The 288,358-nt window shown below is 36.9% G+C and overlaps 1 protein-coding gene and 1 non-coding gene across 2 annotated transcripts; one reads left to right on the top strand and one right to left on the bottom strand.

The window, feature by feature from the left end:
- Window positions 1-12,746: 12,746 nt before the first annotated feature.
- LOC122496787 lies at window positions 12,747-12,881 on the bottom strand. The gene has a single exon (XR_006300942.1). It is a non-coding gene; the product is annotated as a small nucleolar RNA SNORA52 (small nucleolar RNA).
- Window positions 12,882-66,614: 53,733 nt separating this feature from the next.
- TRPC4 (transient receptor potential cation channel subfamily C member 4) lies at window positions 66,615-266,576 on the top strand. The gene is made up of 11 exons (XM_043577686.1): window positions 66,615-66,902; window positions 122,298-122,702; window positions 155,985-156,503; window positions 208,420-208,756; window positions 226,994-227,133; window positions 236,764-237,077; window positions 245,012-245,207; window positions 248,657-248,851; window positions 262,926-262,967; window positions 263,095-263,184; window positions 265,595-266,576. Exons 2-11 carry the CDS (start codon window positions 122,325-122,327, stop codon window positions 266,315-266,317), a joined length of 2,934 nt encoding a protein of 977 aa, XP_043433621.1. The 5' UTR covers window positions 66,615-66,902; window positions 122,298-122,324; the 3' UTR covers window positions 266,318-266,576.
- The last annotated feature ends 21,782 nt before the right edge of the window (window positions 266,577-288,358 follow it).

Below are 288,358 nucleotides of genomic sequence, written 5' to 3'. Positions count from 1 at the left end.
CAGCAGGCTGTGCTGGGCCATGTGTTATGTGGCAGTGAGGCAAAGACTCTGTCCCAGCCAGTCATGCGCTGGAACCAAAAACTGATTTGGGAGGTTTGTTAAACTTTTGGCAACCTGAGGGGCACCTGGGTGGCTCAGTCAGGTAAGCGTCCAACTTCAGCTCAGGTCACGATCTCATGGTTCATTAGTTTGAACTCTGTGTGGGGCTCTGTGCTGACAGCTCAGAGCCTGGAACCTGCTTCGGATTCTGTGCCTCCATCTCTTTGTGTCCCTTCCACCCTTCAACTCTGTCTCTGTCTCTCTCTCAAAAATAAATAAACGTTTTAAAAAAAAAAACTTTGGTAACTTGAAATCAGTGATGGTGGGCGTATTTACACCAATAAAATAGGAATATGATACAAATCAGGGTTCTCACACTCCAGAACAGGTTTATGAGAACACCAGAAATCCCTCAAAAATCTTAGTCTTGTAGATGGTCCAAAAGACTCAGATCAGTTCAGTATAGCAAATGCTAAGATGAAGGACCCACTAGACAAGCATAGAGATAGGGTAAAATTTAATCCTGGTTTCCACTTTGATATCAATACCTATGTGTGCCTTAGTTGACATTCTTTGAAAAGCAAATGCTTCTGGAATTTTCTGTTTTTGCATTTTAATCTGTGGTAAGCAGATCTGACATCACACTAACACAGCAGCTGTGTTAAACTAAACGCCTTTTTAAAAATAAAATAAATTAAGCCGTTTAAATAAATGGAAAATCTTTTCTCATTCTCAGTGCTATGGCGAGGTATTACAATAACGAAGCTTGCTGTATGTATGCATACCTGAATTTATACACCCAAATGCGGTTTGCCAAACGTGGGTGGCTCTCGAATTCTCTTTGTTGTTAACAGTACCATCCGCTATCCAAGTGGATTACCCATGCTTCCTTACATAGTCATCCCCTTCTCTTTTATCAGCAGAGAGCAATTCCAGCCACCGCCTTGAGTCCTAGGTCCCTCTTTTCGCCTTGCTTTTGAGCTACCTGTATCGGTGCAGAGGGAGGAGACCTACAAAGAAGGAAAGGTAATGAGCCGGGCAGGAGAAAGGATGCCTTCCCTCTGCTGCATTTTTTGTGCCCAGATCCCCTCCTTGCTATAAACTCTGCATTAACTTACAAAGATCGTGGTGAGAAGTGTGTTGAGAAGTATCCTGCAGGGAAGTTACAGGAAGGAGAGAGGAATTGTCTTCCAAGCCAGAGTCGCAAATAAAAGTAACAGGTTCCTGCCATCTTTCTTCAGTGTCTTGAATGTAATGAGATGAGAAATTTGGTTACAGCGGGTAGGATCTGGGGGCCTACCTTTTTCAAGCAGCTAATGAACTAGTTGGACTTAGTTGGCCAAAGAACCTTACCACTATATACGTTTCTACTAAATGCGAAGAGGTTGTTTGAATAAGGAATCGGTGTTTTTATGTAGGAGACTAGCTCAAGCCATTTGGGGATTCTTTTTTCTACAGTTATTCCAAAAAAACTATGCTCTTTCTCACAATGTATTTACAGTGTCTCTTTTGGATTGTCTCCTGGGTCTGTCATAACTTTCATAAGATTAGCTTCATTATTTCATTCACACCTCATTTTTTAAACACACTCGTGCATACACAAGTTGTATTAACCAGCTTCTTCACTCATTATTTGCTTATCTTTTACTCTTTGTGATAAGTATTTGCCCTCTCAAAGAGTAAAAACTTTCCATTGTTTAGCATTATGCATTTTAAGGGCAAGGATGATTAGTTACTTCATTTTGGTATCTACAATGTTTAATATTTACTGTGCTTAATAATACATGTCAGAGGAAGGAAAGAAAGAAGGAAGGAAGGAAGGAAGGAAGGAAGGAAGGAAGAGAGAAGGAAGAAGGAAAGAGACATAGGTTATGAAATTTTTAACAAAAAAGGAATGAGAGTTGAGTGCCATTCCCATTCTAACTTATCATGCAAAACACGTAAGGTAGTATTTTTAAAATCCTAAATTCTACTTCAAACCCATCAAAATAGTGTCTCCAACAAGTGAAGATTGGAAAACTTAATATTTAAAAGTCTCTCCGGGTGATTCTGATACCAGATATTTTGGGAACCAGCACTGTTTTAATCAATGCTGACATCATTGTCTTAAGCATATACATACATCACCTAAAACAGTTGTTGATTCAACAAGAAAGACCTTCTTTCTGGGCTCCAGGGATGAACAAGGCAAAGCCCCAGATGTCAAGGAGTTACATTTTGTTGAGGGGGTATTTAAAATAAGGTAGTTGGAAAAGGCCATTTTGAGATGACATTTAAGCATATACTCGAATGAAATTACTAAATCATCCATCAATCAATATAATTAACAATGTCCTAATTCTTGTAGGGTAAAATGGCTTGCATGAAAAGAGTTTTACAAAACATGTTCTTTTGAAGATATAGTTTTGCTGTCATGATATGTTTTTGAAAACTGCATGAACCATTTTATTCTACCAGAAGAGATTTGATTTATTTCAGATAAACATGTATTCAGTGACAAGGCCACTTTTAAGGCAAAGATTATTTTTAAAAGCCTATCAAAAAATGAAAACTACAAGTCCCTAGACTTTCAACTATGTTTCTATGACTAAAATGATAAAACAAAAATAGCTCAGGCTCTAAAATTATATTGTATGAAATTATGGATGCACAAGAATCAGTTTCCTCTGAGCTTTGATAATTACATTTTAAATAGAGTACTGACATGCTGTAATTATAATATTAAAATGCTAAGATAATCAAATGCTCAAAAGGGGTATTCTGAGCTTCTAAAAGATTTTGTAAATGTCATTAAAATTTCTACTGTATTTCAATTACATCACAGGAAGACTATTATTATGTGTATGTTTCAGTTCACATCTAACTGGCAATCTTTTTGACACAGATAAAATTATTGCTTTTGTATATATTTAATAACATTGATTAAAAAAACTTTTTACTCTATGCAGTGCACTTAATTTTTCCTGGCAGCAGAAACAAACAAAATAACATCCTTTACTTTCACTGTTTCTTCTTTCGTCCCGTTTCAAGAGTTATCTCCCCTCTTTTCCAAAGCCAATCAAATCCTCCCGCTTTGTTCATATCCTTCTCCTCTCCTACATTCTCCGAGATACCACTCCATTAAGTGCCTCTTTCTCTTGCAGTTTTGGCTTCTTTTAAATTGGATATCTTCTAATGCATAGTATCTTGGAGCACCTGAGTGACTCAGTCAGTTAAGCATCCAACTCTTGATTTGGGCTCAGGTAAGGATCTCACAGTCGGTGAGTTCAAGCCCCACCGAGAGCTCTGTGCTGATAGTGCAGAGCCTGCTTGGGATTCTCTCTTTCCCTCTTTCTCTGTTCCTTCCCCACTTGTGCTCTCTCTCGTTCTCTCTCAAAATAAATAAAGAAAGAAAAACTTAATAAAGTGCATAGTAGCTCCATATTAAAATTATAAGTAAATTAAGAATATGACATTGTTAAGGATCCTGCAGCTGTTAGAATTATCATCACCTCTCTGTTCATCATGTCATCAAGTTTTTTGGAAAGACCGACTGCATCCTGTGCTCAGTATTGTGTGTCTCTCATTCTCTCTTCAGTCTTGTTTCTATCCCCTTTACTCCACCAAATGATTGTCTTATAGGTCACCAGTGCCCTGAGCCACTAGGAACCCATGGGTCTTGTCTATGTTTTGACCTTAATAACACCTTGTTCTTCAAATTTCCTTCCCTAAGGTAGCAAATACATTCCTTGCTTCGTTTCCCACCCCTCTGCTCCATCTCGATCTTTACTGTTCTCTCTTCATCAATCATAAATTCCTTTTCTTCATCCATTTTAATATAGCTTTCCCCAATGTTCTAGTATCAGCTTCTCTGCACTCTCTTATTGATTGATTCCATTTACTACTTTCATTAATTCAGATTTAAAGTGCTCATTACTATTATTAAAGTTTTATCACTATCATTTAATGATACATATGTTTCTTGCCCTCAGGGATAGCTAAGTAAGTATGGACATGGGAGTTAGAACAGACAGGGATATAGCTTATGGTTTGCGATGCTGTGCCATAAGTGTATTACTGTCTTCGAGGAAAAATATAATGATGGTACCAAGGGAGAAATGGCGAAAGATCCTTCTGTCAATGAGACTTGCCAAATGAGGTCACTGTTGATCTGGACCATGAAGAAAAAATACAGCACTTGTCAAGATAGATGAAGAAAAAGTGATCATTCCTGGCAGAAGGAATAATGTATATGAAAATTTAAACTATGAATTCTGTGATAATAATATTTCACTTTACTTTTCTAGTCATATTTCTTCCCTAGGCTTCCCAGTTGCCTTTCTGCAATCTGATAGACGGCTCCAACAAGACAGCTAGGCAGGTTTTCAAAATGAACACTTTCTCTGCCCTCTCTCCTACCTTCTTCTCTACATCTGCTTTCAGTTACTGACAAGCTCGGTCTCTCAATCATCTAATAATTTTTGGACATAGCTTGAACTCCATCTCACCCTCTCTCTACAATGAGTTATCCATTATTATGAAATTTTCATCTTCATGTTTTGTCCATCTATTCACTCCTTTCCTTTCCTTTCAAACTACATCTATCTGTTCACTTGTTCATTTACTTAGAGAGTACTTACAGAATGTTTTCTTTGGTACTCCTAAGGTAGCTTTCTAGAATTACAGTGATGAACCAACCGAGAAAATTGCCTGCTGTCATGACTTTTCATTTCATAATAATCAAGGGAACAAATACAGGTATGGGTACATGCTGGGCAGAAATATCACTTCTTAAGCACAGTTTTCTTAGATAGGTTGACCAGAGAAAGCAAAATGACAAGAACAGAAGGAGGAACACCATGGAAGTTGATTTATGACATGTAGGCTAGTAAGCATCTTTAAGTATGTATCTATGTGTGCCTAGCAGCACTGTACAAGGCTCTGAGCATGCCATCGTGAGAAGGATACATCATGGGGCTATCACAAATAAATGGTGACTATATTGTTTCTCCCCGTTATTCCTCTTTGATATTCTCCCACCCGTGTCAACTTTCTTTCCCAAGAAAGAAGTCTTGATGTTTAGCAGATGCTGAAAATGTAGAAGAAATTTACACACTCACTTTAAACAGTAGAGGATTTGATAAATATATAGTTCCTTTGATTATCTATGGATAAAATGCAAGATGAAAATATGTCATTGTTATATGGGAACATTAATGTCATAGACGTTCATTACTTTTTTTCAACCAAAGAATCAAAGTCCCAGAAGACCAGTCTAGCTTGCAAAACGCTGAGAAAATATTTCATTACATGAATTCTGACAAGTGATCCCACAAAAATAGCATTGACCATAAACTTTACAAAAAGTTTTTTGGAAAACAAAGTACATTTTATGAAAATTTATATAAAGAAAATAAACCCCTTCTCCATATGTGAAATCTTGGATAATTCCTTCCCACGTCAATTTCTTCCTCTCTCCATACTAGTCCACCCATTTTGTGATGCAGAGCAGAACCATTCAGAGAAAAGATGGAGAAAGTGAATGTGTGGCATTCCTCTTAACTTTAGACCTCATTTTTTCTTTAAAGCTGTATCCGGTGTTCTTCTTCTTCTTCTTCTTCTTTCTTATTATTTTAGAGTCTTGGCATTTGGGACCTAGACAACTAATCTGAATAAGTTCTACAGACAAAGGAATTTCTGACACCTTGACAACAAATATGGGGGGTTTGAGCCACTAGTTTTCTTGAATATTAATTGTCCATGCGCAAGACAAATGTCAAACTTACATACATTTCATGCAAAGACTGTGGTAAAAGAGCTGAACTCTAGCTATGGAATCATACTGTAATCATAAAAAAAGCCTTTAAAACATTCATAAGGAAACACAAGTTATTTTTGAAAGGTATGGGTAAAATACACAAAATGTTGAGGCCTTTAAGAGGATTTAAGGAGTGAAATGACAGGAGGTCAGACTCAGTCAGGTGTGGAATATCCAAGAGCTTTAAAGCTTCTGCTTTAAGAAAAGAACAAATACAACTCATCCCAATTCCATTTGAGCATCCTCCTTTTAAAGTTGCCCCAGCAGAGAGCCACTTTTTATCTGGCCAGGAGCCTGAAGAAAATCATCAGGGTCTGCTAGGAGGCTTGCACCTCAGGGCCCACTTTGCTCCCCTTGTCCTCTAGACTGTTACCCCCTGTGTCCACACCTGAAGAAGGAGGGGCACCTTTGACACTTTGCTATAGATATATAGATATAAATATATAGATATTATAATTCCTATAATATCTAGCTGATGCCCTTACACATGAGGTTAAGAAGCCCAGCCCAAGTGTGTTTCAGAACCACTCTTACCCGAGGATCCCAGTTCCCATCTGTCTGGAGCGGATTACAAATATTCTTATCTGGACATCTGAGAGGGCAGAATCCATAGTGGCCAAATAAACAACCATACGTTTTAATCCAGAATTGAAATGGTCACTAGAGATTACTTGGGCCAAGTCCTTATTTTGTAAATGAGACAACGGAGGCCTAAAGTAGTAAATGATTCATTCTATACCACATAGTCAGTAAATCACATTTTAGAATTCGACCCTTTAGAGCCTGTTCCACTGCATCACACTGTCTGCCACATTTTTCCTGTAAACAAACTATCAGAGCAGATTCATTTCTGAAATAAAACCCTTCTGCTGGCAACATTTTAAGGAACGTGAAAACATTTCAATAATCCAACACCACTAAAGCCCTCTGTATCATCGCCTTGTTTACACAAGAGCAGTGGCCAATAAAGAACAATCCCTTGCTGCTGTACTTTATTTGTAACTTGACTAGAACATTTATCAAGCTGTATGTAATAATCTATTTTCCCACACTTGGCTGCTAGTTTAGCAAAGGCGGGTCTTATTAATTCATAAATCCTTAATGCTTAACACAACAGCAGGTGCATATGTGACATTCATACATGTGTGGTGCATAAATGAATGGATGGTTACCTATACGAAGTCATGAAAAGTCTGAGAAACAAAAGTGTGTATGGCGATAGACCCATGTTACGAGGAGCAGTCAAAGCTAGTCTTACGTACTTGCATTTGATGCACCGAGATACAGTCAATGAGGTTTTGAAATAATGAGGAGACTTGAAGAAAGCAGTGCTTGAGAACAAATCTGGCAGTCGTTTGCAAAGTAGTTGAGAAGATGTCGTGTCAGGAAGGCTACGCGGCTCAAACTCTTCTAGAATACATCCAGTCTGGAGAGGGGGATTAGAAAGATACAAAATAATCAAGTCTAAAAATGCTGCGGTTGCACAGTACGTGAAAATGTCAAAGTACTAAGAACCATTTTTTGACTCACATCTTTCAAAACACAACTCAGAAATCACTTCCTCACGGAAGCAATCTGTGGTCTCAGGCAGCGTGTCTCCACTGGTATCCCAGAAATCAGTTCCAGCTATGCCTAGCACCTCAGCCCTCAGATCACCGGAACAGCCAAGGGGAGACAGAGACCTATGACCAGTTACTTCGGGCTGCAAGGAGCCTTGGCCATTTACTCCTATGCGCTATACAAATAACCTCATTTCTATGAGCGCATGACATGAAAAATTTCAAAAGCACTATTATTTTCCACTATGTTGTCTTTTAACTTCTGATATAATTAATTATTTGACAAGTACCACTTTAGGCAAGGGATGAAATGGATTTGAAAAGATTACCTCTGCCTGTAATTCCAATAAACTTCAGTCTTCAGTGGCTCAAGTTCTAACAGTCAGAATTAGATACAACTTGATGCTCGAGAAAGCCAAACCAGCCTCCTTGGCTGTTCGAACACTTCATCGGAATTTGTCTGCCCTGAGAATCTGGTTTTTTTTTTTTTTCCCTTTTCAGTTATGGAATTTACATATAAAATGATGCTTTGAAATATAAGAGGGTATATTATAATGTTTGCTCATTACTTCCTTATGTTGTGGCTTTGTAAATTTTAGAACAGTTTTAGAACAGTATTTAGTATTACATATAAAAACTTCATAAATAAACATACATATACAAAAATAGAGAGGTCCTGAAAAGTTTTTACTGCTGAAATATGCAATCAAGATTTTGAGGACTGTTGACTGGCATTCTTTCTCCCGTAGATACTGTGTGAGTTTTCCCAAGGAGTTCCCTGGAGATAAAAGATAAAACTGACCAGAAATGGCTCAGATGGAAGCAGATACAAATTGTATTTTGCTTTTTTAATCCAGTGAGTTCACATCTGCAAATGACTACTCTCATTTACCAAAGATAATACTTTCACCCAATGATATGCATTTACTGTCTATACTAATACTATGTACCCTCATTTATTGAAAACACAATTTTTACCACGTACAGATATTACATCGTTAATTTGGGAGTGTCTATTTCATTTGGACCCTTGATGTTTCCAGCTTGCTTTTAAATCTCCAATTTTTTTCTCATTGGTGCCAGATACGTTATGACTGTAATTTCCTCTTTTTGTGCTGTCTTATTATTTGCTATATAATTTTCTAACTTCTTTCAGCACTAACCATATAGAAGAAATTGCTGAGTGTTTTGCATCCAACGTCTCACTCAGTTCTCCCACCGCACATGGCATACTATAACGTGCTGTTGCTTATCCACATTTTACAGAGAAAGGGAACTGAGGCTGGAGAGGTTTCCTGATCTTCCAGAGTCACACAATTAGCAAGTGGCAGAGTAGAGAAAAAAACAAAGTCTTTGTTTGAACTATACAAATATTTGACTATAAAACCCTTGGGTTTTTTTGTTAAAATTTTTTTTAACGTTTATTTATTTTTGAGACAGAGAGAGACAGAGCATCAACGGGGGAGGGTCAGAGAGAGGGAGACACAGAATCTAAAACAGGCTCCAGGCTGTCAGCACAGAGCCCGACGCGGGGCTCGAACTCATGGACCGTGAAACCATGACCTTTGCCGAAGTCGGCCGCCCAACCGACTGAGCCACCCAGGCGCCCCTATAAAACGCTTCTTTGAATGGTATAAATATTACTGTGAACCACCTTAATTCTCCTAGAAGCGTTGAGAATTTAATATAGTGGGTGATGGAAATCCCAAAAAGGAAAATGTTGGGGACGTTTTGCCAAATTAGGAGACAGGTAGCTTGTATTGGGTTAAAGACAAAGAGAGATTGCTCAATCAAGGCCTGTGGCGCAATATGGACAAATAATTGGAAGGCCGAAGGGGAACCAATACTAGTAATTGCTAGTTATAAAGCACACAAATTGCAAAAAACATTCATGATAGTATTTCACAAGTTGTTTTGCTTTTTAGCAACTATTAACACTAGCCCATCTTCTGGAATATTTGGGGATTGATGTGACTTCATTAATCCATTAGTATGGATAATGTTCCCTGAGCTTATAGCATGTGCCATGACTGTGCTAAAAGATGTAGCCTTGGCTGGGCGCTTGGGTGGCTCAGTCTGTTAAGCGTCCAACTTTGACTCAGGTCATGATCTCACAGTTCTTGAATTCGAGCCCCATGTCGGGCTCTGTGCTGATATCTCAGAGCCTGGAGTCTGCTTCAGATTCTGTTTCTCCCTCTCTCTCTGCTCCTTCCCTGCTCATGCTCTGTCTCTGTCTTTCAAAATATAAATGTTAAAAAAAAAAAAAAGATGCAACCTTGGTGTAAACAATGTGAAGTATATTACAAAATGCAGTGAGGAAAATGTTGTGAGGATTAGATTTATGTGGACTTGATATATGAGCAAGGAATAGAAATGGAGGTTAGTTATGATCGTGTATGACCACGTAAACATTGGAAGATGTACACTTGAGCAGAATATTCACTCAATAAAATAAAACTTGATTTTACTTCCTTCTCAATACCGCAGAAAACCAGCAGTCTTCCCAGTTCTCAGTAATCATTGAAATGTTAAGTAGAGAGTAAAAGACTATATACTTTAATTTTTTAAAATGTGAATGGGGAAAGAGGTCACGAATGGACCAAGATTGAGATGAATTTCAGGAAGACAGAAGGCTACTGTGGTATGATTTATACATTATAGTAGTGGAGAAAGTAACAATCATAACATGGAGAGAAGTCATGAGTGGAGATTGGAGCCATGTTTTGTAGTCTGGCACTTAGATTCAACAAGTATGAAGAGCCAAGGTTGGGAGTAAGGCAGAAATGGGAACTGACTGAATGAATTATCTTTCACAACCTTTAAACATTCCCCAAACCAACAAATATACCATGTACAATATATAAATTTTTATTTTTGGTCTAAAGTTAAGAAATTCTCTTCAGAACCACAGTGACCTTTTGGAATTGGATGAAACTTTCAGAGTAGGTTTTGGTACCTCAGGATATGATGTCCCCCTCCGCCCCCCCCCCCCGACTTCTGGCTCTGGTGGTGGTACAGAAGTACTGTCTGCTGGATGTTCTTTCCTGCCGTCATGCTTAGACCTTGTAATATATGTTCTCATTTGGGGCAGAAGAGGCCAGGAATTCTGGGCCAGGGTCATGGGGGGTGCAGAGAGGGCAGGGAGAGAACGCAGCCATGGAATCCACATTTCAATGTTTCCAAAGATGTGAGAAAAATCTTCAACATGAACAAATATGACTAAGAGCTAGTCAATCAAAACATATAACAAAGAATAACAATTTCAAAAGAAAATAAAACTTTAAGAAAATCTTAATTAGTCTTTCATGACAGATTCAAGATCTTGCACTAACATAAAAACAACTTACACTGAAAAAGGAGAAATGTAGGGACTTTATAACTGAATTTTGAACTTTTTAAGAACATGGTTTACAAAAGAAACATAACAATTTGAAAAAAAACAATAAAAGTCAAAAGGCACCAGTCCAGGAGGGCCAGCACCTCTCTGTTAGTAGTTCCTGAGGAAGGGGAGAAAGAAATTATGGGGAACATCATGGTAGGCCAAAATTTCCCAAAGCTAATAAAAATGACTCTTTAGATTAAAAGGAATCATGAAATTAAATTAGGTTAAATTAAATTATTAAATTAAAAAAACAGTCCATGCATGCTGTTACTGATGAAATTTCAAAATACTACAGATATTGTCATTTATTTACCCAATAGATAGTCTGTTCCTTTTTACTCAGAGGAATCTAATTATTGAGAAAATTACATAAGGCAAGGTCCATACTCTCCCAATGACAGGAGACAAGCATACACTGTCTACTTGATCAATGACCAAGTAAAGATGCTTGCCAATTGTGGCCAATGAACTGAAGGGGGGAAGGTGGCTAAGGGGGATTTTGAGAAAGGGAATGTCTTTCTGATTAAGAGAAAGAGAGAGACAGGAGGAGAAGGAGAGAGAGGAAGACTAAGAAATGGAAGAAGACGACAGAAAAAAAAAAAAAGAGAAGGAGCAGGAAGAGGAAGAAGAGGAGGAGGAGAAGTTCATGCTTTCTTGTGTTGTCAGGAGGTCATGATGCTTAAGGTTGCTGCAGTGAACCGACAACCGTAAGGTTAGACCTAGAGGTCTCAGAAACGCTAGCTGAGAACCTTCAAATCAGAAGCTCCCGTCTTCATATTTTGTTTCACGTGAAAAATACAAACACCTTTTTATGTGAATTTAACCCCAAAATAACCTAAATGAACAAGTTCAACCAAGGCTTATGAGAAGCTCCAAAAGTTTTGGGAGTGTATCTCCCAAAGGATTTAGAGTGAGACAGACATGAAGCTTCTTTTCAGGATCACTGGATACTCAATGACAGTAAAATAACATCCCCAAAGCTTTGAGCTACATGTCTGTGAAACTGAGGATCTATAGCTTTGCTAAACCATTAAGTGTGAAGGTATTCAAACTTTTTTATCTCCTACATCATTCTTGACATAATTACATGAGAACATATATTGGCAAAATGAAAAAGAAATCTAACGCGTGAAGACGCCGAATCTAAAATGATTGGGGAGGGGCATGAAAGAGACAGGGGAAACAAAATCCCTATATGACAGCTACATGGCAGTCATGAAAAGCAGTCTGCACAAAACTGACATTTTCAGAGGAGCTGCATGATCCTAGCGGTGTAATAAAAACAAAAACAAAAACAAAACAAAAAACAAAACATGTATTTCTTCTTTCATGATATTAAAATAAGACATTAGAAATTCCAGGAATAACAAAAATATACCAAAAAAATCCTGATCCAAGTAAGAAGCAATGTGGCATGATTTCTATTGAATAATGAAGTTGAAGAAAATGGATATCATTCAACCTTGGTGCTTTTAAGATTCTCCTTTGGATGACACAGAAGCTATTACCTGGCTCTTCAGTGGATTCTGTGGTATGATATTTTCGAAATTGTCTTTTTTGGTTTCCATTTTTCAGAATAAGCCTACGGAGTCCATTGTTTCCCAAACTTAGAGCTACTAACATTTGGGCCCAATAATTCTTTGCTGTGGTCGACAGTCCTGTTCATGGTCGGATATTTAGCAGCATCCCTGACCTCTACCCAATGGATGCCCTTGGGACACCATTCACGTGTCTCATTCATTGCCAAATGTCCCTTCACAAGGGAGATGGCAAATATGCTCCTGGTTGTGAAAGTACTTTTTAAAAACCTAAAAAAACTATATAAATGTTATAAACTTTTAGTTCATGACATTGGGAGTACAGGTGTGAAAAGTTGAGCGATGGTGTGTTGAGGAAGAAGAGGTAGATGGAAGTAGAAAATCATTTCTTCTCTCCCACCCCCACCCCCACCCCCACCCCCACCCCCACTGAGTGACGAGATGCCACCCTGACACAAACCTACTGAAGATTCACTCACTTCTCTGGGTGAAGCTTCTAGAGCACGCCGGTCCACAGGCAAAGCCCGGCAGACTGCAGGCTGACCGGCAGGGATTAGGATGGACCACATTTCTTCTTTTACAGGAGGAAGTTGAGATACTATCTAAAGTTCTTGAATCACTTTAAGTATTCAGGTTATTTAAAAATTTATACATAATAATCAAGAGACTATGCATATTTATTTTTCTAAGCTTATTTATTTATTTTGAGAGAGAGAGAGAGAGAGCACAGGAGAGGGGCAGAGAGAGAGGGAGAGAGATTATCGCAAGCAGGTTCTGTGCATCCTGAGGCAGGGCTCAATCCCCTGAACCGCGAGATCATGACCTGAGTCAAAATCAAAAGTTGAATGCTTAACCGACTGAGCCACCCAGGCGCCCCAAGATTATGTACATTTTAAAAAGACATTGGGAGAAGAGATGCCTGTAGGGGATCATGTGAATGTTTTTCACAGTAAATAATAAAGACAGCTAAAGAATTATAAATCAAGAATTAGTGGTTTAAATACATTACTTGGGGCTATTGGGTTTACAATCAAGAGTACTAAAATAGAAATAGTCAAAGAAGTTTTCTCTAAGGGAGAAAAGCTGTAACTTTGCATTTTAGCTCTCTGTTTGTGTTCACAGGTTACTTGATTATAATTTGAAATATCTCTTAAACAATGGATTTCATTTACCTTTAAGTCTGTCTCAGTATTTAAATGCCCGTTGGGGTCATTAAGTTTGTAATGCGAAGAGAGTTCTAATACCAATGAAAAAAGAGTACTTCAGTCAATCTATAACAAGTTTTCCTTTCCAAACAACTTGGCCCAATTTTTGTAACCTTGGGTGCTGAATGAATACTTATTAAACGTGGCAAATGAATTTGTTGCGTTTAATGGGAGACCCCTTCTTTACTCACTTAGCCTGGCTTGACTTCCTGCCACCTGCTCTCCAGAAGTCAGTGAGATAACCAATGCTCAGGCACTTAAGTCTTAGCACACCGCTAACCCTCAGCCCTCAAATTAGGGGTGAGCAAGTCAACTCAGAGTGGACGGCGTCTGAGAGCCCATTGAAGGGGATGTAGCAATAATCCGTGCAGTTATTCTCTAATCTTTGCTGGCAGAGGCTTTAAAGATCATTCAGAGAGTTCATTATGCAAATGGAACTGTCTGCATCTACTGACAATGAGGCTGAACTGGACAGACCCCAGGCATAAATATCTACTGGGTATACTCTCCCACATGCAAGGAGACACTAGGACACATCATCTTTGATCTGGATATATTTATCCTGCAATTAATAAAGGGCAAGAAAGTTCATCTTGAAGGTGAGTCACAGATAACTTAGAAAATTGGACAGAATCAAAAAGCCGTGAGTCTTCTTTATTATATCCAGTCTTTAATGAACGTTGGAACTTTTCTGAAGTTCTGAAATACTGTTCTCTATTAAACATACACACACAAAATTAGTACACACACACACACACACACACACATCCAAACTCATCAAACACTCAATTCAATGATATACATATATTTGTACACATATTTGAGTTGATATATATGCATATGTATATGTGCTATATATGTATGTATGAGAGGGGTGTGTGTGTGTGTGTGTGTGTACGTGAGTGTGTACCCAGAGAGAGAGAAAGAGTGAGAACACAGCGCCCAGTAGCTTTGTGATGTGGGGCAAGTTACTTAAAGATGTAATTTTCCTCATTATACAATGAAACTGATTAAAATGCCATCCTTAAAGGGTTGATCATAATGTTCTTGAAGGACTTGCATTAGATGATTCAGTGTAACGTTAAGATTTTTTTCTTAGACTTCCTAAAAAAATTTTTAAGGGTTCATTCTTTTACTTCGGGCACTACTTTGAGATACTCGAAATGTCACTTGATTAAGAAATCTGCAATCACTTTACAAGTTCTCCGAATATAATTTTGTGGGAACAAAATTTTGTGTGAACAGAGGCACATTGAGCTGGGGCCTACCACCCTTAAAGCCATGCAACATCACCACTGTATGCCCAGTCCCCGCTGGTTCAGCAGCCTTACGTCACGGTCAGCAGTAGTTACTAAAGATCTTACTTGTGCCAAGAAAGATTCAACGGGACTCTCTGCAAGTCTGCCTGGAACTGTTCCATTCTTCATGTTACCTTAGCTTGAGAGATAAAGAGGAGGACATAAATTAAATGTTAATTAAAACGAGATGGGGGGGGGCCTGGCGGCTCAGTTGGTTAAGCGTCCAGCTTCAGCTCAGGTCATGATCTCACAGTCCGTGAGTTCGAGCCCTGCGTCGGGCTCTGTGCTGACAGCTCGGAGCCTGGAGCCTGCTTCGGATTCTGTGTCTCCCTCTCTCTCTGTCCCTCCCCCGCTCATGCTCTGTCTCTGTTTCTCTCTCTAAAAATAAACATTAAAAAGAATTAAAAACTAAAACGGGATGACCAAAACAAAACAAAAAGCAAAAAACCCCGAGATGATGTTGGTGTTCGTTAATTCGAATTGGCAAATAAATATTTGCCATAAAAAATACATATTTACTTTACAATAATAGTTGGCTGACATGGTAAAACTTGTGGCCTGCATTGTTGGTGGTAGTATAAACTGATCAATATATCTGAAATGCAGCGGCAAGTTATTGAAAGACTTACATATGCTCATTCACTTTGATAGTGCATTGACACTTTCAGGAATTTATCTTGGAAAAATAAATTATGTATTAGAGAGTTGTGTACCAATAGTCATAATATTGTTTTAAAATTTTCACGTAAATGCCTTTAATTGCAGTAAAAGGTTAAGTAAATCATACTATGCCATAAATATAATGGATAATGAAATACATATATGCATATGATACATATATACATATATATATAATGTGGGAAAGTTTTATTGTATAATGTAAGTAAAATAAAAGGACATAGAAATACTAATTCTCATATCCCGTCATCACACACACACACACACACGCACATATGGGAAGATAGAAATCGGCTTTAAATATTAATGGTAGATTAATGGCTGTTTTTATTTTCTCATGTTCACTCTTTTTTCCATGTATTATACAATGAACATATATCACTTTTGCAATCAGAAAATAACCATTATTCTATAAAATAACCATTTAAAACCTAATGCCATTCTGCAGTGTTTTGTTTTTGTTTGCTTATTTCCAACATGAAATATCCTTTTAAGCAGAATGAAACAAGAAATGTTTGCTTTGAGCTGAGAACGCACATATTAAAGTAACTGAAAGCATGCAGTTTTCAAAAGCTATTGACACAAATTCAGAAATTTGTCCATCTTATCCTTTTAGCCAGTTTTTGTGGGGTTTTTTTTTTTTTTGAGAAGATTCGGAAATTAAATGACCTTTTCTAACTAAACACACGCAGATGTAGTCAGAGGTAATGATGGTATTATGTAAGCTCAGTGTGAGCAATCAACCTTAAAACGCGTATTCTACCAACTAGCAATTTTCCCAATCAGCTTTTTATTTTGCCGTGCCACCACCTTCTGAAGCCCTAATCATGGAGGTGGTTCTGGAGAAAGAGCTGTGTTCCGTCTGAGCTCAGTGGGTAATGAATGTGTAAGGACTAAATGTGCTTTTTGCTCTCTGTAGCACAGTGTGCTTTTCCTGTTTTGCAGCCATTTTCTCCAATTCAATGCAAATTCTCGTAATCTCCCCCAGAAATAAATGCTATTAAATGTCCTATTTCTCTTTCATATATCAGAAACTTTCTACCCTGCCATCCGCTGGATTTTTGTCAAAATTAAAAATCTACACCATAAGCCAGAGACAGACAGATCCCGAGTAGCCAAAGTTGTCAGCTGGGAATAAACGAAACTTCCAACATGAAGCACATAATTAGTGATGACAAGTAGACATTTCTGTGTGATGGGCATCGCCGTTTTCATCTCTCCTGCTGTACCTGGCTGGTTTCATGTTAGGTCTGAATACATGGCTCATAAGTTCTCTCACACACACACATGCGTGCACGCACACACACATACACACCAAAAACCCAATTAAAACCTGTACTATTATCCTTAATTTTAATCCTCTTTGATTCATGATGGCTTTATTCAAACTCCATATACAGCAGCAGAAAACAGGCTTCGCGGATAAAGGACTATTACTTGGCTGAACTCTATTTCATACTGAGTGAAAATTGCACAATGATTACTGGAGGCCATTGAAAATGCCTTGGGAATTTTTTTTTTAGACAGTATGAATCTATATTAGCCTAGGTGTTAATTAATTAATAGGTAGAGAAAGTCAAAGAAAAGCAAATCGAGAAACTGGTCCTAATTAGAAATATTTTTATAGTTATTTTAAAATGCTTGTCAGTCTTTAAGAATGAATACAGCGTGGTGTATTCTACTTGGGAAAAGATCACACAGGAATATACACAGAACACGCAAGGCCAGATCTGGCATCCCTGTGGTGATCAATCTCTCTAGGATATTGCCAACCAACGTATAGTCGATTTAGAGGTCACAATCCGGTTAGAAAGTACAAAATCCTATGCAATAAAACCTAGTCGTGTGATAGTGCATGGTTCATGCTGCTCATTTCAAAGGGCATTAAAATGAATGAATTAAGGGAGACTTTTTAAAACATTTGTATAAACTCATTTAATTCTTCTAACTCTGTTACAGATGAGAACGCCAAGACATAGAAGTCAAGCGACTTAAGTGGCCTCACACAGATGGAAAAAGGCAGCGCTCAGCCTTAAAGCCAGGCAATCCAGCTCCAGAGGCCGTTCCCCTCATCCCTACACCGTATCACCTCCTTTGCACGGCCCGATGGCTTTGCCAGTGCCTTCGGGACAAGCAATTCCTCCAAGGTTTTCAAAGCTGATGTCTGGGATTCTACCAGGGATGATCTGCTTTGGTCTGTTATGTGTGAAACTGTTTGAAAAAGAGAAGGGCATACAACGTATTTTCTGAAAAGTAGGACATGTGATAAGCCCAAAGCCCCTCAGGATATTCCCCTGCCTCCGTGTCAACACTGCAGGCATTCATTTGCACTGCAGATAGATGTTTAGAGGTACCATTAAATAAAGACATTTGACTGATGCTAGGGAAGCGGTAGGGATGGAGAGTAGTGGAAGAATCCAAGACACCTTTTTAGGATGCGTTCTTTGTCCTTGCGATTGTTCCAGTAACTTTTTATAGGGGGGTGGCTGAGATATTTAAGGTCAGGCAAACTGAGGGAAGTTGGAAGACAGTTGTATTTACTGGCTCTGAAGCCAAACGTCAAGCACAAGGTAGTGGCCTGGGCTGTCTCCCACTGGAAGCTGACATGAATTTCTACGAAGAGAAAACAAGGCAAGACACTGTCTACTACATCCTTTTAGGTCTGCTCTTTGATTTTCATTCTCACTCCTTGAGGTCTTTTAGGTTTGGGCATACTTCCCAGGGTGTACGTTGGGCTGCATGAAGGATTTCTGAATCTCTAGCTCGTGTGCATTCAAAGAAAATGTCTCTCACATTTGTGATGTATGCTGAGATATTTAGATGAACTCTAGTTGCAGACACTAATCTGGTTTCCCAGTAAGATTTTACTTAATATACGGCAGTCTTTGTCTAACAACCGTGCCTGAAGGAGCGTCATTAGATTTGTCATCGTAAATGCTGAGTTGGACAAGCCACAGATCTGTTCAATTGACTGTACACAGAATGACTGTTCATTTTGCCCAGAAAGTTTTTAAAAAGCCGATTTCAAAATAGCCTGTTTTATAAATGTGTATAAACAGAACTGTAAACTCACATTTTCACAGATGTAATTTTCTTTCCTGTCCCAGAGTTTCTTAAATAAAGCACTGCTTTAATATATAACATAAGACTACGTTGTTTCTTTCATTTCACTGATGTTTCTCTTAACGTGCCTAATTTACTTCTAAAGGATGGATTGTAGTCAATGTTTATTAATGTTTTATTAATGTAGTTATTAATTATAAACACAAGGATGTTTATAATTTTGAATTAGCGCTATTTTGTCCAGACTTGTATTTCTGAAGGTATAGTAGTAAAAAGGATCAGGCCAATACTTGAGAATATTCAGATAATAAAAAATAAAGTGTCCTAAAAAACAAAAATAAATAAATAAAAATAAAGTGTCCTATAACTACAGATAATGACAGCTTGATAAACCACAAAGATGAAGAATCAAAACATCGTGTATGGACAAGGTAGAAAAGTTACCACAGAAAAACATGAATTCAATATTGTGTTGGCCAAATTCGTATAACTGTAAGTCATAAAATAACATGAACAAAGACAACACAGGCAGCTGTTCTCAAGGCATGCCTGTGCAATGTTGAAAAAGAAAGTGGGAAATCTTATTTAATTCAAAGTATCGATATTTTCATCAGGCACAGAGAGGAAGGATACCATGAAGCACCTGCGTAAATATAGAAACTTTAAACAAAGCACCACTGTAGCAAAAGTTAAAGCACAAAGATGTGTGTAGCTCTTCCCGTCACATTATTTCGTGAATACAACTTGCCACCGACAAAAAAGATTATGCCAGCCACGTTTGTTAAGCTGCACAACAGCTTTTAAAACTCTTAATATACGGTGGTTATAGTAATCATCTGATTAGCACTTTTGTTGACAGTATTCTTAGCCTGCCTTGCTTATTATGGCAAGTGCTGCAATTAGAATTGCATTAAAATAATAGCTATCTATTTGTAGGAACTGTGTAATGATGCTCAGACTACTGGAAGATGGTAACAGCCCTATTGGCTCTTGACCAAGATAGATCACAATACATGCTGATAACCTGATTCTCCGTTCTTGGTTTTTTTCTGCAGAATGCATTCAAACGCTCAGACAGAGCAAAGAATCAGCTCTCGGGCACCACTGACAAATGAAGTCTTTATCCCAAGCAAATTTTCCATATTATCAATGTATAATTTTGATTATTTTCCTTACAAACCCTTGTGTTGAGGGCTGACTTTATTTTGAAGGGGGAGGGGCGGAGAGAGAGAGAGAGAGAGAGAGAGAGAGAGAGAGAAAGGGAGAGAGAGAGAGAGAGAGAGAATGAATCCCTAGCAGGCTCCCTGCTGTCAGCATGGAGCCCAATGCAGGACTTAATCCTACGGGAATTGTGAGATCATTACCTGAGCTGAAATCAAGAGTCAAACGCTTAACTGACTAAGCCACCTAGGCACCCCAATGTATAATTTTTAAAGCCCAGATATTTGTTTTGAAATTATATTTATTTTTATTAAAATCTCTCTAAAATAAATTCCATATTTCTATGAGTTTTGTTTGTTATTCTACTACCTCATAGTACAGAGAGACCTTTAGAAGGTATTTATTTGAGGTAAAATAAAACACTTTCAGCCAGATTTGGGGGCGTTTGTGTATTTACAAGTAAAATAGTTGATAATGATGATAACTCTGAACCGTCAGGAAAATATTGAATTATCTTGCATGCAGCCTTCTTAGGAGTCATAAAATATGCAATGCATATTAAAAAGGCAAATGTATTTTTGTTAGTCTTTCAGTTTTTTTCTTTCTTCTCTCTTTCTCTGCTATAGATATTCAGTAATCACTGCACATTGTTGACAGAGTACCAGCACCTAAGAGTACCTACCATCATTTCTAGTCTTTAGTTTCTATCCTTCTCTGGGACAGAAAATAAGATAACTGAGGTGATATAATCACCAATTGGCCAAAGTCTTTCCCATAGGCTAAATTATACAAACTAAAGAACATTATTAACTTTGCTTCCACTCTCAGCAATCTTTTTGTTACTTTTAGGATTTTAGGAATGTTCCAGGAGGCTGAGGCAAGAGGAAGCTTGCAATGGTTAAAGTCACAATTGTTAACTCAGGGCATGGCAATGTCTCCACTTCAGATAAGATGCTATTTATATAAGTGAAGATGCACATTATAAAGCCATATGGATGTATGCTTGAAAATACACCTAAAAATGTTGATTCTTAGAAGGAGAAATACATAGATTGGCATGATGGTAACGTGAGTTTAATGTCAGGATGAGAATCGAAACATTCTTAAGGGGCTAAGTACTTGCGTAGCCAGAACAACTGTTCCAGGTCTCTTGCGCAGGAAAGAGCTAAGAATCCTTTTGAGAAATTAAATAGAAGCATCAAATTGCAAAATAAAGCATACTATGATTCTCAAAACAGATAACCTGTACCAAAATATAACATGCTACAAAACCATCTAACTCAGAAATTTTAACAGCTATTCTTTGAGATTCGTGTTTTCTAAAGACCAGAGATAAACTCTGAATGGACCCCTGTGTTACCAAGATAAGACCACTGTCTTTCCCTTCTTTCTGCCCACCTCCCTGCAACTCAGCTGGCTCTGACCTTCCAAACCTACACCACACTTACCAATTTCCACGCTATAAAGACCCTGTGACTAACCCCAATCCCCAAACCCTCAGAATACCCCTTTCTACATTCCCCTTTAAAGATGTACTAAGACTCATCAAGATGGTGTTCTTCTTGGTCATAAAGTTTCATAAACCAAGGTTTCTATGATCAATAGTTTCCTCTGGTAGCCTTTAGGGCTTTTGACTTTTTATTCATCTATGGATTTGTTCAACTCAGGTGCACAAGCTAAAGATTGAAATATAACTATTGGATTTGGCCATATGGAGTTCATAAGTGACATTAACAAGCGGTTTCATTGGAGTAGTGAGAAAATGGTGTATTTTTAAATGGGCTCAAGGGAGAATGGTAGGTGAGGAAATGGACAGAGTGATTATAAACTATTTCAAGAAATTTTGGTATAAAATGGGACAGAATCTGGAGGGGATGTGATTTATGACATATTAGTATGAAAACAGGAACAATCCAAAAAAAAAAAAAAAAAGAAGAAGAAGAAGAATGGGGATAAGGAAAGAATTTTAGGAACAAAATACTTGGATAGTTAAAACATGGTCAAATGCCCAAGTTGAGGAGCTGGTCTTCCTTAGGAGTATGAATTGTTGCTAGAATGTATGATTGCAAACATAGATAGACTGGCTCCTTTGGTGGCAAGATGAGAAGATTCTCTTCCAATATTTTTTTTTTCCTGACTTGTCAGACAGAAAAATTTGTGAGTGAGAAAAGGAGAAATGGAGAACAATAACTAGATACATATAATATAATGGAGGCACTGGGGTCCACAGCTAGAAGTTTAGATTCAGGTGTCTCCTCTATCACTCCATAGCTGAGTGACCACGCCACCTTCCTAAGTTGTCATTTCCCTCTGCAAAAAATAGAAATAATATTAATGTTTTTCCTAACTATTCTATCACTGCAGTGCACTATTCTGCCTCCTTTTGATATTTCACATCTTCTTCTATTATACTTACCACCTGGTTTTCTGGTTTTATATTAGCATATTTAACTCCCCTAAATTCTTTGAGAATTAAATGTTATACATAGATTACAACATTTTTTCTTTGAATCTGAGGTCTAGCATATTAGCTCACAGTCGATATCTAATACATATAGACAGACTAATAATAGCAAATCATATCTGAAAGTTACTATTTGTCAGGTACTATTTGAAACCATTTTTACATAGTAATGCTTGGCTCAAGCCTCAAAATAAGCCTACGAATTGGGAACTTCAGGTATCTTCATTTTAGAAATGAGAAGACCAAGGTACAGACGGTGGCAGGGCTGGGATTAGAACTGAGGGATCTGCCTCCAAAAGCAGGGCCCCTCAACTCAACAACAAGGTCAACTTGTAGTGAACTGAATTAATTTATGCATCGTGGATGAAGGAATGCACACTCTGTGACTTTAGACATTTGTGGTAAAATATGAGTGGGGCTAGCGTAGCCTTCAGTATGAATACCGTTTGAACCACTGCTTTGGCAAATCACTTAAATAGTACACAGAAGTACAAAGTACACAGAAGTACAAAGAACAAGTGCACAGAAATGCAGTTCATTGTAATTACATAGCAATGGTTTCTATAGGAACAATAAGCATGGCTTCATCATATTCTAAATATTCTTCGTGGCTGAATTTATAATAATTGATACAATTTCTTGAGAAATTGCTACGTGGCAATCATGGAGCTAAGTGCTTAGCCTATATTATCTCATTTAATTCTCACAAAGGCCCTATTTGTTTCCCATTTTATTTTTTTTTAAGTTTACTTATGTATTTTGAGCGAGAGGGAGAGCGCGAGAGAGAATCCCAGGCAGGCTCTGCACTATCAGCACAGAGCCTGACGCAGAGCCCCACGTGGGTCTCGGGCTCATGAACCGTGAGACCATGACCTGAGCTGAAATCAAGAGTCAGAGGCCTAACTGACGGGGCCACCCAGATGCCCCAATTTGTTTCCCATTTTAGAATAAGGATAGCTGATCCTGGCAGAATGTGATGCAGGGGTGCTGACCCCAGACTCTAGGCTCTTCATTTCATTGTTGTTTTGTGTGGGAGCAGATGATCAGGAGCTGGCATAGCAGGAAAGGAAAGGAAAGGAAAGGAAAGGAAAGGAAAGGAAAGGAAAGGAAAGTCTAAAGTGTGAGGGAAAGTCAAAGGGACAGAGAAAATCCATAGTGCTCCAAGGTCTTCATTCAAGACACTCTTTGTGACCCAGTCTCTTATTTAAAAAAAATAAATAACAATAAATCTTACCTCAGCAGGTTGTTATGGAACACAAGTTGATGCAACTCAAGTTCAAAATAAATGTGAGCTGTTACCATTCCTGATGTCATGTGTTTGAAGGGATATGTGTATTGTTGCTATTGTAATGATTGTTACTGAGTATATGGATATTACAGCTCTTGGGAATTTAGGGTAGAAAAAAAAAAGTAGAAAAAAGTGACTAGATGTATTTCTTCCAAATCACCTGTACGTAAAGAACCTAAATCTAATCATTTTTCTCACTGTTATTGAAACATACAAATGGGGGCGCCTGGGTGGCGCAGTCGGTTAAGCGTCCGACTTCAGCCAGGTCACGATCTCGCGCGGTCCGTGAGTTCGAGCCCCGCGTCAGGCTCTGGGCTGATGGCTCAGAGCCTGGAGCCTGTTTCCGATTCTGTGTCTCCCTCTCTCTCTGCCCCTCCCCCGTTCATGCTCTGTCTCTCTCTGTCCCAAAAGTAAATAAATGTTGAAAAAAAAAATTTTTTTTAAATAAAAATAAAAAAATAAATAAAAAAAAAGAAACATACAAATGAATCAGGTATTAAGAATTGGATTATTCATGTTGAAGAAAAAGTCTTTAAATTATTGTTTTACTACTATAGGTATTTTTAAATAGGTTTTTAATTGGTAATTACATTAAAAAAATTTTTAAAACATTTATTTATTTTGAGATACAGAGAGAGACAGCATGAACAGGGGAGGGGGAGAGAGAGAGAGGGAGACACAGAATCTAAAGCAGGCTCTAGGCTCTGAGCTGTTAGCACAGAGCCCGACGCGGGGCTTGAACTCACAAACTGCGAGACCATGACCTGAGCCGAAGTTGGACGCTCAACCGACTGAGCCACCCAGACGCCCAATTGGTAATTACATTTATACTCATCTGTGTCTTTCAGCTTTGCAGAATATTCTGGGGATAAATAAGAATATTAAATCCTATACTTCATCTTATTTTATATTTTTAAATGTTTATTTATTTTTGAGAGAGAGAGAGAGCAAGCAGTGAGGAGCAGAAACAGAGAGAGAGAGAGAGAGAATCCCCAGCAGGCTCTGCACTTCCAGCACAGAGACCAACATGGGACTCGAACCCACAAACCATGAGATCATGACCTGAGCGGAAATCAACAGACACTCAACTGACTGAGCCACCCAGGCACCCCTAGTTTGTCTTATTTTGAAAGGATATCTTATGTTGTTATGTTACAGGCATTTTTTATTCTTGAATGTTTCATATATAAAGTATTTTTTATGTTTATTAGCTATAGAGAGTCCCTAGGAACTTCACTAATACACTGAAGTTTAAGGTTTGTGACAATACTTGTAAGAAAATGTAAGGCAAGGTGTGAAACTGGACAGTAAATGGATCTAGTTGCAGAAAGTCAGTGTTTCTTTTTGACAGTCTAGCCCGTCGTCCACAGTGCCAAATAAGCACTCTGGCTGTTGTCCAGAGAAATTTTGCAGACAGACCTTGTCTTACACATTCAGCATGCTACTTATTGGCTTTTCTGTATTGTTTTAACTGATTTCCCATTAATTTTTAATGTCGAGAAAAATGCAGAGGAAGTGACTGTGTTTTCGATTGTACAGTTGAAAGCAGGCAGTAACTTTTAAAAGTATTTACGTTTCCTGGGGTTGAGAAGCTCTCCCCTTCCTAGTCGCTCAGGGACCTTGGCCGATGGAGGCTCGAACTGGATGCAGGCTTCCGGGATACCTATGGCAGGTAACGTGAAGAATTGTGCACAGGTGCTCAGGAGTGTGGCATGATACTTCTGTTCACATTTCATTAGTGAAAACAATCATATCTGGAAAGGAAGTGAGAAAGTGCAAGCTTCCCATATTCCCCGCCTGGAGAAGAAGCGGAATATTTGTGAGTAGCTCTGATGACTACGACACTGGGTTTATAACTGGCCTCCAAGTTGCAAAGCTGGTACTCTGCCCCATGTGGACTCCAGCACGTCTTTGCATGATGTTGTTGACTCTAGAAAACGAAGGGAAAGATGACAGTCTGTGTCTTTACCCTCCAAATGTTGTTTCCTTCATTGGAAAAATCTTCAAATGCTAACATGTTTTGGGCAGTGTTTTTAAAACTGTGGATTCATCAGTGAATGTGATTGGATCCCTGTCTTGTGATCTTGGAGCCTGTCAGGGAGGACACATATTTAATCAGTAGTTAAAAGAAGGAAATCAAATGTTATGTAAGACGAAAGCCTGGCCTGTTGGCTATCACTGCTGCTCTCAGTATATTTGCCCCAATGGTATTCTGATTTCCATTGACTCCTAAGCAGCTGTGAGAGAGAATACTGTTTTAAATTTTTTATATTAAATCTATAGTTCAGAAAACTGTGAATGAAAACCTGAGGGTTTCCCCATGCAAAAATTAAAGTATTCATTTTTTTCTTTCTTTCTACTAGCCAATTTTAAAATAGGCAATGTTTTTAATACAATTCTTCTAGACAAGAGGAGTGTTACTGTTTTGGTTGAAACCATTGCTATTTATTTAGGCTTTGTCTATGGAGAATAAAATCAGATGTGAGGATTATTTACGTTTGGTGTAGATATGCAATGGAGTTCATTTGAGTCCCAGGACAAAAAAAAAATGTGTTTTTACCTACATTTACAACTTGATCTTCTTTACCAAACAAATATAATGACCAAGGAATCTCTTTATGCCACCAGTAATTCATTTAGTTCATCACAAAGGACATATTTCCAAAAAAGAGGTAAAACAAGCACTCTGAAAACATTTTTCAGTCATTGCCTGGCTGATTTGCCTTCTCAGTTAATGTGCTATTTATAGTGAGATGAAATTATTCAGTGTTGGTGGTCTGCATTTCCAAACCAGCTTTCTCTTCTGGGTTAGAAATGACTTAGCCCTTTTTGATTCAGTTTGCCTTCTCCCCATGCCATCCACACGTGAGATGTGGTGTAATTTCTAAGCCTGCTGATATTTTATTTCAACAGGTAAATTCGGTCTGGCCCAAAAGGAAAAAAAAAAAAATTAAAGACAAGAGGCCTTGCAGAGGCTTTTACATTTTTTTTAATTTTTAAATTTTTTTAATGTGTATTTATTTTTGAGAGAGATGGAGACAGAGATAGAGTGCAAATGGGGAAGGGGCAGAGAGGGAGAGACACAGAATCCGAAGCAGGCTCCAGGCTCTGAGCTGTCAGCACAGAGCCCGATGCGGGGGGGGGGGGGGGGGGGGGGGGGGGGGGGGGGGGGGGGGGGGGGGGGGGGGGGGTCAAACCCACAAACTCAGAGATCATGACCTGAGCCAATGCTTAAGGGACGGAGCCACGCAGGCACCCCAGGCTTCTACATTTTGATTAGGCAACAGTTAGCAAGTCCCAGAGGCTCCTGTCCAGACCACAGCTGGGCTCCTCCTGCTTGCTCCAGGTGCCAGGCTGCACTCACACAGTCTGAGGTGCCACTTTGCACTTTTCTTCACCTTTCTAAGCCTTCAGCTCTCTGACCAAAAGACAAAAACAAAGAAGAAAGAAGAAAGAAGAAAGAAAGAAAGAAAGAAAGAAGGAAAGAAAGAGAAGAAAGAAAGAAAGAAAGAAAGAGAAAGAAAGAAAGAAAGAAAGAAAGAAAGAAAAGAAATAAGAGTCCTTGAAAAACAGATTGTCATAGGCACACAGAGGCACTGAATAAAAATCTACAAAATAGCACTTCTACTATTGCCAGACCATGATAACCTTTTCAGCAGTGTCCCTACTGAATGTGCCTATGACCTTGGCACAATGCCCTGCTGGTGACATTTTAAATGAGTTTTAAATGGGGCAGTGTGAGCGATTAGGAGGAATAAGAAGTGGCAGTGAAGAAAAACCGAGAAGCAACATCATCACTACTAACCTGACTTATTCTGTTCTTTAGTTGGACATTTAGTAATTCACTTGACAAACAATTGATGAGAATTCTAATTTCTGGGTGTTCAGTGAATACGCTTGACCTTGAACTACAGGGGTTTGAACAGTGTGGGTTCATTCACTTATACACGGATTTTTTTCAATAAATATGGTTTAGTACTATATTTTCTCTTTACGATTTTCTTAACATTTTCTTTAGTTCACTGCATTGTAAATATATAGTATATAGCACATATACAAAATATGTTAATTGACTTCTTATGTTATCAGTAAGTCTTCTGGTCAACAGCAGGCTATTATACAGTTAATTTGGGGACAGTCTAAAGTTACACATGGAGTTTGGACAGCAGGTGTCATTGTCTGCAACCCTTGTATTGTTCAAGGGTCAGCAAATATATATTTTAACTCTCTCCTCTAGCCCATCATCAATAAACTATGATACCAACTCTATTCATCCTACCAGATAGCTATTTGCAGTATATAGACATATTGCAAAAAATGGAAAGAGATTTTTTTTCTTTTCTGAGACTCTAGAAGGGGAAAATTAGTTTGCTTGTCTACTTAAAGCTTTCTTAGAAACAGAGAAATGGACTGGATAATTATACTGCATAACTGCTTGTATGTTAGCCTTTGATTTTTTTAAATAAGCCTTTATTTTGAGATACTTGTGGATTCACATACAGTTGTAAGAATTAATGCATTGGTGATGAGTTTTACAGCAAGACAGTGAGTGCGGAAATGTGAGGAACTCCCATCGACTTGCTCCCCAGTGAAATTGATGAAGATTATTTTAAGAACAACCACTTGAAGACTCTGAAAAGGTTTGTTCTAAGGACAGACAAGAAATGAAGAAAACTCTATTCAAGATAACCTAAGAGTGTGTAAGAAAAGCAGGAGTCTGCTATTTGGGGGCACCTGGGTGGCTCATTGGGGTACACGTCTGACTCTTGGTTTCTACTCAAGTCAAAATCTCACAGGTTCCTAAGATCTGGGATATAGCCCTTTGTGGTTGGGATTGGGATTCTCTCTTTCTCCCTCTCTCTCCACCCCTCCTCTGTTCCTTCCCTCACATGCTCCAGCTCTCTCTCAAAATAAATAAATAAACCTAAGAAAAAAAAGTTTGGTATTTGAACCAAGATCCTCCTTCCCCCTCCCGGCTCAACAAGGCAGAGACTCCACCGCTACGCCAAGAACCCGGCTCTTGTCCTGCCCCTCCCCCATCTCCCATTCTGACAGTTACCTTCTGGGGAGGAGGAGTCCCGTGGATCTTCATCTTGCCCCTAGCCATCCATTGCCCTGGCTAGTGCAGCCCAAGATGGGGGCTCTCTTCTTCCACACAGCCCACACTTGTGAAAGGGAGGCTCTGCCTTGATTACAGCATACTGAGAATGCTGGGCTCCAATTACCGATGCCCCAGCTTGTGACGGTTTGACACCAGCAGAGATGACCCACAAGACATCTGGCTGCTGCCCATCCCTACACTGAGCTCCCAGAGTAGAGGTGTCACTCAGAAAGAAGCTTGCCATTGTCCCACCCCCCCCCCCCCGCCCCACCCAACTCCAGAGCCCTGCTTAGGGCTTTTGCCTTGGAGAAGCAGGCCGTAAAACCAATAGCTCCTAATCTGTTCTCAAAGGAAATAACTTTATTTGTAGCAGGGTATGCAAAAGTTTAAACCTAAGAATATTATCAAAAGTTGTGCAGATTATGATGGAAGACAAGGAGGAGATTAGTGGACTTGAAGTAGGTATGGCTTAGACTGTGAACTGGTTAGTTTGCAGGTTAGGAGCCAATGGTAGGCCACCCAAGATATGCCATGTTGGCATGCAGATTATTTTAAGCTAAAAATAATCAAGGCTTCAAAGACTCAGGAAAAAGTTTTGACCTTTCCCCTAACTGCCTAAAAGGATTCAGAGAGAGGACTTGCTCCAGGAAAAGAGCAATCACCATAGATAACCACATAATCACCATAGATAATATGAACTAGGTATGGTGGATGAGGAGGAACTTAGCAAAATCTGTGTGTTAAAATTCCTCCTCATACCCCATTGTTTCTGTATGGCCCAGAAAACATCTATTCACCAAACATTTACTCTTTTTCATCTTCCTGTACATTGTTTCCCATGCTTTTGAAGTCCCAGACCCCAACTTCCTTCTTGGTTCAGGATGATATATATACTTCATTTACCTGACTGTCTTTGGAATCTCATGTCTATGTGAATTCCCTGTATGTACGCAATTGAATTTGATTTTCTCCTGTTAATTTGTCTCATTCCAATTTAATTCTTAGACTAGCTAGAAGAAGCAAGACAGGCAGGGGAAAATGTTCTCTCCCTAACATAGGAAAGAACCAGGGAATATGAGAGTTGGAAGGATCTCTTCTGGCGTTTGGGGGGGTTCTTCTCACTACCTCTTCCAGTTGGTGAAAGCCATGATGCTTTTGCCTCCACCACAGCTGGGGATTACACTGCTTTTTATCTTCTGGCTAGGGTAGAAATCCTAGTTCTTACTTAGCCTTTTGTTGTCAGGGTTGGTGATGGAGCCATTTTTTTTTTCCTGTGGTTTTGACTTTAATAGAGTAATTATTTTCTGGAAGTGTTCAGCCTTGTTGGGCTATCTCTGTCTTCTGAAGCAGAAGTCTTTCTTACGATTTTTTTTAACCTTGCTTGAAGTCCTTCAATATCTTCACACTTTCCTCAGAATAAAGTCCAAACTTTAACACGAAGTAGAATGTTTTCAGCATCTGACCATTACTTGATTACCCAGTCTCATTTTGGGGCCATATCCTTAAATATGCTATGTTCCAAACACACTACTTGTCTCTTTTTCCTTTAGGCTGGTTTCTTTATCTGAAATGTTTCACTCACTCCTGATATTATCCTTCTGGTGTCTGCTTACTCATAGGTCTTTCTTGATACCTTATCCCAACCCTTCTAGCATGCTTTCATCACCCGATTCTTGCTTTTTGTCAAAGGCCTTTGCACTTGCCGTGTCTTCTGTTCAAAACGTGCTTCCAAGACATTCTGCTCTTTATCATTCACGGATCAGCTTTAAAGATCAACACCCCAGTGAGTTCTTCTCTGAATTTTAAAACTAACACAGTTATTAGTGTATCATCCTGTTTTCTCTCCTTACATTAACATTAAAAGATCCAAAGTTTCTTTTGTTGTTGAGGACTATCTAGGGCACTGTTGACCTCAGTCCCTAGAATGTCAACCGCACAAGGAAAGATGTTGTCTATTTTGTTCATTGCTCTATTCTCAGTGTCTATAACATAGTTTGGCTCTCAGTAGTACATACCCACTCATTTATTCATCTCGCGTTAATTGAGGTTCTATTATACACCAGACACAAGGATGTATGACTCAACAAAACCATACAAATGTTGAGTTTTAGTCTAGTACGATGTTTGGAGATATAGTCATAATATTCTTACATTTTACCATAGTAAATAAGTATCGTGTTGTGTATTATTAGAATATGAGAAGTCTATTTAAAAACAGAGCAGATAAAGGACTCAGGAGTTATGAGACTGGGTAACATGTTGCAATAGCAAATATGAAGAGCAACTTTCAGTAAAGTATTTTCATGTACCTTTGTCATTTAAATTATTCTATTCCAGGGGCACCTGGGTAACTCGGCAGGTTAAACGTCCGACTTCAGCTCAGGTCATGATCTCACCACCAGTGGGTTCGAGCCCCGCGTCGGGCTCTGTGTTGACAGCTCAGAGCCTGGAGCCTGCTTCCGATTCAGTCTCCCTCTCTCTCTGCCCCTCCCCCACTTGCAGTCTCTCTCTCTCTCTCTCTCTCTCTCTCCCTCAAAAATAAATAAAACATTACAAAAATTTTTAAAAAACCCATAAACTATTCCATTCCAACAAAATAATTTAACCATCCAGAATTGAAGAAAGGGAGACAAATGAATGATGTGGAGCATTTTTATTTTTATTTGGATGCAGATTTATTTCTCACATTTTTAAAAACAAATGCTACTATCATTGTTAAATTTCTTTTCCACTTATAAACCATTTCATGTATCAATTCAAAACAAATTAATTTGATGTAACTGTCTATATAAAACACCAAGATGCTAATCTTGGATTTGAGGAACAGTCATAATATCTAAAGCAGAGCAGTTCATAGAAAAATTATTTTCTGAGAAAATTAATTGGATCTTATTATGCCCTATTCAATTAGTTTTTGAAGTTTGCTTTTTTTATTCAATTCCCACCTGAGTGAGAGAATCTGAAAACATAGATCAGGAATAATTACTCAAGAAACCCAATTCCAATTTTTTTCTAATTACAAGAATGAAAAATAAACACACACACACACAATGATAATTTAGGCATAAACATCACATCTCTGTATATTTTTCTTATATGATTAAAGAAATAGAGATAAAAATACACAATGCATTTTTCACTTAAACAGAAAAATGTGGAAATATTTTCGTAGTTGCTACATAGATTCAGGAAAGCAACTCTTAGGAAATCATAAGATTGTTGGTATTGAATTGTCAAATCAGCGGTAAAGTCATTTTTATGGCAGCTGAGAAGAAATCACTGAAGTAACTTTCCGAAAGAATGGTATTGGCCCAGAAGCACCTGGAAAAGTGATTATAATTATCAATTTTTCCATAAAAACATGGGAAGACATGAAAACTCATGGTAAGATAATAAGCTAAGAATATGGATAAACTAGGAGAATCTGGGAATGATCATCAGGAAAAAATATAAAATTTAACCCAGAAACTTTAATAATGACAGGAACAAGAATCACAAGAAGTATGTATTGACATCAAAAGAGGTCCTCAGGGAGAGACAGGAAGCTGCGAAATTAGAATCAGTGTAACTAGAAAAGAAGCAATTAATGCCTTTCTTTAAAGCCATGCTCTGCCCCAGGGGAGGGATCTATAACTGAAAAACAAATAACAAAACAAAACAAACAAAACACCAAAACAACTTTGCATGAATTAACAGTAGTGATATATTTAAACATATAAAGAGCTGATATAATTATTAATATATTGAGGAAATTTTAAGATTTTTTAAAATCTTTATTTATTTATTGAGAGAGGGAGAGAATCCCAAGCAGGTGCTGCTCTAATAGCGAGGAGCCTGACACGGGGCTCAATCCCATGAACTGTGAGATCATGACCTGAGCTGAAACCAAGATGTGGGACACTTAACCTACTGAGCCACCCAGGCTCCCCGATCATATTAATTTCCTACTGCTGCTGTAAATATTACCACAAACTTAGTGACAACACACATTTATAAAAACCTCCTCTATAGTTCTCATGATCAGGAGTCCGAAATCAGTCTCACTGGGTAGGAGTTGGGGTGACAGCAAGGCTGGATCCTTCTGGAGGCTTTGAGGAGAGAATCTACTTTCTGACTTTTTCAGCTTCTAGTGGATGCCTGCATTCCTTGATTGTGGCCCCTTCTATCCTCAAACACATCACTCCAGTCTCTGATTCTGTCATTGCATTACCTCTCCTCTTACTTTGACTCTGTGCCTCCCTCTTATAAGGAGCCTTGTGATTATACTGGGATCATCTGGATAAGCCGGAATAATCTCCCTATCCCCAAATCTTTCATTTCATCACAGCTATCAAGTCCTTTTTGCCGTATAAGGTAATATTCACAGGTTCCAGGGATTAAGACATGGTCCTATTTGGGGGTTGTTATTCAGCCCACCACAGTAACCATAATATTTTCCTCTGTAATGATGTGTCAGGAATGATGAATTCCAGACAGCATTCTCTAAACCAACAAGATAACACTAAGAATTTTTAATATCAAGAAATGAAGACACACTTATGTGGTTAATACAAACTTGACATCTGTGAAATAAGTGGACTGATAATAGATTACAGCTAAAGTAGTTTTGTAAAGACTTTTTTGGTCTGGGAAATTTGCTTCATCTCTGTCACTTTTCAGTCTTATACCATGCCTTCCTTCCATTCTCTCTCTCTCTCTCTCTCTCTCTCTCTCTGTAGAAAATTTTCCAAGATTCTTATTCTTTTAATGAGTTCATAGTTATTGATGATGGGGTGAGTACCTCCTATCTTCATGAGTATTTTAGAGATAAAGTTAAAATGTTTGCACCAGGGATCATTTACCGAATGCTAATTTATCCAAAATCTCTCAATTCCCAAATATTTGGCTTTGTTCTGATATTTACCATTTGCAAGTCATTTTCTTTAAGAACAATATTGAAAAAAATAGGACCTGTGCATTTCCAACTTCTTTGCTTGTTCTAAGATTCTACCAGCTAGTATGAACAGTTTGTGTGTTTGTTTTGTTTTGTTTTGTTTTAAATACAAATGAAAACAATTTATGTGGATCGTTTCTACAAATAGTGACAAGCCTAAATGTCAAGTACCATGCCTAAAATATAGAACACAGCCTGATCTGTATTCTCTGATCTGCTCTGTTATCTGATCAATTGACTAAAATGGGTCCTTAGTTTTAGTCTGCTTTATCATCTTTTGTGATATATTTTAATTTGTTCTTCCTTTTAATATAATTAAAATTGACCATTAAGTGCTTTGAGCACCGTCATGTTTTGTGGAGTCAATAAAATTATCCCTCTATATTATCATACAAATTTTTTTGAATGTGTGCTCATCAGATCTCTCCTTGTGCTGCTATATTGGATTTACTTACCTACTTTCTCTCTCTCTCTCTCTCTCTCTCTCTCTCTGTCATCTATATCTATCTATCTAACACAAAATGCTTCTCTTGAGTTTTATGATGGGGAATTTTCATGTTTGTTTCTCTGTTTTCCTTCTTGTTAAGTGATATTATTTAGAGCCTGGCCATTAGCTTGTATTTTACAGTCCAACTTTTTAAAGCTGTATTTTTTTGTGCCAGGGTTAGCCCATCTCTCTAACATTTTCATACCTTTCTAGCTCCAATACAAGAAAGTACAGTCACTCTACCTGCCCATCATGAATGTTAATCTCTGTGTTTATTTCACCTTACTCGTATGAGAAAAATGATCATCAAGACAGGTTCACAACTAGTCTTATATTCTCCTTTTAACAGAATGACCTTTCCAAATGATGTGCAAATTTTTGAAAGCCCTAAAAAGGCAGGATATGTTTGTTCTCTAAGTCAATTATAGTTTGCCCTCGGGTGCTTCTCTCAGAGTTCCCATTTGGATCAACAGTCATGCACACTTCTGTTATGGCATTGCCTTGCCCGGCTAGTCTTCCTCTTTGAGTTCTTCCAGATGTCAGAATTCTGACCTGGAACCTGAAACTCCATGAATAGGTATGTTCTCCTTAAACATAGTATCTCTGGGAAGTTCAATCGCTTTCCAGCCCCTCCTTCCGCTTGTCATGTATTATCTTGTTGCTCTGTTCTACCAAGTTGTTGAGAAATTTTCTTATTTGCAAAATCTGGAGTCTTACTTGATTCTGGACGTATTCCAGGTGGTAACCACTTCTTGCCTAAGTCCTGTTACTGCCCGATTTAGGTTGCAGAGATTACAGAAAGTGAAATTCGATAGGAACCGGGAATGACATGATGTAACTGCGGTAGTCCATGAGGACTATTTCCAAGGTTTAGAAAAAAACATTCTCATTACACACAAAATCTTAGCGTAGATGCTGAGATTCTAAATGCTTCCATAAGCAGAGAACTTTCCTTGCTTCTCGGTCCAAACACATTGTAGAGACATCTCAGAAAAAGATAAAGAGAGTAGATTACTCCACCCAAAACTTCCTCTTGTTCATCCTAACTGATACTTCTGACACCTGCTTTTGATGCCAATTGCTGCTGCAAGTCCAGAAATTTTCTGTAATCTGAAGTCCAGCCAAGAGCTGCCCTGGCCATCCTCCTCTTTTTTAATTAACTGTAAATTAAATAAATGATTACCTTACGTCTTTGTGCTCAATTGTTGACAATAAGAAATGACTAACCAGGATAGCACTCTCCCTACGTATGCCTTCCACTTCATCTCCTACCTTTCTCTTTCTCATGCATTGTGCTTTCTATTTCTCAAATGTTCCAAGAGTTTTCCAGGCACAGGGCATTTCTCCTGGCTCATTCGTACTCTTCCTCTTCCCGGAATGCAACGCCTGTGCCCTTCTCATTACACAAGCTCAAATCCACTTCCTCAGAAAGGCCTTCCGTACTGTGTTCTGCCCAGTTCAGGAGCCTCCTACTTCATGGCCTGTTACAATTTTCTTCATAAAGCTTATAATTGCATAAAAGAAGTTTAAGCCTGTGTTTACTTGCATATTTCTGTCCATCTCCTTGAGAAAATAAGTTTAGCGAAAGCGAGGACCTCATGAACATGTGTCTCTAAGTCTAGAATAGTGCCTGGTATGAAGCTGAGTACAGCAGTAACTTAAATGTTACAACCAGAGCTCAAAATATTGATTCAATTGAATTTCAGAGCTGTGTGCTTAGAGGCCTATGCCTGCAGATTTAACTGTTAGTGTCTTGTGCACTAAAAGGTATGATTCCATCCGAGCTCATGTGAAATAGATGTCCACGATGAATTCTAATTGATGATTTGGTTTTAGCTACAGTATTAATTTGTTCCTTAGGAGTCTGGGAAAGAGCAAAGTGCAGATACATGAAGGTTTCCTGGGCTCAGCAGCAAAGATCAGATCAGGTGGCTTAGAATAGGGTAGAATTGTTGAGAGAAAGGGAGCAAATTGTTCATTATTACGTCTCCTAAAAGGGCTTATTTTTCAGGCTTCATAAACGAAACTTAATGCTAACTTCTATACTTGTACTGTTCTGTTTAACCCACATTTCAGCTAATCCACGTAAAGCTATGTATTTTGACCCAGGTGTTTTATTCTCCCAGAACTTCTTCCTCATCAATATCAATTTCTACACAGACGTCCCTATATTACCCCAATACTCTGATTTTCCTACAACAAAGCTTGCTTTTGTGATGCTTCCGTAGGATGTTTACACATTGCATATGCTAAGGAAGGAGATAAGAGTAGTACCCTAATATTAATGACAGATGGCGAATTATTGTTTTACCATCTGCATAAAAAACTGAAGGACCTTTAGCAAGGACATTTAATGTCTTAGTCTGAAGCCTTGATTACTGTGACCATAGGAGGTTAGTCAGCGTGATGCTTTGTAGAACAGTACTCTTCTGTTCCTCAGATAATACAATGGCAGGTTATTAGCACATTACCAAATTCCTCAAAGGGAACAGGGAACTATCGTTACTTATTTTTTTTTAATGTTTACTTATTCTTGAGAGAGAGAGCATGAGTGGAAGAGGGGCAGAGTGAGAGAGAGACACAGAATCCGAAGCAGGCTCCAGGCTCTGAGCTGTCAGCACGGACCCCAACACGGGGCTTGGACCCACAAACCTTGAGATCACGACCTGAGCCAAAGTCAGATGCTTAACTAACTGAGCCACCCAGGTGCCCCTGTCATTACTTAATTTTAAATCTTCCACAGAAGATTTGACATAGGGTCTCACACACTATTTCTAGAGTCTTAGCTCCCACCCACCACTTTACAAGTTACAATGTAATAGCATCAAAATACACTCACACCATATTTCAAGCCTTTTTGTCTTTGTGCATGCTTTTTCCTCTGCCAATACATTCCTCTTAACCCCCTTCCCCAGATCCTTTCTTTTGGGTGCTTTTGAACTTGGAGACTCAGCTTGAGTCATCTTATCCAAGGTTACTCCCTCTGCTGTCCCGCGGCGAACTGCACAGACATTCACCATAACAACTATCATACTGATTAAAAGTATGTGTTTCCATGTCTAATAACACTAGAAATGATCAATGTAGGGCAGTGGCCTTACTTTATCCATGCTTGGCAAATATACTCCATAGATATTTACAGAATTTCTTTGGGTTTATCCTGTTTGAGATTTATTAATGGGTCTTGAATTTGTAGGTTTTGTTTTGTTTTGTTTTGTTTTGGGGGCGGGGGTGTTGAAAAATTTGGGAGATTTCTATCCATTATTTCTTCAAGTGAACTTGAGGACCTGTCTTCTTCCTTTTCTGCTTCCCGGACTTGGATGACACAAATGTTACATCTTTACGGATAGTCTCACAGGTCCCTGAGATTCCACTCATTTCCACTCTCTTTTCTCTGTTATTCACATTGGGTTACTTCTCTTTTTCTACCTCAAGAAAGTTTACGCATTCTTTCCTCTGCCCCTCCATGCTGCTGTTGAGATCATCCACTGACCTTTGAAATTTCAGCTACTGTATTTTTTCAGTTCTAACATTTCCATTTGGTTCTTCTTTTTATTTTCTATTTCTTTGCTGAATCTGTTTTCCCATTTATTTCAAGCACGTTCATAATTACCCTCTGAAGCATTTTTATGAAGACTTGTTTATAATCTATTTAAGTAATTCTAACATGTTTGTCATTTCAGCGTTGATGTCTGTTGATTGTCTCTTTTCATTCATGTTGCATTTTCCTGGTTCTAAGTATGAGACATGATTTTCAGCTCAAACCTAAACATTTTGAATACAACATTATGAGGCTCAGGATTCAATTTAAACCTTCTATTTTAGCTGAATTTTGTGACACTGCGTTGGCAAGGGAAGTTAGGGGTCTCCATTCTAACTCTCTGGACTCCGAGCAGGAAGGACTTTTCAGTGATGATGAGCAGAAGTGTGAGCTCTGTTTCGCCCTTAGGCTTCCTCTGGTGCTTTTCTGGCTGAAGGGTGTAGGAAGCGCCCCATTATTCCTCCTGAGATAGCCTCTACTGATGCTGGAGAGTTGGAAAGGCCTCATTATTACTGAGTGTTGGTGAAAATCCTAATCTGACATGAGGCCACATCTCACCCCATCCCAGTGGTACCCCGTTACTGACAGGAGAGAGGAGAAGTCCAGGCTTACCCACACGACACCCACTGACACTGCACAGTGGTTGGTGGGGGTGTTCATTACTGCCTGGCAGGGATCAAAGTCCTGGCTCCACACTCAGACTTCTTGATAGTACCCTGGGGGTGCAGAGGGTGACTGGGGTGCTTCCCGAGAGCTTCCACGGGGTGGAAGTCGATATCCCCACTCAGCCTCTGCCGACACTGTGAGAAAGGACTGCAGTTTCTCCTCTAGCACGTATTTGAAGTAGAGATACTTGTTTGTGTGCTGCTAAGTTGCCCTTTCCTGCTCCTTAAGTAGAAATGGCAGGGTTTGGAGGGGCTTTCTGGGTCTGTATCCATTGACCATTCTTGGTTGCTGGCTTCTTCAGCTCTAAGTCTGGGATATTTGAGGCAAAGAGAAACTGCAGCAACCTACCACCCTGTTGTTCCTCAGGCCTTTGGGTCCCTGGGAAGTCTACCTTCTTCTCTCCATTTTCAGTCTTCTTATGTTTGTTTAAATATGCTATCCATGGGTTTTAGTTGTTCTTCATCAAAGGAACAAAAAAAAGTATGTCTCCTGAATATTTCCAGAAGCAGGTCTCTTTGATAAGGTCTTATGAATAAATAAAACACTGCAGTTCTCAGTATTATTAAAGCATTGAATTAGAATGTATTAAAAATAGTATTATTCTTTAATTTCTTGATACACTTATGACTGATTATGAGAAAGTTTTGAATGTGTTGATAAAAAATGTTAAAAGTCATGGGGCATTTGTGAAATTTTCCATTGATTAGTCAGACTGGTCTGCATAGTGTCAGCATCAAAAGTCATTTTATAGACTCCTTCTATATAAATTCCTTGGATATAATTTTCCTGAAATCAACCAAATTATTTGTATGTGTTTTATTTTCTTACACACTTCTCATTTGCACAATAATAAAGAATTAAAATTTCTTTCAGAGAAAATTATTCACACTTGGATTAGTCAAATCAAAATCAAATTTTATGATTCTGGTATAATTTTTAAAAATAATTCCTTGCCATGTTGAAACCTTATTTCTCAACTTTCTTACATTTTCTCTCAAATAGTTTTGCAAGCAATTTTTCACACAGAAACAATTACTTGGATGACAAAAATTGGATTATCTGGAAGAAATTAATTCACACCCTGCATTTCATGAGATGTTTCAGACAGCAGAAATACTATGAATTGTTGAAGCTACTCTTTAAGATGACAAATTCTGATGAAGACATTTACTAAGGCATAACTAAACTAAAATACTGATGAAAATGATTTGGGGGCCATGATTTCCTGGATTGAAGGAATAAAAGAAGGAATAAAGGAAAGAACAGTTCAACCTCTTGATTTTACAGTTCAGGGAATGAACCCAATGAAAAGGATTGCCTGAGGGGATTGTCCTAAATTTGGGCCTGAATGAGGACCACTTAGAAGGTGTTGAAATAGAATGCTGAACTTCACATTCAGAATTTTTGATTCAGGTCTGGGGGGGGGGGGGGGGCTCCAGAATCTGCATTTCTAAGAAGTTACCTGGTGATGCTAATGCCTACAATGCAAGATTACATTTTAGTACTGCTGGCCTAGAATTACAGAGTAAATAAATGGCAGAACTCTACCAGAGGTCCAGCGTACTGCCTGCTCAGCCCATTCTAAAAAATTGCTTCTTATTTTATTGCTTTATTCTTTTACGTCAGTTATTTTGAAACTTCCAAAATGTTCACACCAATCTGTAAAATCTCCATTTGTAGTCACTATTTTCAAGATATGCATTAGATTAATATTGAAATATTATTTTTCTTATTATTGAAATTTTATTTTCTTATTTAATAGAATTCCTATTTGAATGGTTTCTTTCTGTAACTCAGTGGATCACATCCCATGCCTCCTTGCCACAGGCACCACAGTTTAGAACGGAGCTCCATATTGTATCGTATACCCTTTTTATTTCAGTCATCTTGATCACTAATACACAGTAATCTACACTGATTTTTAAGATAGAAAAAAATGACTAACCGGATGATTAACTTTTTTCAGTTTAAGAGGTGAAATATAATAAGAATAATTATTAACATTTATTTAAACTACTCTATGTACCAGAGACTACTTGAAGCACTCATTCATTCATTAATACATTTTATTCTCTCAAGAACACCGTGAGATAGTCACTGGAGATGCATTTTAGAAATGAAGAAACCTAGTCACACAAAGGTTAAGTAAATTGTCAAAAAAGCACTCATCGAGTGGGCAAAGCAACCCAGACTCAAATGCAAGCACATCTAGAACCCTTGTGCATCACCGCCTTTTGAATTTTCTTATGTTAAATTACGTTTCTCTAATATTTGTGCTATGTTATTATTTCTCAGATTTGCCCAGTAACAGTATGATTATATGAGGAAAAAATAATTTCTTTTTTTTAATTTATTTATTTTGAGAGAGAGAAAGCTGGAGAGGGGCAGAGAGAGAGAGAGGGAAAGAGAGAACCTTAAACAGACTCCATGCTGTCAGCACGGAGCCCAATGTGGGGCTTGAACCCACACACTGTGAGACCATGACCTGAGCTGGGATCAAGAGTCAGACACTTAACTGACTGAGCCTTCCAGACACCCCTTTTAAAATTTTTTTAAGTTTATTAGAAGGTAATTTTTTTTTTTTTTTAAATTTTTTTTTCAACGTTTATTTATTTTTGGGACAGAGAGAGACAGAGCATGAACAGGCGAGGGGCAGAGAGAGAGGGAGACACAGAATCGGAAACAGGCTCCAGGCTCTGAGCCATCAGCCCAGAGCCCGACGCGGGGCTCGAACTCACGGACCGCGAGATCGTGACCTGGCTGAAGTCGGACGCTTAACCGACTGCGCCACCCAGGCGCCCCTTAGAAGGTAAATTTTTAAAGGAATAAATATGTTTCCTAGACTTAATAATGAACCAGCCTCATCTTTGGCAGTCACCTAATATAATAAAACACTCATTCACATGCAAACGACATGGTCTACCTCCTTAAAATTGGCTGAGGAAAGATCACTCTTTAGGTTTTCAATGTCGTACTGACTCGAGCATGCTGCCACATTGTAAGTCATGTACCAAGTGCCCTAAAGTCATGTACTAAATCCCCTAACACCCACTTCCTTCCCTAGAGTGCCAGGAGAATTGCACTGTGAGTCTCAGAGTTTGATTCTGCTGGGTCGTTTCCTAGTGGGGTCATTTTAATATTTCTGTGCAAACTCCAGTCAAAAATACAATGCTTAGCATTCAGTGCATTTGTGTGGTGTCTGGTCATGAAGTTGCCATAACTAAAGAAGTTAATATACTCAATATCTTCCAACTGATGACAGGAAAGTTATAGAGATATATTTACAAGTTCCTGCTGAAATCCCCTGAAAACTTTTTTTTAAAAAATCATGTTTTCTGAAGCCAGACCTTCAAAGCTGATCTTCAGATGATTTGCCTGCTCTTTTCAATTTCTCATTTTGCTTCATCTTGTGATGAAAGTGAATTTGAACTCGATTCACAGCATTGCAGTGATATACAGGCCCACATGCCTGAAAAATTTACTATGAGTGATTTATTTGTTGTCTGCCCATGGTAGAAACCTATTGCGTATAATAATTCACCCAAAATATTCATTACAGTTTATGCATTTAAAAGAGTGTGAAATTGGCAAAACTTTTGGGCATTTTTTAGGTGATATGTATACGGAGAATTCTGTTCTCTTAAGATAAAATAGATACTTGGGGTTTGGGTAAACTTCCTTCTTTTTTAAAAATTTATTTATTTTGAAAGACAACACAAGCAAGGTAGGGGTTGAGAGAGGCGGGGAGAGAGAATCCCAAGCAGGTTCCCCACTGTCAGCACAGAGGCCAATGCGGGGCTCAGACTCATGAACCATGAGATCATGACCTGAGATGAAATCAAGAGCCGGATGCTTAACTGACTGAGCCACCCAGGTGCCCCTGGGTAAACTTCTTTCCTAAGTTTAGAATGAGTGATCCATTCATGGATTAAAAAAACAAAAAGTATTTAAAGAGAAAATAATGAGTCTTCCACCAATCCTTGACCCAGTGGGTCCAGTTCCCACACTACCCCCAACTCCAACATATAGAACACCTGCTTTTGGTTCTTAAGTGTTCTTGGAGAGTTTATCATTTAGCCTTTCAGAGATTCTTTATGCACATCTCACAAAATTATTTATACATATCTACTTACGTAGCTTCTCGTTTTTCCCTCTTTAATATCTTATAATTGTCTTTCCATAAGCTTGGCTAATTTCTTCATAATTTTCCTATATATTTTACCTTTTCTGTTAATATTCCAAATGGGGTCTTGTCCTTCATTATAGATTCTATATAGATATTATTTTATATATGAATGCTATTAATCATATATCAATTGTGTACCTTACTAATTCACTGAATTCTCTTTTAAAATAATTCTTCATAACTTAATTTCTTAATTATTTCTAGTTCGACAATCATATCCTGTGCAAGCTAAAATAATTATTTACTCATTTGTAATTTCTATACCTTTAATTTTTCCCTGATGTAATAGTTCCTACTACAGACACTTACCAAGAGAACTAAATAAATTTATATACAATCTCACCCAGCATATAGTGAGCATTATATGACAGCTTGCTATTATTATTTTTTTTCACTTGCTTCTACATTATCTGCTAGTCACCTTCTGATTCATCCGTGCCCTGAGTTGTCCTTTCTTCTTGTCAGGGCTTTTACATTACTTGTAGAAAATTCTCAGTACCTCCTTACAGTTATTTAGTGCCTAATATGTACCAGTCACTGTGATAAATTCTTGCTATACATGTGTGGCGAACAAGAATGACTTTAATGGAAAGTGCAATCTGGCAAAGTATACAAAGGGGTAGGCATATAATTATTTTATAAATATCTTCATCAACTACGTATAGTTGGATAGCTTTAGCTGTCCATGTTCTTAATTAGGTACTGGACAAATCAATGTATTTTTAGAAACAGGGATTTCTGTCTCTTTCATCTACTAATTCCCTGCTGCCATGACTTATTTCCCAGGAATCCCTCCTTGTTTCAGTGCATTGGGAATGAGTTTACATAGACTGCCTTCGTTCTGGAGAAGGATAACTTCCAGGGTAAGTCATATCTGAAAGTCTTTCTACCTCTGCAGAAATGTTCAGTTTGCTTGCTGCCTCTTGAGGTGTACTAGAATGGGGTTTTAATATTTAACTACTTAACGCCCATGTGGTGTCAGACTTTATTAGTGCATAAAGTATTCAGTGGTACAACTTATATTTTTGTCTTGGCAGGCCTACTTATATTACTTGATAATGGCATATGAAGCTATCTATAAAAATTTAAGATTGAATAATTTTAAAACCTTCTCCCTCTGGCCCACAGTGGGTGGTAGCATTATTCCACTTTCCATTTTATTTTTTATCCCTACTAGGACATGGCTAAATCTAGATTTCTTTCTTTGCATTAAGTCACTCAAAATAATAAAGTAAAAACTAGTTTAAAATAACACTTAGATGCATTAGAATAACGTAGTCCTTATCTCTTAAGGGGAAAAAAAATCTGATGGCTTTCTACACAGTAAATAGAAATAGGGCAAAAAAAGTAGGTTGATAATCATTTCCCCAGTCCAAATGCAAATTTCCAAACTTAAACAATGTCTTACTTCTCTTTGGATGCTTCATGGGAAATTAAATTTTGGAATTGGGGCAGAGAAAGTCATGTTTTTGTTGCTGTGGTTACAAGAGATAGCAATTTTTCCAACAGAGAAACAGAGGCCACAACAACAATGGAAATCCGATTCCCATAATCAGCGAATCCGAGGCTGCCATTACAGAGGAGTAACTGGAATGTCCCAGTGCATGCTCTGGGAGCAGGCGTCTAAGGCATGTTTGTAGGAGAGAAAACACGGCTCAGGGGCCAAAAAATTGAGACTGTGGGGTTAAGGAGCCCATGCAAAATAACGAAGATAAATAGTGAGGATGTTGAATGACTACGTTTGTTAATTCTACAAAAGGGAATTGGACGTTGTGTAAAATATATCGGACAAGATCACCAAAAGCTGTGTGTTTATCTCTAACTTTCATGATGGATTCATTTGTAGAATCATTGTTTGACATTAGCGAGGAACAACCCAGTGAGAGTTTCATTTGGGAATGTGAAATTATAGATCAAAGGAGAAGCTGTGGCAAGAAAGACGAATTAAAGCACAGATTTGGGAACCATCTGCTTGGTGGTGAGAAATGAAACCTGTTATTCCCCTAAGAGTGAGGAGATTTGAGGGCTAAACCTTCAGAAACTACAGGGAGCATCAAGAAGGAAAAGAAAAGTAAAGACAAATGAAAGCAGAAGTTAGTGGAGGACCAGAATCATATTTTTAAAAGTTATTTCTCAGTTTCTGCTCTTAATTTAGAATGTACACAAATAATTTATATTTCTCTTTTAAAATAAGTCTTTTTATATTTATCTTGTTTTCCTGTAATATATACCCACAGGTTAGTGTTTTGAATAATCTAGTACAATACAATCGTATAAAATATTTTCCTAGGAAAAGGTTGATACAATTACACTGTTTAATAAACCTCAGAACAAAAAACATTTTACTTAACATTACTTTGTCTAGTGTTATGTTTTCAATCAAGAATTAATCAACTTCTATGATTGGAAAGAGAACTTGAATTAAATGTATCTTTGAGAGCTTTTCATAGAGCTATGTATTCTGGAAGGCTTCTGTAATCTATTATTCTGTGTGGCACATAGGAAAAGCTCACTTGCTTCTATGTTAATTTAGCAGTATAAACTATAAACAGGAGGATTTAAAAAGGCTCAAAAGATTGCATCCTCTGGGGCTTCTTTTAAGTGTACGTTAGTGCACAATAAGTCCTTGCCATTTAAAAGTTCTTAGCTTTTATTCAAAATAAATAGTTTGCTCTGTATCTTAAGTTATGAAGCTTACTTATGGTGATTTAAATAATCTCAAGACCATTATGTTGGTCACATTACTGCCGCGTGTGTTCTTTTGAATTGCCATCCAGAGATATGGCGATTAGATATGGCCTGTTGCTTTGGGTAATAAGGTTTAGTCCATTATCCAACCAAAATTTGTCTCCTTATCTCCTATGTATTCTGTCTAGGATTGTCATTTGTACAAAACTACCCCTATCTTATTTTTGAGTGTAAATGTAATTATGTTGCTATTCAAATACATGAAGTATCCATAGGTTTATTTATCTCAGCCAAAAACTCAGATCTATATAAAATAAGGGGGAAGAAGATTCTGACAATTCCCACAGTAAACGACATGTTCTACTAAATAGAACAGAGTGAAGGAGGACATTGGGATAACACCTGTCCGGAAAGCTTTTCCATAATGGAAATTGTATGTAAGCTCTTTGTTTTTGTTTTCAGAAAATAATGGCTATTTTTTAAATCTACTTTACATGATTTCAGCCATTATTCTAAGTGAGAAAATGATATTCTGTAAAATAGGGGAAAACAGCCTCGAATGTATTCATCTTGCAAATATCAAGTGTATCCTTTGTGCCACACTCCATCATAGGCAGCGTTAAATAAAGCAGTCCTTGCTGTTAGACTTGCAATATCCTGGGACTCAGTCTGAGATCATGGAGAAGGTAAAAATACCGATCTGTTAGCTCCAGACAACCTGGTTTATATTAGTTGTCCCTGCTTTTTATTAATACCACTTTCTTTGCACTCGCTCATGTGCCCTGATTTGGATGATAAATACTATGCCCCCCCCCCCCCCACCAAGACTGCTATAGCAATGAGGAATTGCTCTCATGGCTCATTCCCTTTCATGAGCCAGTGATTCTACTGATTATCTTCCAGAACAAAAGCCCACAAACCTGGGTGCACGCTAGCATCCTCAGGCTCCACCAAGAGATTTCAACTTAATCGGTCGTAGGTGGGGTCTTGTCGGGAGTGCTTTAAAAAATAAGAAGAATAATGTTTTTTAGCTCCCCACATGATTCTAATACATGGACAAGGTTAGATCCATTCTTCTGTATGGAGGTAGTTCAGAGGAATGGACACGCAGAAGCTTGGGAATCAGATAATCTGCTTGGGCAGATCTGCCTGGTTCTGCTGTGCTCCTCTGTGACTTCAAACTGTTTCCTAAATTCTCTGAGCCTCAATTATCTGAATGGCCCGTAGGGCGGGAATGGGACGATCAATCCTGCAGGGCTCTTTGTAGCTTAAAGCAGATAATATGTGTACAATCTGGGGGCGCCTGCGTGGCTCAGTCGGTTAAGCAGCCGACTTCGGCTCAGGTCATGATCTCACGGTCTGTGAGTTCGAGCCCCGTGTCGGGCTCTGTGCTGACAGCTCAGAGCCTGGAGCCTGCTTCAGATTCTGTGTCCCCTCTCTCTCTGACCCTCCCCCGTTCATGCTCTGTCTCTCTCTGTCTCAAAAATAAATAAAAACATTAAAAAAAATATGTGTACAATCTGTACAAAATAGTAAACATTGATAAATCCTCCTGAGCCATTCCAGATGTATGCATCATCTTCTACGAAGAAGGGGCAAAGCTGTTTTGTTGAGAAAGTACTTCCAGTAGTGTGACCCACGTGTCCCTAATCTGAAATAAACATCTTCTTTTATAAAAATGACTTTCCTTAATATTCTAATCTGGAGTGTGAGTTTGCATAAATTTGACAGCCTGGATTATTCAGCAAGTCATAGGAGAAAGAGGTTTCCTTTTATCTTTTCTTCTTCTTTTTTTTCTTTCCAGGTATAAAGCCCCTGAGATTAGCATTACTTATTGACAATTTCAGATAATAAGCACTTGATTAGATGTTAAGAGCCCCAGATTTCATTACTAAAAAGTAGGGTGACTTTGAGACAGTGAACTGTTCTCTATGTCATAGTTTCCTCATCAAAGTTAGTAAGAGCCATTTTTATCCCCACCTAGACCTGTATTTAAGTTTTTCTTTGTATTCTGTGCTTGGTACTAAGGGAGAAAAATAGGACATAATACCATTTGCAGACGAGCAATTTAAAACTAAGATAATTTATGTAATTATACCATTAGAGAAAACTATCATCATCATCACCATCACCATCATCATCAATATCATCATAGAATATACTATAGAAGGATTAGCAGCACAGCGATGGTATTTAAAACTTATGACAAACAAGTCCACAGTGACTTGCTATTGATGGTTTTTCAGTTTCAGAAATTGATTGTAAGCTACAAATCACCTATTTCAGCATTTTATTTGTACCTTTTGAGGTACACTGTTTTTGCCTATGGAAACCTTGCCTTAGTCAGTATTCTATTCAACAAGTGACTCACTCTAGAGTATAGAAAACTCATTTGTTATTCCCCAGTGTAGACATTTTCTAATTCATCAGAATTCTACCTATGTAGCTTTTTAAAGTTTCCTGCTTCTCTGGTAAGTTTTCCTTATGTAAAGATTTCACAAACAAGTAGCATTTGAGAAAGAAATGCAATGCAAAATACTTCAGTCAAGAACTCATCCAGAATGATTCATTCTAGAAATGGAAACTTAGGATCATTTCAGCATGCTTCAATCACATTTTGTTTTATACTGTATCGATTGGTATTGTACTTTGGGGCTCAGGGGTGCTGAAAGGCAAATGTTGAAAAGAGGCAAAACATCTCAATCCAGAAGAGATCACCTGATGGCAGGTACATCCATTAGTAACCTTGTCCCAGCCATTTTCTCCTACTATTCTTTGCCATTCTCACACAATGATATAAAAACAAAAAACAAAAAACAAAGCAAACACCTCTTCTCAAAAGCGTTAGAGTCAATAAACAGGAAGAAGTGCCAGGCTGAAGCACAGGCTACTCAGAGGACACGATGTGATCGCTCAGCTCTGCTTTATTGCAGTCATTAAACCATTAACAATGAAATAATACGACAGGTAAGATGCCATTCCTACGTGTCACAGGTGTCATTTTCTCTGGGTTCATAAAACAGACTAAAATGTGGTTTATGGCATATATCCAGAAGCACACAGGAAACATTGGTAACAGTAACAACAACAACAACAACAACAAAAAAGCCTTATTGAAATAGAACAGAAGACAGTTTTTATGTTCTACATTAAAAATCACTAAATGGTGTACATCAGAATACAAAAGAAAATAAAAGAGAAGCCAAACTTCATAAAAGTCATTAAAGTGGGTCTCAAGTACTCATTTCCCTAAAGAAGATATAGAGCTGCAAAGCCTGCCAAAAACAATAAAATAGTTGCAAAGATGGTCTCGTAGACTTGTTGGTTTAAAAAGCTGGGCAAGGGTTGTCTGGGTGGCTCAGTCGGTAAAGCCTCAGACTCCCGATTTCTGCTCGGGTCATGATATTGGCCCAGGATTCATCAGATCAAGTCCCTCATCGGGCTCTGTCCTTACAACATGGAGCTGGCATGGGATTCTCTCTCTCCCTCTCTCTCTGCCCCTCCCCACGCTCTCTTTCTTTCTCTCTCAAAATAAAGAAATACACCTTAAAAAAATAAAATGAAATAAAAATCTGGGCAAGATTTTTAAACTTTTTAATTTTTTTTTCCAACATTTATTTATTTTTTTTGGGACAGAGAGAGACAGAGCATGAACGGGGGAAGGGCAGAGAGAGAGGGAGACACAGAATTGGAAACAGGCTCCAGGCTCTGAGCCATCAGCCCAGAGCCTAACGCAGGGCTCAAACTCACGGACTGCGAGATCGTGACCTGGCTGAAGTCGGACGCTTAACCGACTGCGCTACCCAGGCGCCCCTGGGCAAGATTTTTAAAAGAAGAAGAAGAAGGGTTTGGGGATTGATTATCGGAGACAGGGATCCATTTCTGGGGGGAAAACTGTGAAGATAGTTACTCCGGGCAAGGTCAAGAGGACTTCCTAGTACAAAGAGTAACCATACATCAGAGCATGGAGCGTTTTCACTAAGGTGGCCTATAGCATCTTGGAAATCAATCCACTCTTTCTTTGTTCTCCACTGTACTCCATTTCTAGCTCAGTTTTCTAATATAATCCATCTGGGCAGACCTTCCAATTCAGTGCAGAACAATTAGATGTCCCATCCACTCTTCAACTCACATTTGATTTTTCCAGCAATTCTTTGAGACAAAGCTTAGCATCCACATTTTACTAGTACACGGACTGACATTAAAATAGAATAAATCACTTTTCTAATGTCTCACAGCCAAAAAGTTGTAGACTGATATTCGAATAGACTTTCAAGTCCTTACATTCTTTCTATTATCACACCTTTGTCCTTTTATTAAGCAGGACTTCTTTTTTTTTTAACCAACAGGACCCCAATTCAATATTTGGAGTTTAACAGAAGAAAACGACTCCATTAAGCCAACCAACAAAAGGGTATTGTGTCACCTAAAGAGAATGGGCAGATATAGGTCTTCTCTCAGGCTCAACTGGTTTCAGAAACTCAGTTGCTGCCTCTAGATCTCTTTCTTTATATTTATTTTTATCTCTGTCATTATATGCAACATCTCCATCTCTCTCCACCTCTCTGTTTGCTGTCCTGCAATCTCTTCTGCTGAGATTATGGAGAACATTTATTCTGCTGAAGAGTCATTGCTTTCTCCACAAAATAGGAAATACAACTATAGGTAGTGCTAAGCTTAAATTATCTTATCTCAGAAGCTTCAGAGGACAGGGAGGGCTTCACTTTTTATCACAAATAAATCCCAGTGAATAATTTGTCCAGCCTCTGTCAAGGGCCCATCTTTCAGTCCAATCATTAAGACCAGAGGATATCTGGCCTTTTCTATGATGGTAGTTGGGGGGGGGGGGTTCAGTGAGTTTCTAGAGGTTAGAGGAGGGAAGAGTGGCTTTCACTGTAAGAGAAAGTTAAGTTGAGATGGCAGAAAAAAGACAATTGTTAACCTCAGACCTTAATTTTAATTCAATCATCAGAGCTAAAGACAGAATTCATGTTTTTAAAGAAGTATTATTAGATATGGTTTCCTAAGCCCAACAGACTGTTTTTGTTTTACCTGTACAATCAAATTGATAGCAATTATCTAGAAAATACAGTAAAGAAATGTATTGAATGGCATCCTACTTGGAAAAAAATCTCTTTGGCTGAGATTTTTTTTTTGAAATGTTTATTTATTTGATAGAGAAAGAGAACTAGCAGGGGAGGAGCAGAGAGAGTAGTAGAGAGAGAATCCCAGGCAGGCTCTGCACTGTCAGCAAGAGCTCTATTTGGGCTCAATCTCATGAACTGTGAGATCACAACCTGAGCCCAAATCAAGAGACACACAACCCGCTGAGCCACCAGGTGGCCCCTCTTTTACGGAGATTCTAAGTGAGAAAATCTTTTCAGGACTGGGTTCTAGCTTTCCCTTTATATTCCATAACCTGTGTCCAGATTGTAAATTTATTTATCATAAGTAGAAATTCCACCTATAAAAAAGGGAACATTTGGGGGCGCCTGGGTGGCGCAGTCGGTTAAGCATCCGACTTCAGCCAGGTCACGATCTCGGGGTCCGTGAGTTCGAGCCCCGCGTCGGGCTCTGGGCTGATGGCTCAGAGCCTGGAGCCTGTTTCCGATTCTGTGTCTCCCTCTCTCTCTGCCCCTCCCCCGTTCATGCTCTGTCTCTCTCTGTCCCAAAAATAAATTTAAAAAAATGTTGAAAAAAAAAAAAAGGGAACATTTGGTAAACTGTAGTAAGAGACGGAGTGGAAGTGGGTGAATGGAGAATGGTATGCCTTTCCATTTATAGAGGTTTGAGTAATGATTGTATTTGCCATTTTTCTTTCTTGTCATCTCATTCACACCATTGTTTCCACTGTACCCTCTGTCCTTTTTCCTGTCTCTGAATATTTTTTCTGCTTATCAAATGTTCATCTCTCATTTTCTTTTTTCTGTGACATTTGAAGCACTTTAAGATCTCATGTGCTTTATACTGTGCTTTATACCGACAAAGAACCAATTAAGAGATAGTCTATGCCATTATGGACGACATGGTAGACATTTGTTGGAATGAATATTTTAGATTCCAAGAAAAATACTTACAGTTATCTGATTGCTTAGCGGGAACAAACATGTACGTTGAAGAACTTAGAAAGAGTACTAATTTGTTATATTTTATTATGTAATGCTTTCTATTCTGAAAAGGACTCATTCGAAAGAAGGATAAAATAGAGCATAACAATTTTGGAAGAAAACAAAGTTTGCAAACCATATGAGAAAAGCAAGGCTAGTGTTTTATTAAAGAATAGGACAAAAGTTGGTAGACCTGTTTCTTTCATAACAATCTCTTGCACTTATGAATCAGCATGCTAATACAAAAATCAGATATATATTATTTAGCATAAATAGGAATTTGATAATTTGATAATTGATAATATAATAAAAGAATTATTACATAATAAGAGAAAGGAACAAGGAAATTGGTATCACTTAATTGTTTACTAAGTTGCACATATTATTCTCTATAGCTCACACGTCTCTCTTAAAACATTTGTCAAAGTCATTTGAAGCTGGTGGGCAAAGCAGGGATGGAGGGAGCAACTTGCAATTGTCCCAGCGAGCAGGGGCACTTGTGTGGCTCAGTTGAGCGTCCAACATCGGCTCAGGTCATGATCTCATGGTTTTGTGAGTTTGAACCCCACATTGGGCTCACTGCTGGCAGCCTGTCAGCAAAGAGCCCACTTCAGATCCTCTGTCCCCCTCTCTCCGCCCCTCCTCTGTTTGCACTTTCCCCCACCAAAGGAAAAAACAACTGTCCCAATGAGCATAATTTATTTCTTTCATTTTCCTTGTTTCCATTTCAAATAAATTCTAGTCGATATGATCCAAGGAATCCACCTGGACTGTGGAAATGTTTTCTGTACCTCAGCAATTTCCACATTTCTTTTTTATTAATTAGATTTGTGTCTAGTATTTTACACTAGGAGCTAACCAACATAACCTGCTGTTGCTAGTTTTGGTCACATGGCCCTTCCACTCATTTGCCAGCCGCTTTTTCTCCGTTTGAGAGCATTGGTTTCTGGGCGAGCTAGTTCTATTTTATGATCTTGGGAAAAAATTTTTTTTCTCAGTCCCTCCCCTATAAAACCTAGAAATGGAGTTAAACGCCTTAGGGCTTTTCCTAGATGATACAAATTTTTGTCATTCAATAATTTCTACCAACTGTGGTGTCTGGACATAAAGGTGTTAAGACTTTTAAATTTTCTCCACAGCACCATCTATAGGCCTATTGTGTCTGTTCTCTGGCCATTTTACTGTTTCCTTTCAGCGCTAGTTAGCTAGAAGAAACATTATCTGTTTGCCATTAACATTTTTTCATTTTCAACCTTGAAAATTAATGAGTAATCAGCCTCAATGAACTGAACTTACATGATAAAACTGAGACCCATCACTCAAGAACTGTCTTGTGAGAGGGAGATACACAAATATGTGTCTGCCCCAAATAGTGTCCCTTTATAAACAATGGCAAAGAACAACATAAAATTACTTATCTGTTGAATCAAAATCAGTTTAATCCTTAAAGCTGAATTTATTTGCTCTTGACCATTTTTTTTCTTGCCTTTTGGGGTATAATTTGTGGTAAATGATTCAATAGCCATCTCTCTTCTCTTGGTATTACTTTTCACTTACAGCACTGTTCTTTACCAGTTTCCACTTGCAAGAACATTTAAATTTTTTTAATGTTTATTTTAGTGACAGAGAGAGACAGAGCACGAACGGGGGAGGGGAGAGAGAGAGAGAGACACAGAATCTGAAATGGGCTCCAGGCTCTGAGCTGTCAGCCTAATGCGGGGCTCAAACTCACCGACCGTGAAATCATGACCCGAGCTGAAGTCGGATGCTTAACCGACTGAGCCACCCAGGTGCCCCAAGAACATTTTAACATTTAGTGTGAAAAATAAAAATATTTTCATTCCTACATTCCATAATCTGACTCAGTAATCCTAGATGTGCATACACACACACACACACACACACACACACACACATTTCCAAAGAATTCTTCAAAAATTGTGATTCTAGTGCAGGAAAAGACAACTGAAAGCGTGATGCACAACATTTTCACAAATCTTAAATATCAAATGCGTTTTCAGAGTGTTCATTTCTGTATTTTTAATTTATTTGTGAAAAGGCAGCTCAGAGCTAACAAAGTAAGAAGTTTTAGGTCACACTGGGAAGAGGCACTGAAAGTCATCAAAACCGTCTAAAGAGATTCTGGAACTTGGTACGTGTGTTACCTGCCCCGCACAAAGTCAGTAACAAAGGAGTGATCGTGCAGCAGAGCTGCTATGCTGGGCACTAATGTCACATTTACACATCATCGTTCTAGTTGGAGCTGCTGACGCGTGTCGTTCAGAGCCTCACTTCTAACCGAGGTCTGTGACTTAATGAAGCACACGTTCTCCACATGAGAAAAGGAAGGCTCCAAAACGAGGTGCATGCTACCTTCTCTTCATTTCACAGCTTTATAGCCTTGATCTTTACATAAGCTATTATTATTTTAATCACCCGCTCTCTTCCATCACCTAATTCATTAAACAGATGTTTCTGAATTTTTACTCTAAGTCCTTGAGTACAAATTGTATGCCTCCTCTTTCTTTCATGAATAGGAATGAAATTGTAATACTATAAAAGTATATAATACTATAAAATACTATACTATATGTAATATAAAAATACTATAAATTAGTAATACTATAAATACTATAAAAGTAATAGTAATACTATAAAAATATAAATGCTATAAAAGTAATACTATAAAAATACTATAAATATATAAAAGTATACTATATTTACTACTTCTAAAAAACAAGCTTCGTCCTATACATGGGCGTTTTATTATAAAAGCCTTTGAAGCTTGCTCTACTACATGTGGTTAATAACCTTGAAATAAAAGTTGGTACAGGACAAAATTCATGTGCTTAAATAAGATATAAAATTATTTAAATGGAAAATAGATAAATTAGTTCTCTATATTTTGCAGGAATGTTTCACTCACATAATTAACATTTCGTGACATTATCACGTAAGATGCTGTTACTTGCAAGTTGTAGACAAGAAACCTAAGGTTTATCACATTTTGCCAGGACCACTCAGGTTTACCACATGTGGCATAAAAAAACTCTGTTTATGCTACCTGACTTTACATAAATATTAAGGCCTTGTTATCTTTACAAATACATTTTGCAGTTATTGGGGTGCCTGGCTGGCTCCGTCGATTAAATGTCTGACCCTTGATCTCTCGTTCTCCGTTCCTGAAACCAAGCCCCGGGTGTCAAGCTCTGGGCTGACAGCAGGGATCCTGCTTGGGATTCTCTCTCTCCCCCTCTCTCTGCCCCTTCCCCACTCGCACTCTCTTTCTCTCTCAGAATAAATAAATAAACTTCAAAACAAAACAAATATATTTTGCAGTACCTAATAGGTACTTAAATTCTTTAGAAAATCAGCTATTTTCCTAAAATTTAAAACATTTCAAAAATAAAAATAATTGTAACATGTTGATGCATAATTTGTAGGTAGCATTAAATTTGTCTTGGGAAGGACACGGCTTTTCCTTCTGATGAAGACCAGTTTCTATGGCTATTCACCCACATGTCCAACCCCCTTGCAAACAAAACCAGCAAAACCCTGTCTTTCAATTCATGTAGATCAAGTTTATATTTTCTCATAAAAGGAAAAGATACCCCAAAAGGAACAAGCAAAAGACACCAACATGACATTTCTCTTTTTAGAGAAACTGAGGTGCTTGATTACATTTTGGTGCATCAAAGATGTACGTCTGGACAATGAGCACGTCACAGCTGACACCAGGCTGTGACAAGACATGGCAGAGGACACATTTACAATAGCCAACTTGAATTCACCTCAAGGGACCTCTGGCAGAAAAGTGACACCACTGATATGGAATCACTATTACATAGTCAAGTAATAATAAAATGCATCAATTCAGTGAGAAATGAGAATGTTTTTATCCGTTACATTTTTCAAAGAGTTTGAGAGAGCTTGACTCACTGGGCAGGGGCAAACTATTTCTAAGATGTCTAGAGGCCAGGTCTTTCCTTCCTTTTCCTCTCCCTTCCTCCCTCCCTTCCCTCTTTCCTTTAAGTCTCTCCTCTCCCCTTCCTTCCTCTTCCTCTCCCCTCTCCATCTCCCTTAGCCGGAACTAATAACTACTGTATTTTCTTGCAAACGAAATATGAAGACTGGTGCAATCAGAAAAAACTGAAGACACAAGAAAATAGCTACTTTGGCATTTAATATCATTTTCAGCATGACTACATGTACTATGTAATGCAATGGATCCATTTTATTTCCATGTGTATCCTTCAATATGCAATGTCAGAAAAGGAATAATAACCCCTTTCAGAGTCTTCAAGTAGCTTTTCATACAATGCAGTTGGTGAGATTGGGAGTTCTCTTAATGACCTCATTTTGATTAATGAAATAAAAAATAATATTTAGGAAATGCAAATTAATCTTAGATAATCCCAGTCAATGAAGATCATGGATAGCACTCACCAGTTAGAGTCATCGGCAAAAAAAAAAAAAAAAAGAAAAAAAAAAAGAAGACAGAGAAAGACAGGACAGATAGTAGTAATTATTTCTAGGAATATGTGTTCATAATTTGTGTTCAGTAACATTGTAAATTAAGCTTATATTATTAAAAAGCATTACTTGTTTTTGTTTTGCACAAATCAGCAGTATACATGATGATTTTTAAAGAATGAAAGAAAACTTTTCTCATGTTATATGAGTGGATTCTTGAGGTAAACTCTTCAGGGACAGCTTCACACATAGAGTGTATTCAAAAGGGCTCTATATATCTCTAAGAATTTAAATGGAAATGGAAATAAGGTTTTCTATAAACTGTTAGATTTTTAAGTAATGTGTCTAATGATGACTAGGAAACTTATTTTGAAAGTACAGATGAAGAATTTAATTGTTTCATGAAATATAAAAACAGACAAAAGCAATATTTTAAAATATTTTTATTTCATATAATATGATTTCAAATGTGTGCACAGGTGAATTCATAAATTAAATATAAGTAGACATTTTTCTATTTTATCTATGTTTTATATTCTAATTGACAAAAACAATTTTTTCAAACCTATTAAGGAGAAAAAATAGGGTTTTACCTTGTATTTAGGACGGACATATATTTAAAAATATGATATTTTTAAATGTTGTTCTCAACTGAGTTTATAGACTGATAGCCATATCTGTTACTGTTGCTATTATTCTTTCATAAATAAAAAAATTCACATTTAAAAAACAGTTAGTTAAAATTCCCAAGCTAATACATTGAGTGGTGTCTGAATTCAGGCCCACTGTCTTCAATCCACATGTAAAATTTATGTATGTCATGTTGTATCTTTGAGAAATTTAAATCTACTAAGGCAGTAAAACTTTTTATACGTGACAAAGTATGAACCCTGTTAGTACCAAATGAATGTAACATGCTAAGCATATTGCATGGAAATTCAGAGACAAAAGATTTTTTTTTAAGAGAGAGAGAGAGAGAGCAAACATGTGCAAGTGGGGGAGAAGAAAAGAGAGAGAGAGAGAATTTTTTTTTACTTTTTTTAAAGTTTATTTATTTATTTTGAGAGAGACAGAGACAGCGTGAGTCAGGGAGGGGCAGAGGGAAAGGAGAGAGAATCTCAAGTAGGCTCCATGCTACCAGCTCAGAGCCTGATCTGGGGCTCAAACTCATGAAACCACAAGATCATGACCTGAGCTGAAACCAAGAGTTGGACACTCAACCGACTGAGTCACCCAGGTGCTCCAAGAGAGAATCTTTTTTTTTTTTCAACGTTTATTTATTTTTGGGACAGAGAGAGACAGAGCATGAACGAGGGGCGAGGGGCAGAGAGAGAGGGAGACACAGAATTGGAAACAGGCTCCAGGCTCTGAGCCATCAGCCCAGAGCCTGACACGGGGCTCGAACTCACGGACCGCAAGATCGTGACCTGGCTGAAGTCGGACGCTCAACCGACTACGCCACCCAGGCGCCCCATCCAAGAGAGAATCTTAAACAGGCTCCATGTTCAGCCCAGAGCCTGATGCAGGGCTTCATACCACGACCCTGGGATTATGACCTAAGCTGAAATCAACAGTTGAATGTTCAACTGACTGAGCTACCCATGCACCCTGAAAAGAATTTTTTTTTTAAATGTTTATTTAAGGAGACACAGAATCAGAAGCAGGCTCCAGGCTCCAAGCTGTCAGCACAGAGCCTGATGCAGGGTTTGAACTCACAAACTGTGAGATCATGACCTGAACCGAAGTCAGACTCTTAACCAACTGAGCAGCCCTGAAAAGAAGTTGTTTTAGATTGCGGTTGTCAACAAAGAAGTCAAGTACCCAACCATCCTGATTTGCCTAGGACTAAGGACTTTGAAGCGTGTAGGACTTTCGGGGCTAAAACCAAGAATGTCTATGTAAAACTGTAATGAGCTGGTTACTCCACAAAGAAGTGAAATTATAAAGGGTCATGAGTAACTCAACGAAAGCAATTTGTGTTCTTTCAAAATGATAGCATAGAGAAGTCAGTGCCATGATTGGACAATTAGGAAGGGGGTGTACTTCTCTGATGGCATATATACTTGTCAAAGAAGAATTCCATTGCTTTTGGATGAGAAAGAATTAAACAAATAGAGAGACTCAGATTCCATCATGGGCAGCAGGTTTGATAGACACACGTATTACCAGGTCAGAAGCCAGGGTTGGCTTCAAAAACAAATCTTTGGCAATTGCTTTTAAGCAGTGAGAATAGTTAAACTCCATATATTTATCACGTGTACAGAGGAATATTTGTGTCCTCTTATAAGTAAAGTTGATTGTTTTTTCACTGGTTTTCTTCACTTAATTTGCACTCACATGAAAACTATAGTTTTAGGGCTAACATATTATGCTGTGTATTGTTCTTTTCAGAAGCTCTTAAAGTAATTTTACTGCATTGAAAAGAAGAATAAAATTTAGTACATCTATTGAACTCCTATTTTGTGCTTTACAAATGTCACCACAATTTATGTTCATAACAATTGTAGAAAGAAATTATTATGTCCATTATTATTATGTCCATTTGCCAAATGAAGAACCAAAGTTGGGGTGCCTGGGTGGCTCAGCCAGTTAAGAGTCCGACTTCGACTCAGGTCATGGTCTCACAGTTTATGGGGTCAAGCCTTGCATCGGACTCTATGCTGACAGCTCAGAGCCTGGAGCTTGCTTCAGATTCTGTGTCTCTTCCTCTCTCTGTCCCTCCCATGCTCATGCTCTATCTCTCTCTGTCTCTCAATAATAAATAAATGTTTAAAAAATTGTTTTAAATATTAAAAAACAAAAAAAGAACCAGAGTTACAGAATGGTTAAGTTTTTCTGGCCCAAGATCACTTTGTTAGGGAAGGGTAAAGGCAGGATTTGAATCCAGGTATTCTGACTCTAAAGCCTATGCATTTTAGACATCATACAATAATGAGCACTTGAAAAAAAATGAAATAATTTAAAACCTTACATCACAAAGAACTCATAAAAGCTAAGATATTTAGAAACCCAAGTTTCTTACCTCTAAGGACAAAGGTGTATCTGTGTGTTGAAACCTCGAAGTTATTTTTCTAAAAATTAAGAACTCAGCACTCCCCCAACGACGTAATTTGCCTGGTACTGTTTCCTTCACAGTGGGGGCCGGTTTGTCCAGTGGATTTGGAAGGACAGACAATCCAGACAATCCAGGACTGAATTGCTCTTGCATTTCTGAGTTCCTTGAATTTGCTCTTTTCTCTGCTTAAATTCACAGCTAAATTGCAAACCTCTACTCTACTTTGTTCTCTCCTGATGCATTGTGAGAATTTCATCAAAATCAGCCTCAACTTTCTTGAATAGACCACATTTTTATTAACATTTCAAGAAGCAGCTTCATACTCTGTAAAAAAATCAGAATATGGACATATTTCTATTGAAAGTAAAAAATAAACATGGAACCCTTATAATGGTAGTATGGTAAGTAATTTATATTTATTAATTTACAATTATTTAAAGAGATGGAGAAGGTACTCGTCCCATTTTAGAAATAAACTGAAGTAAAGGAGTTAGGTGGTATGCCCAAAGTCATACCAACCAGTAAATGGCAGAGCTTGAATTCCAACCTTGGCAGTTGAGCTGGAGAATATGTGTCTTTGCCCATTGTACCATATTGTCCGTTTCACTGACTTCTAAAAGTCATTTGATCTGTTGATGGATTCTCTTTTTTTCAATGTTTATTTATTTATTTTAATAGACAGATCACAAGCAGGGGAGGGGCAGAGAGAGAGGGAAAGAGAGAATCCCAAGCAGGCTCCACAATCTCAGCACAAAGCCACAAACTGTGAGATCATGACCTGAACCAAAATCAAGCGTTGGATGCTTAACTGACTGAGCCACCCAGGCACCCCTGTTAATATAGTCTTACCGATCGACTAGAAGCTAAAGGCTGATCACTCAACAGTAATTGGGTTCCTTCAATGGGTTAGGCATAAGCCATAGCCTAAGTATTATTTCCTGACATATTATTTCATTTGATACTGAAAGGTAGATAAGAACCTTTCCATTTAACATTCACTTATTTTCTCAGGAACTTATAATCCTTATAGGAAAACAGTGACGACCCAGATAACTCAAGGCATACAGTTGTTAAGAAGACCTGTCTCTAATCAATAACTACATGCTCTTTTTACTGCCTTTTTCAAGAATAGTCTGATTTTAAAGATTAGGTAAAATGGTCCATCTTAAGATAGCATATAGCTAGCAGCCCTTTTACAACTTCTCTTAACATCCCCCAAATTCACATCTCAGAACAGAGATTTTATAACAATGTTGAAATTACGTAGGACTGTTGCCCTATCACCAGAATGTGGAAGGATTTGTACTAAATTAAAAAATAATAGAACATGGATTATGCAACAAAATTGCTGTCCCGTTAGTGCTCTGCTTAAGGAATTATGCAAGCCTATCCTCCTGAAGGTTCCTGCTTCCTTTTACGAAATTAGTGCCCATTTATACATTAGTGTATACATTTGGTATCCATTAGGAAAGTGATCTTATGCTATTCCACCACTTGTTCCTTGAGAGGCCAAAATGTCTCTCGGTTCCCTCTGTGGTACTTACTTCCATTCTAGATCTAGCAAGAGACGGCAATGTCTAGAACCTAAATAAGAAGGCATTTGTGGAACAGTAGTTTATAAAGTTGAACTGCGTGCTGTGAAGCGTTTCCAGGTCAGAGCGCAGAAGTGCTGGGGTAAGCAGGGCGGGCTTGGGCTCAGAGTCCGCAGTGTACTATGTGCGACGTGGCTCCTGGCTGGGGGTAAGAGGGTAAACGGTTATTCCTGAGCCTCATTCACTGATGGGCACTGAGAGTGCTGACTTCATATGCTTCAGTGCTCACTTCATATTTACTGAGCATGAGTATGTGCTTATCCCTATTACAAGCATCGTACGGATACTGGTTCCTGTCAGCCTTATCACGGCCCTCCCTAGCTGTATCTGGCTGGGCATTAGAACAGACGGAGGCGATGCCCAACGCCAGCAGGCCAGCTGTGGGAATTAGCAAATCACCAACTCCCAAAAGGATAGGGAAGGAGACAAATGGTGATTTGGGGCTAATTCATGAAAATGGAGGTGTCAGTGGAAAAGAATAGATAGCTCAGAAAGAGGCATTGGCAAAATATTTTTTTTATAATAAAGGTGACATAATCAGTGAGGAAGGAAGCATTAATTCATGATCTGCTAGTTATAATAAATAGTTCTGGTTCCCTATTTTGCAAAACAGTAACAGTTACATCTTCATTTAATAATACATGTGAAAATAATTCCCAGGTATGTTATAACTAAATGTGATACCATTAGTAGACAAAACGTACATATTGTATACTGTGTGTTGATCACTGCTCTAAGTTCTTTACATATAAAAGTGCTTTGGTCCTCACAACAAGCCTATGAGGTAGGCATGATTACTTCACTCTTTCACAAACAAGAAAAGATAGATGTTAAGTAACATTGTCCAAGGTCACACAGCTTATAAGTGTTCCAGCAACGATCTCAGACTTTCTACAAGCAAATTCCTAACCTTCCCCCTTAAAAACATATCCCATCCTCTATCATCTTCTTCTCAGAACATGATTTACTCAGAGCCATCTAGCTACTCAAGCCAAAAATCTTATGGCTATCCTGAATTCTTCTTACTCACGGCTTGCATACAAACGTTTTGGAAATTTCCTCTGGCTCTAAGTTGGTCCATTCCACATTCCCTGGTTTGTTTCAATAGGCTCCTCAGTGGTCTCCCTGACTTCCCCCTTGCTTCGCCACAGTCTATTCCCAATGAAGCAACCAGAATAATCATTTGAAACACAAATCAGATCACATTACCTCTACCTGGAACTGCTCCTCCAATTAATCCCATAGCCAGGTCCCTAACATTCAGGTCTTCGATGCCTCCATATTACTGACACTTGTCTAAAACTGCAACACACCATCACTGTCTGCTCCCACTGGCTCTTCTAATCCCCACACCCTGTCCTTTGAATCACTCTCAAATATTGTATGTAATTTACTTATTTAATATACTTACTACTTTTGGTTTGTCTTCCCTAAAGCAGAAGCTCTGCAAGAACAGGATCTCATCTGTTTTGTTCACAGATGTATACTAAGCACCTAGTACACTTAAGATAGACTCCATAAATATTTGTTGAATGAATGTTAAGACTGGGATTTCAGACATAGGTGCCATTACTCTATAGAATCCATAAAATTAATAACTAAGTGATTGTATAAGAAATGAAATTATTTTTTAATTTTTTAATGTTTATTTCTTGTTGAGAAGGAGACAGAGTGCAAGCAGGGGAGGGGCAAAGAGAGAGGGAGACACGGAATCCCAATCAGGCTTCAGGCTCTAAGCTGTCAGTACAGAGCCCCACGTGTAGCTTGAACTCACCAACCATGAGATCATGACCTGAGCTGAAGTTGGACGCTTAACTGACTGAGCCACCCAGGCGCCCCTCTAAGAAATGAAATGAAATTATGAAGGGGCACCTGGGTGGCTCAGTCAGTTGAGGACTTCGGCTTAGGTCATTATCTCGCGGTTCGTGGGTTCCAGCCCCACATCAGGATCGCTGCCGTGAGCCTATCAGCACAGAGCCTGCTTCAGATCTTCTGACCGCCTCTCTCTGCCCCTCCCCTGCTTGTGTAAAATTAAATAAATATTTCAAAAAAGAATGAAATTTTTAAAACAAATGCTTAAAAAATTGGTGAACATAAAAGGGGGAAAGCCTTTAAAATATTAAAGTACTAAAATAAACTATTCAGGGAAAATGTGGTAGTTTAAAGTATACAAGAATTAAACCTTTTTTAAAACAAACAGCACTATCCAACATTTTAACAATAAATAAAAAATAAGCAATATCTACTGTAAATGTTATATTAATGTTCTTATTATATTAAGACCTATTACAAATCAAATGGGGAAAACAGCAAAAAAAAAAAAAACCTACAAGTATTGAACCCTACACGTACTGAAAAGTATATAAACTCACAAGAAAAGAAACAAATACAAAAGCATTAAAAAGTATATAAAAGTCACATTTTCTAATAATACAACTCATTAGACTGAGATGCCACTTTTCAAAAATAGCAAGTTAATAAAAATACAGAAAGAAGTGAGGGAAAAGAAGATTATGTGTACCCTGTGTTAACAAGGGCTCAATAAAACATATGTAATATGTATCATGAGTTTTAAAATATTCTTGCACTTTGATGTGCTAGTTCTATTTCTAAGAATCTACTCGGAGGACAAAATGTGATGTTTAGACAAAAATGTGTGTGCAAAGTCTTTCCAACAAAGTCTTACAACAGGGGATAATACTATAAAAACAAACCACATTTACAAGACTTGAGAATAAAGTATTTCATAGAAATGTATACTGAATTATTAAGTAATTTTTAAAGAAAACTTAGTAACTTAGAAAATATTTTTAAAAATTTAAAGGCAGCTAAAAAGTTGTGTTGATAGCATGGTCCATGTGGATTAGATCAAAGCCTAGGTACAACTGATGGCAAACAAGGGATCCCAAAACTTGGAGCAGGAGCCACTATGAACAAGGCAAGGTGACAGACCTCAAGCCCTTTAGTGAGGGCCTTTGGGTAAGCCCTCATGCAGAACAGGGGGAAGTCCTGGTCCTACAGGTTGAAGATAGCTTACATGGGCTCCAAAGACAATGCTCACCTATTTCCCAAATTTGCCTAAGATAAGAAAAATCCATTATCATGTATCTGATGATAGCATCATTATATACAAAGTACCACCACATAAAATCATGATTGAGATACATGTGCAGAACTTCATTTTCCAAATACCTGCCTCTGTGATTGCCTCTGAGTCTGAGATATAGCTGCTCTGGAAAAAAATGCTTCACACGCTACATATAAGCTTCTAAGTGGAAGTATAATTTCAGAAATTAACTTGAAAGTTGAGTTTCTGATACAATTGAAATTCTAGTTCCATGATGTATTTGAGCTATGAACTGGCACTGGAGAGAATTCTTTTACTGTTATTTCTTGGGTCACTTGTCTCTTGCTAATGTCAAGACAAGAATGCTTTCTTGTTTTTCTGACTAAGGTACTAAAAAGAAATTTCCAGTAAGCGTATAACATTTTCTTGTAAATTTCTTTGGCTTCGATGAATTGCATTTTAAGTGAATTGCATTTGCAGGTTTGTGGAATGATGCCAAATTCGTATTTTGAAAATGTAAACAAAAACCACAAACCTTCCTTCTTCTATTGCTGATGACTGTAGTATATGCAGTTCACTGTGTTGTTTAAATAGATTTCAAATAATTTCCCCATAATTGCTAATCATTTCAGTAGGAGGCATGAGGTTAGCAATCAATAATCACCTGAAACTGTTGAAAATGAAGTTCCAGGATCAATAGAACATTCTTCTTCCCATGGAAACACAGCCCATTCAGATGGCTTTCCTCACTGTTCTTTTCTGTTCTGTATTTATTGTAGACTCACAGGCACATTACTTATGGAAAAAACAAATTGAGGAAATAGACAAAATGTCACCAACACCATGGCAGAGATGGCATTTGTTATAAAAAAACATATCCTAAGAGAGGCAGGAAGGGGTATACTATTTCGTACAGGTGGTAAGATTGCAAAGTAAAGTTCTTAATTTCTAATCAATAGCTGTGTCTTCTCACTGGTCCACTTCCTTTTAAATATAGTTTAAAATATATGTTAAAGACATATACTTATCCCAGTATGTGTAATTCTATTAGGGGGTTATTTTTAAAGACACACTCAAATAGAATATGCAGAATTTTGTTTATCTGGCCAAGATAAAACATTACATCAATAAATGTTAGCTTCACTTTTATTTTCGTAGGCACTAAAACATTTTAATTACTGATGATGAATAGGAAGATGGGTTATTCCTTGAAAAAATACAAAACTATTTACAGTTGCATTGTATAAAGCAGACTTACTTTCATATATATTGCCCCCTCCCTTGTTAAATAGAAAGCAGACTTGTATTTATTGTAAAGTTCATTACCACGTCTACAGACAGATGTGTTCTCGAACATGTTATAAAAGCCATCATTTAACATTAAGAAAACTAAAAAAAAAAAAAATTGGAGATGCTAATGTATTTTTGTGTTTGAGAGTCAAAAGAGATTCAGGGAAGGAAGGGAATTTTTGTTGTTTGCTGTTGTTCCTATCTTTGTTTTCTGGAGAGATCTTAAAGGAACCTGGTTTGCCTCAGTGTACTTTGGTATTTTTGGAGGGGGATAACCTAGCAGTAGTGCTCCTAAAAATTTAGGAGTCGGGTCTGAGCTTGAGATCAACCCAGGAGAAGAGTAGTAAACTAAAGAGAAATTTAGAAATAAGAAAAGTGATTTAAAAGAAAACCACAAAAGCAGCATGAACATGACACCAGTGGGTGATCTCTAGCGATATCCTCTTTACTCCTGTAAATCTTCCCAAAAAACTCAACTCAGGTGACCTACAAAGGAAAGGAGGGGGGAAAAGGGATAACCAAGAAGGGAAATTTAATTTTGCGCGTTGGAGTCTGCCTGTGAGTGCCGCCTTGCCGCCTACCCCCGGCTCCCTTGGGGAATATTCCTCGGGAAGAAACTGGTGCGCCTCTCAGTCTGCCCGGCACCAACTCCCAGAAGGTGTCACATCGCGTGGTTGGGACGGGAAGAAAGGGTTGCCACTCATCTGTTGCACAGCCCGAGGATGGAGCAGGCAGCTGCTGAGATGAGGTCGGGGACCAACAGCTCGCCCCAGGGCTCTCGGAAAATAAAGGAAGTCCAGTAGAAACCGAGGGTCTCAAGGGGACAACCCTCAGCGAAGATTCCGCGCGGACGCCACTCTTGAACTGATCTTACAAATGGACTCTCGAGTCACGGGGCCGTGACCAACCAAGGCTCCGTGAGTCACAAGCTGGGAATCACCACGTCGCATTTACAGCAAGTAAGTTACTGCCAACTTCGCCAGTATATGGCATTTCCTCGCAGCGCTTTGGTCTTATTTTAGTGCGTGAACACCAAAGAGATTGGCCAGGAGATAACTTACATCCTGAAACCTCAGTGCGCTGATGCGAGCATCACACACACACACACACACACACACACACACGCTCACACTCTCTCCACCTGAAGCCACCGAACCTCGCGCTCCTGGGCTGGTACGTGTTTGGGGTTTTATTCAGTATTTGGAAACTTACTGATCTATGCCTGTTGGAAAGCCCGAGCTGGGTGGGGGTGGATGCAACGCTGCGCCTCGTCATTTATTCCTTGCGACTGTCTGGATCCTTGACACTAGTCGCAAGCCGCATCCTCCTGCTCTTGCAGGGGAAGTCTGACACCTTGAGGACGGGAGTGGGGGTGCCGGGAGCCCAGAGGAGCCGGAGTGGGAGAAGCTTTGAGAGTTCCCGGGTGGGGGTGGGAGTGGGGGTTACTTTCCTCAAGTCTGGCGACCTGCCGCCGGGGTGCTGGTTTACCGGCTTGGGAGCCGAGCGTCCAGAAGCCGGGTCCTGGCGCGAACTGGAGTCCGGCAGCCCTGCAGAGCCCGCCCAAAGCCTGGAGGTGTGTCTGGCCCGCACCCAGGACCTCAGGCGGCTTCTGGCCACCGGCTTCGCTGGATGACGGCTGGCTTCTGGGGAGTCCGCCTGCCCTGGCTGACCTCAAGGAGTTGGCCCAGGGAGGCGGCGGTCGTTTGGGGGGCTGGGGGGTGGGCAGCGGAGCCGGGGACCCAGCGTCAGCGCCCGCCCGCGCGCGGGTCCCCTCCACGGCCACACGGAGCGGTGCGTGGGACGCGCATCTCCACCGGCTGTCCCTACCGAGCAGGGTCTGTGCGGACCCTGAGTCAGGCAACCGCCCGGGACGGAGGGCGGGGTTATCTTCCTCGGGGCTCGTCCGCCGTCAGCCGTGGGAACGCTAACTTCTTCCCCAGGGATCGGTGGGGGCGGGGGTGGGCGAAGTTCTCCTCCCCTGGAGCTCACCTCCCCCTCCGGGGCCGCCCCTCCCCCGCCTCCCATGGCACCGCTCTCAGAGCATCCTCACTCCGCCCAGTTCGGTGCCAGCTGCGTGGGCTCTAGCTTCGTGCGTTTTCCTTGGAATGCTCCAAAACTCGGCAGCGACTAAGGAAATCCCATTGGATTTGGCCGGGCGTGCTCTCCCTGGGCATAGCACCCGCACCGCATGTCCTTGGATCGATCGCTCTTCAGCCAGAAGACTGCCAACTGCCAACTTTGCAGGTAAAGAGGGTGTCGCCTCAGAGCTCCATTTGACCGGAGCTGCACCTCTCCTCCTTTCTGGGATCTCAGTTAAGTTTCTCAAGCTGCCTGGGAAGCCGGCTCCCTCTTGGGAGGCGGACATCCCTGGGGGGGGGGGGGGGGGGGGGGGGTATGAGTTCAAAAGGCTCCCGCTGCGTGGTTTCTCTTTAAGGCTCCAGACCGGGTTTGTGAAGCTTTCTGTGGTTGACCTGGGCTGAGCGGGAGTTTGGGGATGCTTCTCTGCCTCTCCCTGCACCCAGCTTTAAAGCAGGGGAGAAGACGAGGAGTGAACCCCTGATGTGACTTATATGGTAAACAAAGCGGCCGCAGCCACGCCATGGTGCTGGGGAGGAAGGCTGTTTTTAGCCTTTTATGCGTTTGGGGAAAATGGAGATCTTGGTGGCCCCTGGGCGTATAGAAGTGAGCCCTAGACTCGCGGGCACCCAAACTGGGGGGATGTAGAAAGGAAAGTGATCAATATCCTGTCGATCAATTACACTCTGCGTCATTTTCATTCCCTATCAAGAAACAGAAACACTTTTACCAGTGTGGCTGGACCAAGGCTAAGGATTCCTATTTCGCTTGGCAACTGAAATTCCAATTAAGCCAATGACCCTGTTCTCTACTTGGGTAAATCACTGAGATTCGTAGCACAACTTGTTGTTCCAGCTGTGAACTCAGCTGCCTTTTGTGACTAGAAACTAGAGAATACTAGCAAGGGATGAAGGGTTTGGGAGAGACTGAAAAAAAGGAGCTCTGTCTGTATTCACTATGTTGCATCCACTATGCGTCCTTGTTCACATGGTTTCTTAGGGAGACCCTTCCCAGTTAAATTCCACAGCTATAAATGCAGCAGGTTGCTTACTGCTTACCGAGTAAGCACCAAGCCAAAGGAGTGGGAGGAGGCAGAAGCAAGGCTTACTTGTTTTATTAAAAATAAATTTAGAACAGACTTGTAAACTGAAAAAAAAAATCTTTCCGGTCTCATATAATTTCTGGCTTTTCGATCATAGTAATCACAACAGAACATACTACAAATTCTTTAAGAAAAATGGTTAACGAGAGGGTTTAAAAAAAATAAAACTGTGAATTAGACAATGAGAGTAAGAAAGTGTGGGTGGATATGTTAAAACATTGAAAGCAACATCTCTGTGTTATGGTTTGCTGTTTAAACTGACATTGCAATACCTACTTCTATTCACCTGGACAGCATACCAGGAAACGTTTCCCCTTAAGTATTTATGACAAAGATTCAAGATATAGGGATAACTAATACTTAGATATTAGAATCAAAATTCAGGTAAGACATTGTTAAAGAAGCACTTTAAAAATTATATTTGTGAATTAATGCAGTTAAGGCAAATGAGCACATCAGTTAAATGCACTTTATCAAAGTATTTTATGCAGATGATTTGTATTAATAAAGGTTAGTGCAGGTAGAAAAAAAAGAAAGCACGTACATTGCCTATGAATAAGAAACCATAGACGTGGAGAGTCTTTCAATAGAGCTCTGATCAGAGCTCAGCTCTTCTGCCAAACTTGATGTTGTGGAGTGAAGAGCTGAAAGATTTATGCCAAGAAAGTTACCTTCAAAGAGAAACGCTAACAGGTTGATGAGACTGATACATAAGAGGTGCTTAATATTGGAGTGAATAAATATAATAAATATATCATTACATCAATAGATAGTTCAAATAAGGCAGGGTGAGATTTGTAATTGCAGATTAGGAAAGTTCTTCCTCTTAAGAACTTAAAGACACACGAGCATTCATCAAAGCAGAAAGTAAGCTCTATAGAAGAAACGTCTCTTTAGTAAAACCTTTTGAACGTTAACAATGTTTCTCAAAATCTCTGAGTTTGAAAAATAAGTTTCCATTTACTTGCTTAATGGTTGTTCTCAAGGATTTATAAAAGGTAAATTAGATTTCCATTATTTATAAGTTTTACAATTTTGTAATTTTTGTTATTTTTCTGTTGAAGTTATTCCCAGAAGGTCAGATTAAAATGCACAGAAAAAACTAAGCGAAAATTAAAGTTCTACATGAATTTTATGGCCACTTTGATTATTGAAATGGTAAGAGACCAAACAACTTTTCGTATAAGATAACCTTAATTAACTCATACCTTACATAAATAGGAAATATCAAAAACATTTCTATTATTCTTTCTGATTAGGAAAAATTCAAATATCTTGTATATCTTGTCCTGGACACACATTTTAAACTTTTAAACTTAAAGCCTATTATAAGCATGATAAATTTCTATTGAAGTATAATCATAGCCTTTAGAATATGCTGATTAACCCCCCTGCATTAAAAATATTTTTATAAATATGTTGCTGAGAATACTGGCATATTTTTATAACTGCATGTTTAACCTCCAGGATACTTTGTGGCAATTCAGATTATCAACATTACATTTAGCAGCTAAAAACTGAAATAATCTATCTTTTCTAATTAATTCATATTTTGTAACAAAAGTGAAGATATGCACACATTTGTTCAGTAGTTAAAATTGTGAATATCAGTGCTCAAAGACATAAAAGATTTTGTAAATGAGGATAGATATACAAAAATTGCTGAACAGTATAGCTAGGACAGTAAAACTGTGGACTGAGTATTTTCTTAGGAAACGCTGAGTCTTTCACTTTTTCAGACAAGCTAGATGATGAGAAATATAATAAACGACTGCATTCTTCTTTCCCAAAATCATTATTGCCAAACGTTTTATGAGATTGGATTCTAATGTGCATCCTTACTTTCTGCACTGTATTGTCTAGACTAAATTGAAGCCAATGCTCTTTGCTTTCTTAATATCTATGGAAAACCTTCCATAAACATATTAGTTGTCATTGAAAATGAGATTGAGGAGACAGCTCAAAATGAAAACCTTGTGTTTTCACCTAACTTGTGCCCATCACTTCCCCACCCCAAATTCACATTAAAACTGGTGAGTTCAACCCTGCTTCCGGTGGCCAGTTGCTTCTTTCTAGTGGTGATGAAAGATTGCTTCAGAACTCTTTCCTGTCCTTATGATTTTGACTTCTAATCCTCCCAGATGCAGTGAGATCTCACTATGTTGAGAGATTTGAGAATATTTTGATCAGGGATATAATATCATGGCTCTATCTTTTTAATCAGCACAAATATAGACCTGATCCCTGTGAACATTAGTACTGCCAAAACCACTCTATGATGAAAAAATACATTTAGAAAAAGAAGCCATTCGTCCGCGAAAATGAAAATTAAACACACACGCTTTGAAAATGTACCAATTTAAAACTACGTTGTTCTCCAAACTCTCTGGGAAATGAAGTGATCTGTTTAAAATTTTTAAAAATCTCAGTGATTCTTCTGAAAGTTCAGTTTCATTTAAATAGGATACGAAAAAAGAGATAACTGTTTCAGTACTTGATCTGCTCTTGTAACTAAACTATAGATGACATCCCATTAATATTAGGGTATGTTTTGTCTCCTTTTAAAACATGTATCCTTTGAAAATACAGCAGTGTCATAGAGTAATGGCTTCTTGAGGAGCTGACGACGACACATGGGCAAACTTTTACACATACAATTAGAAATGTTAATTAAAACGTTAACTTAAAAATATGCCTGGATAGCTTTATCTAGCACACTGCATTCTTTTGGAGAAATTGAAAGTGCAATGAAATAAATCAGATATGCATTCATTATATTCTGCCTGTAGTTTACTATTATGTTTTTTAAATATGTTGGAAAAGTCAACGTAAGCAATTTCCTTGAACACATTTCATCAAAATTTAAAACTTACTTAAGACAGAAAACGGGAACTATTACAAACAAAGGTAAGGAGGAAAAAGAGAGAGGGCCAGTATTTATGGGTACTTAATGTATGACAGGCACTATTCTAGGAACTAAAAAAAAAACAAACTTTTTCTCATGTTTATCTTTACATCTACCTTAAAGCTGAAGTATTATTACCACCTTTTGAAGAAGTTGAGAAGACTAAATCTCTAAAAAAAAATCACAAAGCTGCTTCATGACAGAGTCAGAATTTGAATCCTTGTCTACTTGATTCTAAAAGTGACACTCTTTTAACTTAGTTGTTATGGTTTTTAAAATAAAATTAGCAATCTCTTAACAAGATTCATAACTTCACGGTATTCTTATGACTAATTAGTTCTTTAAGTTTTCAAATGTTTTAATATTGGGACATAAACACTTCCATTATGAGTTGCTCTAACAGTTTTGAAGCAGAGCACGAGATGAGCCACTCACATCAAGCAGGTATTCTCAAAATTATTTCCTTTCTTATTCTTGAATATAAATATGATATATGGAAAGAATAAAAGGGTTATTTTAATGGATAAATTTTAAAGTTATAATTTTTTTCTTTAAAGGGTCCTTAGATTACAATTTCTAAATAAAAAGTTCTCATTCAAAACTTTAAAACATCTCTAGACTAATAAAACATCTTTGTTTATAGAAAATACAATCATGTTAAGACATGTTAGGTTTATATTGCATTTTACCGATGCTGCATGAAATTTCTAGACAAGTGTTTTTGTCTTAATTTTTTCTGAAATTTTAATTGCTTTCTTGTTTTTATCACCCCTTGGTATTTAATCAGAGGAGCTCTCATTTATACATCCCAGAAGACATCTATCAGCTGGTAACACATTTTAAGAAATTTGCCACATTTTTTTTTCAAAGATATACCTGCAGTAAAAACCTATGTGATGATGTCTAAAGGCCTATCTTGAATATATGTAATACTATTACAAAAATTGACTTTGAAGTGGTATCCATTCAATAGATATTTGTTGAATATTAGTGAATAATTGAATATTGAGATGAATAAACTCTTCATTTTTCCATTTTCTGGCAAAACTCCCTTTGTATATAATAAATTTTCCCTTAGTATCTCCTGTCAAAATGTTTTCCAAGCACTCGAGTCTAGTTCACTATTACTGTCTCCTTGAAAGTTTCCTTCCTGTCTCCAGGTGTTGCCAGTATAAATACAAGCAAAGTTCTTGCTATATTCTGACTTGCAGGTGGGTAGAGGTCTGTCTCCTGAAGTAGACAGTAAACTCCTTTAAGAAACTCAGAAGATGCTCAAAAAATGTGTGTTTTTCACTGAATTTGGTGGTCATAAGTATAATGCTTTTGTAATTGAGCATAACTAACTTATTTCACAGTTTCATAATACCATAGTTGGCTCATATTTTGAGCATATTTGTTTATCGAATGATGCCAGTTATAATAATGACACTGCACTTGTCTGATACATGGAGCACCATATTATACCTATGTTACAAAAAAACAAATTCACTGTTATTCAGTGGATATAAGTTCCGGGTCAAATAGTTACTCCATAATGCTCATTCTCACAGGATTTATGTAACCCATTATATTAGTGTGTTTTAGTTTAAAGTGGCACTGTGCCGCAATTCTTAAGGGAAAGTTTTTGTTCCATGATGCTGTAGGAAGTATGGCAGGAATACCTACTGAACTAAAGAAAGCCAGAGACTTCTCTGGGGTGATTATATTAGGCAAATCAAGTTGAGACTTCACGTCAAAAACTTGTTAAGTACGTGATGCCCAATTGTGAGTGGCAGGAGCTTCTTGCTTTGTGTGTGTGTGTGTGTGTGTGTGTGTGTGTGTATCTTTTCATTCTACTTCACTGAGAATAAGATTGTTACAAATCAAGGTTTATGAAAAGTGTTCAGATACTCTGATACATTTTTCTTGTATTTTACCTCTAAATGATAGTCGGGAAACTACACAACTATATAAGCTAGAATCCTGTGCCTACCAGGATTATAGTCCATAGCATAATGCATTGTAATTTTCATTTTCACTGAATTAGTATAATTAGTGTTCAGTATATGCTCTTTGAATAGATGAACAGAGTCAATGAATGCATGGATGATTGGTCTGTTGCCAGCAGCTATGTTCAACCTCTGTATTTCAATATGGTGCTCTTTCTAGTAACTGGTTACACACCATTATGAATCCCCAAAACCACAATGGAGGGATGAGAGGGCAGGCATGATACCTACATTGAGTGAAGAATGGAGAATCCATTGTGCTTTATCTATGATCATCCCCATCATTTGTGACAGCATAGGTATCATTTTCTGTAGAGATCACATTCACGCTGGGTGGGATGAAGCTGCATATCCTGAAGACCATATCGAAGACTACACGGAAGTGAATTCTCTTCTGTGATAGTTGTACTGTGACAAGCATAGTTATTGGGTCTTGTTTAATTGCATCTAGAGTGATACATGTCTATATCTGCATTTAAGCATATACCAGCATTAAAAATCTGTGTTTAATTAATTAATTAAATATAAATTATAAAATTTAAATTATTTAAATAGGGAGGGAGAGAGAGTGAGAGAGAGAGAGAGATCTATGTAAGTAACAAAAAGAGTGAGGGACTGCTTCTGGGTGATAACTCTTAAGATAATGCCCGTAGAGCAATTATCAGAGATAGTGAGATAGAATTTGTTAGCAGAGTACAGAGTAGCCCATAAAAAACAAGAGAACTTGTTTGCCAATAACAGTGTCCCTTTAGAATGGTGAGATGTGTAATGAATGACCTAGGTCATCTAATTCAAAAGTCTTTTTTAAAGCAAGACTTTCAAACCTTACTAAATTATTTTTTATAATATACTATATACATATGTAAAATTATATATACACAAATATAGGATGTTTTATTGAGGGCTTATTTAATGCATGAAAATCACTATTAAAGATGCTGAAAATACAGAGACAGATATTTTCCTTTTTCTTTAAGATCTCAAACCAAGGATTCTCATGAACTTCATTATCATATTCCAATGTCCCATATTATCTTAGAGACATTGTGCTGTTTTATTGTCTCCTGACCTTTTCTTATGGGAATAAAGGACTCACTCAGGAACTACAAATCATACTGAAACAAATTTAATCTATATTTGAAATTAAAAATTAAAAAAAAAAACAAAACACTGGGTCACTTTGGAAGAAATTCAAATACATCCTCCCTGCCTCAAACTACTGTTTCCTTTAAGAATGGGACCTGGGTCTTTCAGCTATGAATCTACGTTAAATTTCCATGTATAAATTTATGTTAAAGACTGGCACTATTTAAGATGGTGCTTTCCTGTTATATGTAGGTACTACTAAATTACTATTCAAAAACTACGTAATTTATGAGATCAGTTGTTTTCCAAAGTCTTGATGGATTTATGGCCATACATATTACCCAATCCCCTTTGGAGTCAATGAAGCAAACCTAAGAGGAGAAGCCTGTTTTAGAGGTAGGGATATAGTTAGTTGGATCCTCAGCCCTACCTTTTACCTTGATACATAAAATATCTTGACTCAGGATATTCTTGAAATGGTGGATCCATTCTAGAGTCATCTAGAAGTTCTCAGTATCCACTGTTGGTGTTTCCTAGCAAGCTCCTCTGTCTATAGCTGAGAATGTATTAAAAACTGAGAAAGAGACCATCTTTTACATGGTTTTAAATATTTGGAACAGAGAAAGGGACTGAACTAGCTACATTAATCTTTTTTAAAAACATTTTCTTGTGACCTACATTCCTAGGACTACCCACTCTTTGCCAGAATTTTTGCTTTCTGAGAGTCATCATGTGAAATAATCAGAATGCCTACCTCTAAGCCTCTGAGAACCTCTACAATGAAGGAGAAAGAAATATTTCTAAAGAACACTCAAATTTCAGGGTTATTATTGTTCTGTGGGATGTTAAATAGCTTTGTATCTTAAAAAATAAGATATGCCTCTATGTATGTGCTGAATAAAAAGAAAGTGTTGGCAAAGGGAAAAGACTTATTTGCTTATCTAGTTCATTTTAACCTCACAGCTTAACATTTTGATTTGTAATGTGCAAGCTACTTAGAAAGCTGAACGGCATATTTTCATTTACCACTCCAGCACGTTCTTGGACAAAGTGAACCAGCAAATGATTTTGCCCTTTCATGAATAAAAGAAGGTTTAATGAAAAAACATTTCATTATAGTAGTGCTTATGATAAAGAAATTTTTCCAACATATAAAATATCAACAACTTTACCCTGAAGAATAAAAGCTAATTTCTATTCTGTTGTACTTAGCAGTGAACCAACAAAAGCAGAATTCAAAGCAAAACTTTCTCATATACTTACATACTTTCTTACTAGTTGTTACACTCTGTGATTGAAAGATTGGGTACAATTAAATATTGGAAAATTCCCCTTTGTAGATTAATAGTTAATAGTAATAATTCTGGGGAACAAAATGCAGACCTGTTTCATGCCATGATACTTTAGCCTCTGATTTCATTTTTTTAGCCTCTGATTTTTTTTTATAACATAGATATTTATGAAGTAAATATAGAGGCAGAGGTCAATCTGATTAAGAAAATGTAAACAAATTGAGTATTTGAAAAAACCCATTGTTGAATAATGTAGATCAATTTGAAACATATAATTTTGATTCATTTCAGTTTACTTAAAGGAAGTTATTTGAAAGCAGAACTACATCCTTACAATGCTCCTGGTCTTAAGATTCAAAGTAAAATCTCATCTATAAAAATATACAAGAATTGTGTGTGAAATATTTAACATAATTCAAGAGAATCTTCAGCATCTCATAAAACGCATGGGTACTCAATGCATTTTAGAAGTGTTTTAGGGTCTACCAGAATTTATTTTTATTATTTTAATCAAAATGAAATGGATATAAAAGTACATGAAAAGGTTTCATATACCATTTGGTTCAATTCCAGTGCAACATTCAATAATACTTACTGTTTGACCTCCATCAACCCTCTCCCCACAGACAGGCATCTTGTTTGAGACTGCACCCTCATGGACAGGAGGCTTGTGACAGGAGTTACTACATCTAAATTCACATCCCCTGCTGCCTCAAACAGACCAGGGTGCCTCCATATGTAGTTGGCAAGTACAATGTACATTTATTTTTCTGAACATTTACAAAATTGTGGTAAGATCCTTGTTCGTGGTTGAATTATGACTTATGAAAAAATGCCATTAATAGTTTTTTTCTTTTTATTTAAGTTAGAGATAGAAGTTTCTTCCTAATATATTTAAGAAAATTTAATATCGGGGTGCCTGGGTGGCGCAGTCGGTTAAGCGTCCGACTTCAGCCAGGTCACGATCTCGCGGTCTGTGAGTTCGAGCCCCGCGTCAGGCTCTGGGCTGATGGCTCAGAGCCTGGAGCCTGTTCCCGATTCTGTGTCTCCCTCTCTCTCTGCCCCTCCCCCGTTCATGCTCTGTCTCTCTCTGTCCCAAAAATAAAATAAACGTTGAAAAAAAAAATAAAAAAATTTAATATCAAGAGAAATTCAAGCAAAAGATTTGAAGGAAGGAGATTTCATATTGTCACATTCTCCCTTGATCCATAGGGGTGGGATTTAATCTACTGTGTTTAATAAAAATGAGTAATTGTATTCTCTGCTCTGTTTTAAAGAGAAAATCATTACATAGGTGGTGCTGGGTATTTTTAGCCATTTTTGTGTTTTACATTATGAGGAATGCTCACTATAATCATAAGAATAAATATTAAAAATATTTACTATATGAATATTTTCAAATGTCTTGTCTAAAACAGCAAAATACTTAAGACATGTTACTGATTTATTAATCATAGCTAATCATTTTTTTAAACTTTTTATTTATTTGGAGAAAGAGAGAGAGAGCACCAGCAGGAGGGGAAGAGAGAGAGGGAGACAGAGAATTGCAAGCAGTCTCCACACAGTCAGTGCAGAGCCCATTTGGGGCTCAATCTTACAAACGGCGAGACCGTGACCTGAGTGGAAATCAGTACTTGAACGTTTAACCAACTGAGCCACCCAGGTGCCCTAGTAGCTAATCATTTATTTAAAATATATATGTAGGATTTTAATTTTAATTCCTGTAACAACTACTTTTAGTTTACTTTCCTAAATTTTTTAGCAGTACTTTGAAAACATTTGTAAATTATTTGAAATGTAAGGCCAAGCACTACAAAATATTTACCTGACTTTTGAGGAACTAATATTCTCTTTATTCTTACCCTAGAGCATGTTGAAATAAATTTGAGGGATGGTGTATTTATTTAAAAAAAATAAAATTTTACACACTGAGACACATGCATTTCCGGGCTGGACAGGCTGAGCTGGATAAATTTAATTTTTTATTCTTTTGAAGAACAATTATAAATCTGTTTTATTTTATATTTTAGTTTTCCTTTTTCTTTTTGTAATTGCATATACCATACCTGCTACTTTTAGATGCCCTCTGTTCCTTCTTGTGATCCCATTCTTCTACAGCAACCACGAGTTCTCATTAGCATGCTTAGCATGGATATGGTGGCAGTGAATTTTTTCAGTTTTTGTTTGGTTGAGCGTGTTTTCATTTTCACCTCACTTTTAAAGCTATTTTCATTTGTCAGAGCATTCTAGATTGGAAATTATTTTCTTTTGGTATTTTAAATATGCCACCCAATTGACTTTTGACTTCCATCGTTTCTGTTGAGAAGTCAGCCATCAGTCTGATTGGCGTTCTGCTGAGAACAGTGTTCTTTATTTTCACTGCTTTTAAGTTTTCACTTTGTCTTCTGTTTTTGTAGTTTTACAATAATGTACTTACATGAACTCTTTGGATTTCCACTGCTTGACATTTGGAGCATTTCTCTTAAATGGCTTTATATCTTTCATCGGTATTGGAAAATTCTTAGTCATTATCACTTCAGATATAGTTTTGCACTTTCCTTTCTTCTCCCTTAAGGCCTCCAATTACACGGTTTTACCTTTTTACTCTGTCATCTAGCTAGCAGTCTTTTAGTTCTTCTTATAATGTGTTTTCCATCCATTTTTGCTTTCTGTGCTATAAACTGGGTATTTTATATAGCCTTATTTTCCTATCCACGAATCCTCTTTTTTGTTTTTATTATCTCCTATCTGTTGTTAAACTCATTAATTAAATTATTAATTTCAATTATTGCATTTTTCACTTTCAGTATTTTAATTTGATTCTTTTTGTTACAGATTTTAGATCCCTCAAAAAACTTTCCATTTTTCTATATCACTCCTGAATATTGTTAAAGAACACATTTAGTTTAAATTCTGAGGCTAATAATGCCAATAACAAGGCTATGTGTTGGTCTGTTTCTCTTAATTTTTTACTAGGATGCTTCACAGTTTTTTTATATAGAAGTGGAAAATGTGTCTCAAAAATTATAGAAAAAAATTATAGAAACTTTGCCATCCAAAGCTTTGCCTCTCTCAAAGAGGGTATACCCTAACCTCTGGCAGGCACCTAGGATTAGAATAGACATCTTAATCAAATCACAAGCTGAGCAGATTAGAGGCTAATTTTCAGACTTTGCAAGACTCTATGAGTCCCTGTTTGACCCCAACAATATGTTATAGGGCCCCAGGGTCTGAGAACCTTGGCTATTTAATAAAACTACTTCTCATTTCAGGTTCCAAAATATGAATTTTGCCTTTGAATTTTTGTGAAATCGATGAATACTTTGCTCTAATTTTCAGCAGCTTTCAGATAAATGTAGTACTTATTTTCTTACGACGCTTAACATTTGAATGAATGCCTTGAGGAGAGTTACCGAACATGACGCTCACTTCCATCTGTCTTCCTTTTTGCCGGGACATAGGCACCTTGTACTCTGGCTGCCTTGGCAAATGCTTTGAGGGGAAATATGGTTTGTGGAAGGTCAACTCACCTCTCTATGGTTTCTCTTGCTCTGGGATCTTGGCTCCTCAAGTCCTAGTTAGGCCTGCAGACAGAGGTTTGTTTATTTGTTTGTTTGTATTTACCCAGCTTTTCTAAATGGTATCAGAAGAAATGCTAATCCACTACTTGCCATCCATCACAGTTAGAGACACAAGTCTTTTATATTTTGACTTCACTGGTGAAAAGTTTAGTCAAAATGTTTAAAAGAAAGAAACTATACTCACAGCATAGTATAGATGTATAATTTTACCCATATAGGGATTGAATCAGCAACTGCAAAAGAGTTCTGGAGTTTTTGGCCTATTTTATTTATTTATTTATTTATTTATTTATTTATTTATGCAGAAGTAATATTATTCTTACAGAATTAGCAAGTCTTTGACATTAGCAACTAAACAACCATCTAAAGTATTTTATATAAAATAATAAATTCTAGGGGCGCCTGGGTGGCTCAGTCGGTTGAGTGTCCGACATCGGCTCAGGTCATGATCTCACGGTTTGTGACTTTGAGCCCCGCGTCGGGCTCTGTGCTGACAGCTTGGAGCCTGCTTCGGATTCTGTGTCTCCTTCGCTTTCTGCCCCTCCCCCACTTGTGCTCTGTCTCTCTCTGTCTATCAAAAATAAATAAAATATTAAAAACAATGTTTTTAATAAAATAAAATAATAAATTCTAAATAAATTGATCTGGCACAAAATCAGTTATAATCAAATTCCAGTTAATAGCTCTTTCTTACTGAATGATAAACACATTATTAACTGAACTAAAAGTAGAAGCACTGTAATACAGTAGCAATTTGACCTCTTCGCACTGAGGTGAGATTTTTTTAAGGCCTGTGGTTTTTTTAAGTAATGTTCATTTCTTCCACTTGAAGTCCATTATAAAAATGCTATTGCTCACTGGTGTTTGTGTTATAGTTATAACTGTTACTGTTAAAATTACCTAAGCCTGGTTTCTGCAGATGTACTAGGTTACTATATTACATCAGATCATATAACTTGACATCACCCAAACCTGCTTATGAGACATTATATCTGATTTTATCACCAATATCATTGCAGCATATGATTCATATATCTGCTAGTTGTTTTCATTTGCTCCAAATCAGACCTTGCTTACCCTGAGATGTGCATCGTTTGTCTTTTTTTAAACATCATTGTAATTTTAATCTGTGATAAAGAGATGGAGTAGATGAGGGAATGCTGAATTCCCATTATAGACTTGACCACGATTGGATACCAACACAACATGGTGTCAGCTCTGGGCTGACAAAAGTTGTCAGTGCTCAGTTTTGGGGGGCTGGAAAATCTAAGTCTTTTTTTCACAGCCTCTTCTACTTTAATATTGGCTTTAAATATAAGGAGGAGACCCTGATGGATGGCCTGCATAAAGGTTTGCTCAGAAAATAGTGAAAAGTTAGACCAAATTCTAGACTCAGTACTGGTCAGTTGTGTATCAGAAGGGAGGTCTGCGTTTGTCCTTTGGGCTAACATTCCTAATTCGTCCCTCAACCCTAAATCTCATGCCATGGTCCTCAACACTACATCTTCCACCATTGAAAGGAGTTCACCTTATGGTCAACAGCAGATACACTGTCTTTGAGCTTTGGGAGAACCCACCTTAAAACCAGGCATATCTTCCAGTGGAGCATCTTGGCCACCAACCCTCAGATTCATCCAAGTTGTTATGGGTATCAATGCTTATTCCTTTTTTTCCCCTTAGTGTTCCTTAGTGTGAATGAAACACGATTTTCTTACCATTGGGATGACAACATGGACAAGCTGAAAGGTATAATGATCTGGGATCTCACTTTTCCACTGAACTACTGAGCCTGCACAGATGCACACCCAGTCTCCTAGCCAGGAAACCCATGGATTTCACATAACTGTGGAAACCCAGGCAGTGGACAGCAGTGGGACTTCAGACAAGATCTTGGGGGATATTATTTACTTCTAGAGGGAAGTAACCAAGCTTCCCCCAAAAGTTTTAGGGTACCATTTGGAGGACTTTGGGTCTATAACTCAAGGCAGTCCTTAAGGAAAGAGCAGATGTCGGGGGTCTCACAAACTTGACTCAGAGGAACATCTCATTTCTATGTCACAGACCTATAAGAAGCAAATACTCTAGTTCTTAATTCTTCTTGACTTGAGTATGTCCTCTTCTCCACACATAGCATAGATTTGCTAGAAAATCATCATTCCACTTTTCTCTTATTTGTACTACTGACTAACAACACCTTCTCACAGTCCTCCTTGATCTGTTTGAAGGCTATTTTGGAAATGACTTCAGTAACCTTTCAATCATCTCTTAACTGGATCTGTTTTTCCCCAGATGATGGGATAGGGGTTAAGGTGTGATGTTGGAGGGGCCTACAATGCTTAATGTATTTTTAGTGGTGCTCTCAAGGCCCATCTACCTCTTGACATGCCCTCTACTAAGACCATGTGTTCTACAGGCAACAAGAATGGTGTGGACAAGGAAGAAATTGTCTATTATCTTTATATACCATAATTATCCATAGATTCTGCTGTGTATAAATTAAAGATTTGCAGTTTGTACATTAAAGATTTTCCATTTAAGTTTTTGAGAACCAAAAAATGTATACTGTACATATTTTTCTTTGTAAACATCAATTTCAAGACATAATTTTGTAACTACCTAATGTCAAACCCTCAATACTGAACTCCTCTTTGAGTCCTTAAGTCGATGAGATTTTAACCCTACTGGGTTCAATTTTCTTGAGTGTTTCCTGAAGAGCCACACACCTCATATAATTTTTATTTGCATCTTTTTCTCATCTCTTGTGATTCTGCATTGGAGCTTAATGTCACAATGCAATCTCCAAAATACACAATTATCATGTTAAGTGGCTAGCTGGCTTTTAATGATTCTGAGATTTCAACCAGGTAAGAGTGTGGGAAGTGTAAGATGCTCTCCTAGTGGCTAGAATGAAGTTTTACAACTTTCTTCTGAAAATAATAGCAAATTAACATGGGTTAACATTTAATGAGCAATTAGTCTATGGCAGGCCCTGGGCTGATTGGTTTACTTACATTGTCTTATTTTATTAGCCTCATAAGAACTTTCATGATCTCCATTTTACAGATACAGAAACTCAAGACCTAGAATGGGTAAAACAGCCTTTCCAAGTCACGTAATTAGTATGTGATATAGCCTTGAATTAAACCCAAACCCAACAAATTCCAAAACCAACTCTTTCAACAATTACACTGTAAAGCAAGTTTGAAATCTCAGGCATTTTCTCAGTATACCCCTGTAAATTACTAACCAGCTTCTAGTTTTTCTTGTTTTTTGGTCTTAATAAACATGATGCCATGTTTTCAAGGCTTTTAAGGTTTTATAGTACTTGCTCAGGTACTGATTTTTAAGGACTGGTTTTATTTTTATTTTTTTTTTAAATTTTTTTTCAACGTTTTTTATTTATTTTTGGGACAGAGAGAGACAGAGCATGAACGGGGGAGAGGCAGAGAGAGAGGGAGACACAGAATCGGAAACAGGCTCCAGGCTCTGAGCCATCAGCCCAGAGCCCGACGCGGGGCTCGACGCGGGGCGAGATCGTGACCTGGCTGAAGTCGGACGCTTAACCAACTGCGCCACCCAGGCGCCCCTTTAAGGACTGGTTTTAAATCCAATTGCACAATGCCTAAAGAAACACAGTGTCCTCATTCCTTCATTTTCATTTCTTTCTCTTATTTATCAATGTCAATTTCAGGGAGAATCACCAAATTTTTATCTTCCTTCTCTTTTTTAAGGATATTTTAAATATTGTTATAAGGTCTGCTTCTTGATTTATATTTTTACTTTTTTTTTACAGACACCATCTCTAACCCCTAGAAACCATTCATTTTTTTTCCATCACTATAATTTGTCTCTTGAGAATGTAATATAATTGAAATCATACAATATTTGACTTTTTGAGATTGGATTCTTTCAAGATAATGCCCTTGAGATTCATACAAGTTGTTGTGTGTATCAATAGTTTGTTCTTTTTTATTGATGGGTAGTATTCCACAGTGTGGATGAACCACACAATTTTAACCATCCACCACCCACTGCAGGACATCTGGGTTGTGTCCGTTTTTGTCATTACCAATAATGCTGCTGGAAACTTTTGTGTATGCATTTTTGCGTGAATATAAGTGTCTATTTATCTAGGAAATGTGTCCAGAATGTAATTGTTGAGTCATGTGATAGTTGCACATTTAGTTTTTTAAAAAACTGCTAAACTATTTTTTAGAGTGACTGTACCACTTTACATTCTTACCAACAAGGTATGAATGATCTAGTTTTTCCATATCCTTACCAGATAAGGGTGTGGAAACATAGGATAAAGTTGCATCCTTACCTTGGTGCCATTACTATTTTTTGTTTCAGTCATTCCTCTGGTAGTGACTTCTCATTGCGGTATTAATTTGAATTTCTCTAGTGACTAATGATGTTAAACCTCTTGTGTGCTTACTTGCATCTGTATGTTGTTTTGGGTGGAGTATCTCTCCACGTCTTTTTCATATTACCTGATGTTTTTTCTTTTGGTTTTTGTTTTCAGTGTTGAACTTTGAGAGTTCTGTGTATATTTAAATGCTAGTCACTTGTCAGATATGCTTTGCCAGTATTTTGTTTAAGTCTGTAGCTTGTCATGTCATCTTCTTGACATTTGCTTTGCAAATGTTCTAATTTTTTTTTTCTTTTCAATTTTTTATTTAAATTCTAGTTGGTTAATATATGGCTCAAAATTGGTTTCAGGTATACAGTTCAGTGATTCATCATTTACATACAACACCCAGTACTCATCATAACAAGTGCCCTCCTTAGTACTCTTCACCCCTCTAGCCCATCCTCTACTCACCTCCCTCCATCAATCCTCAGTTCTCTGTCTTTAAGAGTCCCTCATGGTTTGTTTCTCTTTCTCTTTTTCTCCCCTCCCTTATGTCTATTTTGTTTCTTAAATTCCACATATGAGCAAAATCATATGGTATTTGTCTTTCTCTGACTGACTTATTTTGCCTAGCATAATACATTCTAGCTCCATCCATGTTGTTGCAAATGGCAAGATATATTCCACGGTATATCATCTATATCTATATCTATATCTATATCTATATCTATATCTATATATCTATTTCTATATCTATATCTATATCTATATATCTATATCATCTATCTATCTATCTATCTATCATCTATCTATCACATCCTCTTCTTCCTTCATCAGTATTAACATTTGGGCCTTTCCATAGTTTGACTCTTGTCGGTAGTGCTGCTGTAAACATTGGAGTGCATGTGCCCCTTCAATTCAGCATTTTTGTATCCTGTAGGTAAATACCTAGTAGTGCAATTGCTAGAGTGTAAGTTCTATTTTTAACTTTTTGAGGACCCTCCATACTCTTCCCCAGAGTGCCTGCACCAGTTTGCATTCCTACCAGCAGTTCAAGAGGGTTCCCCTTTTTCCACATCCTTGCCAACATCTGTTGTTTCTTGTGTTGTTAATTTTAGTCATTCTGACAAGTGTGAGGTGATATCTCTTCATGGTTTTGATATGTATTTCCCTGATGATGAGTGATGTTGAGCATCTTTTCATGTGTCTGTTGGCCATCTGGGAGTCCTCTTTGTAAAAGTGTCTATTCATATCTTCTGCCCATTTCTTCACTGTGTTATTTGTTTTTTGGGTGTTGAGTCTGATAAGTTCTTTACAGATTTTGGATACTAACCCTTTATCTGATATGTCATTTGCAAACATCTCCCATTCCGTCGGTTGCCTTTTAGTCTTGTTGATTGTTTCCTTCACTGTGCAGAAGCTTTTTATTTTGATGAAGTCCTAATAGTTCATTTTTGCTTTTGTTTCCCTTGCCTCTGGAGACAAGTCTCATAAGAAGTTGCTCCTACAAGGTCAAAGAGGTTGCTGCCTGTGTTCTCCTTTAGGATTTTGATGGTTTCCTGTTCCAAATTTAGGTCTTTCATCCATTTTGAATTGTTTTTGTGTATGGTGTAAGAACATGGTGCAGTTTCATTCTTCTGCATGTTGCTGTCAAGTATTCCAACACCATTTGTTGAAGAGACTGTCTTTTTTCCATTGGATATTCTTTCCTGCTTTGTCAAGGATTAGTTGACTGTATAGTTGTGGGACTATTTCTGTGTTTTCTATTCTGTTCGATTGATCTATGTGTCTGTTTTTGTGCAAGTACTGTACTATATCGATGACCAGAGCTTTATAATATAGCTTACAATCTAGAATCATGATGCCTCCAGTTTTGTTTTTCTTATAGAGGATAGCTTTGGCTATTAGGGGTCTTTTGTGGTTCTATACAAATTTTAGGATTGTTTGTTCTAGCTCTGTTAAAACTGCTGTTGGTATTTTGATACGAATTGCATTGAATATGTAGATTGCTTTGGGTCGTATAGACATTTTAACAATGGTTGTTTTTCCAATCCATGAGCATGTAATGCTTTTCCATTTCTTTGTGTCCTCTTCCATTTCTTTCATAAGTGTTCTGTAGTTTTCAGAGTACATATCTTTTACCTCTTTGGTTAGGTTTATTCCTAGGTATCTAATTATTTTTGGTGCAGTTGCAAATGGGATCGATTCCCTGCTGCAAATGTTTTAATTTTGATGAAATCCAACATATCACCTTTTTTTTCTTTCTTACAACATTTATTCCCAAAAAGGAAAAAAAAAATAAGGCATAGAGAAAACCAGGAATTTCCCAAAGTCTCATAGCAAAGCAAAACAGTTTATTGTCTCCATCACTTGCTTCTAGTTATAGTGTTCCATAGATGGTTATCTCAGTGTTCCTTTCCCTATCTATCTGCTCATAGCTAGACTATTTGTATTTCTGTTTACATACAGGTTTAGCATAAGATAAAATTTTTTCTTGCATATTCTTGATTAAATATACACTTGCTTATTATGACCCTCTATAATTTGTCTGTTATTATATACAATTGAGCACAATTTCAACTTTTTACATTTTATTCTGTATCATTTTTGAAGTAGTTGTAATGCCTTACCTCAAGCCAGTGATACAAAATTTTGCTTATGTGGTGATTAATATTAGGTAGGTCTGTCTTGAATTTAGATTCAAAATGAATTATTTACTTGAGTACCAAAAAATTTTTCACTAGGAATGAATCTGGATTTTGTAGAGGAGATTCCTGGTGGTCCAATACTTCACTCTATAATGATCAGTATTCATATGACTATTATTATGCAAATTAATTTTACTGGTTTCTAACACTAGAGTCAAACTATTTATTTTTTAATTTTTATTTAAATTTTAGTTAACACACAGTACAATATTGATTTCAGGAGTAGAATTCAGTGATTCATCACTTACTTACAACACCCAGTGCTCATCACAGGTGCCCTCCTTAATACCCATTACCCCTCTAGCCCATCCTCCACCCACCTCCCTCTATGAACCCTCAGTTTGTTCTCTACCTTTAAGAGTTTCTCATGGTTTGTTTCCCTCTCTTTCTCTTCCCCGCCCTTCCCAGATGTTCATCTAATCATATGGCATTTGTCTTTCTCTGTGTAAAGTCAAACTTTAGACAAAAGATAGAAAATCACTTTTGGTGATGGGACCTACTAGGAATGTCATCAAGTTGAAAATGCATAAGTAAATTTACAGATCACTGAAGTCAGAAGGGGGAAGTTAAAATGAGAAGAGAATGTTAAATATAAGTTTATGAATATTATTTGACTAATAGTACTCTAAAATATACGATAGTTTAGGCCATATGAAACTACCTATATTTGATCATTTTTTCACACAGCAATTCATATGATTCAAGCAGATAATAAGATAATTGTCATCATTAGATCATTAGAGAGAAGAAGTAGAAAAGGATGAGAAGAGATGGTGTAAGTGAACTAGGCTCTTATCATTCATAGTAGCACATCAAAATAAAAGTGTCTAAAGAATCACATTAAAATATTTGTCCTACAAAGTTTACCCTTGTAAGCATTCATTTTCATATACCAGTCAAATTTATAATTGCAACGGTCTAAATTTTTTCAGCCTTATTGAGATATAAGTGACAAATAAAAGTGTACGATATTTGGAATGTACACAATGGTGATTTGATATGTGTATACATTGTGGAAAGATCCCTTCCATGTAGAATTAACATATCCACCATCATACATATTTATCTTTTCTATTTTGTTTTGTTTTTTTCTGATGAGAATATTTATCCTCTACTCTTTCAGCAAATTTAATTACACAGTACACTTTCATCAGCTATATTCACCATGTTATACATTATATCCTCAAACCTTATTCATCTTATAGCTGAAAATATACATCATTATACCAATCTCTCTCTATTTCCCCCTCTTCCACCCCACAAACCCTGGAAACCACTTTTCCACTCCTGATTTTTATGAGTTTGACTCTGTTTTTAGATTCCACACATATGTGAGACCATACAGTATTTGTCTTTCTCTATCTGGCTTATTTCACTTGGCATAACACCCTCAAGATCCATCCATGTTTTCTCAAATGTCAGAATTTCCTTCTTTCTCATGGATGAATAATAACCCGTTGTATCAATATAGCACATGTTCTTTATCCATTCATCCACTGATGAACACTTAGATGGTTTCTATAGGTTGGATGTTTGAATAATGCTGCAATGAACATAAGAGTGCAGGTAGTTCTTTGATATACTCAGTTCATTTCCTTTAGATATATGCCCAGAAGTCAGATTTCTGCATCCTATGGCAGTTTTAGTTTTAATTTTTTAAGGAAAAACCTAAACATTTTTAAGTAAACACTTCTGATATCTTTGTGCCTTAAAGATTCCTAATTGTTAATCAGCCCTTTCATTTGAAGTACTGACTTTCTAAGTCTGTTGTCTAAAGCAGCTAGAAATATTTTTTTCCTGTAGTACCAGATACCTGACAACAGTAACAATGAAAAAAGCGGAATTAAATAATTGATGTGGTTTCTTCTGGAATCAACCTCTATTTGATTTGATTTGATTTATCTTCCCAGAATTTTCACTGACATAACCTGTCGACAAGGTTGTAGAGTGAAACAAAAACCTCAAGACAAAAGAAAATGCGTATTATTTTCTGCTTGCAAAAATTCTGCCTGAGAAAAATTTGTCTGAGAATTAATTATTAATGATCTAACTAATAAAAAGATCATATTTCAGATTCAAATGTGATTGATTTTACAGTAAATTACCCTAGGAGGATGGAATGTTCTGGTTGATGGAATATTATGGTTAACAGCATTTGAGAAAAATGATACCATGATGACACGCTTTCACAATGCCTGTCATTTAAATTGTGCTAAACCACCCGAGCCGTGTGAAGGAAGTGATTAAAAGCCTCATATTTGATGTTACATAGACCCCAGTTGGAATCTTGACCCTCACATTCACTAGCTGGATAGCCTTGTGTACATTACTTAATATCTCTGATCCTCTGGTTTCTCATCTATAAACTGAGGATAAAAATGTCCAGTTTACGGTGCAGTTGGCAAGATATACATAAAATTACTTATCACAATGCTGGCTATAAAATAATGCTCTGCTCCCATTAAGTACAGGATCATAGCTAATAATTTATTACTGAACCTTCATTATGGATATTGAATTATAGCTCACAGGTTGCTTCTAATCAAGTGATTGTAACGTTTTCATTGAACTCATGCTCTCTTTCTAATGGTTAAAGATTAGGTTAACACTCGATATGCTTGCATTATGAAACAAGTAATGCCCTTGACCCTAACCATATCATGCAAGCTTTAAAGAAGAGAGCGAGATGTGTTCAGAGTAAAGTTCTGAAAACCAGGAACCCATGCTTCTGCTGAAGTCCTCCCCACTGTTTTGCAGTGGAGCAAGGATGCTTCTAAAGGGAGAGAGTCATGGAAAAGAAAGCACATGAAGGCTCCAGAAGAGAGCATGTAGAGCTATAAGGTAGCAAAGCATCCTGCTGGTGGCAATCCTTGGGAATTCTGGGTATTGGCCTAGTAGTAATAACAATAATACCAATGCTACCAGTGGTTAATATTCACTGAACACATATTATGTGCTCAATGCATTGAGCGTTTACCTAATTTAATTTTTGCATATTACCTAATTTAATTATCACTTGAGCCTTATGAGAGAAAGTCTGTCAAGATCTTGACATTGGCTAAGAGCAGGTATCAGGCCTACCAGATACCTCAGTTCTGTCACTAACTAGCTGTGTCAATTTGGGATAAGTGATTAAATTTAAGCTTCTGTCTCTTCTTCTATAAATGGGGAGTCTTTTTGATCACTATACATGGGTGAGGGCACTGAGACTTTAAGTCTCAAGGCCTTGCAGCAAGTATGTGCAAGTCTGGAATATTAATCTTATTGTATGTTTTCATAACTTCTCAGTGCTTCTCCCTATACAAGAATAAAGACATATACTTAATATGTGGCACAGACAAAAGTGGATATTGTCCGTTGTCTATATATTAATTTGTGTCAGGGCACAGAATAGTTAAACTGCATACAACTGAATCATTTTGATACTTTTCAAATAGAAAAAAAACTCTAAATTTTTTGTTATAAAAAATACGTAACAAAGCATCTGAATTATTTCATTCAACTGAAATGTATCTGAGTAATTACCAAGCGCAAGACAGTTTTTATTTAGACTATCCAAGGGCTTTAACTCTGCCAGTGTGACTTTACAATTCAATGTTTTCTTCGTAAAATTTTTTGTCTAGCGTCTAGATCAGAGCACTTTAAGTTGCTAGGTTATGCCCCAGAGTTTCTGGCTCAGTGGGTCTGGGGTAAAGTGTGGAAATTTGCATCTCTAACAAGTTCCTGGGTGATGTCGATGCTTCTGAGCACACACTGAGGACCACTGATCTGGACCAATGGTTCTCCATCTCAATGTTGTAGCATTCCTGTGTGATCAGATATGAAGTTTGGTGCCAATAATGCATTATTAAATATAAAGTAGCAGAGCTCAGAAAAGGTACAATTAAACATAAGAGCATATTTATATTTACTCTAATAATTTCACGCCTAATAAATAAATCATGTCCTGGTAATTGTGCGTAGGGATATGCTACACATATGAATGCCATCCATCCTGTGTGTTGATTTGAAAAATAAGTTTGAGAGCAGCTAGGGTACAAACATTTATCTTCCATTTTCTTTTGGCTTTCCATGTTAGTGTCATATCAAACTGTCCAATGAATTGTGCTCTAATCACTGGCTATAATCACTGTAACCATCTTCCTTTCTGTACAAGTCCTGCCAGTATCTTGGGTGTTGTCAATAGCTAGCAAGACATAGAGGAAAGAGGTGTGACAGCATATAAGAAACCCGTTGAGTTTGCACACCATCGCCAAGATGTAAGAGCAAGAAAAGGTCAGTATTGCAACAAGATTTAGGACAAGAACATAGGTAAAGAATTTTGTTTAGGACAAGAACATAGGTAAAGCATTTTGCTTCCTGAGAAGGAAGGAGTGGTAATTCATAGGAGGCAATAAGTAAAAAATTAAAAACTTACAAGAAACACCAAAGAGAATGGAAAGTTGGCTGACCAAAACAAGTAAAAGTACTGTCGACTAACAACTTTGAGAAGATAATTGTCACTAGAAGATGGGTTTCGTAGTGCCAAATATTTGCATGCAGCTTTTCTTTTGTGTTGTTTTTTTCCTCTAGCAGCAATCAATATATAGGATATAAAAGTAAAAAAAAAAAATCAGAAAGTAGGATTTATCCAGGATTGATCCAGATGTGGTAGAGAGACAAAAGTGTATCCTCAGTCACTTTGTATTTATCTAACGATGCTATTATGGAAACTATGTCAAAGAGAGGGCTCCGGGGCAAAAAACTTAACACAAGAAATATGACAAGAACACATTCTTGAATGTCTTAGAATTTAATTAGGAACTGACGAGGAATATAACCTATTTCAGCGTGACAGTTTTTGTGGTTTAGAGTTTGTAGAAAATAATTTCCTTGAAATGGCTTGATTGTTTTTAACTCTATACCAGTAGCATAATTCTATTAAAAAAAACTCAGTGGGTAAAGTTTTTATTTTATCAATATATTAAGTAATAACTTTCCTTAAATAACAACATTTAAAACAGTCAAAACCAAGTTAGAATAAACCTGACTTAAAGTATTCAAAAACAACACATAACTTAGGATTGGGAACAGAATTTGGAAGAATGGGTAAGAGTGAAAAAATTAATTATCTTATCAATATTGTACTCAGAATCTTTGAAAATCAGGTAACAATGTAGAACATATATGAATCATTTTTTTTTTCTTTTAGGTGAAAACTGTGCTAGTATTTATGTAATACAGACTAATATTACAGTATCGGTGATAATACTGTTCAAGTTTATAAATCCTTTAGGTGTAACTGGATTTTTGAAAAGTAACACCTTGGGTAGAAGCATGAAATATATTGACTTTTTCATTAACTTTCCCTCAACTCTGTTGTGCTGAACTCCTTTTACCTGCTGGGAAATGACAGTATAGCTCTTTAAGTCACATTCAATTATTCCAGCAGCGTAGCTCTGATTTCCAATACTCAGTCATGCTTATTTTCTAATGTTAATTTCATATCTTACTCATTTAAAGCCTTTTCTTCAAATTATCATCTCTGTAAATTATGGCTATCAGGCAATTGTGCCTTTAAAATTTTTTTTGTTCAATAATTGATTTTATGCTAAGCATGAATTCATGAAAATATTATTTAAGTCCAAATGTGAGGTTAAAAATTCAGGTGTCCTCTTCACCTGAGTATTTTGAGTTGTAAAAAGTTGAAGTTGATACTCTAATTTTTTTGAAAATTGTTATTAAAAAACACTTATCTATTTTATCTAAATGTACTGAATTTATGAGGGAAATGTAGACGTAACATGAAGATAAATAGTATCCCACTGAATGAAAAATATTAAGATACTATGATTCAGGAGCTCAATTATAGAAAATTATATTTAAGGATAATCTACAGTAACTATTTAGTGCTTTGTGGGGATTTCCTATTTAGAGATAGCCTATTCTTCCTTGATAAAGTACAAAGAAATAAGAAAAATTTTAAAATTACAACCTCAAGTTTTGTTAAAATTAGAAAATAGTTAAGACCCCAGAAAGCTGATGGAATAAAGGATTATGGGAAGCATGGAGACCAGGCAGAACGCCATTGAAAGAAGGCGACAACAAATCTTGTAAAGATGCAGCCCAAACACTCCTCTTACAGTTGAGGCACTAAACCTTGAAAGGATGAAAATATCTCGTTTCTAACAATGAATATGGGTTGGCAGTTACCCCTAAAAGTGTCAAGTGATCTCCCAGAACCAGGGGAAAGAATAAAGAAAGAACTACTCATAAGAAGCATTGTCTCTTTGGCTGAGGAGGAAGAGAAAACCTTTTCACTTTGAAAATCTCTCAGCTGCTCATCGTCACTGGCTATAAAGACATTACCAACTAAATCAACTAAATGTCCAGGTGGTATGAAGGTTGCTCTGGTACTTCTATTAGGCAAATGCCATACGTATAGCTTATCCCAGCAAAACTCACAATGTCCGATGAGTTAAAACTGAACCAGTATAGGGACTCCTGGGTGGCTCAGTTGGTTGAGCTAGCGCTTTTGATTTCAGCTCAGGTCATGATCTCACGGTTGCGTTCATGGGATCTGGACCCTCGTTAGGCTCTGTGCTTGGTATTCTCTCTCCCTCTCTCTCTGCCCCTCCCCCACTAGCACACATGTGTGTGCTCTCTCTCTTTCTCTCTCTCTCTCAAAATAAATGGATAAGCATTAAAAAAAAGCAGTACAGAAGCTGTACAAGTTGTTGCGGGAAAATAATGAGTAGGGGTAAGAAAATAAAGTTAAGAGATGAAGACAGCATGCTAAAAATGTATGATAAGGAGCAGAAGCAACTGACATTTTACTCTGAGTTTAAAAATAATTCCTATGAAGCAATAGCACAAACCATAGCAAAGGCACGTGGGGAGGAGATGATGGGACAAGAAAAAAAATGAAACAACTGTGAGTTGACAAGATTAAGAAATTAAACACAAAATGAAACCAAGAAGGGGGGAAATTGTAAAGAGCAGGAATAGACACTGTTGAAAAAAGAGTCAGGAAAACTAGGAAAAATGAGGAAAAGTACCTAAAATCAAAACAATTCTAAAGAAAAGTTTTTTTAAGGCTTGAGTGGAAAACAACAGATGCAAAGCAGCATGGTGTACCTTTTATTCTCCTTTTACATTAAACTGGTGGCTGTCTTTATATTTAAATTGCATATTCTTTTTTTATGCAAATCTATTATATTTTTATTTTATTTTTTTTCAATATATGAAATTTATTGTCAAATTGGTTTCCATACAACACCCAGTGCTCATCCCAAAAGGTGCCCTCCTCAATACCCATCACCCACCCTCCCCTCCCTCCCACCCCCCATCAACCCTTAGTTTGTTCTCAGTTTTTAAGAGTCTCTTATGCTTTGGCTCTCTCCCACTCTAACCTCTTTTTTTTTTTTTTCCTTCCCCTTCCCCATGGGTTTCTGTTAAGTTTCTCAGGATCCACATAAGAGTGAAACCATATGGTATCTGTCTTTCTCTGTATGGCTTATTTCACTTAGCATCACACTCTCCAGTTCCATCCACGTTGCTACAAAAGGCCATATTTCATTCTTTCTCATTGCCACGTAGTACTCCATTGTGTATATAAACCGCAATTTCTTTACCCATTCATCAGTTGATGGACACTTAGGCTCTTTCCATAATTTGGCTATTGTTGAGAGTGCTGCTATAAACATTGGCGTACAAGTGCCCCTATGCATCAGTACTCCTGTATCCCTTGGGTAAATTCCTAGCAGTGCTATTACTGGGTCATAGGGTAGGTCTATTTTTAATTTTCTGAGGAACCTCCACACTGCTTTCCAGAGTGGCTGCACCAATTTGCATTCCCACCAACAGTGCAAGAGGGTTCCCGTTTCTCCACATCCTCTCCAGCATCTATAGTCTCCTGATCTGTTCATTTTGGCCACTCTGACTGGCGTGAGGTGATATCTGAGTGTGGTTTTGATTTGTATTTCCCTGATGAGGAGCGACGTTGAGCATCTTTTCATGTGCCTGTTGGCCATCCAGATGTCTTCTTTAGAGAAGTGTCTATTCATGTTTTCTGCCCATTTCTTCACTGGGTTATTTGTTTTTCGGGTGTGGAGTTTGGTGAGCTCTTTATAGATTTTGGATACTAGCCCTTTGTCCGATATGTCATTTGCAAATATCTTTTCCCATTCCGTTGGTTGCCTTTTAGTTTTGTTGGTTGTTTCCTTTGCTGTGCAGAAGCTTTTTATCTTCATAAGGTCCCAGTAATTCATTTTTGCTTTTAATTCCCTTGCCTTTGGGGATGTGTCGAGTTAAGAGATTGCTACGGCTGAGGTCAGAAAGGTCTTTTCCTGCTTTCTCCTCTAGGGTTTTGATGGTTTCCTGTCTCACATTCAGGTCCTTTATCCATTTTGAGTTTATTTTTGTGAATGGTGTGAGAAAGTGGTCTAGTTTCAACCTTCTGCATGTTGCTGTCCAGTTCTCCCAGCACCATTTGTTAAAGAGGCTGTCTTTTTTCCATTGGATGTTCTTTCCTGCTTTGTCAAAGATGAGTTGGCCATACGTTTGTGGGTCTAGTTCTGGGGTTTCTATTCTATTCCATTGGTCTATGTGTCTATTTTTGTGCCAATACCATGCTGTCTTGATGATTACAGCTTTGTAGTAGAGGCTAAAGTCTGGGATTGTGATGCCTCCTGCTTTGGTCTTCTTCAAAATTACTTTGGCTATTTGGGGCCTTTTGTGGTTCCATATGAATTTTAGAATTGCTTGTTCTAGTTTCGAGAAGAATGCTGGTGCAATTTTGATTGGGATTGCATTGAATGTGTAGATAGCTTTGGGTAGTATTGACATTTTGACAATATTTATTCTTCCAATCCATGAGCAGGGAATGTCTTTCCATTTCTTTAAATCTTCTTCAATTACCTTCATAAGCTTTCTATAGTTTTCAGCATACAGATCTTTTACATCTTTGGTTAGATTTATTCCTAGGTATTTTATGCTTCTTGGTGCAATTGTGAATGGGATCAGTTTCTTTATTTGTCTTTCTGTTGCTTCATTGTTAGTGTATAAGAATGCAACTGATTTCTGTACATTGATTTTGTATCCTGCCACTTTGCTGAATTCATGTATCAGTTCTAGCAGACTTTTGGTGGAGTCTGTCAGATTTTCCATGTATAATATCATGTCATCTGCAAAAAGCGAAAGCTTGAATTCATCTTTGCCAATTTTGATGCCTTTGATTTCCTTTTGTTGTCTGATTGCTGATGCTAGAACTTCCAACACTATGTTAAACAACAGCGGTGATAGTGGGCATCCCTGTTGTGTTCCTGATCTCAGGGAGAAAGCTCTCAGTTTTTCCCCATTGAGGATGATGTTAGCTGTGGGTTTTTCATAAATGGATTTTATGATAAATTGCATATTCTTAACAGCAGCATATAGTTTGGTATTTTGTGTCTAATCTTATAGTCTTTGCATTGTTTTTTTTTTCCAGTTTATTTGTTTATTTTGAGAGAGAGAGACAGTTTCCCAAGCAGGCTCCACGCTAAGCTTGCTCACAAACTGTGAGACCATGACCTGAGCCAAAATCAAGAGTTGGAAACCCACTGAGCCACCCAGACGCCCCTCTGCACTTTAATTGTTAGCAAATGAGGCAACGAAGACTTCACTGAAGAGGCATATGGGTGGTTCATCACAGTGCCACCAAAGTCCTTTCCCCAAACTCTTTCCTATGATGAGAATGAGCTCCCTAGAGTTATGCAATTGGTCATGTGTGGTATGCTTCTTTTCCCTACAAGAGCCATTGCACCAGGTGCCATTTCCCCCACTCCCAAAGATTCACAAAGCAAATACTACTGTAATTACTGAGACAGGGCTGCCCATGTTTTTATTTTCATTTCAGTTTCATTAAAGATCTCTTAAAGGGTCGTGGACTTTTGGTGTTTTGGTGAACCTTTTCAGCATAACGTTGAGATAATCATTTGGAAGCACAGCTTTGAATTCATAGAACATCATTTCCTTCATTGGTATGTTCATGTCTTCCTTTGTATTCTGAAGAAAGAGAATAGAGTCTTTGAAATGTTCTTATAAGTAAGTAGTAGAAGAAGAAAGGAGATAAATGTGAGAGGAACAAGGTCTTTTAGCACCCGTCAGCCTGAAAGGGGTCAGTAATGAGAGGATCCACGACATCTCCTATGACCAAAAAGGTGTGAGTCTTCTTCTGAAAATAAGTAAAAAGCACTTGTGCAATTAAAAAAGTTGAAACTTAAATTTATATCATTTAATTGAAGATCTCAAATATGATTTTTAAAGGACTTTTTAAGCCTTTAATGAGTCACCTTACTCTAGCTGCTTTTTTCTGCTTTAAAACAGTTGGTCATTTATTTCAGAAACAAAATGGACACAAAGGAGAGCAATGGGCTTATAATTCATCTTAGAAAGATGGAGAAACTTTTAACTCTCTTTGTATTTCTCTTTGGCTATGGCAATGCAGCGGGCATGTTTTGGGCTAGCGTAAGTTGATTTAATCCCTTTATACTTATAGTGGGTTCAGAGAGAACCTTTTCTGTAGCAAGATGGGTGTGACCGAGAAAGAGGGACCCAGGTGTCTTGTCCTCAGGTAATTTGCAATGTTTAACATTGTGTTATATGCATTTGTTTTTCTTTTAAAAGATACTAAAATGTATTATAATTATGACACAGGAATAATTAGGTGGGGTTCTTGATATTCAACTAGTTAGAGCAACAATACTTTTATTGTTGTTGTTGTTGTTGTTGTTGTTGTTGTTGTTATTTTGCTGAAAAGTAAGTGTGACCCTTTTAAAGATCCATACTTTAGGGAACTATTTGCTTTGGCCAGTGTCCAATCTAAATGCTCAAATGGAATGTTTACATAAGAGCCAGTAACATTGCTGTGCAGTTATAGACGTAGTTATGAGCACTGATGGGAATCAGGAAGGAAGGGTTTTGAAGCCAGTGAGAAGTTGTTGTAGCATATTAACAATCTCTGTATATAGAGATTGCGAAGGAGATGGAGAGAGAAGTGTGTATGACTGAGTTCGAAGTCTTAATCAAATATGGACAAGAAAGTGTCCCATCAACCAATCAAATCAAATCAATCAAATCAATCAAATATGGAAGGAAGTTGGCACATGTAATCATTGTAATTTTCTCAGAGAGAACCTGAATTTATAAGGTGCCCCAGCAATCATTTTTTCTATAAACCAATTTAAACAATTTTCTGCAGTTTTCTTCATGGATGTTATTAAGGTTGGAGTTTGGATTAGACGGTTCTTTGGGAATGGAAATTTTAAACTTTAGTACTCTTGAAGAATAAGAATAGTGTGTTGGCTCCACCTGATGTTGCAGGGCCAGAAAAGGCTAGCAGGGTGCAGTCCAGGGGCCTGGGGCCAAGGGGCCAGAGCCTGATGGAGCAGTGAGTGAGAGGCAGTCACAGGCATTTATGTTTAGACTCCATACTGGTGGGAGAACATACACTACCCCACCCCTCTCTGATTAATCAGGTAAAATCGGAAGAGAGCAATGAGTATAATTAATCTTGTCGACCTCACACTTTGACTCTGAAGACCACTCAGCCTAAAGTCATCCTCTTTTTATCCACACACACAAGAGCTTTCATAGGTTAGGTACACTGACTTAAGATGTTAATAGAGATGCGGGGAAGAATATTTCAGTTGTATAGATGTCATTGCAGTAGCTTAGGGAATTATTCATTATATGTGTTCTAAATGCCCAGTCTACATGTTTGCAAATGGATATCTGAGCTCCTTTGGTATCAATACAGGTTTGGTGCAGCACCAGTAGATCTCTAGGAACAATGACAAAACCCCTCCCCCCAGTTTTATTTTATTTTTTCTTTTGTCTTTAATTAAGCACAATAAATACTTTGTTCTATACAGTAATGTCGTGAGGCTATCCTTTGATTTATTTTAAAATCAAAGTTAACATATGGAGATCACACTGTGTAAAACATTCCTACGGTACAGAGATGAAGGTGTAGGAAAAAGCATACTCGTTAACTCAGTTTCCATATTCTTAATGGTTTGATATCCAGCAGTGTATGATTGAGTCCTCTGGTACCTTCCCAGAATCCTTCCATATTTTCTATTTAGAAGGACTTTTGTGCAGATAAATTCCCATCAGTTGTAACGGAACTCATCGAACTCAATAAAGGCATGAGTCTCTCTACAAAACTTCCCTTCCGTATTTCCACTGTTTACGTTTGCTCTTTCTCCTTTTATCTTATTCTCACTTTACCCTTGTTTCAATGACATTTCTGATTCTTCCCAATTTTACTTAGAAGTACATTCAATTTGATTTCAAGAAAAAAAATGTTTCTATTTCTCAATAATTAAACAGTGGCATCTGTCACAGTTAAGGACACCAAGGAGAACTTTACACATAGGGACATAGGGACTGACGGAAAGATTGATTCTTTGGGCATTTGAATTGACATTAGGTTGGCTCTTCTGACTTGTTATCAGATGTTCATTATAAAATATAAAATGCAAAACCTTGACAGCAAATTTTAAGCTATGGGTTTCAGAATTTTGGATGTATTTAGTAGTATCCAAACTACTTTCTTTACTGTTATCCAGAGTCCCAGCTAAAATACCATAATCTTCCAAACTAGTGCAAAACATACCCTTCAAAGGAACAAAACCTCAGGATCAGATACTACCGAGAGAAAAGTCCCTTTCCAACCAGTCAGTGAACCTTGTTTCTGCTGGTGGTGTTCTATACACAGGGATCCTTATTAAATGGAAAAAGTGGCACCTGAGTGGCTCAGTCAGTTAAGCGACAGACTGTTCATCTCAGCTCAGGTCTGGATCTCAGGGTTGTGAATTCAAGCCCCACATTGGGGTCTGTGTTGGCTGTGAAGTCAGTCAGTCAATCAGTCAATCAATAAATAAGTAACTTCAACTCAAGAATTCTCCACTAGGTTTTACTGAAAGGAGACAAAGTGTATATAAAACATGGTAGCAGCTGTAAAGGAATGTTTAATTCATTGTATAAGTGGATGTGTAATTTGCCATTGATGGAAATAGGTGGCTTATAGCATGTTTGCATTGCTAGAGTTTATAATATTGAGTTATACAGACCCCAAGACAATTATTTTCTGCCTATGGGACAAGTGCTAATCAGTATTCATTAGTTCATATAATAAAAATTGTATAAAATGTTTTCAGTAGCAGCTATGCTAGAAATCTGAATTCTTTCACACATGAGTATTCTCTAAGGGAGTTGGATAAGAAGATCAGTATATGACTTTCCAGGTCTGAAACTCTGTGATCTATTTATGATATATTTAAAATAATCTATGCCATATAAAAATAAAATATCAACAGCTAGAGATTATCAAGGCATTTTTGACAATTAAGAATTATATATAGGGGAACGTGGGTGGCTCAGTTGGTTGAATGTCCACCTCTGGATTTTGGCTTAGGTTATGATTCCAGGGTTGTGGGCTCGAGCCCCTGTCAGGTTCCATGCTAAGCATGGAACCTGCTTAAGATTCTTTCTTTCCCTCTGCCTCTCTCCCCAGTTCATTCTCTCTCTCTCTCTCTCTCTCCAAAATAAAGTTAAAAATAAAATTAAAATTTTTTATCCCCACATTGGGCTCTGTGCTGACAGCTAGGAGCCTGGACCCTGATTCTGATTCTGTGTCTCCCTCTCTCTGCCCTTCTCCTGCTCATCCTCTCTCTCTCTCTCTCTCTCTCTCTCTCTCTCAGAAATAAACATTAAAATAAATAAATAAAAATAAAATAAAAATTAAGTTAAATTTAAAAAAGAATTTTATATAATTAATTTTTCACTTACAGTTTGTTGACACAGGTCTTAGTTGTTAAGGCATGCCCTTACAGATATATCTTAATTATCTTTTGTGTCTTTATGTATGAAGTCATTTGAACACATTAACTCCCAAACTTGTTTCCTCACCTCTTAAAAATGGATATCATTTCTCCCGGGATTGTTAGGAGAATTCATATATGTGAAAGCATTTTGAAAGAACAAAACATTATGTATATATTAGAATTATGTCTGCATTTGTTATTCACTTTGCCTATTATAGTTCTTTTCAAATCACCAAATATTACGTCCTGTGCTTTTTAAAGTCCTCAGGCATTTCATTGTTATTATAGATGCACAAAATGAAATTTGAAGAAATCTAAAAATGAGTTGTAACCTATAAGTAAAGCATAAAAGTATTTTAGTTGAAAATATTTCTTAATACAGGTGATGACCTTTTCTAAATCAACTATATATATATATATATATGCATATATATACATATGCATATATGTATATGAACAGATATTCATTTTTCACAGTTATTTTCAATTTGTATTAGAAAGCTAAACAATGCAGGAGTAAAGTGTAGAGGTGTGGAGCCAGACTACCTGGGCTCATACCCTGGTTCTAACCACTTACTAGTTATGCAACCTGAGGGAACTACTTAATCTCTCTGTGCTTCTATAAAGTACAATAACAATATTTCTTCCTCTTAGAGTTGTGAGAATTAAATGGCACGGTGGGCATTAATCACAAGGCAGATGGCTAGAACATACCAAGTACCCAATGAATGTCAGCTTTTTTTTTTTTTTTACTGTAGTTCTTCTCTGGAAGTTTCTAATCAGTTCCCTGCTCCAGTACAGCCCTTACTTCCTAGTACCTAAAGGATTTCTTAAATATCCAGACCATCAAGAATCTTACTATCTGTATTTTACCTTCCAGACAATTCTGTATCTGCTCTGATTTTGTGGTTCTAGATCACAGTTCTCAATTAGCTGGAAGATCTTGAAGTCCATTGTTAACAAGATGTCTATCTTGGTGGCCTTGGTAATGCCTTTCTGCACACATCTCAGATCATCCTCCCAGTGCTCCCACAACACTGACCTTCAGTCTGAACCCGGAAGGAACAAGCCAAGCTCCTTCCAGCCTTGGAGCCAGGCTTTACTTCCTCCGTCTACAGCTGCTGTTGTTCCCTTTCATCTTTCCAAGGCACACTCCTCACGTCATTCAGAGCCCAGTAAACTTCCCCCAGCACAGTAATGGGACTAAAGTAGTCACACAGATGCTAAGTATCATGTCACCCGTTTTATTGGTCTGCACTTCCTGATGAGCATCATGGTTATCTTGTTAAATTGGTTCTATCTCCCCATCATGAGATACATGTTCCAGAAAGGCAGTGGCCAGATCTGACTGACTTACACCAGTATTCTCAGCACTTTGTATAGTCTCACCTACTAACTGTGGAGTACACAGGTACTGAATGAAAAAAATGAATTGTCAATAAAATGGCAGAGCTTTTTTTATGTACAGAATTTCTTTCCCACATTTTTCTATTTGTCAAAATCACACTTAGCCCTTTTCCATGAAGCTCTTGTAAGCCTCACAAGGAAAAATATTAATCTCTCCCTCTTATGTGCTCCTATAATATGCACCTTAGATGCATACTATAATAATGTGCTCCTGAGATGCAAAGGCCTTTGTGAGATATGACTTTGTAAAGAGGAACTACTTATATGTTTGGCCCATGTTGGGCTCTACAAATTGATGATCATTTTCTGAGAGGGTCCACCTAATACAGCAAGAAGGAGATTCTTTTGTTTGGATTTTTTTAAACAATGAGTTGAGAATTACCATTCATATTTTGGAAAAAGAATTGCATGAGCTTATATATGTAATAATCATATTTGTATATTTAAAACTATAAAAATATAAAATATATACTTTTTTTAAACATTCAATTACTTTTACCAAAAAATTGGGGAAGTCTTTAATACATGTAACAAATACAATATTTCTTCTGAAGTTTAGATTTGCTTTTGACAATTTACTTATCATCATTTGTTTATCCACCTTAGTGTTCCACACAGTTCTGCTTTAGAATAGTCTCTTCTTTGTCTAGAGATTTTCTGATGCAAATTGTAAGAATACTTCATCTCTACCTGCTCTTGGCTATAGCTCAAGTGCACAGTATTGATTCATTTGCTTGACAAAACAAAGCTGATAGTTATAGGATACGTAGTGGGAATAAAGGGATCAGCAAAGCAGTCCCTGCTGTTAAGGAGAATGCATTAAGGTATGTTGGGAGAAAAAGATAGAAAATCAAGGAATACAATGGAAGTTTTAAATGTCTAGAGAATCTATTTGCTAAGAGAAGTATGAGAGTCAAGCAGCAGGGAATGGAAATGAAAAATCTTCCTGAACCTGCCATTACTGGGAGTATGGAGGGTCTGGAAATTCTTGCAAGAATAGGGGATGCTTGAAATTCAGGTGGTGAAAACCAAGTTGATGAAGTTGAGTTGGGGATAACCAAGTTGAACAATTATATTCCTGTAGCCACTGTTATTGAACAGAGGTGCGTAATGTTGGAGCTCCCAGTACATTTTCTACAAGATACTTAACTTCTATGTTTCCCAGATTCTTGGTCTCTTTACTTTATCTGTTTGCTGTGTGAATATTGTGAGCATTATTTTCCTCTGACATTTGTTGAGAAGATTTTAGTGGTTTCTGATCTTTGGCAGGATGAGAATGATTTCCAAAGAATCCAAAACAGAACCCCAATGTGTGAAAATTGTTGTCACTGCTTTCTATATTACACACTTAAAGGTCTCTTTAGGCTGTAACAGGTTACAGATTTAATAAGTACTCCATGACTACTGCATGGCACCTCACAGCCACTTCTTTTTATGTTGTCCTTAGAACAGCACTGACTTGTATACAGATACTTCTTTTAAGGAAGGACTACATCATATCTTCTTAAACTTCACTAGTGCATTGCCAAATATATGTTAAAGTCTCAGTAATACTCTTCGAATGCATAAATTTTTTATTTTACCAATGCCAATTTAATGATGTTTACTTTATGACAAATATTAATTGGTTTCCATACACCAGGATACTCAATAATATTGACATGTCATGTTTAAGTTAGGGGATGTTTCTTCACCATTATTAACACAAGCAAGGGTTCTTCCCTTTGCTTTAAGGGATCTAGCATGAGCTTTACATCTTTTGTCCCATGCAATAATTTGTTAATGCTCAATCTCCTTTGAATTGTGGAAATTAAAAAAAAAAGGAGTGATGGGGAAGAATGGAAATAACCTAAATAACATTGGAAAATGATGTTTTGTCTAGCTATTACAAGGCTCAGACACAAAGAATCATGCAAAAACTCTGTTCTCTGGTTGGTAATATTTTTCTCACAGGGGTATGGTCTAGTATACTGACACTATTTTATGTGTGGACTGAGGTTCAATGAATAAGTTAATATTTTGTAGAAATATTGAGTCAGGTTTCTTTTTTTTAATATTTATTGTTTATTTTGAGAGAGAAAACATGTGAGGTCATGACCTGGGAAGGGAAAGAAAGAGTGGGGAGAAAGATCCCAAGCAGGCCCCATGCTGTCAGCACAGAGCCCTTCGCAGGGCTCGATCCCACGAACCGTGAGATCATGACCTGAGTCAATATCAAGAGTGTGACGCTTAACAGACTGAGCCACCCAGGCGCCCTGAGAGCCAGGTTTCTTATTGTCAGAAAAAGAAGTTAAAATAAGTAAAGGGAAAGACCAGAATGAACCTCACTGATACCCTAGGAACAGCATTCACACCTGGCATCCAGAGAGTAATGTTTAAACACCACGCTCCAGTAAAAGGATCTGGGGCACTTTTGAAAAATGGTATATCCAGGATTGGGACAAGAAGAATACAAATGAGCCTGGAGCATTGTGTCATGTCAGAAAGTAAGGAAGTGTTCAACAAATGAATAAGTTAAAACAGTAAAGGCATGTCAAGAGAACACAGGTGCCTGACAGAGCTTCCCATGGTCAAAGCTACAACAGTTTGAGCAACAAGAGAAATAGGCAATAGTATTATAACTCAAAAATAAAATAAATATCCACAAATCCATGACAATATAAATAAATAATTGAATGAATGAATAAATAAGGGTAGAAAGGATGAACTTTCCTTAAAGTAGAATTCCAAGTAGTAAATATGGAAGGAATGAGAGATAGAAAATCACCATTAGAGTGCCATACTCATAATTGCCACAGGCAGAATCTGCAGATGGATGCTGAAATAAATCAGTAGGCAAGACTTCAAGGGGGAAAAGGATATTTTCATTACCTCAAAGTATCTCCCCAAGATATTGTTAATTGTCATAGTGGTTTTAACATATGTCCAAAAACTCTTTAATAATCCTCCCGGCAGGTGAGGCTTAATTCCCTTCACCTTGAACATGAGTCGGACTATTGATTCACTTCTATCAAATAGAAGAGTGTAGAAAGTTGGCAGCCATGACCTCATGGAGTGATCAAGGTTAACATTGTCAGTAATAAGTCGTGTTCATATTGTGCAGTGACACCATGAGATGGCCACATCACTTCTGTGGCATCTTTTCCCCATGTTCTGTAATATCAGTTTAATTGTGAGGAAAAGCAGACAAACTCACATTGAGGGACATTCTACAAAACACCTGACCAGTAATCTTCAAAAGTGTCAAGGTCATGAAAGTCGAGGAAAAATGGAAAGACTGATACAGATGGGATTAGGGAGACATGGCGACTAAGTGCAGTGTACGAGATGGATCCCAGAAGAAAGTAAGATATGAGAGGGGGAAAAAAGGTAAAATCATAATCAAGTCTGTCAACAAGTTAACAGTATTTTGCCAACATCAATTTCTTATTTTTGGTAGAAGATCATGCTCATGTAAGACATTAACATTGGAGGAACTCTCTGTACCGTCTTTGCAATTCCTGTAAATCTAAAATTATTTCAAAATTAAAAAGAAAATAGTGGGAGTGTTTTAAATCCAGTTCCTAGCATAGATTAGGCATTCAATAGCTTTTTAAATGAATTAATTAATGTACTTTATAATAAAAAATTACATTGCCATAGAATTATCTTCTTTGATTTATATGTCATTCCAGAACTCCATCTAGCCAAATTACTTCCTCTAAGTATACGTGGGGTTTTTATGATTCCATCCTTGCACTGTTTCCATCTTCCAAAAATGAACTTTTTGGGGCGCCTGGGTGGCGCAGTCGGTTAAGCGTCCGACTTCAGCCAGGTCACGATCTCGCGGTCCGGGAGTTCGAGCCCCGCGTCAGGCTCTGGGCTGATGGCTCGGAGCCTGGAGCCTGTTTCCGATTCTGTGTCTCCCTCTCTCTCTGCCCCTCCCCCGTTCATGCTCTGGCTCTCTCTGTCCCCAAAATAAATAAACGTTGAAAAAAAAATTTTTAATAAAAAAAAAAATGAACTTTTTTGTCCCCTACCTGACACATTTTTTATCCTTCAAAATGTAGTCCAAATATTACCTTTCTAGGGTGCCTCACTGGCTCAGTCATTTAAGTGTCCGTCTCTTGATTTCGCTTCAGGTCATTATCTACCTCTCTCTCTGCCCCTCCCCTGCCCTCTCTCTCTCTCTCTCCCTCTCTCTCTCTCTCTCTCAAACTAAATAAATAAACTTAAAAAAATCACAAATATTGCCTTTATGTGATGCCTTACAAGTATCTGTAAGTCTTTCTAAATATATTTTTGCACTCATCATATTATACCTGATAATTTATGTAGCTTTCTCGTCATCTAAAAATATGAGCTTCCTAAAAGGAAGAACCATATTTTCATATGTACATGTGTATTTTTTAATTTTAATTTTGGTTTAGTGACCACACAGTGTTATATTAGTTTCAGGTGTACAATATAGTGATTCAATAATTCCATGCATTACTCAGTCCTCTTCATGGTAAGTGCACTCTTAATTCTCTTCATCTGTTTCACCCATCCCCCCACCTACCTCCTTCTGGTAACCATCAGTTTGTTCTCTATAGTTTCTCTCTACCTTTGTTCATTTGTTTTGCTTCTTAAATTACACATTTGAGTGAAATCATATGGTATTTGTCTTTCTCATATTTTACTTAACATTATACTCTGTAGCTCCATTGATATTGTTACAAATGGCAAGATTTCATTATTTTATTATTGAGTAATATGAGTAATATTCCAGGGTGTGTGTGTGTCTGTGTGTCTGTGTGTTACTATTCTTTATCCGTTTGTCTATCAATGGACATTCGGGCTGCTTTTATAATTTGGCTGTTGTAAATAACGCTACAATAAACACAGGGGTGCATATGTCTTGTTGAATTAGTGTTTTCATATTCTTTGGGTAAATAGCCAGTAGTGGAATTATTGGATCATATGGTAATTCTATTTTTAACTTTTTCAGGGACCTCCATACTGTTTTTAACAGTGACTGCACCACTTTGCATTCCCACCAACAGTGCACAAGTGTTCCTTTTTCTTCACATCCTTGTCAACACTTGTTTTTTGTGATTTTGATTTTGGCCATTCTGGCAGATGTGAGGTGATAACTGTGGTTATTTGCATTTCCCTGATGATCAATGATGTTGAGCATTTTTCATATGTCTGTTGGCCATATGGATGTCTTCTTTGGAAACATATCTGTTCATGTCTTCTGCCCATTTAAAAAAAATTTTTTAATGTTTATTTACTTTTGAGAGGTAGGGAGGAAGGGGCAGAGAGAGAGGGAGACACAGAATATAAAGCAGCCTCCAGGCTCTGAGCTGTCAGCACAGAGCCTGAGACACAGGGCTTGAACTCACGAAGAGTGCAAGATCATTACCTGAGCCAAAGTCAGATGCTTAACCAACTGAGCCATCCAAGGACCCCTTCTGCCCATTTTTAATTGGGTTATTTATGGCATTTTTTTTGGTGTTGAGTTGAATAAGAGAGAGAATAAATAACTAATTGTTCTAAGAGAGAGAGAATAAATAACTAATTGTTCTAAGTATCTGACTTTATTATTGTATTCAATAATGGGATATTGGAATAAAAGATTCATGTCTTCTTTTTCTTAACTTACCAGATGCCATAATTAAGCCATACTTTAATTTTATAAATGTAAGTGAATGTCTTACAAATCCAGTGTAAAGGATCTGCACAACTATGGTTCCCAGTTGTCGTTCAACTAGAGTGGAATGAAGGATGATGTAGTGGAATATCTATCTACTATGATCTTTTCATTTATTCTGGATATTTTGTGAACGATTTTATACTATCTTTCAAGGTAGCTTACATAGATCTTCTGCTAAAGAGAGAACACCCAATTTTTAAAATATTGCCACTATGGAGGTATCTTCCTTATCTAGTAAAAACAGTTTTAGAAAAAATTTTGGTATATTCCGTAGTAACAATAAATATGTTTACATTTGGAACATATTCCCTCCTTACAGCACAGATAAGATTTGGACTGACTTTAAGCTTAGACAAATGTTCTTCCAAATATTTCCTGTCAAAAGAAAGATGGTGAAATGCTTGATCAGTTGCAGTGTGTGAAATCAATTGCTTACTATTGTATATATGATTTATTAGTAGATTACTCTTCATAAATTTGAAATATTGAAAATTTTATTTTCTTTAAAAGATTTGACTGATTTTTAGCTTAAAAAATCAAGCCTTTATATAGAAGAGAAATACTCTTCTTGTGGGACTATTCAAAATATAGATTTATGAAATTCATATTAATTTATGCCACAAAGTTTAAAGTATCAAATATTGTATCATAACTTTCTCATTTACACTGGTTCATAATATGAAAATTACTCTTATTTGGTGTTCTGTTAGTTCCGTTTTTATTAAAAATTAAATAATTGGTAAAAATTAATTTGTTTACAAATGTATATATTTTATCTTAACAGCTCTTAAACCCATCTACCTATCTAAGTATGTTGCATCTTGGAGAATACCTCAGTTAAAGTAATTCATTCATATCCTCATTAATTTTATGAGACACAGTTATTCTTTCCCAACCTTATAAAACTGAAGCTGACAGGTAAATATTAAATGCATGGGATGATGGTAGATTATTAGAAATTGGTTCTCTCGTAAAACTCTGAACCTAGCTAATCAATATCTCTCTACTAGTCTGAGAACTAATTTTATAAAATTAATAAATATTTCTTGCATTAAAAAATAAGACTATAGACAGATCATTGCATTTCTATTACGTATCTCATGGAATAAATGTGCCATTTACCTTTGTCTTAATTTAGGAAAATTTAAGCTCAATTTAAACAAAAAAAAAAAAGGACAATTTTCTTTTTTCATGAGCTCACATCTAGCAATTTTCCAGGTGAAAATTCAGTGAAACTAAATATAATCACCATCAATACCTGTGTATCAGACGCTTTATTACATCGTACTATACATTTGTATACTAACAACCCTGCATGGGCGTCATTCTCTGCCTCGACTGATAAAGAGACTCTGGGAGAAGTGGCCAATCTGAGATTAAGTGACAGAAGGTTTCAGCGGCAGAGAGCTGTAACTGTAATGTGTCAAACATCTGGCTCAAAGTAAGAAAAGCAAATATTTATAGATATTCCAATTTCTGATACTATGTAGGCAAAAATATTTGATTGATGGAAATATTTTTTCACTTCTCATCTAAATGTTCCACCAGTGCATACAGAGAGCCTACAAAGTTTTTAATATCATGACACTTTTGAATTCTAATTTGGAGTGGAAAATGGAAAATTCACATCTAAAATATTTACCCCCCATCTTCACTTTCATGGTAAGTTTAATAAATCAGCAACTGATTACAAACTAACTGTTTTACCAGAAGGGGTGTGGGATCATATCTATCAGAATCAGAGTAGATCTCAATTTTCCTCAAATTTCTGCTTCCCCAAGAAGCAGAAAAAATTAGCAGAGATTTAAGAGCTGTTTGTTTTTCTTTTCTTTTTTTCTTTTGTTTGTTTGTTTTTTTACTTTTGTTTTTCTAATGTTTTATTTATTTTTGAGAGACAGAGAGAGACAGAGTATGGGCGGGGGAGGGGCAGAGAGAGAAGGAGAGAGAGAGTCAGAAGCAGGCTCCAGGCTCTGAGCTGTCAGCATACAGCCTGATGCGGGGCTTGAACTCACGAACCTGAGATCATGACTGAGCTGAAGTCAGATGCTTAACTGACTGAGCCACCCAGGCGCCCCAAGAGCTGTTTGTAATGGAGCCAGAGTGGAATGGGGGATTTGATGAAATAGTTGATAGCTTGTTCTCGTTTCTTAATCAATACTTGCGATTAGTTTATGCCAACCTTTGGAATAACAGGAGAACTGACTTAAAGAAAACTTGTTTTATTTAGTGAAAGCTAAATGAAGACTTGATACAAAATAAGCTGTGCCATTTATGTAAATAATCCTATCATATCTGTTAAACATCCAAAGCATAGAGCTAATTGAATTTAAAAGAAATTGTTAACATGCCTGCTAATAAAAGCACCTTTAAGGGGTGCCTGGGTGACTCAGTCAGTTAAGCAGTCAGGTCATGATCTCACAGTTCATGGGATCAAGCCCTGTGTCCGGCTGTGTGCCGACAGCACTGAGCCTGCTTGGGATTCTCTCTCTCCCTCTCTCTCTGCCCCTCCCCCACCAAAATAAATAAACGTTAAAAAAGAAAGCAGGTTTAAGTGTAGTCTTAAGTATTCCAATATACTAAAGAAATAAACTTCTAGGATGAGTATTTAGAAATCATAATACAGCTTTATATCATTAAAATGATCATAATGTCATAGGATTAATAACTGCATAGAATAACAAAATTCTCCGGACAGCAAATCTATCACAAATTTGGACAATAACCAAATAACCTGGAAAAACTGCTTTGCCAAATAAATTTAATCTTTTAAGTTGCTATGGTAATTACTATACTTGTTGGAGGTATTTAAGAGATGCTAAATTCCTTGTGCATAATGAACCTTTATGAAGAGTATTCTAAGCAATCTAGTTTAAAAAAAACCTAATTTGCCTTTGATTTGCATAACTGATGTTTGAGTTCAGTGTAGAAATAAACTCAGTTAATTCTAAGGACATGAAAAGATTGAGTAAAAGATTTTAAAGTTCAAGACAAAAGGAAGAGATTGCATTTTACAATATTTACACTTTCTACTTTTCTGTTAACTGTAGAGTGCTTTTAGAATGTTAAATACTCAATCTGAACTACTCTCCATATAGTGAAGGAAGTAAGAGTTAGCATGCCGCACAATCCTACTGAGCTTTAACCTTCTGGGCTCAATTTAACATTGAGAGTGAAACCCTCAGTTATTTACCATTGCTACATCTCACATGAATGTAGCAGTGCTATTAACACTGATTCCATCTTTGGCCCTCCATCTTGTTCTCCACACTGGTGCACAGAGGGTCCCACTTTAGATAACAACCTTGTGACCTCACCATCACGCTCCTCACTCCATAAAAGCTGGGGATTAAGGTCTGGACTTGGGGGGAGACTAGGGGTGGGGAATACCTACATACACAGGGCCCTGGATCTTCCGCTCACCCTTTGCCCCTGTAGGTACGTTACCCTGAATAAAACTCTGTGTAAAAGGTATGAGGTAGTTTGCTTTGATTTTCTATATTAAAGTACCTTCTCAGGGTGGAGGATACATTTTTGACCCTCCTGCACCTTCTAACAATGAGCAAAGGACTAAATAATGCTACCTTTTCTTGGTTGCATCCATGGTGAACTGAACCAGGTTAACTGAGAGGCAGAGACGAGAAAGCGGAAAGGAAGAGATTAGGGATCTATGAATCTATGAACCTGGAAATATTCCTTAGCAGGTGAAGAGCCAATGGAGGTGTGACAAATAGGATTTCATTACCTTGACTACAGATCAATATCACAGCTAAGACTCAATTTGCAAAGAAGCGTAAGGTCTGAGAGACTGGCTAGCATTTAAGGAAGGTCCAGTAGTGTTGGTAAGGACTCAAAAGAACTTTCTGAAGGTAATAGTAATGAAGAAACTGAGGTTCAGAATTACGAGATCCACTTACTACACGGGTAATGCAATCAGTAGAGAATTGAGGCGCATGATAAAAACCCAGTTGGTGAGAAACTGAATGGACATTCAGTAACAGAGTAAAGGCAAAACGTGTAACACAGGATAAGGAAAAATGAGTATAGGATCAGGAACACATGTATCAAGCCCTTGTGATTTTATCATGTTATTTGGTCCCAATATCCATCCCAAGGGGCACTAGTAATGTTTACTGCAGGGGGTTTTCCCAAGAATTAATTGAGTTCATATATGTAAAGGAACGGTGCTTGGTACATACTGTGTTCAGTAAGTGCTGTTGTTTCTGTTGCGTTACTGTTTTGTTGTTTCAAGGGACTGGAGTTTCCAGTAAAATCTTAATCTGTGGAGATCTAAACAACAAGGCAAGAACAAAGTCCCTAGGGACATGAAGGGACCAGCTTCATTCAGAAGCAGCCCTAGTAGAACTCTGGCTCCTACCTGCCTAGACCAAAAGTTGATTGGGAATGTGAGATAGAAGAATGAGAGCCAAGTCTGGCTCTGATTTCCCATTGAAACCATTAGTATTTTCATTGCTCATCCCTTTGATGCATCTTCTGGATGCAATACTTACTGGCGGTGTGAACTGGCAGAAGTTTTTAAACTTTTCTGAGCCACAGAAACTTAATTATCTTTTTCTGTGACTTTCTATCATTCTTTCACATGCCCAAATTTATACAATCACTAACAGGAACAGTGTTTGGTGGGAAACAATAAGGGTCACTAAATGATCTAGAACAAAATTGGGATAACAAATTCTAAAAGACATAACAGGAAAGCCATTGTGTAAAAGTATGGCCACTTATTCTAGGAGGGGAGACTAGTACAGAATGAGGAGCTTTTTTTCACCTCCATTGCTTTAAATGCTTTGCCTCCTCTTCCCAGAATTCTTTGCTTCTATATAGTCACTAGGGAAATAACTACTCAGATGTTTAGGTAAAAGTCCATCTCCTCTCGCAACCATTTTTACACCCTCCATGGCACGCCTACAACTAATGGCTTTCTCTTGTAAATCCCAAGGAAACAGTATATAAATCTATAATGTATGGATTACCATATGGTATTTACTATCAGTTATGGACAACGCTCCTTCTCCACCTAACAGCATTCTCCCTGAGGTCTGGGATTTCTTGCTGTTATTTTCAATGCTCTATTGAGACATAACTTACATACCACAAAAAATTCACCCATCGGGGACTGTGTTTTATTTCATTTTATATCCTCAGCCTGCAAAATAGTCTTGATCTGCTACAGAAGAAGCCGTAATAAATCTTTGAGTACTTAAACCAACACATGAAGGAGTAAAGATTTCCAGCTGTCATCAGGCAGATGTGACACTGATGCACCCTAGTGAACTAATTTGTCTTTAGGATTGAAACAATTGATCAGATTGTCCTCTGTCACTCCCACCCACTTCATGTATTTTCCTTTAAAGACTGTGCACTCAGATAGAGAGGACACTGCTTCATCGAAGGTGATCCTTTGCCTGAAACTGCAGTGGACTAATAAAAATAAATTAGCTTCAGGATTTACAAGTTGGAACCTTGATAATAGCCTCACCATGCTATCTCCAGTAACTGGAAATGGGGGGAAAAAAAGCCTATCCTTTCCGTTTTATAGGAAAAGGACAGGTTGTTTTAGGAATATAGAAAACAATGGATTTGGAAACATTTGTGGATTCAGCCTCTAAACACACAAAAATTATATATATATATATATATACACACCCACCCAGGTATATAAATATACCACCATATATATAAAAATATATGTAAGTATATATGTATATATATAAGCATATAAATATATATAAATATATAAAAATATATAAAAATATATAAATATGTAAAAATATATAAAAATATATATAAATGTATGTGTGTGTGTGTATATATATATGTATATGTGTGTGTGTGTATATATATATATATAACCACGCAGGTATATATATATACCACCACCCAGGCACCCCATACATATATATATGTGTGTGTGTGTGTGTGTATATATATATGGTATATATATTATATATCATATTTTGTATATCATAAATTATATGCCATAAATTATTTATATATATATGTGTGTGTGTGTGTGTGTGTGTGTGTGTGTGTGTATCTCAGAGGTTACAGGGGCATCTACTTTTATCCCCTCAAATGCTAAGAGCTCCCATGGTAATGTTAAAACAATATTCTCTGGCATATTATAAAAATCAATAAAGAGGAACATTGTATTCTGCTTTGACTGTTTTAAAGTATCATCTTTATCAAAAACCTAGAAAATGTAAATCAGAACAAAAACCACCTATTACCCATAGGTAACCTTTCTTTCTCTCTTTTTCTCTTTTTTCCCTTTCTTTCTTTCTTTCTTCCTTCCTTCCTTCCTTCGTTAGTTTATTTGTTTATTTTGAGAGAGAACATGACTGGCGAGGGGCAGAGAGAGAGGGAGAGTGAGAATCCCAAACAGACTCCACACTGTCAGCACAGTTCCCAAGATAGGGCTTGAACTCACAAACCATGAGATCATGACCTGAGCTGAAATCAAGAGTCAGACACTTAACCAACCGAGCCACCCAGGCATCCCCCCGACCCCACATAGATAACCTTTCTTAATTGTGAGTATAGTTATCTCCTTCTTATAAGTTTTATCATTGTTGCAGGTGCTAATCTTGTGTTGAAAATGTTACCCATGATTAGCACTTATCATAATATGATTATTTTGTGTGACATTAACCTTTAAAACATGTTATTTTAATAGCTACACATTTTTTATTAAATGAATATTCAGCTTTTAATTGAACTAGCTGACAATTATTGACTTTTGAGTCTCTCCAGTTGTTTCCAACAATAGATAACAGTTATTTTTCTTTTGTGTGCATAAATAAAAATACTTATTTATGTATGCCTTGTAACTATTGCCTGCCTTGTAAAATATAACTCCAGGGTGAATTCCTGGAAGAGATACTCCTAGGGTGAAGGGTTTGAACCCTTCCAAAGATGGGCACACATATTTCCAATTCCTTTTCAGTTTAAACTATCACCAGCAACTTAGAAGTATTTTCACCGAATCCTTTCTCGTATTGGCTATTCTTTTGTATTTAATGTGATCACATTTTGCAGGCTATATCTTTTATCGTGCTGGTAAACTTCTCCATTTTAGAGGTCAGAAAAGTAGAATGCATTTTCAAATGATATTTTCCACGTGGATTTCTTTTTCTCTGAGGAGGCTGGTCTTTTTATTCTTTGAATCTTAGTGTTTTTCTTTTCTATTTAATAAGCTCTTCTCAGTCATATTTATTTTGAATAATTTCCCTTGTTTTGCCTTTTAATTTTGTGTATTATGTTTGGATACTAAGTGTTTTTTAATTCTTTGTATGCATAAGTCTTTCTCATAGTCATTTCTCGAATGCTTTTTGCTTAGAAAACTCTTCGCCACTGAAATTTCATTTGTTTCAATATTTCACTTCTAAATTCATTTAGAATCTATGTTCATGGTGGTCCAAAATAATTATTTCCAAAACTTCTAACCAGTTGTGTCAACATTATTTATTATTTTTCTGTTTCCTGCACTGATCTGTCATGCTTCTCTATTGATGTATTACTACAACAATAACTTTCAATACAAGTTCAATTACCTCTTTCTCTCTCTTTCTCCCCCCCCCCACACACATACACACACATCCCACCACAGCCACTACCAGCAGTAACCCCTAAGCCACACAGTATCCTTTCTTACCTCTTGAAGTAATGTAAGTGGTATTTTTTAAAATAAAGGGGTCATATATTTATCAAAAATTTTATATGTGCATCCAAATTTAAGCATTTTATATTATTTTTGCTATCACTAAAAGATACATTTCTTTTTGTCTTGGGCTAAAGACAACAATTACCACCCTGACAGTACATAGACCCGCACACACACACACACACGTACACACACGTACACACACGTACACACACACAATTTCAGAAACTAAAGGTCAGCTATGGATTACAGGATCTGAGTGTGGTGGGGTACTTTGAATGCATTTTGCTGCTGAATAAGTCATTTTTGAAACTAAGTTAGTCTTTCTTTGTTGAAATTTGCATACTATGTATTTGCAACATGCATAGTTTCTCCCCACATTTCTTCTTAATGTTTCTTTTGTTTACCATGTGACACTTTCATTGTCAACACGCCAAGTATCAACATCTTTGACACAATGAAAGAAGTACAAATGTTTCTGATGTAGTAACAGCAATATGTATATATGCAACCCTGTTACCAAATGGCAGGTGTATTCCTGAAAAACTTCAAATTCTACAAAATTATGAGAAAAAAATATAGATATGGGAAAGACGGCTAGAGTAACATTACTCAAAATATATTCAATAATGTAATAATATGAGTAAACTCAATAAAATATGGGCAGACACTTAATTCCCCATCAGCATTATACCACGATCAGAGTCCGAGAGTTTCACATTCTTAATCATAGAGGTTAATATATACTCTTTCCTGATAGAGACTCTTGATGGTACTCACTTGGTTTACTAGCAGATGATCTTTTAGTTTCCACTCTTGCACAATTCCAAATCAATTAGCAGCCAGAGTGACCTTTAAAAACAGAAATTGGATCAAGTCACTCCCCAGCTCAAAGCCCTTCAGTAACTTATTATGCCTAGAATGCTTTCCAAAATTCATACCCCACACTGTGGGCTGCAGAGTCACCTCCTCCATTCTCTCCTTTACTCACTATACTCCAGTCAAGCTGGCCTCTTCCACACACTAAAATGTTCCTCCTGCCTCACCGTCTTCTCACTTTCAGATCCTTTTAACATAATGGTTTTCTCTGCACTGTTCACATTTTATCTAGCTAGCATTTTATCATCTTTCATGTCACAGAGAGGCCACCCTTGACCACCCTACCTCATGCAGCTCTCCATCTCTTCTTCCCCTGTGCCATGCTTCTCCATAGCCTCTCACCATTTATTTCCATTATAACCTTGACAAAATTGTAATTATTCAGTTTGCACCTTTGCTTTTTTAAATTTCTGTGGATCCTCTTCCACGGATCATAAGCTCTATGAGTACAAAGATTTTGGCTTTCATTCACGATGGTATTGCCAATGTTTGACATATGGATGTCTTCTATACAGTAAATAAGAAAAGTTCTAAATCTAAGAGGTCCACAGAGTTTATAAAGACCCATAAAAAAACACCATATAACCCCTCTTTAGGAGGAAGGGAAGAAAAATCCTCAAGGCTATGATACTTCACAGGAGTTTTTAAAACTTGGCAGGAGTTACCAGACGCTCAAGGGAAGGAAAGGTATTCCTGTTGTAAAGAACAGTATGAGAAAATGCCTAGAGCTTTAGTAGCCACAAGTAGTTTGTCAATGTGAAATACGGTTTTCCAAGAGCAGTCTTGGGAAATACATACAAGAAGGCATTTAGAAACCAGATCACGAGAGTCCAATATTCTGTAATAAGTTAGTATGTTTTCCTGTGAGTGATTATCAGTCATTTATGAGTTATAAGTAAGAGAGTGACTTGATAAGATTTACATTTTAGCATGATTAGGTCTCTGACATTGTGGAGGCTAGAGAGGATGCAAGAATAACATCAGTGAGATGATTTGGAAGGATATTGGTGTAGCCAATAATAATGAGGAGATAAAGTCAGTCAGCATTACACACAGGAAATGCTATACTGCAGTTGAAATATGGCCAGTAAGATTTAAGAAATGATCCTTAACATGATTTAATGTTAGTCACTTTACATTTAAATAGTCACATGTGACTACTGGCTACCATACTGGACAGCATGTGTCTAGAACTTTAGAGAGGTATGGCCTGGGAACACGGATTTTAGAACATACTGAAAACATAACAGCATACTTTAAAAACATATATGGGTTTTATGGAACATTTTGAATAATGAGTAACAGATGAAAATTGCTAATGGGAGTGACAAATGGAGAAAAGAGCCATGGGCAGAACCCTGGTATTAACAACATTTAGGCTTTAGATGGAAGGAAAACAAGCTGGGGGACTACGGAGAGAGATCACGTGTAGGCAGAAGGTAGGACATTACAGAAGAGCATCAGAGAACTCAAGGGGAGGCACATCTTATTTAGAAAGGCTGCTGGAAAGCCAAGTATCATGTGGCCTGAAAAGCATCAAAATGAATCTGGCAATTAGCAGGACATGATTGACTTTAAGGAAAATATTTATTCCACGATGGCAATAAGTACTATCTTAGGGAGAGTAAATGAGCGAATGAGAGATAAGGTTAAACTTTATAAAATAAAGAAAATCAGAGATGAGAGAGAGATAATTGCCAAAGATCATTAGAATTTTAAAATAACTAAGTGAAAGGGGCGCCTCTTGGTTCAGTCTGTCAAGCATCCTTGATTTCGGCTCAGGTCATGATCCCAGGGTTGTCCGATCGAGTCCCGTATTAGACTCCACGCTGAGTGTGGAGCCTGTCTGGGATTCCCTCTCTCTCTCCCTCTGCTCCTCTCCCCTACTTGTGCTCTCTCTCTCTCTCTCTCAAATAAATAAAATGAAAAAAATTAACAAATAAATACAGAGAAAACATTTACACCTACTTTAAAAAATACCTTTCTGAAAATTAGGTACCTGTATATATCTGAGTTCAGTATGCAGAGAAAAGTTTAAGGTCTGAAAGAAGGAAGGGGCTGATGTAAGGTTTTAGAGAAGTGGCAATGACTGAAAACTCCTCAGGCAGCGGGATTCGCAGCCTGAGCAAAGAGAGAGAGAGCATCCTTTCCTCTGAAATTGGAGGGAAAAACAGGAATATGTCAATGCACATTCTAACTCTCAGGGTGGAAATTCAAACTCTGACAGCTATATATACTTTCTAAAACATGTTTTCTAAATCCCATGAGATAAAAATCAAGATAAATAACTTTTTTTTTTTGCCCTGCAAATGCATTCTCCTAGGTACTGTTTTGTTTTGTTTTTAAATAGGAATATTTAGGGTTTAGTTTTAAGTTTGGTACTTGTTAAATCATAAGGGGCTTCCATTTTAAACATAAGCATAATCCCAACTTCCTCCTTTAAAATCTTAGGGTGTTGTAATGTTTAGTTAGTAAAGTGTTTTTCTTTTCATAAGGTAATATAGCATGAACTTCTTGAAATTCACAGAAATATCCTTAAAACCTTTCAGAAGAATTTGGTAGTCAGTGTGCTTTTACAACATCAAAACAAGAGTCACTTGGGTTTTGGTCAGGCTAAGTCACAAAACATTTCAGTGAATTATGTGGCACTTTTGGTACAAGACTTACAGCTACTGAAATGTTCACGTGGTATCTTGCCTGAAGACAGTAGGAACAGGTCTGGAATTCAAAGTGGTACCAAAGATTAGAGCATTTGGTGTTTATGTGGAGTGTGTATTATATCAAAGATTATAGAGATAATGTACTATAACAATAGCCAAAAATAAAAATCTGAATTGGATCAAATGTCAGTAAATTATCTGAGAAAATGTTATTTCATACCAGAGTCCAGAAAAAGTACAAAAGCAACTTAAATATATGTAGTAGTACCCTAACAAAAAAATGGGAGTCAGATTTCTCATGGTGTGATGAAGTCAACCTGTAAACATGAATGCTTTGACAGTAACCTAGGGAATAAAAAACTACATATATATATATATATATATATGCATATTTATGTGTATATATGCATATATACATATATAATATATATAATTTAAAAATATAATTTATATATATATATATATATGTGGAACTTTTCTTTTAACTTTAATGATTTCTGCTCAAGAGTGGAGATTTCTGTATTCTGCATATTTTCTTTCCTTTGTGTTGTTTGGAAGCGCACTGTTCTTTCCACCCAGTAACTAAGTCCATCCTCTAGGGAATATGCTTTCTGATCCATGTAAATATTGGAACTTTTCTTTTTCTGTATATCATTATGTTGCTTAGGTAATTGTGGTTCTCATATCTAGTGACAATTTTTTTTTTTTAATTTCTCTTGGGATTGATGACAATCTACCTTTTTGATGGTTTTAATTCCCAACGCATTTACAGAAAATAAAATTTCAGTTAATTAAAAATTCACATTGCAGAATTTGAGGGTTTTTCCCCCATCACTTCCCATCTCTCTTCTGAGTCTTTGAAACATAACAATGAAACATTCATTTCACTTCTGGAATGTGTGTTCTACAGGGGGCATTGAAATCAAAGAATCTGTTCAGTTCTGTGATTTCATGGGGGAAAACATCTTCTCCTTTCCAGAAAGTTCGTTCTGAAAGTTCAAGACCAGGAACAGGCATTGATTCACACGCTTTAGGTCAGGATCTTTGCTGTACTGAGCCTCCTGTTCTTCTACAGACTTTCTATCCAGTAGCAATTCCATAGTTGCTGATAAATGTGTCAATTCAGGAACTCCATCAGCCTTATCAGCACCTTACACTCACTGTTACATCCGTCTATCACAGTTTCCAAAAGTTAAACTTGATTTTTGTCCTTTTATTAGTATCCCTGCAACTCAAATAATCCAAGACTTGTCTAAAGTCTATGTACTGAAAAGTTACATAATCTTCCTCACTCTTCTAAAGTCTTAACCAGAATTGTTTTATGTGTGTGTGTTTTGCAATTCATTGTAAATAATTAAATTTCATTTATTGAATGTATTTAAAATTTTAATATATTTAAATTCCGTCTATCTTTCTCTATGTGAGGTCTTTGTTTCAAACCCAAGAAACTAAAAGACGACAATACTGTTAATAGATCTTTTTCAGCGCTGACACTGATTCTTCTTACTCATTCCTTTGATAGTGTTGTTTGCCCCCCTTTATGGATGGAGAAACAGGTAACCGAATGTAACGTCTCATACCAAGTTCACATTTGAACACAGTGTTCATTCACTAGAATATGTCTTCCTTTCAGGGCAGTATCATGTCTTAACCCGTCCTTATGGAGTTTACATTTATGGCAATTATCTGGATTAAATGAAATAGATTTTAATAAATCTAATTTCTCATTATCTGTTCTCCTCTCCCCCAATTTCTCCAGTACCTTCTCTGTTGTTCACCAGTCTCTTCATTGTCACTGACATCCTGAGCTTTGGGAGGTAGTTATGCTCACCACCAACCACCAACACACCCCATCCTGTGCTTTAAAAGCGAGAAGTCAAATGCTATTTACTATCTAATTATTTTTGGTAATGTTTATTTATTTATTTTGAGAGATACAAAGAAAGAGGCAGAGAGAGAGAATCCCAAACAAGCTCTATGCTGTCAGCACAGAGCCTGATGCAGGGTTCGATCGCACGAACCTTGAGATGACCTGAGTCCAAATCAAGAGTCATTCGCTGTTAAGCCACCCAGGCCCCTCCACTATCTAATTATTTGATATAATCACTAATAAAATAGAGTTAATACAATAAAATAAAATAAAAATATTCCATTCTCTAGGGTGATTTTTAATCTTGACTGAGTAACAATTCAGACAAAGTTCTGCAAAGTGTGTGTGTGTGTGTGTGTGTGTGTGTATTTTCATATCTTCTTTTAACCTGTACTTTCAGTAAGTTACTTTGAAACATTAGTCTTAAGCAAAACAACTATTGGTGGCAAAGCTTGAATTCAGTTCTATAAAGGAATGTTTATGTATTTTTCCAAGAGTCTGGAGTAAGAACAAAGTAAGCAAATAAACAAAGTGAGCATTGAAATGGAATATTAGTGCCACTTATTATCATTATGAAGCATTTATGTTGTAGTCCTGGTAAAATTACAATGTGAAAACCATTGACATTGATTCCACACACTCTTACTGATGCTAACATGGATTGGGAGGGAAGTGCTGGCATTTGGGATCAGAAAGTTATAATGAGATATGTAGGATCGTAATAATCTTGATTTATTGTAGTTTTATTTATGCTAGAAAATTAAATTGTCCTTGTTATCCCATAATATAAATTTATAAATTCTATCCCATGATTCTAGTGAGTTAAAACATCTCCAAATACTGGGGACCTCCAAATACCAAGCTTGAAGCTTGATTATAATTTGCACACCTAAAAGTAATAGAGTTGAAAATTTTCCTCTGAAAAATTAACATTACCATTTAAAGAACTCACAATACCCCCTGTCTGAAATTGCAGAAGTGAGTGTATATTATGCTGTAGAGTTGGTCATTATACATTTAAAACACCAAGGCTAATAAAATGTGAAATATTTGAGAAAGATATTCTGGCTTATGAGATTCTTACATTTGCTTCATCTATGAAAGGGCCTTAATAAGATACTAAACCTAATGTCAGAAAGGAACAAATTAGGAAATAAAAGTTGTGTGTATTATATGCTGAACCTCAATATTTGAGAAATTGTGATTAATAATCTGAAACATCAAAAAGTGAAACTTAACTACTTGATAACGGAAATTCCTATTAAATTGAGGTAGCATGCAAATGATGCATAATTTCCCAAATTGAAAACATTCCATTAAATGTAATCACATTTGCTCATTCAATACATGTTTAATCTACCTTTAAAGTATTATTCAAATCAGGTTAATTTACTCATAAAATGATTAGGTCTAAAAAGATCAATTAAGATGACTATGCATGTTCAGGTACCCAGAATCCCCCATTAATTTTAATTTAATAGTAAATGTATGTAAATAAACATGTAGGTTGAATATAAATGACATAGAATAATAAAATAGTTCAGATCATAAGTATGAAATCAGGAGCTAATAGCAATAAAAAATTTTTAAAAACATAATAGATTTTTCTGCAAGTTTGTATCAGTAGGGTAATACTAAATCAATATAATTGCTAGTGACTTCGTTCTTGTTAATCTATCTTAAGATGATCTTTATTTAAAATAATTCCTTCATCTTCAACTGTATCTTTACTATAACTTCCAAATAATACATTATATAATGAAAATATTTCTGTCTTGTGGTTTATTGTTTCATGATATCAAGGTAATAGAATTCAGAAAATAGCATTTTCATAATAAACTTTCTCTACATGAACATTTCTAAATTCTTCGTTTGGGAAATTGCTTAGACTCACCTTGATCATTAATGTCATCAATACATATTCATTCCCCTCAAGTGAATTCACTTACAAAGGGGATAAACAGTTATACTCATCAGGCTCAGTATGATATTTCATTGATATTGATATCATCAATTCATATTAACTTTGATGTCAGTACTTAATGACATTAAGAATAGATACATTACAAATGAAAAGCATTTTACTAAGATAGTGATATTTCATAATTTCAATAGCATCTATATGTTTAGCAAAATTGATAGTGAAGGATACATTTGAATATCCCTGGTTCCTTTTTAGGACCTCAAAGATACAACCTTTAAGTTTCAGGGTTCTCTGTTAAAAACTGTATATATTTACGATAAATTTTGTAAATAATTTCCAAAAATTACAGGTACCTCCTCATGACAGTTGCCACTTTTAAAGTAACTTTTCCAATTTTTTATTCCTTTTAGATTGGGACTTTGTAACTTGCATTTCTAGATAACTGAATAAGTATTAAGCCTATTTGCATTGTTTAAGGAGAAAAAAATCGATTACAGAATGATGGTATAATTGTTGTTATTGGCATTACAGTTAGTTGTTAAGTGTGACACATACTGATTAAACACTAATCCTTGTGTTTTTTGGGGTTCTGTTTGCACTTTCAGAGACAAGGAAATAGCATGGCATGAAACATGGCTCAGTTCTATTACAAAAGAAATGTGAATGCCCCCTACAGAGATCGCATCCCTCTAAGGATAGTCCGAGCGGAATCCGAACTCTCACCATCAGAAAAAGCCTACTTAAATGCTGTGGAAAAGGGAGATTATGCAAGTGTCAAGAAATCCCTGGAGGAAGCCGAAATTTATTTTAAAATCAATATTAATTGCATTGATCCTCTTGGAAGAACTGCTCTCCTCATTGCAATTGAAAATGAGAACTTGGAGCTCATCGAACTACTTTTAAGCTTTAATGTCTATGTTGGAGATGCTCTATTACACGCTATTAGGAAAGAAGTTGTTGGAGCTGTTGAGCTGTTACTGAATCACAAAAAGCCCAGTGGAGAAAAACAGGTATGTGCAAAAGCACCATTTTCAATATATTTTACTTGCAGAAGGTTTCTGTGGATGTTAAAATTCTCCCCAGATTTTAAGAATTACAAGAATTGAAGTCAGAACTATTGTGATAGATAATTACTGGTAGATACACACTTACTACCCACCAACAGTCACCAGCACCTGCACCCCCTGCTTGGCAAATCAGACCTCGAGTGAGAACAAAAGCAAAACAAAATGGCCTGTGTTGGCTTCCCTTACACTGGAAACATTTCTATGTAATGCTCAGCCTAGAATGCTGTTGGGGCTCACTCTGTGTGTGTGGCTATTTTTCCTCTTTCATTTTTCAACATTCTACAGCAACCGGCTGAATTCTTTTTGCTCTTTTCCTGTTTAATTTGTTTGCCTATTCTGGGACTCTGCATCTTACTGCAAAAGTGAATTCTATCACTTAATTTTGATACTGTTCATTAGCAAACTCTAGTGGATTCTTTTAAATTGAGGCAAATTAAAAAAAAAAAAGGATTGTTAGAAAATAACTAAACTCTGACTATAGGCTTAACTGTATTAAATTTACCAATGCCAAAGTGTAGCTATATCTTAGTGTCATCAGTAGAAAATAAACTAAAAAGGCACACAATTCTATATACAATTTGTGGGGTGTTTTTTTCCCTATCTTCCTATTTTTTGTTGTTTGGGTTTTGTTTTGTTTGTTTGTTTGTTTGTTTGTTTTAACAGCTAAGGAAGTGAAGAAATCATGACAGAAACAAATAAGAAATCTGCTTTTCTCTGTCTAGATTCTTCCCTTTGTCACTGCCCTGTATCTGAATTGTCTGTCTGATCCTTTTCCCTCTCACACTGAACTCTTCACTTCCCTGCATCAAGTCTAATAGACTAATTGCAAAGACATTGCACAAACTGTAGTGACTCAAAATGTGTCTTTTAAAGTAAAATCTTAAAACGTGTGTTATTACACTCTAGCGATTTCTGCCGTATTGGATAATGCACAAGCTCTGCCAATGATAGACTGTTAGGAGATGTTACATTCTTTTAAAGCAAGTTCTGCTGTGGCTACTGTTATTTCTGCTCTCCTGGAGGACTTTTATCAGGATGCTCGCCATTATTTGCAGAAAACTTCATGGCTGGAAAAAGGTCTTGCTGTGTTCTATGGTCCGTTTTTATGCATGCCCACCACTCCCCCTCGGCTGAACCTAAGCTTCATAAAGCCACACTCCACAAGGACCATACTTCTCGGCTTGTTGGGTTACTGGCTTTTTGTTGTCTGTTTCATATCCAATTGTTTGTGTGTTCCCTTTCCATCAGACTGCTAACATTTTACTGGTAGAAAATTCACTTGTTTCGTCTCTCCTTTCGTCTGTCCTTTCACCTGGACAGAAGTGGGCAGGTAATGGTAACACCTAAAGATATATGTTATATCCCAGGTTTTTACCACTAAGAGAGTGCAGGACACAACTAGGAGGAGTGAGTAGAAGTCTGTTTTCATCTGTGTAAGTTCAGATACTACTTCTTCAGTCACCCCGTGATTTTGAAATTCCTTCTGCAATCATAGCCTATCGTTTCTAATAACAATGGCCTTATATTGTACACCCTCTTGTTTTTGGTCTATATAGGCGACCATAAGAGAGGTGTCACGACGGTGGTCTGGATCTTTTTTTTTTTTTTTAATGGTTTAACTTTTTTTTGGGGTGGGGGATCATTGTAAATTGCAACAAATCTATTGAACAAAACTGTCCTTAAATGCATTCTTTACATTTATTACTAAATAACCTTAGTGCTGTTTTTTAGAGAACACTGGCCATACATTTCAGTGTCTCTTTAGCAAATGACATTTGTTCTGGCCAGAGTAATTTGGTGTCTGGAGAAGATATCTGCTATTATGAGAGTGTTTGTTGGAAGATATTCAACTTCTGAGCTAAACTAGTCTCACAAGTAGGTCCTGGCTCCTTCCAGGCACTTGATCTGAACCCTGATTATTAACAAAAGGCAGTAAAGGTTTGCAGTGTGCCAGGAGTCAGAAATATTCCAGGCCATGTGTTTCTGGAAGATTTCTCTTGTATCTGTTTGCTGGCCAAGAATTTTCCTTTTCTATTTGTACATTCTAGAATTCCTCCTGGGTGAAGGCACTGAGAATAAACAAAAAAATTGTATCTTTTTGTTTGAACTTTGTAATTTTGAAAGAGCAAATCCAACCTACCCCTAGAGTTCCTGGTACATTGTACAATGAAAGTGAGGTTGTGAGAACATAAAATGTATACAATGTAGCACGCAAAAGATGTTGTCCAGGCTGGGGGGTTGGGGATAGTAAATCCCTTTAGAGCTTGGCTGTTTATCTGTGATTTACTTAGATACTACATCTCTTAGGTACAGCCAACATCTTTTGGAATAACAGCCTCCATAAATCAGTGTGTTGTATGTAGCAAATATGTTCTTGACAGGAATCCTTTCTCTTATAAATTGTAATTGCTTAGATGATTCTTATGATTGTTGTAAGCCATTTTGTGTATCATTATAATCTGTCTAATTTCTAGTCTCATGGTTATCCCCCCAAAGACTCTGGAACACATTGCCATTAATTCTGTTGAGGTCACTAAAGCCAAATGTTAATACTATTGAAAACAATAGTATCCAACTAGGCAAAAAAAAAAGATAAATTTGTCCTAAAATGGGTCAAGAAAGAGTATATAATATAAAAATTATACAAATATGATTATTAGAACACTTACTTAAGAACTTAAAATGTGACAGATGTGGATTAGAAAATATATTCTTCTTTTGTAAGTTTTTCACAGATTAATTTCTTTCTCTGGAAAAAGATGCAGTGTGTGATGGCATCCTGAAGTCATAGGGGCCATGAGATTTTTAGATTAGTTTGTGTACATTCACCAGGGAACAATTTATAATTTGCATACGCCTACTCTGCCTCGTGTTGTTGTCCTGGGCGCTAGGGAGCAGACATTGTCCCCGTTCTTTGGAGTCTTAAGATCTAGTTGTGAAAAGAAACAGGAAAATATCACGGGGATATGAAAAAAAGATCATGACAATGGAAAAGATGAAGGAGGAATAAATCCTCAGGTAATGATGAATTCTACTGACTGGATTTGGTAAATACAAACTATTAGTGGGTAGAGGGCATAAGGGGGCAGGAGAAGGGCCTGAAGAAGAAGGAGGGGGTGTTCAAGGATATATACCTGGGAAAAGTTAACAGCATTCACTGGGATAGAGACTATGGGACATAGTCTATGGAACCTGATTGGATATACTCGGTTTTTATTTTCTTGAAATTGACATCTAGGAGGCAATTTGAAATTTTGGACTTAAGAAAGGGGTCTAGGGTTGGTACATAGATGATAGTGAGGACATTGAGACAAATAAAGTCATCTCTCTTCCTATTGCTCTGACATTGATTTTCTCTTCTTGCCTTTATAAATTGTTTAAATGCTTGTGGTTATTAGCCTGTTAAAAGATTGTCTCAATGCAGCATCTAATGAAGATGTTTCAGTTGTGCTAGATAAATAGATGGGCACAGATCATTAAATATTTCCTTCCATATTTAATGTAGACCGACATTAACCAGGGTATTGAGTTCTAATGCTTTGTTTTTATTTTATTATCACAAAGTATAAAGAGTAATACTTAATTTCTTTCATCTAGTAGACAGCATAGAGAATGTGTGGTTCTCTACACTAAGCAAGAAGACGGAACGTTATGTGTTCTCATGTAGACTGCTCCCTTGCTACAACTACTCTGATATTCTCTGGTAATTTTATTGGACTTTTCTTTAACCTTCTGAGTACCTTACTTCTCTGCAGGGAATAATTGAGAGTGACTTTTTAGCCCCGTTTTGAGCCAATTGATTGGTTACTTGACTTTTAATTATCTCTAGCAGACCTTTCTCTTTGACGTCATCTAAGGCCAGATTCAAGGCCACACTCAATTACACTTTCAACTGCTTCAGTAAACGTTTATCAGAAACAGAGCTTTCTCTTCCATTCTTCACTTACAAAGTGGTTCTCAGTATTCAGCATCATTAGAATCACTGCAAGGGTTTAATAAAACACAGACTGCTGGATCCCACCCCAAGAGTCTCTGATCCAGCAGGTCTGGAATGAGACCCTGGAACTTATATTTCCAACAAGTACTCAGGTGATAATAATGCTGCTGGTCTGGAGACAGCACTGTAAGAACCACTGACTTAGAGGAAGTGGAAAGTTAGAAAATGCCTGGGGTTGTATATCGTATGTTAGGTATTGAACTCTACTGTGCCAAACTGGGTTTCAGGAGATTTAAATTAATGTCCTTAAATACTAATGATTATGTGATATTTAATATATGAGAGTCTCCCAGGTTCACTAATATGTTTATTATATTTTTCCCTTCTTTGGGAAAAAAAATTTTTCCTAAACATTACTGATTAGTTCAACAGTTAAGCCTGGAGTACTTCAGTTGAAGAAATTTGTTTTAGAGCTCTACTAAAAAGAATATCAGATTTTATAACTTTGGGAGATCTTGGAGATTATCTAACCCAATCACTTCATTTTACAAAAGAGGGAAAGACGTTCCCAGTATGTACCCATAGTACATACCCATGTGTACCTATGCCAGGTTCATAGCTGGCAATGAACTTTGAGATAGTCTGAATGATGATGGTGAAAATAAAAATAATAATTATAAAAACAGTAATAATGCTAGACAATATTCATCAAGCCTGTCACTATGCCCAGAACTGTGGTAAGAGTTTTGTATGAAGGTAGGTAGGTGCTATTGTTATCCCCCTTTATAGATGGAGAAATGAAGGAATAAAAAGGTAAAATTGACATGTTCCAGATCACAAAAGCAGGAAATATCAGTGCTGGAACTCAGGAGTCATGAAAGATAACTATATGCTTCCCAGTTATAGGCACTACAACAATTTGAATGGGAATCATTTACATCATTAATTATCCTAGTTTGGGATATGAGTTAGATAAATTTACAAGAGTCTCTAGATCTCTATACTCAGGCTGTGTCTCTATCTTGAATATTATAATATCATTTCTCATTTGGATGCTCAATAAATACTAAGGAATAACAAAGTCATTAGCAGCTATAAAGTGCTGGGAAGGAGCAGGGCTGAGGGATAGAGATGCTGACTTCCAGCCCCATTCACCACTCTCTAAGAGGACAGATCTCCCAATCATTCCGCACATTGGTTTTCTTGGCTGTTAATTAGAATCATAGTATTTATTTACTTGCTTCTTAAAGTCTGGTGGTGTTCAAATTGCATAAAGGTATTTTATAAGGTAACATATAATAACAGCATAATATACGGTTATTACGGTATTATGCCATAATCTGCCTTCTTGTTAACAAGTATATATGTTAATGACACAACATATGCAGCGAAGATGAAATTAAGCATTAGCAATTTACCCTCTAGAGTGCATGACTTTTTTTTTTCATTTGAAAAATGCAATCATCGAAACCCTACTCAGAGAGAGCAAAGGAGAATTTAATTCAGTTCACTCTTTGAACTTTCTACTTCAGTGCATGTAGAGGAACTTTTTAAAAATAGTTTCAGTAGATTTGCTAATACAACTTGTGACTTTAGAAACAGTGCCTATTATGCGATCTGAAAATCAGGGTCTGAAATAGGATATTGGCAGTAGTATGTTAATGCAAATATACATCCAACCCAAAATATGCCCCGCTGACTAAAAATAAAGAATAGTTTTCTCAGTTGATATCGGTACTAATATGTATATCTCTGGCTACTGGGCAGAGAACTTTATTCTTAAAAGAAATCTAAAATTCTCAGATAGAAACCATTTGCTTTCTCCCTCAGGACTATAGATACCCTGAAAAGTTGACTTTGAACTCTTGCATTAATTTTGTTTTCCTCATTGGGCTTTAGAACAAGTAATTTGCCTTCTTGCAGTCCCATGAACTTCAGTTGATGCCTGATAAAGGAAGATGTATGCTAAGACACTCCATGCCCTAGTCTTCAGAGCTGCCCCTTACAGAATGAACACATTTACCTTCCTCGGTAGTTAACCAATTGAGGTTACCCTTTCTATTTGTTTTTATTACAGCTTGGATATTGACAGCAAGTGAACCTACATATAAATGTAACTGTAATCTTAGGAATGATCAAAATTCAGGGAGAGCAAGATTGAGAGGAAAGTGGGCAAGAGAGAAATACAGTAAAGTATTAAAGACGTTCTCCCTCAAAAATACTTATTACCCTGTTGTGTGACATAGTAGATAACTCATCAATTATACTTTCTATTCTGATTTAGACTGTCAACAGAAAGGTTGTCTACAATATTGTCTGAATCTACCATTAGAACGAAAAAGCTGAAATTTATCCCCTAATATGTAAAGTAGTAACCAATTTGAAGTCTTTTTATGATGTAAAGTAGTAACCAATATAAAGTATTTTTATTAACAAGCACTTTGGAAGTCTAAAAATTAAATTGAGTCCTATTATTCCACAGCAGGGAGTTTGAAAGCTAATCTCACATGGAGCATAGATTGTGTTTAGTCAGCTGGCAAATGGCAATCATGAGAGATATGAATAATTCTGTCCCAAATAGAAGAATTTTTAAAACACAGACTATGGTGTACTGCTAATATGACAATGTAGCATAAGCTAACTGGTCATTCTGACTCATAAAATAATGCACCATTTAACTTCCATAGTTACATTGACATTTTATTCTTCTCGAGGACCAGCCAATTATAAATAATCCCTTTGAGCCACATGCCCCCACTCTTCCCTTTCAGCATACCACGCTTACTATGAAAGTCAAATAATCATCATCATCATTAAATATGTTTGGAACCCACAAGAGTAAAGGGCTTTTAGCCTTTTTCTAAAAATCAAGTGGGAGGGAAAAAAAACTCAAACAATTAAACAAAACTCCAAGCGTTGAGACATTTCCATTCCACCGTAAAGGTACACAAAATGGAGCCCTTATTCTCTGCTTTCGGACAGAGGGGTGAAATATAGTGAAGAGAATCGAGAGAGAGAGAGTTGGATATAAATCCTGTTTTATAATCTCAGGCAGATCCTTTAGGTTTTAGGGCCTTGACTTGCTCATACATAAAAGGAGGATTATAGTCCTTACTCAGCAAGTAGTTGGAAACATTAGTTAACACACTGAAGTACCTAGCATTAAGAGAGCTCAGTAAGTCCCTCCACCTTGGTACCATTAGATCATTTTATGTTTATTACATTTAATTTAACTTAATTAAAAATACGTATGTTCATTGAAGAGACTACATATTCCCCAAAGCAAATGCATTGTGAAGGGTTAGTGCTGGTATGAAGAGTGAGTTTATGTTAAAGTAAGAGAGGACTGAGGGGCGCCTGGGTGGCTCAGTCAGTTAAGCGTCTGACTTCGGCTCAGTTCATTGTCTTGTGGTTCATGGGTTCAAGCCCTGCACTGGGCTCTGTGCTCACAGCTCATGGCCTGGAGTCTGCTTCCAATTCTGTGTGTCCCTCACTCCCAGCCCCTCTCCCACTCGTACTCTGTTTCTGTCCCTCAAAAAATTAATAAAAATAACATTTTAAAAATTCAGAACTTATTTTAAAAATAAGAGAGATTGAAATTGATCTTTCAAATGTGAGTTTTGGTGAAAAGCTTTCTTTGGAGCCATTTTTATTAACCCCCCCCCTCAAATCCATTAAAAATGTTGTGATTAAATCTAAAAATAATAACATGATGTCTCAGTAAGTCATATATTCATTGACTTTAATTAATTACAGTGATTTGAAAAATTAATCACTAAGGAATAACAGTGAGTCATTTAACAATTATAATTAACCAAATAGATAAGGTGTCAATATCATTGGGAATTATAAAAAAAATATGATTAAAACTTCTCATAGCTGTTTTAAAAATACCTCCTTTTCCAACCTACTATATTTACTTATTCACTGGTAAGACGCAAGGTAAGTAAAATTTTATTGCTGTAATATCTGAAGCACAATAAAATGAGGATTTAAGTAGTGTGGAATTTTAAATGTTTAAGAACCAATTTTTCAAGCAGTTAGGAAGAAAGAGTACTCTCATTTTCATTACTACAATTTTTTTTCTTTCTGCAGTAATTTTCTAGATCAATTAACTTCTAGATATATCAATGTTCCAAGTCACTGTTGTTTGAATCATGTATTAGAAACACTTGACAACAATTCTAAACTGTGAGCCTGGAGCCTATGAGAGCCAGTTTACAGAATATAGCCTTGTGAGAGAATGCTCAAACCAACCCAGAAGGAATGGGTGGTTTTTGCAAGATAAGAAAAATTCATAATTGCAAATTTACCAGCTGAATCCACAGCTTTTCCCCCCCTTAAATGAGATCATGAGTGAGTGGAGTGGATTTAACTTTGCAGGAACCTCACCCCTCATGTGTAACCTAATTATGCCATTCCTCCTTGGTATCTGGATTTTCCTAGGGGAAGTAGATAGATTTGTTTGATTTGGAGATACAGGCTTACTTGTGAAGCAATTTTAGTATCATCAAATATAAGTGTGAATTTTGAATACAATAATACCATGATGAATAAAGTATAAATTAGAAATAATGATGCATTTATTTAGACTTTATGTTATGTGTATTACCCCCTGCTCAAAATGTCAGTGAATCCTCAGTTAGCAGTGTGTTGGATAATTTTCCTCAAAACCAATATGTAATTTGAGAAAGCAAATAGGTTCAGATGCATTGTAAATTTCTATTACATTTTACTATGGTGGTTGTAGATCAAAGAATAACCATACAAATTGTGAACAGTAATTGGGCATTTCAATGTACCAGGCATTCTCTTAAGACCATTTTACATTGTTGTCTTGTATATCAGGAAATTGAAGCTCAGAGAAGTTGAATAATTTTCCCAAGGGAGATCTGAGAGTTGGTTTTTCTGTTTTCATGGTCTTTACTCTTTCTGTGCCAAAGTGCCTGGTTACTTAGGCCATCAGATATCCAGCAAGCTCAGCCAGCCCATTAGAACATGGTGTAATCTAGGAGTACAACTTGATCTTTGAGCAACATAGAAAGATCTCTCTATGTCCTGACTCCAGAGAAGCATCCAGAAATTCCTTCATACCGGGGTCCTAATCCAATTTTAAATGCTTTGAAGTTAATGATTTAACAAAACTGGTTATATGATGTCCTCAATTCCCCCTAAATTATCACAGGAAAAGATCTGCAGTGAGGTTGCCTGGGTGGCTCAGTCAGTTAAGTGTCAGACTTTGGCTCTGGTCATGATCTCAAGTTTCTTGAGTTCGAGCCTTGCCTTGGGCTAGGCACTGACAGTGCGGAGCCTGCTGGGGATTCTCTGTCTCCTTCTCTCTCTCTGGCCCTCCCCCCTTGTTCTCTCTCTCTCTCTCTCTCTCTCTCTCTCTCTGTCTCACACACACACACACACACACACACACACATAAATACCTTAAAAATGATTGGCAGTAATGAGGGAGTAGTGCAAGTGCACTGAGAAATCTCTGGGAAGAGGTGAGAGGGGCATATTCACAGGAGTGTAGAAGATGACTAGTCAAGTAGCACCCATCACAGCTTCACCCTGTGCGTGGCCGGACACAGAGGTTGAGGGCTCAGAGATGAGCTTGTCTCTGAACCTGATGGTGGAGTGTGCAGAGATGGACCCCGCCTCCCAGACTGGAGGAAGTTATTTTGCAGACAACACAAATCCTTTTCCCCATTCATGTGTGAGACAAATTGTGAAACCCTGATGGAACAAAATGTCCCTCTCGTTTGCTACCATGATAGCTGCTTAAAATATTCATTCTGCTGCTTAAAATATTATGTTGAAAATATGTATCACTTTTCCCTTCTTGGTGAATTTCACAATACCCAGCAGTGTGTGTACATGTGTATACACACACACACACACACACAAACACACACATTTGTGTGTGCATACACACACACACACACACACACCTTTATAATAAAACTAATGGAAAATGGAACTGTTTTTCTTAAAATCATAGATAGTTGTTTAGGTTTGGAAGATATTCTAAAGGTTATCTGGTATAGTTCACCCTATGGTATTTATTATTTGTGCTAAGCCCAGGGAATATAGAATCACCATATTCTTCTTGATGTAGTATCACTGGCTTCTGCTCCTTCTTCAACTCCGCTGTAGCAGAGTGTCACAGACTGAGTCTGGAGTTCCCTCTTGTCCAGCAAGAGAGCAGACGTAGAATTGAATACGAGGGAGGCTACTGTCCAGGAGGAGACAAGAGCTCTGAACAGGGGTTTCGTCTCCATATTTATATTTATTGAGCTTACAAGATATTACCCACATGGTGAATGTGAAGAAAATGATCGTACATATGTGAACGTGGAGAAAACAATCAGACAGTAATCATTGACTTGTGTACGTGAGAAGCAAAGGGCCTGGGGGACAAGTGAAGTTTGTGATAGATGTACAGTTGTATATTGATGTCATATGGAAAGTAATTTCCTGAAGGTGATATAACAAGTTACTCGTGATCCCATTACAATATCTCGCTGGCACACCTCGGGTGCTTTCACCCCGTGGTGGCGGCTTTCTTCCCTGAATTTTTTCTAACCCATTTCTGTAAGTAGAATCTATTTCCCCACAGCAGAGCAACAGGAGAACAATTCAAGATGAAAAGACAGAATAAAGTTAGCAGAATGGTTTGGGTGAGCAAAGTTTCAATAAAGCAATCACGTATTTTCTCCTGGAGGGCTGTTATTTTTAAGGTTTGCTTGGCTGCCTACGGTGACCGAAATATTATTAAAATATGATCACAAAGTAAAAAACTTTAAAAAAGTATATGATCACAAAGAAACCCTTGACCTAAAGAAATCTAATCCAGCAATCAACTGCCACTTTGAAATAAATAAAAAGTAAATAATACATAATATGCATCCTCATCTATTTTGTTTTCTGTACAATATGGATTTTTGAATTGCTTTTACATCTGCAGTTTTGGGAAAGTAAAGGAATAGTGCCCCTAACGTTGAAGAAATACCCATTTGAGATTTTGCAAGACACAAATATTGAAGAAACTTAACATTAATGAAAGAAGGAACTAGTACCATTGTATTTCCAAAGTAAAGCATATAAATACTCAGTGGATTTGGGGAAGTCTAAAACACATTGTCATATGAGATGAATTTTTTTGTGTATGATATACTCTTCACTCTAAATGGAATCAAAATAAAATATTTTTGCTTTGTGCAGATACAACTATTAGTTCTACCTATGAAATGCTTAAATTTTTAAAAATTGTATTTGATAAGTTAAGTACATATTAAATGTTGCTAGCTCATACCTCTCTTGTATACTTTATTCTAGAATATCAGAACCCATTAATCCTTTATCATCTGAGGAACTTTGCTTCTTCTGGCCTGACTTTAAATTACCAGTCTTAGAAAAGTACACTTTAAGTATATTCCATTTAGTACTTTTCAGCCTAAACTTAATGCCTGACTTGCAGGTAGTATTCATTAAGTCAAATGTCCTAGAAGCACCTGTTTAGGATGAATTTTTCATTACCATACCATGTTCTACTTAACCGTGATCTAGGCTGCCTGATCCTCTGAACCAAAAAAAAAAAAAAAAAAGATTCTATGTCTAACTTTGAAATTAGGGGGAATTAAGGGGCATTCTGATATAATCCTCACCCCCACCACCTATACACACATACACACACTGACTCCTGGAAACATCACCTGGTACAGGTATGAGAAAAATGAAGCGTAGAGTTCAGGAAACTTGCCAAAAATTACTGAGAATATCTGTTCTTAAGCCAGGCTTAAAATTCAGGTTTTGTTTAGAAACAAATAGAAATATTGTCATACACATCACTTTAATTCTACCTTAAATATTTTGTGGAATAAGGAAACACATGCAAATATAAATAAATGTTTTAAGGCTTGTTTTGCATAAGAGGAAATATTCCATGGTTTGGAATCAGATGGAGAAGAATTCAAGTCCTACCTCCCTCCATCCCTTCCTGCTTGTGTGACCCAAGGGTGAGTTTTTAACATGAAGCAGAAAATGGTAATGGGTACCTCTCACAATTATTATGAGAATTAGAAATTGGAAATACTTCACATGAACTGCCTAATGTATTTACATTTGATGTAATATCATTATCATCATCATCATGCCCAAGAAGCATCATCATTCAAGAACCAAACATGCCAATTTGACCAATGTCTAAAGATTCACATTTGTATCCTATATCTAGGTTATGATGAGGTTTCAAAGATGCTGATGTAGATCACTGGAGTCAAACTTATTAAATTCTGGTAAGGAAATTTCTTGGGAAAGACTTCCTGGATATCCCCATAATGGTTAGGAGGGCTGTGAAGCTAGGAGAGGTTGGGTCGAGCCAAGAAGTTTGACCCTTATTTCAGAGAGGTCTAGAAGTCAGGAGAGAGGAAAAGGACCATGCTTATAAAACCACAATTAAGTCTAAATAAATATAAATAAGTTATTATATATCAAATAAAATGTAGTTTCACTCTGAATAAGGAAAAAGGAAAGGAAAAAATTATGATAGAGGAAAATGATCGGAGGTGATCCCTTAGAAGAATAAACAGATTTCCTTAGGGATATTTTAAGGGGTATGTTTTCAGAAGGCACTAAAATCTAACATTGTCAGATAAATGCAGGCTCTCTGCTTACCTAAGTCACTTGTCTCTTTTAATAGATGAAATAAAGCAGATCAAATTTGTTTTTGGCCACATTTAAGGAAAAGACTGCCATCTGGTGAATATTTGAGGCCGTTAAAAATATATGTAATAGTTTTAAACATCTGGTATGAACTTAAAAATTAGTTACATACTTTATTTTTTTTATTTTTTCAGTAGACTACAGTTTCTGCACTCTGCAGTATTAGCAGAGCTTTTGTTAAGAAACTATAAAATTATAAGTTTCCATGAAATTAGTTGATTTTTACCTGATTTTATTACCTGGTACAATTGCATCTTTTATAGGTCACCTAATTCAGATTAAAACTTACCAAAAAAAAAAAAAAAGCAAACAAACATTTATAAACCAGTATGATCTATACTTTTTGGATTATTTTTTTACTTTATAGCAAAATGACAAAAATGATATTTTTAGATGACTGTGATGCTAATACATTCCATTTGTTACAGAAAATCTGATCCAAAAGCAGGAGAAGGTCATTTTTCATACTGTAACTGGCTCTGTAGTGGGAGTCTGTTTTGACTTTAGCTCCTTCTGTATATTTCACCTGAGGCATGAGAAATGAGGAATTAATCCCCACTGTTTTCTTCTTCTAGTAAAATGCTGTCCCTCCATGTATCCTAATATATATCTATTTTTGACACATTTAAAATAGAGGTTAAGAATTCTCTTAGGTTGCTACAGAACTCATAAATTACTGAAGGTCTTTCTTACATCTCAAGATCCAAGTTCACTGCTAAAGGAACTCAGTGGAGGAAAGAAAAGAAATGATTCTTTCCCTTTACATGTGCCTTTTTCAACAACCAGTCAAAAATCTAAGTGGTATTTTCTTTAGTTGTGAGTGGAATAAAGACATCACTCCATTCAGAGGAGGAAGGACATCCATCACTTTCTCTCACCTAGACAGCCCTGCCCACATGGATGACATGACTTTTCTCATTAGCTTCACACTGTCAGTTTCCAGATTTTTCCCAAGTGTTAATTTAGTTATTTTTATGCAATCTCAGAGAAGAAGTTTTAAAAAACAAGTTATTTTGGTAGCACTGCTTAGTTTTATAGCTTTATTTTTAATCTTGAAAGACTAGGGTTTTATGGCCTTATCCTACCTAGATGCTTAGCGATACAAATAGATTGTGTGATATTGATAAAGCATGTTGTGTTCCAATTTAATTTGCTAATTCTTTTTAGTGAAGCTTTTTTTCTCTCTAATTTGTTTCATCATGTGATAACTACTATATACGTATAAAAACTCATACTGGCTGTTGATGTTGCATCTGAGTCTTTTACAACAAAGTCACTTTTCATTTTGTTGTTGTATGGGGATGGTCTTGGTAATTCACTTTTCTTCTCAAATTTATAAATACCAGTGTATTTCTTGGGGATAAACTACTGTCCCAACCAAATAAAATCCTGGTCTTATTTTCTTCTACCGGCTACATAATACTATGTACATCATTGGTATTAAGTAACAGTTTGTCAAATTGATGGTACATGGATGACTATGGCAGATTAAAAATCTCCATCATCACTCATGAAAATAAACTAACCAGAAAACAATCTGGCAAGATAAAATGGAACATCAAAGAGCTGCAAGCCTTAATTAAGGTAAAATACTCAGATCATTTTCAGAATGAAAACAAGATTATTAATATCTTTGTTATGAAATTTGCTGGGAGGATTTTTTTTTAATTTGGTCTCTGTTTCACCACAGTGCTCTGTAGGATTTTAAATGATGTATAGCATTCTGAGGAGCCTCACCACATCCTGAAAAGTCAAAAAGTCAAAGTTACATGTAAAGCATGCAGATTTACTTCCAGTGATTGCAATAATTCCCTAAAAGCCTGTAATTGTTAAAAAATTTTAAAGTACACTTCTAGAATATATAAATGCCATAATATTCTAGAATATATATATATATATATATATATATATATACATACATACATATATACATACGTATACAGAGAGAGAGACAGCTTCCAATTTTCTGGAATACATATATTCCATAATATATATATTTTCTTTCCTATATATATCTGTGTATGTGTACGTGCATACACACACGCGCACACACACACACATATATGTATATGTATATATATGGACAACATATATCTCTGGTCAGTGTGATTTAGGGTGCGTTTTTGTTTTCTTCTTTTGTACTTTTGACAAAAAAGTATTTCTTTGTACTTTTTGACAAAGTACTTCTTTTGTACTTTTGAAATAAGTACTTTCGACATTTTAAAAATCTTTAAGCAATAAGGATGTATAGCTATTGTAACAGGAAAAAGTCAATGCTTGTCTCAAAGATCATAATACTTGTGCACACCACCACAACAAAAGGCAGCCAATGGAAGGAAATTATTAAATATATGGGCAGGTTAGGTATAAATATAGAGTTGTTTCTTGGGAGTATTCAATTTTGCTATTCTAAAGATCAATGAAAGTGACATAAAATTTAGGAAACTTACACCCACTCGATAGGCCAATTCTTCTAGTATTCATAAATTAAATCTAAAATTGCATTTAGTATTCTTCAATTTAACTTCCCATTATTAACTGAAAAATTAAAACAATTGTAGTAATTATCTTTATCTTAATTTTTAAATATTATAGAAGTAAAGCTTATTTTCTTCTCCTTACATTGTAAATCACACCAACTCTGTCAAAGCACCTTCGTGTTAAGGTCACGGGATCCTGTGAGTCAACAGGCAGTCCCTTTAACTCTAAAAGTGAAGCTGGTGACGTGCTGGAGGCCATCACACCGACGGTGCAGGAGCCAAGGACACCTGGCTCCTCAGCCTTATCTCCTCTGCCCCTTTTAAGGCAATGCGTCCAGCCACACGCCCAGTTGTAACCAATCGCAACTGCCAGGCATTCAGACCTAGGACCCTGCAAGGCCCCGCTAACTTCCAGCCTCTCATGTCTTCTTAGCTTCAGCTGTTGGCTCCGTGTCCACTTTGCTTCCCCTCATTTACGGGAACCATTTTGGTTGCCTGTCTGGCATTTTGGACCAGCATGGTTTTTCACCAAGACACATGATCCACGTAATTCTGCTGCATGGCTCACTTGCCAAAAAAAGGCCTGTGTGGCATTTTTTAGGATCTTTCCTGTTTAATAGGTGCTGTGACTGAGAAGAGCCTCTGAGAGTGAATGTTCTGCTTGTAGCATAAATTCTTCAAACAAATTTAAGTATTAATAGCGTACGATGGTATATTGCCATATTAGATTGGTGAGACCTTACTCCTGTACTTCCACTTTCCTTCTATTTAACTTTTTTTTTTAATGTTTATTTATTTTTGAGAGAGAGAGAGTGAGACAGGGTGTGAGTGGGGGAGAGTCAGAGAGAGAAGGAGACACAGAATCTGAAGCGTGTTCCAGGCTCTGAGCTGGCAGCACAGAGCCGGTGGTGGAGCTTGAACCCACGAACTGTGAGATCAGACTTGAGCCCGAGGCATCTGAGCTGAAGTCAGACACCCAACCGACTGAGCCACCCTGGTGCCCCTCGATTTCCCTGTATTTAATATTCATCAGTCAAAGTGGATTAAGATATGAAGATTCAAGTCGTTTGGTCCTACATAACTGTCACCACGCCCCATCCAACCTGGAGGGCATCATCTACTGCTATATTCCCCAGGGTCCTAAGAGCCCCAGGCCACTTGACAATTACAGGCAAGCTTGATAATGTTTGTTTAAATTTAACAGAACCTAAGACATATTTTACTCCACGGAGCTTTCATTGGAACCTAAAATCACAGGACTTGACATTCATGTGCAGCACACTTTAAACAAAACTAAGGAAGAAAAATATAAAACAGAAAAAATGAAGACTAACCTTGGTGTGATTTGTAACCTCTGAAAGATTTGTTTCATTTCACAGTTATCTCTGTAATAATTTAATAGTATGTATTCCTTGGTGTATTTTGAATAAAACCATAAAATAAAAAATATATAGAAAAGTGGAACTTACAAAATGTGATCAAAATCAATAAAAATAATTTAAACACTAAATGATAAATCAGCAAAGGACAGTAAGGCAGTTATGTAGTCTTCTATATTTTATACTCCATTGATACTAGTGAGACAAGCACTTTTTATTTTTGCTGAAACTGAATCCTTTTGGAAAGCAATTAAGCGATGTTTAGCAAAAGCAGAACCAAAGAAGACCGATATTCGTATTTAATCCCTCATTCTTTCATGTATTCAAAAGGGATGCAATAAAGTAAATTACAGTGTATTTTTAATTAAAATCCTGTACAGTCATCACAGTGATATTTAATAGACTTAAAATCTATCAAGGGATAAACACACATAAAATAACAACTGAATTACACATGGACGAAATAAGTAATATTGCAATTAATTTAAAACATAGTGTATTAAATCTCTTATGAGGGCTAGGAGTTTGCATGTGAACAAGATTTTCTGAGCTTTCAAGTAAAGCAGACAGGTAGCCTTTACAAACCCCGGTGTGCATGTATAAAGTCTCATAGATTGGTGACCTATTTGGATGAATTAGTACTTGGGCTACACTGAAATTCTAGATTTCATTAGCGATATGAAACTAACAGTTAACCATTTTTATAGTAAAGATTCACACAGAAACTGAAACTTGGAAACATATTTGAAGTTAATATGATAGACAAAAAAAGGTTAATATATTTAAGAAAGAATGATGCAAGAAAACAGGTGAGTTCTACCACTCACAGAATATCATCTTATTCCAATCTTTCAAAAACATTTCTAATTCTATGAGACTCCTATAATTTTGGCATCAAAACCAGAAGAAGGCAGCATGAGAAAGGAATATTACGTCCCATCAAAAACATTATAAATGCAAAAATCTTCACCAATGTATTAGAAAAAGCCATACTGCCTTAACAAGCAAAGGAGAAGGAAATATATGACTGTCTCACTATGTGAAAAATTTAAAAAAAAACGATGTTTATGAACTAAACTATCGAGAAGTTAGTAATTATAACTCCCTGCTTACTCTAGCAATTAAACCTAGCCCAAGGTGGTGGTGATTTACACTTGCCATTTGTTTGATGGCTCCTTAGGAGTTGAAGCAGATTTTCCAGTTTTTCATCGAAGAGGCAAATAACACTAATTAGTTATTTATGATTTATCTGTAGCAGTGCACAAAAGGGATCACATGCCATCTTAGGAGATACCCAGCTTAAGTTTACAGTAACAGAAAGTGCATGTACAAAACTTTGATGTCCACACATGCAAAACCGTCCCGCTAGGAAAGGACTACTTTACCTTTCTGATGAATCAAGCACTATAACTGGGACTGCTTTTATGTGCGGAGAAGCAAATGTACGTGGCAAAACCGAACAAGACCGTTATCTGCTTTTTCTCCGAACAGTCTTAGCCTTGTCACATAACACTGGTCCCTTCCTGTTATTCCTTGATTTATAGATTTCAAGGTGCTTTCACTTTTCATCTGCACCACAATCCTCTGAGAGTTAACTTTGAAAACGCTTTGATATATATGTCTCCGGTTCTTATTGTAGATGAGAAATATCTTGAATAAATGTCCACATTTCAACATGGGAAAAGGGAAAGCAGAGAAGTTACCCACTTTGTCATTTGCACACAACTAAAACTGGTTGAGGCTGGATTTAATGCACATCTTCTTACTCTTGATGCCTAAGCAATTTTCAGAATCTCACAGCTGCCTTACATACCAGACAGATAATCTATCGATTACAAATTTAGAACTTGGAGTCAAGCTGCCTGGGTTTCCTTGTGACCATGAGCAATCTATTTAATGTCTTGAAGGCCTGTTGTCCTTTTTTGTAAAAAGTGGATAATAATAACAGCCACTTCCAAAAACAACTAAGATGAGGTATGAAGAGCTTCTAGCCCAGGATAAGGCACATGATAAGTTATTGCTCGTTAGTTATATACATGTTAGTTATTGCCTGTCTCACTATAATCAGACTCCAAGCATATTTTTATTAATAGTGTCAATGAGCTAAATTATTTTTGCCATATCTTTGTTCGTTTGGTCCAAATATGTATCATGGTTCTAAATAAATCTGTCGTCCAAGTTATTGTAGAATTATATTTACTGTGTGCTTCATGCCCTTACTCAAATCAATACAAACTATATCTATTTGCTGGTATTTTTAATTTAAAGTATACTTTAAATAGGCTCATAGTAAAAATATATAGCCAATAAAATGTAAAATGAATATTAACTCTAAAAAAGTAAAGATAGTTATTGATATTGCATTATTTATACTGGACATATCACTAACCGAGCTCAGGTAAAGTTGTAAGTAGTTTCAAGCCCTTCAAGGAGATGAGAGAATCGGAAATGGTGTAATATGCACCCCTTCCTTACTTTTCTTACAAACTCATTTTTTGAAAATGGCTCTTTCCCTCTTCTTGTAAAAAATTAATTGTAATACCTTCCCTTTACCCCACCTCCAAGCAAAGAGAACATGGCAGGTTAAAGACAGTTCAGTTTTGCAAAAGGGCATCAAAGACATGATGAGACCTAAGTTGGGTTTTGAATGTTTGGCAGAATTTGGTAAGTGGGAGGGAATAGGAGCCAAGACGAAAACCACAAATGGAACATTTGACGTTGGAATGATTAGATCATAGGTGACATTGGAATGATTAGATCATAGGCTGCATGCGAGGGTGGAGTTTAAAGTAGATTTTAATACACAAAGTTGGGTCTAACTACAGATATCTTTGTTTATCAAAAAGTAGTTAAGATACAAGTAGGTGATACCAAGGACAGTGTCTGATATAGAGTAGATTCTCAACTAACGTTTAAAGAACCTAAATAAGGAGACTTTATGTAAATAACTATGCTGCAGCTCTCCAACAGGACAAAATGAAACCTCAGGGCAATCGCTCCACAATTAGTACATAGAGTATTAATTCTAGTTCAGATGCCAAGGTATTGTAATATTTCATATAGGGATATGCCACAATTTGTTCAACCTGTTCTCGTTTGGAAAACGTTCAGGTAATGACAAACAATGATGAAATAAATATAAAGAAATACTCTCATGGTAATTCTTTCTCTGTAGGAAAGGTCCCTCCAAGTGAGACTGTGGTTCTCAGAATTTATGTAAACACCAGATACTTTCCAGCAAGGCTGTTATCGTTCATATTCTTCTAGCTTTCAATGAATGAGGGAGCCTGTAGCCACAGTTCCTTAAATTTGGCAGTATGATGCACGAAAAAGTACTTCATTATTGTTTTAATTTGCCTTTCCTGGACTGTTAATGAGAACAATTGTCCAGTGTTTCGGACCTTTTGATTTTCTTCTGTGAAATACTTGTTTATAATGTACATTTGTTCATTGGGTTGTTTGTAACTTTATTTTCAATTTATAGATTCTCTTTGTATAATATGAAGATTAAATATGCTTCATATGTAGCAAATTTGTTTTACCGTAGCTTATTTTATGACTTTATTTATGGTATCTTTGGCCATTCTACTTAAGAATTGTATAATAACAGGCTCCTGGGTGGCTTAGTCGGTTAAGCATCCTACTCTTGGTTTTGGCTCAGGACATGATCTCACGGTTTGTGATTTCAGGCCCCACATTGGGCTCCATGCTGACAGTGCAAAGCCTGCTTGGGATTCTCTCTCTCTGCTTCCCATCCCCCCCCCCCCCCGCTCACTCTCTCTGTCTCTCTCTTAAAATAAATAAATACACTTTAAAAAATGTGTAATAAAATGTATACTCTTCTGTGTTTCCAATCTTGCTTCAAGAGTTCTCCCCAACCCTGGGGCTATACAACTATATTTTTTAATGTGTCATTTTTTCTTTTTACATTTAAATATTTACTCCATCTGAAATTTATTGTTATGAAATGGGATAGGGAACAATTTTATTTGGTTAGAGAATTGTTACAGTGCCATGTAATATATGAACAACTTTTTCCAGCTGAATAGAAATTCTACTTTTTCACAAATGAAGTTCCTATACATAGTAAGAAGTAATTTTGTTCAAAATTCTATTCAACTAATTTATATTTCTTGCTATATTCTTGTATCATAATCTCCAATTCATAAGTATTGTAATTATTGGATATTCTTCCATATTAAATAAAATAATTTTATCAAGTTATATATAAAATAGCACAAATAAAAAATATCCTAAGTGAAATGCCATTAAATGTATGTATTCATTTTGAGACAATTGTCCTAATTAACATATTAGGTCTATCTATCCAGAAACATAATATTTCCCTATATTTTGGATCTTATTTTGTGCTCTATACCATTTAATTATTTCTTCTTATAATTTTTATTAATTTTTATTCAGTTTTTGTTCATAAATTTTGTATATTGTATCTCTTTAATAATGACCACTTTTTCATTCTTCATGTAATCAGTTCTGTTTATAACTTACATTGCTAATATAGAGAAAATACGGATTTTTGTATGTGAATCTTGTATTAAGCTATTAATGCTTCTTAGAGTCTCTTAGTTTTTCAAAATATATGATCATGTAATATTCCAAATGGAGATAAATTTGTGTTTTCGTATTTTTACTAATATTTTATTTCCTAATCTTATTGCATTAGGTAGAAACTCCAAAATGTTGAATGATAATGGTAAAATAAACATTTCATTTATTTTTAATTTTAATAGACCTTTAATAAAACTTTCACTCTTTATCAGGAAGTTCTCTCTTGGTTTTTGGTAAATGCTTTTTATCATAGTTAGGAACGGCGATGGATCCTTATCAAACACCCTTTCATGTACAGTATCATCACATTTAAAAAATACTGAAAGTTGTGCAGACACTTCATTACACCATTCCTAGGTTCATTCACTCATTCAGTAAGTATTTATTAGCTCATGTGCCATTCTTTATTATTCATGTGCCATTCTGGAAAAACCTGCTCAGTCCCTGCCCTCATGGAGCCTATGTTCCAATGCAGGGATGGACAATCCAGGTAGATGCATATTAAGCTCCCTCCAAGGGCCATGCACTGCTCTAAATGCTTTACCACAAAAACCTGCTATCTCTCATAACAGTACTACAGTAGATACTTTTTTGGCCCATTATACAGATAAAAAAGTGAAGCACAGAGAGATGCAGTAACTTGGCCAAGGCCACATAGCTAGTGCAAGGTAAAACCTCTTTGTAAACCCAGGCACTCTGATTCCAGAGTCCATGCAATTATACACACACACACACACACACACACACACACACACACAGAGTAATGAATTATAGTGAAAAATATAATGATAATCACAAGTATTTACATTCCTGAAATAAACACTATTTTTACACGGTTTTATTCTTTTCATAACCTGTTGGATTCAACTTGCTAGTAATTATTGTGGTTGTCTCCTTTCTAGAGAATTTTTAACTGTATCTTCATTTTCCTTTTGACTTTGGGGATTTTTTTTGGAAGAGGATTTCTTACTTTGTTAACCCCTAAATTCTTGGTGTATTTATTTCTTATTTAAAATACAAAAGTAGAGGTTCCTGGCTGGCTGAGTTGGTACAGCACGCAACTCTTGATCTCAAGGCTGTGAGTTCAAGCCCCACGATAGGAGTAGAGCCTACTTAAAATTAATTAATTAATTAAATAACATTAGAATTTTTTCAAAAAATAAAAGAACTGAAACCAAGAAAATAAACAAGTATAAAATAATAGGAAGGCAAAACTAATACTATTATTATTCATGATAATAATATTAATATGATATTATGAACAGGCCAGTTGCACCTAATTAAAAGAGTCCCACACACACATAAACTAAATTAAGGAAGACCTATGTTGTTTATAGGAGACTAAGGAAAATAAATTGCTATTTTGTTTTTTATTCTCCAACCTCAAATCCTACCCACCAATTCCTAGGTTACAATGAAATAGTTTAAAACTGAATTCCAAACTGTTTTTGGATAGTCTCTTTCTGTCTCTTCTGCTTCAAGTATCTTACTTACTAACTCTATTACCAAACTCCAGGCACCATACAAATAGACATTTGAATTAACTCCAGTATTGCAAGACTCATTGCTCAAACTATTTCTTCCTACCTACTGGAGGTGAATCACTTAATATTTGGTTACAATACTTTCTGGAAAAGTTGCTCCTATAAGATATATGAGTGATGTACCTTCTGAATTCTAGTATAACGACATGCGTCTTTTATCCAAACAGGAGAGTGATGATAACTTGGCTGGATGCGGTGTTCTTGAGTCACAATCTTTTACTAAAAATTATGTAATAGATACAATGATATGTCTTGTAGATTTTATTTTTTTAATGTGTAGTTATTTTTGAGAGAGAGAGAGAGAGAGAGAGAACAAGTTGAAGGGCAGAGAGAGGAGGAGACACAGAATCTGAAGCAGGCTCCAGGCTCTGAGCTGTCAGCACAGAGTCCGGTGCGGGGCTCGAACTCACAAACTGTGAGATCATGACCTGAGCTGAAGTTGGTCACTTAACGGACAGAGCAACCCAGGAGCCCCTTGCAGATTTTAATAAGAAAAGATAAGAAGTTTGATATTAGTTGAATCTCCATTGTCAACTACTCATTTTTATAGACCGATCATTTTACATTCTTTCTCTTAAAAAAAAAAAACTTGGAAGTCTGAGATATCAGCAGGATGTGTCTAATTGTATGTCATTGTTTTCATTGTTTCAACCAAAGACCTGATGAGCCCTCTCAGTGTCCAGACTCAACATTTCCTTAGAATAGGAAAATTTCCCTTGATATTTGTGCTCATTTTTGGTCATTTTTTTCTCTATCTGTTCCCTCTTTTCCCCTTACATATTTACTTACATGTTAAGTCTTCTGGATTTCTCCTCAAATCACCAGGATTTTCCTTCATGAAGTAAACATCTTTGTGTGTATGTATGTGTGTGCACATGCATGTGTGTGTGTCGTGACCTATTTGTTCCACTTGACATTATAGGACATTTGTAACCACATAACATTCTATCTTGAAATTAAGATGAAAAGTGTAATTTTTTTTATTTCAAAAATAATGCTTTCTTTCTTTTCTTTCCAAAAAGTCCTTCAAATTCTCTAATTACCTTTCCTTAAAAACAACTCTCTGGTTAGTGCTTTCCAGTTAAAATTCTCATTTGAGCTTTCCAATTCTAATTAAGTCAGACTTGAAGAGCTTCTTAAAGATGCAATAGATAAAACTCAAGGATATCTGTGAACGAGGAGAGAAAAAAATACATCTTTATTTTTACTAACTTCTAAGTAGAATATATAATTTCCTTCGATTATGAACATAGGCCAAAAAGTTAGTTTTGCTAGAAATTCTTGTGTCTTTGTCAATAGTAGAAATCATATTTTCCACTCATATTACCATTTTAACATATACTTGATATATTTACATGCTGATCATTATTTCAAAATTAGTCTAATTACCTGCCAATAGGTCTTTGTATATAGCGCATTAATAGAAAAGAATATGTTACTACATCACATATTAGTCTTTAAATAGATTTTAAATATATTTAAATACTTTTTACTGTATAATATTATGCATTTATGTTTAGAAGTATTCTTTCTGAATAAGCATCCACAGGATGCTCCATATTTTCAAAGGACTCTGTGGTACATGAAAATTTAAGAAACTTTGATTTAGAACCATATGTATATAATAGTGCCTGATTCCTTTTAAGCTGTTTTTTATAACTATTTTATGGATTGAGGTTTCTTTAGATGTCAGATCAAACTATTAATGTCTTTAAATTTTCAGCTGCTCAGAAGTAGTGGAAAGCACAAGAATCTTTGCTCTTATCGATCAGCTGTGAACATACCGATAAATCATTATCTGGTCCTGTGCTGAGACCAGGAGCGAAGGGAGTTATTTTTTCTGCACAGAATTTTGAATTCTGTTTAGTCTTTCCAGGCAGCAATATGGGCCTAAAATAAAGTTGACTTTGTTTAGATAAGATCGTAACCTAACCATTCATTTGTTCATCCATCCATCTCTTCATTCGTTCATTTATTCATTCATTTGACAACTACTTGGTTTGTGTGTGTGTGTGAAAATTTCAAATTCTAAATAATTGACATTAAATGAATTTTTAAACATAACTGTAAGTTGAAACTCCCTTATGTTGATTTGAGTTAGACTGAGCATATGAAAAAGATAAATTTAATATTCATAATCTTGAGTTTTAAAAAATGTAGGTTTTGACACATTAGATAAAAAATATTGATTCCAAAGGAAGATGAAACTAAAGAATTCAACAAGTTTTTATTGAAGTGCTTTTAAAAAGGCCTCATACATTTTCTATTAAAGTGCCATCAACTGGAATTTTTAAAAATTGACTGAATCATAGAAATTTCATGTTACAGGGGATATTCTTTTTCATATAGCAGAGATATTAAGAAACATTCACAAGATAATTAACTAATTAAGCATATATCCAATTTAGAACGTGGATATATTTAGTCTTAGTAATTTAGGATACACCAAATAATATTATATAAGTAAATTTCTTTTACTCAATTTATGCAACCCACTTTAATAATGCTTAATTTAAGGGAATAAATACTCTTAAATTAGAATGGATGTTACTCTAGGATAAATTTCCCTCCTAGAAATGTATATGTCAGTATTAATAGTTCAAAAGTATCTATTTTAGTGACAAAGAGACATATCTATATTTGGGTAGAATATCACACTCTAGATTTTAAACTATATGCTTTGGACTGGTGCTGAATCACTTCAAGGTGAAGAATTTGGATAAATTTGAGAAAAGCAATCCATTTATGAGTTAATAGGTTCCTTATGTTATTTGTCACTTTTAATGTTATGTGCCATAAATGATTCGGCAAATAATGTAACTAATGGTATGGTAAGGATGACCAAAAAGCATTGAACAAATATTCATTCATAAAGCTTAAACAGAAGAAAGGCCAGAGCAATCTTACAGTTATGCAATATAAAAAAAAACATTTACTTGGTTTCAGGAGCCTCTTTTAATTGCCTGTTCTACTTATAGTTGTAGATTACTGGGTCAAATATGCCATTAAGTCACTTGAATTTATATTTTAAAAAATGGTGGGTGCCTGGGTGGCTCAGTTGTTTAAGTGTCCAACAGTCATGATCTCGTGGTTCATTGAGTTTGAGACCCTCACCGGGCTGTCTGCTGTCAGCACAGAGCCTCCTTCAGTTCCTCTGTACCCCTTTCTCTACTCCTCCCCTGCTCATTCTCTCTCTCTCTCTCTCTCTCTCTCTCTCTCTCTCTCTCTCTCAAAAACAAACATTTGAAAAACTTTAATTTTTCCGTTATGTATTGTTTGTTTATTAGTGATCTGAGTATAAATTTTTATGCATATATGTTTGCCTGGGTGTAACGCTTTTATGTCTATAGATTTTACTTTAGCCAAAGTAAGTCAAGCATAGTGTGATTTTTCATCTACAGTATTATGCTCATGATATGCACATCTGTCCTTAACTATGCCAAATGGAAAAGTAAAAAAAAAATTTTTAACTATGTTTCTATCAAAATCATTTTTAAGTAGTATCTACCAAGCACCTACAGTGACCTATTTATTTATTTTAATGTTGGGAAGTACGCTCTTCACTTGCAACATTAGAACCCCAAGAGGGAAGAGGAAGAGTTGCATCTTGAAGATAATGTATAAAGCAAAGGAGAGAGGTCGGAACCACATAGATTGGTTTGAAAATGAAGCATGGAAAAGAGGGAGCCAGCCCATTTTCTGGATTTTCTAAGGGTTTCTGAGATCCAATGCCTTATATTTTAGACTTTTTAAAATTTCTGAGTATTTAATACATAGCAAAGTTGAACCAACTGATCAATGCCCAAGCTGCAAGAGCAAAACACTGAAGGGCCTCTTTTACCTCCCATTGTTTCTCACCTTCTGTGGTCGGTTCCTTTGCCATCTGCACTTGATTCATTTGCTCAATGGAAAGCTCAGACATCTGATTCTATGACATCACCCTTTGCAAACGGTATCATGGCATAGAGCACATACTATCTGTCAGGAATTTTGCTAAGTTAGAAAAAAAGAAGAGTAGCCCAAATATTCTAACATTTCTAAAAGAACTACTTATTTTACATTTTTCAGCTCCCAGTGTATTTGCTACTTGTTAAGGAATGTAAAATGTTGCAGAACACTAAATTCTTGTTAATACTGAATGAAAGTTACCAAATAATTCTTATGTTTATAGCATATTTTCACAGTTAATAGTTTATTCTAACTCTACTGGTCCATTATAGAGAATGTAAGACAGAAACACTACCCTGAGATTTTGGCAAATATTTGGAAAATTTTCAGAATAGGGGCACCTGTTGGCTCAATCGGTTAAGCGACCGACTTCGGCTCAGGTCATGAGATCAGGTCATGATCTCATGGTTCGTGAGTTTGAGCCCCACATCGGGCTCCGTGCTGACAGCTCAGAGCCTGGAGCCTGCTTTGGATTCTGTGTCTCCCTCTCTCTCTGCCCCTCCCCCACTCATGCTCTGTCTCTCTCTCTCTCTGTGTCAAAAATAAAAACATTTTTAAAAAGTTTAAAAAAAAGAAAATTTTCAGAACAATGAAAACTTGTATCTGAAGTGATGTCGCGAACACTTGTTTCTTATTATTCTGAGTATTCCACATGTTAGCTATTATGGTGGTGGATTTATAATGAATTAGTAAACATTTTTCAGTTTGTTGAGAGACATGGCAATGTAGCAAGTATGACAGTCATCTTTTTGAGGGTGTGGACTGTTTCAGCTTCGTTTCCTAATTTCTCAGAGCCTAATACAGCGCCAAACAACACAGTCAATAAATATTTGTTGATTGATGTATGAGTGAATTATTGAATCCCAGTAGTTATAAGCCATGGTGACATTTTAAGAAAGGGAATTGTCCGAGAGATTAATATTTTGGAAAATGTATCTTTGCCATAGTGGAGGGGAAGACTTGAAGGTCATCAAAACCTGTATTTTCTTGTTATTTAGTATAGTTTGTATTTTATATTAATACCTTTTATAAAACCTTTGTGTCCCTCTTTTGCTTCATTAAATCTTCTGGTCTATTAGCTGGTTGAGCATAAACCCTTTTGCTCCATACCTTCCTTTCTCTCCATCAGTCTCTCTCGGTTTTTTTTTCCTTTTAAGAACATTTAAAAATGTACATTTTCCTAACTTTGTATTGATCTTTGATGAACTGTTACATACATTTAATGCCCACCATTCATCCTTTTCTATGTACCCCATCATCTCATCCCATAGTAGATTCCTCAGGAAGGACACTGTGAGCCTAGCATTTCCTGAATTCTTGCATTTGTATAGCTGTCTTTTCCAAAAGAACTCAGATGAACTGAATAACTTCCCAGGAAAATACAGTTTATACAAACTGACCCCATTATTGATAGAAAAGCCAAGCTAATTGGTATGCAATAAGTAGGAAACGTTATGGAGTAACTATCCCATAAAAGAAGAGCATTCTTGATGGGTTTCACAGGACAGTTTTGAACGTTCAAATATCAGATGATTTCAGTGCTACTTATTTTTCCCCCACGGTGTGGAAAACTGGTCAATCACATTTTGGATTCTTCAAGAAGCAGATAAAATTAGATGATTGCAAAAGATTTATTGGAAAATGACATTCTGAAAGTAAAAGGGGAGGAAGCAGGATTGAGAAAGGGAAGCTATTAGACCATGATGCAGAACTGACAAAAATCCCTGCCAGTGTAAAGGGGAGCTCAGAGGAAACTTATCTACTCGAGGTCTCCCAGGTTGTGTGGAAAGAGCTCAGCTCTTGTCTAGCTTACTTGTGCAGTCATTGTCCTGGGCTCCGAAACTGAGGAGGACCTGAAGGGGTGGACAGCTGGGGCCTGTTAAGGGACCACACTTTTTACGGGCAGGCAGTAAATCCTCTCAAAGAAAGGTCTGAGTGGCACATCTCCCTGTCTCCCAAAGGAAGACAGAACTCATATGCTCTTTATGAAGCAAGCACAGTATTCAAACAGAAATTTGTTGAAGACAGCATAGTAAAGATTATAAATCAATCTCACTTCTGAACATAGACACAAAAAATGTAAATAAAAATTTTAGTCTTACTAAAAATATTACATATTTGACCAAATGGGATTTATTTCAGGAAAGCAGTATGTTTCAATGTAAAGAAATCCATTCATTTAATTTACCATATTTTTAGGAGTAAGGGGAACAATTATATAATCATCTCCATAGAGGTGGAAAAGGCCTTAGGAAAATTCAACACCCATCCTTGATAATAAATAATAAATAAAAGAATTCAAAATGATTTCTTGACATAAGGAATGGCATAAACAAATAGGGAGACATATAGACTTATAGGTGGATAATTGGCAATACCCGGTATAATTTGTGATAGGAAAATTGCTATAACGGCTTAAGAAAAGTATTTGACCCAGAAATTACATTCCTAGATATGTATTAGCAGACACGGACAAAAAATGTTCATAGGAGCAATATTCCTGGCCACAAATAGAAACTGGAAATCACACAAATGTTATCAAGAAGAGAATGTTAAATAAATTGTCCTATCTTCATAAATGAAAACATTATGCAGACTTGAAATTACAAAAATGATTACTAACAATATTGATGTCTTTCAAAGAGCTGATGTTGCACAAAGAAAGCTAGATGTAAGCAGTACATACTTTATGATTCATTTATATAAAGTGAAAAGTATGTACAAGTAATCTATAGTGATAGCAGTTATATTTGTGATCACAAAATGTAATGGGGGCACCTGGGTGGCTCAGTCAGATAAGCATCTGACTCTTGGTTTCAGGTCAGGTCATAATCTCGCCGTTGGTCTCGTGGTTTGTGGGTTCAGGCTCCACGTCAGGCTCTGCTCTGGCAGTGGGGAGCCTGCTTGGGATTGGGATCCTCTTTCTCTGCCCCTCCCCCACTTGCACTTTGTCTCTCATTATAAATAAATAAATAAATAAATACACACACACACACACACACACACACACACACACACATATATATATAATGACTAGGAGGTGACAAGAGGAAGATTCATGAAGTGCAGTCACTTTTCTGGATTTTTATCTGTGTTGTGTTACACAGGTGCATACACATTTCAAAAATATATCAAGCATCACATTAACATCTGTGCATTTTAATACATGTATCTTATACCTCAATAAGTTCAAAATTAATAATTATTGCAATGCATCACAACATGTTAAAAAATAATGGAAGAATCCATGGGTCCATAGTGATACACAATAATAAAAAGGAGGAGGGGAATATTTTTACATACAGAGGAATACGACTTAGTAAATGGAGAAGTGATGATAGGGTAAGAAAACTCCCATTTTCAAACACCATGGAATCATTGAAGCAGGCATGTAATTACTACTCAAGTAACAGGCAATTTTTTAACAGTGTTTTTGTTTTATTACTACTTTCCTTAATGAATAAGAGAAGCCCAGAGCCTTTCCTTTGGGACATGTATAAACACTGATGTGTGCCTGCCTGGCCAGCTGGTCAGAGGCCCCACACACTCCTACAGTGGGGGCATTTAAGATCAAACTGTCCCCAATGTCGAGTGTTCTCTGACCAGCTGGGCATCAAGCAATTAATGGTAAAGACAGCATATAATTTATTGTTGAATTTAGAATACATTTTAGAGTAAGAGGAAACTCTAAGACAATTAAAATGACATAATTAAAAAAAGTTATTTATGGACCAATAAATTATTATTATATTTGTGGTCTTATAAAACAGTTTCACTCAAAAATTATTTTCAAAGATGAATCCCCTTATAAAAGACAAAATTAAAGATGTCTGTATATTTATGAAACTAAAATTTCACAATGATTTACTGAATATTAAAACTCATCAACAGAATATTTATTCTTGGTATATTTTCACATATTTTATCAGTTATTTTACTGTATGTCTAATACTAGGACATTTCTTGTAAAATATGAACGCCTTTGGGGTGCCTGGTCACTCAGTCAGTTAAGTGTCCAACTCTTGGTTTTGGCTCAGGTCATGATCTCATGGTGATGGACTCAAGCCCTACATTGGGCACCGCCCATGCTGACAGCACGGAGCCTGCCTAGGAGTCTCTCTCTCTCCCCCCCTCTCTTTCTGCCCCTCACCCACTTGTGTGCATTCTCTCTCTCTAAAAATAAATAAACTTTGAAATATGAATACTTTTTATTATGGTCATATTTATTTTTTTACAAAATTTCTTGAAATATTTTTCAAAGTTGAATTTTATGGTTAATAAGTTAAAATCGTTGACAGTTTTTGAAACCTAGAGAAATCTGGAATGAAATTACATTGAATTCAGAACCCACTTCAAGTTGCATCTATCACTTAAATATACATTTAAGGGGCTCCTGGGTGGCTCAGTCGGTTAAGCGTCCGACTTAGGCTCAGGTCATTATCTCACTGTTCATGAGTTTGAGCCCCACATTGCTCTCTGTGCTGACCCCTCAGAGCCTGGAGCCTGCTTCGGATTCTGTGTCTCCCTCTCTCTGCCCCCTCCCCTGCTTGTGCCCTGTGTGTCTCTCTCTCAAAAATAAATATTTTTTTTAAAACTATAAAAAATATGCATTTAATATAGGAACTTATTTACTTACATTGTTTTGTTTTCCCTTGTGTCTGCCTTAGAAAAAACTTAAAGTTTTGGTTAGTAAAAGATCACTTCTTGTTCAGTTCTAAGTAATGACATTTTTCTCTTTGTAATAAATATATAGTTAAATTTTTAATTAACTTCATATTTAAGGTGAAAACTGTTCACTTAAAAAGTAATGAAGTATGTATTGACCCCACTTTAATATATAATGCTATCTCAACAGTATTGTTCCTTTGTATTTATAATCACATTTTAAAACTAGTATGTACTATATTTATCAACTGATTGCATACATTTTAAATAACCTTTTAAATAGACAACTACATCTCGTTAATTTTTATATGGTGTTTCTTATAAAACAAATAGATATTCTAAAGTTTGTTTAATGTTTATTTATTTTTGAGAGAGAGAGAGAGCATGAGCAGCGGAGGGGCAGAGAGAGAGGGAGACACAGGGTGCGAAGCAGGCTCCAGGCTCCCAGCTGTCAGCACACATCAGCACAGAGCCCCACGTGGGGCTCAAACTCATGAACGGTGAGATCATGACCTGAGCTGAAGTCAGATGCTTAACTGACTGAGCCACTCAGGCGCCCCAAAACAAATAGATATTCTAAATGGTCAGATAAATTAGAAGCATACAGGTTTAATTATTCTCATATAAAGAGTATACTTCTGTTTAAAAGTAGTATAATTAAAGTTTCACATGAGTTTTGTTTTTCTCCCCACAGTTGTTTTGCTTTTGATCCTTCTATGGTTTCCTTCATATTTTACAGCATATTTTAGTCATCGTTTTTTCTGCCATGCTTGTTTAACTTATCCTTATATAGCATTTATTTTCATAGATCCTTCCATCACTCTGTGCCCAGAGGAAGAAATGTTAAACCAAAAATTGGAAGGTGGTGTGGTATAGGGTAATACATAGAGGGTGAGATGTCAGACAGGTGGACCTGGGATCATATAGTAGGTCTTCCTCACCGAGGAATCACATCTATAACATGTGAATGATAAATAGTGAGGGTTAATGTACCTAATGGATGTTGACTAAATCGTACCTATTCTATTATTTTTGTCACTACCATTCCTAGAGTAAAACCCAAAGGAAATTGCACGTAAACATGACCTGATTCATTGGGAACCATTTGCTTCTGGTAAAATGGTGATGTTTGCAATGGAGCACCTGTTGACATCTGGAAAATATACTATAGAGCGATAGATAAAAACAGAAAGCCTGAGGCTAGCCTTCTTAAGTTCTACTGCCACCTCTAATCAGAGGCTTGATTTTACGAATTCAGTAGATAAACAAACAAATATACAAAGAAAAAAAATACTGCAGAACTAAAAGACTTCTGTTGCACAAGAAAAGCTTGGGTTTAAAACAAATCATTAACTATTTTTCAGTGTATTTCTTCATTATTTAGGGAGTCCATACCTCCAGGAAAGGAAAGCAAAGATTGCCAGTCAGGAAATAACTTGGAAGCAAGAAAGTCTTTCATCAAGTAAAGAGTTCCCATAACCCCCTTATTTTAAGATTTCATAAAATGTCATAATTCAGATTAAACAAATATGATAAGAATAATGTGTCATTAGGGGCGCCTGGGTGGCTCAGTCGCTTGAGTGTCCAACTTCGGCTCAGGTCATGATCTCACAGCTCGTGAGTTCGAGCCCCACGTCAGGCTCTGTGCTGACAGCTTAGAGCCTGGAGCCTGCTTCAGATTCTGTGTCTCCCTCTCTCTCTGCACCCAACTGACTCTCATTCTGTCTGGATCTCTCTCAAAGCTAAATAAACGTTAAAAAAAATTAAAAAAAAAAAGAATAATGTGTCATTATATTGAAAAGTTTTTCTAATTTTCTCTTGTCTTCTGGCAGAGAAAAAAAAAATACATCTCTCTCCTGCAAAAAAAAAAGCCTGGCAAAAGATTTATGAACTTTGTTCAGCGTTGCTATAGCATGCTGTTTGAAATTCACAGGCTTGAACAAATGAATAAATATTCATCACCTCTGCTTTCTTCTTTTTTCTAGGTGCCTCCCATACTCCTTGATAAGCAGTTCTCTGAATTCACTCCAGACATTACACCAATCATTTTGGCAGCCCATACAAATAATTATGAGATAATAAAGCTTTTAGTTCAGAAAGGAGTTTCGGTGCCCAGACCCCACGAGGTCCGCTGTAACTGTGTCGAATGCGTCTCCAGTTCAGATGTGGATAGCCTCCGCCATTCACGCTCAAGACTCAACATCTACAAGGCCTTGGCCAGCCCCTCTCTCATCGCACTGTCAAGTGAAGACCCTTTCCTCACAGCCTTTCAGTTAAGTTGGGAGCTTCAGGAACTGAGTAAGGTGGAGAACGAATTCAAGTCAGAGTATGAAGAGCTGTCCCGACAGTGCAAACAGTTTGCTAAGGACCTACTGGATCAGACAAGGAGCTCCAGAGAACTGGAAATCATTCTTAATTACAGAGATGACAGTAGTCTCATAGAAGAACAAAGCGGAAATGATCTCGCAAGACTAAAATTGGCTATAAAGTACCGGCAAAAAGAGGTGAGTGTTGGCCAGACTTTTTTATCAAAATGCCATAGGACGTAATAACGGTGCAGTAAAAAGGTACTCTAAAATTAAGTTTGGGTTTTCGAGCACTTTCTACTTAACTGTAAGTGGATGATATTTGTTGTTCACCAGATTAATAATTATGAAACACATGGAAGAATGGCAAGAAATGGCTTAATAACTGGTGATGGTATTTGGTGTTATGTGTTAAAATGTACACATTTACTGTGGTATAATGGGCAAACTAATGAATTTTATACTCCTCTCACTAAAAGTTCTGGTTCTGCCATTTATAAGTCTTGTTACTTTAGAGGGTCTTGTTATTTTTCATATCTCTTTGAGATTGGATTTTCTCATCTGCTTAATGGACTTAACATTTATAATATTTATCTATATTTATTTATATATACCAAATATTTCCCTCAAAGATTTGTAGGAAGTATAAAACGTGGGGATGCGTGTGAAGGCTCTTAGTAAGTTATAAGTATTTAGCAAATTATAAGTACATTATTTATATTAATAAAATACATTATTAGAAGTTATTAAGAAAAGAAAAGCCCTTAGTTCAACAGCAGATGAAAGTACTAAGACTTCTCTTACATCTGGCTTATTTCCTTTATTTGTCAGGAATAAGAGGTTAAAGAAGTTAACAGCAGAAGAGTTATAAATTTCTCATGAAATTTCCATGGAGTGAATATTAAGTAAAGAAACCCCAGATCTATTCTATTCATCACGCAGCATAATTGTTTTTGTTTCTATCACTGAGTTAAATGAGTTCTCAAAAAAACTATTTACTTCTGTCTTCAGAAAATGTTGGTTCTCTGTTCATGCTTGAATTATAGTAATTATCTATTCTAGAAAAATAGTTGGAGAAAACTATATAATGCAAGATGAAAAAGAAAAAGAGGCTTCTGAATAAAAAATGTATTCAATTTCTTTTGAAGTTAGCCCTGATTATCTCACATTAGCCTTGGCTGTTTTATCTACTGCTACTTACTAAATATTTAAGGTTCAAGATACCTGAATTTGCTTCCTCGAGTTTTTCCTGTAGTTCTTTGGCCTGTTGTCATGGGAGCCAGAAACTAATTAAAATGATCTTTTCCCCTATCAATGAAGGAAGTAGCTTCTTTTGTGTGCAGTCCCTCTGATTCCAAAATCACACACGCTAGTTTGAGACATGCCAACAGTATCAGCTAATTTTTTTTTTTTTCGGTTCTTGTGTTTAGGACTCAGGGACTTGATATCTTAAAGGAACTAGAATAGATTTAATATACAACTATAAGAAACTGATGAAAAACTTCCCCTGATTAAAGATTTTGAGGTACTAAATAGATACCTAAAAGTAACAACATGTATTAGAACTCATGGTGAGTGGAATGAAATTCCCAGGATGTGAAATCCATGAAATGAAAGAAAGAACACAGAAGCAGCAGCTGGCTGCTTGTTTTTGTTTCTACCCAAAACCTGTAGTGTTTTTGTTCCCTCTGCAGTTAATGAACCAACTTACCTTTGTTTTATGCCTTCACTGATTTGGTCCTGATATCATAACTGATTTAACTTTGTCTTTAGCCACAATGACTTTTGTGAAAGCACTGGAACAAAATACTCATAGTCTTTTACCAGACCCTCATAATTAAATACTACATGACATTTCATCAAATGAAGCTAAGCTGCCCAATTCCTGTCAAAAGGCTGTCCAAGACAAAAAATTTTAATCTGAATTTCTAACATATTAACATCTGAGTATATTTTTACTCACAAATCATTTTTATGCATTCTGTTCATTCATTCATTCATTCATTCATTCATTCGGTCATTAACTCTTCGAACATATTTTTTAACGTTTCTTTATTTTGAGAGAGAGAAAGAGCATTCACATGCATATGCATGAGCCAGGGAGGGGCAGAGAGAGAGGGAGAGAGAGAATCCCATGCAGGCTTTATGCTGTAAGCACAGAGCCTGAAGCGGGGCCAATCTCATGAACCAGATCATGACCTGTGACCTTAGCCAAAATTAAGAGTTGGACGCTTAATGGACTGAGACACCCAGGTGCCCCTGGATTTTTATAGAACACACAGCAGGCAATGCTCAGGGCACTTGGGACTCCATTGTGGTGTGGTTGTGCCCTAGAGCTTATAGCCTATTACAGGGAGACAATAAAATGTTCAATATATACTGTTCTCAGTTTTGTTTCTGCACCACTAAAAATGTTCATTCCTAGTAAACATGTTTGTTGTTTTTTTGCCTAGGCTCTTTTGTATATTTCAGAAATACACAACACATGCTTAACTTCAAAGCCTATTAAACAAAAAGTGACAAATTAAGTCCTTAGAGATGTCAGAAGCAAAGCTATAGAAAGAGTTTGATGATTTCTTAAGACTTCTTTCACGATGTTTATACCTTTTGCTAATACGAAGTTGTGGAATTGGAGGCTGATCAACCCTAATGATACAACAGGATGAAGGGCAGCTAAAAACTCATAACATGTGACAAGAAAATAAGAATTAGTAATATCTTTTAAAAGATACATTTTTAAAAGACCGCATTTGCATTTTCTCTTTTCCTCTTTCCAAATTACAATGGAGAAAAAAATTAAAACAAAATTCTTACAGAGTTGTTCTAGACTATCTTTCATTCAGTTTCAAAGAGCACATTTCCCTTGGATTGAACAGTTTTTCCAAAGCAAAGTAACACTGGATGACTAATAGCATTATAAAATCAAGAATAAGGTTTTACTTTCATATAAACTCTTTGAAATCATAGGTTGTATTTTATGAAACATATTCCTTAATTATTCATAAATCATTGACTTCAGAAGATTTGATGTAAGGTGTTCTGTTAAGATCGTGTATCTTAAATGAAACTGTGCTTTGGCATAAGGGTCTTGCCTTGTGTCTTTTCACCACAAGTTTTCCTAGTTTTAGTCTAAAGACATTCGAGGTTTGTCTTTGGTCTGTCTCTTACGATTTTGGAATGCCTTCTTATTAATCTTCACATGGCTAAGTTCTACTCACTTTTTCAAGCTCATCTCAGGTCCTCCCTCCCACAGGGAGATTCCTTGAAGCAATCCCCCTCCATAGAATCTCTTGGATAAATGCCCTCATTCCACACATTCTATTTTGCATTGCATTTTTACCCTGATCAACCCTGATCATTTCTCTCTTCTCCTCCAGGTGTGAGTGCCAGGAACACATTCATCTTATTTACTAGTCATACTTCAGTTCTGACAGATAGAAGGTGTTCAAAATGAATGCGCCTGAATGAAGTGTCAGAATCTCTTAATTCTGGAAGGTTCCCTGCATATTTCTTTGTCTGACTAAATTGCATTGTTACCTAATTACCTAATAACAGCCTTCTTATGAATTCAAATACTGAAACAATTCATGTTGCTGGGACTTGATTGCAGACTTGTTCTGGTATTTCTGTAATATCATCCAAAAAGAAAGGCCTGCGTTAATTGCATATCACGGATATTTTTATAGGCAGAGAGAGGATTTTATTGTTTCTATGAATACTGGAGTAATGATGCTATAATTGTATTAACCATATATTAGTAGAATAAACATAATCTAGTGGCCAGCAATTCAAAATCAATATATGTTAAGAACTGGGTTGTGTCGGCCAAGAAAAGAGGCAGAACTGAAATAAAATAAAAGGATTGATTTGAGGTCTCAGAATTGCAATCTGGGGAGCACAGATTTGAGTAACAACCCAAATTGCATTCTAGGGAACCAGGGAACAAAAGTCAATGGTTTTTAAAGGCAGAAAGGAATGCTTCGATAAGTTGTTTGATAGGTGCTGATGGCAGAGAACTAATCTTGACTAAACATAATTGGTTGCTATGGCCATCACTAAGCAAAAGTCCATTATGATAGCAAGTTGCAGATTTCCCCTGCAGAGTCCTTGGAATATTTGCGGTTTGGCCCAGTTCAAAAGTTAACAGTTCTACCCTCGTGAGTACATGCATGAAGCCTACCTCTTTAATGGCCTCCCAGGTCCCTTTTAAAACCTCTTGACCTAAGTGACTCTATTTCATTTCACCTTTTACAGTTGTTAACATGGTTTATTACACTGAAACCTCCAAAACAAACCTATAAAGTATGATTTTTTTTTTCCTGTGAGGAATTTGAGTGTTGAATGATGTGCATTGTTAACACTGTTAAATGTTGGGGTCTGGGTGCAAATCCAGGTCTTAACTATGCAAGCCACTCTATCACACACCATTGCCTTCACCTAGACATCATCCCCATGAACATGGGGTAAATCTGATCAGGGGCGCCTGGGTGGCGCAGTCGGTTAAGCGTCCGACTTCAGCCAGGTCACGATCTCGCGGTCCATCAGTTCGAGCCCCGCGTCAGGCTCTGGGCTGATGGCTCAGAGCCTGGAGCCTGTTTCCGATTCTGTGTCTCCCTCTCTCTCTGCCCCTCCCCCGTTCATGCTCTGTCTCTCTCTGTCCCAAAAATAAATAAACGTTGAAAAAAAAATTAAAAAAAAAATCTGATCAAAGTGGAGGTCCTAGCCTAGTTTAGTTGAGCACATGAGTTTATTTCATGACTCAGCTTCTTCATAATTTAGCCATGCATTTCAACATTAAGATTTTTTTTTTATTTTTGCATTGTGATAAAGCACTTGATTTCTTCAAAGAGGGCAGAACTCCTTTTCCTATCTTCCTTAACCCACTTTTTTTTTTCCTTCCAAAAATAATCTCTTTAGTCTCACTCTGAGGAAAAAGCAGGGAAAGTCCCCTTCACCGGGACTAGAAGCCAGAACCCCATTCCAATGTTACTTATCAAAATGAATAGTGTCAAAGGAAGCTGGAAAAAAACAGAGCCAAGCATCCACCTCCTTGGAACAGATTCTCTTCCTGTGTATTAGATAAAGGCGAGCATGATTGAAGACATGTCTTCAACAAGGAACTAGTCTCTTGGTTCCTGGTATAATTTTTGCAGATACAGAATTTATGGCAGTTAAAATCACTTATATGTTGTCATTGTTCTTTCCTAATATTTGTAAGGTGAGTGCGTGTGTGTGGAGAGCTTGTTGCATTCCTTACATATTTTCACAGCAAAGACCTTACCTAGTTTCAGTTGCACATGACTGAACACATTGTGAAGTAACTAGTCCAAATTAAAGAAGCCTAGATGATGAATAATAATAGAAAGCAGTGAAATACATTACTTTGTGTGAAAGCATTACAACTCAATCTTTTTATTACTCTCTCAAATTAAAGTGAAAAAAATAATCTGTACATAGTCAACAGCATATTTTTTTTCAACTTAATTTTCCCTTTTGTGAAAGTATGAAACAGCTTTGCAACATTAACTTTAAAGTTTGGTACTAATCTGGGTTCTGTCTTATAAATTAACTAATAGAGTTGCTAAAAAGTCAGGAGAAAAATCAACACTTCAACAGTCCTTATCTTTTGTTTATCTTGTCGTGGAGCAATGAGAGAAATGTGAAGAGATTCATGTCAATCAGATGCCATCCATAGCATGGTGAACTCAGTTGATTCCAAATATTCCAGAATAAAACGTCTGTAAAGCCCTCAAGATTTATGATTTTATGTTTCTTGATTTATTCAAAACTGCTTGATGTGGAATCAAGAACCAAACCTACTGTCAGAAAGGAGACCTATGGGGTAGGTTTGGGGACAGGGGAACCACAGAGGATATAGCCCTAACACAACCAGGGGATCCCCTGGGTGGGAGAGAAAGGGATGTGAAGGGGAGGGCATCAAAAGAGGATTGGGCATATAAGAGACTCTTAAATACTGAGAGCAAACTGAGGGTTGATGGGGGTGAGGGAACAAGGCGGGGACGGGGAAAATGGGTGATGGTTATTGAGGAGGGCACTTGTTGGGATGAGCACTGGGATTTGTATGTAAGTGATGAATCACTGGAATCTACTCCCCAAGCCAAGAACACACTGCATACAGTGTTTATTGACAATAAATATATATGTATATATATATATATATATATATATATGTATATATACATACACACACACACACACACACACACACATATATATATAAAAGAAGAGATTCATGCAAAAAACAAAAACAAAAATAAAAGAAGGTTGGTCAATGGGAGGAGCAGTTAAATAATAAATGGAGCAGAAACAAAGGAAATTTGTATTCTTTTAAAAAAATTTTTTTAATGTTTATTTATTTTTGAGAGACAGAGAGACAGAGTGTGAGCAGGGGAGGGGCAGAGAGAGAGAGAAAGACACAGAATCCGAAGCAGGCTCCAGGCTCCGAGCTGTCAGCACAGAGCTCAACGCGGGGCTCAAACTCACAAGCCGTGAGATAATGACCTGAGCCAAAACGGACACCCAACCGACTGAGCCACCCAGGCGCCCCAGGAAATTTGTATTCTTAAAACTACCTACAACCAGACTTAACTGCATATCATAAGTTTTGTTTTGTTATTCTATAAACTCTTTAATGGTAAGTTTATAGTGCCAAAAATTTTTTAATTCAAATTTTATTTGAAAAGGAGCAATAAATGTTCAAATTTGGACTAGCTACTATATGGGTTTCATATTAAAAATGAATAAAACATACTACCCATGCCCTCTATCTACCTGAAATCTACAAGAAAAACTCCCTCTGGAGATCTGTAGTCAGATGCCAGTAGTAGTTAAGGAAAAATAGCACTCTAAGTATGTACTTTTTTTTGGAAACTGCCAATCCTCAAGGGTACATCACTGCCCATCTCTGACAAGAAAATCACAGAGAAATCAATGACAATGTTGCTCCCTGGCTTTTGTATCAAAACCTTGGGATGGCGCTGGCCAACAATGGCTGTCTCCTACAGCAGATTTGGATGGCTGCCTTGCAGCCATGCAAAGCTTTGCTTTTGCTACACAGTAGGCAGAGGAGCTGATCACTTATTATTATTATTATTATTATTATTATTATTATTATTAACAATTGGTTGTTTTTTAATCTTGTGTTTGCCTCCTTTTTCACTCTGGTTCAAGTTTATGGTGTCTAAAATATAGCTTTCATAACTTCCTTGTGCCTGGTAAATTCCACATCAAAGTATGGATGACTTGGAGGGAAAAACACCTCATCCTATAGAGACACTGTCTCATGGACATCAAATAACTACTGTAGGAGAATGGCAAAGAGAGTAGTGCTAGGGAGAAAAATGAGAAGGTGCTGCATATGATGCTTTCCTCATAACTGACATTCCCCTACTGAAATAACTTTGAGACTCATTTGTATAAGTAAACTTGAAAATACCTTTGCCACTGTTTGGTTTACTTACTTAACATATACTGATTTATTTGAATTCAATTTGATTTTATTTACCATGTTCCTCTCCTTTTTCTCTCTTCACTGTTTTTGAACTGTTTTGAAAACATTTATGTCCTTCAGATCTCTTTCCAAATACCACTTTCCGTGGGAAGGCTTCCCTTCATCTATTCTCAAGTCAAAATTAATTATTGCTTTCTCTTGTTATGGTAGCTTTATTGTGCATGTTGCTTTGCTTCTTGTTTTCACATTTTATTTCTCCAACTGAACTTGCCTTTAGTTTTACTTCCTCCAGTACAATGCCTACAGCACTAGGAAAGGTGTTTTGTTTCTTGTACTTTGTTTCTGTTTCGTTTTTCAAGATAATGCAAGCCCAGACTTCAGCATACTTCCTGGTATATTTACCCAGGAAAGGGTAGCTCTCTATTATTATTAATTATTACTATCATTGTCACTGTTTTTATCCCCTCATAGGCCCCCAATATGAAAGACCAAACACATACAGGAAAATGCTATGCACCATCCTGTTGTATACTATGCAGCAAAAAGGGTAGGCTTCGTCATTAAACATTTTAATATTTGTAACAAATAGTCATCTAAGCTTCGTGGCTCCCATTACATTGTTATATGTCAAAGATAAGTTTATCCTTCTTACAGTCTATCGGTATAGTCAGTACACTGACCCATTTATATTAAACCATACACTCTCATCAAAAATATATAATGTATAAATTTTATTCCAACCCTTAAGGTTGTCCATATTCTAATGCTTCCATTATAGACTTTCAGAAGTAACTCATATTGTATATGGGTTTGATTTGAATTTGTTCTTCCGGCTTGCGTTTTTCAATATATGTTAGGCATTGGAATCACTATCCTGCTGCACCTCAGAATCAGGAACTGAATCATAGCACTCATTAAAAAAGTGAGGCATACAGTAGGATTTGAATGCATAAGGCTACACTGAGTGCTACAAATAACTATGAGACTTGTGAAAGTGATAAAAAGCAGCATTCCTCCAGCTGAATTCTCTTTCCCACTGTTCTCCTGAGCAAGCTCACTGACCGATTTCTAGGCCTCTGCCTCTCTGTTCTCATGTATATGCTCACACCTGCTGTTGCCAAGCGGAGACAACATGGCTCACAGACTCCCTCCCGTGCCTCAGCCCAGTAGGGACCAAACATTCTTGGACTTGCTTCTGTGTCATGGCTGAAGCAAATGCCTGTTCAGGACTCACCAGCCTGGCTGACAGAACTATGACAGGTCACTAGGCATTTAATTTAACACTAGGTTTTTAGAGCTTGGAATTCAAAGGTTCAAGGGTTTTGTTTCTTTTTTGCAACTCATTTAATGATGTGCAACCACTTTCTTCTAATTCGAATCTGAAAATGATTAGGCTTTTCCCACAATTAAATATTAAATTGTGTATGTCCAAAACATTGTATAAATGTATCCTTTTAAACTGCATTCATGAGCAAGTGACAGATGAATATCTTATGAAACGTAAAATAGCTAGTCTTAACTTTAAATTAGATATAAAATATAGCTTTTATTTGATACTGCTTTAAATAAGTACAAAAAGGAAAGGGTTGAGCAATTTATTTTCAAAGAGGTATATTCTTCTATTCACCTGGCAAAAATGCAAATACCCTCAGGATTAGCAACACTTTCAATGTAGCTTTCATTTGCCACAGATATAAACTAAAAACATAAATTTAATGATAATAGCTTTGAAAAATCCACTGTGTATCAGACACCTTCTCTCAGTATTCAAATGAATTACTCTTCTGTATGAAACTGGTCCCTCCATCTCCATGATGATTGACAGGGAAGGGTAGCAGTAAGGTCACCTGTTTTCCATTATTGAGATGGGATCTTTTAAATGGAGATCCATTTCTTTTGTTTCTTTTGCACAAAATTCACATTTACATCTCAGGGTTATTTTTCCTGGGTCATTATCACTGCTCATATTTTCTCTGTCTCTAATCACTAAGCAAAACTAAGAGTTACCAGTTTTTGAAATTACTCACTTAACAGCTTATTCCAACCAACATTATTTCCCAGAAAATTACAAAAACCCAGTAGATTGTCTTGGAAATCTATAAAACACAAACACTGTTCACAAGAAATGTTGATGGCTTTGAGATACAAACTTCTGCTCAAGGTCCCTTATAAATTATGCATCAGAGAGGAAACTTTTTAGCTTATCCTGACCCTTGCTTTGACCATATGAGGAACAGTCACAACTTTTCTAAATAGAGATTATTTTGTTTGTTTGTTTGTTTGTTTGAATTCTTGGAATCAGCAATGTACAGTAAAACCCTCTGGGATGCCTGTGCTGTAATTTGGTGATTCATGATTCTGAAGCTGTGTTAAGTTTATAGATTGCTTCTAGGTAGTACAGAACTGGTAAAACAGTCACATAGGATTATTTTCTTGAGCTTTCTGTAACTTTCCGTTTCCTTTTTTCCTTCAGCTTTAGGAGAACACAGTGGCCTGCCCTCTGCAGCCACAGCAAAAAACTAAGGCCTTCTTCCTCCATGGCTTTCTTTTTACCTTCATCTTGACTCAAGCTCCCAGGCTGTCTGCTTCCTGAATGTTTGTAAAAAGGCCTGCTTTCCCTTTGACCACAGGACTGCTTCAGTTTTAAATGATAGACACTATTGTTTTTCTCCATGGCATTCTCTAAGTTCAGGAACTTTTTCCCAGAGGCTCTGGGACATGCAGCCTGGAAGCTCTTTGGCCACATTCTCCTCTTTACCTGGTGGGCAGCTTGTGGGGGGGGGGGGGGGCAGAGGGTAGAAATCTTGTTGGCAGTAAACCCACAAGGAAGCTAGCAGAGGAGGGTCAGGGGCCCTGGCCAAGAGATGCTCTTTCTCCCTCCAGGTACCATTAATTCCACAAATGTTTACAGAATTTCTATTCTGTGCCAAAAATGGAGGTGACAGCAAGCCCTAAGCCAAGTTTAGAATTCTTCTAGAAGTTTCCTAGAATTTGGAATTTTACTCTTACTTAGATAATAAAGTCCACGTGTATGCATTGCAGTACTTAACCATGCAGCAAATGCTGACCATGAACTAAAACTATCACTGTAGCCAGATCTCACTAACACTTCATATGTTACCTCCTCTTATAAGAACACTCCTGATGTTTTCTTCATTTCTGCCCCTCCCTCCCTTTCTCCCTTCCTTATTTGGTCATCACTTACTCATTGAAGAGAGCCCTTACTGTTTGCTACTGGCTGGTGATGCTGAAATCAAAGACAAAAATCTTGCCCTCAAAATAACTACCAGATGAGGGGCGCCTGGGTGGCGCAGTCGGTTAAGCGTCCGACTTCAGCCGGGTCACGATCTCGCGGTCTGTGAGTTCGAGCCCCGCGTCGGCTCTGGGCTGATGGCTCAGAGCCTGGAGCCTGTTTCCGATTCTGTGTCTCCCTCTCTCTCTGCCCCTCCCCCATTCATGCTCTGTCTCTCTCTGTCCCAAAAATAAATAAAAAACGTTGAAAAAAAAAAATTAAAAAAAAAAAAATAACTACCAGATGATTAGGTAAGGATGGAAGATAAATGAATGGCTGTCTCAGTGTGGGTCACAGAAGCTATGGTGGAGCTGCCTTCCTAAAGCCCTGGAAATTGGTTCCTAACTCCGCTGAATGCTTCCTGGAAAAGAAAGTGCCTTAACTGAGGGTCAGTAGAAAAATAGGAGTCACCCAAGCAAAGTCAGAACAAGGCATTACAGATCATGTGTGCAGATCATGGAGGCAAGAAAGAGAGCAAAGAGAGTGTCTTCATTGTCCTCTGTCCTCATTGCCACCCCATGGCCTCTCTCCAGCCTTTCCCTCTACCTGGTGTGTGTGGATGGCTTCTTTGTGATGTCTCAGCTCATATTATCACCTCAGTGAAGACTTCCAGAACACCCAATCTAATTACTACCCTCTTCCTCCCCCCACACCCTTAGTTATTTCCTTTCATATCACAATGCTATTACCTTCTTAGCCCTTAACAAAATCTGAAATCATTTTATTCATTTGTGTGTTTAATTATTTTTTTATCTGCCTCCCTCCCCTGTCTACGTATCATCTTTTCTGACCTGATTAGCACTGGAAGCCCAGTGCTTGTAACAGAGGAATGCTGAGTAAAAGGATCACAAGTCAGGGGTGTGATAGAAGATGAGAGAAAAAAACACAAAGATTAGGTCCCAAAGGCATATGCATTTTATAAAATCCTGTGCTATTTAATTGTGATTTAACTATATAAATCAATATTACCTTTATCATTTTCTCAAACTCTTATTATCCAAAGATGAAGTCGTTATCTTTCTCTTTAAGCCTGGTCCTCCTGTGTCATCTCTGATAAGTAGGAGGCACTCCCAGTTAGTCATGCTAGAAACCTGAGCCATCCTTGATTATTTTATATCCATCATCTCCAAAGCTTGATGTGGTAGATGAGAGATGGCTGCAAATTGAGGTGCCTTCTAATTACCCTTCTCTCTGCTCAGAGCCTGCCTTGGCTACTTGCCTGACCAACAGAATGCAACAGAAGTGACTTTTTGTAACTCCCAAGGCTCAGTTGTCAGAAGCCTTGCAGCTTCTATGGAAGCTCTGTGGGAAACCTGAGATGCCATGGAAGAAGTCTGTCCTAAGGCCACCACACTGGACAGGCAATGAGTAGTCACATAATCATGCTTACTGATAGTCATAGTGGAGACCAGCCTTCCAACTCTTCACTGCAGTGACAAGAGTTGTAAGAAAAGCCAGCTTTGACCATCCCCCTCTCCGTACCCACATGCACACCCGGCCGTTTTCTAGCTGAGTCCTGCTGAGTAACTTCTGTTTTTACCACGTAGAACAGAAGAATCAACCAACCCAGCCCTGTCCAAATCCCCGGTCCACTGTATGGACTGTATGTTTATGTTCGCTCAAAAAATTCATGTTTTGAAACCTAACCCCAATGTGATGGTATTAGGAGGCGGGGCCTTTGGCGGGTGATTAGGCATGAGAGGGCATCCCTCAGGAATGGGGTTAGTGCCCTTATAAAAGATGCTCCAGAGAACTCCCTCGTCCTCTTTCCACCGTGTGAGAATACAGCAAGAATATGAGGTCTCACCAGACACCTTATCTGTGGTACATTAGACTTCCCAACCTTCAGAACTATGAGAAATAAATGTTTCTTGTTTAAGCCACCCAGTCTGTGCTACAGAATGACTTGATCATTGGTGAGGAGAAAGGAACAAAGTCTTGCGTGTAATTTTTGTTTTCTGTCCCTTGTGTTTATGGCACTGGTAGATACCATAGGGAAGGACAAAAGAAAGTAAACAGCTCCCTTGAGGTGGAAGGGATATAGTATTAAATAATATTTAGACAAGCCTATCAAAAATACAATTATTTTGTATGATTTTGCTTTTAATTATTTTGACTAAATATTTAACATAACATAAAATAAAATAAAGTACTTTTAACAACATCGATTAATTTCCATCTCTATCTCTTATTCACTTTGACTCATTTCTGTTCCAACAAATGGCTATATATATTATTTACATAGCATTGATCATATGATTACAGCTTAGGTGCCAGGAAGCTGTAATGGCTATTAAAATATAACTGAGATATTATTGTATCGAACCATTTTATTTTTTGTCCTTCCTATGTACTTTCTCATCTTTTTCCATTCCGGTTTTCCTTACTATTTTATTGTTCTTCATGGGCCACTGGTTGCTGACACAGTTCTGGCTGGGACTCTGGCTCTACAGGCAGAGATTTGAGTTTTGCAGCTTTTTCTGTCAAGGTAAAATGATCAATATCCCAGGACAATGTAAACAGCAGTGGCCTTTGTGATAAGGCCAGTAATCTAGCTTCTATATGGTGACTGTGCAGATTGAGTGTCTTAGAATCTTGGCAAACCATTTTGAAAAGGACGGTGAATGAATAGGCAAGAAAAACGGTTATCTAAGAATATTGGAGAATGAAGAGACCTAAAAGTAATGCAAATAATGTTCCAAACAGTTGAATTTTAAGCAACAACACTTTTTTGCTTACAGTGTAATCAATTGGTGTGAAAACCATTGACTAAAAATATAAAGTATGTAATTAACCCTTTCCTTATAATTCAGAGCTTTGGAATGAACCTCAGTTATCACACTCCATGGTCTAGTTGTAAGCTTAAGGTTTTTTAAACACCGATATTCATAGCTTTTTTAGCCCCTATGAAATGATAAAAGACATCTATCTTTTTCATAGCTTTGAAGTCTTTCTCCTCACCCTTAAGCTTTCAATTATCAGTTCTTGTTAGAGTTAATGCAGCTGCACTTTTATATTTACCTGTCATACTCAATTCGGGATCAATCAATCCAGTAACTACTCCAGGTAGAAGTGTGAGAAAATAAAGGCAAACTTATCTGAGAAAAGGCCTGAGGACCCCTTTATAAGTATCATGCAAAAGATTTAATGCCTGAATACTGTGACATTTATCAACTTCTCTGAGACCATTTTTTACTTTCTTAGGTTTCAGATGGATCAAGGTTGCCTAACAAATTACTTGTATTTCAGATGAGTGTGTGTATGTGTGTGTGTATGTGTGTGTGTGTATATAAATAGATAAGATACCATGTTATGGAAATGTTTAATACTTTTGAAAATTAAAGTATAATTAATCTAAATGATGTGAAGCAATTTCTATAGACTTCATAGGAAATATTAATATTTTAATTAATTTAACCAGGCATTTAATATATTATAAATTATCGACATAGAAACAAATGGGAGAAATGCTGCTTAGCATTTAGAGAATGATTTAATTATAAGAAAACTACAGCAAGAGATTTTTTTTTTACTAACCATATTAACTACACTTCATTACTTGCACTGAACCAAATTACCTAGTTAAGCAGTGAAAGAACATTGATGATGCTTTTTTTTTGCTCTAATACATCAAGAAATGCTCCACTAAATTTTCATGCAAAATATGTTGAAATTGCTGTGGTTTGAACTGCTTTCACAATAGGCAATCAAAAATTGTTAGAAAGGCCTTCATAAGCAAATAATTTTGAGATACTCAGAGAAAAGTAGTGGAGGGGGGCAGTTGTAGAGAGCAATATTCAGCATATGAGATAATATTTGTGGTATTGGCAGTTCCTGGCTTTCCGAAAGAATTTGAACTTTTTTTTTTTTTCTCATTCACCTGGTGATAAATTTTCAGTCAGGGAAGTAACAATAATAAATCTGTAAAAACACTAACTCTGGGTGGTATCAGTAAGTTATTTTACTTTTAACATGTTACCTTTATCATGTTATGTCAGTCCCACATTTGTCATCTATAGAAGGTACAGAAGATCCAATGCATCACCCAAATCCTATTACTTTAATATTATTTGGAAGGCAATTTCAATAATGTTTACAGCAATTAGGTGGAATGTTTTTATGGGATGATTTATGTCCCCCTCTTCCAAAATTCATAATGTTGAAGCCCTAACTTCCAGTATCTCAAAATGTGACTCTATTGGGACATATGGCCTTCAAGAGGTAATTAAGTTAAAATGAGGCCAGTAAAGCAGACACTAATCTAATCTGACTGGTGTCCTTATAAGAAGAGGGAATTTGCACATACAGAGAAAGATACCATATGCACACATACAGAGGAAAAGCCAGGCGAGGACAGAGTGAGGAGGTCGCCATCTGTAAGCCAAGAAGAACGGTCATAGAAGAAAACAAATCTGCCCACACCTTGATCTTGGACTTCTAGCCTCCAGAACTGTGATAAAATAAGTTTCTGTGGTTTCAGAAATCCAGCCTATGGTACTTTTTTTTAATGGCAGCACTACCAAACTACTTTGAATGTATTAATAGATATTATACAAATTCCATAGAATATATGTATGTTCATTATAGTGTAAGCATTATTCACAACTTTCTTATATAATTTTGATTGAGACCTTATGAGACTAATGTTATTATTTATTTTAAATATGGTAACACTGAAAGGAAATATATGATAAACATAAGGGAATAGGTTTGAGGGAATGAAGGTCTTGAAAAAAAAATAATAAAGAAAAAATCAACTAACTTAAAAAAATAGTCTTATACCAATGATGCAAGACCCTGAAAACCAGAAAACTCAAATATTAATCTTTAAGACAAAAATCTTATAAGTAAATCAAATAATCAAGGCAAACTCTTAAGAATTATGATGAAAATTGAGTTCTAATTATATTCTTGAAAGCAACCTTTTTCCTCAACAAAATATTAGCAAATCAAACCCAATAATCTATCAAAAGAGTTATATAGACTGCAACTGAGCAGGATTTATCCCAGGTATATAAACCTGGTTAAACATTCAAAACCAATTAAGGTAACCCATCATATGTAAAGATGTAAAAAATAAAGTTGCATGATCATTTCAATAGACATGGAAAAAGCATTTGACAAAATCCAACATCAATTCATGATAAAAACTCAGTTAACTAGGAATGGAGAGGATTTTTCTTGACTTCATAAAGAATATCTATAAATACCTGCCATAACATCATATATAATGCTGAGAAAATTGAAGCTTCTCCACTAATATCAAGCAAGGATGTCCCTTTTAAGCACTCCTTGTCAACATTATGCTGGAAATTATAGCTAATACAGTAAGACAAGAGAAGAAAATAAATGGTATGCAGATTGGGAAGGAAGAAATAAAACTGTCTTTGCAGATGATATAATTATCTATGCAGAAAATCTGAGAAAAAAATAACCAAAAACAAAACAAAACAAAACAAAAAAACCTCCTGAAACTAATAAACAACAGGATGTCCTTCAGTAGGTAAATGGAAAAGTAAACTGTGGTACATATAACAGACAATTGAATTTATACAGTGATAAAAAGAAATGAACAAGTCATGAAAAAAGACATAGAGGAATCTTAAATGATATAACTAAGTGAAACAAGCCAATCCAAAAAGACTTCATACTATGTAATTCCAACTATATGATATTCTGAAAAAGGCAAAATAAGGGAGACAGTAAAAAGAGCAGTGGTTGCCAAGGCTTAGCGGAGAGAAGGGATGTAAAAGCAGAGCATAGAAGATTTTTAAGGCAGTGACAATACTCTGTGTGATACCATAATGATGGATACATGTCATTATACATTTGTGCAAACCCATAGAATGTACAACACCAAGAGTGAGCTCTAAGATAAACTACAGACTTCTGGTGTTATGATTTGTCAATACGGGCTCATCAGCTGTAACAAATGTGGTGCTCTGGTGGGAGACATTCATAATGGGGGAAACTATGCATGTGGGGGTAGGGAGTACATTAAGAAATGTCTGTACCTTCCCCTCATTTTGCTGTGAACCTAAAGCTGATCTAAAAAATGAAAGTATTTTTAAAAAGTCAGCCTTTTTAATAAATGCCTTACTAAATAATGCTTCAGACTATAACTTGTGTACCAGTAACGAACAGACTACCTACCTCATTCTCCACTAACATCTCCTTCCCCAAATCTTGAATCCTGATCTTTTAGTGACAGTTGTTCTTAAAGGAAATACACTTATCTTGTATCCTATAACTCATAATAAGCTTTGCATACACAGGAGATAGTTTTGGTTTTGTTTTATTCGGCTTCTGTACCTACACAGCTTTTCCCCAACCAAGGATATTTTAACTGGCAACTGGAGAGTCCCTTCTACAGACATAATATGTTGTAATTATTATAATTTGAGAATGTTTTTTTCATTACTGAAATCTTTCTAGATGTTAACAAGTATGGAATAGAGAAGGTTCCAATTTAGGTTATTGAATTTGACATTTTTGTTTACTGTGAGTAGTAATGAAAAAAAAAATAGGGGCGCCTGGGTGGCGCAGTCGGTTAAGCGTCCGACTTCAGCCAGGTCACGATCTCGCAGTCCGTGAGTTCGAGCCCCGCGTCGGGCTCTGGGCTGATGGCTCAGAGCCTGGAGCCTGTTTCCGATTCTGTGTCTCCCTCTCTCTCTACCCCTCCCCCGTTCATGCTCTGTCTCTCTCTGTCCCAAAAATAAATAAACGTTGAAAAAAAAAAAAATAGAATTGCCACCCCCTATATTGCTTCCGTTTTATTATAGTTTCCTCTAAAAGTTCTAATTGATTTCTAAAATATATATGTATACGGGAATATTTTATGAAACAGAAGATTAGTTATTCTTCACTATTTATTCTTTATGCTAATTAATAAAAATGAATTTTACATTTTAAATTTTATATAAGAACATTCATTTATCTTTCTTATGTTTCCTTGTATTTCTGTTGTAGCTTTAAAGCAGAACCAGACCCAGAAATACAGAGAACAAACTGACGATTGCCAGAGGGAAGAGGGATGGGAGGTGGGGGATGGGCAAAATGGGTGACAGGGAGTGGGAGATACAGGCTTCCAATTATGGAATGAATAAGTCAGAGGAATAAAAGACACAGGGTAAGGAATATCGCCAATGATACTGTAATAGTGTTGTATGGTGACAGATGGTAACTACACTTGTGGAGAGCATAGCATCATGTATAGAGAAGTTGAATCACTTTGTTGTACCCCTGAAACTAATGTAACATTGTGTGTCAGCTATACTCAAATAAATAAAGGTGACTGGGTATATAAAGTCTGCTGGCTATTTCAAATTTTCTTCAAAAATTCTTTATTTACATATTTGAGTTCACATAATTATTTTAGGACAAATCTATGAGACATCAGATTTCCAACTCTATGTAACAGGACAGGACCCCAACGACACAGAGCAGAATTCAAATTAAGAGAAAAGCAGGACTGTTGTTCTTTTGTGTAGTTCCCTTGTCAGGATGAATTGTAAATTAAATTACAAAGGAAAAAATGAATTTTTGCAGTCCTTAACCTCACCATTTTCACTCTCTTTTCCTTCAATAACTTCTAGTTAGAAGATCGGTCCCTTAAAGGGAGCCTGCTTCTCCTGCTAAAATCCCCTCCGGGGATGCCTGGGTGGTTCAGTCAGTTGGTTGAGCATCCGACTCCTACTTTCATCTCAGGTCATGATCTCACTGTGATGAGTTTGAGTCCAAGTCGGGCTCTACGCTGATAGCGTGGAACCTGCTTAGGATTGTCTCTCCCCCTCTCTCTGCCCCTCCCCTGCTCACACTTTCTTTCTCTCTCTCTCTCTCTCTCTCTCTCTCTCTCTCTCAAAATAAATAAATAAATTTTTAAAAAATCACCTCCAGAGGTCACTCACTCATACAGACACTCACCAGGTCAACCTTCCAAGAATTTAGCCAACAAGTAGTATGTATTGAATGCTTCCTATGCTCCAGGCATTTGCAAATTAATTTTATCTGAAAAAAGTAAAGCTTCAGGTTGAAATTGGGGCCTTTCCAGAAAGTCAGAAAAGACCTTCTCAGGAACATCTGGGCCATTATTCTATCCTCACAACAATGCTACCAGCAACTCAAGCAGTTCTGAAATAATTCTGATTAGAGATGTAAAAAATAAAAACAAAGAAGACTATGTTACTCGTATTCAGTAGGTGCTGCGGGTCATGTTAAGCCCTTTACAGACTGGAATTTCTTTAATTGTCACAATAGCCATAGGTGCTGTTATTCTTATCATGCTATTTAAGAGAATGGAAGCTGAGTCTCACGAAGGTGAAGTGTGCCCTTGCCCACGTCAGGGCACTACCCAGCTTTGGAACCAGGATTCCACACAGGCTGTTACCAACCATTGCACACACTGCCCTGGACTATTGTGGAATGTCGCCATCATCTCAGGATAAGTGACATTCCTGCCAGAGTGTAGCTTAGGAACTTTCTGTTCTTTTTCATTCTGGTTTTAGTATTAGATGTATTACTGTCAGGTTTTTAAGACACAAAGTCACTGGAAGCCCCCCAAAAGAGGTTAATTAAGAAACACACTATTTCATAAAATAAGGCCCAAGACTATTTTCCTAATTATAACATTAATATTCACTAATACAGCCTGAAAGAATTTAAATATAGATTAGTTGCCATTGTATGTTCAAAGTTAACTAAAGTTTGTGTGCCTTTAGCTTGATTACCTATTGCAATGCTGATATTTTATATAATTTTTTTCATAGTCTACATGAAAAAACTCGGTAAAAATCCCTAAAATCACATGAGCATAGCCAACACTCTATACTATTCTTGTTTAGTTATAGACATGTAGTTTTATATTAAATAAATATAATATACGTCAATGGCTGAAATAAATTTATAGCCATTGTAAGCTGTGGAGATCTATATCTAGACTTAAGAAAGAAATATTTCATGTTCATATTATTATAAAAGGGAAGTCATTCCATTTCAGCACTTTAGGTAACAACTGATCTGTGATGCTGAAATGGAATTTCTATAGGCCTGTCCTTTGGCAGAATAAACTGTGTGGTTAATAAAACCAGTGACTAATTAGAGCAGATGATTGTCTTATATATACCACCTTACATGTGGTATATAAAACTCTCTAAAACCCATTTGGCATAGGCCATAAAATTGCCTCTTTTCCTAAAGCATTATGATACTTAATTGCAAATTTATACATGAATCTCCTCTCTTGGGAATCCCTTTCTCCATTCCTTTACTAACTTATTCATGCTTATTTAAGTGATACCTAGTCTCTATTCCAAAGAAAGAAATGAAGAAAAATGTAAAAAAAATATATATATATATACTTTATTTTGAAAAATTTGCTTTCTGTTTTTCTCTTTGTATCTCCTTGTCTTTCCAAAATTAAAATCTTTACTTTTGTAACCAGAAATTATCCTGCTCCCCTATTTTTTCATTATTTAATTTCACTTCTTTTTAAGAATTAATTTAGGTTTTCCCAGTTTCAGGAAATGTTTGCTGCTCCTTCTTTCCTAGAGCTTAATGTAATAAGAAAAAAAATCATCTTCATCATCATATATATACATATATATATGTACGAATTACAAAATAAATACCTAAATATATACTCAACGTACAAAATTCAAATGGTTTAAAGCAGAGTGATAATAATTACAGTCTCTTTTTACTATTCCAAATTCCTTCCCCAGAGTTAGGAATGATTGCTGAATATATTACAGGAAATACCCCTATGTATTTGTCCTCACACAACCCCACCCACATGTACACAGAACGCACACACCTAGACATATACGGGTATATATATTCATGGTTTTAAATGGTCAGGTTTTTATTTTTAAATGCATACAAATGGAAGTATTCTGTATGTAATTCTTTGTGATTATTTTTCCCTTTCTTTAGTATGTCTTGAAGACATTTAAAATATTACAATTATAGATTTCCTTCATTATCAATTTTTGTATGAAATTAATAAATAAGATATTAATCATTATTTTTTTTGCATTCAATCTTTGATTGGCAGACATTTCAGTTTTCCAAATCTTTCATTACTACAAATAAGGCTTCAGAGAACTTTTTTGTAAAAATATCTTTGTACTGATGAGCCAGATATGTTTGTAGGATAGATTTTTGAAGAGGAATAGTACCATCAAAATAGATATTTTATAAAATTTTATAGATCAATTTTTTTCCTATTAAAAATACAATGATTTATGGGGCACCTGGGTGGCTCAGTCGGTTGAGCGTCCGACTTCGGCTCAGGTCATGATCTCGCGGTCCGTGAGTTCGAGCCCCACGTCGGGCTCTGTGCTGACCGCTCAGAGCCTGTAGCCTGTTTCAGATTCTGTCTCCCTCTCTCTCTGCCCCTCCCGTGTTCATGCTCTGTCTCTCTCTCTGTCTCAAAAATAAATGTGTTAAAAAAAAAATAAAAAAAAATACAATGATTTATACCCCCACCAATAGTGGATAAGAGTATCTATTTCCTTTCACACCTGCCAACCCCTAGATATATTATTCTTTTTGAATTTTATAAATCTAATAAGAGGAAATATTTAATTGTTTTAATTTACCTTCCGTATATTAGCATAATTGATAATAGTCTTATATATTCAATAGCCTTGTATATTTTGGGCTTGTCATGCATGATCATATTCTTTTTTGTTACTTCAAATTTTTATTTCAATTCTAGTTAGTTAACATAGTAATATTGGTTTTAGGAGTAGAGTTTAGTGATTCATCACTTACATGTAACACACAGTGCCCATCACAAGTGCTCTCCTTAATCCCCGTCACCACTCATCCCATCACCCACCCACTTCCCCTCCATTAGCCCTCAGTTTGTTCCTATAGTTAAGCGTCTCTTATGGCTTGCCTCCTTCTCTTTTTCTCCCCTTCCCCTATGTTCATCTGTTTTTTTTTTCTTAAATTCCATATATGAATGAAATTATATGGTATTTGTCCTTCTGACTGACTCATTTGCTTAGCATAATACATGTCTAGCTCCATCCCTGTCATCGCAAATGGCAAGATTTAATTCTTTTTGATGGCTGAATAATACTCCACACAATTATATTCTTTATCCATTTTTCTATTAGATCAAGTGTTTCTTCTTTATTGACTTGTAAATATACTTTATATATTATTAATATCAATCTTCTGCTTGTGTATTGCAGATGTTCTTGTGTTTGTTCTTTTGGTGCATAACATTTTACATTTTGCTGCACTCAAATCTTTCAGACATATACCTATGTATTTTCAAATATCTGTCTTGTTTAGAAAGGCTTCCAAAAGCAAGATTATGAAGATGTTCTCCTATTTTATCTCTGTATATGTGTAAAGAGAGAGAGATCTTGCCACCCTTTTTTGATGGGACTCATATAGTACTAAGCTGTCACAAATCCTATCAAGTATTATTTCGTTAGGATTATCCTTCCAGCTTTATTGAGATATAACTGAGACATTAAAATTGTATACATTTGAAGTATCCAACATGATAACTTGATATAATTTGTGAAATAATTACCACTATCAAGCTATTAATGCATTTCTCATATCACATAATTACATTTTGTGTATATGTGGTGGAAACACTTAAAATGTACTCTCTTAGCAAATTTCAAGTATGCCTTACAGTATTATTATTGTACCCTTTGCCTTAAATCCTCCCATTTCCTCACCCCCATAACCCCTGGAAGTCACCATTACACTCTTTGCCTCTCTGAGTTCAACTCTACTAGATTCCACATACAAGTCAGATCATATAATATTGGTCTTTCTGTGTCTGGCTTTACAGCCATTATGGAAAACACTATGAAAGTCCTTCAAAAAATTAAAAATACAATTATCATATGATCCTGTAATCCCATGTTGAGGCATATATTCAAAAGAAACAAACTCAGTATCTGAAAGAAATACCTGCATACCCATGTTCATTGCTTTATTCACAATAGCCAAGGTATGGAAATAACTGTCAACAGATGAATAGATAGATAAAATCTGATATATATATATAATGGAATATCATTCAGCCATAAAAAAGAGGAGGAAATCCTGCCATTTGCAGCAACAAGGATAAAGTTGGAGGACATTATGCTAAGTGAAATAATCCCATCAAGATTCAGTCAGCCCTTCCTCCCTAGCCCTCTATTAACTATTCCTCCTTTGTACTCTTACAAATCTTTATGATTTCACACCAAGACATCTCATATTTACTTATCTGCATTTCTGTTCCCTCAGTATACTATTTTTAAGTGCAGGAATTTTGTCTTATTCATGTTACTCCCTGTTCCTCATGTAATAATTAATGTCGCATAGCAAATGTTCATTTACTATCTAATATCAGAATGAATAAAAATAAAATCAAAAGAAGTAGTTGTTACTTGGTCTTAAATTCATGCATTTATTGATATGTATAAATAAAGACTATCATATTTTGAAATGTGAATACTACTCCCATAGTTTCATGCGTACTGATTGGAAAAAATGGGTCATCTTGTCTATGAGAACATTGTTGAAAACAATGTATTGGGTAGGTCTAAAAAATTAGAACTTTAAAAATATCTAAGAATTTTATATATAAAAAATTATTCTTTTTATATGGTATTATAGGAGTACCTGAGTGGCTCAGTGGGTTAAGCATCTGACTCTTAATTTCAGCTCAGGTCGCGATCTCATGGTTTGTGAGTTTGAGCCCTGTGTTGAGCTCTGTGCTGACAGGACAAAGTCTGCTTGGGATTCTCTATCTCCCTCTCTCTCATTTCCCCTTCCCTGCTCATGCTTGCTTGCTGCCTCTCTCTCTCTCAACAATAAATTAATAAACTTAAAAAAATAGAGAGATTGGTAATATGCTGGGTTAAATGGATCTACCAAATACCTAATGAGTACCTTAAGTACTGGATGTCTACCATTACTTAAGTCAGTGGACAAGCAAATTTAAGTCTTCTGGTTACATCCAATTTGATCTATCAAAGAGGATAATTCATAATCTTCTGCCATAATATTCAAATGAGTGTTAATATGATAATACTGATTCTTGAATAGGACTTTCTGCCTGAAGAGTCATATATTAAAATAGTCCACAAATTGCACTGCTCTTATAATAGGAGATTGAAGTATGAGATGAGGAAATTAAAATTTATTCAAATAAAATTAATTGGAAAATATTTCTTCTATGTTATTTATAAATGAATCAGTTTGAAGTTAAAGTTGAACAATCTTTGAACCTTTAGTAACATTTTCAAAGGTAAAATTACAGGGTTTGCAGGGTTCAAAAATCCACCTATATGATTGGTTGCCATTCTGGAAAGCTTTATAATGGTCAGGGATACCCAGTAAGATCAAGCACAATGGACAGAAACTCCTTTGCAATACTCTGATAAAAATAGCGTAGCATAAACCCCAAGATCCCCTCTTTGAAAGCCCCAGACTTAAACAATCATATTGAATTCTATGTTTTGAATGTCACTTAACAAAGTCCCTAAGGGGATTTTCATCAACAGTCTTTTGCATTTCAAGAAATGACTTACTGTATAAGTTTAAAAGTTTAAAAACTTGAAAATACTTAGATAAGTAGATAGATAATAGCAACAATTCTAAATTTACTAGTGCATTTGCTAAACTTTTTAAGATATTTGGAGAAAAATCCATATAGAAACTAGAAGTTTTTTCCATTCTTATTTAGCAGTGAACTATTTTCTATATAAGAAGTTATGAAAAAAAACGGAAAGGTGCAGACTATATGTGAAGAAGACTTCTTCCTTCTTTAATGGAATAGAGCTATTCATAGTCTGGCTCTTGGAAGCCTTTGTGTTTTATCTGTGAGGTTAGGAGGAAGCAGCTCTTTGTGGGGGATGTGTCTCTTCACAGTACTTTTCTTCAAATTCTCCCAGGTATTCATAATAAATATTTTGCCAGACAGTGGTAAATATTTTTACATGAGCCCATGTGTTCACTGTGTAAATCACTGACAAATCCATGCATTTAAAGATTAGACTCCACCAATTGTTGGTTGCATAAATTTCCTGAGCTGTGTCTCTGTATATTAAATATATATCCCTAAAGAATTGAAAATGAAGTATAATGTACCCAAGTAAAACTCTCATTAGCAATGTGGGAAATAGGTGTTCAAGTGGAAAATGGAAAAATAAATCCACTCTTGACTAAAAGTTGCATAACATTACAAGTACAAAGAATTAGCTTTACTGACACTTATATGTATGTCATTTTAACTTCATTACCTCTTTAAAAACCCTATCTCCAAACACAATCACATTTTGAGGTACTTGGGGTTAGCATATCGATCTTGAGACAACAAAATTCAGCTCATAACAGTCTAGAAAGAAAATGTTCAGCTACACCAGAATTGAAACTCAACTACAGAAATCAGAGGCATTACACAAGATAAATTTTTCCTCTTAATTCTAACTTGGCCTCATACTCCTGTTCTGTACATGATCCACACCCCGATTACTAAAAACTTGTGTTGGCATGCAAGATAAAGCATAGTTTCCATCCCTGTTCCCACATACCAGCAATCTCTACAAAGTCAACTACAATGTTAAAATTAAATCTGTGTTGCTTCCTAAAAGCAGTCTGTCCTAACTCAGTCAATATCAATATCACAAACAGGAGCATTTTCTCTCCATTATGTCTCATGTCTGATGACCAACTTTTGCTACACTTATGTTCATAATACCTCTTGGGTTTGTCCCTGCTTCTGAACTGAAGCATAAAACACATAATGTCATTGTTCACTGTACCCTATCTAACACTTTCCAGTGGCTCTCAATTTCACTCTGATTACAGCCTAAATCTTCATGATGTTCTCAAAGTTTGTAAACAATTCTCACTATTTTATTAACTATTTCACATACTTATATATCATGTGTTGTTTTTGTTTTGTTTTGTTACCTATGTCCCCAGACAGGGAATAAACTACACTAAAGTAGTTTTTTCTTTTTCATTCATTGCAAAATCTGAGAATATAAAATGTGACCTAGATCCTGATTGATGGCTGAAGATATTTTTGAATTAATCAAGATGAGGTCATTAGTTAGCTTTCCCATTGTAATTCTTCTCTCACTGAAATGATGTTATTCGAAAACAATCACCAGCAGAAAAGTGCCAACAAAATACAGGATGCTAACCACTTTTTTAAAAACACTAATCAGGGGCGCCTGGGTGGCGCAGTCGGTTAACCGTCTGACTTCAGCCAGGTCACGATCTCGCGGTCTGTGAGTTCGAGCCCCGCGTCAGGCTCTGGGCTGATGGCTCAGAGCCTGGAGCCTGTTTCCGATTCTGTGTCTCCCTCTCTCTCTGACCCTCCCCCGTTCATGCTCTGTCTCTCTCTGTCCCAAAAATAAATAAACATTGAAAAAAAAATTAAAAAAAAAAACATTGAGGATTTGTCTCCTTTAAAAAAAATAAAAAATAAAAATAAAAACACTAATCATATGTTTACAAACCCTTCCTTTAAGCATTTGTGAGCCTCTATATTAGTGTCACTGCAATATTTTTCATTATTATGGGCAATATCTTAAGTCTGAAATATTTTACCATCTTTCAATATAATATTAACGAACCAGTGGCAGTTAAAATGTAGATTTAAATGCTTTCAGATTGTAAAACAAAAGTAGTATTCTGATCTAAACTATCTTCTGATATCTTTATCTATTAGTTGCTCATTTTTTTGTGAAAGACTCCAGCATAAGCCATCTGAAATCTCTAAATTCACTTCAAGTAAGTTCTATTATCAGTTTTGAAAACTGATCTTGAACCTCTCTCTCTCTCTCGTAGCTTCCTGTAAAACATTGGGAATATGAAATGTCATGGGAATGAGCTAGTGTCTCCTGGGAAGCCTCAGTTTTGATGTTTTTGTTTTCTACCCATGTATGTTAGGATAGCATCTCTATAAGTCTCCACGTCAGAGAGTTAAACTACTGGGCATGTGCATATAAATACATAGTCAGCCTGTGATATTTTACCACTCCCCACACCAAACTTCTGTCTCGCCATAGTCTTCTATATGAACCTAGAAAAAAAAACTCAACTTAGATGTACCCAAGAGAAGCTGCTATGAGGAAAATAAACTTGCAGAGGACAATTTAAAAATAAAATTTTTTTCCAGCTTCCTAGTTTAAAAATATCATGCTTGTTGAGACTTGCAGTGATTAAAAATAGCCCTTAAGTAGAAAGATTGTGTTTTTTTAAGATCTGTTTATTCGAGATTTTATGTCAAAAATATTTAAGAATCAGCATTCATATTTCACCACTAAGGTCTTATAAGTCCTCAGAGTAAACCATCCCCTCTGCCCCCACCCCCACCACATATGTACAATATTAACCACTTCCTCAGTATGCTTTGAGATTCTGAGTTAGCATCAACCACTTTCTTAGTGTGCTATGTAGGCTCAGAGTTCAGCTTTATTTTGAAAAAGAATAACTCTGTTTACAAGTTTTCCTATACAAAACTTGGCTAGAAACCCAAAGCCAGCGGTCTTTTCATGAAATAGCCCTTATTGGCAAATGTACGGCAAAGAAACTCTTGTTCGTAAAATGTTGGTATGAAGTAGAAGTGTAAGTTTAAATGAACAGTTTTAAAGTCTATTGATTTGTAACTTTATGACTCGAAGTTTAACTGAAAACAATTTAAATTTAGTAAGTACAGGCTTCACTGGGAATTTTTAGTGGTAAGATAGAGATGTACCTCTACATTCCTTAGAAGGTCACTATTTAATACATTCGCCAATTCAAACTTTTTTTAGTTCTTTATCTCTTATTCTAGGAAGTGCCCATTCTTTAATGAACTTGTTCATCTTCTTACTTGTAATGCTTATATTTCTTTAATATCTCCTTAAAGTATGAGGATAAAGTGTTAGCCCAAGCATGACCCCATCTGAGACACTGTGCAGAAGTCACAACAACCACAGAAGGTACTTTCTCCTGGAAAAAAAAATTCAAATATGCTTAACAACATTTTTTCTCTGCTTTTGATTTGCAGCTGAAAGAGAAAAAGGAAAGTTTACATGTTCCTCCTAGTCTTTAAAATACACACAAACTCTTAAAACAGCATATTTAATTCTAGCCAAGATTTACTAAGTCAAGAGGCTCTTAAGGACGTGCCAAAAGCCTGTATGTAAAAAATTAACAGGAAACCTTAGGCATGCCCTTGGCTCCTGAGGAGTGGGAAACTGAGTCACATTACCATGGCTTCTCAGAGTCATCCTACTGTGTCTCTCCTAGGTTGGCAGGGATAGTTCCTGGCCAGGAACTCAATTCTGGCCACTGTCAAACCTCCACACATGGTGAACAGGAGAAGAGAGGAAGAGACAGGTTTTCATATTGCCAATTCTGGATGATTACCAAGATCACATTTCAACTGGCACATTTCACAGGTGTCTTGAGTGACAAAACTGCCTATGATGTTGTGATCCAACGAATAATAATTTCTTATAAGGTCAGATGCAATGCCCAGAGTCACCAATTCATGATTGAACCTAGCCAATTTTCGCTATCAAGTTGCAAGTGAATGGAGAAATATTTGTAAATTGCTTTGAGCTATGTAATGCCTCGATGCAGAAATGTGCATTGGGAAGGAAGATGGGAAGGAAGAAAGAATTAATAACATTTTTGTGCTTGGTACTGCGATAATTACTTTTCGTATTTTGTTTCATTTTATTCTTTTAAAACAAGGGCAGCTATTTTTATAATCTTCATCGTACAGACAGGTCTTTCTGGCTCTGGAGCCTAGATCCTTTATAGAACACCAGATTATTCTTTCTGTGAACCAGAAGATTCTGGTGTTATCTGTTACTACTTAACCCAAGCTAAAAGGAGTACTTGTTGGTTTCCTTATAGGTCTACTTATTGGCACAGGCAATATGAGTGTCTAGCCTGTAAATGGCAACGTCACGTCAGCTTTGGCAACGTCAGGTGGCTTATATTATACTGTCCAGGCATAGACAGGTGAAGATCCCAGGAAATCATGGCCAAGTCTGGGAGTGAGGCATAGACAAGTTCAGACCATGAGACTCCTGCAAATTCCATGGGGCACTGAAAACTATTTTAGAGGAAAAGAGAAAAGAATCACATTGCTTTCATCCATTTATTGATGTATCCAAACATACATTTATTTCTCATTCATTAAACAAATATTATTTGTGAACCTACATGTGCCAGACATTAGTAGGCATTGAGAATGCAGAGATGAATATGACAAGTATAGTTTCTGCCCTTATGTAACTAGTAGTCTATAGGGGAGAACATTAAAAAAATTATCCAAATAAGTGTATTTGTGCAGTCTTTGTAAAGGTTAATGAAGGAGAATATCAGAAGCTATATAACAATGCACACAGGCAATCTAAACTAGCCTAGATGTTCCAGGCAGACTGACTAAGGAATGGGAGATAAAGAGGGAAGGAGTGTGAATGTATGGAGGGGGAGAAAGGTATGGATAATATTGCAGACAAAGGGGGCACCCTGCAGGGTGATTCTGTGGTGAGGGAGCTGGACTAGAGCACAGAGAACAAAAGGCTAGAGGTACAAGAAACTCAGGAAAGTGGTGAGCAGCAGCCAGGTCGCACACATCCTCATTAAGAAGTTGTTTTCCTCCTAAACACTGCAAGAAGCTTTTAAACGGCTTTAAGCAGAGGAAGTGGCGTGAGTAGAGTTGCATTTTGGGGAAGATCACTTTGGGTGCTGGGTTTAGAATAGAGTGGGGCAGAAAACTAAAGAATTTCAGACAGGAAATGACAGCAGCTCGGGTCAGAGCAATGGGAGCAGAGCAGGAAATAGAAGTGGGGAAACCCTTCTCTTAGCGCTTGCTTGCAGATGTGGAGGGAGGGAAAGGGGCCCTGCGGACTGAACCCCGGTCACACCCTGCAGAAGAGGTGAGATAGCACCGAGGAATACACAGATTCTCATTAAATATGATGCCTGCACTCATCTTCCCATGTCCTGAGCATTTGTCTCCTTTAGAGGGGAAAATTGTTCCACAGCCCTGAGGATCAGTAGGTGATTCCTCTACTTGACCCTCTAGAATTTCTGCCTTGTCTGGGAAGTTCGAGAAAAGCTAAACTAAACTGCAAAACAAACAACCCAAGGGGTTCTTTTTCTTTCTTTCTTTCTTTCTTTCTTTCTTTCTTTCTTTCTTTCTTTCTTTCTTTCTTTCTTTCTCTCTTTCTCTCTTTCTCTTTCTCTTTTTTTCTTCCCCCCCTTTCCCCTTATATATGTCCAAGCTACTATCTCTCACCCCATGTAAAATTACTCTTCTCTCTCAATCATTTAAGCTTGAGACGTTCTTGTAATTCCCTTTAGAAAACGCTAAGTAACAGAGGATAGGCAGCAGAAATAAATACTTCTTTCTCTTTGGAGGGGACTAGTTCCTTCACAGTTATTTATTATATAGATCATGATATACAGAGTCAACAATAATCTCAGGCACTCATAAGATCAGAAGAAAGAAAAGAAAAGCCCTCTTGACCGCGAAGCCCTTTGGAACTGAATATTTAGCTTTTATTTCATCCAAATTTTAGAGCTTGGTTACACGAGTATTATTGATTTCATGTCTTTCACGGTCTACATAAAAGAATGCAGAATGGTACAAGGCGATGGTAGTGGTACTGACATACCCCAAAACTGTAATTACTGGGTTGGGATTATAGCCATGCAACTTTGACTTCATTATAAGGGGCTGACTTCAGTCCTGAGCTCCAGCCCCTTACCCCACAGTCCCAGTCAGCACCACATCTGATAGGGAACTAAATCTGCCTCTGCCGCTAACTAGTTTTGTGGCTCTGGAAAATTCATCTGACCTCCATGGACCTCAATTTCCTGCTTGTAAATGAAAAGGTGAGCCTTGATGATTTTTGAAGTATCTTCCACTTCTAACTTTCTAAGGAAGACAAATCTTTGTATGTCTGAGAGATGAATCATGTGTGAACCTATGTTTTGATAATTCAGCTGTTCGATCACGTGCATCTTAAGCGTTAGAAGCAAATATCATCTATTTCTCTCTCCTTTGAGACATAAAAGCAGATAAATAATGAGCCAAGCATTTACAATTTTAAGATTCCAGGCATTGAGCTGTTTGCTAATATGCAGGCCATATCTCTTTGCCCCCTCTCATCCATTTTGGTCTGTCACCCATCTTTAGACATGCCTCCTCCAGGGCATGTCTCTTTTGGCATGAGTTTCTCTTTTGGCAGAAATTTTCTCAGGTCAATCCACTGAGGAAATGCTCCCAAATTAAAACCAAACAGCCCTCTCCTGTTCTTAAAGATCATCTTAGCAAGGAGGAAAGTAATCTGATTTCCTGTTCAAAAATATTACCTATAAAGTTGTCATTGACAGATAGACTGAATTATTGCAGTGTTATTTACATTTAAAATAGGAGCTATTAACACCAGTGGGTTGCTTATTGATCAGGCAGCAATGAGAAATGTGTGGGAGCAGGCCGTTGCCTGTCCACTGCCTGGGGCAACACTGTCTGCTTCCAAAATACATCCTAAGAACAGAGCTTACAGATTCCCATTATTTAATGTTGTTTTGGCTCTATAAGGAAGGGACACCATAGGGGAGAGAGAGGTGCAAACCTTCTACACCATGTAGCATTAGGGATGGTGGGGGGGAGGAAGATGTGCAAGAATCATTAAATGTAAGTGACTGCCTGTTTGTCACCCTTTGGAGAGAAGAGCAGCCAGGGAAATAAGTACAGTCACTCTCCTCTAAAATAGACTTTTATTAACAGCCACCGAAACAACAAAATTACTATTCTCTGTAATCAGTACTCAGTGACATTCTTAGAGATTTCTTTTAAAATTTCAAGTATTGCCTAAATGTCAAATACATACCAGATTTAAAAGTCTTGGTCCAGGTGTACCTGGGTGGTTCAGTTGGTTAGCCTCTGACTCTTGATTTTGGACCAGGTCATGATCTCACAATTCATGGGTTCGAGACCCTGCTTGGGATGCTCTCTCTCTCTACTTTCTTTTCCTATCCCTCTCCCTCTGCCTCTCCTTCTCTTTCTCTCAAAATAAATAAACTTAAAAAAAAAGTCTTGGTGCAAAAAAAAAAAGGAAAAAGAAAAAATAATGAAAAAAACTTATTAATTTTATATTGCTTTCATCTCAAAATAAAATTTCAGATGTTTTATTAAATTAAATCTATTATTAAGATTAATTTCACCTGTTTTTTTTCTCTTTTTAAAAATGTGTCTATTAGAAAATTTAAAATTATACATATGTTTCCATTATATTTCATGGGGCAGCATCGCATTACACTGAGGAAAGTTGATGTCTACACTCACTGGGCAAGCTAAACAAGTCGAGCATTTAATGTGAAACAAATGCAAAGAAATACAGAAAGCTACTGTATTAAAGAAGCTACTATATCAAAGAAGTTTAAACATCTTCATAAACTACCAATTTCTCTCTTAAATGTGTCAGTTACATCTTACTGTGAGACTCATATCTTGAATGGTAGGAAAAATAATCAATGTGGACTCTGTCGACATTTGGGTGATCCATAAATTTTAGGAACTTAAGCCTCAGGGTGGGAAGAAAAAAACCTTAAAGGTTATAGAATTTAGGAATTTTTAAGCTAGAATCAGAGATTTGTTTATTCCATAACCAATTAATCCATTATTTCAACTCAAATAAAGTTATAATTAGATTGTCACGGACACATTTTTATCACACCTACATTTTCAAAGTACAATTCCCTGCACAGTAAGCCCTACGAATGCGCTGCAAAGAGGTTCTTCCTTTGGAAATAGCTATTACTATGACCATTCATTTAAAAAGATATTCCGGGGCAACTGGGTGGCTTAGTTGGTTGAGCATCCAACTCTTGATTTCTGCTCAGGTCATAATCCCAGTCATTGAGCCCCGAGTCGTGCTGAGCATGCTTAGGGTTCTCTCTCTTGCTCTCTCTCTCTCTCTGCCTACCTCCTGCCATTCATGTTGTTTCTAAAATAAATTTTTAAAAATATTAAAAGGGTGTTAAAATTATCTTTAGTTGTGAATTTGCACAATGCAAACAAAAGCAGATTTGCAAGACGGGCAGCAATAACCTCTAGGAGAAAAACCCGTATCTTTTAACAAAGAATTATAGTGTTATTTTATCTAAACTGATTCAATGTGACATTGACATGAGAATTCACACATTCATAGTAGATTTGGTTTTAGGGTTATTGTGTGAAGAGGATTTTTAAAAAAATTTTTTAAATGTGTATTTTTGAGAGGGAGAGACAGAGACAGAGCATGAATGAGAGAGGAGCAGAGAGAGAGGGAGACACAGAATCTGAAGGAGGCTCTAGGCTCCAAGCTGTCAGCACAGAGCCTGATTCAGGGCTCGAACTCATGAACCGTGAGATTGTGACCTGAGCTGAAGTGGATGCTAAACTAACTGGGCCACCCAGGAGCCTCTGTGTGAAGAGGATTTTTAAATGAAATCTCATCTTAAAACATCAAACCAATCTTTCCTGGTGTAAGGGAGAATAGCTAATCACATATTTCACAGCATTGTATAGACACAGTAAATTTACTTCTCAATATATTACCTTGATATAAAAGTCATGGTCTAGGAGCACTGGGTGGCTCACTCAGTCGGCTCAGGTCATGATCTCACAGGTCGTAGGTTTGAGCCCCACGTTGGGCTCTGTGCTTACACCTCAGGGCCTGGAGCCTGCTTCGGATTCTCTGTCACCCCTCTCTCTCTCTCTCTGCCCCTCCCCTGGTTGTGCTCTGTTTCTCTTTCTCAAAAATAAATAAACATTTAAAAAAAAATTTTTTTAAGTCATGGTCTACCTTTCTTTTTAAAAAAATTTTGTCTTCTTTACTTTGTTCCTGCTATAGACTAAACTTTTGTACTCCACTCCACCCCTACAATTCATATGTTGAAACCTAATCCTCAAACTGATGATGTTTGGAGGTGAGGTCTTCCCCAGGTGATTAGGTCAAGGATGGGATTAGTAAATGGGATTAGTGCCCTGATAAAAGAGGCCCCAGAGAAATCCCTCACTCTTTCTACCCTGTTAGCTTACAGTCAGAAGACTGTTTATGAGCCCAGAAGTGGCTTCTCAGCTTTCAGAACTGGGAGCAATAAATATTTGCTGTTTATAAGACCCCCTATCTATGATATTCTGTTATAGCAGTCTGAATGTACTGATAACTCCCTTGTGAGTTGAAAATGTATAACTAATAAAACCCACGGCCAGATATCTTCAGTCTCACAGTTCTCAACCTTAGAGGTAAGAGCAATTCAAGACCATGAAGGAGATTAGTCATCAGCTGAGATTTTTCTAATAAGAGAAGGGATAAATAACATGATTGGTAGCTAGAAAGTATATGTGTGTGTGTACAGAGAGAGAGAGAGAGACAGAGAGACAGAGAGATTTTTTTTTTTTTTTACAGAGAGAGAGCATGAGTGAGTGGGGAGGGGCAGAGGGAGCATGTGAGAGAAAGAGAGATCTACAGAGAGAGACAGAGACAGAGAATCTTAAGCAGACTCTATGCCCAGCATAGAGACCCGACTCCAGGCTCGATCCCACAACTGTGATATCATGACCTGAGCCGAAATCAAGAGTTGGAGGTTCAACTGACTCAGCCACCCAGATGCCCCTATATACATTTAATAGTATAGTAAAACAGGAAACATTAATCTGATATTTATATTTCTAAGTGTGTCCTTTTCTTTGCTGTGAAAACAAATAATTTCCATACCAAAGCTATAAATTAATTCCACCATAGTTGAAAAATAGGAATGAGAAAGTTGTATGAACTACTTTTGCTTGGGGGTGGAACTAGTAACTTACCCTCTCAAAAACCTGAAAAACATAAACTAAAAAACTACTTCTAAAACTTAAATAGCCCACTCCCCCCAAAAAATTTTATGAATTTTTTGGTTATTTACTCTTCAAGCATTGCCTGTTAACACAGTCACAGTCAATACTTATTTCATTGCTACTTCAGGTCTTATACATAAACTGGGGATCAGTGTTTTATCTCAGTGTTTATATAAACCAGGAGAGTAGACATCTAATAATCCAGCAAGAGTCAGAAATCAGTACTTAAATTTGCAAGAAAGTTAAAGTAAATAGTTCTTTTTTCTTATATCACCATCAAGTTGATTTACTGAGAACATAATTTTCTTCCAAGTTCATAGGACAGACTAATAAAGCCAGTTATATAGTGTGCTATATATCTTTGACTTCTTTTAGAAAGGATATTTTATTGTTTGTTCTTCTTTTTTTAGCCCTCAGCTATATGTTTAGACTCAGCCTCTTCTTCTATGCTAAACGGCAGTATTAAAGCCATAAAATAACGTAGGCACAATTTTGAAAGCAGTAGGTAAATTTTGTCTTTCTTCTGTGGCTATTTATATATTTACTTATTCATTCTAAAAATATTTCTCCAGAATCTTCTTCATACCAGAAACTCTGCAAAACAGTATAGTTACTGAGATAAATAATGTCAAATAGGTAAGGGGATATACAGAGATAATGTATCAATGAAGAGTTAACTATAGGGACACCTGGGTGGCTCAGTCGGTTGAGCATCCGACTTCGGCTTAGGTCATGATCTTGCAGTTCATGAGTTTGAGCTCCGTGTCCAGCTTGCTGCTGTCAGCCTGTCAGCGCAGAGCCACTTAGGATCATCTGTCCTCCTCTCTCTAACCCTCCCCTGCTTGCACTCTCCCAAAAATAAACAAATATTTTTTAAAAAAAGAGTTAACTATAATATTATGGAATATAATTGATGCTGCTATGTGTACACATAGAGAAAACCCACCACTGTGAAGGGTGTTTCTGGAAGGCTTTTTCAGGATGAAGCCTGGCCAGAGCAGAAAAAGATGGCATGGCTATTGGAGTGGCCGAGTGAGGAGGTAGCATGTTTGGGACAGAGGACTATGGCGATGAGAATGTCTGCATGAAGGGAAGAAAGGTGAATGGTGACAGAAGATATAATTTCCCATTCTCTAGTTGCTTCACATACAAAGTTTTGCCTTCCTCATTGAACTAGCAATTCCACAGTGATTACTGATTATCGATAATGTTCTTGTTATGCATTAATTCTATAATTTCACAAGGACAAGATGATATGTACTTTGTTATTATTGACATCTCTCTGGTGGAATTGACTGATGCTTATGATGTTTTGGATTCCCTTCAAATCTAAGTATTGGGCAGTATCTGAATGCTGACATTTAGTATCCGAAGGTATTATCATCTTTTAGATAATGAGTGAATGTTCCAAATCCTCAACCCAAATAATGTTCTCAATATTTAAAATTTTAGCTACCTTTTGAGGTCAATATTTCAGTGACACTGTGAAAAACTACCTCAAAAGAGGCTCCCTGTGTCTCCCTGCCCAGTGATTCCTGCCTCCACAATATCCCGGGATGGAAAATTTTGTCTTGCCCTTAGTTCTGGTTGGAAGACATCTCCTTCTCTGGGCAGACTTGTAACTTGTGCAGACACAACAGAAGATCATTGCGATAAAAATGAAATATTGAGAATATATCAATTTCAAGAACTTATGTAAGAAAGGCTTCTCTAGCCCTTTGTTACATGAGAATCCTTTCTTCAGCAAGCTGAGAAGGTAGATATCACTTGGATGCCATTTATTTACAAGAAGAAAGAAAAAGGAAGTTTCTTTGCCACCCTTTGGACTCTGCTTTTTCACTTTCAACTAAATAAATGGTATTCTGAAAATTAGGACTTTCAAATTAAATATTATATGTTTTATATAACCTTACTGCTCTTAAATCCTGGGACGAGGTATGAAAATATTCCCTTTTTGAATTCCAATGGTGATTTTGAATTCCTCTGGGATTAGACAATGAGGTACCTATGGAAGTGTCCAGAATATGTATCATGGTCTTAACTGAATTTAGTAAGAGGAAAAAAGTTGAAACTGTCTTCAGCTTTCAGCAATGTTTTGGGCAAAGTAAAATTACTGTGACAGAAATATAAGTAAATATTTTGACTACATTTCTTATATGTATTATGCACCAAAATTGCATTATAAATGTTTGGAGGTGGTTAAATAGTTACTCACAGTTGGCAATAATATGTCCAGATGATGTGAAACAGATAGGTTCTGCTTGTTATCAAATGGACTTTCTACCACTAGAGAAGAATTTAGAAAGAAATTCGTGAGCATTTGCAAACCTCCTCATAGCTTTTATTTATTTCTACTGAAAGTCTAGATACCAAAAATAAAGAGCCAGTGTGTGTGATTATCATTATCTTTATTATTACTAAGATTGTGACTCTATTTACTATCAAGTGTGGAAGCCTCTTGTCTGTCTGAATTAAGAAATCACATCCCTATTTTAGGATAGAGAGGGCGCCAGCATTAAAGGCTGAGGACATGACGACTGCTTGCCCTTTCTCCTCCCTGAGTCAGTATAGATCAGGAAACTGAGGAGAGACAGGACTAGTGGGGAGAAGCCAGGGTGGAAAGGCACAGTTCTTTCAGCCCTGGGACCTAAATTGCTGCCATTCGTTATCTTTTATCATTTCCTAAACGCAAATGAAAGATTAAGGTGAATCCAATTAGCTGTAATTTTGTATGAATTCTTTCATTTCATAATCAGCCCATTCCCAGTTTAATGTAAGCAGTTCTAGAGGGGCAGTCTGGTTCTGCTGCTAGGAAAGCAGATATGTAATTTTGGATATTCCAGGGGAGCAGGATTGAGAGTTATTGGATTACTGTCCATAGGACTGCCCGAATCATACTGTCTTGGTGGAGGGAAGGTTGGAATGGATACTGGTGCTGACATAGGACACTTAATTGACACTGAATCCCTTCTACAAGCTAGGCTTATTACAAAATTTGCCTTGAATTTTATAGTCAGATTATGCACGCATAACTAACTCCTAAACACTATGTTCACATTTTGTGATATTTAACGATTACTACTTGTGAAATGTCAAGCAGAGAAAGACAAATTCCATATGATTTCACTTATATGTGGGATCTATAAAACAAAACAAATGAATAAACAAAACAAAATAGAAACAGACTTATAAATACAGAGCACAACCTGGTGGTTGCCAGAGGGGAAGGAGTGGGGGAATGGGCAAAATAGAAAAAGGGGATTAAAAGGTACAGATTTCCAGTTATAAAGAAGTAAGACATGGGATACAATGTACAGCATAGGGAATATAGTTAATAAAAAAATAATTAATAAATAAAGTACTGAAAATCTTTTAGAGACAATCCCTAATATGCAGATTATATTACAGAAGCTTATAACTGGATGAAATGGAATTTGGGGATGTATTTGCCTTTTGGAACTGAGTGACACTGATTATTGAGAATTAAAAATACAATTTGCTTAAACTTATCAATATATGTGGTGTAATGTATGTTCATAATCGCATAAGAGAAAACTTTGAAACTACTTTTAGAGTGTTTCAATTTTATGAATAGTGAACAATACTTATCCACTGTGTAGAAACTAAAAGTGATTTAAAAAATATTTCTAGAGGCGCCTGGGTGGCTCAGTCAGTTGAGCGTCCAACTTCTGATCAGGACATGATTTCGCAGTTCATGAGCTCAAGCCCCACATAGGGCTCTGTGCTGACAGCTCAGAGCCTGGAGCCTGCTTCGGATTCTGTGTCTCCCTCTCTCTCTGCCCCTTCCCCGCTCATGCTCTGTCTCTCTCTGTCTCTCAAAGATGAATAAATGTTAATAAATGTTTTTAAAAACATTCATAGTTCATTGGCATGCATTTTTAACTTTAATGTTTTCTTGTACCAGAGTCCAAAATTGGTATTTTCTTCCCAAAGTTTGTACATCATCAATAGTTTTATATACAAGGAAACAATTTCTTGCGATTGGTTTATCTTTTCATTTTAGTTTTTTTAACATTTGTTTATTTTTGAGAGACAGACAGAGTGAGAACAGGAGAGGGGCCAAGAGAGAGGGAGACATAGACTCTAAAGCAGGCTCCAGGCTCTGAGCTGTGAACACAGAGCCCGATGCGGGGCTTGAACTCACGAATAGCGAGATCATGACCTGAGCTAAAGTCAGATGCTCAACCCACTGAGCCACCCAGGTGCCCCAATCTTTTTTTTTTTTTAACATTCTTCATCAGAGATGCATGTCTCCAATTACACAAAAGAGCAAGGTAGGGAAAGAAGATCGTTATTATCCTCTTTTAAAACAGTCTCAAGAGCATTAAAGAGTGCTGAAGACCATGGTTGCTACATCCAGACCTTGCCCCTCTTTCAATTGATTCTCTTGGAATTGAGCCACATTTCTTTGAAATGAATTTGAAATCCGCTGCCTCCGTGTTCCTTGTAAGAATGAATTTTCCAAGGAAAATCTTCAATAGCTGCTAAACTTGACATTTAATCTGGACTAAAGCAACCTTCTCACCCTACAATCAAGCAACACAGTGGATCCCCGAAGAAGTTCCCCAGACTAGTTCATGTTACATGAAGAAGGAGAAGCTGCTAACTTTGTAACTCCTGGAAAAAAGCTCCAGAGTGTAAAGGATCCTCCTCCTTAATGTTGAGGTTCAGGCCTTCAGCCAGGCCTTTTTTTGGAACTTACATGAGTGGTTAGTGCCTGATTAGATGGACCCCTAAGCCTTGAACCATGTTCAGCATTTAATTCCATTGAGTAGACATTCATTGACATCTCACATCTAGTACTGGGGCTAGAGATTATGTGATGAAAATTAACAGCCCCTTCTCAGGTATCTCACTACAACCCATAAGTAAAATGCAGGAGATAATAAGTGCAACCGTAAATGACTGTTCAAGGTACAATATCAGCACTGAGTGAAAAAAGGGCAATTGACTGTAGGAGTGGCCAGGAGAATCAGCAGCTGGGTTGGAGGACCAATCTTCACTATGAAGAAATGGGAGATACACAGTCCCAGACAAAGCAACAGCATATGCAAACCTACAATCATCAGAAAGATCCAGACCCGGTCGGAGCATGAACGGTTCGTATGTCGGAAGTATAACTATGCAAGCTGAGGGAAAGGGGACAGGGGCCATAGGGCTTTTTCCTGGAGACTGTGAAATAGCAGTGCAGAGTATTAAAAGAGAAGGAGACACAGTTCCATTTGCTATTTGTGAGGATCTTCTCAGCAGTCTGGTGCAAAGGTTAGAAGGAGCCCTCAGAGGCTGATAGCCATGGGCAGAAAACGGGCTAATTTTCCTAGTTTAAGCCTGAAATAATGACATCTGATGTTATGATAATATATTATGACAATCTGAATGAAGGAGTGGTATTGAAACGAACCAAGGAGATAATTACAAGAGAAAGAAGCCGGCTTGATAGGCCTAGTAACAGCTGGGAGGTGGATCATTCTGAATGTGCTTGTGGCCTCAGCAAAATAGGGACAGACATTTTAAACAACTTTGCTGAGGTAAAATTGACATGCAAGAAACTGCAAATGCTTAAAGTGAATACTTGGACAAGTTTTTCTTACATGGGTACATATTGTGTGAAAATATCTGTTACCCCACAAGTTGCCTTTTGCCCTTTTATAATTTTTCTCTGCCTCTTCTCGGGCAACTGCTGATCAACTTTCTGTCACAGTAAATTAGTTTGCATTTTCTGGAGTTTATATACATTTAATTATATCATATGTGCTTTTTTTTTCCTCCAGCTTTTCATTCGACATACTTATTTTGAGATTCAACTGTGTGTGCACAACAATGGTTCCTTCCTTTTTATTGCTGAGTATTCTTCCATAGTATGGTCATGCCACATTTTGTTTATCCATCCAGGAGTCCATGGATATTTGAACCGTTTTTGTTTTTGGCTATTACAAACGAAACTACTATGACATTTGTATGCAAGTCTTTGTATGGACAGATGCCTTCTTTTCTTTTGGATAAATGCCTGAGATTGGAATGAGTTCATCACATGGTAAACGTAGGTTCAAATTTTTTTAAATTGTAAATTGTTTTCCAAAGCTGGTTACATTTTGATGGTTAACATATGAGAGTTCCAGTTTCTCCAAATTCCTACCAACCCATATCGTGGTTTATCTTTTTTATTTTAGCCATTCCAATAGGTGTGTAGTGTTATTTTGCTGTGGTTTTATTTTACATTTCCCTGATTACAGAGGTATGAAGCATCTTTCATGTCCTTATTTGCCACCAGTATATCTTTTGATGGTGTTTGTTCAAATCTCAGGGCTTTTTTTTAAGTTAGATTGTTTGTTTTCTTGTTATTGTACCTGGATAGTTGAATTGCATATGGTCACAAGGAATTGGAGATAAACAACATAGTTTTTTGATGCCAGGAGCTCCCCAAATCTTAACTTCGGCCACGAGCAGACAGAGAGAGGTTCATCAATGCTGTGCATGCAGGTGGATAAGCAATGTTGTAGCCCCAAATAATTGATTATGAACTCATTGAGTTACACATATCTCTGTGACTTTCAAATGGCAATTTTCTAATAGAAAAAAAATTGCTGGTAATTTAAGATTAGGAATATGATCAAACCAGGCAAAACGTAGGTAAAGTTTTTCTTATGTTGGAGAGTTCTATTTTATACCTAATCTCAGATGTCTTCTCTCAAATAATCAGCATCTATATGTTTCTCCCTGAGTCCTTAGAGTTCTTCACTAGGGGTATAGTACTGATCCAGATCAACATTTCATGTCTCTCATTTTTCCAGCCACCAAAGCTCTGGTTTTTGGTTTTTGGTTTTTTGTTAGTTTTTGTTGTTGTTGTTGTTGTTGTTGTTGTTGTTGTTGTTGTTTTTTATCCCATCGTGTGACTATTTCAGCTAGGTAACTCTGGTGTATATGCTTAATGCCTTGCTTGCCTAAGCATCGTAATATTTTATGCCAGTTAAAATACGCACATCACCAGAAAGCCCTTAGGTAGAAAGTTTAATTATAGTAGCAGACTGTTACAGGAGATGGTTTTATCTTTTTGTTTACAGACAATCTTAAACTTGCATCATAAGGACAGCTGGCTGCCTGCATGTAGAGTTCCCTCACGTCATAATGTTATTGATAATTACTCTTCTTAATTCCTTATTAGTCGTTGTCATTTATTATCAATCATGGTGAGAAAATAAAGAAGTAGAAAAATAGGAGAGGGAGGCAAATTGAACATAGAGTGGAAGACAGAGTTCTGAAATATTATTTATGGATTTGAAAAGTATTTGGAGCACTTAAAAGAGCCATTTTTATATAAGCTATAGAACCAAAAGCTATATGATAGGCAACTCTGAGAAAATGAGGAACTGGGAATATTATAGTCTAAATTATGTCCCCCCTCAAAAAAAATGATGTGTTAGGATACTAACCCCAAGTACCTAAGAATTTGATCATTTTCAGAAAAGAGTTCTAGCAGATGAAATTAGTTAAGATGAGGTCATATTGGAGTAAGATAGGCCTTTAATCCAATAGGACTCATGTCATTATAAGAACAGAGCAGAGGATGTGGAGTGAGGCACACAGCTATGTGACGAGAGAGACAGAGATTGGAATAATCCAACTGCAAGGCAAGGAATGCCAAGGCCACTTCTAGGGGGTAGGAAAAGACAAGGAAGGATTCCACCCAAAGTCTTAGAGGGAGTACAGCTTTCTTCTTAACATGCTGATTTTGGACTTTAAGCCTCTAGACTGTGAGCTAATAAATTCTATTACTTTAAGCCACCCAGTTTGTGGTACTTTGTTATGGCAGTCCTAGGAAACTAATACAATGAGCAACTCTATTTTAATTAAGCCTTAGGAATCACCTGAAGATCTAGTTTATATGCAAAAACTTTTAATATTCACAAGGCTAGAAGTACCCTGGGTTAGAAAAATCAGTAACATTCTTATGTGCCCTCATTTCCTTTGGGTTGCAGGTTGAGTTCCTTTGAAGAATTCCTAACGATGGTTACAGGTCTAAGTTTTCAGTAACTAATTTCCTCTTATATAACAGTTTATTCCTTGTTTTCAGGTCATTCTTCATAGATGCTTCATGATCTATCTGTACTGACTGAGATGTGCATTAACTCAGAGAGTTACCATAAGGCTACCCAGACCAGGATGTGAACGAGCAACGCTTGCACTCATGGGAAATAGAAATCCAGAAAATGATAATCTCACTTTTAAGAACATAATTTCAGTCATTTCAAAAGAGAGAGAGAGGGAAGCCCATTAGTTAATAATCATTGAGAGAAATTAAGAACCAGGTTAGAGATAGGGCAGAGGGGATGGAGAGGAGGGCAGCATGAAAGGAACTTTGCAGACAAACACGTGGGTGACAATGAGAGGAGGGAGGAGAGAGAGGGAGAAGGAATGAAAAAGGATACCAAGGAATAATTCCTCTGGAACAAACACTTTATCCATATTCTTCTCAGCTTTAGAGAGTAATGTCAGAGACTGGCTGAGGCACATGAAACTGTTTTCTTCTCTGGCGCTTTTATGTGCTGTTTATGTTCAGTTCTCCCCTCTGTTGTCCTACACGTTGGAGCAGAAAGTGCCGGCTGGTCAGTTACTGTGTGGGCTCTGCTGTTTCCAAAACACATAGCCTTCCTTTCCCCATTGTAGACTAGTTAAATTCATTCCAACCTCAATAAACAGATAATTAACAACTGAGTGTTATTTTTAGCCCAGGAAATGTGTTAGCCGAGATAGTCTGAGGAGCTGTTGTCAGGGAGGCAGAAAGGAGTTCAGTGGCAGGAAAAGAGATTAGTGAGCATAAAGGAAATGACTTTATTCTTGACCTTGAGACTAGAGTGAAAAACTTATCTGCTTATAGGATCTAACACATTTGAAACAAATATAACTCTACACTTATATCATTTATGAGTATAAATTGGCAGAGTAGAGGAGGGACTGTGCTCTATGGTGTCAACCGTTGTTTCTGAAAAGAAGGTATAAAGAACACCCTATTGTGCAGGGTCTTGTACAATTTAATTTTCTCAGAAATATATGTTTGATGTTACATTAAAAGGGAAGGGAAGGAGGAAAAAAGGAACCATACTGTTTCATCTCATAAGGATAACTAGTATTCATTCCCATTGTGTCTCTTTTTTCCCTTCTGGATTCTTGTTCCAATGGAAGAGAGGGGAACAGATTTTGGTCCTCAGTAAAAGTCTCCCTGGGAGTTTCTGAGTAAAAGTGGAGCACCCTTTGTGCTGCTTCTCAGAGCAGAAACTGTTGGTGGCTCATCAGAGGTGGGAACTGGCCCAGAGGTGGGAACTGGCTGGCTGGGATCAGGACCAAACCTGCTTCCATTTTCCATCTACCGTTCTCACCTCCTATTCCCCTACATGAGCCAGAGTCAAATGGTGGTTTCTTCAAAACTGTATAATTGTCTACCTCCACGCCTCTCTCCATTTTTTAAGAAAACTTCTAGGTAGCCACCTAGAAATAACTGGCAGTTTTTCATCTACCTTCCATGACAGTTTAAAAGTCTTTCACATATATCTTGAAGAGAGGTATTGATGGATAGATAGGGAATTTCTACCAAATGCTGCCCTTTGTGATTTTCAGAGAACAATATCTATTAACTCTACCTTCCCATTACCTATATTGGGTTTTGTTTATTTGCCATGTTCAATAATTTAATGTATTCAACATTGGCTTTATCACCTCCTACCTTATTCCTTTTGCCTCTGCATTTTCAACTTCCCATTACTGCCCACTCATATCCCAGCTCAGTTGCCAAACCAATTTTGAATTTAGGCCCAGAAATGATGTAAGAAGTTAAATCCTGCCCCTGCCTCGCCAACACGATCAGATGGAGTTCAGTTGTCATCTTCCCTTCTGGATGTGGAGACATCAGAACTGATGCCCTAGAAATGTGCTTTGAGCTACTCCTTGAGTCCCAATTTGCAAATATGAATTTGACATTTAAGTCCAAGGAGAGTAATCAGGTGATTTGATGACTAGATGGGAGATTCTTTGAACTTGACAGAGTCAAGGGGTTTGTTGGTCAATAAGTTTGCAGAGAACAGACTCTAATCAGTCTTCTTGGCTTATCTCAAGCTTTTTTGCCAATTCCTTCTCAGATATGATTGAATCTTCACTGATTTTTTACCTTTTAATGAGTCTAATAAAAACTCAGTCAACTATTTACCGTATTGGTATTACCTTATGCTTGAATAATTATTACCATCTCCTTAAAGTAAGTTCCCTATAGAATCTTTTAAAACTAATCCCCTATTTTGTGACATTCCATTAATTAAAATGAGGTTATATAATATGTAAATATATATATCAACTGACATAACAGCAATACTCTGTAAAATTCAGAAAATGAATAAGTATTATATATTTTAGTATAAAACCATGGATAACTGTGGGGCACCCAGGTGGCTCAGTCAGTTGAGTGTCCAACTCAATTTCAGCTCAGGTCATGATCTCACAGTTTGTGAGGTCAAGCCCCATGTCAGGCTCCACGCTGACAATGTGGAACCTGCTTAGGATTCTGTCTCTACCTCCCTCTCAGCCCCTCCCCTACTCACTCTTATTCTCTTTCTCTCTCAAGATAAATAAACATTTTTTTTTTTAAAGACGACTATGGGGGCGCCTGGGTGGCGCAGTCGGTTAAGCGTCCGACTTCAGCCAGGTCACGATCTCGCGGTCCGTGAGTTCAAGCCCCGCGTCAGGCTCTGGGCTGATGGCTCAGAGCTTGGAGCCTGTTTCCGATTCTGTGTCTCCCTCTCTCTCTGCCCCTCCCCCGTTCATGCTCTGTCTCTCTCTGTCCCCCAAAAAATAAATAAACGTTGGAAAAAAAAATTAAAAAGACGACTATGTAACTGTGTATGTATATGGACATATGTGTGTATACACATATTCTTGTGCATGTAAATATATGTGTGTATATACAATAATAGTAATGCCTAGCACTTATTGAACATAAGTATCATCTAGGAACTGCTGTATTCTTCATGTACTAGTTCAATTAATTTTATAATAACCTTATATGGTAAGTGTTTCTATTATCCCTACATATCAGGGAAAAAATCACATTGAAAATTTAATAATTTATTAACATTCGCACAATCAGGAAACAGCAGATCAGGATTCAGATCCCAGTGGGCTGTTCCAAGGCTTGTATCTTCTTAATCTCTACAACATCCAAATATATTATATAGAGACAATATGATTTGTCATTTTACTGTAAGGTCATGATGGTGATGCGTAGGGTAAAGATCTGTCAGAAACTAGGTATGAGAATTTTTTTTCTCCTTTTCTGATCCAGGTTCTTAAATCTACTCATGTCTCTCCTATTCATTGTATCCCAGTCTGTTTCACGCTGGTCTAGGTCTTTCCAGGCATTTATATGGTGAATTAGTCAGCTGTTATCCTCTGGCTACCACTGCACTGTGTTCAGCTGTTCTGTCTGCACTACAGTTCAGTGACTTGATGGGGATGACTCTTAATATTTTTGTGTTTATTCCTGTAATTAGATATTACACCAATCTGTACCACAGAATATGTGCTAGATGTGTAACTTCTATGCATCTGACAGCAAAGACATCTTCATGAACTAAATTTGCCTGTTCATAACCTCAATAAGAGGATTGACTTAGGTAAGGAAAGAAAAAATTAGAAAAATAGAAAAAGTTGGAAAAACTGGAAGACTATCCTATGTTATTTAAAAAGTGTTGTTCTGTAAAACAGTGGTTCTTATCATTTGTCTCTGCATCCCCAACAGCAGCATCACGTGGCAACTTGGTAGAAATGCAAAGTTCAGGGCTTCACCTTGAACCTACTGAATCAGAAATACCGAGGTGGGGCCCAGGAACATGGTTTGTACCAAGCCTCCAGGCAACCCTGTTGCTTACTCAGTTTTGAGAATGCCCCACTCTGTGGCTGGTTCCCCTCACCCAAGTTCTCATACCACTCGTAGCTGGATTGAGCTGAAAGCAAACTCCTGCACACAAATACACACCACACACCCGAGTACCCCTACTCCCTCACAAACAGATTTGCTCTTGAGATTCGTAAGTGTTCAAATGTATATTTACATTGAATTAAAACTACTCTGGAAGCATTTATCAGATACAACAGAGCTAAATAAAACTTCGTTAGACATAAAATCCTTTCAGCCAGTGTTTATCAAATGTTAACATTCATAGGAAGCACACTGTCAAATGTCGATCTTATTCAGCAAGTCCTGAGTGGGACCTAACATTTTGCATAGCTGATGAGCTTCCAGTTGAAACCAGTGCCACTGGCCTCAGCCCACACTGAGCAGCAAGGATCTAGACTCAAGCATTGCCTCAATAAACATTTTCACTGACGTCTCAAAATATGACTGCAGTTTCCCTTCACACTGTGTCACTGGTATATTCACCATTGATGCTGACCTTCTAGCTCAAGGGATAGCTCATCTGAACATACCTGTCTCCATCCTGAAGCTTTTAAGATGATAGTCTCTAAATCTAAATTAAAACACATCCACCTACTGCTGTGCCTATCAAAATTCTACCTGTTACTTCAGAATTAACTAGCAAATCCTGTTCCTGTATTCAGTTTTCTCGGATTACTTCATGTTGGGCACAATCCCTCCTATACTCTACCTCTTTTTTAGCACATCATATGATGTCCTGTTAAATTACACTAATCTGGACCAGAGAATATGTGCCAGGTGTGTGACTTCTGTGCATATGACAGCTAAGGCATCTTCACTGAACTAAATTTGCCTGTTTATAACCTCAGTAAGAAGACTGACCTTAAGTGAGGAACGCAAAAAATAGAAAAATAGAAAATATTAGAAAAACTGGAGGACTGGTCACACGATCAGTCCCCAACGTATGTTGAGTTCCTAGAAGACAGATATATCTGGTTCTTAACAGATCTTGGTCCTCTCCCCACTTATCTAGCCAATGTCCAACTCATAGATGATGCTATTGGTTTAATTAAAGTAGGGAGGACAAGGTGAAAATGATGTTTGATTAACAAAGTAGCAGCGTCTGAGCAGTTACATAGTATGACTGTGCTCCAGGAGACCAGCATTGTTTTAATGAGGAACACGGCTAAAGCTATCTCTAAGAAACAGGGAGAGACTCACGTGGTTAAAGGGCCTTGGGAACTACGAAGGAAATTTGGGATTGAAGTTGAAGAAGTGGTTTTTAGTTATGGACAAAATAATTCCCTAAAGCTCCTTGCCTACCAATAATCCTTAAACCTTGCTATCAACATTACAAAATGAGCTGCTGAAAAGCATTCCTGGGCAGAGGAAATAAAACCCCAAAGGATATAGATTATTTTTTAATTGCTCAGAAATAAACAGTAAGACCCAGAGGAAACTGTGGTCCTTTTTAAGCAAAGAAATCAGATTGTCTGTATGTAAATCACTATAATACATTCACCTCAAAAGTTTCAATTCTCTTGAGACTCAAGTCAATTCTCAACTCTCATGTAACTATCCCACTTACTCAAGATGCATAAAGTAGCCAGGTTGGCTGTTCCAGAATCTCGATTTTGCTCCTATAGAGATTATGACTGCAGTCTGAACTTTGGATACAAATTTTTAAGCTATAAAAAGTACTTCAAAACTGAAAAGATAAAATACAAACACTGAGACAAATACCAAGTAAATCTATAGTCATTTTAATTACTAGGGCTTCATTAATTTTGGAACTCTCTTCTGTTTATTACATTCATATCCAATTAATATTTAATACCTGCCCATGTAGTAGTGAGGCTTCTTGGTCTGTCTGGTTTTGAGTTTGGGGTATTTTTTGTTTGTTTGTTTGTTTGTTTGTTTCTTTTTACTTTGTGGTAAAAGTAAGTCTTTCTTTATCCTCTTTCATCATTTTTGTTTGTTTCCTTTATGGTGTTGATTTGTTGATTGCTTTAGTATTTTGAGTAGTTGTTTTAAAATCATTCATACCAGATTTCTCTTTATTTGTAAAAATTAGATTTCAGTAATCTTTACAGTTTCTTCAATATATCAAATTCCATGACTCAAGGATTTGATAAATAATCATGAGAATGGGCTTTTGAAATTCTTTTAAAGGTTACTGAAAGAGAGGGATAGGAAATTTTTCCTTTTTTTCTTCTAGTGTCTTTTATAAATGCACGGCACCAATGTGAATTTGAATGTTCCTAATGTTTTAATATGAATTTTAATGGGATGGCTGTAGTCGTGCTAGAATTGGCCAATAGCTGTAGGGAGAAAAGAGTGTTGCCTGAAGAGATACCCTACTTCCCCCAGTCCTGGGAAGGGTGTTCCTGTGACTCAATGTGCAGTAGAAAGATGAAGCAGAAGAGGCAGAGGCTCTGGGCTCCCGGCATGCTGCAGGCAATGTGAAGGCCCATCTGGAAAGGGCTTTGCTGGAATGGGCCAGTGGCAGGTGTGAGAGATAGGATGGCCCTCTCTGAGGGTGTCTTTCAGAGGGAGTTGGGGTAAAGCTGTGTCTCTCTAAATAAGCCAAATAAACCAAGAGGCTGGGGGTTGGGGATGAGAGAAAGAAAGGAAGGAGGAGACAAGAGATGAAGTACAGAGTAGAGCATGAAGGAAAGAAAAAAAGAAAAATGGAAAGAGGAAGGAATGAGAGAATGGAATGTTTTAATCCACTTTAGCAATTAAAGACTCTACAAAACCCTGTAGTATAGAAGTTTAATTCTTATTTTGGTAACTAATTTAACCATGAAACCCATTTTTTTTTTTTTCATGGAAAATGCGGGTGTAGACATGTAGTGAACAGGTGTAGTAGAAGGAGGATGTAAAACCATTGTGAGGGCATTTAGATTTACAGTGAGTCTTAGGAATACTTTTTGGTTTATTTTAATCCTATGATTAGAACAAACTTGTAGTCAAAGAATATCCAAATTTGGGGAAACTTGTATATTATGTACACTCACCCCTGCTCTTCTTATAATCCTATTTCTATTCTTTAGGTCTGTATAAGTTTCATTGTGTCTGTGTCTAGAAGAAAATTGTGTACACTGTTCATTAATTAAGCACAGATGTATAGTTTACAATAATTTAAAAAAAAACCTTTTAAGAAAAAAATTATTAGTAAGAACGAAGGCTAACCTACTGCTTGGCAATGCAGGTGTTCCTAGAAGGACTAAATAGTTTGCTTCTTCTGGATAATTTAACACAGTCTATACATGTGTATTAGGCAACAGAAACATTTATCTGAGAAAACCTTAATTGTTCCTAATAAAGCTATTTGCTCAACTTTCCTGGGGTGTCCCATGCTATAATGAGATTTTGGCCAAGAAGGGCAGAGGTTATAAGTCCTAGTATTCACCCAGATCATCTTGAACAAAGTACGTACCTTTCTTTCACTTTTCCTGCATGTATTAAATATATCATTCATACTTGGTCCCTTATAGTGTTTCTTCAGTGTGTGAGGATTAATGAGATATTCTAGCAACTGCTTGTTAAATCTTGCATTTTCTGGAAGTTTAACTCCCTTTTATTAAGGTCTTTCAGTTGTGCTGAATTCTAACAGTATGAGAAATGTTTTATATGAAAAAAAAATAGAAAGAAGATGAAAGACTGATTTGTTTATAGAACCCTGGTGGGAAGGATCCTGTATGTGCTGGAGGGACAACTCTTAAAAAGGACAGAGCTTGTTAACGACTTACCATTCTTTGCCATTACTCTGCATATATATCAGCAAGAACTCTATTTTGACTTCCAGATGCCTGACTTTGACCAGAATAATAGGCAAGGACTGTGTTAAGAAAAGCTATTCTTTGGGTTATAAAATTTGATTTTACTAATTACTTTCAAAGTAATGAAGACAGCCCTCATGATCTAAGTCTTGATGAAACACAGTTCTATTTTATCTATATTTACTAAGCACATTATTATAAATTTGATTTATTACATATTTTTTGCCCTCTGTGCCCTTTGATGAGTAGAGTATCCAAGACAAGGTGATGAGAAACAGTTGCATGAAAAATCATTTCATGTCCAGCTGATATGTTTGCACATCTCAACTACTGAATTTCTCTTTTAGTCAATCATCCTTTCTCTCCTTTCACTCTCAAAGAGCTTTTAGTTTGTGATAATCATGGGATTATGTGAACCCAGGGATTTTTTGCTTGCTTACCACCAAAAAAGAGTAAGGGCAAGTCTTGTCTCAAGGAGATCTATACAGGCTAAAACCGAAGACGAAAAAGAATATCAAAGGAACTTCTCCAAGTCCCTTACAAGACACTAAAGCTTCTCCTTCAGTCAACAGTGCCCACGGGGCATCCCTTAAACACTTCTTCCCAGAGTATGTTCTCTCTCTCCCCATACCTTGCCTTTAATTGCCTTCCCCTTCTCCTCTCTGCTTATACAAATCTGCCCCTTCAAAGCCAGATCCACTGGGCAGCATTCTTGGACCATTCCATCTGGAAGAAATAATTCCCTCTGAATTTATATTAATGCCTACCTGTCAGTCCCAGTGAGAAATGTAGTGTGCAGAAAAAAAAAAAATCCCGGACCAGTTACTCAAATGTTTTATCACTTACTAGATATGTACCCTTAAATAAATTTACCGACCTCTTATAACACCCTGTATCCTCATCCTTAAAAGAGAGTAAGGTCTATGTTATATCCCCAAAAGGTTGGCAAGATAAAACAATGCTATGTTTGTGAAATGTTTGGTATATGGTAATTGATTATACTTAGGCAAGTATAGGTTTTATTTCCACCAAATTCAACTACGATGATTTACATTCTGGTAATCCTAATATGCTTTCATGTATGTTTTTCTTAATGTCTCAACCCAATTAAAAGTATAATTACTTTTTCTGAAGATAAAAAGATAGTATTTATCATAGAAAATGTTAAAAGTATTCACAAATATAAAAATGAAATCTAGTATAATGTCATAACCAGAAAACAACCAGTAAACTAAGAAACAAGCACTATTGACATCTTTTCTTGCGCCATATATATATCATATATATGTACATATATATATGTGTGTGTGTGTGTGTATGCCTTTGTACACAACTTTGCTCACTCATCAGTGTGTCCTATGACTATTCTTGTTCTCCATCTGTATTTTTACATCTGTACAACCATGATTTCTGTCACATCTGACTAAGCCCATAGCACTATGCCTTGGGTATAAAATATTACATAAAGAGGCTTTATTCACAGAATGAGTTAAAGGACTTAATGATTATTTAAATATAAAATTATTAATTTTTAAGAAATTTTATTTTTAAGTGATCTCTGCCCCCAAGGTGGGGCTCAAACTCACAACCCCACAATCAAGAATCATTTGCTCTACCAACTGAGCCAGCCAGGCACCCAACATAAAATTATTTAAAGCAGAACTTCTGGCTTTAAAGATAAATCTGTGGTCTTACTGATGAACTGAATCCACCATATGTGACACTGACTCTTGCTTTTCCTTTCCTTTCTGTGTAGTTTGTTGCTCAGCCCAACTGTCAACAACTGCTTGCATCTCGCTGGTATGATGAGTTCCCGGGCTGGAGGAGACGACACTGGGCAGTGAAGATGGTGACGTGTTTCATAATAGGACTCCTTTTTCCCGTCTTCTCTGTGTGCTATCTTATAGCTCCTAAAAGCCCACTGGGACTTTTCATCAGAAAGCCCTTTATCAAGTTCATCTGCCATACAGCGTCCTATTTGACTTTTTTGTTCCTGCTGCTGCTTGCCTCTCAGCACATCGACAGGTCAGACTTGAACAGGCAAGGTCCACCACCAACCATCGTCGAGTGGATGATATTACCGTGGGTCCTGGGTAAATGTGTTACTATAGAAAATATAATAAAAACGTGTTGCTGCCATGGAATTTTGTTGCCCAGAAAAGAATATTCATTAAAGTCTGGGACACAGGAATGTTGAAAACAGGTTTGACCATTTGAGCTCCAAGAACTAATCCCCAAACTAAATACACACTTTTGCAAGTTTTGGGGAACTTGCCCCCAAGTGCAGCCTATGAAATGTAACTGTAGGTTTTAAGATTTCAGATTTTAATGACATCATGCCCCATGAATGATTTTCTGGGTTGTTTGTAAACTTGTCTTTTAAAGACTTTCGACATATCTCATTGGCCATATGTAACTGATCATTGTAGTTTTCTTAATGGATACACCTTCCAAAAGACAAACTACAAATCACCCTGCAGAATTAGTAATTCTGTACATAAAGTAACTATAACCATTCTTTAAAACCAATCCATTTAACTTTATCTTTGAAATTATATATTCAACCAAAATAATAGAAAATTAAACTCTAGGACATCCTCCAATCTCTCTCTGTTCTTTCCATAGAAAGAAAAATGTTCTGGAATCTGTAGAAATCAAGGTAGAAAAGCTTAAAGTAGCTGGTAAAAACTTTGTTTTACTCTCTTACCGTAGCCATAGTTAAAATTCACATTTTAATTACTCTTTCCTCTAACCTACTGTGGTTTGCTAAAAATCATATTTTCTCAATTTAGCTCATCATTTTAAACCTCTCTGGTATCATATCCATCTCATCATTTAGTAATTAGAAAATATGTGAAAATTTCATGATTCACAGTCTCAGAAGATCAGTTTGGCTTAACTGTCAAAATTACTGGAGAAATTGTAAAATGTGGAAAAGGCAGGAAAGAAAACAGGACTATATCTGAATCTGAGATAGAGGTACTCTTTGATTTTAAACATTATAACTACTCTAAGTACTGACAATAAGAAAAGTTCATAGGAACAAGATTCGATATGTTTTACAAATGTTGGAAAAAGCACCTTCTTAGGTGAACTTTAAAACAGAGTACATTCTCATTAATATGGAATGCATAAAGTGTGATCTTGCTTAAATTAGGAGAAAGCTTAATAAAATAATTATGACATTGTAGTTGATATTCAATATAAAATTACCCTGCCCATTCCCTTTTAAATTAAATATCTCACATTAGGAATATGTTCTTTATAGATATTTCTTCATAGAAAATTTCTTGTAAACAATTCTTAAAGAAGTATTTTGGAGGTTAAATTTCCCATTATGGGGAACTTATATAGAATGTCTAAAAATTGATATTCCAAATGAAATATAGAATATTTAGTTTTGAAAAATGCCATAGCTACAATGCAGTATAAGCAGAGATAGTATTTCTAGACTTTCCTTTATTCACTTAATAAAAATATATAGACTACTTTCTGTATAGTAAGTGCAGTGCAGGGCAATAGTGACTAGAGGAAATAGATAATAAACAATGAGATATGTTACATGTCAGAAAACAGTAAATGATATTAAAAAATACAAGCTTCAAGCCTTTAGTAACTTGTGCAATTAAAAGAGTCATTGGCTGCCTCCTTCTTGCAAAACTTGTAATAGAATTTTCCATGAAAGCTGGCTAGAAATCATATCCAATCCTCAGCTGAATGGTTAAATAAGGTACAAATTTAATTGTGATAATTAAAATTCCAGCCTGGGGAAATATCTTCTAAAGGCAACATTTTCTTAAGCTATCCTGACTTAGGCAATTAATTTACTTGGGAATTTTTAGGATGCAAAGAGATTTTCTAGATTAAAAAATATATACGAACGATCCTCCTGCTTAAATACCTGGGCATGGAGAAAGAATTTTCTATATCAGATAGGCCTGTCAAGGCTAGTGAATTCTGAGTGTCTCATATCTCAGACTGAGTTCTAAGTGTTTTGATACATCCATGATTAAAGGCTATATTCACTATGTTATTGGGCTCTTGTAGAAAAAGCACTGTATTTGAATACATGACCAGGTTCTGTCACTAAGAAACTATTAAATTATGAGTGGTCACAAGCTCTCAGGATTTTCAATATCTTCATTAAAAAAAAATGAAAGATTCAAAGTCCCATTGAGTCCTATTGCCCTGTGCTGGGGAGCTGTCATTATTAGGGCAGAAAAAGATGTTTTGTTTTGTATTATTTTTTTAAGCCAGGGTAGGGGGGGAAGAGACTAAAGACAACAGGGTAGGAACGCTATAACCTTTGACCAAAGGTGGGATATAGACAAAAAGGCCTGGTCTGATTTGATAACTGTATTAATGAGACTTCTATCTTGTCTTCCTTATTAATACTGCTGTCCGGTAAAAAGTCAGTAGCTAAACATTTCACAGTCCCTCCGCTGTGAGGTTCTAGGTTTATAATAACAAGACTGAACGACTTACAGAGAAGAGTATGGCTTACAAATATGTTTCTCATCACGTTAGTTTTCCCAGTGATAGATTGAGGGTCTATGCATGGGTTTTTCTCAAGTCTTCTTGAACCAACTTAGATTTTCAACCCACGTCACTCTGTGGGCTACTTTTTGTGTAAAGAAAAGCTTTTTCCTTCCTCCTCGCTTTACTTTCCTTCCGTTTTCAGGGGCTGTTCCCCAGACCTATGATATAATTTATAAGAAATGATAACTTTTATACCTCCCATTCTATAATCCTGACAAAAAGACTTTTTTTTCCCAATATATGAAATTTATTGTCAAATTGGTTTCCGTACAACACCCAGTGCTCATCCGAAAAGGTGCCCTCCTCAATACCCATCACCCACCCTCCCCTCCCTCCCACCCCCCATCAACCCTCAGTTTGTTCTCAGTTTTTAACAGTCTCTTATGCTTTGGCTGTCTCCCACTCTAACCTCTTTTTTTTTTTTCCTTCCCCTCCCCCATGGGATTCTGTTAAGTTTCTCAAGATCCACATAAGAGTGAAACCATATGGTATCTGTCTTTCTCTGTATGGCTTATTTCACTTAGCATCACACTCTCCAGTTCCATCCACGTTGCTACAAAAGGCCATATTTCATTCTTTCTCATTGCCACGTAGTATTCCATTGTGTATATACACCACAATTTCTTTATCCATTTATCAGTTGATGGACATTTAGGCTCTTTCCACAATTTGGCTATTGTTGAGAGTGCTGCTATAAACATTGGGGTACAAGTGCCCCTATGCATCAGTACTCCTGTATCCCTTGGGTAAATTCCTAGCAGTGCTATTGCTGGGTCATAGGGTAGGTCTATTTTTAATTTTCTGAGGAACCTCCACACTGCTTTCCAGAGCGGCTGCACCAATTCTGACAAAAAGACTTTTGATTTGTTTTATATATTCATACAATAAATTTTAACTTTTCCTGAGTAGAAAAGTTTTCTAAGTGCAGAGTATAATCTCTCAAACTGATCCCTTTATCTCCTTAAGAAGTATGTTTTTGCTTTGGAATTTCTGTTCTTTCATATACTTTGCTGTGTTTCTACAATACAAACTTATTTGGTCTGACAGATCCAGATATCTTGCGATGTTGTACAGGGGTAGAATAATTTTTCCCTGTTATTTCAATATCTTTCCTCTGGAAGTTCAAGATCATGTTGACTATTTAAATTGAAGTCTATTGAGTTTTATATCTTGAGAAAACAGTCTGCAATAACCCTGGTATTCTTCCACTGCAGAATCATTGATAAGCTGTACCTTTGAATGATTTTTCCTTCAGACTTTCTTGTATGGAAGGTTACTGACCCTTCTTTCTCCCATCAAACAACACTCTTGTGGATGTCTGCTGTCAGGATAAGCTTTAGCATATAAGCAAAGAAATCTAAAGGCCTCATGCAGGGATCAAACTTAGGATGTGGTCATCTGGAGATACAGTCCTAACCAAAAGAGAAAACTAATCACAGATAATACAGTTAGAACTATCTCAGTAGATAGGCAGATTCTAGACACATAGACACCAATGCACTCAGAGTGTCACATTACCCATTTAAACTAGAGTAAAAAGTGAAAAATGATAGTTCTATCATATGGGCCTGATGACGACCTATACCTTTCAAGTGTCTGAGAGAAAGTGTTATTGGAAAGACTGAATGATGGATTCAAAGGAGCCATGGGCCAGATTAGAGATCTGGTCACTTCTACATTCTGATGGGCCATGACCTTGACACTCTTAATTTATTCAAAGTTTTGATTTTTAACATAGAATACCAGGGATATGAGAATGAATATTCATATCAGAAGTTCCCTTTTACATAAAATTTACATGCAAACTAAATATAGCATGTTATCTTTATATATAATGAGAATTTATTTAAATTATAGCAGCAGTTTTTTTCTCAAATGGATGTCATTTTCTTTCTGAAGGTAATAGGAAGTAAAATGGGGAAAAAACCAACTTTTGAATGCTAATTTTTAAGGCCTTCCCAAAAACCGGTTTTGATTGTCCTATTGAATCCATCATAATTCAACTGTAACAATCAAATTTGTATCGTAGCTTATTCCCTGCAAAAAAAAGTGTACAGATATAAATATATATGTGAAATATCGAGATGTAGACTTACGTTATCAGCTTAGCAAAAAGAAATTATGAAATGGGTAACATTTTTCATAAAAGTAGGTGTTAATGGAGGCTATCACATTAATGAAGCAGGAAATACTTTGTTCTCCATGAGAAAGGAAAAATGGATACTGAAGTGACTTGATATTATGTGTGTGCCTAAGAATATGCCATAATTATGTAGTATATAAATCTATGCACGCTGAGCATGATAAGGAGCAGGGTGAACTGAGGAAAAGATGTATCATAGGAAGAAATCTGAGCTCTGTTAAAAATAGCTTCTAGTGGATTCCTAGGCATAAACTAAGAATTGCTCATAATATCCGGATTATACATCTTGCCTATAACACATACTTATTTGACAATTTTTCTCTAACAAAATTGGCCTCTCATTTCCATGATTTATTTCACATTTTTATCTTTTAAAGCGTTGATATTAACAAATCTGAACATTTCAATAAGTGCTTCCAAATTGCAAATGTAAAAAGAAAACTTGTGATCACATTCTCCTCTAGATAAAGACTCACAGAGACAATTCTATATAAGTATATTCCTCTCTTGGGACCATTTCTACATCTTTGTCTAACAGGCATCAAGATTGTATGGTTTCAGGTACTCATACTCTCAGCCTCACCCATGAATTACCCATCTTCTCAAACAGCCCCCCAAAGATATTCTATAGTCTATAGTCTCCTGACTCTCTCCCTTGGCAAGGTGCTCCAACCACCTCAGCAAACTGGCTGCAGACACACATAGACACCCAAAGACAGGTACAAAACATCCACCTATTCATTTAAACAGACATTTTAATTTTCAAGAAAGCCAAATAATCATTGGACTATGACATGTAATCATCATTTTCCTTTTTATGTGTGGGGGGGAAAGTTGAAGATCACCTTTACCAAGACTTATCAAGATTATCAGATTTCAAACAATGAAATATTTGTGTAATTTAAAATTGTTGTGCACATACTACTGCTGGCCAGATGACTTCTTTATCAGAAAGAAAATTAAGTGTTTTAGGTACTGACAATGCTATACATATCTTGTAGCCCAAAAGTGAAATCAATACTGTTAGAGAAAATATTTGGCAACATGATTCAGATAGTTCAAGGGAAGAGGGCAAAAGATACAGAGATAGGAGTAGATACCAAATGATGGAGGGTCAGAGTAAAAGACTGGGGGGCGGGGGTGAACTAATGAAAAGTGGTTTTCATTAGTTCAGAATCACAATAGCAGTAGTACTGATAGCAGTAATAATAGTAGAAACCAAGAAGATAGGCACTGTGCTAAATGACTGAAATGTGTATCCTCATTTGAACTTGTAGTAATGTCACTTCATTTTTTTTTTCAACGTTTATTTATTTTTGGGACAGAGAGAGACAGAGCTTGAATGGGGGAGGGGCAGAGAGAGAGGGAGACACAGAATCGGAAACAGGCTCCAGGCTCCGAGCCATCAGCCCAGAGCCCGACGCGGGGCTCGAACTCCCGGACCGCGAGATCGTGACCTGGCCGAAGTCGGACGCTCAACCGACTGCGCCACCCAGGCGCCCCTGTCACTTCATTTAATAACAAATCTTGTTAGTATCTCATTTCATAGAGAGGAAATAGGCTGAGAGAAGTTGGGTCACTTGCCCAGGATCAGGAGCTAATAAACAGCAGGCACTTGATTCAAATTCCAGTTGGTGTAATTCCAGAACTACAACTTTTATCCACCGTGAATACTGCCCTCAAAATGTGAGGAATAGAATTCAAGGAGGCAAAAGCAGCCCAAGAATTCAGGGCTCCTTTGCTCATTTGTTTTGTTTCTTAAATTCCACATATGAGTGAAACCCGAAGGTATTTGTCTTTCTCTGACTGAATTTTTCACTTAGCATTATACCCTCTAAATCCATCCATGTTGTGTGAATGGCAAGATTTCATTCTTTTTTATGGGTGAGTAATATTACAGCACACACACACACACACACACACACACACACACCCTACATCTTCTTTATCCATTCATCTATCAATGGACATGGGCTGCTTCCATAACTTGGCTACTGTAAATAGTGCTTCAATAAACATAGGAGATGCATATATCCTTTCAAATTAGTGTTTTCATATGCTTTGGGTACCCAGTAAGGGAATTACTAGATCATATGGTAATTCTATATTTAATTTTTTAAGGAACCTCCATACTATTTTCCACAGTGGCTGCACCAGTTTGCATTCCCACCAAGAGTGCACAAGGGTTCCTTCTCTCCATGTTTTTGCCAACGCCTATTATTTCTTATCTTTGTTTTGCTTTTTGTTTGTTTGTTTTTTATTTTAGCCATTCTGACTGGTGTGAGGTGATAATCTCATTGTGGTTTCAATTTGAATTTCCCTGATGATGAGTGATGTTGAACATCTCATGTCTGTTGGCCATCTGGATGTTTTCTTTGGAGAAACATCTGTTCATGTTTTCTGACCATTTTTTAACTGGATTATTTGTTTTTTGAGGTGTTGGACTATATAAATTCTTTATATATTTTTGATGCTAACCCTTTATCAGATATGTCACTTGAAAATACCTTCTCTCATTCAGTAGTTTGTTTTTGTTTTGTTGTTTCCTCTGCTGTGCAGAAGCTTTTTATTTGGATGTAGTCTCAATAGTTTATTTTTGCTTTTGTTTCCCTTGCCTCAGGAGACATCTCTAGGAAAATGTTATGGCCAATGTCAGATAAATTACTACCTGTGCTCTTTTCTAGGATTTTTATGGTTTTAGGTCTCACATTTAGGTCCTTAATCCATTTTGAGTTCATTTTTATGTATGGTGAAAGAAAGTAGTCCAGGTTCATTCTTTTGCATGTTTTACTGCCCCTTTAAGTCAGTGTTTCTTGAAGCATGGCCAACTGACTAAAGTCATAACAATTGTGAATTTCTACAAAAAACTTACATTTTTAATTCTCCCCTTGGTTCATTAATTCAGAAATTCCAGAGGTCTTGGGGTGCCTGGGTAGCTCTGTTGGTTAAGCGTCCAACTTTGGCTTAGGTCATTATCTCACGGTTCATGAGTTTGAGCCCCAGGATCAGACTCTGTGCTGATAACTCAGAGCCTGGAGCCTGCTTCGGATTCTGTGTCTCCCTCTCTTTCTGCCCCTCCCCTGGTCACACTCTGTCTCTCTCTCTCCCTCAAAAATAAATAATAAACATTAAAAATTTTCAAAAATTAAAAAAAGAGACATTCCAGAGGTCTTTAAACATTAAAGATTGAGAAACAATTCTGGAAGCACAATTTCATACAAATTCTGTATTCATGTAAAAGCTTAATTAAGGAGTCTCAACTCCCTAGAATCTAAACATAAAATGTTTTTTACTTTTTCTGATCACTCTGCCCAACTGCCCTATACCAAATATCTTTTCCTGTACCTTAATGATACGTCTAGTAGATATCAAGTTCCTGAAACCTTGAGTTATTTTAAGCTTTCCTCTACCTGACAAAGGCCTTACCCAGTGCTCAGAGGACCTGGAATTGTCCATCTTTTGCTCATCCTTCAACCCAAACACTGCAATGGAAAGAAGGGCATAAACTGTTTATGTTCTCCTCCTTGGTGGCTGTAGGGAAGCGGGATGGCAGGAAAAGTTACAAGTCTTCGTTACCTCACTGGGCCCCTCGTCACAGTTCTTTCCTCTTGGTTTTATGCATCACTGGCTAATACTGTGTAGCCTATATGACAGTCCTTGACCGATGGCTCTCCTGATGTGTGCATGTGTGTTCCATAGAAGGCCTTGGGTGCCTCCATGCTGCATCGTCCTCTGGATCCCCAATTCAACTCTGCCTGATATCTTCCAGTCCCTCAACTCCTTGTAACCTGTAGTTGACTCCTTCTGGGGTCCTAGGACCCTGGCAAGGACAGGAGGGCAAGACTTTTAAAGCCCAGCTTCTTCCTGTGGTAAGCACTCACTCCCCAAGGGCATCCCAAAACCTTGCCACAGCTAATGACAGGAGGTCAGGCTGCGGCCAGTTGTGGACTGCCAAAACACACTGGTTTCTTATTTCCCCTGGTGATCCAGACCCAGGGAGAGATGAGCAAGTCCATTGCCTGAGTAGATACTCCAGGAGAGATTGAGATGCCAGTTTTTCCTTGTTGTAGAAATCCCCCATATTTATGAGGGATTTCCTCAGCATCTCCCTCACTTGACTTAGGGAGGTGGTACTGCTGGTAAGCAATCACCTTCATCTCTCCCTCTGGTATTCCTAGTTAGCACAAAAACTCTATTACCCTGACTTCATGGCTTTCTCACTACCTGTTCCTAATGTTCCCTCTGTATAGACCATGGGGGTAGAGGCCCAAGTGGTTGGAACAGATATGGTCCTTCTACCTCTTAGGTAGCCCTAGAAGGGCGGGGGTGGCTACAATTTTCTGTAAGCTCTCTTCAGAAAGTGAATCGTTGGGGCTCTTGTCTTCATCTTTGTTTGGGTTTTAAGTGTAACACTGAGACAATAGAAGCTGCCTCCTAACTGAGTGCCTTTTTTGGGTCCAGCATAACGTGATCCTCCATGGAGCAAAATAACTACATTTAGATTTCTCCAAGCAAAAGCAAAATTTTGACTAGAGACTACTTTTTTGTTCCCTGATTTGGGGGAAAATACAGCAGGGAGGAATTCTTTTTGTTCTTTTTATCTACATTGATTTGGTGCCACAGTGTAGAACTCAGTGTCCTATTAAGAGACTTGCAAGGTCAGATCCCTCAACTAGCTCCTGGGTTTCCATAACAAGCCCTTTGAGGTGGCCATAGGTGAAAAGGCGACCCGCTCTTTGTTTGAGGTTATTTAATCTTTGTGTAAATACTGACAGCAAGAGAAGGTGAGACGAGAGGTCTGTTCACAGAATTACATATTTCTCACCTGAAATCAGGGCTGTTAAATGTGGCGTCTGAGGTCTCCCGACCTCATCTCATCCCCACAGCTGGCTTCACACGATAAGATATAATTGAACACTCGAGTAGCCCCTGATGAAAACTGTTATGGGAAAGGTAGAAAAAAAATAGGAAAAACTTCCAGGCATCCATAAATATCTTTCAAAGGAAGTTCTCTGACTCATTTGCACTATGATCTTTCCTCTACTGGTCCCCACAGTCTTGACATACATGCTTGTAATTAGACCTCCACCGTGACTCTGAGAAATCACGTCATCTGTTTATAAACAGCAGAGAGAAATTTTGAAATGTTCCCATTGTGGGAACAGGACAAACATTTTGTGATGGAAGCTTCCTGAAGCTTTGTTCTCTTCGGACTAGTTACCACGAATAGTTTGTCTGGATGCATATATCAGCCAGTTAATAGCACCCTCTAGCTTCTCTAAAGGCTGCTTTCTTCAAAAATTTCAGTGAACCATTGCCAGAACAGAGGAAACTTGTATTTTCACCATGGTGCTCATAAGAAATAGAAATATATAGTTATCAAACAGGTATGTGGTGACTAGAGCTATATGAAGTGATACTCCATTCTGGTGCTCTAAAAACACAAGCTCCCAAAATCCATTAGCCAACAAGCACTGACTGACAGTTGTATTCACAGCTCAGGTTAAAAAATGATGGTGTGAGCCCTCAATTTCATCAGGATCTCTGCTTTCTCCACACAGCTGTGATTTGCAAAGGCTAAAAGTGATAGAATTTTTTTGTGTGTGTGATCCAAAAAGTCAGATTAAATGTATACTCTTTGAACTCCAAAGGAACTATAATATCTCCAAATTGTGTTTGCTGTTACCCTTCTTAAAAACCCTTAGAGGTCACCTAGTCCAAGCTTCCAATGAAAGTGCCATCTCCTTAAACCCATCTAATGTGACAGAGTCTGCTGAGGTACTAAGAAGCTCTAAGTTAAAATGTTGCTTTGTACTGAGCTCATAACTAATTCTTTATAACTACTTCCCCATTTTCCTCTGAAGCCATTAACCCTAGTGTCTTTATTCCCCTACATAATTACCCACAAAATACTTGCAGTTAGCTGTTTCAGTGGCTGTTAATAATCATATTTGGCTTTTCAGTTTGGTAGAAGCAAGAAGAGAGCTATCAATTTATCAATAAAGGGAAATAAGATATAAACACACTGGTTGGCTAGCAGGTATTTAAAATACATTTCATTTTATAATAGGTACAAACTTGAAAAATACATTTGATTTTATGATATATACAAATTTGAAAACAACAGATTTCACGAACTCATAGAATTGGAATGCCCTTTAGAGATCAGATAGAACAGGTTTGTAGTTATTTCTAGAATTTCTCTGGAGCCTGAGTGATGGAAGACATTCCAGGCCCTGGATTGGAATCTTCAATGCACAGGGTAATCCATTCCAGTTTTGGAGCAACTCTGATTTCTGGAGAATTCTCCCTTACGTTGGGCAAGAAAGTTTCTATAATTTTCATATCAAAGATTTAGTTTGTGCATATTGGGGAAGACCAAAGCAAGTCTGTGTCCTCTGGTACAAGACAGTTTTTAATCTTCATGGCAGCTATTGTGATGACTGATTTTAGTAAAATTTAATGATCCAGACAGGAAAAAGTAATGTCTGGCTATTTATACCACAGAAGTAGAATTATACTTCTCGTATGATTGCGTATAATCCAAACCTCTCTTTTTTTGAAATGAGGTGATAATCATCTAGAGAAATGAGACTGTTATCTCAGATTACAAAGCTGATTACCAGTTGGACTGAGCTTGGCACTTCACTCACCTGGTATAGTCGAAGTGTTATCTCTGTGCCTTCTGATTAAAGTTAACTTGAAATGCATTTGTTCAATTAATAACTGCAGTGCACACGTATTCTCATCTCTGGATATTGGTAGAGTTGCAAATAAAACATAACAAATAAACCACATTTTGAAATTTCAAAAATAAGAAAACGTCTAAGAGTACTAAGGAGATTGAGTTCTGTTTTCTTTATTAACTGGTAGTGAAGCACTACTTAGGTCGCTTGTTTTGGTCTTACCTTTCTTATGTAAGTTGTGATTGATTCTGAGACTGTCCCCAGGCTCAGTAGGAGAAAGCATCATAGATGTGGACTGGGGAGGTTGGGGGGGAGGAGGGTTGTTTCCAGTGTACCTAGCACTTTTCCTCCTTGGATGATATAAATTGTAAGTTCCCTACAAACATCAGAGCATGCATCGTATCTTACTCAGGTCTGATGCGTTTCTTTCTTCAATGTGGAGGCAGCGAACATTACCATCTCTGCAGTTATGCCCCAATCTTATCTGAACTCTCAAGAGAGATTTTATCTGAAAGAGACCTCAAAGAGTAATATAGGATGTAAAATCTAGAATAAAGCAGTGGTCTACAGAGGGCTTTAAAATGCACACTATAGGGCGCCTGGGTGGCTGGGTCTTTAAGCATCTGACCTCAGCTCAGGTCATGAGCATAGGGTGAGCTCATGAGCCCAGCATCTGGTGAGCCCCACTTCTCTCTCCCAATCTCTCTGCTCCTCCTGGGATTCATTCTCTCTCCCTCTCTCTCTCTCTCTCTCTCTCTCTCTCTCTGCCCCTTGCTCACTTGCACCCTCTCTTAAATAAATAAATAAACAAATAAACAAAATGCACATTACAGTTAAGGGTCTATAGTTAGAACAGACTCTTAACCACAGGGAACAAACTGATGGTTATCAGAGGGGAGGTGGGTAGGAGGATGGGTGAAATGGGTGATGGGAACTAAGGAGTGCACTTGTTACAATGAGCACCAGGTGATGTATGTAAGTGTTGAATCACTATATTGTACACCTGAAACTAATATTATGCTGTAAGTTAAATAGCTGAATTTTAGTAAAACCTTTTAAAATGCACACTATAATCAACTTGACTGAAATTAGTCCTTTCTTGGGTTATCAATTTAAATGTGCCTTGAAATTTTAAATACAATTTTAAAAATAATGTTAAATAGCCATTGCTAGTTTTCACTAAGTGATGATAGACCATTATGTCTAATTCACTTTTATTTCTTCCACAGTTTTATTATAAGACTTTGCAAACATACCTATCAGCAATATATCACAGTTGATATTGTATTATGTTTATTTATAATCACTATATACTATATAGTATGTATTTATTATATTTATTTAATTTTAATCTATCCCTATTTCCAGTTGTCAACATCAATCTCTCATCATTTTTGTTGCTTTTAAGTTGTAGTGCATTTTGTTGTTGTTGTTGTTTTTCAGGGCACAGAGATATAAAGCACACAATCACGTAAGACCACCACAGTCAAGATACTGGATAAGGGCGGGCAAACTATGGCCCAGCAGGATAAATATGACCCTTTGACACTACACAGTCACACACACCCACTCATTTACTGCAAAGTCTAACTTATTTATTCTCTGGCCCTCTACACATAATCATGACTGTAGTTGGATACTTCTGTAGATATCCTTTATCAAATCAAGAAATTACCCTTCTATTCATACTTTGCTGAAAGCTTTTATCCTGAATGGATGTTGAATTTTGTCAAATGCATTTACTGCATCTAATGAGATCTTTTTTCCCCAATAATCTGTTGACGGCATAAATAACACTGATTGGCCCTTAAATGTTGAAACAGTCTTGCATTCTGGGAAAAACAGCATGACTTATTATCAATTGCATATATTACTCCATTTAATTTACTAATATTTGTTGAGGATATTTGTGCATATTCATAAAGGTTATTAGTGTGTAGTTGTTCTTTTTGCCAGACTTTTTTTATCAGAGTAATACTAACCTCTTAGATGTTTCTTCCTTTTCTATTTTAAGTGTTTGTTACCTGTGTTTTTAGCATTCTTCTTATTTCTTCCTTAAGTTTGGTAGAATTCACCATAAAGAAACTGGACCTGAATTTTTCTTTGTTGGAAGGTTTTTAACTATGAATTCATGATACTTTAATAGGAATAGGACAATTCAGGTTACTCTGTGTACTAATTTTTTGTTTTTGTTTTAGTTTTTGTTTTTGTTTTACTCTATGTGCTCTTGAGTGTGACTGGAAGTTTGTGTCTTTCAGGAAAAATATTCAATTCATTTTATGTTGTGACATTTATGGGCATCAAGTTGTTCCTTTTATTCACTTGTTATCCTTAAAATGTCATAAGATCTGTAGTGATGCCACTTCTTCTATTTCTGACATTGATCATTTATATCTTCTCCATTTTTTTTCTTAACCATTCTGGCTAGAGTTTTATCGATTGTGCTGACCATTTCAGAGAACTATCTTCCATCTTCATGGATTTTTCTCAAGTTTTATGTTTTAAAATTTGACTTCTGCTCTTATCTTGTTTATTTTCTTCTGCTTCTTTTGGGCTTAATTTGCTTTTTTTTTTCATAGTGTCATAATGAAAGCCGAAATCACTGAGACCTTTATTCTTTATAGGTTTAAAGCCTTTAAACCTATAAATTCCACTCTATATACTTTATAAGCTGCATCACAGACCTTTTTGGATGTATTTTTATTTTTAATCATTTCAAAATGTTTTCTAATTATTCTCCAAATTCCTTTGTGACCAAGGGTTATTAGAAGTATGTTGTTCAATTGCAAAATATTTGGAGATTTTCCAAATACATTTCATTACTGATTTGTTGTCTATTATATTGTCATAGAACACCTTTTGTATGATTTTAACTTGTATAAATATTTTTCTATATGTTAATATAGTCCATGATATAGTATCTCTTGGTAAACACTACACATGCATATGAAAAAAGCAGGTATTGCTGCTGTCAGGTTGTTGACAGTGTTGTTCAGAATTTCTAAATTCCTACCAAACTTCTGCCTACTGGTTCTACAGAGGAGAATAGTAAGGTCTCTATCTAACTATATTTGTACCTTTCTCTCTTTTTTGTTTCAACTCTGATTATGGCATCTTGCATTATAAGGTTATTTTATTAGCTGCATTCATATTTAGTATCGTTGTGTCTTTTCAGTGAGTTGACTTTTTCATCCTTATGTTAGTTATAGCCCTCTCAGTACCTGGTAACATTTTTTCTTCTGAAATATACTTAGTCATATTAATATAGCCAACTGAGCTTCTTTTTCTTAGTTTTCTTTTTATTAGTATTTCATAGTGTCTTTACTATTCTTTTGCTTTTAACTTGTTGATAAATTTAATACAGCTGTGTTTTACATTTTTATATATGACAATCTCTGTCTTCTCATTGGTGTGTTTAGACCATATGCTTTATACAATGTAATTATTAATATTGATGGATTTGAAATCTACCCCACTTTTTCTTATTGGCTCTATTTTTTTTTCTGCTTGTTGTCAAATTGTGTTTTTAATAATTTTATGTTTATTTATCTTTCTGGCTCTTCATTCGTACCTTTAAAGATATTTTGGGGTACCTAGTTGGCTCAGTTAATGGAGCATGAGACTCTTGATCTCAAGATTTTGAGTTCGAGCCCCACATTGGGTGTAAAGATTGCTTTAAAAAAATCTTAAAAAATTTTTTTTCTAATAAATAAGTAAAAATATTTTGAGAGAATGCCCTAGGATTTACAATGTAAAATTTTAATTTATCATAATCTAACTTCAAATAATATTTGTTTTACATGTGGTGTAAGAACCTTATGATAGTATATTTCTAATTCCTCTCTCTCATCCTCTGTGCTAATGTCATCATACATTTTACTTTTACATATGTTATATATGTTATAAACCACAAAACATTGCTAGTGTTTTTGCTTTAGGCCATCAATGATATGTTAGAGCAATTCAAAAAGAAAAAATATCTTTTTTTTTTAACTTTATTTATTTATTTGTGGGGGGCAGAAAAAGAGAGAGAGAGAGAGAGAGAGAGAGAGAGAGAGAGAGAGAGAGAATCCCAAACAGGCTCTGACACAAGGCTCAAACTCACAAACCATGAGATTATGACCTGAGCCGAAACCAAGAGTCAGAAGCTCAACCAACTGAGCCACCCAGGTGCCCCAGAAAAAAATATATTTTATATTTATTTTTTTAACCATTCCTGGATATATGTTTTCATTTCTTTTTATAAACTTAATTTTTGGTCAGTATCATAAACCTTCTGCCTAAAATATATCCCTTCAGCATTTCTTATAGCATAGGTCTCATGGCAATAACGTGTCTGAGTTTTTGGTTGTCTGAAAAAAGGTCTTTCAATTGCCTTCATTTATTAGAACTATTTGTGCCATGTGGAACGTTCTGGGTACACTTTTAATTTTTATTCTTTCAGCACTATAATGTTACTCTGTCTTACATGGTGTCGGACAACAAGTTTGATGTCAGTTTTCTATTTCTTCCTTTGAATGCAATGTGTCTTTTATTTCCACCACACCCCCACTCCTGATGCCTTCAATATTTTTTCTTTATCTTTTTTAAAACAGTTTGAATACGATGTATAAGGTGTGCATGTGTGTATCTGGGGAGGGGATTTATTCTGCCTGTGTAGAGGCTAGACAAAGGTACATAGCATTGATGCCTGAAAATGGACATGCCATTTTATTCTGCTGGAACATAAGGCAGGAATTTGAGGCATTATAGTCAGGAGCTGAGGCAGGTTTGGGTTTTGTTGCCACAGTCAGTTTCAGAGCACCATTCACTCTGCTTTGGGTCGTATTATGGACTACATGTCTGTGTCCCCTCCAAATTCATATATTGAAAACCTAACCCCCATGTGATTGCATTTGGAGGTGGGGCCTTTGGAATGCAATTAGGTCATGAGGGTCCTCATGAAGGAGATAAATGTGCTTATAAAAAGAGGCCAAAAGGGAGCCTGGGTGGCTCAGTAGGTTAAGCGTCCTACTCTTGGTTTCAGCTCAGGTCATGATCTCACAGGTTTATGAGTTGGAGCCCTGATCAGGTCGGTGCTGACAAGCATGGAGACTGCTTGGGATTCTCTCTCTCCTCCTCCTCCTCCTCTCTCTTCCCCTCCCTCCTCTCAAAATAAATAAATAAAAACTTTAAAGAGAAAAAAGAGGCCAGAGAGCTAGCTTGCTCTCTTGCTGCCATGTAAGGATAGAGAGAGATGTGTGCACCTACAACATGGAAGAGGGTTCTCACCAAAGCTTGACCATGCTGATACCATGATCATAAACTTGCAGCCTCCAGAACTATGAGAAATAAATTTTTGTTATAAAACATCCAGTCTGTGATACTTTGTTATAGTGGCTTTGACTGACTTAGGAGGACTATTCTCAGAATTCCTGCTTCACCCACATCTTTTGGCCTCCCCTGTGCACCTATGCCTCTGAGGGGTACTCTATTCATGCTCTCACCACTCCTCCAGTAGTTATTAGCTTGTGATTGTTACCTGGTGATGTGAAACAGGCAGATTCTCTGTTGTCCTGGTCGAGGGCAGAGTTAGGTAGGACTACGCCTGGGCATTGGCAATGCAGGTTCTCAATGATCCATACCTTACTACTATGGCAGTGACACTTTGCAGGTCATGTGCAGACTTTCCTGACCTTTGCCCTGTGGTAGGAAACCTCTAATGATACTGGTGCAAACCCTAGGAAATCCTGTTTCCTGCTTCTCCCATGGGGCTTATGTGTTTTGTTCTTAGGGGAGAGGAGCCTGCTCTATGCAAAAAAAAAAAAAAAAAAAAAACATGCAAGTAGGGAGACTCCCCTTGTATCTGAGTCCCAGGGGTTCTGTCCTCTGTGCAAGCTCAGACTCAACCTTCAGAAGTTCGTTTAAAAGTTTTTCTGAAATCTTCTTACTCTGGGATATGGTGACTTTGTCTCTTACCCCTGCACTCTGCCATGGGTGAGCTAATGTTCACATCGGGACTCTCTCTGGTTTCTCGTCTCTCTGATAGGTTCATGAAAAGTTATTATTTTATAGTTAACCTGACTTTTTCTGGCTTTTTGTGCAAGACAGATGTGAGACATTGTGCTACACATGTGACATTCCAGACTCATTATCTTAATAGAGTCGTAGTGTTTGCTTGCACTAATGTAGTTATTAAATCATATTTATCCTTTTAATATTTCCTGATTCTACTCCCTTTGATATCTCTCTCTTTCATCATTGGGCCCCAAAACTAGATTTATAAAGTTTTAACAAGATTATGGAAATAGAATGATACATAGTGATATTTTATGTGTACTTCCTAGAATTTGAAAATAAAACATTTCTTATTAAAAATATGACCATTATAAAGGAAAGGGATTTTTATTTTCTATGGAGGCAGTCTCAAAGCTATTGCTAGATATAAGGTTTTATAATGAAGTATCATGCATGTTATAACCATCTTTTGTCCAGAACTGAAATCAGATCTCCAAAGGTACCGATTGCTTACAAAGGCAAAACAAAATATCCTGCTTAATGGAATTAAGACAGTTATGTTCACCAGCGACACTTTTTCATGACTCTCAGTCATCTCAACTTCAAAGGAAACATTGCTTTTAGTATTTGTTTACAAGTAAATGCTATGATATTTTCCATGAGAAAAATGGATAGTTACAGAGAAATTGCAGTTGATTCAAAAATTGGACATTCTTACAAGCATATCAGATGAATAAAAGAAAGTGAACCTACCCTAAAAGCATTCTCTCCAATCAATTAGCTCAGTGTCCTCAAAATTTTACAGTCTGGCTGAGACTGAATGTTACTGTCTTTAAAAATAAATGCTTCACGTAGTGAACATTAAAGTCGCTTGCCGCTCCAATATTCTACAATTTTTAAGTTGCCTCTGTTGTTAGTAAGCTGATTGAAAATCACACTTACAATGAATCTCTCTGTAATTGCAGGTTTTATATGGGGAGAAATTAAACAAATGTGGGATGGTGGACTTCAAGATTACATCCATGATTGGTGGAATCTAATGGATTTTGTGATGAATTCCTTATATTTGGCAACAATCTCTTTGAAAATCGTTGCATTTGTAAAGGTAACTATCATTTATATTTTTGGTAAAGCATAAAGTTCTGATAAATACTTCCCTACCTTTGATTGCTATTAATTTTACTAATAATGTTACCTAGAGCGTTATCTTTCTGTGATGATAGATAGGTATAAAATACATTATTAATACCCAATTATAGTTTTGAAATAAATTTCACGAACAATTTGAAGTTGTCACCCAATTTTGTTGCATCTTATTTGAATGATGTCTCAAAATTACAATAGTTGCTCTGGTTTTGAATCCTTTCCATTTCTCATAACAGTCTACCTCAAACACTGTTTAAATTTTGGCAACCAGAATCTATTTTTATCAGTTATAACTAACCGATAACATTACCTAGACCAATCAAAATATTACTCATTCAAAGCATTGAAATTATTATTTCAGTTCAAACTAATATAGTTTGATATAATTAGAACAGAATATAATTTCCTTTTCCTCATCCCATTCAACATGACAGCGCCTGAAGTCTCATACACCCATCACTCCCCCAGATTCTGTGCAATATCAATCTTTTCCAAACCACATAATTTCTGTAAAACATTTTGTTCTGCAATGACAACTGGGATTATTTTGTACTTTGGGGGATATTTTTCAAATCAAAGTATTATCTCCTTCTTGCCTTTCTTTTTCCCTCTTTCTTTGTCTCTCCTTTTTTAAAAATTTGTTTCAAAATGATTAGTGTACTAGCAAAAAATAAAGAGTGTCTAATTGGGCTTTACATGAATAATTCATGCAATTTAGTGATCTGACCTAGAAATCCTAACGTGTAGGTGAACTCATTCATTTAGTCTAGTTCCTAAAATAGTGGCCTGAGTCTCCCTTGTATAGTGTTCAGCTCTGTCAGGGTCAAAAATGCCCATAGTTGGAAAGGCCTTAGTTTCCAGAATTTGTTCAATTAAAATGTTGCCACTCACCAAATTTCATGCCTACCAATTTCATGGAAATCAAGCTATATTTTAATAATAGAATCATAACTTGGTAATTTTTCCTATCTACTTTAGGTTAATGCCCTTGAAGACCTTAAGAGAGCAGAAGGTACTGTCTTAACCAAGGAGGTTATACATCTATGTATGAGATGGGCAGTCTGTTGTTCAGTGAATATCTGTCCAATTTCTATTTTCTTTGTAATGATCCTTAAGTATGTCTATAAAGTTGTTTTGGCCATCTCTTAACTAAAAAATAATATATCTGTTTTTTTGTGGCCCAATACGGTTATAAAACTCTGGTATATAGAACTATAGCATTTCTTCTAAAACTTTCCAGTGCAAAAACATCACCTGGAAAGCTTTCTAAAACCCAGATTCCTTTTCTCCATCCCCAGAGATTCTAAATTTAAGAGTATTAGAGAGGGTCCTAAATTTGCATTTGTAGCAAACTCATCAGATGATGCTGATGTAACTGGTCTAAGGGAGATGATTGGAATGACACTGGACTGTATAATTCTATTCAACAGTAAGACAAGTATGAGATTGATCCCAAATGGAACTTCTTTCATGTATTTCTTATATGCAATATTTGTACTAAGATACGGAATACTTTTACATGTTACATTTGATGGTGTTTCTATATGGTACATATACGTTTTCATATATAAGAACTCTGGTATATAGTAGGTACAACTACATAAATTAATGGGTACTTGTGGATTTTTTGTCTCAGTTTTAGATATGGGATTTGAATTTTCTTAAAAAGTTGTAAATTCTTCATGTGCAACATCTATTTTAATATTAAAATATAAACATTGTTCCTAATACTACACCAAGGAAAAACTTATGCTTAAAATTCAAGCATCACTCACCTCATGTGACGAAGAAGGAGAAAAGGAGATGGAAAAGTGCACAGAAATTACCTCAGCTGACAATGATGTAAATAACATGGAATCTTCCAGAAATATAATTTGTTTATGCATTGCGGTCATAGGAGTCCAGCTGTGATTGTATGTGTAAAGTACAAAATGTTCTTTCTGAATGATTAGTTTGTGTAACTAAAACTTGAGTTGCATGGATAGAGTTTGATGGGTAGTATTTTCTGGGCTCACTTCCTTCCTCCAACACTTACTAGTTATGTGAACTTGGACCTATTTCTTCACCTCCCTTGCCTCATCTATAAAATAAGGAGACTAACAATTTCTACTTTGTGCTGTTGGTATGAGAAGTAAATGAGTTGATATAATTTAAGTGCCTGTTATAGAATAAGCCTGCATTATTAATTTTTCTTCTCTTTTACTCCAGTATCCTCCCTCTTCTTCATATACTATGAGTCCATCAGACTTACCTTTTTAAATGTCTTTATTATGTCTCTTCCTTTATGTTAGTTGAAAAAAAGATTGAGCTCTGGATTCACACTCGCCTTTACCACATGAAACCTGTGTGATTTGGGGCAAATTACTAAATGAAGGTCTCAATGTGACCACCTGTTAAATGATGATAAAAATCAAAAGAGCACTTACTTTGGGAGTCTGTAATGCTGACTTGTTGACTTACCTTTCCTTTCTTTTATCATTCAATTTTCATGCTAATTTTAAATAATTTATAAGTTACTATTTTAGGAAAAGGCGCTATATTTGTGCACAAAAATAGACTGTGCTATATATAAGGCAAACAGCTATTATGTGAATTAATCAATAAGAATTTCTGGGAGCATACTAAGAGACCAGGTCTTCATCTGTTTGCTGAGAATGCAAAGATACCTGGGGTACACCTCCTGCCTTTAAGCAGTCCACAGTCAGGTTGTGGAAAGAGAAATGCATGTAAATAAGAATTTCCCATTTGATAAGGTCTACAGCAGGGGCTATGGTAGCATCGAGGAAGGAACTCAACTCTACTGGAAGTGTCCTGGAAGACAGAGCCGGAAGGTATCCATTGGGTTCATGAAAGTGCATTAGCATTCCGGAGAGAAAAAATACAATGTTCAAAAAAGTCTGAGTGTATAAAGGAGATCAGTATCTAAGAGAAATGATCCAATAAATGGGAGCAAGGCTAGGATAAGAAGGACTTTTCACATCCTGCTATAGAATTTGGGCTGTGCTCTGTTAAATAAAGAGGAGCCATGAATGAGATTTAAGCAGAGAATGAGTCAAATGATAATGGATGCCTGAAGTAGAGAAATGAACATAGGGGAAGCTGATAGAGAGCTGGTATTCAAAAAAAATTAGGAGATAAGAGCCATAAAATAGATGATTTATTAATTATGAAATATGAGGTAGATGGAATCACCTGATGCTGCTTCCTAGTGAATAGTTTGCCTATTATGATGCAGGCAAGATTACCAAGGAGTTATAACAAGGTTATCTGTAATATTGTAGAGGTTCTACCTCTAGTCTGAAGGTGCATAAATGGGAGCAAAAATCCAACCCTACATCTTTTTGTGCAAGCCATGGATCCAGACCAAAAAAACTATTAGTCCACAAAAAGGGAAACCTTTCTGTAACTGGTCTATCGAGGAGGAGAAACTTTTAGAATAGGTCTGGCAGAAGGGCCACACTTGCTTAATTGGCTTATCATTTTGTGATTCATTCATCTAGAGGGAATTTTAACACACACGCACACACACGCACACACACACACACACACCAAAGGGTCCTGCTAACTAAGGCCATGATTTGAGTTCTGATCCATACTTGATCTGAGTATCACTGATACCACTTCCTACCTGTGTGATTTGGAGCAAGTTACTTAATCTATACCTCAATTTTCTTATGTATAAAATGACACTAATAATCAAATCCTATAGAATGTGAGGATTACATTAATAAACATGTTTAATGTCATGGAACAGAGCTTAATATAAGCACTCAGTAGTTGTTTTAACTTTTATGTACAATGCAACAGCATTGCATTGTAGAGACATAGACAATAGAAAAGTATGTGACTTCAGTATTCTCCTCCTTACATGCAAGGCTGTGTGGTGCTTCCTTAAATACCTTGATTCTTGAACATTTCATGGCTCATGGATTGATTGTAAGCTTTTATTTATTTATTTTTTATTTGCTCTTAATTCTTGAAGGAGAAGGTTTGTCAACCACTTCCGCTTCTCACTCTGTATGAAATACCTAGTTAATCCAGAGCTTGTTGATGCCTGGGCACTCTTAAAAAAATGTTACTTTATCTTCATTAGAACTGGTTTTGTCCTAAATATTTCCCAGTCCTTTTTTCTATGAACAACTTGTCTCATATTTATCTTCAGTCATTTGGCAGAAATGACTAAATTCCTATGCCTATTCCACTGTGTAATAGAAGTAATATTTTCAAAAATTAAATTTATTATAGATAAGAGCATTTATTTTAACAGTCATGATGGAATTTTTCATAGTACTATTCTTCTTATTTTTTATTTTTTTTTCAACGTTTATTTATTTTTGGGACAGAGAGAGACAGAGCATGAACGGGCGAGGGGCAGAGAGAGAGGGAGACACAGAATCGGAAACAGGCTCCAGGCTCTGAGCCATCAGCCCAGAGCCTGACGCGGGGCTCGAACTCACGGACCGCGAGATCGTGACCTGGCTGAAGTCGGACGTTTAACCGACTGCGCCACCCAGGCGCCCCCATAGTACCATTCTTCTAAATAGTTCTAAGTATATATCTCATTGATCTATTCTTATGAGCTAGAAAAGAGGCAAATATTGTTTTTATTTCACAAATGCTGTAACTACAGTATACTGTCCAAATTATGGAATTTTCTAAATATTCTTTAGTTTTATGGCACAGAGCTCTGTAGAGATTTAAATCCTAATTGTTTAATCTAGTATTATCTGTTACAGAAGAAAATCATATGCCTTCTTATTGTCTTTCATTACTTCATTATCTAACCAACTTCATTATCTAAACCAAGGAAAGGTTTTCTCCTTATAAATCGAAATTAAAACCAGTATATACATTTTGTTTACTCTCATGACAAATATTTTAATTTTGTATCAATTTAATTTTTTATTCACTTTTTATAGATTACTTGAGTTTTATAAGTATGCATCAAAGACTACATATATATAAAGAACCCAGTATTATGATTCAGTTCATCTTCCTCTAAACATTCTGCTAAGGTGTTCACGACCTGGCTCCAACTTCCTCTTAGATTCATCACTATACCCAAATTCTCCATATTCCAGCTATATTAAGATACTCACATTTCTACCAATGATTCTTCTTTTCTAACAACCATGAATGTGTCTATGATTCTTCACCCTAGAATGCTTTTTGACCTCCTGTCATATATAAAGCACTCTATTAGATGTTTGGTTCTGAAAATGCATTAGACAAAGCTCCCTACATGGAAAACTGACAGTAATCCAAGGTTGAATATTCTGTTATATAGGTCTGCAAAGGAGCTAGTCTCTTAAAAAAAATCTGAGTAAAAATGAAGGTTTCAAACAAAACAACACTACAGTACATTTATACTAAAAAGCAAGTACTTGAGAGAAAAAGGAAACCAGGAATTGATGGTCCTAGAAGGACTTCAATGTGTAGAGTAGCTCTTGATTTTTCTCTTTCCTTTTTTTAAATTAATTATTTTTTTTAATTCAAGTATAATTAACAGACTTGATCTTTCTCTTTCAAGGATTATTCTATCACAAGGATTATTCTATCCTGCTCTGGTCAGCAGGATCCTAGCGTCCATTCATCCCCGTCAAAGAGTACCTGTCAAGGGAAGGATTAGCTTTTCTTATTTAATGTCTGCTTTCTTCACTATATTGTAAGCTCATGTGACATAAACTGCATTTTATTTGATGGTGTCTGGCACAGCGTAGGCACTCAGCATATATTTAATGAATAAATAGCAGATGAAGAATCATAATAATTGGAATTTAAATCCGCTCTGGACATAGGGCCTGATGTTCATAGAAAGGAATTTTGGTGAGAATGTGAGGGAAATCTGGGGAGTGACCAGTACCAAAGGTTTGAGCCAGAGCATTAAGTACCAAACTGAGAACAAATGGCAGATCAATCTCAAAAGAGAGTCAGGACCCAGATTCCAGACGCTTCATATGACATGTTGAAAAGCTGGAATTTCATCTCAAGGACATTGCAGAATCGTTGAAGAAAGAACATTAAGCAAGGTATGAGGTGGTCTGACTGGCCCTTTTAAAACACAATTCTGGAGGAAATGGGCCAAAGTAGAAATAAGATACAAGGCAGGGAGAGCAGTTAGGAGGCTATTATAATAATTTCTGTGAGAAACAGAGGAACTTCTTTAAGACAGTGAGGGTACCAGCGAAGAGGAGTGAGCGGTATCTATGAGATTTTAGTTTAGAGCCTGTGAGTTGGGAGAGGAAGAATCTAGGCTCAACCTCAAATTCTGCTTTGGGAGATTTGCCACCCCTCATTAAGATCAGAGAACGTAAATGGAGAGAGAGCTTGAGGAGCAACAGAGCACGAATTCCAATTCTGACCTGTGTGCTTGAGATGCCTGTGAGATAACCGTGTGGAAAAGTCAACGAGGCGGTAGAATATAAAATATGACTGTAAGGGGAGACATCCAGGCGGAGATGTAGGACTGGGAGTCATCAGCACATAACGGACAGTTGAGATCACTGAAAACATCCAGGGAGAGTAGATAGAATGAGAAGAGAAGAGGCTTGCAAAGCAAACTCAGTTATTTAAGGAGCAAGTGAGAAAGAAGGATCTGCTAGGGACACTGGGAAGAGGCCTCACAAATGGCCAGAGGCAAACATGGAGGGCTAAAAACGTGAATATAGATTTTGTGACTACGTTTTAGAAAACAGAGCCAAAGAGAAATTTTAAATTCAAGTTAAGCTTTTAATTCCTAATCATAGGGTGTGGAAAAATACAATTAACATTGAAGAATCCTAATTTTTCTCTACAAGTTCAAAGGACGCCATGGTTTGAAAGAATTTTAAAAATCTCCTTGTAAAACAATGCCTATATGTAGAAACCAGAGCTAAATGTATGCGTGAATGACAGGAGAGAAATTAAAAAGCAGAACTTAAAAGAATGAAATCAAGAGCTAATTACTAAATGTTTATATCTCTATTTAATCCTGACAGGAAGCAAGTTTTCTGGATCAGAGAACAGACAAATTGTTTACTTACATAACAATCTTAACATTGGTCCCCCATGCTCCAATTCCCCACAGGGCGACAGATGAGAGCCAGATGCACCCTTCACATGCAGGAGTTTGTACCACAGGAGAGAAACTGGGAAATTATGAATCTCAGAGCTTATAGAGTGCAGCTGTGCCAGCTGCCCATCTTTCCCCACCGCCCCCCCCCCCCGAAAGAGAAAGACCTTAACTTTCTAAAGTAAACAAATTCTCTCAGGGGAGGCAAAGGTCCCTAGTTTTATTATCCTTAGAATCTAAGCAGATGGCTCCAGGGGAGATGTTTCCAAATCTCTCAGAAAGTCTCTATATTTAACTTCCAAGGCTTATTTGCCATTCAGACATCTTTTAACAGCCATGCAATGTTTTGCTCAGGAAGCCCTGACCATGCATAAATGTGAACAGATTCACATAGCATTGTTTCCCAACAATTACCAGAAGTGCTAGACTTTGAAGCAGACTTGGGTAATTATACTGGGGTAGAATCTAGCATCTCATGATTTGTAAAATGGAAAACCTTTCGCATGATTTTGCAAGTCCCAGCTGAGACAATTTGCTAAGAAGGGATCTAAAGTACCATATCACCATGTGATGATGGATTCTATATCCAGCTGCCTCCAACTGCCTGTGAAATCTAGAACGAGGAACAGCGTCTCCAGTAGATGCCATAACATCAAAGGACCCTTAAAGCTTGAACAACATATAGTCTCTATTCATTGCTGGCCCCATCAGCCCCAGACAGAATTTATCACTTTCTCTATATTCCCACAGCACTTTGTGTTAATCTCTTAGAGCATTTTTATTATCAGGTGTCCCTCCCATCCTCACGGGACAGTAAGTACTCGTTGGGAGAAAATGTTTGAGCTGTACAGGATATTGTGTTAAACGTTATGAGGAATTCCAAGTAAAAAGATCACATCCTTAAGAATGCTTACTATGTCACATTTTGTACATTTTGAGATATAGTCCTAAGCCATATTAGCTTAAAGAGAAAGAGAAATATAGAATTAGCTATCAATGGGGGGCTGGGGGATGTTCTCTATTTAAACATGTGTCTTTCGGGAGAAGCAAGACAAAGAAGGTGAAGGTGGTTTTAGTCTTTGAAGGCAGAGGTGGCATCATATATGGGACAACCAAGAGAAGAGAATTAGGTAGTGGCTGATACCATAAACCCTCACTCTGATACTTGTGATAATGAATAAAAAATATTAAGTTTTTAATTCTTCATGTGTCTTCAATGATTAGCTATTTTATGCTGAAGTTGAGAATGTTCAAGAACAGTTATCAGCATTTAAAAATAGAAAATAATTTCCCTTTAGCTCAAATTGGATTGTTTTAAATTGTCATTCAAGCAAGAGTCTGAGTGTTGAACAAAATCAGGAGCTTGTGATGTATTTTGTCCCCGGGGAGATTAAAAGAATACTATCTATTGGTTTCAAGAGAATTAATTAACATTTGTAAAGGTCTTTGGTATAAAATGCAATATAAAAAGAATAGAAATATTCTGATATTCCAATGGGACTCATACAGGAGTAGAATGTTTTTGCTAACATGATTATTAGGAAAAAGATCATGTTGTTTGGACATATTTTTTAGGGATGTGTATGAAGAAGATGACTCAATTTATTGTTTGATTCCTACACAAGTTTAATTATAGATTTTTGTAACACAGTATTTCAAAGAGAATATTTGGCCTTTTTTTTTAAGGATATAAATTTACCTCAATAATACAAGGGATAAAACTCATCTTGCTTTTCATGCAGCTCAATGTCAAGATAATTTAAAGCTGACATGTCAACTGACTAAGTCTTACTTTTTAAATAATTGCTGGTCAAAGTTTAATGTAGCAAATATTCTTTCTTAGATCACATATTTTATCTAATTAAGGAATCTTCAAAAAAAATCACATGTCCTACATATTAAATATAACAAAATTAACAATTCATTGACTTCCAGGATGGCTTCCAAGTTGGGGTTTATCTGCTTTAGGATACAACAGATACAAAGCACCAACATTTATACCCAGAGTGGTCATTCCTATTTCCAGGGCAATGGACCAGTACTTGCACTCACTTATATGGAATTTGTATCCTGCATGCATGCATATAGACTATGCAAGTGTGTAAATATAGAAAGTAAAGCCCTTGATAATTTTGTTCAAAATTTGTAGTTTTCCTTTATAATGTATCTTTCTTTGTTATCGTGCTGCTGCTCTTCCTCATATAAAATCAGATTTTTTTTTCTATGTAACATGTTCCTTTTCTTTTTTTAAAGTTCCATCGGAAAGGTCGAGGCCAGATGCAATTCACTTATAAACAAACATACAAATGACAAGGACATACCAGGAAGGTCACTTTGATTAAAGCTTATAAATTATAAATTGCTTTAATAAACTCTTATTTTTGTGTAGATGAATATTGCTGCCACCATCGTGGAGGAGATCAGCCGCTGTGAAGGGCAATAGGCCACGATGCTAGATCTACCTGAAAAAGCATTCTGGCCTGAACTTGACATAGTCATATACATATGAGTTTGTTTTACTTTTTCTTTTCTCTCCAGTACAGTGCTCTGAATCCACGAGAATCTTGGGACATGTGGCATCCCACTCTAGTGGCTGAAGCTTTATTTGCCATCGCAAACATCTTCAGTTCCCTGCGCCTGATCTCACTGTTTACTGCAAATTCTCACCTGGGGCCTCTGCAAATATCTCTGGGAAGAATGCTCCTGGACATTTTGAAGTTCCTATTCATATACTGCCTTGTGTTGCTAGCATTTGCAAATGGCCTAAATCAATTGTATTTCTATTATGAAGAAACAAAAGGGTTAAGCTGTAAAGGCATACGATGTGAAAAGCAGAACAATGCATTTTCAACGTAAGTCGAACAGACACTTTTATTGGTAACGCTGTGCGGAATGTAGAGTGTATTACATTATGAATTTGAACCATGACAAGTGGTTGCAAAGGAAATTGTGCTTAATACAGAAAACAGAATTAACATGGTTTTGAATACAAATGGATCCCTCTGGCATTAAATATATATATATATATATATATATATATATATATATATATATATATATATATATATCTCCATTACATTTATTTTAAGTCTTAGTAAAATGGCCTTTTAAGTGACCTCATATAAAGGAAATCTGTATATTTGGTTTTAAAATGTGTAATAAGAGGAAACCTCTGCCCTAGTGGCATCTTACAAGCACATTAAAAGACAGAATATAAGTAAAACCAATCTTGTGAGAAAATCCAAGTACTTTTCGAGCTTTCCTCTGTGTTTTCCAGATATGAAAGTCCCTTTGCTTGTTCTTTCATTCTCTAATTCCCTACATAAAAAATGTGAGCATGTAGAAATGATCCAAAATAGGAACCCCAGGCTAACCTGGGCTGCCATCCTTATGCACACAGAACTCTCTGTGCCTTGACACCTGATGAGCCACAGGCCTCATTCAGTGTCAACCTCTTGCTGATCTCAGGCAGGTTTGCTCATAGCACAGACCCATGCCCCCATGTCTGATGCTCACACAGTCCTTATGGAATACACCTCTCCATGCCTGTGCCCATTTCCTTCCCACTATGACCACCACACAACTGTGCCAAAGAGTTCATTAGCAGGGGAATGAAGACACCTAGGTCCTTTCCCTCTACACAGGAACTACCAGCGAATACATGGTTACTTCATACGGGACTATAGATCAGACCCTATTCACAGGCCATTATAGAATTTTATGTAAAATAAGAGAGTAGTCATTTCTCAAGTAGGAAAAGAACTCAACAACTTCATATAAACTAAGTCCCTGATGGCTAAAATATTCTTGTTGATTCAATTCTGTATCTGTTTTGTCTTTGATCCCAATATTAAAACTCCATTTTAATTAATCAACATCTGCTTCTTTGCACATACAAGTTTAATCTCAGCCTTAACTTCCTCAGATCCTTTCTGAAATAGATTTGATACAAACCATGAGTCACAGAGAAAACAAAAGGTCATCCCAGCTTCCCTTGCTCCCAGCCTTGATTCTTCTGCTCTTTGACAGCAGCTGCCCAGGCTGACCAGTTTATTCAGCCTTTTTATCTTCCTCATGCCTTTTTCTGACCCTGGAGGCGAGGGATTCAATGAAACCCCTTGTAGCAATGTCCTTGTGACTAGCATGGCCCTGAATTATGTCTCAATTTTTACATCTGAGATCTTTCCCCACTCTGTTGTGCCCCCTGACTTGGTAATTTGCTCCTGGCAACTGAGAGTAGGGAGTTACAACAATCAGATCCCACCAACCCCCTTCAAGGACCAAAATTCAGCCTCTAACAAACGTCTTGGATACTGTCTGCTGTCTGTCTCTGGATTTCTGCTGGAGAGCCCTTCTGCTCGCCATCGCTTTCACAACTCCGTTGTTACTTCGTACCGTGTGCCCCAATGCAAACTGCTTGCCAAGACCGCCCCATCTCCCTAGGTTGCCATAACCTTCTGATTCCAAGCTTTGTCTTCCAGGAGGAACTTCCACACAGCACCTAGAACTGACTGACCTCCCAGGTTGTGTTTAATTCAGGGAACAGCTTTTGTTCCATGATCCAGCCCCTTCTCAGACATCTGATTTATGATCCCTAAGTTCCCAAGAATCACACTGACCTATTAGCGCTTTCATGGTAAATGATTTTACATATTATGAACTAATTTTAAGATCTGTCCAAGAAGTTCCATTGCTATGGAAGTCTGAGGCAAAATGTCTAGTATTCTTGAAGCAAAGGTATTGAACTGCTTGGATTGTGTATTATTTTAGTGTAAATGTTGTCCTTTATTATCATGAAAAGCAACAGATAATTGCATATCTCAAATATTATAGGTCCTAATCATTCAGCCCAAGTAAATCAGGTATTCCACCTGAATTTTTTTCTCCAGATAATAGAATGTAAACCTACAAGCAACAGATTATTCAACAAAATTGTTGACAAAATTGTAACAAAATTACAGCAATAACTCTTAGTATTAGAATGCACTAGAATGTAGAGAATATCCTAGGCAGGTATAAGGGACCTGTCTCTGATGACTCTATTTCAACATAACTGGTGTCAGTCATTGTGAGAGGATGTCTAGCAATACCCTCGGGGCTCCTGTTCTATATCTTATTTCTTTTCTTTGGTTGGTCTTCAATTTTCTAACTTCTATACACTTCTTTTTATAATTTATAATACTCCATAAATTTCAACGTGTTTTTTTTTTACTATCCACTATTTCAGAGATCTTATTCCATTTGAGGATTAAGAAACCTAATACTTCATGTAGAGTACCTAATACAGTGCCTGCCATAGAATCAGATTTTAAAAAATGCTAGCTATGTTAAAGCTGTTTATCATTATCAGGAGATCTCCTGCCTGTATCTCACACGGTTCCTCTCTATTACTCCTTCCATTCAGGGAGCAAATGTATGCTGAGACTCTGAGCCCTGTGTTTCCCATTAGTTTCCACTCCTGTCTCTCTCCTCCCTTTAGCCAAATAACCCTTCAAGGAAGCCTGAACAAGACACCTTGTTTTCTTCTTATTCGTTCTTCATCCAACTGCAATTTGGCTGCTGCTTCCATCAGTCCACTAACACTACTCTAGAAAATGCCTAGAGCCTCCATATCCCCACGGTCAAGGAACACTTATCTCTTTAAAGTTTATTTAATGTTTCTGCATCGTGTGACCCTGTTAACAAGTTTGCTTTTGAAATCTTGCCCTCTTTAATTTCAACACCAATATGTCTTTACACTTCATCTCTTACTCCTCTAATTTTTTCACTGTTCTCTGAAAATTATATCGCAGTCACTGCTTTTAAATAGTCATCTTGCTGGGGCGCTTGGGTGGTTCAGTCAGTGAAGCATCTGACTTTGGCTCAGGTCATGATCTCGTGGTCTGTGAGTTCGAGCCCCGTGTCGGGCTCTGTGCTGACCACTCAGAGGCTGGAGCCTACTTCGGATTCTGCGTCTCCCTTTCTGTCTATGCCCCTTCCCTACTCGTGCTCTGTCTCTCAAAAATGAATAAACGTTAAAAAGAAATTTAAATAATAAATAAATAAAGATCTTTCCTTAGTGACCATCCTCAGACCATATTACAGAACCTTTGTGAAAACTCATCTGTGCTTATGGATGTAGCCCTATATATCTGAGGGATGAGGACTCCTATGTTCCTATCACCAGCACAGATCTCTCTTCCCAAGATCTTTAAGTTCAGCTGCCCTTTGGACAGACTAGTCTGTGTCTTCTATGTCTCTCTGTTCATTTCCCCACCAGCAAATGGACACTTTTTTCTGCTCTTTTCAAGCTTCCTGGCTGTTTTCTCTTTAACATGGGAAGAACTATATGATACTAAAGAAAACCAAATTATTTAGTCACTGAAATTATTCTACATACAATTTGAAATTAATAGTCTCTTGTTAAGGGACTCTCCTATGAGGAGAGAGGAATATCTGTTTGGGACAGATATTGTCTCATTAAAAAAAAACTCCTTTCATATATATTCCTCAAAATTGGAACTGGGCAACTGAGCCCATACATTATTTGTTTTAATATTACATTATTCCTTATAAATGAAGACTAAAATATTCAGATGTGTCTTATATTAATTTATGTTTCCTCATTGTTTTTATTTCAAAGGATAGAGGGAAACCTCAACTGTGGAGTACATTACCTTTTTACTTGTTCTTTCTCTCTAGTTGTAAGTATCTAACTGGAGAACAAGCTAATTTTTTAAAGTAGCAATTGAGAAATACCTTTAAAGAGCAAGAGGCAAAAATGTTATCTTTAGGAAAGCAGTGTTATAGCATCAACCATAGAAATTGCCAGGCTTTAGTCAACTAGGATATTATGCTAAGTATTATTTTATTAAGTGTGGCATTACATTCCAAACCTTTCTGTTCTTATCTCACCAAAGAATTAGTAAAATAGTTGTTATATAAAGGAAGTCTGAGAGGTAATGCAGCTAAAGACTTTTCAATCAGTGGGTAATCTTGCCATCAATAGTCTTGGGAATCACTAATTGTGGGAACATTTCTAGAAGCAGTGGCTTTAAAATGTTAACTTAGATTCTTTTTTTTTAATCCATATAATAAAAGAATAATTACACAAAAATATAAATAAGAAACACCAAGGTCTTGATACTATGGCTTAATTAATCTATAAGTGTATATATATTTTTCAATATATGAAATTTATTGTCAAATTGGTTTCCATACAACACCCAGTGCTCATCCCAAAAGGTGCCCTCCTCAATACCCATCACCCACCCTCCCCTCCCTCTCACCCCCCATCAACCCTCAGTTTGTTCTCAGTTTTTAAGAGTCTCTTATGCTTTGGCTCTCTCCCACTCTAACCTCTTTTTTTTTTCCTTCCCCTCCCCCATGGGTTTCTGTTAAGTTTCTCAGGATCCACATAAGGGTGAAAACATACGGTATCTTTCTCTGTATGGCTTATTTCACTTAGCATCACACTCTCCACTTCCACCCACGTTGCTACAAAGGGCCATATCTCATTCTTTCTCATTGCCACTTAGTACTTCATTGTGTATAGAAACCACAATTTCTTTATCCATTCATCAGTTGATGGACATTTAGGCTCTTTCCACAATTTGGCTATTGTTGAGAGTGCTGCTATAAACATTGGGGTACAAGTGCCCCTATGCATCACCACTCCTGTATCCCTTGGGTAAATTCCTAGCAGTGCTATTGCTGGATCATAGGGTAGGTCTATTTTTAATTTTCTGAGGAACCTCCACACTGCTTTCCAGAGTGGCTGTACCAGTTTGCACTCCCACCAACAGTGCAAGAGGGTTCCCGTTTCTCCACATCCTCTCTGGCATCTATAGTCTCCTGATTTGTTCATTTTGGCCACTCTGACTGGTGTGAGGTGATATCTGAGTGTGGTTTTGATTTGTATTTCCCTGATGAGGAGCAACATTGAGCATCTTTTCATGTGCCTGTTGGCCATCCAGATGTCTTCTTTAGAGAAGTGTCTATTCATGTTTTCTGCCCATTTCTTCACTGGGTTATTTGTTTTTCGGCTGTGGAGTTTGGTGAACTCTATAGATTTTGGATACTAGCCCTTTGTCCGATATGTCATTTGCAAATATCTTTTCCCATTCCATTGATTGCCTTTTAGTTTTTTTGGTTGTTTCCTTTGCTGTGCAGAAGCTTTTTACCTTCATAAGGTCCCAGTAGTTCATTTTTGCTTTTAATTCCCTTGCCTTTGGGGATGTGTCAAGTAAGAAATTGCTACAACTGAGGTCAAGTGTATATATTTTGGATAAGTGGAACTATTCTGCAAATCTCACTTCTGATTCATTTCACTGAAGAAAAGAAAAACAGGGACTAAATCCAGAATTAATCACAAAATGTCTTATTTTTAATCTTCTTCTTTTCAAAGTTTAATTAAAAATCTAAATAAATGTTTTGTCAAAGGGTTTGCTAATATTCTCTAATTAGTATTTCTTAGAAGCAAATCAGTATTATTCAACCATAACCATCCATTTATTCTACATCACTGTTTCTATCTGAACATTTAAAAAAGCAACTGATATGGGATTTATGTGGCATTTTATATAATTTATTATAGCACTTACATTATGTAATTTCTAGTTCTGTCTCTGAACTGCTACTGATGTCAGGGGAAAACCATCTGAATTACATTTGTATATTCACAGTGAGAATATACACCATTTAGAAAGAAAGGACAAAGTTATTTCACACTGAGCCCAAATGACACAGTAATTAATTTTAGAAACTGTCCTTAAAGTTACTAAAAATAAGGAACTTATGGCCTTGGGTCAAATTTACGTACTTCCTGAGGAAGTTTTCAAAGAATAACTTAAGAGTAGCTTTTGCCTAGGGCCAATGAATTAGATTAAACTTGCCCTGATAGTGTTAGCACCTGACATGTAGGTTGCCCTTGAAGAATACATGGCCACCTCCTCACATGCACATCCCTGCTGGCAAGACAAAGTCTGACTGAGATGGATCAGATCCGTCTCCTTATCATTTTATGATAATTTGCTCCATTGTTGAATAGCTATAGCAAAATAAATCAATACATAATTACATTTCATATCCTATAATTAAAACTTAATTATATAAATTAAAAAAGTGAAATTATTTACTTTTAAGAAAAAAAAAGCAAATAAATTTGAGAAAAGAAACCCTGAATGTCAATTAGGATATCCTTAGATTCTTCTAGTTACACAGACCAGAAACTCATGGATGGTTGCAAGTACAGGGATTTGGTCCAAGAGCCATGTACAGAGTTATAGCCCTTTGATCCTCGGAACAAGGGTTGATCTTAGCAAGGGCAGAACGCAAGGCTTCAGGAAGGGCAGGAGATGACAAAGAACTGGACCACAAGATCATTGACTGCGAAAACCGGTGCTAACATGAGTCACCTACTCTGTGCATATTTTCTCCAGTGTTTAATTATTACATGGCTTATTTATTTATCTTCAGTTCTTTGTCCCTTAGTTTGTGCTGTCTCAAACCTTTGGCTTTGCATAATTCCAATGGCCCTGAGTCTCCATCATAACTTCTGTCATTTCAGCCCCCTTTGGCAACTACCTCATTCTGTTAATATTGCTAAGATAAATTTTCATAGAGAGGAAATCTGATAGTGTAGGGTTACCTTTTTCATGTCAATCCAGGCCGTTAACCCCTGGCCTCATATGAATTGGCTTTCCTTGGGTCACTTGACCCCTGACATCCTATCTTCTTAGTCACCAGGCCAGATATGAGACTAGTTTTTGCTTTCATTTTTACAACATAATATGACTAGGGTCTTATTTTAGCCATTTGTCAAAGAGTTTAAAAGTTCCATTATCTTTTATTACATTATATTAAGATGTTACAACCATCCTACTGAAACCAACACTCCCTCATTTAGGTTCAGACACTTTTCATTTTATCCTGCTTCTTGGACTAAGTTAAGGAAACCTTACTTAGAGTTCATTCATTGACAGGGATGAATTAAATGTTCCCTGAAATAGAAAAAAAATAGCAGATTTTATTATCTGAGCATGCTGACACTTGACATCTTACAGGATTCACTATACCCAATTTTAATTATAATTGTGGAAATCCAGTGATAACATTATTTTCAATCCTTCTACAACTGAAAAGCAAAATCAGAATTGATATTTTTCAAAGACTCAGCTTGAGGATATATCATTTATTGATCATTTATTGGCATCACTCAATGCCCTAAGACACTGGTTAGCAAGCTTTCTATGAAAAAGATAGCAAATATTTTAACTATGTGGGCCATATGTTCTCTATTGCAACTACTCACCTGTGCCATTTCAACACAAAAAACAAACTTAGACAATCCATCAATAAATGAGCATGGCTGTGTATCAATAAAACTTTATTGATCCTTGGACATTGAAATGTGAATTTATAAAATTTTCACATGACACAAAGTAGCTCTTCTGAATTTTTTTTCCCAGCCATTTGAAAAGCAAAAGCCATTCTTAACTCAGGAGCCATACAGAAACAGTCTGAGGGTCAGATTTGTTGTCCCTGCTCTAGGATATTAAACAGCTTTCAAAGCTCTTTGGAAAATTAGGTAAAACTAGGAAAATTAAGTATACTACTTGTACTATATGATGGAAACAACTTTCTTTAATTTTTATTAAATTTAATTTAGTAATTTTTCAATACTTTTTATTAAGTTTATTCTTTAATTAAGCAAATATACATAATAGGAATCAAGTTCTATTGTTATACCTTATTGTATAATTGTTCTATTAATATAGCTATTAGTGTCATTTTATCTTTATTACAGGTTATTTGAGACACTCCAGTCCCTATTTTGGTCAATATTTGGGCTCATCAATTTATATGTGACCAATGTCAAAGCACAGCATGAATTCACTGAGTTTGTTGGTGCCACGATGTTTGGGACATACAATGTCATCTCTCTGGTGGTCCTACTCAACATGTTAATAGCTATGATGAATAATTCGTACCAACTCATTGCTGTAAGTTGAATAACTTTATTTTAATTCAATATTCCCCCCCTAGAATGTGTTGTTCCTAGCCACACTCTATCTTATTTATCATAAGGAATACAGCCTGTAATTGGCTATTGATGGGACAGAACAGAATTATAATATAAATGGTTAATTGGAAGTTTCTAAACAGTATTATACCATATTTAGCTACAAACTAATCTAGTTTTGTCGTATTATGGATGATTATAAAATAAAGTAAATCTGTCTTGCTAGGCAGTCATTGGCTATGAAAGCAAAAGGGAAGTATGAATTACGTACAAGTGGCTCATCTCTGTGTAGCGCCCTTTGGACTTTGCATTGTCTCTGTCCATTTAACCTATAATCTTGGTATAAACAAACTTATGCCAGCCTGGCAAGATACAAAAGCTAGCCTAGAGGAGAGTCTGAGGGGAAAATCTACAGTATTTTTGGTTTCTTAAATCCAGAAAAAGCAGGTATGGGTAACCCTGAATTCTACAGCAGAGCACACAATACCATATATGTTTATTTGAAACTCTAGAATCTAAACAATTTAGTTTACTTTTCATTCATTCATTCAGCAAATTCTTATTGAGAACTTATTCTATTACCAAGTACTATTCTAGGAAGTAAAAATACAACAATGAATGAGAAAGACAAAGTTCTTTATCCTCTTGAACTTACGTACATGCCGGTGGCCATTAGCAATAGCAACTAAACAAACCCATATTGGAATGAAATACACTTAAGTCTTTCATATTTATACCTGAATCAAATAGCATTTTTTTTAAATTTTTTTTTCAACGTTTTTATTTATTTTTGGGACAGAGAGAGACAGAGCATGAACGGGGGAGGGGCAGAGAGAGAGGGAGACACAGAATCGGAAACAGGCTCCAGGCTCTGAGCCATCAGCCCAGAGCCCGACGCGGGGCTCGAACTCACGGACCGTGAGATCGTGACCTGGCTGAAGTCGGACTCAAATAGCATTTTATAAGAATAATTTATAACCATAATTTTCTCCTTAAATAACTACCATTATATTGCATCTTTGAATCTATTTCTAAACCGCCAGAGTGTTATTATTGTTACTTTGAGAAACAGCATTCTGAATTTTACTGAAACTGTCTCTGTGGGGCAAGATACCTGTCACAGATGAAAAACTACATAAAACATAAAAATAGGTGATTTTTATTTTCTGATTCATAAACAAAGTATTAGTGCTGGGTATACCTAGGTCCTAGGATTTGCAGGTGAATATCCAAATTATGGGGCTTCACTTAAGCATCTTGCAAGTGAGGATTTTTTAAGATAGTCCCTATGTATTTCCTTAGAAGTTCTGTATTATTCTGGTCAGTGTATTTGCAAAACGTAGATTCTATTTTTTAGACCACCCTTCTAAAAAAAATTAGAAAGACTCTAATTATCAAGCTATATACAGAGAAGCTGTATATACAATTTATATCCTATAAAATATCAAACGGATTGATTTCATCAAGAAGAGAATATTACTTAAGGATAGTATGACTTTTTTTGTTTTTACTGCTTTTAGGGTTTATCTTTCTAGATGATTTTAAAGAGGTGAGAATGATCTTCGAAGCTCTGCTTTTGCTTAGCTTAAACTCTAAAACTACTTAAGAAGAGAGCAGGCATTGATAACCTGAGACAGGTGTAGCTCCCATAATCCTGTGCATAATGCCTCCTTGGAGCAAGAACATGCCAACTATTTGATTTTCACTTGGATAACAGAGGTGGTTTGGGTCATCACCAACATATAACATTTCACTTCTAGTTTTTCTACCATAGAATTTGTTGTAGACCCTCTCAGAATTCCAAACCAAGAACAAAGAAAGAGTTTACCTTTTTTTTTAAGTTTATTTATTTATTTTTGTGAGATAGAGAGCCAGCAAGGAAGAGGCAGAGAGAGAGAGAGAGAGAGAGAGAGAGAGAGAGAGAGAGAGAGAATCCCAAGCAGGCTCCGCACTGTCAGCACAGAGCCAGATTCAGGGCCTGAACTCAAGAAACATGAGATCATGACCTGAGCCAAAACCAAGAATTGCACGCTTAACCAACTGAGCCACATAGGCACCCCAGGAAGTCTGCTTTGTGATAGCAATAAGAGAACATAATGAGGTTAGCATAATCCTTAATTTGTGACTCCTTAAGAATCAGAAGGAGCAGAATTTACTCACAGGCCAACTCTTTATCAAAGTGACTATCTTTTTATTAGCTTAAGCTAATTCTCTTGACTCCCATCCTCCATGACTACAGCAAACAATATATACTTTTCTTCATTAATGCAGGATCTATAAGCTTGTTTAGAAAGAAACAGAAAGAGAACTCGAGGAGAGGAAGAGGAGAGGATAGGGGGGTGAAACCGGAGCTTCTGTGCTTCTGTCTATTGATCAGTCCCTCCAGTCAAACATTTGCAAAGCACACAGTGAATGCCACACAGTTTCTGGATATGCTGATCCTGTTGAAAGCACAATCTGTCCAGTGTCTAGATGAAAATCTCTATTGCTCAGGGTAGAAATGTATATGCAACACATGCATTCATTAGCACACAACCATTTAAGAATATTAGAATGAAGCATGGTCTAATGTGACTCTCCCACTCTAAAATCTGAGTTCTTCCTTACAATATCAATGGGTTAAAATGAACTATTTTGATATGCCTAGTTTCTACCACCTCCTACTTCCCAGATTTTCTGCTTCAATCAGATTTGTGGCTAATTTAAGAGGGGACTGGCTGCCCTATCTCTAATTGCCACAAATGTTCTGATTTTTTCTAGGAGGTTAATAAAGTGGAATGATTAATAAATTATGAAGGGTTGCAAACAGCCACTAACCACAGTCCTGTCTGGTGCCATTTGGACAAGGCTATGTCAGGGTTTGGTGCCATGTCAGAGGCCCCATTCTACATTTGTTAGAGGAGCTTCTCTCTGAATTTGTGCCTGTTGCCTAAAGGTGGACAAGAATAATTCACATAGAAACACACCAACTAAGACTTTTCCTGGAAACACCGGAAGGCTAAGCCATGAGCATCCATGAAGGTGACACTGACCTAGACCGGGATTCAAGGCCTCAGGGAAGATATGAAGGTCTATTTGTGGTCAGAATCTAGTGCACTTGGGCTAATGTAAGCCTGCAGTGCAGGAAATGAAAATTCGTCTTCAAGTCGTAACTGATCACTGCAGGCTCTTTAACATGGAATTCTTTTAGACGTCTGTTTCATGGAAGAAGGAAGGATAAAAACTGACAAGACTGCTGTGACTCTTTACCAGGGTAAACCATCATCTGAAATGTTTAGATGACTACTTCGAGGAGTCAGTCTTGTTTCTATAAGCAATTTAATTAATATTACAAGAGCTGCTCCAGGTCAGGTTACAGGCTCCCTGTGAGGTTTATCTCACCTTAGTAATTAAGAAACCTGTCAGTAGTTGTCATATTCTCCCATTCAGGACCATGCAGATATAGAATGGAAGTTTGCTCGAACAAAGCTTTGGATGAGTTATTTCGAAGAAGGAGGTACTCTGCCCACTCCCTTCAATGTCATCCCGAGCCCCAAGTCTCTCTGGTACCTGATCAAATGGATATGGACACACCTGTGCAAGAAAAAGATGAGAAGAAAGCCTGAAAGTTTTGGAACAATAGGGGTAAGAACACAGCATGTTAGTATTAGTTTTTTTTTTATTGTGTATTTAAATATATTTGTATTTCTTGTTGGATGGTTTTGCATTTTTAGCCTTTTGTTTTTCCTGGTTATGTTTGGTGTCCTTTTGTTTGCACAGCTACCACATCTAAGACACTGTCTGAGTAACTAAGAGTTTTTCCTCCAAACCCATTTCCTCCAGTGAGGGCAGTCACTGTTACTTTAGCAGGAGCCCCACCTGACACAGGCCTCTCCTGGACCCAGCAGCCGAGGCTTGGGGAGCTAACACATTGTCTCTTGGTACCCTAATTTCTGCTCTTTTCAGAATTGCAATTGCTGGTTGTTTGTGGCCTTACTTGCTCTTGTCTACTCTCTCTGGATTATAAGGGAAGGGGGCTGTTTCAGTCTCTCATATTCTTAGTGCCGAACATAGGCTCTGACACACAGCATATGATGCTCGACAAAAACATCTCGACTAAATGATTAAACAGGGATTATAAACTTAAAAATGCTGCGCCATGTTCCAGCACAGGGACTTCAGAATATGTTGAGTTGCTCAACATTTTGCTTCTACACCTAATCATTTTAAATACCAAGAAGTTGTGTTTTTAAAAAATGTTAGGACTATTCGGAGCCATGCTCCTGTTAACAGTATCAGATTAAACTTCCTTTGGAAGTTCCTTTCATACTAGAAAGCAAGAGTTCAACTGATTCCATCAGAAGAGATGGGGACTAAGGACTTTGTTCCGGCAAAACCACTGACATGGGACAAGTTATTCCTCATTTCTTTCACACTTAGTTTTCAAAGTTCTCATAGTGACATTTTGAGAATCCATACTCTAACGTTCATTAGTTGTTTTGACTTGCTCAGAGAAATTGCTTTGGAAGTATTTTAATATGCCTTTACATTAGAATCACCAAGTAATACTAGTTACTAACATTTTTAAATTTGTTTTTAATTTTATTTAAAAAGGTTTCTGGGGGTGCCCAGGTGGCTCAGTCGGTTAAGCGTCCGGCTTCGGCTCAGGTCATGATCTCACGGCTCGTGAGTTCTAGCCCCGCGTCGGGCTCTGTGCTGACTGCTCAGAGCCTGGAGCCTGCTTCAGATTCTGTGTCTCCCCCTCTCTCTCTCTGACCCTCCCCCGTTCATGCTCTGTCTCTCTCTGTCTCAAAAGTAAATAAACATTAAAAAAAAAAAAGTTAAAAAGGTTTCTGTTACTTATGCCCTAAGTGATCCTTCCCACTCATTAACTTCATTGCCCAGTAAGCATTTCTCTCAGCATCAAATGGGGCTTTCTCCACTGATAGTGGCCTTGATTTTGCTGTCATGTTAGTCACATTTTAAAATTTTTTTTTAACATTTATTCATTTTTGAGAGAGCGTGAGTGGTGGAGGGGCAGAGAGAGGGAGGCACAGGATCTGAAGCAGCCTCCAGGATCTGAGCTGTTATCACAGAGCCCAATGCGGGGCTTGAACCCACAAACCATCAGATCATGACCCAAGCCAAAGTCAGATGCTCAACACACTGAGCCACCCAGGCTCCCCAGTCACATTTCTAATTCTAAGGATGAAATTGACTGGCAAGAACATATACAACATATAGCAGAGAGGTGGTTTTGGGAAGTAGTTACATTCTTTTTTATAAATTCCTACTCCAGAAACTTGGAGGACTAAAGTTTGTGCATATATATGATCTTAGAAACCAAAGTCAAATTATGATGAAGACTTAGGCTGCAATACTCATACTGATAGATTTTAACACTGACCTTAGAAAGAGTGAAATTATTTTACTCCAGATGTTTGAGTAAAAAATTTTAACAGATGTTTCTGCTATAAAATAGGTTTAAATTATTTAACAAAGGGTGTAAAATAAACATAATGCCTGAGATTTAATAAGCAATTATTGCACACATTCTATGTGCCAGCCAGTAACTGAGCTAGGGATTGGGGGTAGGAGTAGGTATAAAGGCATGGTTTCCATCCTCGAGCTCATTATTTCTAACATGGGACATACAAATATGAGAACATATTACTATAGTACGTGTTATATATTTAACATTACAATATGTTACATGCAAAATGCTATGACAACATTGTAAGACATAATGTTTTCCTTGAGAGAAACAGAAAAGGGTTTCAGGGAAGCCAAACTCTGGCTTATTCTCTTCCACATCAAAATGTACTTGTCCTTTTTCACATCTTTTTCTTAAATTCTTCAGAAATTTATTTAATCAATCCCTAGAAATATACGAATGATTAATATAGTCTTATGCTGTCTGTCATAGGAGTATTTAGATTTAAAAAAAATTTTTTTAATGTTCATTTTATTTTTGAGACAGTGAGAGACAGAGCAGGGTCAGGGGAGGAGCAGAGAGAGAGGGGGACGCAGAATCCGAAGCAGGCTCCGGGCTCCGAGCTGACAGCACAGAGCCTGATGCGTGGATTGAACTTGTCAACCACGAGATCATGACCTGAGCCGGGTCGAATGTCCAACCGACTGAGCCACCCAGGCACCCCAGGAGTATTTAGATTTAAAAAGAGTTTCTGGGCCCCAAGATAAAGTTCACACACAAAAGAAATTTGTTTTTAATAGTTTAATTTTAGGCAATTGCAGAAAGAATCATGGGTTTTAAGATGCCACAAAACTTGTAACAAGATATGGGGCCCTGCTCTAATATTTTAAGAGATCCATCTGTGCTGCCACCAAAATAATAGAAAACCACTCTAAGAACTTGACTTCCAAGTCCCCCCCCACACACCCCTTAGAATCCTCCCACTGTTGGTTGACGCATTGTTAGGAATATGTTACCATCATTTCTTAGATGCAAAGAGGAGCTTAACATTCATTTGGGATTTCCTATTAAAGCCGTGATTCACACCTTTCAGAAGGAGAGGGTAAATGGTGTAAGTTAAAATACGTTCCTTTCTATACATTACTGGTCTCAAAAAAACACAAATTTCTTTTTATGTCTCTATCTCTAAATTTGACTATTTTGATCCAAGTTGATGCACAGAAAGAGAATTCACAATTAATGGCATGACCCCAAGACATTCCTTTTTCCTTAGCCATGTAGATCTTACAAACCTTTGGTAATGGGATATTTTTATGCTTTGGGAATTTATGACAAACTAAATAAATATTGTGAGTCATGTCTCTCTTTCCCACCGTCATCCCACTCTCAATCCTGCCTCTTCTTCACCAAGCTAAGGCTTTGGGCAAGCACTAGCCTAATCAAACTCAATGCTATAAATGTATTCTTTATCTAGACTGCATTTCCAGAACAGGAAGGACATAATATTTTGGTCTGCATACTTATAGTTCAGTTTTATACATTTAGATTTTAGATGGAAATAAATAATATGTATCACTTATGAAGAAAAATATAAGAAAAAGGAAAAGTAAATTAAGAAGGTTGGGCAACATTAATAGAAGAGTTAAATGAGAAAATAGTGTCAGAAAGTAATTGATTTTGTTGTGAATTCATTTCAATTTGGTTAATACCCGACAGTTCATTAGTACAGACAAATAAGGACAAGAAGATATACACATTTCCATTAATTAAAAGGTGACGTTGACGTATCGATGACAGTCACTCTATATAACCAAGGCACGGGTTAGAATATCAATATCGATTACACTTCAAAAGGACCTTAGAAATCATTTAGCTCAACCATTTCCTTTCAGAGAGAACTTATTTACCTTGCCAGGTGTTTTAGGGTCCCTCGGTAACAGCTGGGGGGAAACCTGGATCTTTTGTTTCCCAAACCAGTGTGCTTTCAGTCACTCTCTTGCTTCCCTGAAAACTGTAACGATAATACAATGATACCGTCTATGTTGCGTATTCATCTTTCCATTTTCATTTTTCTCAACAGCTTTTGAATGCCGTCACTGTCTTCGGTTTCTAAGATTCCTGTATCTCAAAGTCCTTGTTTCCCAGCCTGGCTCACCTTCTGTTTGCATCTCAACTTGCTTATATTTAGGCCACATTTTTGAGACAGAAATCTGAAGCTCACCTGGTGGTAGAGCTTATACATTCTTTGAGGCATTTTCTCTAACCTTCCCAACTTGTGATTCACTTACCTACTCTTGTCACCCAGCAGCTGCCTGAATGTCACACTGGTGCTCATTCCCTTCACATGCCCAGGCAGAGCCTGAAAGCGAGCACTCTTCAGCATAGCTGCACTGGCCACTCTCCAGGAGCCCATCATCGGTGATCTTATCTAGTAGTTATGGTTTCCAGGTAATAATGATAGAACTAGTGCTGAAAACTCATTAACTTCTTTTTTTTAACTTTGGACTTCCTCTTATGGGTGATTGGGAGTTCCAAATAAATTAACCTTTCATTTGGAATGCTCTTTGCAGGAAACATAAATGAAGCAGAAATAACTTTATTGAGCAAAACCTTTATTGGAGGAAGAAAACCCATTATTGAAAAATGGCTTGTCTCTGGGAAATTATGAAATCCTACCAAAGGGGGCAGCCTATTGAGGAGTCAATAAAATGTGAAACATCCTGTAGCTTTTGGTTTTTCGTATTACTACTTACCTAATTTTTAGCTTAACCCCATTTTATCAGCAAATACCCTTCTCCATATTAAAACACCAGTTCTTAGACTTTTGTGAGTGCTAAAATCATCAGGAATCTCTATTTTAATAAGCATTTCCTTGTAACTTTAATTAGAAACTCCTGTTAAAGAGGGGTGCCTGGGTGGCTCAGTCAGTTAAACTACTGACTTCAGCTCAGGCCATGATGTCACAGTTCGTGAGTTCAAGCCCCGCATCGGGCTCTGTGCTAACACCTCAGAGCCTGGAACCTGCTTTGGATTCTGTATCTTCCTCTCTCTCTGCCCTTCCCCCACTTGTGCTCTGTCTCTCTGTCTCTCTGTCTCTCTCTCTCTCTAGAGAATAAATAAACATTAAAACAGATTAAAAGAAGAAGAGGGAGGAGGAGGAAGAGGAGGAGGGGGAGGAGGGGGGGGAGGAGGAGGAAGGGGGGGGAGGAGGGGGGGAGGAGGAGGAGGAGGAGGAGGAGGGGGAGGAGGAGAACGAGAAACTCCTGTTAGGGAAAGCATTGGTATCTAGCACAGCTTTTTAAACAAAAACAAAAGCAACTTTTGTCCTCATTGCTGAAGGGGTCCAGATCATTTAATTAAAGTAAAAAGATGTCACTGCCAAAGTGTTTAATTAATATGAAATATTTCAATGCCATAGACCAGGTTTCTAAAATGGAATGCTTACATTAATAGGTCAAGATGCCAGACTAAGACATGTGAAGCCTTTTAACAGAATTATAAAGAGCGATTTTAACTTGCTTGGATTTATGTTTTCCACTTTCTGGTTTTCTCTTGAGCACAACATAGTGAGGAAAACATGAAACACCATGTCTGTTAGGGTCATTTAGCATCACTCAGCTCTAGGACCACAGACGGAATACTCATGCTTGACCAGTTGCCACAGAAATACACTCAGTTATGTCGCTGCCAAAGAATTAGAAACAGTGAATGGATTAGCAGCAGCTACATCACTGGAGGACAAATGCTAATAGTACATGCTTTTCAGACTGTATTTTTATCAGAAGGTATTGCCCCTTATTCTTCATGACTTTTAGTAGTCCTAACTACAAATCTTACAGATCAGATAGCATTCATCCATGAGTCTCTCTCAACCCCTAATTTACTGCTGTAAAATCTGCTGGTGGGGCCCGTTAATTAAGTTTTCTTTCCCAGGTAGGGATGTAGAGGAATGAATTGCTTGATATTCTTGGTACTTCAAGAGTAAAACTCTGAATATTTGGTTTCACAAGGTGACATTCAAGCATGTTATAATGTTTATTTTCATATGCATAGAAAGTGTGCTTATAGAGAATAATATGTAGCTCCATCTGTAAGTGAGCCAAAATGTAATTTTTAAAAAGGGATCACATCTTAGAATAGCCCCTTGTCTTTTTACTCATTTTTAAAAGGAAAAGAGCACAGCATGCTGCATCCCCTAAGGGATTCACCAAGCAGAGCAAAGAATAAAAGGCATAATTCATGGGCTTGAAATCAGTGATAGACCAAAACCAGGGTGGAAATGAGAGAGAGCAGCACTGACAATTGACTGCAGGGAACCAGCTACACGAAGTGAGCCTGACACTCCACATGGATGTGGAGAGAACTAGAGATAAAGAGCGAGAAAATGTCACAGTTGATTCCCCAGAGCCCTTTCTTTCACAACTGCAAAACCCTTCCTGCTCTAAGGCAACCTGACCTGACACGTCTATGGACATGAGGGGTGCCCTCACAGCAGCAGCGGTTTCTTTGGTCTTTTCCTTTATCGTTAGTTCTGTGATCCACATCCTGCCTTTATCTTGTCCTAACAAATCAAGAGGAACCCGCAAACTGTGAGTTATGCTGATGTGGCGCACAGGTGTGCCTTGGGCACCCGCGTGGAAAGCCACCCTGCCAAGGTACATTCTGTAAGTGGTGCTAGATTCCTGACATAATTTGCAGAGAAAACCGCTAACTTAAAATGCACATCTTTCTCCAACATACTGCATTGTTTTTATGAACACAGATTGGTCAGTTCTGTTCTCCGTCATCTCCAGTGATCATTATAAGATGTGATACCTTCTCCTGTGAGAGTAAATTCCTTTGAAACTCAGCTGATCTTTACCCAACAAAAACCTAGCAAACGTGCTAGGTATTATTGATGATAATTCTACTGTATAGTATTTAATAATACCACTAATTGCCCAAATTATCATTATGTTTATTGCAAAGAGTACATATATTATGGGTTGAATTGTGTACCCACCCCCCCCCCGCGAAAACAGATACGTTGAAGTCCTAAACTCCACTTCCTCAGAATGCGACTTTATTTGGAAATAGTGTCATTGCTGATGTAATTAGAGGGGTTAAGATGAGGTCATATTGCAGTAGAGTCCTTATAAGAACATGACCATGTGAAGACACAGAGACACAGGCAGAAAACACCTTGTGAAGACAGAGGCAGAGATTGGGATTATCCAGCTGCAAACCAACGAGCATCAAGGATTGATAGTCACCATGAAAAGTTGGGAAGAAGAAACTTCCTTTCTTCTACCCTGCCTCAGAGGGAACATTTCCCTCTTGACTTGTGACTTCTTGCCTCCAGAATGGTGAGATCATCAATTTCTGTTGGCTTAAGCCACACAGATTGTGACATTTTGTAAGGCAGCCCTAAGAAACTAATACAACATATACCATGCATTCTGTGGTTACTGATTTTTGTTCGAGTAAATATGGATCCAGTGTGTCAATGGTGCTGACCCTCAAGTTAAGATGTATTGGGAGAGGGAGGCAAAACTATAGAATACATAGCAGATGTGTTCAAATGTCTCTTAGTGTCTAGTTGATGGAGAGCAGAGTGTAGAGAATGAGTTCTAGCTGGGGATTCTAGAGCCAGCACCGCCAGGAAAACACCGTGGTATTGAGTCACTCTCTCGACTCTGTGGGCCTTGGTCTCCTTACTTATAAATGAGGCCATGAGACTAGACAAGCTCTTTGGTTCTAAGAAATAATACGTCTGTTCTTAATCCTATGTGTTAATTGTCAGGTATTGAAATTTATTTTTTTAAGTTTATTTTAAGAGAATGAGAGAGCATAAGCAGGGGGAGGGAAGAGAGAGAGGGAGAGAGGGAGAGAGAATCCCAAGCAGGCTCTACAATGTCAGCGTGAAGTCCAATGCAGGGCTCAAACTCACAAACCATGAGATCATGAGATCAGGACCTAAGCCGAAACCAAAAGTCTGATGCTTAACCGACTGAGCCACCCAGGAGACCCCACTGGCATTTTTTAATAGCACCAACATCTCAGCAACTAGGCTAAAAATCTTTGTCATCATGCTCCCACCCTAGCTGCCAACCCCCCTGGCTTCTGTTCCCTTTCAACATTCTCTATCTCCTTGTGATTCTTGCTGCCCCCTCCTTCCCATTCACACTGCGAACCATTTTAGCTCACACCCAGTTACTCTTCAGTTAGATTCTGGTAATAGCATCCCCACTAATATCTACTGATTCTCTCCTACTCATCTTTCCTACTTCATATTGCTGCCAAGGGGGTGCCTGAATGGCTCAGTCGGTTAGGCATCCAACTGTGGCTCAGGTCATGATCTCACAATTCGTGGGCTCGAGCCCCGAGTGGGGCTCCATGCTGACAGCTCAGAGCCTGGAGTCTGCTTCCGATTCTGTGTCTCCCTCTCTCTTCCCTTCGCCCACTCACACTCTGTCTCTGTCTCTCTCAAAAGTAGTTAAACATTAAAAAAATTTAGAAAAACACACTGCTTCCAGGTAATTATAATGGAAGTTCAACTTTCTTCACATGTCACTCAAGTAGTCAAAAAGCCAGGTGCCTACCAACCACTGAATTCGCCGTGCCTTCTAAGATGCTGCATAAAAAACCCCTGCTAACTCTCCAACATGGTCTAATTCATATATTCCTATTATCAGAGCACACTGCCGCTGTCCTGGTGGAAGTTGCCTTCCCGTGTCTCTCACCCACCAGCACCAGCACTAGCATATTTGCTCACTGTATTCCAGTTTTCTGCACACCTGAATGTCTGTGCATCTGACTGTTAAAGTTCCATGATTCTTTCTCATCCAGTCTGAAATCCCCTTCCCTGTTTGAAGGCCGCTTTGCCCAATATTACTTGTCCCTTTCCTGTACTCAAATAACATTAAGACGCCACCCCCACCCCCACGTTGTTGCTTGTATTCTACCTTCATCTCTAGAGATTCTTGGCATCCACCTAGTAGACAACAAGCTGTTTAAGGGCAAAAGGTGTGTTTTATTTATCTCTGGTTTCTGCAGCCTCTTCCACGTACCTGCAACCACTTAATAAATAGATCTTTTTTTTTCTTTTTTAAATTTTTTTTTTCAACGTTTATTTATTTTTGGGACAGAGAGAGACAGAGCATGAACGGGGGAGGGGCAGAGAGAGAGGGAGACACAGAATCGGAAACAGGCTCCAGGCTCTGAGCCATCAGCCCAGAGCCCGACGCGGGGCTCGAACTCAGGGACCCCGAGATCGTGACCTGGCTGAAGTCGGACGCTTAACCGACTGCGCCACCCAGGCGCCCCAATAAATAGATCTTAAATTGGCCCTAGAAGCTAAGATTCATGAAATAGAAACCCACAAAGGAAAATTCATGGAGGTCACAGCAGAAATCCAATATTATGCAGAGATGTTCATGAAACTTTCGGAACCTCAAAAAAGATGACTGACCAGTGCTCCACACCTATCGGATTGCCTAAAAACTAGACCACCGACAACAGCAAATGCTAGTAAGGATGCGAAGCAACAGGAACTCTCATTCATGCTGGTGGGAATGCAAAAGGGTAGGTTACTTTGGAAGATAGTTTGATGGTTTCTTACAAAACTAAACATATCCTTACCATACAATCCAGCAGTCTCACTCCTTGACAAAGGAGTGAAATAAGTGAAATAAGTGAAACTTATTTCCAGGGGCACCTGGGTGGCTCAGTCAATTAAGCACCCACTTCGGCTCAGGTCATGATCCTATGTTCGTGGTTCAAGCCCCTCATCCGGCTCTGTGCTGACAGCTCAGAGCCTGGAGCCTGCTTCAGGTTCTGTGTCTCCCTCTCTCTCTACCCCTCCGCCACTCATTCTCCATCTCTCTCTCTCTCTCTCTCTCTCTCTCTCTCTCTGCCTACCAAAAACAAACATTTATTTAAAAAAAAAAGAAAAAGAAAACGTATGTTCACACCAAATTCTGCACAAGAATGTTTATAGCAACTTTATTCATAATTGCCCAAACTTGGAAGCAGCCAAGATTTCCCTCAGTAGGTGAATAAAGAAGCTATGGTACATCTAGACACTTGAATATTATTTATTCAGTAATAAAAGAAATGACCTATCAAGGCATGCAAGGACTTAGAGAAACCCTAAGTATTACCAAATGAAACAGCCAACCTGAAGAAGCTATATACAATATGATTCTAACTATATTATATTCTGGAAGAAGCAAAATTATGGAGATAGTAAAAAAGATTCATGGTTACCAAAGCTGAGCTGGTGGGATCAGGGGAGGGAGGGATAAACAGTCAAAGAATAGAAGATTTTTAGGATAGTTAAAATACTCTGTATGAAATTATAATGATAGATACATGTCATTATACATTTGTCCAAACCTGTAAAGTTTACAACACCAAGAGTAAACAGTAATGCAAACCACGGACTTTAGGTGATTATAATGTATCAGTGTAGGTTAATCAATTCTAACAATGTGCCAATTTTTCTGTGAAGCTTAAATTGGTCTAAAAAAAAAGAGTCTTAATAAAACAAAAATTACTGCATACAGAACTTGTGTCACATCTATCCATATTTACTAAAACTATCTCCTCACCCTGTTACTTAAATGCAAATTTCTTACTTTCAAACCTCTATTGCCTAGGTTAAAAGCATTCAACTCTTTACCTAAATAAAATGCTCCTCAAGCATGAAATGTCATGCAAATCACACAAAAAGAAACAATTACATCCTCTTTTACTTCCTCTGGGGTAATCCTGATGTGTGTCAAATTATCCACAAGTTTTGTGAATCAAGAATATTTTTTAAAAAACTGTGTTAAATCATGTTATTAATTTGAAAGGGGAAAAAACGGAAAAAGGATGGGAACTATTTAACATTAGTCAGTGACAGATGTCTTAAATCTCTTATCTAATTTAATCTTCAAAACCATCCAGTGAGTTTATCTTTACCTTAGAGAATAAAAATATGGGGATGGGAGAGGACCTCAGAGATAAATTCCTTATTTAGGTTCAGTCACCTTTAAACCCAAGTGTGATCCCTGAGTACATGTTCTTAAAGTGATACTCCACCAGCTGCCAGAAAGTAAGAAAGTAGAAACAGGGAGGCATAATAGTGATAGTCTACAATGTCTGTGGTGCTAGCCAGAAACGGAGAGATTAAATAGACATGAGAGGGGTGCCTGTGTGGCTCAGTCAGTTAATCCAACTCTTGATTTCAGCTCAGGTCACAACCTCATGGTTCCTGAGTTCCAGCTCTTCATCCGACTCTGTGCTACCAGGACAGAGCCTGCTTGGGATTCTCTGTCTCTTCTCTCTCTGCCCCTCTCGTGCTCTCTCCCTCTCTCAAAAATAATTAAATAAACATTTTAAAGTAAGTAAATAGATAGATAGATAGATAGATAGACAGACAGACAGACAGACAGACAGACATGAGAGAGATCTGAGCTGCATTATGTAGTGGTCATCACTGGCGAATGTATTGCATTCATTTGTTTCGCTATTCAGAAGATGGTTAGCTTCATCCATTCTTATTTTCCTAGGATACTGAAGTTCAACTGACTTGTATTACAACGTAGGTGTTGAAGAAAAGTGGAGCAGAAACAATTAACTGTTTTAACTTATACAGATATGGGCTATGGATGTTGAATAGTTCCTAAAATTCATCATAGAAAACTTTTTCTATGTACTCTCTTTCTGCGAGACTGTTTTGCTTTTTAAAAACCTTTTCCCTAAAAAAAAAATAAACCTGGAATTAGTTTTTAAAGTGTAATCTTTGATCTCAGGGTCATGGAATCGAGTCTTGCATTAGGCTCTGCACTGAGCTTAAGATTCTCTCCTTCCGTCTGCCTCTCTTCCCCACATGTGCGGTGAGCTCGATCTCTCACAAAAAATAAATAAGTAAATAAATAAATGAAGTGTAATATTTGATCTTCTTATATTTGTATTAAAATTTTGAGATCTGTTTATGAATTAGGTTCTGTTGAAGGAAAGACAGTTTGTACTCTTTTGAATACTACGATGCATTGTGATCATTTTCTCTTATTACTCATAATTTTCTGATTCTGTCACTCTTTAATTTTTCATTAAGGAAATTTAAAGTTAAATCATGACTTCAGATTGCCATCTGCTGCCTACTTTTTATTGACTTTTTTGACCAAAACAGAATAGCAAAATACAATAGAAACTCAAAATAATCAAAATTGAGTTGACTATAAATTCTATACTAAATTCAGAGTTTCTATCTACTAAAATCATGGAATGCAGATCTCCTGTACAATATCTATAGTGAGAGTGTTAAAGAACTTGGCGTATATCTTGCTTTAGTATTTGTGTCCACTTGAGGTAAACTTAAGGAGATCTGGATGGCTCCTTTCCTTATAGAAGTCCTTTTTGTCTTGGATTTCAGCTAAACTATGTCTCAATGGTAGTCATATACCTCCATCTTGTGGCCCTGTCATAAAATTCCTTCTCATACTGTTTTTTTCCAAGATATCCTAATTTCGTAGTGAATTTCAAACTTCCCAGTCTTTAAGGAATACCATAATCATATTGAAAACTTGTTTAAGATTCATTTGAAAATGAATGGTATTTAAATAAATTAATGGCTTTTAAGAAGTTAAACATTGTCTCAACTGCTCCTAAAAGTCACTAATAATCATGAAAAACAAATCTATTCTCCTGGCCAGGGAAAATGCCATTTCCTCCTATTCCCCTAAAGAGAGAAAAAAGTTTCTTTTGCATTGTTTGATTTTTTCCTAGTATCGTTTCACAGTGATGTATTCCTAACTCTTTATAAAATTCTATTTTATCAGCCTATGATTAAGTATTTAGTAAGGAACAAGATAAAAAGATTTGTTTAAACCCTAGATATGTTATGTCTTTGCTTTCTTACAATCTACCAAATTCATTCCTTTATTACACAAATATTTTTATTTTAGATAAATTTGTTCGGTTTCCTTAATAATAAATATTGATTATTCAACATGCATAAAATACAATTTTGATAGCTTTTTTCTGGTACCTTTAAAATATTTGTGAAATCTGCAAATATGCAATTAGTGTCATTTATTATTTTATTCAATTTATAATGGACTTTTTTTTTTTTTTTTTTAGTCATTGGGCATCATCTCTCTCCATTCTGCACTCCAGCACCACTGCTCTGTGCTAAACCCAGCTGCATCCCCAAACCATTCTGATATTGTTATAATGATAGCTGGGATTCATATTTACTTTTTAAAATGATGAATTTATGAACCCTATGTTTGAACAGAATCTTCCACTTTTTCTTAAATCTAACTATCTAATTAAAGCAGCAGTCCCTTCTTAATGTACATTTGATTGAAATTAGTGTTGGGGGTATAGTGGTCTGACATTGTTTCTGATTACATGTTGCATGTAATGGCTAAATTCTCAGACTTGCTATGTTGATATTTATGAAGACCTCCATATATTATTATAATGTAAGCTTTTTATTCTATTGAATTTTTATTTTTATTTGATATTTATTTTGTATTTGATATGTCTCATCTGTATCTCTTGGAATTATTGCAAGTGATCTGGGGTAGTATCAGCTATGATTATCTAATTTTCTATCACCTTCTGTTAAAAGAACATTCCCGGGGTGCCTGGGTGGCTCAGTTGGTTAAGCATCTGACTTCGGCTCAGGTCATGATCTCACGGTTCATGGGTTCCAGCCCATGTTGGGCTCTGTGCTGACAGTTCAGAGCCTGGATCCTGCTTTAGATTCTGTGTCTCCAGCTCTCTCTGCCTCCCCACCCCCTCAAAAATAAATAAGTAAACATTTAAAATATTTAAAAGAACAACCTTCCCATCATTGTTGACTTGGTCTATATGTTAACTGCCATAGGGATTATAACCTTGCACTTTGTTGTTTTGTGTCATTCATTCTTTTTGATTCATGTGAAGCACTCTCTAGCTATTGTTCATTGTCTAGTAAAATGTTCATTCTGGAGAAGTGAGGAAAAATATATTCTCGATTAAAAGAACAATGAATTGGGTGCCTGGGTGGCTCAGTCGGTTAAGCGACTGACTCTTCATCTTGGCTCAGGTCATGATCTCATGGTTCATGAGATCGAGCCCCGTGTCAGACTTTGCGCTGACAGTGCGGGGCTTGGGATTCTCTCTCTTCCTCACTCTCTGCCCCTCCCCTGCTCTCTCTCTTTCTCTCAAAACAAATAAATTAATTTTTTTAAAAAAGAACAATCAATTATTTTCCAAAATGGTAATATATCACACTAACTGAAAAGTAAATGCCTTTTTCCTTTTCAGAGGCGAGCTGCTGATAATTTGAGAAGACATCACCAGTATCAAGTAAGTTATTCTATTCTATCTTGAAATTTGCATGAAAATGAAGTATAGTCCCATCTTTAGAATGGACTCAAGAGAGAATTCCTATTTATGCACTGAATGTCAGTTCTGTTGTTTCGACATGCCTCAGGAGGTTATGCGGAACCTGGTGAAGAGGTATGTTGCCGCAATGATCAGAGATGCCAAAACTGAAGAAGGTCTGACTGAAGAGAACTTTAAGGTAACCGTTTGTATCCTCATCACCAGGGGGCAGGTTCTGCAGAGCAGGGAACCAGATGCAGCACATTTACAATCAGAACTGGCAACTTGGCCAAGAGTTTCAGCAAGCCTGTGTGCCTTCTTACTCTTAAATTCAAGGCTTCTCTTTTTTTTTTTTAATTTTTTTTTCAACGTTTATTTTTGGGACGGAGAGAGACAGAGCATGAACGGGGGAGGGGCAGAGAGAGAGGGAGACACAGAATCGGAAACAGGCTCCAGGTTCTGAGCCATCGGCCCAGAGCCCGACGCGGGGCTCGAACTCACGGACCGCGAGATCGTGACCTGGCTGAAGTCGGACGCTTAACCGACTGCGCCACCCAGGTGCCCCAAGGCTTCTCTTTTTTTAAGCAGTGAAATCTCCTTTCAAAATACATTATTCTAAAGCACATTAAATCTGGGGCACCTAGATGGCTCAGTTGGTTAAGCAGCTGACTTCAGCTCAGGTCATGATCTTGCGGTCTATAGGTTCAAGCCCTGCCTTTGGGCTCTGTGCTGACAGCTCGGAGCCTGGAGCCTGCTTCAGATTCTGTGTCTCCCTCGCTCTCTGCCCCTCCCCTGCTCGCACTATGTGTCTCCCTCTCTCAAAAATAAATAAGCATTAAAAAAAATTTAAAGCACATTAAATCTGAAATGTGGAGGGGACTTGGAGACAGAGAAAATCCTAGTGCCTTGTGGCATTTTAACTTGCTGATCCTAGCAACATTCGAATGAGTGAGCTTTAGTTTTTGAAATTCCAGTCTGATTTCTAAGCCTGAAACATGTAGTAACCAACATGTTAAAAACAACAACAAAAACCTTCTCTGTCCTATGCACAGCTTTGGTAGCAGGAAATTGAAGGTTTGTGCTTAATTGTAACTTACAAACTTAGTCTTTCTCCCTGAGGTTCTTTGTGTTTTTTATTCCATCAGAGGAGATAGGTGGAATACATGAAATATATATGCTCAAGTCACAGGTATAAAATGTTTTTGTTATTCTGCCTGAGTTCTTAGAGGTTTTGAAAGAATGAGTGAAGTCAATAGGGTCTTATAGGCAAAAACAAACAAATAAAAAAACCCTGAAGAAGATCCTTTAACTGAGAATGGCAGGTTTGACAAGAGAATAAAGATGAACAGCTGGCTAGGTAAGAAGACAGATGAATTGCAAAACGCAAAGCACAGATTGAAAGGATCCCAAATGTTCTTCACAGTCACAACATCCACACTTCGTAGTTAAATGATTCCTGGTGCTTTAGGAGATAGGTTGGAGGCACGAAGCCACCAGGAAGGCCACCATCAGGTTAGGACTGAGAACTCAGTTATCCAAAAAGAGTAGGACTGAGAATTCAGTGTCCAAAAAGATAAGAGTAGAGGATACATCTGAGAAATGCTGTCTGATCTGAAGCAATTCTCAAGATTTAGTAGCTGCCCCAGGTGCTGAGGTAAATGCAACCCCAAGGTAGTAAACAATTGAAGGTAACTGCCAACTCTTGGAACAGTAGACACCACTTTAATTATTTTGTTTTAGATATCCCTTTGGACAGAAAGATATGCTAACATGAGAACCCTTTTATTTATTTTTTTTTTAATTTTTTTTTCAACGTTTATTTATTTTTGGGACAGAGAGAGACAGAGCATGAACGGGGGAGGGGCAGAGAGAGAGGGAGACACAGAATCGGAAACAGGCTCCAGGCTCTGAGCCATCAACCCAGAGCCTGACGCGGGGCTCGAACTCACGGACCGCGAGATCGTGACCTGGCTGAAGTCGGACGCTTAACCAACTGCGCCACCCAGGCGCCCCATGAGAACCCTTTTAAAAATGCATCCCTGAGAGAATGAGAGGTGACTTGAAGGCAGGTGAATATTTTAGAAAGGAAGCATTTGAAACTATAGTCCCTCAAATCCGATATACTCTTGTTTCCTTTTGCATCAACCCCAGGAGGTCTCCTTGTTACTACATAACTGCCAACAGGGAAATTAGCAGGCATCAAAATGACTCCAGTGCCAGGGACAGAACAGGCAGTTCTCAACAGAACCACAGCAAAAATGGAATCCTGGCTCTTAAAAACGAGTAGGAGTGTCTGGATAGCTCAGTTGGTTAAGCCTGGGACTCTTGATTTCAGCTCAGGTGGTGATCTCACAGGGTTCATGGAATTGAGCCCCTTGCTGGGCTCTGCTCTGACACCACGGAGCTTGCTTGGGATTCTCGCTCTCCCTCTCTCTCTCTGTCCTTTCCCTGCTCATTCTTTGTCTCTCTCTCTCAAAAATAAATAGGTAAACTTTAAAAAAAAAAAATGAGTGAAAACACATCAGAGCCATATATGAAATGTGCTCACCATGAGCCCTCATGTTTGTTTAAGTCACAAACTAAATTTCTTCATTTCACATTTCACTTAGGAACTAAAGCAAGACATTTCTAGTTTCCGCTTTGAAGTCCTGGGGTTACTAAGAGGAAGCAAGCTCTCTACCGTCCAGTCGGCTCAGGCCACAAAGGAGTCCTCCAACTCTGCGGACTCGGATGAAAAGAGTGACAACGAAGGCAGTAGCAAAGACAAGAAAAAGAACTTCAGCCTTTTCGATTTAACCACCCTGATTCACCCGCGATCGGCAGCGATTGCCTCCGAAAGACACAACATCAGCAATGGCTCCGCCCTAGTGGTGCAAGAGCCCCCAAGAGAGAAGCAGAGAAAAGTGAACTTTGTGACCGATATCAAAAACTTCGGGTTATTTCACAGACGGTCAAAACAAAACGCTGCTGAGCAAAATGCAAACCAAATCTTCTCTGTTTCAGAAGAAGTTGCTCGTCAGCAGGCCGAAAGACCACTAGAGAGGAATATTCAACTGGAATCCCGAGGGTTAGCTTCGCGGGGTGACTTGAACATCCCTGGTCTCAGTGAACAGTGCATCTTAGTAGACCATCGAGAAAGGAATACGGACACCCTGGGTTTACAGGTGGGCAAGAGAGTGTGTTCCTTCAAGTCGGAGAAGGTGGTGGTGGAAGACACTGTTCCAATAATACCAAAGGAGAAGCATGCAAAGGAAGAGGACTCCAGTATAGACTATGATGGAAACCTCACGGACACAGCCACCCACGAAGATTATGTGACCACAAGATTGTGATACTTGAAGGAGGGAGCATTGATCATACATATACATATTTTCCATAGTGCCCTGGGTAGGGGGAGATGTTTAAAGTAAATTAGCAAATGCTAACTTCCACCTCATAGCATTTATCAACTGTCGCATATTAACGTGTAACCTGTTTAAATAAGGCAAAGGCTATCAAAAACCCTGGTTTCATAGCCAGCTTTTGCTTTCACAATTTGTTTTACCTTTTTTTTTTTTTGGTTAATAAATAAACGCACCTTGTATTCTTGTACTATTGCAATAATCCACAGGAAATTTTTAGCTCTCTTTTTCAACTAAAACAAATGCAACTTATTTCATGTGGTAGTTGACTCCTATAGTAGGTATTTTTATATGCAGAAAAACAATGCAGCTGAAATATTAGAGCTTTTCATAATTTGGGGGGATCTCTAGAGATGGTTACACATCAAGGACTTTTCGGGCAGCCCTACAATTTGGCTTTAAAACAAAAATATTACCAAATTATTTCTGAACATGTAAATACAGCACAGATTAAAGCAAGCAAGCCTTCTTTTCATGGAGTCGTGATCAAACCCCCTCCTAAAATGAAAAGCAGGTGTACTTTGGAGTTCTAGGATGCCCACTTTTTCATTTCAGTAAGTAAAATAAATGTTTGTCTTAATAAATATTGGTGATTGATGATTTTTAATGAGACTTTGTCATGAACAAAGTTTTATTTCAGGTTTTTTTAGATGACCTTTTTCAGGTTCAGTTGCTAGTTAGTATAAATATGAGGCTTTATGAATAATAGAATTTCAAAATGTGGCCAAAGTTCTCAGTGCTACAAAAGAATAACAATAAATTAGAGTAGGTAATGCTCCTTAAACAAAGCAAGATGTTACATTCTCATAGGATCCATAAATTCATTCTAAACTCTAAATCTAAGCAAAGTTAAATTCTATTTCAATCAGTGCAATATTATTGCCAATTCAAGAAAAATATGGAAACCTAATGGTTTCCTCTTCTTTCCTCCAGTGACTGGTACATATTTCTTTAAACTTAAGATTTCCAAAAATCATTATTAATTTTAGCAGTAGATATAGATATTAAGTTTTCCCCATAGGAACAATATTCTTAATTACTTGTTTCTTCTGTTGTTTTCAAAGTAATTTATCTTATATTCATTCACTGAACCACTAAAAAGAAAATGTTTTCACCTGATATGAAAAGGCACTGGAAACTTCTTCAAGTTTAAATTATGTAACTTGTGACTATATAAGCTACCATAGAAATAGAAGTTCCTTCACCACATGCAGTAAGCATTTATTTCAAATCAATAGAAAAACGATGAGTTCATTTTACTTCAGAAATTACCTCCACAGACTAGACAAATGGTACATAATTTAACACTGACCCAAAACTGCATACTATTACAAAACCCAGTGTCTGGGGCGGCTGGGTGGCTAAGTCGGTTAAGCGTCCGACTTCGGCTCAGGTCATAATCTCGCGGTTTGTGAGTTCAAGCCCCGTGTCAGGCTCTGTGCTGACAGCTCGGAGCCTGGCACCTGTTTCAGATTCCGTATCTCCTCCTCTCTCTGCCCCTCCCCTCTGTTCATGCTCTGTCTCTCTGTTTCTCAGTAATAAATAAACATGAAAAAATTTTTGAAAAAACACCCCAGTTTCTGATTACCATACATCAAAAATAAGGAGTAACAGCAATAACAATGCCAGCCACCGTTCTATATGCAACACGTGTATTTACACATATGTACTACTTACAACAATGGTGTGAAGTAGCTACTGTTCTTAGCCCACTTTATATTTGAAGAAACTGAGACAGGCACTAACGAAGGTTCACAGTTAGTGATGGAGCTATGACGGGTCCTTCAGGGCCAAGCCTTTAACCACTACATGTACTGCCTCTCTGAACATAAACAGACCAAGCAAAAAATGTGCACCTATCGGGCTTACTATTGATTGCTGCTTCTGAAATGGTGCATTTTGAGAGAGAATGAGTGTGGAGTTTACTCCATAAATGTGTTCCTCTCGTAAAGTAAGAAGAATGCATATAATTAAAGATATATTGGATTCATTAGACTCAATTATATTATAGAAGTTAGTAAGTTTAAAAAAACATATTAGGTATGGGACATCAGAATTCAACCTGGAATATTAGATTTTAGTTTCCAAATAAGCCACAACCCGGAGGCACTGAGTTTACTGCTCTTTCCCAAATCTGGTTTTGTCCGAGAGATATAGGAATGGGCCTGGTAGGTTTGGAGAAGCACAAAAAGGCTAATGAATGTTCTCATTGCCTCAAGCACATTCATTTATGTTAGAACGAGTGTGTTAGAACTCACAATAAGCCCTGGGGATAGTGAAACACCCAAACTGTTCTAAGTCAGACAGACATATATTCTGTAGAGAAACATAGACCTGTTCTCAGTATTTGGAGTATGTTCCAATGATTCTGTTCTGCTTCTGTTGTTAATGTTGTTTCTTCCAAAGTAAAAATCGTATACATCACCATTATACATACTTTACCAGAATTTAATTTCAAATGTCCTCTGTTTCTTCAAATGACACCAACAACAATAAAAACAAAACGAAGCAAAATTTTCCCAGGAGTTTATTTATATCAAGGGTTAGGGTGCTGATGTTTTAAAGGTAAACATGGTGACAACAGAGGGACTTACTTGGAGCCAGTAACACCACACTTTGCAGTGTTCCAAAAATGATGGTTTTTAACAACCCTCTGTCAGATGTCACTGACAGATGATGCATCTATGAGTTTAAACAAAATATTGAATACTGTTAGTACAATATGTCCTAGAAGTGAACATTATTCTGAATATGCAGTGATGTTAGGTAGCATTAATGAAGATGAACAGTAGGGAAAGAATGAGAAAACATAAAACAGCAGGATTTCAAATAGAAGGATATTTTTTGAAGTCTCTAAATGAGTAATTTGGGGTTGTCTTTTCATTTCCATTCATATTTCTATGAACATAAACTCCTAAACACAAAAGAGAGGTTTCATATCATACCTTGTATAAATAATGTTTCTTATGTTTTGTGTCCTGTTGACCTTGCTATTAGTTGCTTACCTTCACTTATTTATTCATAGCCAGGGTTAAGTGGAAGAGTGTCTAGAAAATTCAGTTAACTCTAATAGAACTAGGTTATACTCACAGCACTTCACTTATCATGTATTTTGGAAAACCCATTTCCAAGAAAAAAATGCTATGAAGATGGACCTCTTTATTTGTAATAGATGTTTTCCTGAAAATATCTGTGTTAATAAATCTGTATTAACTGCAATAGGGAACTGGTTACGTAAAAAAAAAAAAACATGGTAGTGAAATATTTTGTAAAATGATGAATTATTTTTCAAAGTGATAATCATGCTCTAAAATGTAACTGTTTCATAAGTTGGATATTTGTATATCAAATTTTCTTAAATTAGATATTTTATTTATTGGCTGGCAATTAAACTACTGCAAAAGCATACCCACTTTCTTGCCTTGACCTAGATAGCAACTTTAGTGATACAGACATACCTTAGTAATCGAACACACAAATCCTAACAAATACCTTGGGTAACTGTTAGGGTATAAAGAAAGAAACTTGCCATATTATTCTCCAAGAAGCAGTCAATTTTCCAGCCAGTGTAGAAGGAATATGGGTAACCAGTGATATAAAGATGCACTCTTCTAATATTCACTAATCCTTACTAATTCTGGGATTTAGTTGAGCGAATGATTGTCCAGTTCCATGACTTTTGCCCATTCTTAGTTTTTGTACATGTGTTTGCAGAACAATTTATACATTTCAGACTGTATCCCTAAAAATCAACTGAGCAAAAACCATCCATGTGTCTCTGTCAATAGGTTTACAATGACTGAAATTTTTAAAAAGCCAAATTTATGAATATATTTCACCATTTTGAAAATTATTTATTCTGTTTAACTTATTACATTTTTTTCCTTGCCTTATATTTTCCAAAGTTCAGACCTCCCAGTAATTTGCATTTAAAAGTTAATCTCTGGAAGTCTCTTTAAATTCAACTTCAAATATATTATCTTAATTATTTCACAATAAATTACAATGAACTTTGTTTATATAGTGTTATCGCATGACTTTTTAAAAAATGGAACATTATTAAATAAGTTCTCCATAGGTCACTGGAAAAACAAAGGTTAAGGGCACTTAAGGGTTTATGGCAGTTATTCAGATTTACCCTGCTATTAAGTGGTCGAGTTGGAGCTTAAAGAAAAACTCTTCATCTAGATATTCAGATGAGATATCAGGTTCTAAATGTTTTGGGTAATGAATTTTTATTTTTGTGGAATTTTTTCTTCTTTGCCCTCTCCTTCAGTAGAAAATTTTTGTAGTTGTTCAAACTTTCCACAGCCAAAATTTGGAATATATTACTCTTTTCTCCCAACAAAATTTTGTTTACGGATTAAAAAAAAAAAAAAACTGGTTTCTTACCATTTTCTAAAAAATACACTTTGCCATTTTCACTTCTACTGTAGATTTTGTGATAATGCTATATACACATTAGCAACAATAAAATGTATAAAATAAAATTAAACCTTCCCAACTGAAAAATGATAGAGCTGGAAAATATGAAGGTGACCCAAGATTGAGATCAAGAGACCAGGGCCAAATATGGTCATGCTCCCAGTGAGTTGACAAAGAGTGACGTTGTCTCTGCCAGTGAAATTTACCAGGAGCAAAACCATCAGTTTCCTCTAGAGCTGCACTGTCCAATATGGTAGCTACTATTGATGTAAGGCGACTAAGCACCTGAAATGGGTCTATGAGTATAAAATACACACTGGATTTCAAAGACTTAATATGAGAACAATGTAAAATATCTCATTAATATTTACATTGGTTACGTGTTGAAATGATAGTATTTTGGATGCACTGGGATAAAATTTATGAACGAAAATAGTTTCATGCTTCTTTTTACCTTTTAATGTAGCTACTAGAAAGTATTAAAAATACATCTGTGACTCACATTTGTAATTTGCAGTACATTTCTATTGGACAGTGATGCTCTGAAGCATCTCTACTGGTTTCACTCAGTTCATGTATATCCACCATTTGAATTTCACAGGTAAAACGTATTCAACCACTCAAAAAATATTGCTTTCGTTCAACTAAAATTTGCTATCTCTCCTTGATTCCTAATCTTCTAATGGAATCACTGCTATTAATTTGTTGTTTTACATGTTTTTTCTTGCCTTTGCAAATATATTAATATATATTAAAATTTATACATATAATAATATATTAATATAAATTTATAATATAAATAAATATGTAAATATATGTATAGGTTATGGTTTTTTATTGTTTTTATCAAAAATGGAATTTATACTATACCTATAATTTAATGACTTGCTTGTTTTTTAACTACCAGAGCATCATGGAAGACTTTTTCTAGAGCTATTTAAAATAGCAGAGCTATTTGAACCCATTCAAAAAATTTTCTTCATTCATTGTTTTTACCTATTGAAATAGATTTATACAGTATTGTTAAGACAGCTGTAGAAGAACTACTCATTGAATCAAACATGAGGTTGTGTGGAGAGACAACAAGGTGTTTCTGAAAGGCAAATATGCTCATTTCTCTCCTCTGTTCACTATCTTGCAGAGCTATTTTTCTTGTGATTAAGTAAAGTTGCCATAGTATGACCTTCATAAAGTGGCCCCACTTTATGGGACCAGCATCATTTTCTCATACACACTAGACCTCAGCCATTCTGGATTTCTTTAGCTATTTAACACTTAATATTTCTCTTTCCCAACATTAGCAAATTCCTCTAGGCTTGGATCATAATTGGACCAAAATTTTATTACTTTAAAGAATTTTCTTTAATCCACACTTTTAACTAATTCTAATTGATCTGTTTTTTTATGGTTCCCCTTAGGTCTAATTCTTTTACCTAATACGTTTTTTCATAAAGATTTTCTTTTCCTGAGCCTGCAGATAACAAGCCAGTGTTTCCCACTCTGGGAATAAGAGGTTATCTGCATTGACTTCCTTTCAGGGCATCAATATACTTAGAGGTTTAATTTATTCCCATGAAATAACAACATGTTGCTTCAGCATTCAGAATGTAAAATGCCCTGGTGGTCTGAGGGAAGGCAGGAAACTGATATCTTTTCACTGCTGCTATTGAGTGACTGCAAATTGGGCATTTCACTTGTTTAGACCTCATCTGCTGATATTTGAGACTTCTTGATGGAAATGTCCTATCTATCTCTAAAATACTGGACTATGTTATATCACCTTTCTAAAGTTAGAAGTACCAAACAAGCAGGAAAGTAGAAATGTAGGAGAAATAAAGGCATTATAAAATGTTAAGTGAATGGTTATTTCTTCTGTTTTTTTAATTAAGTTTTTTTTTAATTTTTACCTCATTATAAATTCATATGCAGTGGAAGAAATAATACAGGGGCATCTCACGTACCATTTACCCATCTTTCCCCCAATGGAAACATCTTCCAAAACCAGAGTACAACACTGCAGAATATTGACATAGAATCCACCTATCTTATTCAGATTTCTGCAGTTTTCCTTATACTTGTGTGGGTGGGCTTGTGTGTGTACTGAGTTCTATACAACAGTCAAGATACAGAACATTTCTATTGCCACAAGTATCCCTGATACTGCCCTCCCTTTAACCCACATGCATCTCTTAATACTCCCCAGTCGCAAATTCCTGAAAAACCACTAGTTTGTCCTATATTTTTATAATTGTGTCATTTTAAGGTTGCTATATAAGTAGAATCATACAGTATGTAACATTGGGGATTAGTGTTTTTCACTCACTATAACTCTCTGAAGATTCATCCAAGTTGTTACATCTATCAACAGTTTGTTCATTATATATTGCAGAGTCCTATGCCATGATATAAATGTAGGGTAAGTTAACATTAGACCCATTGAAGGATTTTTTTTTTATTGTTTCCCATCTTTGGTCATTGCAAATTACGCTGCGATAAACGTTCATATACAGGTTTTTCTGTGACCAGGACTGTAAGAGTTGGGCAGTATGGTAGTTGCATGCCATATTTTATAAAAATGACAGCCCGGGCGCCTGGGTGGCTCAGTCGGTTAAACGTCCGACTTCAGCCAGGTCATGATCTCGACGTCCGTGAGTTCGAGCCCTGCGTCGGGCTCTGGGCTGATGGCTCAGAGCCTGGAGCCTGCTTCCGGTTCTGTGTCTCCCTCTTTCTCTGCCCCTCCCCCGTTCATGCTCTGTCTCTCTCTGTCTCAAAAATAAATAAACGTTAAAAAAAAAAAAATGACAGCCAACCTGTGTCCCAGTGTGGGTGTACCGCTTTACATACTCACCAACAATGTATGAGTGAGTCAATTCCTCTGTATTTTTGCTAGCATTTGGTGTTGTCACCAATTTTTATTTGATCCACTGTGTAATGATATCTCACTGTGGTTTTAATTTGCATTTCCTTGACGGCCAGTGCTATTGAACACCTTTTCTTGTGCTTATTTGCCATCTGTATGGTATCTTGATGAAATTTCTGTTCGTCTTTTGTACATTTTCTATTTAGGCTATTTATATGTGTATTTGTTAATGTTGAGCTTGAGAGGTTTTTTTTAAATTATTATTATCTAGACACTAGTCTTTTGCCAGATACGTGTTTTGCAAATAATTTCTCTCATCTTTTCATCCTCTTAATCCTTTGGGCTTTCTGCAGAGCAAAATTTTTAAATAATTGATTAAGTCCAACTTTTCAACTTTATGTTTTATGGTAATTCTAAGAATTCTTTATCTAGGCATAGATCATAAAGATTTTCTCTTTTTTTTCTTCTAAAAGCTTTATGCAATAATATTTTATATTATGTTTTATATTTAACTGTATTATTTTTTTCCGATCTTTTCTTCCAAGTCCTTTAGCGTATATACAGATCTACAGAGGAAAAGTCATCTTGAGAGAGATGAGGAGGAGGACTGTTGACAAGGAAACATACAGGTAGTAGTGAAACTGAGTGACAAGGAAGATAAATCTTTTTTAGGAGATAACATGGACTTCGTCACCCAGAAACCATAGCAAGGATCTTCTGAAGCTTGGGGGAAAAAAAAAACTCAAATAATATTTAAATTCCATACATTTCTCCCAACTTCCTGAGTCAGATGGAGAAGCAATAAAGAATAAAAACTGCTATGAGGAGACTAAAACCCAGAAATAGAAAAAAAAATGTCAAATGCACCCTTCTTCATGAAATCCAATTGCTATTTTAAAAAGCCTAAGATTGCTGAAATATGATCTCATCTTCCATTTTCTGAAGAGTAATCACTACATTTGAAGCTAGTATGTAGGTATCATTAAAATGACCATTTGTTTAAATGCTCCCTTTTGGCTTTAATGGTGCAAAATAGCAAAATAATAATAATAATAAATGTAATTTGGGTATCAAAGTAATTAAGTCATTGATGTAAACAATAAAGCTAGAATAATGAAATTAACTATACAAGAATATATATGAACCATAAAGTAATTTGGTACACAGAAAAAGAGGACCGAATGATAAAGACAGTTGCATAAAATTCCCATGTAAATTAAAATCATTTCTGAGCTTTGCATTAGAAAGATAAATTATCACTAATACCTACAAAAACTAGGGACTAAGATTTTGGCCAAGTTATCATGATAATATCACAATATTTTGATTCTCTGATGCAAATACAGCAGTCAACTGAATTGCTTAATCAATACAATCAGAATTCTTCCCCAATAAAATTCAGAGTCACCATTTTACAAAGCACCAAATTGGAAATTGTAACTGAATTCATAAGACAATCTAGATCTTTCATTTTACTTTCACTTTCTATCATTCATTCCCTCCCACCACCAACCAAGCCCCATTAGAGACCAGGCCCTAGAGTAAACACAGGGATAAAAAGATGAAGTATACTTTTTAGAGGAGTTCACAAAGTCAAGACTGGAAAACTTCACTTATGTTTTGCATTGTGAGAGATTAGAAATAGTGTTGTTCTCCATACAGTTGATGGTTGGCAGTCAGGGTTTGTAGACTGGATTTCTTTTTCTTCATCATCCATCAAACCATTGAAAAAAGACTATTTTGTTGAATGAGGCATATATTTTATTTTTCTTCGAGGTAGAAATGTAGTAAGAAATGCAGAGAAGACACAGTTTTTAATGTCATGCCTAGAATAAATTTAATTGGTGATGCATTGATCAATTAGCATCTTCATATTTTTATCCAGCCACCTGATAAGTTGCCTTTTGCAAAAATTATTCCTTCATTCACAAGCATTGATGAAGCACATATTTTGTGATAGGCGTGATACATGCTGAGAATAAAATAATAAAAAAATCACCGAATGTAAAAAAGGTAAATTTTATGAAATAATAATTCAGTGTGGTCAGTGTGATGTCCCTGTGGCAGCATCTAGGAGGAGCACTTAAACCCAGTTTGTGTACAGAGAACAAGAGATATCTATGTCAATTCCTAGATGAGCAACAGTTCAGAAGTTGGTCTCTATCCTGGGCACAACTAAGAATCATTACAGAATTTCATGTAGGAGTTTGTCATAACCAAGTTCTCTTCAAGTATAGATGGGAACAGATGTGGAAATCATCACATTTGTACTACAAAATTAAAGAAAAGTGAATCCTTTCAATTTTGAAAATGAAGCTTTTTAGGATTTTGCTCAATGGTTTTAAATAGCCTAACCTTCAATCTGCAGATAATAAATGAGTAATAAATTTTTCTAAAGCAAACAAGTCAATATAATTATGTTTTATATTTGCTTTTAAAAAGCTGAATATATTTTATATTCAATCATAATGAATCTTCTAGCCATTCTTAGTCTTCTGAAAAGTAATTATATTTTCTAATAGTTCATTGAAATATACTCCATCATACAATTCACTCATTTGACGTGTAAAATCCAATGGTTTTTTAGTACATTCAAAGATATGTGCAAACATCACCACAGTCAATTTTAGAATGTTTTCATCCTCTTAAAAAAGAAGCCCTGTAACCTTTAGCCATCACCATTCGATCCTCTCACCTCACCCCCTCCAGTCCCATGAAACCACTAATATCCTTTCTATCACTATCGATTTCCTAGTCTGGATTTTCATATGAATTGGATCATATATGTGGTATTTTGTGACTTCTTTCAGTTGGCATATTTTCGAGGTTCATCCATGTTGTAACACGTATCAGCACTTCCTTTCTTTGTATGACCAAGTAAAAGCCCACGGTATGTAAACACCATATTTTGTTTATCCATTTGTCTGTTGGTGGATATTTGGTTTGTGTCCACCTTTCAGCTATTGTGAATAATGCTGCCATAAACTTTCAGATTCAAGGTTTTCTGTGGACATACATTTTCATTTCTCTTGAGTAAATACCTAGGAGTGGAATTACTGGTCATATGGTGAATCTGTGTTTAATCATTTGAAGAACTGCCAGACTGTTTTCCACGGCTACTGCCCCATTTTACATTCCCACCAGCAGCATATGAGAATCCCAATCTCTCCATATCCTCACTAACACTTTTTTTCTGAATTTTTTATTCTGGCCATCCTAGCAGGTGTGAAGTGATATCTCATGTGGTTTTGATTTGCACTTCCCTGATAACTAATGGTGTTGAGAATCTTTTCATGCGCTTATTGGCCACTTGTATAATTTCCTTGGAGAAATATCACTTCGGATCCTTTGCCCATTCTTAATTGGGTTATTTATGTTTTATTATTACATTTTAAGGGTTCTTTATGTATCATTGATGCAAATCCCTTATCATATATATCAGTTGCGATTTGTCTCCCTGTGTGTGGATTCTTCGTGGTATTTTGTGAAGCACAAAAGTTTTTAATTTTGATGAAGTCTAATTTAATCTATTCCTCTTTTGTTACTTATGCTTTTACTGTCATATCTAAGAATGCTTTTTCGATGTCATGAATATTTAGCCAAATGTTTTCTTGTGAAAGTTTTATAATCTAGCTTTCATATTTAGGTCTTTAATCCATTTTGATTTAGTTTTTGAATATGCAATGAAGTAAAGGTTCAACTTCATTCTTTTGCAAGTGACAATCCACTTGCCTCTACGTGGTTTATTGAAAAGACAATTCTTTCCCCATTGGAAGGTCTTGGCACCCTTGTCAAATGTCAGTTGAGCAAAGATATATTTGTGGACTTATTTCTTGACTCTCAATTCCTTTTCATTGAGTTATATATTTCTCTTTCTACTATTACCACACTGCCTTGATTATTATTGCTTTGTAGTAGTTTTGGAATCAGAGAATATGACTCTTCTTACTTTATTCTTCTTTTTCAACATTGTTTTGGCTATTCTGAGTCCTTTGCAAATGCATATGAATTTCAGAATCAACTTTTCAATTTCAAAAAGGAATTACCTAGGATTCTAATAGCAATTTCATTGAATCTATATGTCAGTTCAGAGAGTATTGTCATATCTTCTGATTTATGAACATGGGATGCTTTCTTATTTGTTTGTTTGTTTAATGTTTTTTTTTTTTTTTTTTGAGAGACAGAGACAGAGAGTGAGCAGGGGAGGGGTATAGAGAGAGCTGGAGTCAGAGAATCTGAAGCAGGCTCCAGGCTCTGAGCCCAACGTGGGTATTCAACCCACGAGCTATGAGATCATGACCTGAGCCGAAGTCAGACGCTTAACGTCCTGAGCCACCCAGGCACCCCTCCCATTTATTTAAATCTTCTTTAATTTCTTTCAACAATGTTTTACAGTTTCCAGAGTATACGTTTTGCACTTCATTTATTAAATTTATTCCCAAGTGCTTTATTCTTTTTCGATGACATTGTTAATGAAAACGTAATTATCTTTTAAGATTCTCAAAAGTTGGAAGTTGATACACAAATACATAAAAAGAAACTTGTCAATGCTATATTACGTCAATTAAAAAAACTGAATAAAGTAAAATTTCACTCCTGTTACCTTAGAAACTTCTGCTAAATAATGATGTAATCCCTGAGGATCCAATCTTCTCTGCTGATAAAGCCATTGAACTGCTCAAATTGTTTTGAAGGTGGTACATACAAAAGTCAAGAATAATTATGTATCTGAGGTTAGAATTCTCCATTTTTGTTCAGATTTCTACTTAATGGTCTCATTTTAATTACCCTATGCAGTATCTATATGACTTTTGTCAGTTTAGGTTGCATCGTGGTTATATGTGTTAATAACATGTTTGTACTTACCCCTAAACCCAGCCCTATTACCCATCCCAGCACACCATAATGTGAGCACAAACTTCCCATCGCTCCTTCTTAAGAAGGAGCTTTTAAACTGAACTGAATTTTATGTATACACTGTAATCTGTTGATGCTAATATACACTAACCATTATAGGATATCTCATTTATGAATATCTAATTATAAGGCTTTGATCAATAAGAAGTTATATTTATATATAAAATATGTACTCTTATATACTTATAAAACACATATGTGCAATTTTCCTATGCTTAGTAATGTGTTTCTGACTAATACAGAAAGTATGCCCACAAATTTTATCAGTGTATAAAGATATTCCATTAATCTTATTATAGAGGACAAAAGGAAGAATATACCTATCTACTCTAGTCATAACCAGACTAATTGGTTATGTTAGTCGAAAAAGTGAGAGGAAAAGAGAATAAGTGGCTACCAGAAAACTAGGTCCATAATATCTGAAGATTAATATTCCACTATGGATGAGAAAAAAAGAAAAAGAAGGAAGAAAATAACAAGTACAACTTTACATCCACAATTCTTAGTAGAAGAAGGATTAGAATTGATGCTCCTGACAATAACAATGCTTTACTCATCGGCCTTCACACGCTCTTTCTGTCTCTATCAAAGTTAATTTAAATGTGAAAAAATGTTTTGAGGAAATAAAATAGGCCAATTATCATGGATATAAATATTCTGACATATATAACTATCTATATCTACCCATAGATATTTATGTCTGGTTTATATCTATGGATAGTTTATATCTATAGATAGATATAGAGATATTTATATCTATCTATCTATAGATATATGTCTATGTGGCATTAAACTCAGTGGGAATGTGTTTATAATCATGTTTAATGAATGAAAATAGCCAAAGCCACCCTAATCCAAATCTGTTGGCCAGAATCCTCTGCTTTACACGTGGTAGCCAGAAGTTCAATTTTCAGTTTTATCCTGATGTCTTTATTTGCTCATTTGTAAAATAAGAAAGTACCTATCTACCACTAGACCAAGGAGCTCAGTTATCATTAGGATAAAATAAAATAGAAAAAGAAATGAAAATCATTTTGTCAAAGGTAAGGAACTATTTTCTTTGTATTGCATGAGAATAACACCAAGGAATTCAAAAGAATTTAGGATTAAGAGGTATGTAAGTTCCTCTTATCTAGCTTGGATCAAAGAAAACCTATGCAGATCACCTTAGGAAGCAGAATAAACGTCAGGCCAATCTAATGTATTAATGTGGCTAAACAAAGGAGCCTGTCAGAATGGGGGTGACAGCCATAACCTGGAGAAATGCCGTAGACAAAAGATAAAGAAGTGTCAGAGCGGCCAATTTTGGCATTTTCATAGTGTCCTGGAAAAGAAGGAATCTTAGCCCGTGGATTTGGATCATTCAGGTTCCATGGATAAAGCTGACCCGGTGTGAAGATAAGTGAATGAAGGTATGTTAGCTCCTGCCTCTGACACTATGCCTAAAATTTGACTTTCTAATTCTAGTGAGATCCCACATTACAGCTTTATTCACAGAGCAAATGCACTGCTACTGTTGAGTCATGTGTTCCAGTTTTTGTGACAGTACAACCATGCAACAAGGAAGCGGGCATCTTGATTACAGAAAGCAAGTCTTGAACTTCAGTTCAACTTAAGTAACTTGAGTCTGTGAGAGATGAGAGCATGGTACAAAGTTGTCAGAGCCTGCAGGCAAAAAGACCAGACACTGACTTAAAGCCTATTAATTAAAGTGAGGCCAACTTGTGAGATCTCCTAGGGGACAAATAGATCATCTTTCCCAAGGTGCACACATGGCTACCTCTCTAGGCATACTGACTAAACAACAAAAAAGCAAAAGGATCACAGATGTGCAATCCACTTTGGCTTAGATCAGATTCTGAAACTTACAGAAATAAAACATAATATGGGGCACCTGGATGGCTCAGTCAGCCAAGTGTCCAACTCTTGATCTTGGCTTGGATCATGATCTCACGGTTTGTAAGTTCAAGCCCCCCATTGGGCTCTGTGCTGATAGTGTAGAGCCTGCTAGGGATTGTCTCTCTCCCTCTCTCTCTGCCCTTCCTCCACTCATGCGCATGCTCATGCTCTCTCTCTCTCTCCCAAAATGAATAAGTGAGCTTTAAAAAAGAAATAAATAAAACATAATGCATATGCAAATACATTGGACACATCCTACAGTCTGACTTTTTTTTTTCAACGTTTATTCATTTTTGGGACAGAGAGAGACAGAGCATGAACGGGGGAGGGGCAGAGAGAGAGGAAGACACAGAATCGGAAACAGGCTCCAGGCTCTGAGCCATCAGCCCAGAGCCCGACGCGGGGCTCAAACTCAGGGACCGCGAGATCGTGACCTGGCTGAAGTCGGAGGCTTAACCGACTGCGCCACCCAGGCGCCCCTCCTCCAGTCTGACTTTAAAGACCAACTCAAGCTGGTGATCACAAAGATGGAGAAGTCGAGAAGCATACTCACATCTTTGGCCTGGACCGATGAATAGCGCAAGGGATGAGCAGAATCAAAGGAAATGACCAAACAACCTAAACAGTCATCACCAGAAAGATGGTGGAAATTCAGGAAATGTAAGAAAGGGAAGAATTTTCAAGAGAAAGTGGTTTACATTGTCAAGAGCTTCAAGAAGTCAAATCATAAAGATGGAATTTCTCTGGGAATAAGAATGGAGAACAGAGTGGGTTACAGCAAGTTCCCATGAGATTCCCTTGGTAGAGGAGCAATATTCTGAATGATGCATTAAAAATTGAAACAGATTTGGACTTCCAACTTCCTGCTCTCAAATTATATGGGAGCGAAGAATGAATTACATCCATAGGACGGGCTACCTGGGGAGGTGGTTTCCTTGGGTGAGCATCAAGGATTCAGGAAGGGAAAATTGATGAAAATTATTTTCAAAGTAGTGGGAGATTATTTAAAACTCATTTATTCAACACAAAATAAGTAAAAAGAATAATTGCCCCTGAGTTTAAAATAAACGGGTTTCGAAAAGAAATCATGGGAGAGAATCAATGACTAGGGAGAATAACATTAAGGGTAGTTAACAATATAACAAAGATATAAAACAGGGTGGCTGTGCTGTGTTGCAATATTTCCTAAAATAATTGATTTCCCAAGTTCCTGGTGTATCTGGAAAGAATGTGAAAACATTACTTACTTTATTAACCTTTCTAGGATAAATCAGCCTCATCTTTGATTGTGTTTCTAAGAGAAACTTAGCCCAGGTTAGCAGGTGTGTAATAGGTTCAGCTAGACATTAAGAGTCTAACCAGAAGTCCTAAATAGCAGTAGGTTTATTTATTTGTTGAATGAAGGCTTTCACTGAAATAAACATTTTTGAAAATTGAGAATTGTTGCTGAAAACCAGGAAAGAAAAAAGAGATTGGTTAAAATAATGATATAAAGTTCTTCGAAAGAGAACTGCAATTTTTATAGGAGGTTAAATCAGTTACTTTCTAGCTTTCTATTTTTATGATGGTTTTCAAAAATCACTAGACTAACTAAATTGGTTCTTAGCCAGAAACTTGTTTATTCATTGCATCTCTTTTGTTTTGTTTTTCTGCCTCTTCCTCTCTAAAATGCTATTCCATAAAGAAGGGGCTTTGTCCATGTTGTTCATGCTTATGTTTCTAGTTTTTGAGAACAATGCTTGGGTATTAGGGCATACCTAATAAGTATTTTTGAATAGAGTTTTTAAATATTCCTTTACATTCCCAAGGTCATGTACCATCCCAAATTTCTCTCTCAATAAGTCAAAGAAGTAGGAATAGTAAAATGTATATAAACTCAATGGTTTTCTAAAATCACAAAGTTTACAGAAAATTTAACAAATGAAGGAAAGAAATCTATTTTTTGAATATTTACTTACACGAGGGGACTTTCACATGTATTTTATTTGATGTAACTGATAAAGTTTGTAAATAAAAGCTTTATAGGTGAAGGAAAAAGACAGAAAAGTTTAGTACTTTTCCGTGTGTCAACTGACATGCTTGTGGAATAAGATGGATTTTACATGTACATCTCACTTCAAAGAGGGGAAAAAAGGCAGAGGGGAAAAAAGGAAGATGGGGAGAGGGAAGGAAGGAAGAGAAAGAAGACAGAAGAAAAATTAGCATTTCTTGGGATAGACATTTTAGGTCAGACTTTCACAAGAATTAGATGTGATAAACTCCATTCCCATATCACTTAATATTGATGATCATAGAGTTATTGTGATTTTTTTTTTTCAAGTGATTCATAGCTGAAAGGTAGAAGAGTCAGAATTTGAACTAGGGTATTTTAAAGGCTCTTCTGATTATGTCACCATCTTTGACATTAAGAGAAAATAAAGGCAGAGTATATTCAGTTTATTTTGGAACTCAAATTGATTTTCAGAAAACTGTATTTGTGCTGGTTCTTACAGTCATGGTAAATGAGAGATACGGTATTCCTTCTTTTTCACAAATCCCCGTGCTTTCGTTAGCTGGGGTTACATTGTTTACATTTACATATTAATATTATACTAAAAACTAAAATGTGAAGGAATAATGATTAATAAGCTACTCCCCCTTACACATATAATCACCCACACAGGTCATTGTTTTCTCTGACATCAGAAAATCTGTCAGAGAACCACTGTACAAAGACAAGAAGACCTTTTTCCCTTTGATTTCTGCCTCTATAACATATGCAGCTGGAGTCCCCATGGGAGTCTCGAACACAATCTGAAATTAGCCCCTCAAGCCCAGGAGTGAGCTACGCGATGAAAAATAGAGTGCGGTGTGACATAAGGTGCATTTTTCACTTAAGATGCATTTGAATTGCTGCATTTTCAGTTAATAAAGGCAGAGCGATTTTAATGGGCTGTGCCGACTCTAACTTCTCACATCTGTTCCCTTTTCTGATGTTTCGTGCCATTTTGTGGATTGATGTCATCACCAACATAGTCATTGTAGACTCTGGTAAAAGCTTCTCTGATCTGATTATTGAGTAAGTGATGGCATATAATAGTAGGAGATGAAAAGTCACAAGCTATAGAAGTCAAAATCAGTTTTATGTGCAGACAAAAAGAGATACAGAAACAATCACATCAACATACACTCCAGACAGGTTCTATTGTCGTAACATGTTTTCCAAAATTTACTGAATACACTTGTTATGAGACCAAAGGTAACAAATGCTGCTTTTGTTTGTAGTATTTTACCATATTTTTAAGATTTCTATGAAATTTTTTATACCCAGTCTTTGCCTGACTCTAAAATAAAATAAATATCACATTCTTCCCTCACCCTGTGTGGGATAACTTTAGCTGTTGAACAGAGTTGGCTATTGACCGGTCGGGAGAGAACAAATGAGGGCACAAAGGTTCTGTGTCTATTCCTCTCTGTGCTTGTCCTATATCCTGTCATCTGCTGGATGATCAGTTCTCAAGATCAGTGAGATTTTGCTCATATTAGAATACTCTCTTGACCTGACTCAGCAGAGAAATAATAACAATTATTTCAGTTTTAATTCTTTTTTTTTTTTTAACTTTTCTTAATGTTTGTTTATTTTTGAGAGAGAAAAAGAGAGCATGAGCGGTGGAGCGGCAGAGAGAGAGGGGGCAGGAGATCCAAAGCAGGCTCTGTGCTGACAGCAGAGAACCCAATGCAGGGCTCAAACTCATAAACCATGAGGTCATGACCTGAGCTGGTAAAGTCAGACGCTTAACCCACTGAGCCACCCAGGCACCCCTTAATTCTAATTCTTCTAACATAGGTTATGGTAATAGCAATCTCTTTATTTTCAACCTTTCACTCACTGTCAAGAAGCAGGCGACATGTCTGAGGGAATCGTTTTGCAGAAGACACACAATGGGATGTGCCCAGGTCCCCAACGGTTTGCTTGTGAGTATGGCAGGGAGAATTGTGAACTGCAGTCAGAGAGAGTGGTACAAAGTGACTTCAAGCTGGGTCGGACCTTTGGACGTATGTTTGGTGTGAGTTTGCACACTGGTGCATGTATGTCTGTGTCAAAGGCAAGGAGTAACCACGGCCTGGCCCCCAGTTCACAGGAAACTGTTAAAGGTAGTTCTTCCCAGCAGAGAAAAGTTAGGCAGTGGCAACAAACTCAAGTGTTGGATAAGCTTACCGTTGTGAACTTAAGAGAGTTTTCCATTCTCTCTGTTTATTAGTACCATGAAACTCCCTATGAGATATTAATACTAAGTATAATTAGAAAAACCTCAAAATATGATGCAGGCACTACAGATCTCTTAAAAATATGTACTCTAAATCTTTCCAAATAATATGTGCTATCATTTCCATTGTAGAGATGACGAAACTGAGGGTCGTAAAGCTTAAAAGGCTGCCGACACCTCCCACAACCAGTAGAACTGTGCCAGAATTCAAATTCTTTCTGTTTCGTGTACTAGCTGCTTGAGTGTTACAGAAAAAAGTCACCTACTCTATACTGTTAGAAAGAAACCGTCTACCACTTTTCTTTTCCATACTGCATGCTTCAAGCCTCTCAATCTTGCTCTCCTCTGTCTGGGCTTGCTAGTGGGAATCCAGGGTCTAACACTGAGAATGTCGCTAGTAAAAGGAATCCCAGAAATGTATGAAGCAGCGGATGATCTTTGTTCCTGTGCGGCTGCAGTACAGACACACTGGTCTGAGTCATCACAGGACTTCAAAGAATCTTACCTAACAAGTGGTGAATCGATACCGCTCGTTTTTTTTCTTTCATTTCCAGGATGGAGACTTTTGTGATTGTGTACCTATTAACTTTCTGTTTGTTTTCTGTTATGATAAAACTATCCTTGAGTGTGTAGTTTGTATACCATTCTCTGAATATCAGAAATTGTTGCTTTCACCCATATAGAAGTAACATATTGTTTCTAAAACTTTTGTCATCCTTTTTAAAAAAAATTTTTTAAGTTTATTTATTTATTTTGAGACAGAGAGAGAGAGAGAGGGAGCGAGCGAGCACATGGGAGGGGCAGAGAGAAAGGGAGAGACAGAGAATCCCAAGCAGGCCCCACACAATCAGCACTGAGCCTGATGCGGGGCTTGATTCCCACCAACCACGAGATCATGACCTAAGCCAAAACCAAGACTCGGGCATCTAACCAACTGAGCCACCTGGGCGCCCCTAAAAATTGACTATCTTACCTAGCACATTGTTGTATAGTAGTATTCTAATTTACACACTCTTAAAATGTGTAAATTTTATAAAAATTATCTGTCAAAACAGTAGAGAATCGTTGAAACTTACATCTTGTACCAAAATGCATGAAGCTATAGATTTTTTTAAATTCATTATTCAGAGGAATATTTAAGAGTTGTTATCTTATTTAAATTAACAATATACTGTAGCTACAGAATTTCGACTTGGAGGAACGCTTTAAAATCATCTACTCTAACACTCTAATTTTAACTGCGGTCTGATGAAGTGAAATTATACTCACAAGTTTACACAGCAAGTTAGAGATGGAAGCAACACTAAAATCCATGTTCCCGAATTCCTAAGCCAGCATCTTAAATCTTATACTGAGTGGCGTATAACACTGACTAAATGCTGTATTTTACAGCTTCCTATATAAATCTCTCACACTGTATGAGATACAATTGGGGTCGCTCAGAACCTTTGTGAACTTACAGCAGGCTAATACCTCATAGCTAGAATCAAACTATGCTTAGAGGCTAGGTTGTAGTATGATAGGCAAGTCCAATTCAGGAAGTTTATGAATGAGTTATTATCCTGTAGTAATTTGTAATATTTCATCTCCTTGTAAGAATTTTTTCTTCTGGGTAATACTAAGCACCAGCACTAAAAAGTTTACCACAATCTGGGGTCCATTTATCATAATTTGGTTGGTAGTAGCTCATTCTGACTAACCTAAATCAGTATAAAAAGTCAAAAGACTTAGAATTCCTCAAAATCCATCATTTAGGTCTTATTCCAACTTGTCTTCACCAAAAGCTAGTTGCCTTAGCAATAAGATGGAGTTAATCATAGCATTTGACTTACTAATAATAAGAATCAAATGAAGTCAAGTGTTGGAAAGTTCTTTGAGGTACAAAAGTGTAGTAAACAAGCATAGGCTGATGACTGGCTACCTTGCCTGAACTCGATTTATAGATGCCACAAAAGCGAGGGAGAGATTGAAAGGTGCCAGAATCCCTGTCTGTCTGTCTGTCTGTCTGTCTCTCTCTCTCTCTCTCTCTCTCACACACACACACACACACACACACACACACACACATCCCCTGAGAAGAAAACATGTTTTTATGTTACTGAGGAGAGAATGTTAGCTTAGGGCATTATAAAAAGAGCAGAGGTTAATGAAGAGATTTTTAGAGGTCTATACTAAGGGAATGGATATCTACAATGTTCCATAAGCATAATATTAAATATTACACAGCAGTAAGAAGTAACAAACTAAATCTACATAAAACCACATGGAATGATTTTTAAAATACAGTACTCTGTAAAAAATATGCATATCTATAGCAAAATATCTATAGCAAAATATGTTTTAAATGATTTTTAAAACACAGTACTCAGTAAAAAATATGCATATCTATAGCAAAATATTAATACTAAGTATAATTAGAAAAATTATAAGTATACTATAAATTTATGGTATGCACATAAAAAATAAAACACTGTACACTTTTGCCTACCACACACATATATTTACAATCATTGAGTTTCTATGGGAATAAGAGGAATGCAATGTGGGGAGAGTTTGGGGAAAAAAAATAAAACAGAACAAGGAAGGAGGCTTAAACTTCCCTGCTCCGGTAATGTTTCATGAAAATCATGATCTTCAATCCACCAATTCCATGAAGAAAAAGAAAGGAGGAGTTAGAAAAGTAGGGACCACCATTTAACATTAGGCTCATTAGGCTGTGCCTCACCTGTCTTCACTGTTGGTACAGAAAAGTGTCCCTATGATAGTTCCAGAGCATCCATCCCAGAAACACATGTAATCTTTAAGAAGCGCAAACTGCCATTTTCTTTTATTGATAATTATATTCACACACAATTTCCACTCATGTCTTTACTGTCTGCTTAGATAATAAAGATACACTGAAGAGACTGTAAATGACTTCATTTTTGGTGTTTGCTCACTAACAGCTTTCAAGCCTCACCCCTCCCTTTTCTCCTCTTGACTCCAATCCAGACAAGCCAATAAGAGAGCCCACAACACTCTCTCCCTTGGTGCTGGTAGGAAATTCAAGCCAAGCAAACCCAGGATCTGGTATGAAACCACTCATTCTGGCCCCACAGCCTAACTCCAATAAAAGTCAAAGGCAGGTCTTCCTTCCAACTCTCCCAAACTACTTTTGAACCTTCTCCAGAGTCTACCCTGCTTCCCAGAGAAAGCCTTATTACATAAGTAATGCATTTCTTTATACCTTCCTGGTGGGTGTGTGGTATCACTAGTCTTGACATCCAGACCAAATTTGAGTAGTGCCTCAGGGAAGTCACAAATCCAAAGGAAAAATAAAATATACACAGGTACTAACTCATTCGCATAGTCATTCATATGATGATGTTGGTCTGAGGAACCAGCACATAGTAAGTAAAAGAAAGTTGCTAAAAAGAGATATACATTGGGGTGCCTGGGTGGCTCAGTCAGTTGAGCGACCAACTTCAGTTCAGGTCATGATCTCACAGTTTGTGACTTCGAGCCTTGCATCGGGCTCTGTTCTGATAGCTCAGAGCCTGGAGCCTGCTTCTGATTCTGTGTCTCCCTCTCTCTCTGCCCCTCCCCCATTCATGCTCTGTCTCTCTCTGTCCCAGAAATAAACAT

Source organism: Prionailurus bengalensis, chromosome A1 (assembly GCF_016509475.1).
Source record: "Prionailurus bengalensis isolate Pbe53 chromosome A1, Fcat_Pben_1.1_paternal_pri, whole genome shotgun sequence".
NCBI classification, from domain to species: domain Eukaryota; kingdom Metazoa; phylum Chordata; class Mammalia; order Carnivora; family Felidae; genus Prionailurus; species Prionailurus bengalensis.
This window is presented reverse-complemented; position numbering and strand designations above follow the sequence as displayed.

Excerpts from the sequence above, each read along its gene's own strand:
- TRPC4 (XM_043577686.1), top strand. The coding sequence starts at position 122,325 with ATGGCTCAGTTCTATTACAAAAGAAATGTGAATGCCCCCTACAGAGAT. Across the intron at positions 262,968-263,094 it reads GAAGACATCACCAGTATCAA|GAGGTTATGCGGAACCTGGT; the intron begins GTAAGTTATTCT and ends GACATGCCTCAG. Across the intron at positions 263,185-265,594 it reads TGACTGAAGAGAACTTTAAG|GAACTAAAGCAAGACATTTC; the intron begins GTAACCGTTTGT and ends CATTTCACTTAG.